Source organism: Culex pipiens, chromosome 1, assembly GCF_016801865.2.
Source record: "Culex pipiens pallens isolate TS chromosome 1, TS_CPP_V2, whole genome shotgun sequence".
NCBI lineage: Eukaryota > Metazoa > Arthropoda > Insecta > Diptera > Culicidae > Culex > Culex pipiens.
Genome location: NC_068937.1, coordinates 131236986 through 131470950, shown reverse-complemented (window position 1 = coordinate 131470950; position 233965 = coordinate 131236986). Strand labels below are relative to the sequence as shown.

Below are 233965 nucleotides of genomic sequence, written 5' to 3'. Positions count from 1 at the left end.
TTACAAAAATTACAAAAATTACAAAAATTACAAAAATTACAAAAATTACAAAAATTACAAAAATTACAAAAATTACAAAAATTACAAAAATTACAAAAATTACAAAAATTAAAAAAATTAAAAAAATTACAAAAATTACAAAAATTACAAAAATTACAAAAATTACAAAAATTACAAAAATTACAAAAATTACAAAAATTACAAAAATTACAAAAATTATAAAAATTTCAAAAATAACAAAAATTACAAAAATTACAAAAATTACAAAAATTACAAAAATTACAAAAATTACAAAAATTACAAAAATTACAAAAATTACAAAAATTACAAAAATTACAAAAATTACAAAAATTACAAAAATTACAAAAATTACAAAAATTACAAAAATTACAAAAATTACAAAAATTATAAAAATTACAAAAATTACAAAAATTACAAAAATTACAAAAATTACAAAAATTACAAAAATTACAAATAATACAAAAATTACAAAAATTACAAAAATTACAAAAATTACAAAAATTACAAAAATTACAAAAATTACAAAAATTACAAAAATTACAAAAATTACAAAAATTACAAAAATTACAAAAATTACAAAAATTACAAAAATTACAAAAATTACAAAAATTACAAAAATTACAAAAATTAAAAAAAGTGACAAAAGTGACAAAAATGACCAAAATAAAAAAAAAAATGACAAAAATGAAAAAATACCAAAATAATCAAAATTACCAAAATTTCCAAAATTACCAAATAACAAAACTAACAAAATTAACAAAATGGCAAAAATTAACAAAATTACCAAAATTACTAAATTTACCAAAACCAACAAAACTAACAAAATGGCAAAAATTATAAATTACTAAATTGACCAAAATGACAAAAACGATCAAATCGACTAAAATTACCAGAATGATCAAAATGATCAAAATGATCAAAATGATCAAAATGATCAAAATGATCAAAATGATCAAAATGATCAAAATGATCAAAATGATCAAAATGATCAAAATGATCAAAATGATCAAAATGATCAAAATGATCAAAATGATCAAAATGATCAAAATGATCAAAATGATCAAAATGATCAAAATGATCAAAATGATCAAAATGATCAAAATGATCAAAATGATCAAAATGATCAAAATGATCAAAATGATCAAAATGATCAAAATGATCAAAATGATCAAAATGATCAAAATGATCAAAATGATCAAAATGATCAAAATGATCAAAATGATCAAAATGATCAAAATGATCAAAATGATCAAAATGATCAAAATGATCAAAATGATCAAAATGATCAAAATGATCAAAATGATCAAAATGATCAAAATGATCAAAATGATCAAAATGATCAAAATGATCAAAATGATCAAATGATCAAAATGATCAAAATGATCAAAATGACTTTAAATACTAAAATGACTAAAATGACTAAAATTACCAAACCGAACAAAACGAACAAAACGAACAAAACGAACAAAACGAACAAAACGAACAAAATGAACAAAACTAACAAAACTAACAAAACGAACAAAACTAACAAAACGAACAAAACGAACAAAACGAACAAAACGAACAAAACGAACAAAACGAACAAAACGAACAAAACGAACAAAACGAACAAGACGAACAAAACGGTTAAAATTATTCGAACGAATAAAACGAATAAAACGAATAAAACGAATAAAACGAATAAAACGAATAAAACGAATAAAACGGAGAAAACGAACAAACTGTGCAAATATCAGTAAAATAATGAAAAATATTTCAATACGTTTATGTATTTCGGAAGTTGAGTATTCCTACTGCGAAGAAACAATAAATGAATAACAAATGAAAATTGAAAGAAACCCACTGTTTTTGCAGAGAACAAAATGGGCAGATACGCCCGATAGGCATGCAATCTGCACAGCTTGAGTTGTAACCGTTTCTCTACAAAAAAATACGAACTTTGCTCGTAATAGCTTCTGGCTAATTTTGTTTTGACCTTTTTTCCGTTTCTGGTCATTAAAAAAAGTTTTTTGTTTCCAATTAACCCCCTTTTTTTTAAAGAAAAGCTGGAAAAGTCCAAATTGTTCGTGTTTCTAAAGATTTTTAGAGTTATTTTTCTTGAAAAAATAATAGAAATTAGTTATGTTTTTGAGAAGGTTTTGTCATCAAAAAAGAAAAACGCGTTTATTTTTATTATTTTAAATCTTTATTACTTCCATTTTTTCTCAAATTATAAATATCTTTTTCCTTTTTTTCTTCTGCTCGATATAATAATGATCGAATATATAATTGTTTATATGTACATATTCAATGTATCTCTGCCCTACATCAGTTTTTTCTTCGTAATTTCCATCGCAAGAAAAAACGTTCCTCTGTCTGTGTTTGTCCGATTTTATTTGCTTAAAAGTAACAGCTACATGGTTTCTCCATCGACAGAAGGTAGATTTCACACACTCGACTTTTAGTTTTCTTTTTTCAAGATTTATATTTACGAATCTCAATTTTTCTTTCAACAAATATGGATCGGTTTGTGGTTGTTTTAAGAAGACGTTTGTGTTTTTTCCTTTACTTTCTTTTTTGTTTGCATTTAAAAACTGTGACGACTGACGAATATAATACTTGTTTTCATTATACTCTTCCCGTTCCGGTCAACCGTTGTTGCTTCGTACTCTTTTCAGTGTAGCGTTTGCTACAATATAAAAAAAATTACTTTTTAATGTGTGATTTTTATGTGTTAAGGTTTGCAACTCTGCTAAAGGTTTCTCTATCGCAAGTCAAGGTATCGATTACATTTCATTCCGTTCCATTCAGAATTTTGGCATAACTTTACGTCCTTCGCGTTCACGATTTCAGGACACGCTTTCTGTTCCTGCAAATGTCTCTCTCTCTATTGGCGTTTTTTAAAACAATAAATAAGGAACACTAAAACTGTCTCTCTTTCGTGATTTATGTGACTAAAAAAAACTAGTAGTAATTAAGGGTAGTCTGTGTTTTTTTATGTTAGTCTGTCTTGTGCCTTTTTTGTTTCTTCTACGCGAATGAAACTAATGCGCTGATTTTATTCAGTGTGTGTGTGGGATTTATCTACAAAGAAAACTGCTAACTCCTGTGAAATTGTGTAACGATTGAAGCTTGGTAAACATAATCCATTCTAGCTTTGCCTTAAAAACTGCACTAAAGTAATCTTATCTCTCTCTCTCTCTGTCGGTGCTATTCTAAACAACTAAACGTGGTGAAATAAATAAACTAACGCACGCAATTGGCGCCACGAAACTAAAATTGGTAGATATTGTACAAGCTTGCTAGGTTTACGCTAAACGAACTTTTAAACAGTGTGATTGATATCGTACGCGAGCTAATTGATAGTGCTTAAACGCGAATCATAATTTTCTGTTTTGATGAAGAGAAAGTTTATTTATACTGATTTAACGAGCTAGTATTGCAAATATGCCCATCTTACTTAATTCGGGGAAGATCAATCTAAAAGGATTAGAATTAGAAGCGATTGTGACTACGAGTACACCTAAATATCAGCCTAACACTTACTCCTTAACCAACAGATTGAAGAAAAAAACTTGGAAGAAGAAAGGAAGAAGTTAAATATATGAAGTAAATCAGGATATGGTTTGCGATACTGAAATGGTTTTTTTAGTTTCTCCTAGCTGAGAGTGTGAAGCGTATAGTTAACATTTCATGATATTAGGAAGTATTTAAAAGTAAAACTAATGCCGTTAGCTGTTGTGAAGCTGCCTGTAGAATTGATTGTTTTGAAATTAAAGGTTTGGCTTCTATTTCTTTACTGTTTTCGTTGTGGGTTTGGAGGGTGATTTTTAGTGAGAGACACTTGTTTCTATTTTTAATTTAAGAAATAATGTTTTTTTTATATTTTATAAATTTCGAAAAAATACAGTCCGTACACGATAATCGAATCACAATAAATATTGTCTTATTTTTAGTGAAAAATGCCCTAAAGTAAACACAAAATATGCTATTCAAGATGGTGACAATATTTTGGATTTAGCTGGTAGCTGGATTTTCTGGAATCTTCTCACGGTCATTGAAAACGGTCGTGGACAGACCTAGGGGTTTCCAATCGGTGTGAAAAAGTTCAATTCATAGAAAAATTATGGATTATAATTTTAATTTTAAATCACATCTCCGACATCAGGAATAATTGTTTGAATATGTTCGCAAATTTTTTATTAAGTCGGAAAAATAATATTTTTCTTGAAAAAAGTTTCATTTTGAACCACCTGATCACCCCTAATTCTGGCTCGATGCCGCCATCATGCGACCGCGTGAATCGTTTGTTTGTCAACAAAGCTGCAGCTGGATGGTGAGACGAAGTGAGGGGGGAGAGGTTTTGACATATTTATGCCCGCATCCTATCCCGCCGCCTATTTCGTCGGTCGTTGAGCCGACGATCGTTTCCAACGACCGAGTCCAGTTAGGAACTGATCGTACAATATTTAAATAGCGAAAAATATGTAATAATCTTTTGGTAAAGTAACTTGCAATAAACCACTCAAAATAAGTGAGTTTTGGGTCAATGAATTCAAATTAAATCTTAAAACAAAGCTACAAAAGTTGAAAAAAATATTTTATAATTCGACCGAAAGAAATATTATAATTTCGGTTTTTTCTTTAAATAGAATGCGTTCTTCGATACAAGACCAGGTACAATTTGCCAGTGAAATGTAATATTCACTGTAACCTATTTTTACACCTGCAACCTTCGCCTTACCTTATCTAATCTACATGCCTTGAAGGAAATTTTCCCAAAAGCGATCAAAGCAATTGCGACATGTCGAAAAGTTTGGTTATGTTGCCCCTTTCAGAAGACAATAAATATTTTTGTATTTTGCAAGTAGTGACATAACCCCACTATTTCAAGTCCCTCCGCAAACGACAAACCATACAAATTTTCAGTCGAATCTCAAAGTATGTAGACTAGAAAAGGTAAGTCGGATTTTCCAGCTGTCAAAAAATAGTTGGCACAAAAACCAACATTTTCAGGAAAGTGAAAATTTGACCATTTTCCGGGAAAATTTCACCAGATTTTGTTCCTTGAGGATTGTTTAACATGCCAAACTGAACCAAAACACACTTTTAAAATAAAATATTTTGTTTGAAAATAAAATTCAACTAACAGCATGGTTCAATTTGGCATGCTTAATAATCCTACACTGAAATAAAAAAGGACATAATTTCTATATTCTAGGAGTTTTGCCACCTTTCCTTATTTAGTAATCGGGGTTTTCAAATTAATAAATAAGGAAAGGAAGCAAAACTTCTAGAATATTAAAATTTTGTACTTTTTTTTTATTTCAGTGTACAGACAAAAATCCGGTCAAATTTTCCGGAAAAAAGAATTTTGACGTCGAAAAAAAGTGCCAATGCAAACAATCAACAAGTGGTTGCCTAGATTGTCAAATTTAACTGTTTTTTTGTCAGTGACAGAATCATTTGACATGCGGATTTTTTTTTCGTGGCTATCAAAAGTACCGATTTTGGCAGATTTGGTTTAATAATTGATGCACTGCGATTATCTGAAATAATACTTTGTTCTTAGAAACTTGAAAAAAACATATTTTTGAGAGAAAAAATATTGAAAAAAATCTTTGTCTGCTGAATTGTATCAAAACTTAACAAAATTTGGCAGTTTTGATCAATGTGATAAAGACTTGGATAAAAACCTTTAAAAAGTGATCAGTATTGGTCGCTCTGCAAAGTGTGCCGAAAACGGGTATTTTCGCTTATTTTGAGTGCTAATCGTAATGATAAATCACTAAATATGCTGAAAATTAGACAAAAGTGTAATCATTTTATACATAAATTTTAAGTTAAAATTTTATCTGAAATTTAGATTGTTAGAAAAACGAAACACGTTCCACTTTTTTAAGGGGATAAGGGAAAATCTCCACGGTATCTCAAACAAAGTTTGGTTAGAAAAACCAAATCCCTCCCACTAAAAAATCACTCCTCACAAAATGGGGTTTTCTCTATTTGCCGTCGTCATTGTTCTATTGTTTAACTCACTCTCATTTTGTTCAGGAACGTAAAATACTGTTTTAAAGCTCTATTGTAAAGTTTGCTAGTGTTGTGTAGTGTATTAATGTGTGTGTGTGAGTATGTGTGCAATGTGAGAGAATCAAGTAAATTATGAGTTTATAGGTAGAAAAGATTGGCATTTTTTTGTTCATGTCCCAGAATGGATGCCGGGAAGGAAGAGGGGGTGAAAGGAAGACGATGTTTGTTTACTATGATTTCAGACGATTAAAAGGGTGATCGTTTTGGCAAATGTTTCTGTTGTTGGATGATGTTACTTTTTTCCGTTTGAGTCAAATTGGAACTTTTATACACTTTTTTATTGTTTTTTTTTTCTAAACTTTTAAATGGACGTCAAAAAGTTTCAAACGTATTTCTTCGCATTACTCTAATAATTGAGTGATACAATTACTCACCTTGTAATAATTATTTCTGATTTCTACTTTTAATTGTTGTGACTTTTTGCTTCTGCGCCTAATTTGTGTGTATAATTTTGCCTATGAAAACCAATCGCGTCGGCCTGCCCTAGAAATGTATATTTTTATCTACACACAAGTTTTTTGCGACAATTTCTCTACACGTCAATTCTTTCTTATTTTCATTTTCTCGTGAAAAAATATAAGGCCCTCGCAAGTTTTTTTATTTCTTTTCAAATTGTGATTTAGGGGTATTTAATTTGTGCTTACTGCTTTGCGTTGCGTAACAATTGTAACGTGTGAGTAACAAGATTGATGTTTTTTACAGTTTTTTTTTACTTTTTATATTGCTCTTCCGTTCGAGGACGCAATATTCCACTCTTTGAGAGAGTTTAAGTTCATTTAATTTGCTTGTTTTTGGCACCAAATTTTGGTGCGCACTTTCGCGACTTGAGCCAAATTGTTGGTGTTTTCAACACTTATGTTTGCTGTTTTCAGCAAATAAATTTGTTGATTTCGTGGAAGGTTGTGTCATGAAGGAAAAACTCAAGAATGACAGTTTACGCAGGGTAGGAAAGACGATTAATCAGTTTGTAGAATTTGTAGAAAATTGTGCACTTGTTTTAGATTAAGGTTTAAAGCAGCAGAATTTGAAATTTGTAGATAAAAGTAAGTTATCCTTGCATTTAATGATAAATTTCAATTCATTCTTGCATTTAATGATAAATTAAAAAATATTTTACATACATAACGAAATCCAGTCTGTAATTTTTGATTTTTTGCAATTATCCAAAATAGCAAAATAACAAAATCACAAAAAAAACTGTGGATTGAAAGAAATAATACGATTAAAAATGAACAAAAGCAAAGATTTAATAATAAAATAATATCAAAATAACAATAAATAAAAAAACTGAAAAATTAAAAAAAAATTGCCAAAAAGTTGACTTTTATCAAATAAAGTAGTCAAAACCACGTAATTTGTTTTTAGAATCACGAAATATTTCAAGTGAAGCGAAGTCATAGCATACAATGTTGAATGCAATATTCCTTCGTTGCATGCGAGTTGGGACTGCTTTTAAATGAATGATGAATCGCTATAGAAATATGGAATTGAACAAATTTCGAAAGATCGCTCAAAATCTCTTTCTTCAAACAAGTGCACGTAGATTTAAGATTTCAGAGGTCCAAGTTGGTAATCACAATCCGGATTAGTGTTGCTGAAGAGTTAGTTCCAGAATTCGTGTTTTAAATTCCGTCTTTAATTTTTATTTCTCAAAGGTTCTTAAAAAAAAAGCAAGTAGATTTTTCTCTAACAACTACGCGTTACCGTTACTAGTTCCCGTTGTCCCGCCACCGTTCGCTACTCCGTTACTACTCCCAACACTACTGCTACTGCTTCCCGAGCTGGTCATCACCGGCGATTGCTGCCCTCCTCCCCCAACTCCCTGCTGCTGGGACTGCTTCATCTTGTCAAACAGCTGCAGCTTGGAGCGCACATTCCCCTCGCAGATATTGTTGAGCCGGTGCTGCTGCTGCTGGTGGTACTGCTGGGCGATCCCGGCCGACGTTTGCCGCCGGTCCAGATCCAGACAGAACGCTTCGTACTCGCTGCGCTGGCGAATCTCCGCCGCCGTGTACTTGCAGTAGCTGTTCGAGGGTCGTCGGCTTGCCGCCGGGTTGTCCTGACCGGCGTTGCGGTGGTGCTGGTGGGACAGCTGGTAGTGGTGGCCGGACGTTGACGACGAGGTGGACGAGGCGGACGAGTGGACGCCGAACGCCGAATCAGGTACGGTAAAGGGCTTGAAGGTTTGACCCTTGCGCTCAAAGTACTCGACGATCTTGGCGATCTGGGCCGAGCGCGTGTTGGGGATTGTGGTGAAGGACCGGTCGTCCCACAGGAGCGAGTCGGAACCCGCGAGTGAGCTGATGTCGTCCGAGCTGTCGGTGAAGATCGACGACGAGCGGTTCTTGCAGTAGAGCAGCTGGTTCGCAAACTGGTTCTTCTGGATCATGCTGTGAATCTCCGAGTCCAGCGCCAACCGGTTGATCAGTCCCATGTCGATCGACCTCGCGTCAATGTCCACGTTGCTCAGCATCGCGTGGTGCCGATAGTTGAACTTTTTCCGTATCGAATCCGACAGCTCCAGGTCGTCCATGCTGCGCAGCGAACTCACGTTCGTCGACGACGCCTCGTCAAACAGCAAAATGCTCGAACTATCGTTCAACGTCTGATTCGACGACAGCTCCAAGTCCTCCAACTTCCCCGCAACTCCCCCTCCAACACCCTGATAAACGCACCGACAAACCGACAACCGATCCGCCGACTCAAAGTTGACCTTCTCCCCACACGGACACGGCGGCGACCGGTACGTCGTCGTCGTACTAAAGTCCTCGTTCAAGCACGAAAAGAACCCACTCTCCGTCGAACCCCGCCTCGTCAATATCCGCGGCGTCTCCAGCATCCCCTCGCCCAGCACACTCGACGAACTCTTCTTAATCCCACAAGCCTCACCCTCCTCCGTCCCGCTGTCCGTATTCCCCCCGTTCGCATCCGGCTGCTGCTGGGTGGTGGCCGTTTCGATCGCACCGCTCTTGTACAGCGGGTGGCTGGTGAGTTCGGTAAAGTTGGCGCGGTACTTTTTCACCCCCGACGCACCGCCCAGGGAGACCTTCCGCGTGAAGCTGTAGGCCGGTATCGTGGCGGTGCTGTAGTCTTCCGCGGGGCTGGAGCCGGTTCCGGACCCGTTGTTGGTGCCGTTTTCTTCCGAGAGTTTGGATTTGCTCTGTAGGGATGATAAACAATTTTTATTTATTTATTTAGATTTCTCATATTTTTTTAACAAATCTATGTTTCCTTTGTATTTTTTTATTTAAACGAAACTATGTACATTTTGCTTCCCTAGTTTTTCCATAGAAGTCTCCATAACATAGTCAGTGCATAAAAAAAATGAATTTGAGTCAAAAAAGTGTTTAAAAATGCATTTTACATCTGTTGAGTTATTTTGCATTCATTAGTTTTAAAAATATCTAATTATCGACGAAAAATTTTTTTTTCGCGAGAAAAAAGTTTAACCGAAATTTCATAAAAATATAAAATATTTTTAAACGAGCCCACACGTGCTAAATATGATTATCAATACAAAATAATTCATTTGTTTCTTTTATCTTTAAAATTTTGGTAAAAAATGCCTTCTGATTTTTTTGACAAATTTTGAATGGGGTGACACTTTTTAAAATATTTGCAACGGCATAGTTAGGCCATAAATTTTGAAAAATATTTGCAACGGCCTTAAAAAAAATAATGAAGGAAAGACAATTCTGCAAAAAATGTTTTCTGAAAGCTAACAAAATTAACTACAACTTTTTCTTTTAAGACTTTGTTGGTCGGACTGCTGATTGTAAAACAGCTTAATTTGCTCCAAATTTGAAATTTTGTGAATTTAGTGTTTCTCCAAATAAGGCTTCATTTTTTCATTGACGGTTTCTCGGAAATTATTGTTTCGATTTTTAGTGCTTAAAAATAAAGCAATGATAAAAAGAATGAAACATTTTTAAACACTTTCAAATTTAAGGCTTGTTACTGATATCAAGAAATTATTTTTAATGACTAGATCAGAACAAAAAAACAGTTTAATTTTTTTTAACATCAAAATTCGATTCCAATAGTTTATGAGATGTCATAAATTTGAAAAAATTAGGGCGTATTAAGCAGGTATAAGACTACGGCAAACTCACACTTTTCCGTGTTTGACAGTTTGCCAAACTCGCAAACAAGGCAAACAAAAAAAGCAGACAAACTGTCAAAAAGTGCGAGTTTGTTTGATTGTTTGCCGTAGTCTGACACCCCCTTTAGGCGACACTGAGAAAACATTATATGACAAAAAAAGAGGATTTATCATCCCGAGCAGACGGAAATAACTTGGGAATAACATTTTTTTATAATTGGAAATACTAGGCCAATCAAATTTTATGTTATTTATAACAAGTTTTTTTATTCTTCGTTATGAATTTTTTGTTATTGTAATAACAGACTGATAACATTTTTAGTTATTCTTCGAACAAATCTATGTTTTTATTTTTGTTATTTTAACAACTAATCCGATATTTCGAATAACAGTTGAAGGTATTCTTCCATAACAAAAAATGTTATTTCCAAGATGTTTTGGCTTTCAACCAATATCAGACCGGAAACAAATTGTGTTATGATAACATAAACTGTTATTAAACTCTTATGCAAAAAATGATTTTTCAAGAAGATTTCATAACACTTTTTGTTATTTTAACAATATTTGTTATTGAAATGGCATGAATTTCGTTATTATAGCAACCAGAAGTCTGATCAACTATGGCTGAAGAAAAATTGTAGGAAATTTAGGACATAGTTTTTCAGGTGTGCTGTTGCTACACAAAATATTTTAAAATTGCAAAAAAGTACTTTTTTCCGAAAATATAATCCTATAAACGCTGAAACTTGCAACAGTGCTATTTATCGGAGAATAATGAAGTTATGTTTGATTGCAAATTAGGTTTTGAATCTTGAAATGAATTTTTCAAATTTGGCATGGGCATTGATTGATATTTCCCAAAAAATATTTTTTTTTTGAAAAATCGTTTTTATTTTGGTGTCTAATTTTGCACCCAAGCACAAAAAAGGCTGATTTAAGAGATATAAGATTTTCGAATTTTCAAATGCCCGTCTGGCTTCTTCTGGTAATGTGCATAAAAATCAAAAAATACTATCAAAAGTCAATTTGCAAAATAGTAGAAAATTACACAACTTTAAAAATAACTATTTTCATTGAAATTATTTAATCAATAATCTGGTTTGTTCTTAGATTTCAAATCAGGGTGACCACTCAAGTCGAGAAATCGGACAAGTCGGGGAAAAGTCGAGAATTCACCAAAATCCACAAAAAAAAAAAAACGGAAGGCCGGAAATTTGTTTATTTTTGACAAAAAGTCGGGAATCCTAAGAACAGTCGTAAGAAAAATAAGTTTTTTTTTCTCAAATAATTTAGTTAGTAATCTATTGTACATTTTGTACATCAATTGCATTTAATTCGTTTTGAGCACTCATTTCAAATTTCAAGGTTTTTTTCACTATTTTGATGTTTTTGAGAATAAATAAATACTGATGTAGACAAAATGAAAATGATAACATTTGTTTGACACAGATTGGCCAAGAAAAAATTGATTTAAAGTCAAAAAAATATATTCGTAAAAAAATTATACTTTCATTGTAAAAACTTGTTGCATCAAATAACATTTTCTAATGTTTATTTATGAATGTTGATAAATCCTTTCGTTATATTTTGTTTAATTGGGATCACAATGTGAAGAAAAAACCAAAAACTTTGGGATTTTTTCAAATATTTTTTTTTCGATTCCATCTTCTTTTTTCTATTCCAGTTTAAACCGAGTAATAAAACCCATATGTTTGTCAATTTTAAAAATAAATCTTGAAATTTTATATATTTAACATTGATAGACCGAACTCATGAGTACTGTCATTTTGAACAATTTTTTTTCATAAATTTGTTGTTATGTTTAAATTTTTACTAAACCTTTCAATAACTTGATTTTATTAGGATTTAGAAATTTTGTTCGATGGTTCATATTGACACATTTTATAAACGGATTTTAATTTTCAGTCATTCTTTGGAAAAGAAATTCATATTATTTGAGATTCTGGGAAGGTCGGGAATTCAAAACTCTGATTTGAGTGGCCATCCTGCTGATTTTTAAAGTGAAACCATTTTTTTCCTATTAACTAACCTATATTTTTTATGAGAATGTTCAAGCAAGTTTGGAACACGTTTCAAAGATCGAATTTTATCATGAATTAAAAAAAATATATATTAATGAAGTTTACAGCTCAATATTTTAAAAGTCAATGACAATGCTGATTTTTTGTCATGCTCTGAAAGAATTTGGCTCTCCGAAGCTGTTCCATTCGACAGAATAAAATTATTATTCATCCCGGCATAAAAAATTACGCTAAAACTGCGCCTTCATGGTTTAATTTTTGAAAGGGAGGTTCAATGAAGGCACTAAGATAATTTTTTTTCAGGAATTGAACTTAAATCAAATTCTGTCTTTTGAAACAGCTTGTTATTTAAAAAAAAGTAAAATTCCACCACTTACCCTAAACCTCCGCACAGTTCCAGCCTGATCCTGCTGCCTCGCTCCACCTCCCCCGCAATCCTCGTCCTCGTCGTCACAGTACTCTTTCCGGGGCGACGTCGGCGAACTGGGCAAACTCTTCGGCTGCCCGTCCGTGCTGCTTCCGCTGCCACTGCTCAGCCCGTCCCGATTTTTCGCGTTCCGGCTTTGTACTATGTTCCACTCGCGCAGCAACGGCGCCGATATCTCGAAGCAGGAGCTGAACAAATCGCCCGAACTGTACGTCGTGACGGCCGGGTTCGGGCCGAGAATCTTCTTGACGCCCTTGAGCTGGGACAGCGCCGTGAAGGGGTTCGCCTTGGGGGCGGGCGCGTCCGGGTCCGTCTTGGCCCGCGGCTTGTACTGCGAGTCCTTGAGCAGCATCGTTTCGGCGACCTTGCGCAGCGTCTGGTTCGAGTAGGTTGGCGACTCCGGGATGACCGATTCGGCCAGTTTGCTCGTGACCAGCGGACGTTGGTACATGTGGTAGCGGGCCTTGTCGCTGGGCGTCGTGTGGGGCGGGAAGACGATAACGTTCTCGGAGAGCGATCGCCGGTGGTGCAGCGGGTTGTCTCCGTCGCGGTCGGCGTTGAGGCTGTTCTCTCGGCTGAGAACCTCCTTGGAGGGCGTTGGTGCCGTCGTCGTCGTCGCCGTCGCAGGTTGCTCCATGTTGGCCACGTCGATCGAGTTCCGCTTCTTGCCGTTGGTGACACAACCGTTTGAACTATTACTACTGCTAACGCTAACGCTAATGCTGCTAATGCTATTGCTATGTACAGAGGATGGAGGCGGCGCGGAACCGGTCACGGGTTGGGGCGAGGAAAGGACGGTGCTGCTGCTGCTGTTGCTGTTGTTAGTACCATTGCTTATACTATGCCGACTGTAACTGTCCTCGCACACATCCGACAGCAGGGTGCACTTCTTGATGCACTCGGTAAACGTGGGGCGACTCTTTGGATCATACTAAAAGTAGAATTTCGCGTTATTGAACTACTCAAAAGAAGTTACTGAAATCAACTTACGGTACAACAATAAAAAGCCAGTCTTAGAAACGCCGGTGGCGTGTCGTTCGGGCAGAGATCGGCGAACGCGATGTAGTCCAGCCCAAACGAATCAGTCCTTGGCATAAAGTCGGGATCAGCCTCAATCTGAAAAGAGGAAGCGAATGATTGAGTTGACTTCAACCCGAACAGAAGGGGTTTTGTACCGACCCGCGCAATCAGTTCGCAGAGGATGATCCCGTAGGAAAACACGTCACTGGTCTGGTCGTACCATTGGCCCTTGAGGCACTCGGGGCTCATCCAGTAGGGCGAGCCTACCGTGTCCAGTCTTGGTTTACCACTGAAAAAAGTTGAAGAAAAAGATACTCCATGAAAGTACTCTACCGAGATAGAGGGATAAAAATGATATAAATCGATACCATTTCCGCGGGATATTGGCTGCCAGTCCAAAATCTCCGACCACCGCATCGAACATTCCCTCGCCTATCCGCTTCACTAGCACGTTCTGGAAAAATAGAGGAAAAGAGAGTGAATAGCATTAGAATGTTGTTTTTTGATAATTCTTTATTTATTAGTGTATTTTTTTCTTCTTTATTTCAAAAATGTCTTTTTTTGTAGATATTTGCTAATTTGAACATCTATTATAAACAATTCAGAATACCGTAAACCGGGGTGACTTTGATAGGTTTGAAAATTGTCCGCAAAATGAAGAGTACAAACTAAATACGTAAGGAATGGTCTGGCATCATACTGACCGTGTTAGAGAAGTGTTCAAACACGCAGAAAAATAACGCATATTTGAATCAACAAAACGTTTTGTTGACTTGAAAATCAAAATTTTTGTTGAATCAACGCTAAACGTCAAAGCATTTTTTTCAAAACAACAAAAGATTTTTGTGGAATTGAGAATATCAAGGTTTGTTTCAACGCAAAATCGGCGACTTTCTAATCTATACAAATTTTGAATTTTGGGACATCCGATATTACAACACATAAAGTTAAGGAAAAAATGTCATTAATTTACTAATATTTTTAATTATGACCAAAAAAGCTATTTTGTGTCATTGGTTCACCCATACAAGTCTTCATACAATTTTGGCTGCTGTCCATACAAAAATGGTACGTAAATATTCAAACAGCTGTAACTTTTGAGTGAATTTTCTGATCAATTTGGTGTCTTCGGCAAAGTTGTTGGTATTGTTGAGGACTTTTGAGAAAAAAGTAGGTACACGGAAAAACAAATTTGCAGATTTTTTTATCAACTTTTTTTTCACTAAAACTCAATTTCCCAAAAAACATATTTTTTGATTTTCGAGATTTTTTGATATGTTTTAGGGGACCAAAATCCGCAACTTTTGAGCCATAGAGAAACATGGTCAAAAAATCTGCCGCCGAGTTATGATTTTTTGAAAAAATAGTGATTTTTGGAAAAAATCGAAGTTTCATGCAAAAACAAGTTTGACATTATTTTTTAATGCAAAATTGAATTTGCAATCGAAAAGTACTTTACAGATTTTTTGATAAAGGGTTCCGTTTTCAAGATATAGCCACCGAAAGTTTGATTTTTGCGAAATATTTGCAGTTTTTCACTTTTTAAAAATAGTGACCATGAGTGACCATTTCTAAAAATATTTTTTTTTGAAAAGTTCAGAAAATTTGCTATAAAATTGTCTAAGAGACATTGAAGATTGGACCTCGGGTTGCTGAGATAGAGCCGCTTTAAGAAAAAGAAACACGAAAATTGAAGTTTTCTTAATCTCACCAAAACAACCCACCATTTTCTAATGACCATATCTCAGCAACTAATGGTCCGATTTTCAATGTTAATACATGAAAAATTCGTAAAATTTTGCAATCTTTTCGAAAAAAATATTTTTTTAAATGGGCGTAATATTCAATGTTTGGCCCATTGAGCAAGTGTGACATTGCGTGTTGTAAGCAGACATGCATTTGAACGAACTGTACTTGCACTTCCCGTTCTTATATGCACATCTAGGAGGCACAGAACATGGTGTTTTTACCACCTTACGAGAACGCGTGCCGAACTCTTAGCGGCCCTTTGAAAAATTGTACACGTTTTTTTTAAATTTTCTACTATTCTTCACATATATTTTGAGCTAGGCCAGTTCTTTTCACGAACTGGTGTAGCGCTGAAGCTCAATCTGAGATCTTCAACAAACAATAAAATATTGAATTAAAACTCACCAACAACAATGAAATGGATAGATTTGCTAGTAAAGCGCACGATTGGTTGTTTCCTTATATGGAAACCCCACAGCACAGGTTCAAAAAGCCAAAGACTATACAAAAAAAGGGTTTCCGTTAAAAATGTTCCTCAAACATCCGAATTTCTTAACTTAGCTCACTTGGCAGCTATTCCGGATATTTTACATTTGTTCCACACACGGATAACTGATGAATTTTTCACTGTACCGTTTAGTTAAGCCTCATTTTCCACATTTTTGAAATCAAAAAAACAAAACAAAATTGAAACCAGAAATAAAATTGACATTTGCACGTACAGCCAAAGTTCTGACACAGTGCCCGTGCGCGTACCTACTTTGATTAAAAACACGGTGTTTTTAAGTCTTAGAAGAACAAAAGCAGCACCCATGCCGTGCCGATGCACCTCTGGTTGTAAGTAGGGGAAAGTGGGGCAAGTGTAACAAGCTAAGAAAATGCTCGTTATAACCCATTAAAAACGTTAAAAAATCTGTAGGATTTTTTAGAATCATCTTATTCCAGGTCTTAACTGAGACTTTGATAGAAAAAGTTTTTAAAAAATTCTGTTTTTTAATGTTAAAAAATGATTTTAAAAATTTTAATTTTTCGTACGTCTTACTCAACTAGTGGGGCAAGACGAACAACCCGTTGGGGCAAGAGGAACAATGCATGTAAAAACATGCTAACTTACTAACAATTGAACTATTATCACTTAGATACATAAGATTAGGATGTATTTGAAACGTTTCTTTCATTTTAGATTAAAAAATGATATTTTACTAAAAAATTGACCGTGTTTACGAAAAAAAAATATTACTTAGATGATAAATAGTAAATTTTCATGATATTATTATATCGTGTATGGACATTTTTTTAAACAATTGTTTATCAGTTTTTAAGAACTTTTATGTATTTTTTTCACAATAAAATATGTTGCTGCAGCAATTCGTATTTTTTTCCATACTAAAAATCCATATGGTACACTTGCCCCACCTAAACAAGATTTTTTAAAAGCTCTCTACAAAAATAACCAAAACATAAATCATACTTTATAAAACGTGCAAGTCATTGGTAGGGACACTACTCATCTAGGAAAAAAAGCATTTTGATAAAATGAGCCTTTAAACGAACCCTAAGCCTTATTTTGTACTTTCCAAATATTATAAGGAAACAAAGGTTTTGAAAAAAACTTCATTCAATCTTATGCCCCGAGGCGTTTACGTCGTTTTGGTGGTTATGTGGTAGTAGAATCAGCTAATTGCATTGCTAGCAACAATTCCTCATACTGGAAATAATCAAAATTGTACAAATTACGGCCTTACGAGCGATTGTTCCTCTTGCCCCACCTTCCCCTATAGGAAAAACGTGACAAAGGGGGTGAGGGGGGGGGGGGGGTAAATTTTGGCTGATTTTAGGGTGATGTACTTTATGGATGAAGCCTTACCATATGTTTTCACTGTGTAATTGATAAATGTATAAGGCTGGTACAAATTTTATTTAAAGTTTTTGTCACCCTGCCACCCCCCCCCCCCTTCACTGCAATCAGATGAAATTAATTTAAAATGCATTCCCCTGCGTTTAAAATCATTTTTAGCATGTTTGGGTTGATTTAAACATCTTTTGAATTTTTGAAAATTTTCGATGTTTAGTATCGCAAAAAGTTTTTTTTGCTAGTTTTCTTTTGTTTTCGTCAAATCTTACTTTTTTGAAAACTAATGATTGCAAAACAACTTAACTAGTATAAAATGCATTTTAAAAAACTTTTTGCATTCAAATGTTGAGACAATGGCTTGTTATTTTAATTCCTATATTTTTTTTGCCCCCTTCCGAAAACAAAAACTTTGAAAAATATTTGCATCGGCCTAATGTAAATATTAAGTTTTAGATTTATGCAACTATGTACAAATTGCGTTTCAGCATTTTCCCAATGAAATAAATTTTCATTGCTTTTTTTTGCTATTTTTTTTGTGAAATGAAAAAGGGCATAATTAAAAGGATTGAAAAAAATGTGCATAAAGTAAACTAGATTGTATTTAGGCCGTTGCAAATATTTTTCAAAGATTCCATATGAGTTTATTTTCCATAAGTAATTCCAAAATTAAGTAAACATGTCTTGATAAATTTACTAGAATTTAATCTTAATAGTTTTTTCAGACATTTTTGGATTTGGACAACAATAACTTAGAATAAAGTATAAGTAGGTAAATTGGAAATTTAAATCTCCGCTTCTTGTAGATTTAAAATGCCGTTTTATTGATAAACTAATACGTTGCAATAAATTCTTAAAAATTATATGTATTTATTTTTTTTAAATTTTTTTTGCATTTTTACAGGTAAAAATCTTGAAATCTTAAAGGTTGTTTGTTTTGTTCAATGCATACCAACTTTTTTTTTCAAATTTAATAAGGATATTCTTAGCAAAAAGGCAACTTCCACTCACCTTGCTCGTCAGGTCCCGGTGGAAGATGCCAACGTCGTGCACGTACTGCATCCCCCTCGCGATCCCAAGCGCGATGCGCACCTTGAGCAGCGGCGTCAGGTACTCGGTCCCGTTCGCGATCAGCTGCTCCAGCGAGCCGTCCTCGATGTACTCGGTGAGGGCGTGCAGCTGACCCTCCTGCACGCAGACGCCCATGAATCTGAAGAGAGGGTAAAGGAAAAGAGGAATAAGAATTAATTAATGGACGATTTCTTGGTACATCTCTGAAAACATTGAGAAATGCCTTTTCAAGGTTAGAAAAAGAAAATAAAAAGGCCAACATTTATGTACTTTATGAGATCCCACCATATTGAGGACACCAGAGGAGGAACCTTCAATAAAAAATGTTTTTCATGGTATTCAAGCCTTGGAGCAATTATTTACTTGCCAGCTTAAGGGGGGCGCGATTAATTCCACCCGACAATTCGCAATAAAAACAATATTTTTCCCCCATCGCCGCCATATAGATCGAAGACGACAACGTGATCCAGCTCGAGTACTAAGTAAATATTTTTCTCCAAAGTGCCACTTGCCGCGGCGAAGGTGGTGGTCCCGATAAAGAAAAAGACTTGTGTGTGTGTGTGTTTGTTTTGCTAATTTACAGTTGGGATTATGACTCAATTAGTCGCGCACACGTTACTATTGATTAAGGGTAAGGTACACGAGCAGACAATTCAAAGGGACATCGAGGGCTATCATTTGTGCTGATTTATCGTCAATTGTTCAGAGAGCTGCGGCGTTGAGGTGTTGAGTTGCACTGGTTTGATTTATTAGCCGTAGTCACCTGAGCGATTATTGTCGTCAACAGTATAAATGGTACTTAATTATCTGCAAGGGGGCTAGGGTTAAGTAGGTTTAGACGGTGGATTAGAAGGAGTACTTGCTAAGGCTTCGGGGAATAATTTGAGCGATTTAATTTTATTGTTGATTGTGTAAAGTAGGGTAAAAATGGAATGTTGTTTAGTAAGGCCAACATGAGCAATTCAAAAACTAGACAAAATCATACCTTACAATAAATATAGAATCTATTACTAATTTTTGTTTTTATTTTTTATTTGTTGATTTGAATAAAACTTTGTCTATGCAGTTCATGTGTAAATATAAGCCTTCTAGGATTTTATATTTGACTTTTTATCACTAATGGTTAGGTGATCTTACTACATGTATACTTCTTTAATTTCTGGATTTTTAAAATATGTTTTGGTGGACTGAAAAAGTCATCTTATGTGCTAGAGTTTGGGATGGTGCTTAATCTGGTACCGGAGATATGATCGAAAAAAAAGTTTTGCAGATGTAATGTTTCGAAATTTAAAAGTACTTCATGAAAGGAAAGCACATGTGTCACATCACTAGCCTTCATTTTTCAACTCGTGATATCTTAGAAGATCGTCGCCGTCGTGCTAACTTGTCGTATGTGCATTTTGGGCCAAATTGAGTTAAGGACGCCATTTTGTGCAGCTCACAATGCCTCACCTTTTGGCCTTCACAGATCCCCAAAATTCGATTTCAATCCTGAGATATTTAACGAAATCCTAAAAAAATCCGTGCATTTTTGTCACTTTACATATAAAAGAAGTTTCAATCTTGTCGTGCAATCTTGTCACTCCATGAAAATTGATGTAAGTGCGACAATTGGCCAAAGGGATTTCAGGTCAGAATGCGTTTGACGCACGTACAAGTAAGACTACCGTAAACATTTGTAATTAAAACTCGGGACTCCAGCAACCAACTTCAATCAAACTTCGGGACAATGCACAGAATGGTCAGCCAAACAATACTTGTTAGTTATTGTTCTCTAGTTTTCGTTTATTCAAGGTCAAACATTAAAACGCGTTTTTCTCGGAACGTTGAAATGACGGGTGCGACAAGATAGCACGACGACGTCGAGATGATACTTTTGTGAAATTTTCTTCTTTTTACAGATTTCGAAATTTTAAAATCAATTCCAACATATTTTTTCCATAAATAAGAGTTCTAAGCCCATTTAAAAGGTTACTCTTGATCCCATAAATTGCAAATAATTTTGAACGGCTAGAGCAGAAAATTTCCCAAAAAAATATTTTTTCAACCTGAAAGTCAAAAAATGATTTGAAATATTTTGTTTGGAAACATTGTCGATTTTGTTTAAAAAAATCTGCATTTATTCAAAAATGTGAAGCTCCGGACCAAATTTTGCACCGTAGACTATTATATATTCTAAAAAAAATGCGTCCGGAGCTTCATTTTTTTATAATAAATGCAGATTTTTTTTAACAGAATCGAAAAACAAAACAAAAAACAAAATTTCTCAAATTATTTTTTGACTTTCAGGTTAAAAAATATTTTTTTGTGAAAATATCTTCTCTAGTCGAATGCGTTTTGTACATCAAAATTACTTTTTATATTTTGTAAACATGTTTCAATAACTTTTAATTTTTATCAAAAAAATATTGCCGAAAATTGTATTGAAATAATTTATACAATTGACTGTAAACTATTAAAAATAATTTGCATCACGTTTATTTTTGTATTTAAAAAAAACTTTTTGCAAATTTTGAATCTACGGACCACAAATCGGAAAAAAGACAAAATACTTAAGGAAAAAAAATCATATCTTCGTTGATATTTAGCAAATTTTTGGTACAGTGGACTCTCTCGTTGTCGATATTGAAGGGACCGTCGAGAGCGGGAGTTATCAAATTATAGAACGGAAAACAAAGCAATCTATTTGAAGGGACTGAAAAAATTATTGACAGCTGGAGCAATATTGATATCGAGAAGATCGACAGCCAGAGAGTCCACTGTAGTAGCATAACTGTATTAATTTATAAATGCATTTTGTGATGCTTTTTGCTTCAAAATTTGGAAGGTTTAGCTTGAAATCTGAAATTATGATTTATTTTTTAGTAATGTAATTGTAACGCAGATTTTCAAAAATCAAATGTTTTCATATTACCATAATACCATAAAAAAAAACATTAATTTAACTTTTTTTTTATTCGAGGAATGCAAATGAACATTAACTAGGTTTTTTCAAACAATTTTTAAAATTAAGTGCAAAAATGTGTCAATAAGGACAAAGTAAAAAAAAATCATCAAGGCAAAAAAAAACTTTAACAATTGCGGGCTATTTAAATCTTATCACACATTTTTTTTCATTTTTTTTTTTCAAAAACCCATTGATATTCATATTTGGTGTTTTTTTAACAGTAGTACAACTTTATTATTTAGAATGACGGTGATTACAAATTTAATAAGTTTGGCTTGACATTTAAAATTTTAAATAAATCTATATTCTTTCCATGACGCAACGTAATTTATTGAAAAAAAGGAAATGATTCAATTGTAAGATAAAACAAGCAAAACAAAAAATAGACAAAGTGACAAGACAAATAGGCAAAAGATAACGTTTGTGAGTTGTAGAACAGTCCAAAGCAAACAACAAAGAAACAAAAAAATGAACAATGCATGTCTGGAGTTTTTTTTTAAAAGGTCCAGTAAACCTAATTTCCAGTTTTTGCAATTGGGTGTTTTTGAAACTGCCTTGAGTCAGGGGTATTAAAAACACCCAAAAAGCAAAAACTGAAAATTTGGTTTATTGGACCTTTTTAAAAAAACTCCAGATATAAACAAATTAAAAACGAATGAAGAAAAACATGAAAAAAGAGAAGTAAAATTTGTCATGCTCCAAATGAGCTTCGAGACACGGTTAATATAAAAAAAAATTCAAATTCAAATTCTTGGAATAAAGAATCAGCCTGTAGAAGGTTAACTCAACTTTATTTTGTTAAACCTACCCAAATCAATACTTCATAACCACTTTAAAAGTTTCAATTATTTACCCTCAACTTGTCTGAGTGGCCAGTTGGTTATTTTTTTTTCTAGACCCAATTTCAACACTCGCTTCCACACTCACCCTTGAATTGATCGCAAACTAGTTCATCTTCTCGCACCTAATTTGCGCAAGCACAAAGAACTTCATTCATTCACAGTCCTAGAAATGGTGTTTTCCTTTCTGCCCGAAACGATGTTTTCCTTTCGCGAGGGTAAACATACAAAATTGCAGCCCAAATGTTCGAAAAGGTGGCATTCGATAAATAACTAACCGAAAAAACCGTCCAAAACGTGGTACGACCCTTTCAAAACTTGGTGAAGCGACCAATTACGCCGCTCATTTAGGGCAAACAACAGAATTTGCAAACGAGCACAAACTCACTTCTGCTGCCCCGGGGTGAGTAAACTAATTTAAACACCTGTGCGCAGCGTCCCGATCAGACGGAAATAACTTGGGAATAACATTTTTTGATATTTTAAAATGCTAGGCCAATAAAATTTTATGTTATTAATAACAGGATTTGTTATTCGTCGTTATGAGTTTTTTGTTATTGGATTGTTATTGTAATAACAGACTAATAACATTTTTAGTTATTCTTCGAACAAATCTTTGTTATTATTTTTTGTTATTTTAACAACTAATCCGATCATCCCAATAACAGTTGGCGGTATTCTTCCATAACAAAAAATGTTATTTCCAAGTTGTTTTGGCTTTCCCCGAGCAGACGGAAATAACTTTGGAATAACATTTTTTGATATTTGAAAATACTAGGCCAATAACATATTATGTTATTTATAACAAGATTTGTTATTCGACGTTATGATTTTTTTGTTATTGGAATGTTATTGCAATAACAGACTAATAACATTTTAAGTTATTCTTCGAACAAATCTTTGTTATTATTTTTTGTTATTTTAACAACTAATCCGATCATCCCAATAACAATTGGAGTTATTCTTCCATAACAAAAAATGTTATTCCCAAGATGTTTTGGCTTTCAATCAATATCAGATCAATAACAAATTTAGTTATGATAACATAAACCGTTATTGAACTCTTATGCAAAAATTGATTTTGCAAGAAAATTTCATAACACTTTTTGTTATTTTAACAGCATTTGTTATTGAAATGGCATGAATTTTGTTATTACCGTCTGCCCGGGTCAACCAATATTAGACCAATAACAAATTTTGTTATGATTACATAAACTGTTATTAAACTTTTATGCAAAAATTGATTTGCAAGAATACTCCATAACATTTTCTGTTATTTTAACAATATTTGTTATTGAAATGGCATGAATTTTGTTATTACCGTCTGCCCGGGGTAGTCTAGGCAGTCTAGGTTAGGGGGTGCGCGTGGAGCTGTGTACACAACACAGTTCGAACATATCCGAAAGTGAGGTTGGTTTTATCTGCGAGTTTATTTATTTTCATTAAAGCCAAAGTGTGTCTGGAAAGTAATGTTTGGAAAAGGTTTTCGGAGATAAAATTTTGAACTTGGACTCATTTTTTTCAAATAGGCACTTTTCAAAAGCTAAGTCAGTGAGTCGAGTAGCCACAAGTTTGTGGTCAATCATCATCATCATCAGCACGATTCCGCAATGTTTGGTGTGTTTATGTTTCTTTTGCGTACGCGTTCTATGGAGGCAATCAGTCATCGAACGGTTTTTTTTCACTCTTTACTCGTTTTTGCATATATGATGTGGAGAAGAGTTTTTTTTGTTATTGCAATTTTTTCCATCGTCTTCATCTTTGGGTCAAACTGACCTAAGTCAAGCTGAGTAACGGATTAGCAACAGGTGAATTTTAAGAAACGATAACCCAATTAGACAAAAAAAAAATGCTAGAAAAGGTAAAAGTACAATTCCCATTGGGGCACAAGCCAGCTCAGCTGCTGAAATCTGCTGGGGGCGACGCTCTTCGGAGAAGAGAAAAAAAATGCGACTTAATTGAATAAACGCATAACAAAAACCCATTCAACTTTCGATATGCTGCCAACCGTAAGATGGCGATAAAAATTAATTACGTTCGTGTTTAGCTGCTGGCCGACCGACTCCAAAGAGACTTTGGCGGGAGCGGGAGAGCAATCACGATGATGAGTGGCACTCGATTAGACGTTTAAATTGAAATTAAAACCTGTCAATAGAAAAAAAATATATTGAGAGGTGAAGAAAGGGGCGGTTGAAACAACCACGCGTTGAATAATCAACTGTCAATAAAAAGATAAAGTTGGAAAATGACGACAAATGTTTCTTGAGGGTTTTTTCTTTTCTTCAGAGAAAAGTGGTGGAGTTCCCGAAGCAATCGAATCGAGTCGAATAGTGGGGTTAGGTAATTTTGATAAAACTCGATGGAGCATGCTTTGAAGCCATTTTGGGGAGGAGAGACTTGATTTGATGAGTCTTTTTGGGCACAAAAACAACGAATTTCAATCAACACATTTCTATGGCGACTGGATGTCAGTGACGACCCGGGCAGACGGTAATAACAAAATTCATGCCATTTCAATAACAAATACTGTAAATAACAAAAAGTGTTATGGAATATTCTTGCAAAATCCATTTTTGCATAAGAGTTTAATAACATTTTATGTTATCATAACAAAATTTGTTTTTGGTCTGATATTGGTTGAAAGCCAAAACAACTTTGGAATAACATTTTTTGTTATGGAAGAATAACTCCAACTGTTATTGAGATGATCGGATTAGTTGTTAAAATAACAAAAAAGAATAACAAAGATTTGTTCGGAGAATAACTAAAAATTTTATTAGCCTGTTATTACAATAACAATTCAATAACAAAAAAAATCATAACGGCGAATAAAAAAACTTGTTATAAATAACATAAAATGTTATTAACCTAATATTTTCAAATATCAAAAAATGTTATTCCCACGGTATTTCCGTCTGCTCGGGGAAAACAACGATTTTTGATTATCAAGTGGTGAATTTTATCACATTTCACAGACAAATGACAAACTAACAAAGGTTTAACATTCCAAGAGAAATATTATAAATATTGTTGTATTGTCTCTTTGTCAGAGTTCCAATTCCATCGTTCAGGCAATTTACAGAACGATGCAAATTATGACTGTAGAACTGGTCTTAGATATGTATCAAAAATTTTGAAGTTTTTGATCAAATTTAATAAACTTGTCATGTAGGTAGATTTCAATAAGAGCAGAAATCTTTATAATCAATAAATTTCTAAGGAACAAAATTGAATAAGCCCGTTGCAGGGGGCAAAAATTTTCCAAAAAAACTTCAAAATTTCCATGATAATAGAATTCTAATCAACTGAAAACAATCAAAAATGCATTTTTCTGCATTGATAATCATATTTTTTTGGGCTTGTTTAATAATGTTTTGAATGTTTAGGAAATTCCAATGTACAGCACCGCGAAAAAAAATATTTTTCGCAAAAAATAAAATTTTCGTCAATACTTAGATATTTTGGAAACTAATGATGAAAAAATAACTGGACAGGTGTATAATTCATTTTAAGACACTTTTTTCACTAAAATATTGAAACCATGGCTCGTAATTTCAATATTTATCCTTTTTTTTAATTTCTTGCCATAAACTTTAAAAAATATTTGCAACGGCTTGAGTTGTAGTTTCCCAAAATCTGAAATGTAAGTCTTGATTTAAAATAAATGAAAATATTGTTTTCGAAAAGATCGAAAAATTTCACGCAGTTTAATAATTTAACATGGGTAATTCTCTACCAACTCACACGAAATCGGGAAAAGTTGCCCCGACCCCTCTTCGATTTGCGTGAAACTTTGTCCTAAGGGGTAACTTTTGTCCCTGATCACGAATCCGAGGTCCGTTTTTTGATATCTCGTGACGGAGGGGCGGTACGACCCCTTCCATTTTTGAACATGCGAAAAAAGAGGTATTTTTCAATAATTTGCAGCCTGAAACGGTGATGAGATAGAAATTTGGTGTCAAAGGGACTTTTATGTAAAATTAGACGCCCGATTTGATGGCGTACTCAGAATTCCGAAAAAACGTATTTTTCATCGAAAAAAACACTAAAAAAGTTTTAAAAATCCTCCCATTTTCCGTTACTCGACTGTAAAAAATTTTGGAACATGTCATTTTATGGGAAATTTAATGTACTTTTCGAATCTACATTGTCCCAGAAGGGTCATTTTTTCATTTAGAACAAAATTTTTCATTTTAAAATTTCGTGTTTTTTCTAACTTTGCAGGGTTATTTTTTAGAGTGTAACAATGTTCTACAAAGTTGTAGAGCAGACAATTACAAAAATTTTGATATATAGACATAAGGGGTTTGCTTATAAACATCACAAGTTATCGCGATTTTACGAAAAAAAGTTTTGAAAAAGTTACTTTTTGCGTTTCTCTTTGTTTCGTCGTCCGTGTCTGTCGCGGGTGACCATGAACGGCCATGATCGATGACGACCAACTTTTTCAAAACTTTTTTTCGTGAAATCGCGATAACTCGTGATGTTTATAAGCAAACCCCTTATGTCTATATATCAAAATTTTTGTAATTGTCTGCTCTACAACTTTGTAGAACATTGTTACACTCTAAAAAATAACCCTGCAAAGTTAGAAAAAACACGAAATTTTAAAATGAAAAATTTTGTTCTAAATGAAAAAATGACCCTTCTGGGACAATGTAGATTCGAAAAGTACATTAAATTTCCCATTAAATGACATGTTTCAAAATTTTTTACAGTCGAGTAACGGAAAATGGGAGAATTTTTAGAACTTTTTTAGTGTTTTTTTCGATGAAAAATACGTTTTTTCGGAATTCTGAGTACGCCATCAAATCGGGCGTCTAATTTTACATAAAAGTCCCTTTGACACCAAATTTCTATCTCATCACCGTTTCAGGCTGCAAATTATTGAAAAACACCTCTTTTTTCGCATGTTCAAAAATGGAAGGGGTCGTACCGCCCCTCCGTCACGAGATATCAAAAAACGGACCTCGGATTCGTGATCAGGGACAAAAGTTACCCCTTAGGACAAAGTTTCACGCAAATCTAAGAGGGGTCGGGGCAACTGCTGTGTGAGTTGGCGGAGAATTACCCACATTGAAAATCAGACCATTAGTTGCTGAGATATCGACATTAGAAAATGGTGAGAAAACTTTAATTTTCCTTTTTTCTTTTTCTTTAAGCTTTATCTCAGCAACCAGAGGTCCAACCTTCAATGTTTCTTAGACAATTTTATAGCAAATTTTCTGGACCTTTGAAAAAGTATTTTTAGAAATGGTCACTGTTGTTAAAAATCGAAAAAGTGCAAATATTTTGCCAAAATCAAACTTTCGGTGGCTATATCTTGAAAACGGAGCCCTTTATCAAAAAATCTGTAGAGGAATTTTCGATTGCATATTCAACTTTACATTAAAAAATAGGTCATATTTTTTTTTGACGCAGACTACATCTTACTCGAAAGTGCAATTTTTCTATGAAATTTAGATTTTTTTTTTCCAAAAATCACTATTTTTTCAAAAATGTATAACTCGGCAGCAGAATTTTTGTCCCTACTTCTCTATGGCTCAAAAGTTGCGGGTTGTTGTCCCCTAAAACATATCAATTAATCTCGAAAATCAAAAAATGCGTATTTTGGGAAATTGAGTTTTTGTGACGAAAAAGTTAATTTAAAAATCGGCAATTTTTTTCCGTGTACCTTATTTTCTCGATAAACCTCAACAATACCAAAAACACCAAATTGATGACATAATTCACTCAAAAGCTACCATTTTTGTATGGACAGAAAATGCCTCTGCAAAGTTTGAGCCAAATAAAAAAATACAGAAAAGAAAAATGGTCAAAACCGGCCGATTTCGTAGAGAATTACTCTCGGATTTATTTTGGAATTTGGGAATAATTGTGTATTGCCACAAAACGAATCAATCAATTTATTTTACAAAGTGTTATTCAACCTGTTTGTTGAGTTGGGTCCAACGCTTTGCATGTTTGAAAATTTTGCCATTGTTATTTTTCATTTGATCTTCTTCTAATAGCTTGCATTGTTCGAACGACACCCCTCTTCAAGCCAATCTCTAATAGCCCAACCTGCAACTTTGCCTCAACACCTTTCTATCAACTTATTACGACCATCTCCTTCACTGTTTTGGCGCGCGCGACTTTTCCGTTCCGCGCCAAAATCACGCAACGCGAAAGGTGTTGATGGATTTGACGGCGCACGCCACCACCAAAAAGACCGAAAAATTCCCCATCTTTCACTTGCCGCATTTTTTTGTTTTGTTTTGCTTCGATTTAAATGTGAACGTAATTTTTCGGCACGCAAAGTTCGTTAACCAACCTGGCAAAAATAAACCTTCCACCCCGTGACACGCGCGAATTTTCCAAAAAAAAAAAAACTCAAGTCAAACGCGCGGTGCATTTGAAGAATGGGAGATTTGGAACGCATCACGCGCACGACTGAACATTTTTATGTAACATCTTGGGGCTTCTCCTGACAAAAAACGCTGTGGCAGAAAGTTAGTCACGTGCCAAATGGCACCGTTTGATGACGCCACGTGTCGTTAACCCTTGAGTGACAACATTTAATTTTGTTTAAGTTTAACACTATTTTTTTACATTTTTTAAAAATGTTTTTCAAGATTTCCTTCGCTGTGTCTTTTATTACAAAAAAAATAACATCGAACTTTTACTAATCAAAGGTTAACTCCATCCACCAAATTAGTTATTTCACCTTTGATGTGCGACGATGCGCGAACTTAAAACGACACTAGAAGTGTGCTTAACCAAAGCGCTCACTCTAAAGTTTTATGGTGTGAGGCGCGACCAAATTTGGGGTTTTTTATGAGCACACTTATTTCGTTTGTGTTTTTCGAGTCGCCCATTCAATCAATCGTGGAATCGCGATACAATTCAACACTTTTTTATTGCATCGATTGTACTCGAATTCGAATTCTGGGGAATTTTACAGTGGTTTATGCGTGATTGAAGATGGATTTTGTATTGTGGTTGGAACAATGCGGCTTGAATTAGAAATCGTTTTAATTAAATTAGGCCAAGATAATCTAGAAAGAAGTACGGATAATTTTCCACATGGATGGCGTCCTAGGGACCATACAAAACCACGTGAACATTTTTGGAAATTCTAAACTCCCCCCCCCCCCCTCACACTTCTCGTGGACATTTTTTCCACGTGGTTTATGATAACCCCTATATTGAAAAACTAAAAATATAAGACTTTTAGAAAATACGGTATTTTGTGAAAATTTTAGTATCCCAAAAATTTTCGTCAACTTGATACCTTTATTTTTTATTTAGTTTTAAGTATTGACAATGCTCTGAGATTTCGGTCATTCGATTTTATTTTGTATTTTTTAATCCGGCTGAAACTTGTTTGGTGCCTTCGGTATGCCCAAAGAAGCCATTTTGCATCATTGGTTTGACCATAGAATTTTCCATACAAATTTGGCAGCTGTCCATACAAAAATGATTTATGAAAATTCGAAAATCCTATCTCTGGAAGGAATTTTTTGATCGATTTGGTGTCTTCGGCAAAGTTGTTGGTATGAATAAGGACTGCACTGAAAAATAATGATACACGGTATAATTTTTTTTGGTGATTTTTAATTTCTCTTTTTGTCACTGAAACTTGATTTGCAAAAAAACACTATATTCATTATTATTTTTTTCTGATATGTTTGAGGGGACATCAAAAGCCAACTTTTCAGAAATTTCCAGGTTGTGCAAAAAATCTTTGACCAATTTATAAATTTTTGAATCAATACAATTTAAAAAAATCGAAATAATGATCGTAAAAATTTTTCAACTTCATTTTTCGATGTAAAATCAAATTTGCAATCAAAAAGTACTTCAGTGAAATTTTGTTAAAGTGCACCGTTTTTAAGTTATAGCCAATTTCAGGTAACTTTTTTGAAATTAGCAGCAGTTTTTTTTTATTAGTTCGAAAAAAATATATTATTTTTTTTAAATCAAGCCTAACTTTTCAAAAGAGCGTAATATTGAATGTATGGCACCTTTGAAATGTTAGTCTTGATTTAAAAAAAAATTGAAAATGTTGTTTTCGAAAAGATTAGAAAAATTCACGAGTGTTTCATATTTTAACAGTGAAAATCGGACCATTAGTTGCTGAGATATCGACATTAGAAAATGATGGGTTGTTTGAGTGAGGTCTAGAAAAAAAAAAACAATTTTCCTGTTTTATCAGCAACTAAGAGTCCAAAGGTCAAAAATGCAAAATATAGAGAATTTTCTCAGCTCTTAAAAAAAAAAAAATTGAGTTTTTTTGCAAATCAAGTTATAGGGACAAAAAGTGAAATAAAAAATCACCAAAATTTGTTTTACCGTGTATCATATTTTTTTCAGTGTAGTCCTTATCATCGATCAAAAAATTCTTTCAAAAGATACAGATTTTCGAATTTTCATGCACATTTTTGTATGGATAGCTACCAAATTTGTATGGAAAATGTTATGGACAAACTAATGATGCAAAATGGCTTCTTTGGGCATACCGAAGCACCAAAAAAGTTTAAGCCAGTTTAAAAAATACAAAAATTTCGAATGACCGAAATCTGAGAGAATTTTTTTTTATTTTTGTTTGTTTTTTGCCTTCCTCACCTCACTGAGGCAAGGCTATAAAATCACTCGAAAAATGAACTTCTTAAATACACCTCCTAGATATACCTTCACGTATACCTATCGACTCAGAATCAAATTCTGAACAAATGTCTGTGGGGATGTGTGTAGACATGATTTTTTTTCCACACGATTATCTCAGAACTGGCTGAACCGATTTTGGCCGGATCCGCCTTATTCTGTTCGTTTTGGGGTCCCCTAAAACCCTATTAAATTTTATTCAGTTTAGTGAAGTACTTTTAAAGTTATGCCACGAAAAAGTTTTTTTGTAGCTACAAAAAAGGGTGATTTTTGCATAACCTCAAAGGCCGGGTCTTTTTGCTTACGCGCGACGCGCAGCATGCGTATCGCCCGGTTGCCACAGTTTGGCACTTTTGCTTCGTGAGAAGTCTGCATTAACTTGCACGAAAGTCTGCAATAGACTGTATTTTGATGATTACGGCACTTTTAAAAATCACATGAATTTTAAAATGCATATATTTTGGTTTTATGTGTTACTAAGAATGATCTTTTAAATCAATTTCTAGAAACGATCAGAAAAAAAATATTGGAATAAAATCTGTTTTACAGAATGTTTGGTGATAAAAAGTCTGCAATATATTTTTTCCGCGAATTTGGCCTTGCTGCGTCGCTGCACAAACGTCAAACTGATGTTTATGTTTGTTGTGTACCCGGGAGCGCGAACAAAACGAGCGGCCACAAAGTCGTAAGAAATAAAAACGATGCACGGCTGACAATTAAATTACGTTTATTCTCTAGACGGCAATTAGAATTATGATGAAAAACTAAAGGTAGGTTCTACAACTTTGATCGCGCCTCTCTCGACTTGGCTTTGCTACCAAAAAGCACAGTGTGTCGCGATTTTTCGGAACGGCTGGTGGTTTCATGGAAACCCAACATCTCCCTCCCAGAGTGTAGCGATCCGGAGCTCTGCTCGGAACGTTAAATCTCCGCCCATCAGTGGCTGCGAATCGATCCCAGAATTGTCCAGCGGAAGCGTGCCGGGTTGAGCTTGCACCGATGTTGCGTTAGCGACCTTGATTGGACGGTTGGAGAGCTTGATGACGTAGTTCACCCCGCCGAATTTCTCGATCACTTGCCCTGGCGCCCACGTAAAATCTTTGGGAAGTAACAACTATGCTAAGATTAGGTTACCAGTCGCGATACACCTTTCAACAGCTCAATGTTTCCGGTCGAAGTCAGTTTTCTGCTTTTTGCTTGCAGGAGTGGGCTTCGGCGGCTTGAACGGAGCTGGCAGAAGATCAAATGTTGATTTGGCATCGACTTCGACTTCTTTGTAGCCTTCGGGAACAGGGCGTGCGTGACCAGGAAGTTGCTGACTGACGAGTTGATACAAACTTCGAGTTCGTCATCCAACAAGATTGCGGGGATCGTCGTCTTCTTTGCTGTGCTAGCTAATGAGACGAGAGAGAACGTCCGCATAGCCAAACTGATCCTTAGCGATGTACGCGATATAGAAGTCGTAGGTGAGCAGTATGATGGCTCAAAGCTGCAGTCGGTTCGCTGATTGGACTGGGATACCTTTGTTCGAGCCAAAAATTGAGAGAAGAGGTTTGTGGTCGGTCTACATGGTAAAGACCCTTGGAGAGCTGGGGTGGAAACCGTAGTCGCGGATGCGCTCGAGCACAGCGTGCAGGTTGTGTAGATGCCGCCAACCAGAATGTCGTCCAAATAGATGCGAACTCCAGTCAGGCCAGCGTTGCCTTCCTCACTTTACTGCGGAAAGCTATAAAATCACTTGAAAATTTCATATTTAATGTGAACTTCTTAATTAGACCTCCTAGACTTACCTTCACGTATACATACCTACTCAAGACCAAAATCTGAGCAAATGTCTGTGTGTAAGTGGGATCAGAGAGGTGGGAAGTTGATCAAAAAATTGTCATTCGACCTTTTCAACGAACCCAAAAAATTGAAGATCTGACAACCCTATCAAAAGTTATGTTCATGATTTTAATTATGCACTTTTTGAAGGCGGATCTCAAGTATTTTGATGAAACTGATTTAGATGCGTAATCAAAAGTCCTTTCCAATGAGTACAATAGATTGAAAAACTATCAACCCTATCAACATTATATTAATGTGAGGAAGGCACCAACCACCTTAAGGTGGATTAAGTAACGTTTTTTCCTGAAAGTTTAAATTAAAAAAAAATATTATGCAAATTATGAAAATAGTGTTTTCAATTTTTTTTGTGATAATATTTGAGTATTTATAGTTTAACTATAAACAATATCTTTGGCTGGTGTTTTTTCAAAGGAATTTTTGAAATATTTTTTTCACGAAAATTATGTAAATTCCAAGATTGAAATCATAAAAATGAACGAAAATGAAAATAAATGAATGAATGAAATGAAATTTAATAATAAATGGAATAATAGTGGTTAACTCAAGAAATGACAGATTTGTGACAATTGTAGTGTCATAAAGAATGTGACCAAAAAAAAAAAAAATACTCTGGTGTTAAAAAGTAAAATTTCAAGACGAAAAATTTTGACTCTTAGGTGGAAAATAAAAAAAAACGAAGTTGACTTTATAGCTGTCGGCCACCATTGCTAGTACCAACCACTAGTGTCTTCCTTTTTATCTACAAGGACTTCGCCACCCTGGGCTCCTAAGTGTATGAAAGTATGGCACGGAGCGACGGCTCCGAATACCCATATTTACACAAAGAATTTTAGAGCGCCCGCCGCGGGATTCGAACCGGCGACCTCTGGATTGTTAGTCCAGTGCGCGGTCCGATTGATCCACACGGGCGGGACAGATAAAAACTAGGCACAATATGAGAGCATTCACTTTTTTGTTAAAATAAATGAAAGAAAATTTAAAACAAGAAATTGTGGGAAATTCAGGAATAAATACTAAATTACAAAAATATAATTGTGGAAAGTTCAATGAAATTAAAAGAACTGATCAATTGAGAAAAAGTAAAAATAACAAGAAAATCTAGAAATTTCAATTTTTCATCACTGATAAATGTTATGGAATGTACCAAGTTCTTATGCCTGCATAGTTCGTTACAGCAAAAGTATAGACAGCTAAAAAAAATTTGATTAATGAGATTGCCGCTACCGATAGACCCCCAGACACTGCGCCGGGCAACGCCACCGCGCCGAAGCCGCGCGCGCCGCTGTCGATTTCAATCAATTAATTTATTAATTGGGCGCCGCTCGATCATCTCGTCGCATGACTGTTGACACTTGGCACTTGAACTTTTAGTGGCGCCTTGTCATGCTATTGGCGTGTGCCTAAGGTGAGCTTTTCGAAGTCAGTCGTATCAAGTTTAGAAGTTATACAACTTGAATTAGCTTTGCTCCAAAATCGTTTCAGTTAATTAAACAAACTGCAAAATTTATGACGGTCAATAGCCAATCAAACCCGTAATCGAATCAATTTCAAAATGTCTCATGGGTCGACTGTAGGCTTTCGTTGCCGACTTGGGTGTCCTATTGCAATTCAATTCGACATTCTTTCAATAATTCATTGCACCAATCACTGTTGTACTGTTGGGATGCTTTCGGTTGCATCACATGGAACTGATCGATTGCAGTTATGATTATTCTTCGTAATCGATGATTAGCAGTTTTTTTTAAATTTTAATTTTATTCAGTTTTAAATCAAAAATGTATAAAATTGCACTTTTCACATCACTGACAGCTTGGTGCAACTTTCCTGCGTGTAATCGCATGATCCAACTATTACACTTCCAATGGTCCATGAAGAAGCCAACCTAACCTCAAACCGGTCTCCCCAGGAGTTGGTTCAGTCGGTTTCGGTGTCGTGATGGTTATGAGGGCTTCTCTTGTGGATGCAACGACAGATATTGAATTGCATCGATGCAATTGCAAAAAAAAAATGTTCACTCGATTCGGACGCGCAGTGTCCAATGAACAAGTTTTTCCTCTCCTTCTCACCTCACTCCCCTCTCGAAAACCACAAGCGCCACGTGGGAAAAACTGGGGCTCCAGAGAGAGATTCTTTTCAGTTTTGTTGCGTTGCTTCACACAGTTTGTATTACGAGTGGGCGACCCGGGACTTATCCAATGGTATCAATGGTTGATTGCCGTTTTTTTTCGACTCTTCTTTCTATTTTGGAATTTCATAAAATTTGACCACCCACTCGCCACCACCAACGGAGAGCAGCAGTGTTGTGAATGGGATTTGTGAAAAAAAAGAAGTGAACGCGCGGGAAAATAGATGTTGTTTTTTTTCCTTCCCATACTCTCAAATGTTTCTCTTATGAATGGATAAGCTGAATGGCGAAAAAATCAATATTTGGTCAGTTGGATAAGGGCCAAAATGTTCGTTTCTCAGTCGCAAATTGAAAACAACCTCACATTGGGGAGGTTTTTGAGCTCAAGTCAAAACAAGTTCAATAAAATCATAACAATTGAAAAAAACGAACATCGGAAGTCAGGAAACACTTAATTCAACAAACAGGTGGTAATTAGCACGTCCCACTCGTCTGCCAAAATTGAAAACGTAAAAAACATCATCGACATCTTTTATATTCAATAACAAACTATACACCAGGCCCCATTACCATAGACATGCACGAAATCGTGACCAGTGCGATTCGTTCCTGGGTCTAATGGTCAATTGGTGCGCTTTTAAACACTAGCGCAGCGTGCCGGCCAATTTTCGCACCTTTTCCGTCTTTAGGCCACCTCCAACGACGGTGCAGAGGATCATCTAAAGGCCTTGGTGCAATGACCTGGCTGAATAGCACGCGAAGAGCTTTTTATCTTTTAAAGTAAGCTGAATTAATTTAACATTGGAATTTTCGAAAATTTTATATTTTTTTTATTTTTGTTTAAAGTAAGACGAAGGGCGTTGAAGCATTTTTTTCTGAATGGGAGTTTTTTTTTAAATGCAAGAGTAACAAAAACTCTTTCGTAAAAAAGATGATGAAAACAGAAATTAAGAAAAAAAACAAATGCAATATAATGTTTTTAAAATCCATACAAGAAGTAGAATGAGAAAAACAAAAACAAATTTGTAAATAACAGGCATTAAATATCCAATAAGAATCTCATTTTTGTAGAAATTTGGATGAAAGTAGCGCACCCTGTAAGAAAATTGGGGTTTTCATGCATTTTTTTTTTAATTTTACCACACAAACTTAACCTTCGAGTCTCAAGGTTCAAAAAATTTCCTGAGAAAATGTCTAAGTAACATTGCAGATTAAAACAGGGAAATCAAAGTTTTCTAAGTCTCACCAAAACAGCAACCCATTTTTTAATGCCTTTATCTCTGAAACTTAAACTTACCATTCTGAATAAAAAATACACTGAAATAAAAATACACGCCACTTTTAAGAGATTTTTAGAATTTTAAGCTTAAAAGTTAAATTTATAGGTGATGTCATGATTTTTTTCGTTCAAAATTTTTGAGGAAATAACCTAAGATGTTACAAAAAGACGCACGAAAAATGCAGGATGGTATGCTGCCCATGATCGCATAAATGTCCCATATGCATTTTCATCACTTTTGAGTTATTGATGCAGTTTTGTTCAAAATCGTGTGCTCTTTCAAAAGAGCCTATAACATCCAGTACTTTGTTCTAGAAATCATGAGGAAATCCAGTTTTTTCGTGAAAAGTTAACACGTAGCCTTATGTATGGGACAAACTTCAAAAGCGTTTTTCTCAGCTTGCTGTTTTTGCATATGGGACATTTATGCGAACATGGGCAGTATGTCTCCCTTAAAAAACAAATACAAAAATCATTTACTTAAACTGTTTTTTTTTTCAAAAGTGGTCTAAACGTCAATTTTTAAAAAATCCGAGAGTGGAAATCGATTCCCAAGACAATTTTACATAAAACCCGGGCAGACGGTAATAACAAAATTCATGCCATTTCAATAACAAATTCTGTTAAAATAACAAAAAGTGTTATGGTATCTTCCTGAAAAATCCATTTTTGCATAAGGATTTAATAACAGTTTATGTTATCATAACAAAATTTGTTATTGGTCTGATATTGGTTGAAAGCCAAAACAACTTTGGAATAACATTTTTTGTTATGGAAGAATAACTCCAACTGTTATTGGGATGATCGGATTAGTTGTTAAAATAACAAAAAATAATAAAAAAGATTTGTTCGAAGAATAACTAAAAATGTTATTAGTCTGTTATTACAATAACAATCCAATAACAAAAAAAATCATAACGACGAATAACAAATCTTGTTATGAATAACATAAAATGTTATTGGCCTAGTATTTTCAAATATCAAAAAATGTTATTCCCAAGTTATTTCCGTCTGCTCGGGAAGTCTCCATATTGACCGGTTTGTAAAAAAAGGTCGAAGAAATTGTTTTTTTTTGTGGTTTTTGGCAATTTCTATATGGCAGACTTGTTTTTAAATTTCGAAAATATTTTTACCGGAAAGCTACTCCAATTTCGCATAAGTTTGTCTTTGACCGCATTTCAATTGGATGTGTTGGCTTACAGATATAAGCTTAATTACATTGCTCATAACTGAAAATTGAATATTTTTAAAGTGTGGTAGAAACCTGGACAGTAAGTAAGCTTACGTTAATATTAAAACGAGTGAAATTTTCGGAACATTCAGAAAAAAATATTTTGATTTTTTTAACCCTCTACAACCCAACCACGCCTTTTGACAGGTTTCGATCTAAAAATTCGCCAAAAATCAATTTTTCAACCAATTATTGATCATTAAAAAGCATTGGAAAAAAGAACTCTTAAAATTTTAGGGTTAAATTTTGACTTGTTTTATGTGACTTTGCCAATGTCAACTTTTGCTCTGTTTTTACTTAGATTTTCTATATTTTAAGTAAAAACAATCAAAAAAATTGAAAAAGTGACTGTAAAACATGAAAAAATTATATAGGCAAAATGTAATGATAGGAGGTGGTAGAATAGGCCAAATACTTCCAAAAACAAACATAAACTAAACAATATAAAAGCAAATTAAAATACTAAAAATAAAACAAGATAAACATAAAATAAGAGAAGTTAAGTTTTTCGTAGAACAAAAGTTGCTCAAAATGACCTCCTTAACACGGGAAATTTTTTTCGAAAAAAATATTTTGGGCACTAGAGGGTTTACTAGGAATAACAAATCGTCAGCTGTGTGCTATCTTGTGACATAGACCATTTTGGTCGAAAATGAGTTAATGATGACGTTTTGTTATACGTAACAAACCCTACAAGATGCTTTAACCCGATTTTCGATATCTGTTTCCGTTTCCGGTATACAGCAAAGCACACTTGTGATATAGACCAAATTCCCAGTCAAATTTTTTGTGCTATCTTGTGACACGTGCAAAAGCAGTAGAGAACTATAAAACTGTATGGTACCAACAGATGTCACTACAACTTTATGGCGAGATTTATAACTAACCTTGTCACAAGAGTGCACTTCAAAAAAATGAAGAACATGTACTACGTGTCACAAGAGAGTTTCAAAGAGATTATGGTCGTTGTTACAAGAGTACCACCAATATGTTGATGGGTTTGTATGGTCGTTGTCACAAGTGTGCAAAAAATATTACAATGGTAGTTTGTATGGTCGTTGTCACAAGTGTGCAACAAATATTTTGATGGAAGTTGTATGGTCGTTGTCACAAGTGTGCCACGAATATTTTGATAGGAGTTTGTATGGTCGTTGTCACAAGTGTGCAACAAATATTTCGATGGTAGTTTGTATGGTCGTTGTCACAAGTGTGCCACGAATATTTTGGTAGGAGTTTGTATGGTCGTTGTCACAAGTGTGCAACAAATATTTCGATGGAAGTTGTATGGTCGTTGTCACAAGTGTGCCACGAATATTTTGGTAGGAGTTTGTATGGTCGTTGTCACAAGTGTGCAACAAATATTTCAATGGTAGTTTGTATGGTCGTTGTCACAAGTGTGCCACGAAAATTTCGATGGAAGTTTGTATGGTCGTTGTCACAAGTGTGCAACAAATATTTTGGTAGGAGTTTGTATGGTCGTTGTCACAAGTGTGCCACGATTATTTTGGTAGGAGTTTGTATGGTCGTTGTCACAGGTGTGCAACAAATATTTCGATGGTAGTTTGTATGGTCGTTGTCACAAGTGTGCAACAAATATTTTGATGGAAGTTGTATGGTCGTTGTCACAAGTGTGCCACGAATATTTTGATAGGAGTTTGTATGGTCGTTGTCACAAGTGTGCAACAAATATTTCGATGGTAGTTTGTATGGTCGTTGTCACAAGTGTGCCACGAATATTTTGGTAGGAGTTTGTATGGTCGTTGTCACAAGTGTGCAACAAATATTTTGATAGGAGTTTGTATGGTCGTTGTCACAAGTGTGCAACAAATATTTCGATGGAAGTTGTATGGTCGTTGTCACAAGTGTGCCACGAATATTTTGGTAGGAGTTTGTATGGTCGTTGTCACAAGTGTGCAACAAATATTTCAATGGTAGTTTGTATGGTCGTTGTCACAAGTGTGCCACGAAAATTTCGATGGAAGTTTGTATGGTCGTTGTCACAAGTGTGCAACAAATATTTTGGTAGGAGTTTGTATGGTCGTTGTCACAAGTGTGCCACGATTATTTTGGTAGGAGTTTGTATGGTCGTTGTCACAGGTGTGCAACAAATATTTCGATGGTAGTTTGTATGGTCGTTGTCACAAGTGTGCAACAAATATTTTGATGGAAGTTGTATGGTCGTTGTCACAAGTGTGCCACGAATATTTTGATAGGAGTTTGTATGGTCGTTGTCACAAGTGTGCAACAAATATTTCGATGGTAGTTTGTATGGTCGTTGTCACAAGTGTGCCACGAATATTTTGGTAGGAGTTTGTATGGTCGTTGTCACAAGTGTGCAACAAATATTTTGATAGGAGTTTGTATGGTCGTTGTCACAAGTGTGCAACAAATATTTCGATGGTAGTTTGTATGGTCGTTGTCACAAGTGTGCCACGATTATTTTGGTAGGAGTTTGTATGGTCGTTGTCACAAGTGTGCAACAAATATTTTGATAGGAGTTTGTATGGTCGTTGTCACAAGTGTGCAACAAATATTTCGATGGAAGTTGTATGGTCGTTGTCACAAGTGTGCCACGAATATTTTGATAGGAGTTTGTATGGTCCAGGGCTGCGGAGTCGGGTCATATTTCAAACGACTCCGACTCCGACTCCGACTCCGGCTTTCTCAGATTAGCCGACTCTGACTCCGACTCCGGCTCCGGCTTTCAACAAATGGTTGGCTCCGACTCCGACTCCGACTCCGGCCTACCAACTCTAGCCGACTCCGACTCCGACTCCGACTCCAGCTTTCAACAAATGGTTGGCTCCGACTCCGACTCCGACTCCACATATTTTTAAATATTTCAAAAGTTAGTTAACTATTATTAGTTAATTATTTTTTAAACATTGATAAATAGGATTATTTGAATACTCTCTAAGCGTCATGTTTTTCTAAAGAAAAATAAGTTAAGTAAAAGTAAAGTAAAGTAAATAAACGGAAAAAAAGTTTCTAGGTTACAAGTTTTATACGTTATGGAAACAGAAATAACAAAATAACTTCAGTTTTAGAGGCATTTTGAGGAGAACAGTTTTGTAAGTAAATGTGGATTTATTTGTTTAACCTCAAATTTGAAAATATTTTTTTCAAAGCTAATAAATTTAAATAATAAATTGTTATTTTTGAAAGAATAACTAAAAGAAACCTGGCCGTAATCATCTATTGAACATTAAAATTAAATTTGCTCACTTTCAGGCTGACATTTGTAAGAAGCACAGTGACAGTCACCTTGTTTTTAAAATGACAATTTTAAACGTAACATTTTTTTTTGTTTTTTTTAAGACGTAGGTACATGGACATCACGCCATGGCTAAAGGAGATTATTATTGCAAATCAATGTATCTAAACAATTTCTTCGTGGAAAGGACGCTTAAGATGTCCTTTTCAAATATCTGTGACATGGAAAATATTTTACCCTGGAAATTTTCACTTTATTTTAATTTAAAAATTTTATATACTTTAAAAAGGAGGCGCACGATACTTCGTGAATCTTCACCTAAAACGAAGCTTTATGAATGATCTTGCGCCTCCATCAAAGTATATGAAAAAATTTAAAATATAATAAAAAACAAATATCCACAATTAAAATATTTTCTAGGTCACAAATATTTAATTTTTTAAGGTACATTGATATGCAATGATCAGTATGAGAAAATTCGTACCAGTTGATAATATTTAGATTTTGTTTTTTGTATAATATTTGAAAAATAAATTAAAATCCTACATTTTGTTCTATAATTTATTTATTAGTTCATTTTTGTTCTGAATTCTTGAGATTTGTTTAACGATAATTCGCAACGATATCAAAATAATTTAACTAAAATCAACATCAACATCAACATCAACAATCAATGATTAATTCAAAATTTGTTGCAACTTCTTTTGATATTTTTTGTTAGTTTCAATTATTTTAAATGCAACGTATTGATTTTCTTGTACTTAGTGATAAACAAAATACGCATGTTGAGTTCCAAGTAAGAGATTGTTATTATCGTTGATTATTTGTTACAAAAGTTAAACTGTCAGTGACTCTTTTTCGATTTGCAAAAACAGTGATTACTATTTTCAATCTTGTTTTGTACCTCGTTCCAAGACATATGCTATCGGGGTAAAAGATGACTGTGTGTGTACTTTTTTCAGAAATAACTGGATGAAATTTGGTCAAATTTGAATTGAAAGGGCACATAAATATAGGTAAAAGGAAGCATTCAAGAATCAATTAGATATGTCTGACTACATAACCAATATTTTTTTTATTATTTTTGCCTTTCTTACTAAAGAAAGGTATAGGTTTTACTTTAAGCCAGGACGTCATTTCCGTCTTCGTAAATATGTCGATTCAGCATGAATTTTAATCGGAAAAATCGTCAAAAAATCACACTGCATCGATTTTCGACGCTCTATCGATTCACCTTGACAGAACTCGTCTATCTCCAACCCTCGAATTTTGAGAAAATAAATTCCGTGGAGATCGAGTGATGTTCGTATGTGGTAAAATTTTGCTAAATTTTGTGTCGCGCCGTTCTCAGCTCCCATATATCCGATTTCGATTCTTCTAAATGCAGATGAACGCTAGTGTGCTGAACCTGGGCGAGTTGCCGCGCAAATTTCGAAATATCCATCTGTTTTCGGATGCGGCCAGACTTTTCAACAAAATACACAGTTTTCAAATGAAAATATGGTCAATTTTTTTCATTTTCATATCTTTTATTTATCTCAAAAATTGCATTTTTCGAGCCCTACAACCTCCCAAATTTTCATCCAGATTCATAATATGGTTCTGGAGTTAGAGCCGTTTGATTGACCTACCATAAGAAAAAAAACCCCTAAAAAAAGGTAAAAGCCCACCTGGTGACCTTTGCCAACATTTTTCATTTCTGATTTTATTCAAAATTTCTTGCTACATTCATTGTACAGACCATGAGTGAGCATCTGAAACAAATGCGACATCGATCGGCAATCCCGATCAATTTTTAGAACGATTTACTTTTTGCCTTTCTTCATAGAAAGGTATAGGTTTTACTTTAAGCCAGGACGTCATTTCCATCTTCGTAAATATTTCGATTCAGCATGAATTTTAATCGGAAAAATCGTCAAAAAATCACACTGCATCGATTTTCGACGCTTCGTCGCCAAGTCGACAAGTTGTCAAGTTGAGCTTCGAATACTGGCGCGAGAATGCTGGCGCATATATTTGCTGGCTCGACTTATACTCGTTTGTAGTAGCTTGTCTACCGATGTTTCCTACAACATGTAAGATATCGTAGCTTTTTGGTTTCTTTTGCCACGAATATTTTGGTAGGAGTTTGTATGGTCGTTGTCACAAGTGTGCAACAAATATTTCGATGGAAGTTGTATGGTCGTTGTCACAAGTGTGCCACGAATATTTTGATAGGAGTTTGTATGGTCGTTGTCACAAGTGTGCAACAAATATTTCGATGGTAGTTTGTATGGTCGTTGTCACAAGTGTGCCACGAATATTTTGGTAGGAGTTTGTATGGTCGTTGTCACAAGTGTGCCACGAATATTTTAATAGGAGTTTGTATGGTCGTTGTCACAAGTGTGCAACAAATATTTTGATAGGAGTTTGTATGGTCGTTGTCACAAGTGTGCAACAAATATTTTGATGGTAGTTTGTATGGTCGTTGTCACAAGTGTGCAACAAATATTTCAATGGTAGTTTGTATGGTCGTTGTCACAAGTGTGCAACAAATATTTTGATAGGAGTTTGTATGGTCGTTGTCACAAGTGTGCAACAAATATTTCGATGGTAGTTTGTATGGTCGTTGTCACAAGTGTGCAACAAATATGCAACAACACTTGTGACAATAACCATACAAACTCCTATCAAAATATTTGTTGCACACTTGTGACAACGACCATACAAACTCCTACCAAAATATCCATGGCACACTTGTGACAACGACCATACAACTTCCATCGAAATATTCGTGGCACACTTGTGACAACGACCATACAAACTCCTATCAAAATATTTGTTGCACACTTGTGACAACGACCATACAAACATCCATCGAAATATTTGTTGCACACTTGTGACAACGACCATACAAACTACCATCAAAATATTTGTTGCACACTTGTGACAACGACCATACAAACTACCATTGAAATATTTGTTGCACACTTGTGACAACGACCATACAAACTCCTACCAAAATATTCGTGGCCCACTTGTGACAACGACCATACAAACTCCTATCAAAATATTTGTTGCACACTTGTGACAACGACCATACAAACATCCATCGAAATATTCGTGGCACACTTGTGACAACGACCATACAAACTCCTACCAAAATATTCGTGGCACACTTGTGACAACGACCATACAAACTCCTATCAAAATATTCATGGCACACTTGTGACAACGACCATACAAACTTCCATCGAAATATTCGTGGCACACTTGTGACAACGACCATACAAACTCCTATCAAAATATTTGTTGCACACTTGTGACAACGACCATACAACTTCCATCGAAATATTCGTGGCACACTTGTGACAACGACCATACAAACTCCTATCAAAATATTTGTTGCACACTTGTGACAACGACCATACAAACTCCTACCAAAATATTCATGGCACACTTGTGACAACGACCATACAAACTCCTACCAAAATATTCATGGCACACTTGTGACAACGACCATACAACTTCCATCGAAATATTCGTGGCACACTTGTGACAACGACCATACAAACTCCTATCAAAATATTCATGGCACACTTGTGACAACGACCATACAAACTCCTATCAAAATATTCATGGCACACTTGTGACAACGACCATACAAACTCCTACCAAAATATTCGTGGCACACTTGTGACAACGACCATACAAACTCCTACCAAAATATTCGTGGCACACTTGTGACAACGACCATACAAACTCCTATCAAAATATTCATGGCACACTTGTGACAACGACCATACAAACTTCCATCGAAATATTCGTGGCACACTTGTGACAACGACCATACAAACTCCTATCAAAATATTCATGGCACACTTGTGACAACGACCATACAAACTCCTACCAAAATATTCGTGGCACACTTGTGACAACGACCATACAAACTCCTACCAAAATATTCGTGGCACACTTGTGACAACGACCATACAAACTTCCATCGAAATATTCGTGGCACACTTGTGACAACGACCATACAAACTCCTATCAAAATATTCATGGCACACTTGTGACAACGACCATACAACTTCCATCGAAATATTTGTTGCACACTTGTGACAACGACCATACAAACTCCTACCAAAATATTCGTGGCACACTTGTGACAACGACCATACCAACTCTTATCAAAATATTTGTTGCACACTTGTGACAACGACCATACAAACATCCATCGAAATATTCGTGGCACACTTGTGACAACGACCATACAAACTCCTACCAAAATATTCGTGGCACACTTGTGACAACGACCATACAAACTCCTATCAAAATATTCATGGCACACTTGTGACAACGACCATACAAACTTCCATCGAAATATTCGTGGCACACTTGTGACAACGACCATACAAACTCCTATCAAAATATTTGTTGCACACTTGTGACAACGACCATACAAACTCCTATCAAAATATTCATGGCACACTTGTGACAACGACCATACAAACTCCTACCAAAATATTCGTGGCACACTTGTGACAACGACCATACAAACTCCTATCAAAATATTCATGGCACACTTGTGACAACGACCATACAAACTCCTATCAAAATATTCATGGCACACTTGTGACAACGACCATACAAACTCCTACCAAAATATTCGTGGCACACTTGTGACAACGACCATACAAACTCCTACCAAAATATTCGTGGCACACTTGTGACAACGACCATACAAACTCCTATCAAAATATTCATGGCACACTTGTGACAACGACCATACAAACTCCTACCAAAATATTCGTGGCACACTTGTGACAACGACCATACAAACTCCTATCAAAATATTCATGGCACACTTGTGACAACGACCATACAAACTCCTATCAAAATATTCATGGCACACTTGTGACAACGACCATACAAACTCCTATCAAAATATTCATGGCACACTTGTGACAACGACCATACAAACTCCTACCAAAATATTCGTGGCACACTTGTGACAACGACCATACAAACTCCTACCAAAATATTCATGGCACACTTGTGACAACGACCATACAAACTCCTATCAAAATATTCATGGCACACTTGTGACAACGACCATACAAACTCCTATCAAAATATTCATGGCACACTTGTGACAACGACCATACAAACTCCTACCAAAATATTCGTGGCACACTTGTGACAACGACCATACAAACTCCTACCAAAATATTCGTGGCACACTTGTGACAACGACCATACAAACTCCTATCAAAATATTCATGGCACACTTGTGACAACGACCATACAAACTCCTACCAAAATATTCGTGGCACACTTGTGACAACGACCATACAAACTCCTACCAAAATATTCGTGGCACACTTGTGACAACGACCATACAAACTCCTACCAAAATATTCGTGGCACACTTGTGACAACGACCATACAAACTTCCATCGAAATATTCGTGGCACACTTGTGACAACGACCATACAAACTCCTATCAAAATATTCATGGCACACTTGTGACAACGACCATACAAACTTCCATCGAAATATTCGTGGCACACTTGTGACAACGACCATACAAACTCCTATCAAAATATCCATTGCACACTTGTGACAACGACCATACAAACTCCTATCAAAATATTTGTTGCACACTTGTGACAACGACCATACAAACTACCATTGAAATATTTGTTGCACACTTGTGACAACGACCATACAAACTCCTACCAAAATATTCGTGGCACACTTGTGACAACGACCATACAAACTCCTACCAAAATATTCGTGGCACACTTGTGACAACGACCATACAAACTCCTACCAAAATATTCATGGCACACTTGTGACAACGACCATACAACTTCCATCGAAATATTCGTGGCACACTTGTGACAACGACCATACAAACTCCTACCAAAATATCCATTGCACACTTGTGACAACGACCATACAAACTCCTATCAAAATATTTGTTGCACACTTGTGACAACGACCATACAAACTACCATTGAAATATTTGTTGCACACTTGTGACAACGACCATACAAACTCCTACCAAAATATTCGTGGCACACTTGTGACAACGACCATACAAACTCCTACCAAAATATTCGTGGCACACTTGTGACAACGACCATACAAACTCCTATCAAAATATTCATGGCACACTTGTGACAACGACCATACAACTTCCATCGAAATATTCGTGGCACACTTGTGACAACGACCATACAAACTCCTACCAAAATATCCATTGCACACTTGTGACAACGACCATACAAACTCCTATCAAAATATTTGTTGCACACTTGTGACAACGACCATACAAACTACCATTGTAATATTTGTTGCACACTTGTGACAACGACCATACAAACCCATCAACATATTGGTGGTACTCTTGTAACAACGACCATAATCCCTTTGAAACTCTTTTGTGACACGTAGTACATGTTCTTCATTTATTTGAAGTGCACTCTTGTGACACGGTGATTTACAGAACGTGCTATAAATCTGAAAAAGGTTTGTGTCTTGATTTAATTTTCCATCATGGATTTTGTGTTTGCCATGGGAAAATCTTTGGTTTTCCTTGATTTTCATCATTTTCTCATATTTTATTTTATTGCACTACTATGAATATGACTCATTTTTTTGTATTGAGCTTATTTTAATATTTTTTAAAATATTTTAGATAATTTAAGAGAATTTTTATTATTACTCATTAAAAAATCGTGGAAAACTTCGGAAAAGCGAAAAAAATTTCCTCGTTTTCTCAACATTTTGATTGCTTACCGTTGTTTCAAGGTAATCTTATCATAAAAAATTCAAAAACTATTGTTTAACTTAACTAAACTATTGATTTGAGCTTATTTAAATTTGTATGGGAATTCTGTGCACACTTGTGACACGTAGTACATTTTTACTTTCAAAACACACTTGTGACACGTGCTTTTCAGATTTTTAGTTACATTTTATACTGTAACTTTTAGTAGGTTTCACTAAATTAGTCCATACTTGGAGCGTTTGTTCATCGATAGTATACGAACAGATCGCTGTATTCAAAAATAGTTTATCATGTATTGTTGTGAAAATATTCAACCTCAAACTTTAAAAATCGTTTTTCTCGAAAAGTACCAAATGGTCTATGTCACAAGATAGCACACAGCTGACGAAATGTTGAATATTTGGTGCCAATCATGGACAAAGTTTGTTAGGTTTTTGTATGATGTATGCAAAGCATAAATATTTGGATGAAAATTTTTCATTTCGTGTATAACACAAAAAAGAATGAAATCATTTAAAAATAATATCTTCTACACACAGCACAAGGCTGTCAAAATATGCCGTACAGAGTTTTAACTTGGTTAAAAACTAAACTTCGAGCATAATTTTCAAAATGTTGTAACAAAAAGTGGAACATAATGCTTAACAAATCATTACAGTAATTCTTAAGCTGTGATATTAGAAATAAGAAAGATATTTTTCCGAATACTGTTCTCTATAAGCTACTTTCAATGTATTTTAAAAAAATCTTCAGAGTTTTTTTTTCAACAGGTCCTATAAACATATAAAAGACAAAAGTTTATAGGACTTTAAAAAATTGTTTTGTTTTACTCGACAAAAAGAAAACGCCTACAAACACTTAATGAAAAATCAAAATAATTCATTAAATACATATTTTTGCAATTCCGTTGTCAAATTAAATACTTTTCCTGTCATTCTCGCATGACGAAACGGCCTACTTTTCTCTTCTAAAAATAAAAGAATCGAAAAGTCATACTTTTCAAAATTGTTTTGATTTTATCGGTGATTTGACTAAACACACAGAGAATTGACTTAAAATTCAATTCAAAGTGTATTTTTCGGAATTGAAAAAAAAAATGTATGGAATTCGTTGCATAGCTTGATTTTTTCGGCACTCGTTATATTTATCCAACTCGAGAAACCTAGTTGGATAAATGTACGACTCGTGCTGAAAAAAATCTTCTTTTTGCAACTTGTTGCATAAACTACAATTTTTTTGAGTTTCACGTATTCTTTTTCTAATATGTGATATCAAATGAAATTTATTTTTTCCCCAGTTTTATTATTTTGAGCAATGGTTTTGGTAGCTCCTGGACCTTTTTTTGTATTATTATTTTTTATAGCTTTGTACTATTTTCTGATGATCTGCTTTTCCTAAGCAAATCAGGGCAGAAAAAAATCACAACGCTACAAATCTGGCCCTTCTGCAAGCGATTGAATCGGGCGCCACAATTTGTTACGCCTCATTGACGGACAGCAATTTCGCACTCAGCATAGACCTCCTCCTAGTCCCCTCTGCTGAGGTTCAAGAGCCCAGTGCAATGTCGGCCGCTGCAACGGTGGTTCATGAAACACTTGCACTGTTTTTGAGATGATTGAGATTCAGTGATGGTAATTTATAAAATTAAAAAAATCATGATTTTATAAAAAAAAATATTAGGAAATATTTTTGTCAAGGTACATTATGTAATTTGACAATATTGCAAGCAATATTAAGATTTTTTTTGCATAATTTCTTGCGTTATATTTTAACAACTCTGCCCTCAATACTCAATAAGTCTCGGTCATCGCCGTTGACAGGGCGCTCGTTTGAATTCGTGTTTTAGCTTCAAATCCCTCCCCCTGACGTCTCGTCGTCACAAGATTATGATAGTTTATGCAGTTTAAATTGATTGTTTGAGAGTGTTTTTCTTTCTGCTCCAAAGTACACACTCCAAGCCGCCCAGGCTAGATATTAGAGATTAAGTGCGGCGCCTTAGGCTGTCCCCCCTGCTTAACCGTCGATCTGGGATTGCTTGCGGTTTCGAGTTGCGATAATTATGGGGGGGCTTTTGCACGCTCTGGAAATGTTTGCGCGTCAATCATGCGCTGAAATTGGTCTCGAACTCGGGCGCTCGAAATAAACAGGGCACCCAGACTTAATGCGCGACTAATTGGAGACAATTTATTTGGACGTGACGAAAACTGGGAGGAGTTGCAAGCCGTCTGGGTGTGAAAAATTGACAGGTTGATTTAGAGAGAAAAAAAAATTGCTCGATCGTGTCGTGGCTTCATCTTCGGCACGGAACGTTAGAAATTCTCCCAACATGAACTTCCAATTATGGTTTATGCAAAGTGAAAGATGAAACCCGTTAACAAAAAATTTGCATGTTATTTTTATTCCGTCCGATGGTAATAAGTTTTGCAACATAATCTAGTCATAATCGGCATAACTTCCCACAGACTGGAAGCTCGCAAAGTTTAATCTGAATAAACATTGTCTTCGCACAGGTGAGACATGAACTAAACTATTGCGAAGGAAGCACCTTCAGCAAGATTGCTGATTGCAGAAAAACAGGAAATAAGTCCGTGGTGCGGATAACATGTTTATTTTCTCGGTGGAAAACACACCAAAATGAGTGAGGCTGGTGTGGACTCGGACGATATCAGGGGAAGGCACAAATTGATCACGAGACTTCATGACACCATCCGATACCCATTGAGAGATTGTTCAAGGTTTTAGCGAAGAAAGTTTGTTGGTTGAGGGGATGATTTTTTGCGTTCGTTTATTTTGCTTGATGCTAAATTCCGTACAATGCTTCATGAAAAAAAGTTTACCGTGCTAAGGGATATTATGTACTTGAATGATTTTTAACAATATGGAGTCAACCCCTTTATGATATTTAATTTTTGAAATCTATGTTCTTAAAAAATCTTTTTAAAATGATTAAAATACTAAAAAGTACGCCGCAGATAACCGTGGCCTTGCTTGATTATATATTAATTTAGAATAAAATAAAAAATCAGATCCTCTGGAATTATTCCAATTATCAGTAGATGGGTTGAGAGCTTATATTTGAATATCAAATTCATAGGAAATTAGGATTCGGCTTTAAAAAAGCACATAATTATCATTGAATCATAGCTTCAGATAAAGCGACTAGATCTTCAAAGTTTATGACTCATCCTAAAGAAATTGTTATGCTTACAGCCTTGTTAAAAATAATTTTTGGAAAGTTTGTTTATAACATTTGAAAAAAAAAAATGTCGGCAAATTTCAAGTATTTGTTTTAATTTTTTGTATTTGTTAAGGCCGTTGCAAATATTTTTCAAAGTTTATGTCGCCCCCTCCCCCTTCCCTTCAAAATTGGTCCGAAAAATCAGGGGGCAAAAAATATTTTTTCAAAAATATATCTAAATTTCAATGGAAATAGAAGTCTAATCAACTGAGAACAATCTAAAATGCCTTTTTCTGCATTGATAATCATTGATATATCATATCGTGGCCCACTTGTGACAACGACCATACAAACTCCTACCAAAATATTCGTGGCACACTTGTGACAACGACCATACAAACTCCTATCAAAATATTCATGGCACACTTGTGACAACGACCATACAAACTTCCATCGAAATATTCGTGGCACACTTGTGACAACGACCATACAAACTCCTATCAAAATATCCATTGCACACTTGTGACAACGACCATACAAACTCCTATCAAAATATTTGTTGCACACTTGTGACAACGACCATACAAACTACCATTGAAATATTTGTTGCACACTTGTGACAACGACCATACAAACTCCTACCAAAATATTCGTGGCCCACTTGTGACAACGACCATACAAACTCCTACCAAAATATTCGTGGCACACTTGTGACAACGACCATACAAACTCCTATCAAAATATTCATGGCACACTTGTGACAACGACCATACAAACTTCCATCGAAATATTCGTGGCACACTTGTGACAACGACCATACAAACTCCTATCAAAATATCCATTGCACACTTGTGACAACGACCATACAAACTCCTATCAAAATATTTGTTGCACACTTATGACAACGACCATACAAACTACCATTGTAATATTTTTTGCACACTTGTGACAACGACCATACAAACCCATCAACATATTGGTGGTACTCTTGTAACAACGACCATAATCCCTTTGAAACTCTTTTGTGACACGTAGTACATGTTCTTCATTTATTTGAAGTGCACTCTTGTGACACGGTGATTTACAGAACGTGCTATAAATCTGAAAAAGGTTTGTGTCTTGATTTAATTTTCCATCATGGATTTTGTGTTTGCCATGGGAAAATCTTTGGTTTTCCTTGATTTTCATCATTTTCTCATATTTTATTTTATTGCACTACTATGAATATGACTCATTTTTTTTGGATTGAGCTTATTTTAATATTTTTTAAAATATTTTAGATAATTTAAGAGAATTTTTATTATTACTCATTAAAAAATCGTGGAAAACTTCGGAAAAGCGAAAAAAATTTCCTCGTTTTCTCAACATTTTGATTGCTTACCGTTGTTTCAAGGTAATCTTATCATAAAAAATTCAAAAACTATTGTTTAACTTAACTAAACTATTGATTTGAGCTTATTTAAATTTGTATGGGAATTCTGTGCACACTTGTGACACGTAGTACATTTTTACTTTCAAAACACACTTGTGACACGTGCTTTTCAGATTTTTAGTTACATTTTATACTGTAACTTTTAGTAGGTTTCACTAAATTAGTCCATACTTGGAGCGTTTGTTCATCGATAGTATACGAACAGATCGCTGTATTCAAAAATAGTTTATCATGTATTGTTGTGAAAATATTCAACCTCAAACTTTAAAAATCGTTTTTCTCGAAAAGTACCAAATGGTCTATGTCACAAGATAGCACACAGCTGACGAAATGTTGAATATTTGGTGCCAATCATGGACAAAGTTTGTTAGGTTTTTGTATGATGTATGCAAAGCATAAATATTTGGATGAAAATTTTTCATTTCGTGTATAACACAAAAAAGAATGAAATCATTTAAAAATAATATCTTCTACACACAGCACAAGGCTGTCAAAATATGCCGTACAGAGTTTTAACTTGGTTAAAAACTAAACTTCGAGCATAATTTTCAAAATGTTGTAACAAAAAGTGGAACATAATGCTTAACAAATCATTACAGTAATTCTTAAGCTGTGATATTAGAAATAAGAAAGATATTTTTCCGAATACTGTTCTCTATAAGCTACTTTCAATGTATTTTAAAAAAATCTTCAGAGTTTTTTTTTCAACAGGTCCTATAAACATATAAAAGACAAAAGTTTATAGGACTTTAAAAAATTGTTTTGTTTTACTCGACAAAAAGAAAACGCCTACAAACACTTAATGAAAAATCAAAATAATTCATTAAATACATATTTTTGCAATTCCGTTGTCAAATTAAATACTTTTCCTGTCATTCTCGCATGACGAAACGGCCTACTTTTCTCTTCTAAAAATAAAAGAATCGAAAAGTCATACTTTTCAAAATTGTTTTGATTTTATCGGTGATTTGACTAAACACACAGAGAATTGACTTAAAATTCAATTCAAAGTGTATTTTTCGGAATTGAAAAAAAAAATGTATGGAATTCGTTGCATAGCTTGATTTTTTCGGCACTCGTTATATTTATCCAACTCGAGAAACCTAGTTGGATAAATGTACGACTCGTGCTGAAAAAAATCTTCTTTTTGCAACTTGTTGCATAAACTACAATTTTTTTGAGTTTCACGTTTTCTTTTTCTAATATGTGATATCAAATGAAATTTATTTTTTCCCCAGTTTTATTATTTTGAGCAATGGTTTTGGTAGCTCCTGGACCTTTTTTTGTATTATTATTTTTTATAGCTTTGTACTATTTTCTGATGATCTGATTTTCCATTGCAAATCAGGGCAGAAAAAAATCACAACGCTACAAATCTGGCCCTTCTGCAAGCGATTGAATCGGGCGCCACAATTTGTTACGGCTCATTGACGGACAGCAATTTCGCACTCAGCATAGACCTCCTCCTAGTCCTCTCTGCTGAGGTTCAAGAGCCCGGTGCAATGTCGGCCGCTGCAACGGTGGTTCATGAAACACTTGCACTGTTTTTGAGATGATTGAGATTCAGTGATGGTAATTTTTAAAATTAAAAAATCATGATTTTATAAAAATATATTAGGAAATATTTTTGTCAAGGTAAATTTTTATGTTATTTGACAATATTGCAAGTAATGTTGAGATTTTCTTGCATAATTTCTTGCGTTATATTTTAACAACTCTGCCCTCAATACTCCAAGTCTCGGTCATCGCCGTTGACAGGGCGCTCGTTTGCATTCGTGTTTTAGCTTCAAATCCCTCCCCCTGACGTCTCGTCGTCACCAGTCAGTCCAACGAGATTATGATAGTTTATGCAGTTTAAATTGATTGTTTGAGAGTGTTTTTCTTTCTGCTCCAAAGTACACACTCCAAGCCGCCCAGGCTAGATATTAGAGATTAAGTGCGGCGCCTTAGGCTGTCCCCCCTGCTTAACTGTCGATCTGGGATTGCTTGCGGTTTCGAGTTGCGATAATTATGGGGGGCTTTTGCACGCTCTGGAAATGTTTGCGCGTCAATCATGCGCTGAAATTGGACTCGAACTCGGGCGCTCGAAATAAACAGGGCACCCAGACTTAATGCGCGACTAATTGGAGACAATTTATTTGGACGTGACGAAAACTGGGAGGAGTTGCGAGCCGTCTGGGTGTGAAAAATTGACAGGTTGATTTAGAGAGAGAAAAAAATTGCGCGATCGTGTCGTGGCTTCATCTTCGGCACGGAACGTTAGAAATTCTCCCAACATGAACTTCCAATTATGGTTTATGCAAAGTGAAAGATGAAACCCGTTAACAAAAATTTGCATGTTATTTTTATTCCGTCCGATGGTAATAAGTTTTGCAACATAATCTAGTCATAATCGGCATAACTTCCCACAGAGTGGAAGCTCGCAAGCTTTAATCTGAATAAACATTGTCTTCGCACAGGTGAGACATGAACTAAACTATTGCAAAAGAAGCAACCTTCAGCAAGATTGCTGATTGCAGAAAAACAGGAAATAAGTCCGTGGTGCAGATAACATGTTTATTTTCTCGGTGGAAAACACACCAAAATGAGTGAGGCTGGTGTGGACTTGGACGATATCAGGGGAAGGCACAAATTGATCGCGAGACTTCATGACACCATCCGATACCCATTGAGAGATTGTTCAAGGTTTTAGCGAGAAAGTTTGTTGGTTGAGGGGATGATTTTTTGCACTCGTTTTTTTTATTTGAAGCTAAATTCCGTATAATGCCTTATAAAAAAAGTTTACCGTGCTAAGGGATATTTTGTACTTGAATGATTTTTAACAATATGGAGTCAACCCCATCATGATATACATTTTTAGAAAGGTATTTAATTTTTGAAATCCATGTTCTTAAAAAATCTTTTCAAAATGATTAAAATACTAAAAAACTACGCCTCAGATAACCGTGACCTTGCTTGATTATATATTAATTTAGAATAAAATAAAAAATCAGATCCTCTGGAATTATTCCAATTATCAGTAGATGGGTTGAGAGCTTAAATTTGAATATCAAATTCATAGAAAATTGGATTTGGTTTAAAAAAAGTACATAATTATCATTAAATCATAGCTTCAGATAAAGACTAGATCTTCAAAGTTTATGACTCTTCCTTAAGAAATTGTTATGCTTACAGCCTTGTTAAAAATAATTTTTGGAAAGTTTGTTTATAACATTTGAAAAAAAAAAATGTCGGCAAATTTCAAGTATTTGTTTTAATTTTTTGTATTTGTTAAGGCCGTTGCAAATATTTTTCAAAGTTTATGTCGCCCCCTCCCCCTTCCCTTCAAAATTGGTCCGAAAAATCAGGGGGCAAAAAATATTTTTTCAAAAAAATATCAAAATTTCAATGGAAATAGAAGTCTAATCAACTGAGAACAATCTAAAATGCCTTTTTCTGCATTGATAATCATATTTAACATGTTTGGACTCGTTTGAAAATATTTTGAACTTTTATGAAATTACAATGTACAGCACCGCAAAAACTTTTTTTCTCGCAAAAATAAAATTTTCGTCAGTACTTCGAAATTGTGGAAATAAATGATTGCAAAACGACTGGACAGGTGTATGATGCATTTTAAAACAGTTTTTTCATTCAAAAGTTGACACCGTGGCCTGTAATTTCAATTTTTTTGCCCCCCCCCCCCCCCCCCACTTTGATCAGAGTTGAGGGACATAAACTTCAAAAAATATTTGCAACGGCCTAAATTAACAAAAAAATTGGCCAAAAAAAATCTCCTATGTTTCTTTTTTTATTTATCCATAATTATCTCTAAAAAAAATTAAAAAATTAAAATTACAAAAAATATTTTTTCAAAGTGCTTCAAACCGTTTTGCTCATACTGACAAAAATAACAGTACTGAGATGACTGCTGAAAAGTACAACTTTTTTGCACTTGTATCGAAAAATAATACTTTTCGGTCGGATAAACAATGTTAAAAACAGACTCGATTATCCGAAGTTTGATTATCCGAATGTTTTTATAAGACTTCGGATAATCGGATCACGAAAAAACATTTTTTTTTCTTTTTTTTTCTTTATCTATGAAATAATACAATGCATTTTTTTTCAATATTTCGTCAACGCCATATTGGCCGCCATCTTGGAATTAAACATTCTAAATCACTTTAGCGTAGTTTAGGGGTCATACTTAAGACAATCAAAATTAAGGCAACGAAAAACTTTTTTTTCGTGAATCTATTATCCAAAGTGAAATTTTTTCGAGGCAGTCGGATAATCGAGTCTGGACTGTATTTTAAAGAATTTTATCAACTACTCGAAAAAAAATCTAAGCTGGTCAATAATTAACATTTCTTTTAAAATTTGAAAAAAAAAACCTGAAAACGTTAATAACTTCAAAACGATGCACTTCATAAAAAAAATTCAAAAAGTACCTTTTTATTTTAAGTTCAATTATAAATTAAGTTTTTTCTAAACTTTCCACAATTTTTAGATTTTTTTTTTACTTTGCCAAAATAAAAACTACCGTCTTATCAAAAGTTGACACTTTTGGTCTACAAAAACATATAAAATATCGAAGTTGATTAAAAAAGTTGCATTTTTTAGAGTTTCAGTTTTGCCCTAGTCATCGATCAGAAAATTACTTGATAGAGATACAGATACAGATTTTCTGACTTTGAAAACCAGAGGTCCAAACATCAATGTTTCTTTAACGACATTTTATGGAAATGTTTGAAACTCGAGAAACTTCAATTTTGTAACTAAAATCAAACTCTTAGTGGCCATATCTCGACGATCATCGATTGACACTTTGTTAAACAATCGAAAAACTAAAAATTTTGAGTTAAAATCAAACTTTAAGTGGCAATGTCTCGAAAACGGTGCACTTTATCAAAATGTCTGTGAAGTAATTCGATTTTGCATTTGAAAATGCAGTATATATTTTTTTGTGATTTCTATTTTTCCACAACAATTTTTTTTCAATTATAGCTTCTTTTTGGCTCAAAACTTGAGGGTTTTTGTTTTTCTTAAACATATCAACAAATTTCAAAAATGCAGAAATACGGAATTTTGGAAATTGTTTTTTTTTTCGTGAAAAAAACGATTTAAAACTGATAAATATTTTTTCGATGCATCTATTTTTCCTGAATAATCCTCATCAATTCCCACACCTTTGCCGAAGACTCCAAAACGATCAGAAAATTTCTTCAAGAGATAAAGATTTTCGAATATTTACGTGCCATTTTTGAATGGACACCTGCCAAAATTGTATGGAGACTTGCATGGGTTAACCAATGGCACAAAATTGTATTTTTGGTCATAGGGAAGGCAATCTAAAAATTTGAGCCAAATAAAACATCCAAACATTCACCAAACTTTGAATTTTATGAGAAGTGTCAGGAAACACAACATTGTATCTTTTGAATTCCGTGATAAGGAAAATATTGTCATAGCAAAGTTATTTCCAAATATTTCCAAAGTGCCGCCACTGCACGGTACCAAAGATACTAGATTACGATACCTATACTAGAATGCAACTAATGCATCGCCACTATTTAAAAGTCATGTCACACTCACTCACACACACATACCCACAGATGCACGCAACATGTTTGTTTTTTTTTTTCAATCTTTTTTTTTCTACCGGTAAGAGCAGTTTATCGCGTGGCGTGGCGTTTCGTGGAGGAAGAAGCTAGCGCAAAAAAAAGTGAGCACTTTTCCGCCTCACAAAGTCCATTGTTTTCCGGACTCTGCGTCGGTCCGAACACACGTCTCTCTCAGCATTTAAGGAGAGGAAAAAAGTTTAGACAAGTTTCGAGAAAGTCCCACACACTCACTCGCTCAACATGCATGCAGGAAAGGTGAAAAAAACGATGAAGGCGTTATCAAACGCGATATTTATTTATTTTTTGCATGCTACAAATATCAGGAAAGAGAGAAAAAAAATCACTTTCATTCTGGTGCACTCACTCACAAACACCGGTTGATTAGAATTTCAAATGAATTTTCCACCTTTTTTTGTTCCTGCTCTCTTGGCAAAAAAAAAGTTGTGTAGTTTGCCTTCAGTTCGTTTTTTTTCTTCTTCTACCCACAATAAGCTCGAAGCTCAACAACAACAGCAGCCTAAAAAACGCGATCGAAGCAAATGCAAACATTTCAAGGGGACGCTGCAATCGAGCCAGCACAAAATCATAACAAAAACAGTGAAGCTAAAAGCCTTCAAGAGGGCGGCTTGTAACAACTGAGCTTTAGAACATTAATAGAGCTTTTTCGGTAAACATTTTCAGTCGATTTAGCAAGTTTAGATTATTTTGCGTTTCTTCAATGTTTAATTTTTCAAATTAATTCATTTTTACAAATTTTGAAAAAGTACGCAACAATTCGAGAAAATGTTAAAAAGAAATTTTCGGTAAAATTGATTTATTTTTGGGTTTATTTGGCAATTTAATTTCAATTGGTTTTGATTATAATTTTTTTGACCAAATGATTTTTTCTTACAAATTCATTTTATAACGACAACTTATTTCAAATACCTTATTTTGAACCTGATTATGATGAATTTACCTGAAAACAAAGAAAAAAGGACAAATTTAGTATTTTTATAGCAAGCAAAAAAAAAGTTAAATTACAAATACAAAAGATTGATGATTTATATGAACACATGAAATTTAAGTCAAATAACCAAAAAAATGCATTGCACATCCACATACAAGTAATTTCAAACCCTTTAAAAGTAACAAGCCAAATAAAAGCCCTCAGCACACTTTAGCAACGAGCTGACCCCTTCCGATTCAGAGCTGAACTTTCCGTGACCAATGGCCAACACAACACAACCTCCGAAGGTGGGTTGAAGCGTGTGAAAGTCACTCACTTTGGAGTGCAACTTCACCTTAGGTTCACCTCGTTTAGACTAAGGAGCCTCTCGAAAAAACCGAGATCGTCGCATTGATTACTGAATTATTTGCAATTTTATGCAATTTTTTCAAAATATTCAAGAAATTTAGGAGTTTTTCTACTAAATATTTTTTTAAAATGATAACTGCAAAATCTCAAGCCATTTTAGCCGATACTGTAAAGGCACTGAATTGCTGAGTCGAAGGTCTCGGGATTGATTCCCGTTATCAACACTTTTTTTTGTTACCTCTAATGGTCCTGAAAACTGAAGCGAGACTTTGCACCTCCTTCAACCCGCACAGGCTCCTTAATCCCTCGTTGGTACTGCAACTCGATGCACACAAGAGGTCCTCGTTAGTAGACTGACCTTTTCAAGTTCTTTGCACGACACCCGCGTGCCGCCGAGGCCGAGACCGAGAAATGCAAATAATCCAGCACCACGGAAATGGCGGATTAATTCGAGCGAAAGTCCACCTCTTTAAAAGCTACAACGTTTAGTAAGCGTTTTGTTGTGATTCTGCAATTAAGGCATCGCTTGAGCGGACTCCGGTGTTGACCTTGCCACTTGAGCGGAAAACCCACCTTCTTCTCGAAGAAAGGTACGACCAATTCCGCGCGCGTGTAATCGTGGTGACCTTTTCGGCGGAGCCCGATATCATTACAAGAAAATCCCATCAATAATAATTACACCGCATAAATTAACAAAAACGAAGACAATTTACGAGCTGTCACGAGCAGCAGCAGCACCAGCTCGAGCTCGCTGATTTATTAGGTGCAAAATTAAGAGCCGCGGACGACTAATCGAAGATCGCGCAGCGAGGCGAAACTTGTTTGCCTTCCCGAAAACGCACTTTTAAAGACTCGGGGGGACGCCCCCTTAACCCATATATATTGAAGTGGTACCAAGATGCAATATCAGGGATGCATTGCAAAGGGGGTGAAAGGGGGATAAATTTATGAATGTTGCTCGAGTCTGGTTGAAAATATAAGCTTGCCCTTAATGAAGCGTGTAAGCATCGAATCGACGATAAATTGTGTGGCGTGTCCCAAGCTGGTAGGGGAAATATGCCCATTTTAATCACTCTAAGCCGTTCGACCAATTCTCATCATTTTTGCCGTTTTCCGCTATTAAATCAACATTTTCAGATTAATCAACAATGGAGAGTTGCTTGCTCACTTTTGTTTGAGCTATTTATTACTTTGGAACAGTCAAAAACACATTATGAAAGCTGTAATTCATGATCCAAGTGCTGATAGGCCGATAATAGAAATAGGCTGAGAAAGGGTATAGTTCCCCTACTTATTGCGTGTCCTTCGAGAAGGTCCTACGGTGCGATCGAAGGTACTGTAGTTAGTCCATTAAAGGAGGCTTGCGAAATCTATAACTTAACGATAACCATCGATTTAAAAAAGGAAAAACTTTTAGTTTCATTACTACCAACATTCACGCTGCCCCTGATCGCATGAATGTCCCATATGAATTTTCATCGATTTCGAGTTATTGATGCAGTTTGGTTCAAAATCGTGTGCTTTTTCAAAAGAGCCTATAACATCCAGTAATTTGTTCTAGAAATCAGGAGAAAATCCAGTTTTTTCGCAAAAACTTAACACGTAGCCTTATGTATGGGACAAACTTCAAATGCGTTTTTCTCAGCTTGCTGTTTTTGCATATGGGACATTTATGCGAACATGGGTAGCACGGTCCTTTGTAAAGAATTTTAATATTTAAAAAAAAAAGTATTTTGCCAGGACTTATCAAAATACAACCTACTTTTTCATAAAAATGTTCATCATTGTTACAGATTTGTGAGTGTGTGTGTGTTTACTAATTCAATATCCGGCCGGCAGTGATATTATGGGAAGGTACAGTCTGTGTGCTTCAAAATTCAAAATTTTAATGGAAATATAAATCTATTCAACTGAAACAATCTAAAATTCATTTTTTTTGCATTGATAATCATATTAAGCATGTTTGAACTGGCTTTAAAATATTTTGATTTTTTTAATGAAATTCCGATATACAGTCCAGACTCGATTATCCGAAGGCCTCGGAAAAATTTCCCTTCGGATAATCGAAACTTCAGATGATCGAATCACGAAAAAAACATTTTTGTCGTTGTCTAATTTTTGATTGTCGAGCTTACACACTAAATCAGGAACGCATTACTCGGTAATCTTTGTACCGAAATTGCACTGTATAAGTAAGATTTTACTGAGCTGTCAGTTATCTATATACATAAAAAAAATGGATGGTTTTGTTCGAACGCGAATCAGTTGAGTAAGGAGCGTCGCATCGAGGTTCTCTTTGTTGCGTTGGTTCGTAAAAGCCCAAGGAAGGTTCTTACGCTAACTAATTGACATTTTGGCCACCTTGGAACCGATTCCGGAGCATCGGCAAATTGTAAGGAAGAAGTTACGTAAAATCAAAATTTGATCACAGCAGGCTTAAGCTGAAACCGTCAACAAACGAAGGCAGAACGATGTTTGTCAGGCTAGGCTTGTTTTTACTAAATTTACTGAGCCATCGGTATTTTTTTCTTAAAAATATTGGACTTCAGTAAGGGACCATTCATAAACCACGTGAACACTTTTTTGGAAATCTCAACCCCCCCTCTATCGTGGACAATTTCCATAAAATCTATTTTTTTTTGTATGGAGCGTGAATTTTTAAATCCAAGATGGCGGCCGAAATGGCGGTGATGCAATATTGAAAAATGCATTATATTTTTTAATAGGCAATCAACAACTCAAATTTGACTAAAATGGGGGTCCCTTAACTTTATGTTGAAAACAAGAAAATGGAAAAATACGAAAAAAAATAATACTGCGAAAAAAATACTTTTTCTTTCTCGATAAAAAAATATTTTCATTAGTCCTACAAGGCTATTTTGGAAATCGATTATTACAAAACAGCTGGGCAGGTGTGGAATGCATTTTAAAACATTTTTTTTTCATAGAGATGTTGAAACCATGGCTTGTAAATTCGGGCCGACAAAAACTTCAAATAAAATATGTACCTACCAGCCGAATCAAATCTTCAGATAATTAAATCACAAAAAAAATGTTTTTTTTTCGTTGCCTTATTTTTGATTGTCGAGTTTAAGTTTGACCCCTGGACTACGTTCGATTCGATACTTTTATACAAACCTTCGGATAATCGAGTCTGGACTGTATTTAAAATAAAAGATTTTTTTCTGTAAATCATAACATAAAAATGGCTTTAATTGAAAAAAAAACGTTACTTAATCCACCTTTAGGTGGTTGGTGCCTTCCTCTCATTTATAGTGATTCCAACCCCCCCGAAAGTGTCCACATGTTTATGGATCTCCCCTAACGTTCGCAGCACCTAAGAGGTCCTAATAAAAATAAGTGATGAGTAAAAAAAACAGACTACCTACAGACCTTTTGTCAAGATTATACAGAGGAAAATGGCATCCCTCTACACGGCTTTTTCGTGGCGATCAGACCCGAACAGTTGAGGTTATGTGAATTCAGACCATTTTTTAAACTGCTTGTAATTTAAGATAGGTAAGTCAGATCTTGAAAATTCTTACTCCACCTAAAAGGTCTTCTCATATGCTTTCTAAAAATATATAGCATATGAGGGTTTCATGAAAAAACCACCCTTTTTACCATAATTTTAATTTAATATGAAACAGTTGTTTTAACATAACCTTTTAAACACATGATAAAACTGCATGAATTTAAATAGCAACTTAGGGGACGTTAAGATGGATCGATTAAAACCCTTCCGGCCAAAATCGGTTGAGCCTGTGACGAGATATTCCAGTGACATCGATTTGGTACACATGTCTACATACAGCCAAACACACAGACATTTGCTCAGCTGGTGATTCTGAGTCGATATGTACAAATGAAGGTAGGTCTAGGAGTTCTAATTAAAAAGTTCATTTTCCGAGTGATTTTATAGCCTTTCCTCAGTAAGGTGAGGAAGGCAAAACGGTGCAATTTATCAAAAATCTTTAAAAAAAATATTCAAAATTTTATTTTACATTTTAAAACATATTTTTGTAGGCTTCTTCAGATATTTTTTTAACGAGCGATTTCCGTTTCAATTGAATCTGTAATTGAATGACAAAGTGCTGATATGCGAACATTAGGTGCTCAATGGAATTACGTGCTGTTTCCTTACTAACAAATACTCAAATTTGAAATTTCTTCATTTTCAGGTTAATTTGTATGATGATATTATTAATTTTGTTATTATGTTATGTCATAATCAATAATATTTGTTTGCAAAAAATAAATTTGTCATGAAATTAACATCTGGAAACAAATATTTTAGAAAAAAAGTTATTCAAATAATTAAAGTTAAAATATTTGAGAGTAAAATTCTTACAAATAAACATTTTAATTTGTTACTGAAGCATGTGGAAAATATCAAATTTTGATTAGAATTAAAATGCTATTCTGCTGTAGGCCTCGAAAAAATTTAAATATTTTTCGTAATTCTAATTTTTAATTTTTAATTCTGGGGTTAAATGATTTAGTTTACATAACGTGCAGTCATCCCTCATATTCGGAACAGTTTACAGATCGGGCAATGTTATAGAAAATCGATAATTGAACCTAATGATTAGCTTTTACCTTCATTTGAAAGCTATTCTTGCGATCTTTCGAATGCTGTATCGAACAACTTCAAATTTAACTTTTATATCAAGTTTTTAAAGAAAAACTTTGACACTTGAAATCCACAAGTTCGGAACACTTTTTTCTCACGATGTAAACAAACTATTTTTTCTCTCCAGGGGTACATATTTTTTTTACAAAATAATGACTTCACACTCTGAAACCAATAAAACTCATGCTTAGTAATGTTTTATGAATGGTCTGATAACTTTTTTTGTGAAAATATCAGTTAAATTCAGGTGTTCCACAATTGTGGGAGGCACAATAACATGCCACAATTATGGAACAGGCAGTGTTTTGCTGCTCTGGATAGAATTGTCTCGAAATGCAGTTTTTTGTTTTAAAAGTTTTTTATTTGGACATTATCTTGCTATTTCATTAATAAAAGAAGTATTAATGAAATAGCAAGATAATGTCCAAATAAAGGTCCTAAAAATAGTAGGCCCGACAGAAAAGATGCATTTGGCATGCTATAGACAAATTATCACAAAATTGTTCCGAATTTGTGGGTGTTCCGAATATGTGGGATGACTGTAGTTTTTAAATAAATTTCTTAAACACTTCTTCACGGAAACCCCCAATTCTTTGCAAACTCTTCATCATTAAATTGAAATTAGTGTTTTTGGATCACCCACAGCGTGAGTGAGCTTTTGAACTCCCTCTCGTGTTGATCACATCATTCCAAATAGAGAGAGAACCCTAAGCTGTCTCACGTGAAGGTATGCGGTATATTTTGGTATGTGGAATGTTGATGGGGTGGTAAGAGGCACGACCACCATGCTTATGTTTGGCTTGCTTTCTCACTCAAAACACTACCATCTTTTTGATCGGTGCACTGTGTGAAAAAATGAAAATTAAATGTGTTTTTGTCTGTATAAAAAATAAATACGCATAAACAGCACTAAATTTTTAAAAATAAAAAAAAATATTTATAAAAATAAACAAAAATAATAACTGTGCACAAAGCAACATAACACAAACAAACAAAAAAACACGTTCAACCAAATACGGCACACAACTTCGGACATCCCAAGTCGCAGCCCAAGACACAACAAACGAAAGCGAAACTCCTTTCCTTAACTTCCACTATTAGGAGGAGGTTGAGGCGGGCGGCAAAAAAAATAGCGCAGAATCGCTGATGAGATGAAAGCGAAACTTGCTGAATTGATTCGATCACATCACAGTTACCGGAGGGGAGGGGTGAGGGGCTTCGCGTGTGGCTCCCTTCTTTAACCCTCACGTGCCCCCTCCCATAGCAGCTGAGGCTGAGTTGTCGTTCCGATCGTTCACCGCAGGTCTCGTGTTTAAATCGGCAACACTCACAGGTGAACTATGGCGCGCCAAATATGGAGACACCCCTGCCTTGAATGGTTGCATAGGGGGGTGTCTGAAGATGACGCAACAACAAATTTCTGAACATTTTTTTTGAGTTTGATTCTCTTTTCCTTTTTTGAGAAATGGAAATTTATCGATTTGAAAAAACAACATCTACGTTATTTGAGAACGGCCCCCCAAAACAATCTTCACCGGTGATCCAGGGGCTTTATTTGTTAGCTTAGTTTTTACCCCCTGTATCGTTTTCAATGATCCGTCACACACTCACACGCGGAAGTTGGACCGATGATCGGTGTGGTCGTGGTGTGAGAAGAGCAGCACTGTTTACCCGCGATCCATTTGCCAGCTGATTTGACAGGCGCGAGTGGTGACGGTGAGGGGAGGGGGTGCGACTATCGATGCCGTAACCGACCTGAACTACAAAGCATCGGGCGGGTTGTTTACAGATTTAGCAGCGATTTGCAGTGGTGGCGGCGCGATCAACACCAGGGCAGGGCAGGCCGGACTATTGAATTATTTATCACCTTGCTGGCGCGCGAGGGTGATCGAAAATGGTTGTCATTAGGTGCAGTGAGAGGGAGAGATGTTAGTTCCGGTGTTCCGGATTGTGTGACATGAACACAGTTGGAAAACAACAGCGTTACATTAAAAGTTTCAGCACTGTACTATTTTTTTCCACGTGTTCATGAGGTCAATTTGACAATTATTTTATATTTTATTATTTTCTATGAACAACATTAAATATTTTGTACTATGTTTCCTTTCTCTGCATTTATCTTGGCTAGTTTTGACTTCAACAGATTTTAGCTTTATTTATGCCTAATGACTCAAGATAAAAAAAAATACATTCCTTGGTTTCTGTGAAAATTCCATATGATGTTAAAAGATTAAAAGACAAGACAAGTTGTAGAGTTTTTTTAAAAGGTCCTATAAGCATATGAAAGACAATAGTTTATAGGGCCCTTAAGGGGTAACATACATGTAGAAAATCACAAAATGTCATATTACAGTAAATTTACTAAATCCATTAAAAAGATAATTTTCAATCGCTCCTGAAAGTTTCATGAAGATATTTCATGATTAAACTGAGTTTGAGACGATTTAAGTTCAAAATGTTGCCATGAGCGTTTTTCTCTAAACACCGAGTTGGTGCACGAGTGCCACGATATCTCGAGATGGGATGGACCAAATTGGCTGACATTTTGGGTGAAGACTCGCAAGACATAACCCGTGTGCATGACGAAGCCCGATTTTGAAATTTTGAATTTAAAAAAATTACAAAAATCAAAAACTGGCGATTTTTTATATGAAAAACATAAAAATATTTTTATCTTTTTTTCAAATAAACTTTTTGAAAATCGGCCTTCGTCATGCACACGGAACCGGTCTAACGAGTCTTCACCAAAATTTTGAGCCGATTTGGTCGAAGCAGTGTATAGATATCGTGGCACCCGTTTTTTGAAACTGCTAACTTCAAATAGTTATATCTCAGTAATGATACAACCAAATATCTTCAAATTTGGTTTGTTAACACTGGAACGCCCAACGCATGTCCAACTTACACGGACGCCCAAGCCTCCCAAAAAAGGTGGAACGGTAACTTCAACTCGCTGGTTCTCGGGCATTACTCAACCAATCGGGACGATTCTTGTTTCCAGTGATTTGTTAGGATGTCTAGATGATCCTAGAACTTTGCAGAACTCAATTTGATCAAATCTGTAATTTCTGCGACCGAAAACATCGTTCCACCTTTTTTAAAACGACTGCCTCCGCGTAATTTTCGGCGAATTTTTTTTTACACGCGAAAACAAAAGATGGAACGATGTTTTTGATCGCAAAAATTACAGATTTGATCAAATTAAGTTCTGCAAAGTTCTACAATCATCTAGACATCCTAACAAATCACTGGAAAGAAGAAGCATCTTGATTCGTTGAGTAATGCCCGAAAACCATTGAGTTGAAGTTACCGTTCCAACTTTTTTGGAGCCTTGGGCGTTGGAATGTTAAAAAAAAAACTCTACAATTCAATTTTTCATTGCATTAAAAAAACATTGCTCATCCTTTTCTTATATCCAATGAATCCAATTTGCATTGGTTAGTCCATACAAATCTACATCCAAATTGAGAGAATCTATGAAAAAGTGCTTTGAAAAATATTGAAAACTTCGTTATTTAGCCTTTTCTAGTTTTAGTCAGGACTTTGAAAAAAAAAATGTTTTCATTAAAGTTTAATTCGTTGACACTGAAACCTTATTGATTCTTATGATGACAGCTAAATTTACCACCATAAAATAGTAGTTTATGCAACAAGTTGCAAAAAGAGGATTTTTTCAGCACGAGTCGTACATTTATCCAAAGAGGTTCACCGAGTTGGATAAATACGAAGAGTGCTGAAAAAATTAAGTTTTGCAACGAGTTCCATACAACATTTTTTGCAATTCCGAAAAACACCCATTGAGTGAAATTTTATGTCAAATTTTCATGAATTTTGTCAATAAATCGTTTGAATCAAAAAAATGTTGAAAAGTGTTACTTTTCGAAACAAGTGCTGAAAAGTTCAACTTTTCAGCACCCATTTCAGTGCTGAAAAGTAGAACCTTTCAGCATTTATTTTGAAAAGTGTTGCTATTCGATTCTGTTATTTTTGGTACAGAAAGGTAGGCTATTTCGTCGTTCAAGAATGACAGGAAAAGTAAGTAGTTTCACGACGGAATTGCAAAAATAGTTTTTTTTAATCATTTATACTTTTTGCAACACAATTTTCCAGTAATTAAAGATCACATCAACTTTGTAAAAAAAAAATAACTAAAGAAAATATTAACGGATACTATTTCAACGATTAAAAAAATAACATCAACACTTTAACACAATTTCAAGAAATAACTTCCCCAACAAAATGCCATTTGATTACCCTATTGGATCACTACCCTAGTGAAACCGTAAAGATTTGTGAAATAAGAAATTTGACTATTTCAAACAATTTGTGGACTGTTAGTTTTAAGGTTACTATTTGACAAATAGTACTTGGTTCATTTATCAACCATAGGACAAACAGTTCTTTGACGAAATTTGTACCATTGATAACCGCCATTATGGCAGATGGTACAATTTCATGCCAACCATGTAACGACCGTTTCTCAAATCTAGATAAGAAATGGTAGTAATAATATAATATAAAATTCCCTGACCATATGATAAATAGTACTTAAATGGTTGTTTTTTATGCGGGTTTTAAGTTGCAATTTTGATCTTCCATCAACGTATTGTGATGTTTTTTATTCTGTCTTGAAATCACTTTTTTAAATCATAATACTTTACAAATAAAAGCATCACTACTATGCATTTTTTCCACTAAATCATATGAAAAATAATTAAATGTAGGTAGTTAAGTTTGCAATAACGACAATGAGTAAAAAAAAATGATAAATTTTGATGATTTTTTCCCTGAAATTCCTTATAATTTACACAAATCAAACTAAATATTATTTTTGAGACCGATTCAAACAACGGCATCAAATAATTGTAGTATGAAAATATGCCAACTCCGGGTCCTCAAAAGTGACAGACTACCCAAGTAACCGCGAGGCACTAAATAGCGGCATTAAATCAGCATTATATTGGCATTTAATACCAGCAAATAATGCTTCAAAACATTAAATCAGCACTTTTCCCTTGAGAAATATTTCAAGTGGCGCACAGTGATGCCGATTTAATGCCTCACCGAAAGCTCGAACAAAAAAAACTGCTTTATCGACGTCAAGGCTGGGGGAAAAAAAGGACAGCTAGCTGCTCCACACACTTGGTGGTGGGCCTCCTTTGTTTTTTTTCTCCTGTTGCGTGTCATGTGTGAGTGTGACACTTTGATGTTATTCTTGCATTTTTCTCGTCGATCTCCAGGATGCGCGCCAGCCAACTGATGTATACTGAAATGGGTGTTTGTTTTGAAAGTTTTGATCGATGTGGTTGATGCATCGAACATTAATTTAGACTTTCTTTCTGCTGTTTCGAGTTTCCGTTGTCATTTCTTTGGACGGAAATTATCGATTATCACTCAGCAAATTGCGGCCAGCCAGTCAAGTACAATTAATTACGGGTTAAAAGGGACAAGCACTGGCTAACGGCTAACGGTCCACGTTTGGCAAAATTTCACAAAGTGTATCAGACTTCCGGAAAGCAGCTTTTTGCTTGCGAGAAAAGTCATTCAATTTACCAGAGAACTTTTGATAATGTCCTTTGTGATATGGGCATATGTTTTGAAAAAATTGGCTTAATTACAGGCTGCAGTTTTCCACAAAAAAAAAATAAACAAAAAAACACTTCAGTCAGCGGGAATTGAACCCAGTTCACGCAAAAATAAAACTGTTGCACACTGGGGGAAATGCGCCTTAGCCCGCACGCTTATTGGAACAGTATAACGGGAGAAGGATAAAAGTCAATAAGAGCGTGACTGGCTGAAATGTTTCCCGTATGGATGGGTTACTTTGTTGATAAACATCAAATGCTTTGAAGCACATTTTCAAGGTCGTAAATGGTGATTTAATGCCAGTTGTAATGCTGCAAAGTTTTGGTACTTTGAGGCATTCGCAAAGCTTATTTACTACTTCAAAACATTCGAGTGCTGATTTAGTACTGAATAAATACTTCAATTTAGTGCTTGTGGTTACTTGGGTACACTGACTCCACAACCCTGCATTAAATCATTTACAATCAAGTATTTCGTACGTACTCAACACAAATTCCTCCGGCCGTAACCGGAGAGGCAGAAGCGACGCGACGCCCGGGGAAGGTCGTTTCGGACCGGTTCAGTGGCGTCTCAAAATCCACAGCGTTTCAGTGGCAGCAAAGCTACTATTTCAACTGTGCTGTGTAGTACTACACAACGCGGTCGAGAAGGTGCGAGGAACAAGATATTAAATGTTCCCCGAGTGTATCGTATTATTTTCCGTCGGCGACGACGACGACTCCGGTTTGACCTAGATGTGCCGTATTTGGGGAGGTGGTCATTCCGGGGCACACGACGGCGACGACGACGACGGAGTTCAATTTGGCATTCATAAATAATGTGTAATATCGGTGTTTATTTCCAGTCAGCCGTTTGTAGCGATCTTCAATTAAGGCGTTCTTAAGGGGTCAGATAGACACTGTGAATTGAGTTGATTGGAAATTATGGGTTGTGTTCAATTTCTGGACGATTAAGTGTTGCAATAATATGTATTTTGGAAGATATATCAACAATTAAGAGTGAAATGTTAAGGTTTAACCACTAACCTTTTCTGGCCGTGTAACGACTTAAGGTTCCACAGCTCAGTTACAGTGTCTGGAACTGAACTGTCTCACATTTCAACAACCCATTAATCGTGCCTCCACATCAATCTTTCGAGCACCAACAGTCTGTCGCAATTGTCGCCGGCCCACAACCCTTAAGTCGCTTGACCTTCGCCGTTGCCATTGTCGTTAGCTGTATCGTTTGAAATCTGCTCGAGAATGCGGAAATTTCGCTTGCCTCGATGCACGCATCAATCAGAGAACTCACCATGGCCTGCTAATAAACTCATTTCCATGACCTCAGCCGCGCGATGACTTCCGCCTTAAGCTCCGGTTGAAATCTTTCACTTGATCGTACAAACAATTAACAGTGTTGTGCCAGCTTAACGCGAATATCTCCACTCTATTGTGACCTGCCTTAAGGTGGCGGGGTCCTGGGAAAATTGTGCGCTACGAACAATGTGCACTTGAGAGAGAGACCCCGGCGAAGGTCCTCTCACCGACAGCCTTCACCGTGGCCGATTAGTATAACATCGCACAGTCGACCCAATCATGGTACATGAAGTGGTAGACGGTGTCGTTGGCCTTTAGGATAGTTGGTTCAACAGCGGAAGTTGAACAGTTTGCCAAATGTATGCAGGCTGACGTTTCTGCAAACAAATGCAGGCAAACTACCAAACTGTCAAAAAGTTTGTTTGTTTGCGAGTTTGTTTGTCATAGTCTAATAGCTCCTTTAGTGAATATGCTAAAATGATTTTTAAGATATTAAGATTTTTAACAATAGTTTAAAAATTGATCTATTTTAGATTGTTCGTAGTCTTCGTGTTTGCTGCTATTTTCACTTAATCTACGATTAGTTGACAATGATTAGTTAGACTATGACCTAACAACTTATTCAACCACGGCCATTCATTACAAGCTGTGAACGCTCTATATTGAAATGTCACATTTTTCCTCTCCCGTCCTCGGACAATTTGTCATCCCTTTTGCGTTTCGTTACGTTTTTGTCAAATCGAAAGAAAAAAATCTTCAAATGTGGGCGGACGGCCCGAGGACGGTTAAACAATGTCATTTTTCTTCACTAGAGCGCCCCCAGAAATCTGTCCCCGGTCATCAACTGCGCTTGGTGACTGCTATGAGGGTAATATTTCAAAATTACATAAACCACGAATCGCGATCCAATTTTCTCAGGAAACATCATGCTGGTCGACGACGTTCACACATAAATCAGTGTGTGTCGTTCCATGTTGGACATTCGGAGGAATTAAATCAGCGGAAATTGAATTGGCGGGAAAGGGCATCCGACCACTGGCAATCGACATCATAAACAACAACACTTCTAAGTAGCTGTCAAGGTGACAGAATCTATGAATAAATCTCATTCGCGATCAGATGTGTGTTTATAACTCGCCAATGATGACGACCTTGGGCAATGATTTGAGATATGCTCGCGCGCGCCATGTAATCAAAAAGCAGTAATCCTCAATTAGGCACGTTAGAGCTTATTTGGTATAAAGTTGTCAATCACGATACAGACTGGGTTGTGTTGTCGTCGCAGACATCGGTCGGTTTGTTTTCGTGCCACCAAAAAGGTGATGTGTTTGTTGTGCTTGTTTTCAGCAATGGTTTTTTCCAGTCGGTAATATGATTCGAATTCCCGGACGCTTCGAAACCCGGACACCTCATCTTGTTTTATCAATTATTTGGATATAAGTTCGCATTATGAATGTCAAAACTGTGTTATTTGATGAATTCTAACATAAACTTTCATTTAAAGTTTTTTTGAACGCTGTAGTTAATATCAAAACAATTAAATAAAATTAAATTATAAGATTACAAAAAATGCGAAACATTTCACGTGAAATATTTCAAAGATGTTCGAAGCACCGGGAAGGCAAAGCAGAAATTTATGGTTTTGATTTCCTTAAATTCTAGCAAATTTGTATATAAAATATCGATTGTTTTGATGTTAACAGCTTATTTAAGACCTAAAGAATGCCATTCACTAACATTTCCGTGCGATTCATTAGCAAAAACGAGTGTCAAGATTCGAAGCAAAAGTGTCCGGATTTAGAATCAGCTTTTATCAGTGCCCGGGATTCGAAGCACAACAAGTCATTTTAATTTTCAAATTCGGATGAAAAATTGTTAGAAAAGACATATTTTGCATGCAGTCTCTTAAAACTGGCTGTTAATACTACATCCTGATGATATTTCTTCATTTCCAACTTATTACATGATTTTTTGTCAGCTATAACGAAAATGAAATGCTACTAAGTGTCCGGATTTCGAATCATGACGTTATTACATCTGGGAAGGGGTACATCTATTATATCAGAAAAAATGTGTGATTTTACCTTTGAAAATGTGAATTTTTACCACGTTTCTAGTGTAATGTCACTTTTTCAGTCTAAATTGAGTTAAAATACATCATAAAAGAAGTGATATTCAACCTTCCAAATTTAGACAATTTTTTACTGGGTACAGGTAGAAGAATTTTGAAATAGATTTATGATTTTTTTTAGTTTTTAAAATTTTCATATTTTTTCGTAAAACCAAACTTACTGTGCTATGAACTTTCTGAACCAGGCACATCAGCTGTGCCACGGTTTCCTTCCGACTGTCGAGGTGGCAGTAGAAGCAACGATTATCGCATCTTCCCGTCCACTGCCGCTGGTCTCCGACATCGTTATGGAATGTTGGTTGCGGTATCACCGGTATCCAGGTGATACCCTGAGAAAAGTACAGGAGCGATTGAATTTTTGAAACGAAGTATAATCGGATTTTTTTTGCTTTTTTAGTTTTCAAGAAAATTTATCGATCCAATCCACAAATCCAGAGAAGCCATTTTGATCGCCATAAGTTTGAGAACTGTCTGTTTAAAACTGTTATCTACAATATAAAAAAATCTGTCGATCTGATCGATCTTATCGTTTTACACATTTTTTCTACAAAGTTGAATATAGTAAGACAAAATATTTAAAAAAACGGTTTACAGAATGGAAAAATCTAAAATTGTAAAATTCGTTTTGTTCTTCAAAGAGTTTTTCCGATGGCAATATCATCCATTTTATGTCTTTGGAAAGTTGTAGGTATTACCCTGGACCTTTAAAAAAAATTACACTCTTAAAAAAATGTAACAATTTTTTTTATTTTGACTTTTCACACAAAAACTTGTTTGCGCAAAATAACCATTCTTGAGAAATCTCTTATTTGAATATGCCAAAAATTGCAACTTTCAAGCTATGGCAGAAGTTGGTCAGTATCAATTTAGCAGTGTTGCCAATTTGCAGAAAAAATTATATATTTCATATATATCATCCATAAGGTCGAAAGAGTCAAAAACTTTTAGGATTTGATTTTGCAATCAAAAAGGACTTAACTTAAAATTGATATCGTGCATCGTTTTCAAGTTATAGCTACACTCAAAATAATCCACACGTTGATGCTACGTGAACAATCACGTAACCCCAATTTTCTCCTCGGTAGGCCCGTTTTACGTGACACACGTAAAAATAATGTGAAAGTGATCTGGGAAAAAAATGTGTTCACGTTGAAGTTACGTGAAAAACCATATGGTATTTTTCCACTAGGTTTTTTCATGTAGCTTTCACGTGTTTTAAAATGCAACTTAAACGAGACTCGAGTGCGCCATATCGGTCATATTTCTACGTGATTATTTTAGTATGAAAATTGATGGCGATCGGTAGAGGTCTGCTGCCGGACTTATGCTGGCAAAATTTCATCGAAAATGGAAAGGACGGTAAGTTTAATTCGGTTTGAAAATTTCAATATGTAACTAAAAGTACATTTTTGAAAGTAGTATCGGTAGCAGTATTTATTTTCGGCGATCAAATGGCAGCGCAACATTTTTACACATTACATACATTTTTTTTTTCATTTGTTCGACTTCAGATCGCTGGGCGCCGTCAACACGGTCGATTGGCATTTCCTGGATCCCCAACTGGCCATCCTGGGTCATCTCTAACAATCCCCGGTTGGCACAAATCATGAGCCCGGGCAGTTCAATTCGGTTGCACGAAGAATCTTGCCCTGATGGTGTCAACGTTAACGACCTTGAAACGGGTTCCCGTGTGCATGCAGATGGCCAAGTGCGAATCCACCGAGTAGGAGTAGTAGTTTACGTGGTGCACAAAGCACTGGCCATCGGTGGCGATTCTGCGCGTGGCCAACGGTCTTAACTACTCGGATCCTTGGGGCGAAGATCGCGGTCAAATGTCAAGCACAGCCTCAAGGCAGGAGGAAAAGTCTCATCCGACGACGTCTCATCGGTGTTTCCTGCAAATGGCATTTTTTACAATTTAGTTTCTAATGGTGAGATCTTTCCAATGTTTGTATATTTTAATAAATAAAACAAGTTTATGCTAATTTAACTGACTTCATTCTAATTTCTATTCGAAAAAAATAAAATAAAGTGAGGCAAACAGCAAAATCTACTACTACAAAGTTCTGATAACATTTACTAAAACAAACATGTTGATATCATCGATTGATTCATTTAGCTTTTACGTGTGAAACACGTAGAATTAATGTGAAATGATCTGGCCAAGCATATTCCGTTTCTACTAGAGTCACCTCGTAGAAGTTACGTGAAAACTCTAGTGGAAAATTACCACATAGCTTTTCACGTAACTTCAACGTGAATATTTTTTTGAGTGTACTTTTTTTTTGTTGAAAACGTGTTTTTGCCTTCCTCACCTCAATGAGGAAAGGCTATAAAATCACTCGAAAAACGAACTTCTTACTTTGACCTCCTAGACCACCCTTCATGTATACATATCGACTCAGAATCGAATTCTGAGCAAATGTCTGTGCGGGTGGTTGGATGTTGATCAAAATAAAAAATTTTGGTTTCATTCGATCCGTCTTGGGGTCCCCTAAGTCACTATCTATAAATGGTGATGTTTAGTTAAGTACTTCAAAAGTTATGCTTAAAAAACGATTTTGACTAAAGTCCGGAAGATTGTAAAAAGGGTGGTTTTTGTAAGGAAACCCGTCATGTTATACATTTTTAGAAAGGTATTTGAAAGACCTTTCCAATGCGTCCAAAATGTTGAAGATCTGACAAATTTATCAAAAGCCATGGTCACTTAAGTGTTTTTTATACACTTTTTTGAGGCCGGGTCTTAAAAATTTGGATGATAAGTTTGAGGATTCAAAAGAAATTCAATGGCTTTAAACGAATTTGCAAAAAAAAAGATTATGTCATCATTTGACAATTCTATGCAACTTTCAGTATCTTTGAACGACATTAGTTTTTTTTCCTAAAATTTTATTTTTAAAAGTTTTAATTTATGAGAAGTTTGACATTTACTAAAACAATACAAAATATTTTATTCAATCAATACAAAATGATTTTTTAAATTTTTAATGTGTAGTTTTTTTGGAAACGAGCAAAAATTGGCAGTTCTCCAGAAAAAGTTGTGTTTTCAAATATTATTTTAGAGTTTTTGAAATATTTTACATTTCTGGGAATTCTATTTATCAAAATTGCTGTGAATTTTTGCAACCTTCAAGCTTAGAAAAAAAAAACGTAATTTTCAAGTAATGTATTTTGTGAGTTTTTGTCTTATTAGAAACATTCCAAGCATTTTTTATATATATATCATTATTTTTTATAATGGATCAGATTATTAGCAGAACACTGAATTGCATATTAAACAAGAGTAGTTTAGTGAAAATAAACAGTAACAAATTTAATAAAACTGTCATAAGATATTAATTTGTGATTATATTTGTGCATTGAAACCAATAACTTCAAAATAAGGGGGGAGGGGGGGAGGGGTATTAGGTTCTTGAAAATCAGCCAAGTGGGGAATGGATCGCAAAAGGTTGAGAAACACTGTTCTAATCATTTCGAAGAAGACTAAATGTCAGCGGTGGTTGAGCTTGGCCATAACATTTTCATGTTTAAAAAATGTAGGATTAAAGACAAAAAAACCACAACAATATTGCATCTAAATGTAAAGTAATAAAAAATTAAATTTGTTCAATGTATTTAATGATTTTTCGAGAAATTGGCGACTATGCCAAATTAATTTTGACCAACTTGTGCCATACCTCAAAAGATGCATTTTTTTGTAATATAAGGCCGTTGCAAATATTTTTCAAAGTTTATGTCGCTCCCCTCCCTTCACAATCGGCCTGAAAAATCACGGGGCAAATTTTTTTTCCAGAAGACTTCTGAACTTTAGTGAAAATTGACACGAAATTAGCTGAAAACAATTTTAAATGCATTTTCCTGCGTTGATAATCATTTCTAGCATGTTTGAACTCGTTTAAGAATATTTATTTTTTTTTGTGTAATTCCGATGTGCAGTGTCGCAAAAGGTTTTTTTTTGCGAATAGAATGGTGGAATGCATTTTAAAACACGTTTTTCATCCAACTCTTAAAACTACGGCTTTTAATTTCAGTTTTTGGATTTTTTAATTTTTCTGCACCCTCCTCGACTTTGGTCAGAGTCGAGGGACATAAACTTCAAAAAATATTTGTAGCGGCCTAAGACATAAAAAAAAGATATTTAACAAATGATTCAAATTCAAATTGATCAAAAAACCTGTTTCTTCCAAATACGCAAGCGTTTTGAGTTTCTGAATCAGTGAGGGAGCGTTATTTTATTATGTAACGTAAAAAAATATTGTTTGACCCCTCCCCAAAGTAACAAAATTGACATCCAAATTAAAAAAAAAATGCATGGAGAGCAACACGGCCTTCGGCTTGCTCAGATTAGGAAAGAGGAAGTGGTTCAGAAATTCATTCTTCAAGAAATTTTATATTTCGACATTATTTGATTATTAAATACTGATAAAAAATCAAACCAAAAAAATGCAACATTAAACCAAAAATTTGTGAAATGGTAGTTCAAAAATACTCAAAAAAGATAAATTTCAAATAAAAATAAAAAGTGCTGGAAAAATCGATCTACCCCTGTTAACGCGCCCATAAACGCTTGATCACGAGGAAATCATTTGGAATCTAGGCATCAACATCGACAAGCCCGCAGTAGTAGCAGTTCATGACGGTACACATACACCCCGACCGACCGTTCCGGGGCATTTAACGGTGAGTTACGGGTACGTGTGCCACCGTTACGCTCTTCCAGGCCAGGACGTCCGAGGAAACTTGCAACTGGTGTTCTCCTGAAACCCTTAGCTTTCTTAATGCTATTTTCTAAACATTTTTTGCTTTTTCAGCCGTTAATTTACAAGTTTGGACCGTCAAGGGTTATACGACTGCCGACCGCTGTTTCCGAGTCGAAAAGTGGAGAAATGGCACACGAAGTTCGTGGACGTAGACGACACGTCAGGTGCACGTGTGCTGGAAGCTCCAGCGTGGACCACCCGCACTACCACGCACGAACCTGTTCGGAGGGTCCGATCATCATCGTCAGCCGTTAGACAGTCATGCCAAACGAGGAAGTCAAGTGGAACCGCGACGCGGTCGCTGGTTTGACGCTTCGAGACAGTTATCGCGCCGAAATTTAACGACTCCGGTCAGACGAAGAGCTACCTGGGGGCCAGGGGTTACACTAAAACTGCTTGGTTACACAGGTGGGAACCCCTGTTCAGATAATCGCTTTGAAACTGTAATGGATTAATTAGTGGAAGATGATGGTGCACGGTCGTTAAAACGTTAACCAGACTGAATAGGCTCGAGCATTTTTTTACGAGGTGCTGTTTTACCTTTTCCTCATCAAACGTGGAAAAAAGCACGACAGCGACACGGTGAGGGGGTTGGTTCCAGATCGTAAAATTTTGCTTCTGATCAAGATTCAAACAATCTTGCGCGCAACGACAGTATCTAAAGTGCATTTGTGCAATTAATTAATAAGTTCAACGGGAATTGTTTACGTTTTCAGTTGTTTGAGTTGCATTAAAAGTAGTAAATAACATACTTATCGATTGCTTACCACTAAAATTACGATGAAAAAGGTTGGATAGTGGTCTTACCTGTAAAAGAAAAAAATAAGTGTAAAAGTGTAAATTTTTCTAGATGAAACTTCAAATGAATAATTCTTTTATTATAATCTGCGAATAGTTATTTTCAAAATCATTATTTTCGTCCAATATTGCAATCCTTTTTGTGTTTTTGTCGTTTTTGTCGATTTTGTCGATTTTGTCGATTTTGTAGTTTTTGTCGTTTTTATCGTTTTTATCGTTTTTGTCGTTTTTGTCGTTTTTGTCTTTTTTGTCATTTTTTTCGTTTTTTTCGTTTTTTTCGTTTTTGTCGGTTTTGTCTTTTTGTCTTTTTGTCTTTTTGTCTTTTTGTCTTTTTGTCTTTTTGTCTTTTTGTCTTTTTGTCTTTTTGTCTTTTTGTCTTTTTGTCTTTTTGTCTTTTTGTCTTTTTGTCTTTTTGTCTTTTTGTCCTTTGTCTTTTTGTCTTTTTGTCTTTTTGTCTTTTTGTCTTTTTGTCTTTTTGTCTTTTTGTCTTTTTGTCTTTTTGTCTTTTTGTCTTTTTGTCTTTTTGTCTTTTTGTCTTTTTGTCTTTTTGTCTTTTTGTCTTTTTGTCTTTTTGTCTTTTTGTCTTTTTGTCTTTTTGTCTTTTTGTCTTTTTGTCTTTTGTCTTTTTTTTTGTGTGTTTTGTCTTGAAGGTAATTGTATTTTTGAAGATAAAAAATTGACCATTCCTTTCACTAACTATTTGCCCTCCCGTTAGTGAAGGTAACTACATCATCGGCAACTTGTTTGCTTGTAACACTTCCAATTAGGATTTTTAGTTGCCGCCACCACAATTACAACAAATCGGCCCATTACGCAGCATACATATGCGTAGGGGAGCCGCGTAAATATGTTAATTTGTTCCTTTCAAAGCGCAGCCTTTGCCGCTCGACTTTTGAATTACAACACTACTTCGACTTTGACTTGAGAGGAAACCCGACAAAGAAGAAAATGGAAAGGCATCCACCACTAGCATCAAAGTGCTACATAATCTTGAAAGAAAGAGTAGAAAAGGCAATAATTCGTTCGGGACATGTACGCAAAAAAACAACAACAACAAAAAACACAAAAAGCCCACGAAATCAAGCGAAAAAAACGAAAACAACAAAAAGAGTATACTCGCATACGCGAAAGGTACGGTTGAACAACAAAGATGAAACAACAACAACACAAACAAGCCGCCAACGACCTTGCAAAGTGCGCAAAATATCCCACATCAATCTCAGACGGTCGTCGTCACGTCGTCGTTCGTCAGTTCAATCGTGTGTCGGATTCGACAGTCGTGCGAGAGAAATGAGACGAACCTAGTGAGAGAAGGCAAGTTACACAGCTTGTTTGCAAGTGTGAGAGTGTGAGTAACGGTGTGAGCTTTCACTATCACTTGTCACTGCTTTGCTTGATAGTGTAAAGATGTTTTGAAAAACTCTATAATAATTCTAGATTAAATTTTCAAAACAACCTATCCCTCATGGGTTTCCTATGCAGATAGGGCCTTTTGAAAATTTAATCGAGAATTGAGCTCGTTCGTGGCCTGGACTATGACGTGGAAAAATATGTTTAATCGAATCATTTTCGATAAAGTGTCGTCGGAATTCACCTTTTTTAAGTTTTGGTAAGGTATCAGGTTAGACCCTTTGCTCCTGTTAAGTAAGTTTGATAAGTAAGGAAATCTTCAAAATAATATTATTTTTTTCGTCAATTCTCTCTAAAATCATATTTTGTATTGCGTACTTATTTAGCAGAAATACCCAACAGGCACACGTAACTCAAATTAATAGTACGAAAGCTGCAATTATTTCGTTTAATTCAGCTACTTAGTGTTAATTTACGACTACTGAAACCTTCCCCAACTTATGAAAGACTGCATCTCCTTATTTGCATACAAGTGAGCTGCCCTTATGAGAAACATAACCGGCCTATAGTGTGTTGCACAAAACCTCACCCAAATAGCAATTACTCGAACGAAAATTACAACATAGTACCTTCATTCAAGATTGGCAGCAGCCGCGGCAATGGAGAAAGGACAAAAACAAAAAAACAACACCGAACCCAAATGACAATGTTTTGGGCGCTAAAGGAAGTTGAGCACCCAATGAGACACATCGTCATCATCTTTAAGAGCAAGTTATAGACTTTTTGCATAACCCGACAAAGTTGTTCCGACCCGGGCAGACGGTAATAACAAAATTCATGCCATTTCAATAACAAATACTGTTAAAATAACAGAAAGTGTTATGAAATCTTCTTGAAAAATCAATTTTTGCATAAGGGTTTAATAACAGTTTATGTTGCCATAAAAAAATTTGTTATTGGTCTGATAAAATAACAAAAAATAATAACAAAGATTTGATCGAAGAATAACTAAAAATGTTATTAGTCTGTTATACCAATAACAATCCAATAACAAAAAAATCATAACGACGAATAACAAATCTTGTTATAAATAACATAAAATGTTATTGGCCTAGTATTTCAAATATCAAAAAATGTTATTCCCAAGTTATTTCCGTCTGCTCGGGGAGGAAGGTCCAGTTTCGTAACCCGTAATGTGTGAGTACGTGTGTGCGCGGTGACGTTTTTGGTCAAAATTAAAATTCTTCCACGCGACTCTTCCACACTCAAAGACTGGTCGGAGTCATTACCGACTGTATTATAGGTATTAAATCTGTCCGATGGAAACTCAACGAAAAAGAGCGAAAGTCGATTCCGTCGCGAGACTTCCTGTCACCTTCGAGGTTTGGTGGGAAATGGTCACCTTCTTCGTCAACGCCGGCAACACAAACATAACACGTTGCAGCATAAATCACCGGGCCGACGACTGTTGCATCGTTTAATGTGGAAGATATAAAAGTGTTTTTGGTAGAAGGGGGAGGAGGAGGAGGAGGAGACTCATTGCTGGTTATTTCGTTGTTTTTTTTTACTCTCTCTCCCAGATGAGTATTGAATGGTGTCACGTAATCGACGATCTTAGGTGACTTCTTTGACTTGGTAGATTATGGTGACGATGGGATTTTAATTGGCGGGCGGTACTCGATTGGATAACCGAGAAAGTGAATAAGGAAACTTGGTGATGGGCAATTTGTCATAGAAAAAATGCACCCAAATGAAAAACCTCTTGCAACTAATGTGGCTAACAAGTTGTCACATTGATTCTCGGTTGGTATGCCAATCAATGCAACCATATTGGTTTCAATAAATTGTCAATACAGGTTCACCTTACCAAGCTTTTCGAAGCAAGTAATGTTTGTGTTGTTGAAAATCCAAAACGCTGAAATTTTACAGCTAATAATATAAGTATTTTATTACCTCTTTTCCATCAGTTAATCTGCTCAATCTTTCAAGCTCTCAGAAAATCTTTCCTCCACATTGTATTAAATCAGCTGTTGAGAGGTAGTCAATATCTTACCAATTAATTTAATTTGATAATATTTTTAGAATCAGCGTAAAAATCTCTAAACCAAGTTTTTTAACAAGCTTAAATCCAAAAATCAAAATTGTTCAGTTATGTTTTATCATCAATTGAAGAATTGATTATTTAAGTTTTTCTATGTTTTTGCACACAAACTTTTCATTGTATTATTTGGATGACCCGAGCATGGGTAAATAACAAGGGAAATGCGTAATAATACCTTTCTCTGGTATCAATACCAAATTTTGGTATTCTTGGACCTTTTAAAATTTGTCTTAAGGATTATGCAAGAGCAAAATGTGATATCATATTGCAAAATTGCTGAATTTGTCAATGGTCGAACACCACATTTTGGTATTCTTTTGGTATTGCAGTATTTTATGAAATTCCTCTGAAACTTTTGGAAAATGTTGACCAATTTTGACAAAATAATTAATTTTGCGCTAAAATGATGTCTCAAAGCGAATGCTTTCATTGAAAACCGAAATTTTAAACTTGATTTTAAACATTTTTGATATACCCCATAAAGAAATGACATGAAATTGTGGAAAATTTTCTAAGTAAGGATGGCACATTTTGGTATTATTTTGGTTTTGAAATGTTTCATCAAATTCCTCTGAAACTATGGGAATTCTTTTATAAATTTTGACGAGATAATTAATTTTGCGCTAAAAAGACTTGAAGCCCAAAAATGTTAAAGCTGATTTTCAATTTTTTTTTATATACCTAAGATTTTTTTAAAAGTCGTTGAAATTGCTCTCAGTCGGGATGACCAAATACTTTAAAAACTAGTTAATCGACAGATTATTGAATTTTGGTGAATTTCAATCCAATTTCATTTTAATAACACTTATTTTTCGATCTTGTTATTTTTCAGAAGGTTCAAGAACTTCAAGCACAGGCCGTTCATCAATGACAAATGAATTCGATGTGGTGAAGAATATCACTAAGAACAACATGGAATCATCAGGTGAGTAGATTTGGCTGTTGCATATGGATCATTTCCGTTTTTTCACTAACTGCAACTGCTGCACTAAAAAATTGCATGAAAATACCAAATTTTGGTATTACTTGTGCAAATACTAGCGACCAAAATGTGCTCTTGGTTGCCCTGTAATAGATGGTAAAATACCATGAAATAAAACCAAAATCATGTATGTAGAAGACCACAGGAATACCAAACTCTGATTTTCCAAGGGCGCGGGAATACCTAAAAATAAAACCATGGTAATACCAAGTTTTGGTATTCAAGCAATGGTTAAAAAATCCAGAAGACCTCAACTTGGTATTGAAATGGTTTTATTTTGAGGTATTATTTTACCCTTAGAATAACATGTTTTGGTATTGTTGTGCCCTTCCACATACAAGATTTTGGTATGATTTTATGGTATTTTACCATCTATTACTGGGCAACCAAGGGCACATTTTGGTCCCTATTATTTGCCCAAGTAATACCAAAATTTGGTATTCCCGTGTTATTTACCCCTGCTCGGGGAAACTTAGTCAATTGATTCTTTACGTCCAAATCAGTAATTTTGCATGATTAGTTTTTTTTTCCATGAAAGCCTCCTTACAAACTAAGAAGCTGTCCATACAAAAATGCGATGAAAAAGCATGCAAATCGATACTTGAGAAGCATTTTTCTGATCGATTTGGTATCTTCGGCAAAGTTTTGGGTTATGATAAGGACTGTCTGAAAAGAAATATGTACACGGAAGAAAGGCCGGATTTTTTATAATTTTTGTTTTAAAAAAAACTCGATTTTGTCCAATTTTGACAATGTTTACCCTGCCGATGCTTTTTAATTTTGTATGTATTAATGGATCAAAGTACTAATTTTGTAGCTTTAGTACATGGTGGGAGTTAGGGTATTATAAAATAAATAAATGATTATTGGTGTCTATCCGTAGTTGCTAAGATTTAAAAAAAAAAGTCCAGAGTTCAATTTTCGAGTGATCTTATAGCCTTGCCTCGGTAAATATTGGATTTTTTTACGCGTGCTATTTTTTCTGAAAATGTCTCAAATGTTTAGGACTACCGATCTAACCTACAATTTTTTCCAAAAATATCAAATGGAAAAAAGAATCTTCTCAAGATACGGACTTATAACGTTTTCATAGTACTTTTGTACGGACAGCACCCAGGTTTGTATGAAGAATTGTATGGAGAAACCAATACAAAATGGCTTATTTGGACATTAGAACTCGATGGACAAATTTCATCCATATCAGAAAATTCAAAACCAAAATTCGCTCTGTTCTACAAATTCAATTCTTATAAATATTTTACTTACGGTAAATCTTTGTTGTTACAATGATAAATATTAATAAATTCATTAGAATATTTGTGTAGGATTCTTGAACAAATCAAGTTATTAAAAAGTTAAACAATTTCGTTCATGAAGTATTCGTACCCTATTGAGTATGAGCCTTTAGCATTCGGTTTTAGAGAGCAAATTTGCAATTTAATTTTTTGGTCAAAACGAATTTTGTTTGAAAAAAATTTGAAAAATCAATATGGGACCATCCATAAACCAAAAAAAGATTTTATTTGTATGGAAATTGTCCACGATGGGGAGGAGTTTAGATTTCCAAAAAAGTTTCCACGTGGTTTATGGATGGTCCCTCATAGAAATTTTGTGTTAATTTATCGGATTAAAAATTTATGCTTTTGTTGTTTTATTTTGGTGACTTTTTTAAAATTCAAAATTGTTTTTCCAAAAATCAAGGAAAAAAGTATGTTATTTTTAAAAAAACAAAAAACAATTTCTTAAAAAGCGCATTTTTTTGCAAGTAGAATTATTCTATTCATGGTTCCAGTTAAAAAAAAATGATTATTTGAGTTTTTCTAAGCGTTTTTTAACATTACATGTTCATTAAATAAGTAAATTTTGTATTATAATTTCGCTTCGATAGGAGATCGGATTTTAACGAATTGCAGACGTAATTTTGCCATGTGATATGATGATTTTCTAAGCCCAAGTTTCCTAGGAATTGATAACTGGGAATTTTAGATGCTCCACTTTTTTAAGGGGATAAGGGAAAATCTTCACGATATCCTCAAGTAAGTTTCGCCTGGAGTTATACGGTTTTGGGAAACTATTTTTTTTAAATATAATTTGTTGATAAAATCAGGAGTAATAAAATTGTAATAGAATAAATCAGATAATTTTTACCTTCACAAAAAATAGAATAACAAGAGATCATTAGTATTTGTCAACATGTTAGAATTAGAAGTATAAAAAAAACTTTCAGGAATTTAACTCAGGAAATTGCAAGTTAAAAAAAAAGCATTTGAATCTAAAAATAGAGATTCAAACCGGAGGACTTTACATGATAGTCCTCCTCTTTACCTCTGAACCGAGGCGACAGTATTAGTTTAGTGTCAAATCACAATCATGCACATTCTCCTGAATCCCTCTTGTATTTGTGATTTAAGTTGGAATTTAAAATTTCTCAATTTTGGGTTTAGTTTTTTTGTTGCGGAATGCTATTATGCTCTCAATTCGTAGTTCGCAACTTCGCAGCTCTACCCCACAAAACTTACCCACAAGTGACGACAACGATGCTCGCTCGTGCAATGTACTAGATGATGCTGGTTTAGCTCGCAAACCTCACAAACATCATTTCTCTTGGCCAGCACCACGCGCCACGATATGGGAATCGTTGACCGCGATTTCGCGTTTCCGCCCGATCGAAGATCCCATCGATAAGTTATTAGCAACACTAATTGCTGCCAAGTGTGAAAAATGTATTACGCGTGTGCGCACGTAAACTGACTTGCACTGTGGGAAATTTTTAAAATCGACCCGCGTGTAATACTTCCAAGTATCTTTTTTACTGTGCCCCCTTCCTTCAAGTACCTGCTCGTGTTGCGTGGCTAAGAGTTTTTTCTATCCGCTTCCTCGATTGAGATTGATTTCATTAATTTCTTCTCCCCCTCCGATAGCGAATTGCCCAGATCCCGAGGAGAGGGCCCCCGTCAAATTTGAATGTGGCCAAGTGGCGGGGCCCCACTTGATGATGGGTTTTGGGTGGTCCAATTTCTGGACTTTATTTTCGCTGCTGGAATGAGGTGAGGAGTTTTTTTTTTCTACAGATCTTAACCGTGTGCCACTTGCGTCAAAGCGATCATCGCAGTCAGGAATTTAAAATTTGATTAATTATCGGGGTTGAGCCGAAGGGAAATTTAGCTCACTCCAAATTCAGCGTTGCGCTAAAGTGGTGGTAACTGATACACCTTCTTTCCCAGCAAACTGGGGGGAAACTCGATATAGCCATTTGACCCCCCAGCCTAATTGAATCAGTCCGCAATATTTACACCAGATTGGATTCATAATTGAGTTTATCTTGTGTGTGTGAGGGTGCAATTATGAAACTCGTCGCGAAAAGGGTCGTTTGTCTGGCTGGTGAAAAGGACCATCAGGGATCGAAGGGTTATGCTTTCCATAACTGTGGTGGTAACTATTATGATTATTCTTCCTCAGACAGTAATGGGCTTGGTCATTTCCGACAGCTGCTGGATGCAGAACCTTCTGCGAGGCAGCCAAATCGGGGTGAAATGAAAAATATTGACAGCATTTCTTGCTAAAAATCAATTTCAAGATTTAAAATATTTGATGGGCTTAAAATGTTATTGATTTTAATTTATTGAAGAGAGAATTTCAAATTTTATTTAATTTCATGAGTTTAATTAATTTCGTTAAAATGACATAATATTGAAGTTTTTTTTTTAATTTAAGTACATTTTGAATAATTTGATATTGGAGTTTTGATCTCTGGCAATGAATCCGATGTCCATCTTTCGATATCTCATGACGAAAATGCGTTTTCTTACATTCGAAAAAAGACAAGTTTTTCAATAATTTGTAGCTAGAAGAGGATTGGTGTCAAATAATGGACTTGAAAAAAAGTTTACAAAAAAATGTCAATAGATTAGAACATCTTTCTGCAACTATAAAAATTATAAGCTTTGCCATGTTAACCCATTCAGAGCTGAGCTCATTTTTTTAGTTCATGATATTTAGGATCATACAAAAAATGAAAGCTAGTATGAGAAACTTTGATATTTTTATACATTTATGACCCATCTGTTCTGAAATTTTATGTACTTCTATTCGCAATAACCCAAATTTAACCCAATTTAAAATGTCGGATTTTGTAACTTAACAAAGTTTGCTTGTAACTAGCACGAATTATCCCGATTTTACGGAAATAGTTAGAAATCCTGAACTTTTAATAATTATTTGTTGAAAATTAGATTTAAGTTGAAAAAATAAAACACGTAACAAATTGAAAATATTTTTTATTGAATTAATTTTTTCTACTCTGAATTTTGAATTTCCTGTTAAGTCTGGAAAAAAGGGTTAGAGTCATAGTTAAATATTAAAAATTAAAAATGAAATCTCTATCACGTTGAAAATTTGATCAATATGGCGTTGAAAGGAATGTTACAAAGAGTAAAATAAATTAATTATACAAAATTATGTTCACTGAATTTGGGTTCCATAATACTCTCTGAGTGCTTTGATTTTCTCAATGAAAATGATTTTCATTTAACAATTGCAATTCAGTCAGAATTGATAAAATAGTTCCTAAATTTCAAGTTTGAAATTGAAAAAAAGTTTTGAAAAAGAGAAAAAGTTACTTTTAGCGTTTCTCTTTGTTTCGTCGTCCATGTCTGTCGAGGGTGACCATGAATGGCCATGATCAACGACGACCAACATTTTCAACACTTTTTTTTTCGTAAAATCGCGATAACTCGTGATGTTTATAAGCAAACCCCTTATGTTTAAATATCAAAATTTTATAATTGTCAGCTCTACAACTTTGTAGAACATTGTTACACTCTAAAAAATAACCCTGCAAAGTTAGAAAAGACATGAAAATTTAAAATGAAAAATTTTGTTCTAAATGAAAAAAATACCATTCCGGGTCAATGTAGATTCGAAAAATACATTAAATTTCCTTTAAAATGACATGTTCCAAAAAATTATACAGTCGAGTAACGGAAAATGGCAGAGTTTTTAAAACTTTTTTAGTGTTTTTTTCGATGAAAAATACGTTTTTTCGGAATTCTGAGTACGCCATCAAATTGGGCGTACAATTTTACATAAAAGTCCCTTTGACACCAAATTTCTATCTCATCACCGTTTCAGGCTGCAAATTATTGAAAAACACCTCTTTATTCGCATGTTCAAAAATGGAAGGGGTCGTACCGCCCCTCCGTCACGAGATATCAAAAAACGGACCTCGGATTCGTGATCAGGGACAAAAGTTAGGATAAAGTTTCACGCAAATCGAAGAGGGGTCGGGGCATACTGCTGTGTGAGTGGGCGGAGAATTACCCAATTACTTCAATTAATTTATTCATAATATTTCACATAAACAAATAAAAATTGAATTTAAATGAACTGTGTAAGAATCATGTTTCATGTTTGTTTCAAATAATTGGCCCCTTATTTCAGTTTTTGAGGTGTTCTCATTACATTAAATTTCTTCAACATATTATTTTTCACATAAAATCTTTTTTTTATGTTCAGTTGTTTTCATTTGATTTAAATCAAGCAAAACAATGTGAATGGGCCAATGTAGATTTGTAAACAAGCAGTCTATCCTGCTCATTGTAATTGTATACTTTCACTGCAAACAAAAACAACATCCAGATATGGTAACAATTCATCTGCGAGCGGAAACATTTTTATCAGAAAGAAGTGTGTACTTCTAAAAATATGTAAATTTACATCTATTTTAGTGTGATTAAATTTTTCCACATTAACTGATGTAAAATTACATGAAAAAAAAGTAATATTCAACCATTAAAATTTCAACCTTCCAAAATTAAAATTTTTCATCGTGTGACGTGAGCAGGATGGACTGCTTGTTAGCAAATCCACAATGATGTCCCGATTGTATATTTTGAATTTAATTTGATGGTCTATGTACACAGAAAAAAATTACACTATAAATCATGTACAAAAAGGTGTCATGACAAATAACATAAATGAAAATGTAAGTTGTACGGAAATTTACATGGAATCAAATGGAAAATTCAAAATTTACATGTGATTCGACAGATTACATTGAATTTTAAGAATATGACATCCGTTTCGAAATCATCCGAACTCAACAATTGCCAATTTACCCCACAACTCTCCATGGAAACCTCCTTTACAGTTTCAAGACAAATCGGCCGCTCCCGTTTTTCCTGATTGAAAAGCCGTCGATGAAAAGTTATTCCCCTCTCTTCGTGTCCAGCCAGAACCGGCAGTAAAAGTTTCCCGGAAGGGTCAACCCGGCCAACCCAAACGGTGGAAAAGGAAAATGCAAATATGATCCACTTAGGACACGGAACCAACCCACGTCTAGACGGTCCTGCAAAATGGTAGTCTGTCAATTTCGTTTTCGATCTAGGGCGGGTCAAAGTTTTTTTTATTCATATTTCCGTGCATTTCAGATCGGACATCATAAAGTCATGAACTATGCAGGTGTGAGTCGGTGTGCGAGCGAAATGATTTACTATTCCAAATGTAGGCGTTCACACGCGCCACCGGATTTATGGTTGCACCTTTTGCAAAACGCAAAATGAAACAAAATAAACATTTCCGACTCACAGTCGTGCGACTTAATTCTTTTTTTCATGAATATATTCATTCATCACACATAAAAATAACGATCTGCGCCGAATTTTGCACCTCTCGCCAAACGACCAGCAAGCATGTAAATTTGGAAAGTGCAATTTAACTGCGGATTTCGCACTGCACTTTCATAAATTGCACCTAAATAAATCAGTTTTGTTTATTCCGGCTCTAAAGTGCTCTGTTTTGTTGCAGAAAAAAAACATTGCACCTCCGAACGCCAAACTTACAATGTTTTACAAAGTCTTGCTTGCAGGTTATTGCATGCAGAATGTGGCGCGGCAGAGCTGCCACTTATGACTTGCAAACTCATCGCCGGTCGCAATCTTGAGGGAGCGTTCGTAAAAAAACAACAACACTACGCACACCTGAGATTGACGTAAATCTACACGTGAAGTGGTGCGACGTTAAGTGGAATGGTGATGTTTCAGAGTGATCAAATCAACAGGCTTGTTTGAAATTGTTGTTAAAGTTTGTAGAAATGAAAATTACCAAAACTTTTTATTTAATAACCAAAAATTAATATCAGATTTCAAACTAAACAAAAAATTTACAATATTAAATCACGTAATAATTTTCAACAAAAAAAAACACATCTCGCTGATTGGCAGCCCATTAGTCACAAACTTACTACACACTGTTAATCAGTCTACCACCATGACGTTAATCCGCATCGCGAGTGATTTTCGAGGCTTTCCCCGCGCTGTAAACTCATTTCACTAAATGCAAATTACTTAGCAGCTGATTGATGTATTATCACGTGCCTTTTAAATATTCATTTCAGTTAATGCGCGCGCAGCGCAGACACAGCTGTTAAATGCACAATAGTTTTGAGAGCTGTGTCTTATCTAAAAAAAAAACAAGTGCAGCAGCTGCACACGCTAATAAGCTGATTATCTCGTCTGTAGCTCTCTAAAGAGGTGATGAACGTCGTTACAGCTTAGCGTCAACGCGAAAAAGCTTCAGCACTTGACACAAAATCGTTTGGAAATTGGTTGAGCTAAGCTGAAAGGACTCGAAAATTGGTAAAGGAAGCGGCACAAAGCGCGCGTAAAGTGCGCCAACTGCGGGGGGAAGCTAGCTGCCAACATCCGCGACTCTATCGCGCATTCAGCTGTTTGGCTTGCGAATGACACCAATTCAAGGGGTTTTCATTCAAAAAACGTGTTGGAAAGCATCTTCGATTTGATAGGGTAAACGATCCAGAAATTGTCCAGGTCTTATTTTCACCTTTTTGACTCGGAAATTATAATAAGGTCCTTTTCGATGTAACAAATTTAAGTTAAAAATGGCACAAATAAAGTCTAGTCGAATTCACGGTCCCTTACCCTATTTGCCCCGCTCGCGGTTCTAATCCGGAAGGGGGGACGTTTTACGAGCCGCTATAAATATGACCAACGGCGTGAGTTATGACCGCGCGATCTCGAGTGAGCGAGTCGAGTGCATCAACTCTTGAAAGAACGAAGAGAGATCAGCTATTTCTGGACGCTGGCCAACGTGACGCTGCGGCGACGAGTGGGAGTTGGGATGAGGTGCGATTTGCGGATGTTTTGAAAATATCTTGGGAGACTGTCCAGAAGCGGTTCTTGGACGGTTTAGGAATTTGGACGCTTTTAAAACTTGAAAGATGGCCAAAATGAAGATTAAAATTCATATCAATTTTATGAAAAAGGGTTATTTGTAGAACAAATAGTAGAAGGGTATGAAATTTGAAATACAACCGTTACAAAAACTTCGATTGAAATTACTGTGAGGTGAGTTTTTCTCGATGATTCACTTGTTTACAAACAGAGAGCGAAAATCAGATCAAGAAAACTGTATGGAAGATGTTTCATTTGCGTGGTCGTTTACGTCACCTTTAACACAACTTTACTTCAAGCCAAATAGTGCAAATGGGGAAGGGTAAACGAACAGCCCGCCCTGCTCATTGCTGATTGATTGCTCTCGAGATTTTTTATTAATTGAGTTGACATTTTCAAACCTGTAATTTATTGGTCTGCAATCACTAACTTAATTCTTACATTTTTTAAATTACTTCGCTTCTCAATTTTGCTTTGTTTTTTCTCATTACTAACAATTGACTTGACCAAATTGATCAATATTACACCCTGAAATATGTAGCCCATCAGTATGGGAAACCTACTTGACCGAACTGTTAAGCTCAAATATGCGTTTATCTTTTCCATTCTTTATCGGTCCGATGGCCGAGCGGGCTAAGGCCCCAGTCCTTACTGTTGGTGCTGTGTTGCAATCTCGTCGGATGCATTTTTTGAGTTTACAAAAATTTACATGCAGTGTGTAATATTAAGTGTCTTTTTTCACAAAGGTGATGTAAATGCTTTTGAAAGCGATTTCACTATCGGATGTTTTGCTGTGTACATGTTTTATGTTTGAAAAAGTGTATAATTTTCCTTCTTAAATTTTTTAAATTTGCATTTTTCTGTTGTAAAGTCACTTTTACAATCCCATTTGAGGTAATATTACATCACAAAAGAGGTAACATTCAACCTTCCTTTTTTTACGGTGTACTTTGCCGGTGTAATATCGCCTTTTTTGTTAAGCCTTTGAATCGCTCCACATTGTCAGATGTAATATTACCATGATTTTTTTACTGTGTAGGCAAACAAAAAAAAAAACAAATTAGACCAAAAATCAAAACGTTGAAAAAGGCTCTTAGAATATCACAATAAAAATAATGATAAACGGCGAGTAGAAAATTTGAAGGTTTAATTGTACCGTAAACTGGGGTGACTTTGATAGCCCGGGATGACATTGATAGGAATTTGATTTGGCCACTAATTTTGATACATCCAATGTAACAGTCACATTTTTGCATATATGTTCGATAATAAGCTATCCCTTAATGCTTACAAACTCATAATTCTCAAAAATGTTTAGATATTAATTTGACAGGCATTTGAAAAACCTATCAAAGTCACCCCGGGCTATCAAAGTCACCCCAGTTTACGGTACTCTTTTTGATGTAAATAAAAGTATTGCCACACAGATTGCACAGATCCGTTATACCGTCTTTTTGCATTTCTCACTGCGGAAAGGCTATTTCAGGTAATTCTGGTAAATTTACATCGATTTTCTGGAATATTTACGGAATATTCCTTTCAAAGCTTTAAAATAATAAAAATTGGTTTAACAAGATTTTCGCCAAATTTTTAAATTAAAGCTGAATTAAATACAAATTGCACTTTAAATTTTTTAAATTTATCTGTAATTCAGTGTAATTTGTACACAGTAAAAAATGTGTTAAAATGTGGTTAAATATTATGATATAATTTTACCTCAATTTAGATTAAAAAAGTGACACTACACCAATAAACCCTTTCCCAGACGTAACATATCCATGATTTTCTTCTTCTGTGTGTTTGATTTTATCCATGTCAAGTGATTTAACACTTTTTTTTGTAGTAAAAGGGTGCACAGAAAAAAATCATAGTAATACAAGCTCTTCCCGGCAAACTTCGTCCTGCCCTTTTTTGGTTTTCTGACGTTTCTAGCTTGTGCTTATTCAGCCTCCTGTGATCAAAATTTGAATTTACGCAACTTTTCCCATACAATCTGCAGATTTTCCGGAATCGGTTCCAGAGTGGCCAAAGTGTCAATTAGTTAGCGTATAAACCTTCCTTGGGCTTACACGAACCCAACGCAACAAAGAGCACCTCGATCCGACGCTTCGTGTTGAACTGATTCGCGTTCGAACAAAACCGTCGAAATTTTTTATATATATAGATTACATCTGGAAAGGGGTACATTTTTTAAGTCAGAAAAAATGTGTAATTTTACCTCTGAAAATGTGTAAATTGCCACCATTCTGGTGTAATGTCGCATTTTCAGTCTAAATTGAGGTAAAATTATATCATAAAAGAGATAATATTCAACCTTCTAAAATTACACCTTCAAAATTAACCCTTTTTTTCGCTGTGAGTACGCATGATGGTACACAGAAAAAAAATGATGGTAATATTCATCAGGAAATGGTGACAGATTTTGTGGCTAAAAAAATGATGAATTTTACCCTAGAAAATGATGAATTTTCATCAGTTTTTGATGAATATTCATCAGGTTTACATTTTTACACATTTTTTATGTAAATTACTCAAAAAAGAGGTAATATTCAACCTACCAAATTTTCAACATTCCAAAATTCAACTTTTGTTTTCTGTGTAAATAATAATCTTTTTTCAAAACAAAAAGTTTTTTTCAGAAATTTATATATTTATATTTATAAGAATCAGGATATGAAATATGAAAAAAACCAAGCCTAATGATGAATATTTTTTTTAAAGAATGAAAAGTTGTTCAAAATAATGTTTTGCATTCCAAAAACCTATAAATCTTTTAAAAAAATGCTCCGAAATTTCAACTTAAAATTTGATTTTTCTAAGGCCATAAAATTTAGAATAGTTTGATCAGCATTTTCAAACCCCAAACCTACCTTAGAATGTTCGGATGGGACAGCTTGTTGAGCAGCTGCACCTCGCGCAGCATGTTGGGCCGATTCGCGCGCATCTGGTTCATCTTGAGCACCATCACGTCACCGGTCGTGCGGTGGGTCACCTGGAAAAATGAAAAATGAAGTTTAGAAAATATTTCAATGTAAAATTATGTTTCATTTTTGATTAGTGTAGAGATTTGGCTCGGGCAGTGATATTATTGAATAAATACGAGGATATGTTTCCTCTCTGAAGGTTCGTTTAAGACTAGCTTTATTTTACAATTCTACAGTCGGTTCTCTACCTACAACACTTCTGAGAACCGACTTCTCATCCTAAATGTCGGCGGGAGTCCTAATCCCACGCCGACGCTAGACGAACCATAATAAAACTTTATTACGGTCGCATCCTGCATTTCCAAGCCACATGCTCATGCGCATCGTCAACACGCATTAAGTGCGTGTAGCGAAGGACGATACGAAACAGAGACACAAACGGTCGTTCTGTTTAGCATGTAACTTGGGAATGTAGTGGTGGTGATTACCACATTAGTAAAACGTGAATCATTAAGTTAAAAATGAATGAAACAAGAAAAAAAAATTCTTGAAAGTAAAAATTAGTCAAAATTTTTCCACCGAATTTCCCACCGTGCCAATCTCCCTACAGCTACAAATTGCTAAGTGGGAAATTCGTTTAAAAAACATCACTTTTTAGGTGATAGCCGGTAGCAAAAACATGACCTCCACGAGAGATGAACTCGCTTGCGTCAGTCGGCAAAAATTTGCTTCCCCTACTACCGGATGACGAACCGGGCAGAACGATTTCAGGGAAGATTTACATGACAGCTGACCAGCGCAGCGCTGCGACTAATTGATGGTGTATATTTAGAGAGGATTACAGTCGTGGCACGATGAATGGCGTGAAATCTGAGAAGTCAGCTGCGATCGAGATGCCAAAGGTTGGAAAAGCCCTTTTGAAAGATGATGCAATCAAAGTCAGCTGAAGATCTGCGGAGATCACTTTAAATGGCTTTTGATTTGTTAAAGACCAATCAAAAGAAATTAATATCGGATTGCATAAGGATGGAGCTTTTGTTGACCGGTCTTTAGAAATTTTCGAGAGCTACCGAGAAAAGCTCATTCGCGAAGAGGGTGGAAACTTGAAGTTTGCATCCACGACTTACGTAAAACTGCGCCAATTAGTAAGAAATTTGGCTTTTCAAATAACTTCAGCTGGGAGATCTGCGTCATCCAAGCTTGGAATTTAACCTAATAAAAGCCCGCTTCAACCGTAATAATAGTGATCATTTAAAGTATCTTTCGTAGTTTACAGCTTGGTGCACCACAATTTAATTAATTGGAATGTGGCGTTTCCACCGGATCGATGCATTTCACCTGTTTACAGTGGAAAATAATCTGAATAGAGTGCAATTACTGCGCCACGATATTATGCCAACTATGTGCGATCTTTGAGAGTTGATTTGGAGCTCTTGTTATTTCGCTTATGTGTCTGTTTTTTGTACCCTCAAGTGCCTAAGATTTATACCATTTCTCGAAAAAAATAAATAAAATAAAATAAAATTGAATTTATTAATTTACGTCGTTTTCATGTAATTTTACATGAACTAATGTGTTTACAAAAAAAAACATAGAAAAGACGAAAATTCATCTCGTTTACGTGATTTTACTCAATTTCTAATGTGAAGTTACAATTTTTACTGATACTGACTGTCAGAAAAAAATGTGTAATTTTACATCAGAAACATGTAAAATTTTCATCTTTTTGTATGTAATATTTTTTTATTTTTTAAGAAACTGAAATGTCAAAACTAGAGAAAGACAATTATTCTAAAAAGATAAAATAATGTTATGCATTACGTCGTAAAATTTCAACCACTCAATGGTTAAACTTTCTTCCTACCCCAAAAATCACCTGCGACAGCAGGTCCACACGTGCCCAATCTTAAACCGTAAGATCTCCACCGAAAAAATCTTTCACGCAGCAGTGTTGCCAGCAAACTCGCCCTGGGAACTCTCAAGTGGAGGCCACATATGGCAGAGAGATCGCAATCAACTAGTGCTGCTGCCGCGCAACCAAATCGTGAAATTAAGCAATAATTAAAATGTTTTTCTCTCTTAAAACCGCAAGTGAGGGAACAAAAGCAGCCCCGATCTGATCTTGAAGAAAGGAAAACGAAAAGCGCGAGTTGTTAAATTTCACTTTTAAGAGACTGTCACGGCGAAAACAACCACCTGTGTTTGAGCATGAAGAGGTAGCTCCGCACATCTGACTTCGAGATAAGACAGATGCTGGTAGCTTAAGCGGAGAAGAGCGATGATTAGGCCGATTGTCGGCGCAGGGTAAGTTACAAGTTAATTGTCGGATGAGTCGTCGGCAACGTTGGGTCGAGACGGTTTTGCCAGCGTGAGAAGTTGGGAAAGTTTTGTTTTATTTTGAAACATTTGAAAATGAAAACTTTTTTTTAACAATTCTGAAAATTTGGCAACCTTGCTACAAAATATCGCCACTTGAAATTGTTGTTATTGATTTTTACAGTAATCTACTTTGAATTTGATTAGAATTCAATGTTGAAATTATGAATTCATAATGTTTTTTTTTAACATTTTAAGGTTTGGCAACCCTGTGTTAATTTATCGTCACTTAATAGAAACTTGCGTGATACTTGTGCAATTTTTAAAGGAATTGAATTTCGAAATAGTGTTTTTGTATGTATAAATTGATTAAAAATATTTCGGAAAATCGAAAAAGTTTAAAATTTGGGAACTCTGCCATGAAGCCTGTACCTCCATCGATTTTGTCACGCCAGATTACCCCACTAAGTTTAAAAATGTATGAAATCACCACCGAAAAAGCAAACTACCCCGGTTAAGTCGAGTCTGACCCGCGACTCAATACATAATTCAGCGCTGCTCTGGAATGCTCCAGTTACCGGAGGGCAGACTTTTCCATAATTTCCCACACACCAAAAGTAGCAAACAGCACGGCTTTGGGCGCGGCTGCGAATCTGGCCGGTCACTGTCTCTTCCGTTTGACCCAGATTGGCCCCCCACTTTTCGTCGTCCCAGAGGGTGAATCGTTACATAATTTGTAACGTGAACAAGGCCGAAACTGGGTCTTTAGCCCAAACGCACATTATGAAAATTAAGGTTGAGGAAATTCGGCACCCAAAAAAGTGGGTGTGAGGAAAATGCGAAAAATATGTTGATTAGGAAAGTCGGAAGAAAATCAAAACAAAACGGGGTTTTGTTTTGGCTTGTAACAGTTTCGTTCTCTGTGGTTTATTTCACGTCGTGAGAAAGTGGAACCATGATTAATTAAAAAGGATGAGGTAAGCAAGAATTTATTTATACACAAGAATTGCTGGGAAATTTGTGTCAAAACATAACTTGATGCTTACAGCATCAAAAGATGTTCCCACGAAATCGAGAAGTCACCAAGTGTCGCAAAGTTATATGGCGCATAAAATTACTGTATCATCAACAGATTCTTAGTGCCACCAAACAAAACACTAAACATCTTCTCCGAGCACGGAGAGTAATTTTCCGGATGAAATTGGTACCGTTTTCCGTCGGAATCGTCGCTAAAGTGTCCCCGTGAGGCACGACATCGCACGATGAGGCAATTTCACTGAGGCAGAGCGTTTCTAGCAGAACATATTGAGTTGCATGGTAAACAATCCAATCAAACTTTACCGTGCAATTCTCGGCACACTACGGCACTACGGTAGCAATAACAATAACAACCGCGAAAAAAAAGCTGTCAACCGCAGTGCTACCGAGCGATGTCGAGGGCTGGGCAGGGATGTGAAGAACTCATGAATCTTTAATCATTAATCTTGAATCATGAATCATGAATCTTGAATCTTGAATCTTGAATCTTGAATCTTGAATCTTGAATCTTGAATCTTGAATCTTGAATCTTGAATCTTGAATCTTGAATCTTGAATCTTGAATCTTGAATCTTGAATCTTGAATCTTGAATCTTGAATCTTGAATCGTGAATCTTAAATCATGAATCTTGAATCTTGAATCTTGAATCATGAATCATGAATCATGAATCTTGAATCTTGAATCATGAATCTTGAATCTTGAATCTTGAATCTCGAATCTTGTATCTTATATCTTCAGTCTTCAGTCTTCGGTCTTCAGTCTTCAGTTTTCAGTCTTCAGTCTTCGGTCTTCAGTCTTCAGTTTTCAGTTTTCAGTCTTCAGTCTGCAGTCTTCAGTCTTCAGTCTTCAGTCTTCAGTCTTCAGTCTTCAGTCTTCAGTTTTCAGTCTTCAGTCTTCAGTCTTCAGTCTTCAGTCTTCAGTTTTCAGTCTTCAGTCTTCAGTCTTCAGTCTTCAGTTTTCAGTCTTCAGTCTTCAGTCTTCAGTCTTTAGTCTTTAGTCTTTATTCTTCAGTTTTCAGTCTTCAGTCTTCAGGCTTCAGTCTTCAGTCTTCAGGCTTCAGTCTTCAGTCTTCAGTCTTCAGTCTTCAGTCTTCAGTTTTCAATTTTCAGTCTTCAGTCTTCAGTCTTCAGTCTTCAGTCTTCAGTTTTCAATCTTCAGTCTTCAGTCATCAGTCTTCAGTCTTCAGTCTTCAGTCATCAGTCATCAGTCATCAGTCTTCAGTCTTCAGTCTTCAGTCTTCAGTCTTCAGTCTTCAGTCATAAGTCTTCAGTCTTTAGTCATCAGTCTTCAGTCTTCAGTCTTCAGTCTTCAGTCATCAGTCTTCAGTCTTCAGTCTTCAGTCTTCAGTCTTCAGTCTTCAGTCTTCTGTCTTCAGTCTTCAGTCTTCAGTCTTCAGTCTTCAGTCATCAGTTATCAGTCTTCAGTCTTCAGTCTTCAGTCTTCAGTCTTCAGTCATCAGTCTTCAGTCATCAGTTATCAGTCTTCAGTCTTCAGTCTTCAGTCTTCAGTCTTCAGTCTTCAGTCTTCAGTAATCAGTCTTCAGTCATAAGTCTTCAGTCTTTAGTCATCAGTCTTCAGTCTTCAGTCTTCAGTCTTCAGTCATCAGTCTTCAGTCATCAGTCTTCAGTCTTCAGTCTTCAGTCTTCAGTCTTCAGTCTTCAGTCTTCAGTCTTCTGTCTTCAGTCTTCAGTCTTCAGTCTTCAGTCTTCAGTCTTCAGTCTTCAGTCTTCAGTCATAAGTCTTCAGTCTTTAGTCATCAGTCTTCAGTCTTCAGTCTTCAGTCATAAGTCTTCAGTCTTTAGTCATCAGTCTTCAGTCTTCAGTCTTCAGTCTTCAGTCATAAGTCTTCAGTCTTTAGTCATCAGTCTTCAGTCTTCAGTCTTCAGTCTTCAGTCATCAGTCTTCAGTCTTCAGTCTTCAGTCTTCAGTCTTCAGTCTTCAGTCTTCTGTCTTCAGTCTTCAGTCTTCAGTCTTCAGTCTTCAGTCATCAGTTATCAGTCTTCAGTCTTCTGTCTTCAGTCTTCAGTCTTCAGTCATCAGTCTTCAGTCATCAGTTATCAGTCTTCAGTCTTCAGTCTTCAGTCTTCAGTCTTCAGTCTTCAGTCTTCAGTCTTCAGTCTTCAGTCTTCAGTCTTCAGTCTTCAGTCTTCAGTCTTCTGTCTTCAGTCTTCAGTCTTCAGTCTTCAGTCTTCAGTCTTCAGTCTTCAGTCTTCAGTCTTCAGTCTTCAGTCTTCAGTCTTCAGTCTTCAGTCTTCAGTCTTCTGTCTTCAGTCTTCAGTCTTCAGTCTTCAGTCATCAGTCTTCAATCTTCAGTCTTCAGTCTTCAGTCTTCAGTCTTCAGTCTTCAGTCTTCTGTCTTCAGTCTTCAGTCTTCAGTCTTCAGTCTTCAGTCTTCAGTCTTCAGTCTTCAGTCTTCAGTCTTCAGTCTTCAGTCTTCAGTCTTCAGTCTTCAGTCTTCAGTCTTCAGTCTTCAGTCTTCAGTCTTCAGTCTTCAGTCTTCAGTCTTCAGTCTTCAGTCTTCAGTCTTCAGTCTTCAGTCTACAGTCTTCAGTCTACAGTCTTCAGTCTTCAGTCTTCAGTCTTCAGTCTTCAGTCTTCAGTCTTCAGTCTTCAGTCTTCAGTCTTCAGTCTTCAGCCTTCAGTCTTCAGCCTTCAGTCTTCAGTCTTCAGTCTTCAGTCTTCAGTCTTCAGTCTTCAGTCTTCAGTCTTCAGTCTTCAGTCTTCAGTCTTCAGTCTTCAGTCTTCAGTCTTCAGTCTTCAGTCTTCAGTCTTCAGTCTTCAGTCTTCAGTCTTCAGTCTTCAGTCTTCAGTCATCAGTCTTCAGTCATCAGTCTTCAGTCTTCAGTCTTCAGTCTTCAGTCTTCAGTCTTCAGTCTTCAGTCTTCAGTCTTCAGTCTTCAGTCTTCAGTCTTCAGTCTTCAGTCTTCAGTCTTCAGTCTTCAGTCTTCAGTCTTCAGTCTTCAGTCTTCAGTCTTCAGTCTTCAGTCTTCAGTCTTCAGTCTTCAATCTTCAGTCTTCAGTCTTCAGTCTTCAGTCTTCAGTCTTCAGTCTTCAGTCTTCAGTCTTCAGTCTTCAGTCTTCAGTCTTCAGTCTTCAGTCTTCAGTCTTCAGTCTTCAGTCTTCAGTCTTCAGTCTTTAGTCATCAGTCTTCAGTCTTCAGTCTTCAGTCATCAGTCTTCAGTCATCAGTCTTCAGTCTTCAGTCTTCAGTCTTCAGTCTTCAGTCTTCAGTCTTCAGTCTTCAGTCTTCAGTCTTCAGTCTTCAGTCTTCAGTCTTCTGTCTTCAGTCTTCAGTCTTCTGTCTTCAGTCTTCAGTCTTCAGTCTTCAGTCTTCAGTCTTCAGTCTTCAGTCTTCAGTCTTCAGTCTTCAGTCTTCAGTCTTCTGTCTTCAGTCTTCAGTCTTCAGCCTTCAGTCTTCAGTCTTCAGTCTTCAGTCTTCAGTCTTCAGTCTTCAGTCTTCAGTCTTCAGTCTTCAGTCTTCAGTCTTCAGTCTTCAGTCTTCAGTCTTCAGTCTTCAGTCTTCAGTCTTCAGTCTTCAGTCTTCAGTCTTCAGTCTTCAGTCTTCAGTCTTCAGTCTTCAGTCTTCAGTCTTCAGTCTTCAGTCATCAGTCTTCAGTCATCAGTCTTCAGTCTTCAGTCTTCAGTCTTCAGTCTTCAGTCTTCAGTCTTCAGTCTTCAGTCTTCAGTCTTCAGTCTTCAGTCTTCAGTCTTCAGTCTTCAGTCTTCAGTCTTCAGTCTTCAGTCTTCAGTCTTCAGTCTTCAGTCTTCAGTCTTCAGTCATCAGTCTTCAGTCATCAGTCTTCAGTCTTCAGTCTTCAGTCATCAGTCTTCAGTCATCAGTCTTCAGTCTTCAGTCTTCAGTCTTCAGTCTTCAGTCTTCAGTCTTCTGTCTTCAGTCTTCAGTCTTCAGCCTTCAGTCTTCAGTCTTCAGTCTTCAGTCTTCAGTCTTCAGTCTTCAGTCTTCAGTCTTCAGTCATCAGTTATCAGTCTTCAGTCTTCTGTCTTCAGTCTTCAGTCTTCAGTCATCAGTCTTCAGTCATCAGTTATCAGTCTTCAGTCTTCAGTCTTCAGTCTTCAGTCTTCAGTCTTCAGTCTTCAGTAATCAGTCTTCAGTCATAAGTCTTCAGTCTTTAGTCATCAGTCTTCAGTCTTCAGTCTTCAGTCTTCAGTCATCAGTCTTCAGTCATCAGTCTTCAGTCTTCAGTCTTCAGTCTTCAGTCTTCAGTCTTCAGTCTTCAGTCTTCTGTCTTCAGTCTTCAGTCTTCAGTCTTCAGTCTTCAGTCTTCAGTCTTCAGTCTTCAGTCTTCAGTCATAAGTCTTCAGTCTTTAGTCATCAGTCTTCAGTCTTCAGTCTTCAGTCTTCAGTCATCAGTCTTCAGTCATCAGTCTTCAGTCTTCAGTCTTCAGTCTTCAGTCTTCAGTCTTCAGTCTTCAGTCTTCTGTCTTCAGTCTTCAGTCTTCAGTCTTCAGTCTTCAGTCTTCAGTCTTCAGTCTTCAGTCTTCAGTCTTCAGTCTTCAGTCTTCAGTCTTCAGTCTTCAGTCTTCAGTCTTCAGTCTTCTGTCTTCAGTCTTCAGTCTTCAGTCTTCAGTCATCAGTCTTCAATCTTCAGTCTTCAGTCTTCAGTCTTCAGTCTTCAGTCTTCAGTCTTCTGTCTTCAGTCTTCAGTCTTCAGTCTTCAGTCTTCAGTCTTCAGTCTTCAGTCTTCAGTCTTCAGTCTTCAGTCTTCAGTCTTCAGTCTTCAGTCTTCAGTCTTCAGTCTTCAGTCTTCAGTCTTCAGTCTTCAGTCTTCTGTCTTCAGTCTTCAGTCTTCTGTCTTCAGTCTTCAGTCTTCAGTCTTCAGTCTTCAGTCTTCAGTCTTCAGTCTTCAGTCTTCAGTCTTCAGTCTTCAGTCTTCAGTCTTCAGTCTTCAGTCTTCAGTCTTCAGCCTTCAGTCTTCAGTCTTCAGTCTTCAGTCTTCAGTCTTCAGTCTTCAGTCTTCAGTCTTCAGTCATCAGTCTTCAGTCATCAGTCTTCAGTCTTCAGTCTTCAGTCTTCAGTCTTCAGTCTTCAGTCTTCAGTCTTCAGTCATCAGTCTTCAGTCATCAGTCTTCAGTCTTCAGTCTTCAGTCTTCAGTCTTCAGTCTTCAGTCTTCAGTCTTCAGTCTTCAGTCTTCAGTCTTCAGTCTTCAGTCTTCAGTCTTCAGTCTTCAGTCATCAGTCTTCAGTCATCAGTCTTCAGTCTTCAGTCTTCAGTCTTCAGTCTTCAGTCTTCAGTCTTCAGTCTTCAGTCTTCAGTCTTCAGTCTTCAGTCTTCAGTCTTCAGTCTTCAGTCTTCAGTCTTCAGTCTTCAGTCTTCAGTCTTCAGTCATCAGTCTTCAGTCTTCAGTCTTCAGTCATCAGTCTACCTTTTAAAATCAACAGTCTTCATTCATTCGTCACTAATCTCCAGTCAGTCCTCTTTGGTGTTGATCCCCAAGCGAATACCCGAGCAGACGAAAATAACATGGGAATAACATTTTTTGATATTTGAAAATACTAGGCCAATAACATTATATGTTATTTATAACAAGATTTGTTATTCGTCGTTATGATTTTTTTGTTATTGGATTGTTATTGTAATAACAGACTTATAACATTTTCAGCTATTCTTCGTACAAATCTTTGTTATTATTTTTTGTTATTTTAACAACTAACAATTGGAGGTATTCTTCCATAACAAAACATGTTATTCCAAAGTTGTTTTGGCTTTCAACCAATATCAGACCAATAACAAATTTTGTTATTATAACATAAACTGTTATTAAACCCTTATGCAAAAATGGATTTTTCTAGAAGATTTCATAACACTTTCTGTTATTTTAACAGTATTTGTTATTGAAATGGCATGAATTTTGTTATTACCGTCTGCCCGGGTACCTTCCCATCACTGCCATTCCTGAAGCAACCAGAACGAAACCGAGCCGCTAAACAAATTGTGTCTAATTCGAGTTAATTTGATATCCTCCCCTCAAAGCAAATTCGCTCGTGGTGACAAACTCGACGCTCGCACTGCGTAGTTACATGCCGTCGTCGTCGCATATTGCATCAAATCGCTGTCATGCCCCAGACCGCAACTGTTGCACAATAGTTAGTTGCGTTTTGCAGCGAACCGGTTTCCCAACCATTCCCCCCCTTGGTCATAGATCACGACGACTTCTGGGCTGACATTCTGTGCATCTTCGCCACAGAGACCTGCAACCGTTGACATCAACCACGGAGAAAGCCGCAACAAGTGTGGTGTGGTGAATTGTGGGTCAGTGTGTCTGCGCCGTCGGTCGACCTGAACCACGTTGCCACGGGGCCGGAACGCGTTGATAACCTTTCCCGTTCAACCACGTGGGCGTCGGTGAAAACCTTAAAATCAACGGGAATCGCAGATCTTCCCGTTGACCTACCGAGATGTGACTCGTGGAGTTGCAATGACTTCAACCTTCTTTATGATCGTTGTGGTAGACGAATTATCAACTCAACACCGTTCCAAGAAAGATATCACCGAGCAACCTTGTACTCAACCGCATAACTCGCTGAACTTGTACTACAAACAAGCAAACCCTTATACCTGTGTACGCATCGCATCACGCGCTTTCGATTATGAAATTGCATCTTTTTTCTACTCTCGCGATAACGCCACAAATTATAGCATCGCGAAGGGAGTCGCGTGCGCGAGCGGATCGTCGCGAGGTCTCGTCCCAGGCAAATTACGTCTGCGACGATATGTCGTAAGCGGAGTCTCCCCCGAAGGGAAATTGTATACACGCCGGTGAAAAACAGGTTCTTCTAACGACTACGACGATGACGGTCTAGGCCGCGCGCCGGTAATTGGGTTCGCGAAGTGGTAGCAGGTTGGGTAGCAATTGGGGTGGCCTCGGGGTTAGATGTGCCAAATTTGGCTGATAATATCGGGAGTGTTGCGGGGTGGTGGAGGGTGAAAATGATTCAATTTGTTTGGTGTTTTTTGGGATTGTGGGCTAAGTTAACCCTCTACAACCCAACCCCGCCTTTAGACGGGCTTCGATTTAAAAAATCGCCAAAAATCAATTTTCAATCAATTTTTGATCTTTAAAAAGCATTGGAAAGAAGAACTCTTAAAATTTTAGAAAATTTTAGGGGTTGAAAGTTTGACTTGTTTTATGTGATTTTGCCAATGTTTTAAAAAATGACATTTTTTAGGGGTCAACTTTGGCTGTGTTTTTTTACTAACATTTCCTATATTTTAAGTAAAAAGAAGTGTGCAGTAATTTTTACAGTGTCCCAGGGTATGCCTCTACGCATTTTTTACAATTTAAATGATAATGGTGCCATTTTATAGCATTTTTTTAAAACCAGCAAAAAATTGACTGTGAAAACATGAAAAAAAAGATAGGCAAAATGTAATGATAGGAGGTTGTAAAATAGGCCAAATACTACCAAAAACAAACATGAACTTAGCAAGATAAATGAAAAATAAAATACTAAAAATGAAACAAGAAAAACATAAAACAAGAGAAGTAAAGTTTTTCGTACGACAAAAGTTGCTCAAAATGACCTCCTGAACACGGGAAAAATAAAAAATTTCGAAAAATGACTTTTCAAAATGTTTTTTTTTTTTTTTTTTGGGAGGGTGATCCAGCCGCACATTGTTGATGTCGAAACCTCTAAACTGGGCCCTCGTCCTGCACGTCCGTCAGTAGTCTTGTCGTACATTACAACTAGAATCAGATCTGCCAATGAATTAGTACACTTCGACCAAATAAACACTGACGCTTTATGGATCTGACTCTAGAATAATTGCACAGTTGTGTGTTATTCATAAGTCCAAAATGTTCAATTATTCATTTAAGTCCAAATATTCATTTGCTAACTACTTTGGATTGATAATCTAAATTTTAATCTTAGATCCTCTAAACTTAATGTTCAAAACTAAACGTTCCTTTAACTGTTGCAGTACTACTTCTATAAAAAAAAAACAATAAAAATTTGTGAACTAATGTACAAATAGGATAGAATTCGCGATTTTAAAAAGAAATGACCATTTACGTCAAAAGATCCGTAGTTCCTCGATTCGCAACAATGGTCAATACAACCATAATCCGAAAACCGTTAGTTCAACAGATCAACGAATTTTGTCCGATATCATTACATTATTGATTGATCGAGACTCTATGGACAATTTGACATAAAAGAATGCCTAGTATTCTACATCAATCAAAGTTTATTGACAGCATTACTCTTATTAACAATTGCAACTAAATTTATCATCAAATAGATTTGGAAAAGATACAGATTTATTTTAAATGCTAATGCTAAGCAACAAATCAATTGTACTATCCTGAAGTCCCAACCTAAATCCCACATTGTGATAGTGAAAAAGTCACAGAAGCAGCGGTGTCTTGTGCAATTGTGATATTTTCACTATCGGAGAACTACCTAGTTCACGAAGACAGCTTATCGGTCGACGCTTAAGCCCTGGGGCTGCGGCAAAGCGAGTTCTCGTAGCATGAAATGGTGTCCATAGTGCTTATAAAAAAGAATGTTTACCCAAATTTTAACTAATGCACTAGGATCAAATCATGCCCCTTGACTTTACAAGGCCCAGGGACTTTTCAAAATGTTAAGAGGTTAATCTTGAATTTTGGGAATAATGAAAAAAATACAGTTTCGCCGTTAGATTTTATGAAAACGTTCCTTTTTTTAAATATTATTCAGTTCAAAAGTTGCAGTGACGAAATTTGATACCTAATTTTTTTTTTCAAGGCATTTTATCTCAGCATTCTCCTAATGGATATTCACCATTTTTGGATATGATACGTAGTATTCTAAAAAATCACAAAAATGTTTTTAGCTGTGAAAACTGGTCCCAAGACCTTCAAATCAGCAAAAAAAATCTTTTGATCTTAGTATTTTTCATGAGAAGCTGAAATTATATTTTTTTGATAAATGTGGTTTTGTGAAAATCGCCAAAATAACGCAATTTTTGGACCAACCTATTTTGGATAGGACACCCCTAATCGCCATACAAAAAATAAAGGTTTCATATTTCATATTTCAAAGAACTCTCATGCCAAATGTGAGCTAGTACTTTTCATCTGGATTCTTTTGGTTTGACGTCGAATCGCTAATTGAAGTTTAAAATTTGTGAAAAAGTTTGATTTCCTCTGTGTCACCTAATTAGTCCACATATTACAACTGACGATACCTCGACTACTACTTATTCGATGTTTGATGTTAAAAATGAAAATTTTGTGAAACTATCACACCTTTTGACAAGAAAATAGGAAATCTTGAAATCAAGCCATTACTTATAAAAGGTTTCAGGCGGGCATCGATCTTAAAAAAATCTTCAAAAACTAGTTTTTCGACTTTTTATCGATATCAAAAAAGCATGGATAATTGTTTTTTTTTTTTTTGAAATATTTGGGTAAAATTGTTCAAAAATATATCATGTTCAGGGGACAACTTTGGGTGTACTTTTACTAAAATTTCTTTTTATTACTTTAAAATAAGTATACGGTTATTGATTTTTAACCAAACCAATGCAAGGAAATGCTAGGATGTGATAGAAGTAGCCAAATACTATCAGAAAAATATACATAAACTGAACAATAAATACATATTAAAATACTAAAAATTTGACAAACAAACAAAACGTAAAACAAGAGATGTCATGATTTTCGTAGAATAAAAGTTGCTTAAAATTACACATTTCTAAAACATTTCTAAAAAAATAAGCATAAACATAAACTCGAGACTGTTGTAAAAAGTTTTGCAATTATTTCTTCCCACAATTTTTTTTTTCTATTTTATCATACCAGAATGTAAATCAATCAACAAAATGTTGGTATTAGGGTGCCCAGAAAAAAAACCCATGCTTCACAAGCGAAAAACGGTTTTTGGGTAATAATTTTGAAAAAAGTAACCTATTGATACCCGAGCCAAAAGTTGATGAAAATCAAAATTTCATACAAAAATAACTTTTCAATATCGCGACCAACATTTCAGGGTCGAGTTTTACAGCTTTGGCATTTTATACAATGTTGTTGAGCATTAAATTTCCAGTGAGAATCTCACTTTGATTCATTCGAACGCGACGAAAAACTGCTCTGCCCGTTTCCTACCATTTGTCACTTCCACACCAATCGTTACTGAATACTCTCTCTTTTGCTCTCCCTCTCACTCCAATCGGCTAGTACAGCGAATGACTCAGAGAGGCTGATTGCGTTTTGTCCCTCAAAGCTGACTCAAATTAGTCTGCGATCAGCTGTGTTTTGATCATTTATTAAACTGCTAAAAATCAATGCTGGGTAATTCTCTACCAACTCACACGAAATCGGGAAAAGTTGCCCCGACCCCTCTTCGATTTGCGTGAAACTTTGTCCTAAGGGGTAACTTTTGTCCCTGATCACGAATCCGAGGTCCGTTTTTTGATATCTCGTGACGGAGGGGCGGTACGACCCCTTCAATTTTTGAACATGCGAAAAAAGAGGTGTTTTTCAATAATTTGCAGCCGGAAACGGTGATGAGATAGAAATTTGGTGTCAAAGGGACTTTTATGTAAAATTAGACGCCCGATTTGATGGCGTACTCAGAATTCCGAAAAAACGTTTTTTTCATCGAAAAAAACACTAAAAAAGTTTTAAAAATTCTCCCATTTTCCGTTACTCGACTGTAAAAATTTTTGGAACATGTCATTTTATGGGAAATTTAATGTACTTTTCGAATCTACATTGACCCAGAAGGGTCATTTTTTCATTTAGAACAAAATTTTTCATTTTAAAATTTCGTGTTTTTTCTAACTTTGCAGGGTTATTTTTTAGAGTGTAACAATGTTCTACAAAGTTGTAGAGCAGACAATTACAAAAATTTTGATATATAAACATAAGGGGTTTGCTGATAAACATCACGAGTTATCGCGATTTTACGAAAAAAAGTTTTTTCACCATGCCGAATACAAGTTTACGGCGAACTGCGGTAGCATAGGCCAAAAGAGCGACGAGCTGGTATTTTTTTTAAGATTCTCTCCTCTCTGAACATATTCGCTTGTGACTCGATTTACCAAGCCGCTGGCAGTTAACGAGTCGTGTTCGCTCGCGAATAGTTGCGCACTCCAGTCGGTAATGATTCGCTCGGCGCTGAGTGAGTGATTTCCGATTTTTGAACCGAAATCAGGACCATTGCAATGGTCCGCAATGCATTGCTTTTGAGAATATTTGAAATTAAGTAGCGCACCCTGCAGACAAAATAATTAGAAAATTTGGGGTTTCATAAATTTTTACTATTTTTTTATGGGAATAGTTATGGTGTAATCCAAGTGTAATCATGAGAAAGATACAATGATCTTCAGGCCACCGATTAGGCCGATGCAAATATTTAAAAAAGTTTTTGTCCCTCGGCCCTGGCCGAGGTCAAGGGGGGGGGGCAAAAAAATAAAAAAATATAAAAATTTAAATAACAAGCCAAAGTCTTCACATTTAAATGAAAAAAGTGTTTTAAAATGCATTTTACACTAGTTCAGTTGTTTTGCAATCATTAGTTTTCAAAAAATCTAAGATCTGACAAAAACCAAAATTGTATCGAAAAAAAAGATTTTGCATCGAAAATTTTCAAAAAATCTTAAGATTTTTTAATAAACCCAAACATGCTAAAAATGATTTTAAACGCAGGAGAATGTATTTTAATTTGATTTCATGGTTGCACTTGAATTTTCATTGAAATTTTGAAGTTTATTGTAAAAATATTTTTTTTGCCCCCTGATTTTTCGGGCCAATTTTGAAGGGGGGGGGGTGACAAAAACTTTTAAAAATATTTGTACCAGCCTTACGACGACACTTTTTGTTAATCTACAGAATTTGCGAAATCTTGTAATCTAAACCAACAATAACTCAATATTGTCTCAAAATCTTTTTTTTTCTTTTAGTGCGAAAAAAGATTTTTGAATTTAATTTGGTAGCTCAAGAAGAAACACACACGCTCAAAAGAGGCGAACCATTACTTTCTTGCAGACGCCGTCGTCCCCCAGGTCGGACAGGTTGGATTAATTTCATCGCACTCCACCGTCGCATGCGAATAATTAAGTCTATTTTGAACAAACAGAATTTCCCTCCCAAAGTGCGCGCTCGCACATGCTCACACGCCCGATGAAAGCTCAAGATCTCCGTCCGAGCCGGGTATCATTTCGCCTTAATCGTACCGTGTTTGTAACAAGACAAATGGTTTCGCGATACGCAGGTTTGGAGGATGACGATGACGAGGTCTCGACTGCGGCGAAAGTGCTCTTTTCGAGATTAATTTCGGATAAGAGTGACTAACTTCAAAGGTTTTCGCTCTCTAAACTGCGCGTGGAACCATCAGATCTCGAACCTGTGAAAATTAGAAAATTAAATTGTGCGTTTGCCGCCACCGAGCTCTTGATGTGAGCACATAATTTGAGATAATTTCCGATGTGATATGAATGGGTAATTAAGAAAGGTGGAAATTGCGTGGGGTGTTTTGATCAAATCTGATGGCACACGTGAGGGAAATTTGAACGCCCTAATGTGCGGCTATTAGCGTCTCAAATGAACTCGTATGAAGGAGGTCGCACGCAGAAAAACAACAACCTGTCTGTTGACGAGGTATATTTTTGGATGGCATCCGGCCGTCTCATTTAGCAAAAAATAAAATAAACGTAGATTCTTTGTTCTGAACCAGCGACGGCTGTCTATATTTAACATTTCCCGTGGGATGATGGCGGCGTCGGCGATTTTTCCATTAAGATCAATTTCCCGTCAATTTTCCTCCTTATCCGGTGCGCGACCAACCGGACGACGGCGACAGGTCGGTGAAATTGACTCGGCCAATTTCCTTCGATTATTTTTGCGTGCTTTTTTGTGCCTGATAGATTGGCAACACCTGTGCGAACCTTCAGTCAGCTGTCATCCGACAGTTTGGTTTCAGTTTTAATCGTTGCCAATTTTGGATGAAATTGATATCGCGGTAATTTGGCTTCTATGGTTGTCATGTTATTTTTATTTTTTTCTGTATTGTTCGTTCTCTTTAAAACATAATAAATTCATTTTCGAAAAGAAATTGGCAATCAATTTTTAAGGTAAATATATATGCATGCATTTTTAATTAATTTTTCAGATATTTATCAACAATGTTGAAATCACAGCACACCCAATTAAAACCATCCCGAGCAGACGGAAATAACTTGGGATTAACATTTTTTGATATTTCAAAATACTTTGCCAATAACATTTTATGTTATTTATAACAAGATTTGTTATTCGTCGTTATTAATTTTTTGTTATTGGATTGTTATTGTAATAACAGACTTATATCATTTTTAGTTATTCTTCGAACAAATCTTTGTTATTATTTTTTGTTATTTTAACAACTAATCGGATCATCCCAATAACATTTGGAGGTATTCTTCTATAACAAAAAATGTTATTCTAAAGTTGTTTTGGCTTTCAACCAATATCAGACCAATAACAAATCGTCAGCTGTGTGCTATCTTGTGACATAGACCATTTTGGTCGAAAATGAGTTAATGATGACGTTTTGCTATACTTAACAAACACTACAAGATGCTTTAACCCGATTTTGGAAACTCGCTTCCGTTTCCCGGATATCGCAATACACACTTGTGACATAGACCAATTTATCATCAAAATTATTGTGCACACTTGTGACACGTCATACATGTTGTTGGAAAATGTGGAAAAAATTTCTTGTTTTTCACAAATTTATTTACACACATTCTTTCTAAAGGCACTGCAACCTTTTGTTTTGGAAAATATACTGATTAAGTCGGTTAAACTATTGATTTAAGCCTATTTTAGTTTGTATGGAAATTCTGTGCACACTTGTGACACGTAGTACAATTTTACTTTCGAAACACACTTGTGACACGTGCTTTTCAGATTTTTGTTTACATTATTTACTGTATCTTTTAACTGGTGTAACCAAATTAGTTGAAACTTGGAGCGTTTGCTAAGCGATAGTATACGAACCGATTGCTTCAACAAGTTTGGCTCTATCATTCATAATTTTGAAATTATTTACCAACAAACTTTAAACATCGATTTTCTCGAAAAGTACTAAATGGTCGTTGTCACAAGATAGCACACAACTGACGAAATTTTGTTATGATAACATAAACTGTTATTAAACCCTTATGCAAAAATGGACTTTTCAAGAAGATTCCATAACACTTTTTGTTATTTTAACAGTATTTGTTATTGAAATGGCATGAATTTTGTTATTACCGTCTGCCCGGGATGCCGCAACCCTGGCACAAAATTAATCATATCTTGGCCACTTTTCCAATCAAAGCAAATCGCAACTGCAACGATTACGACTCAATCTAATTAGTCATTCAAAACCGCTTGGGACAAACACTCAGTTTGAGCAATAAAAAGTAATAAAGCTATCACCTCTCTCCCTCCGCAGTCTTCTATCCAATTCCCATACTTTTGAGCGGCCCGCTTACGAACCTGGCCACAATAAGTAGCAAAACTTTAAAAACGAAACCATTCAAGTTGTGTGTGTGTGTGCAACCAACCAAACGGGACCACGCGGTCGCTTCTTACAAATTGAGTTGTTTCCATGTATTTTGAGATCTACATTATATACATGCAAATAACTCGCATAGGCATTTGGAAGGTGTTAGCTCTGCCGAGCTTCGGTGACCCATTTCTACGCTGGCTAGCCGAGCGCGAGGTACTTCAGCTTTATCGACAAGCCCCGCCCTGAAGAACGTTTGGACCAATCGGATTCAAACGTTATTTAGAACATCCGAACCCTTGTCAAATGGACAAGGACCCAGCGCGTATATAGTTGATAGTAACAGTATTCCTAATTCCAGTCATAGCACACCAAGTCGCGAAGGCATAGTGGTTAGCATTTTTGCTTACCAATCCAAAGGACGGGAGATCGAACCCCGACTCGAGCGACTTTGATTTTTCGTTTATGTTCAGAGTTTCAAGATTTATATTTCCTATTCTTTCTCGTTGGGAGCAGATGGGATTCGAACCCAGGACCATTCGCTTACAAAGCGAACACCTTGACCAGTCAGCCACGGCCGCTCCTTTAAAAACGAAACCATTCAAGTTATGCAAAAATTCGAACCTTTCCACGCGAAAAAAAGCAAACGAAAGAAAAAACTTAAACTGACAGCGATTATAACCCCTTCTCGAACGCAAACTATTTTTATTGCCTTCTTTTGGAGAAAGGTGTCGCCCCGCGCGGCGAGGCCTTGGAATGTCATAACAGACGCCCGCAGTCAACTAATAAGTGTAACACTGGGGTCTTCGTGACGCAGCACGCCGTGTGAAAACAAAACACCTTTGATTATCTGGCTGAGGTGCGGCGCGTCCAATAGGTGGTAACGTGCCCCAAATTTCTTTGATCTGCGGAGTCATCAACCTGTTGGCGGCGGGTTATTGGACCTTGCGAGAGGTTGTTGCTAACGATTTCATCTATTGAAACTAGATAAAGCTGATTTGTGTCGAATTGTCTAGGAATCTCGCTGCGCGAGAAGGGGTGTGGGTCATTTCACCGAAAGTTGTTTTGACAGCAGGTTGAATAACTTGTTTGATTAATTGAACTGCTCAGCGGAATGACCTATTCGATGAAATGACCCATTCGATGAAATGACCCATTCGATGAAATGACCCATTCGATGAAATGACCCATTCGATGAAATATCCCATTCGATGAAATGACCCATTCGATGAAATAACCTTTTCACGGAGATTTGATGAAATGACCCTTTCGGTTTGAGGATCTTTCAATAGACTGAATTCTATTAAACAATATTTTCAGTAAACTTCTAAGAAATAACCCATTCGGTGAAAATACTCCTCTGGAATAATGGACCCATTTGGTGAAATGACCCATTCAATAAATTTAACAATTCGATGATATAACCTTTTCAGTAAACTTCTACGAAATTACCCAATCGGTAAATGACACTTTTGACAAATTTACCCATTAGGTGAAATGACCCATTCGATGAATTAAACAATTCGATGAAATAACCTTTTGAGTGAATTTCGATGCAATTACTCATTTGTTGAAATGACACTATTGACAAATTGACCCATTAGGTGAAATAGCCCATTCGATGAATTGAACAATTCGATGAAGCAACCTTCTCAGGGAAATTCGATGAAATTACTTATTTGGTGAAAATACCCTTTGAAAATTTCTATTTGACTCAATTTCGAATTGAAATTCGTTAAAATCGATTAAATAACCCATTCGATCAAATAACTTAGCTCAGCGAAATCTATTCAATTCGGTGAACTGACCTATTTAACTGAAATTTAAATATCTATTGATCCCTTTGGTTAAATGACATGATTTGTTTCAACTTCGGTGAAATGACCCATTCGATTGGTTGGAAAATTCGTTTTATTTAACCATTCGGTGAAATGACCGGCAACACTGAATTATTGTTGTTAATTTCAAAGCATACCCATTCGATGAAATGACAGTTTTGGTGAAATGACTGCTCCAATTGACCCGTTCGATGAAATGGATTATTTTGATGATGCGTTCCTTTCAACGAAGTGGTCATTTCTATTCGGCGAAATAACCCAATCGATGAATTGAATCAACGAAGGGATTTATTTGATGAAATAATCGATTCGATGAAATGACCCTGAATTGTCCAAATAACCCTGGTGCATAAGACTTCAACCGAGCACGTTTAGTCACTACTGAGGATTTTTGGATGATTTTGCCTTCGTCATAAAACCAAGTCTGGAAATCGTTATTCAAACAAGTGTGAGCCATTTCACCGAAAACCGTTTTTTCAACGCTGAATCAGGTATTTTTTTGTAATTCGATGAAATGACTTATTCAGTTAAATGACCCAGATTTGTCCAAATTACCCCGGTCTACTAGACGTCAACCGAACACTTTTTGTTACTACTGAGGATTTTTGACAGTTTTGGCCTTCTTCATAAAGCCGAGTCTGGAAATCGTTATTTAACTGGGTTTGGGCCATTTAATCGAAAACAGTTTTGTCAACGCTGAATAATTTTTTTTATGATCACTTCAAATCGTAATCATTCGATGAAATGAATTATTTGATAAAATGACCCAGATTTGTCTAAATTACTCATTCGGTGACTTGATCTGTTCGGCGAAATGGCCAACAACACTGAATTACGTTCGTTCATTTCAAAGCATAATCATTCGATGAGATAAGTGATTCGGTGAAGTGGCTTGTTCAAAAAATTGGTGGTTCGAAGAAATAGATTAATTTCATGATTTATTTGATGAAACGGTCAATTCGATGAAATGACTTATTGAATTAAATGACCCAAATTTGTTCAAATTGCCCCGCTCTACTAGACGTCAACGAGCACTTTTTGTCACTACTGTGGATTTTTGACAGTTTTGGCCTTCTTCATACAGCTTAGTCTTGGAATCTTTATTTGATTTGGTGTGGGCCATTTCACCGAAAACAGTATTGTAAACGCTGAATCATTTTTTTATTATCACTTCAAATTCAAGCAACCCAAGCCTGCTTGGTAAGTTTGGTAGTTTTTGCCTTCTTCATAAAGCCAAGTCTGGTAAACGTTATTTAAGCGGGTGTGGGCCATTTCACCGAAAACTGTATTGTCAACACTGAATTATGTTTTTTTTTATCACTTTAAATCGCAATCATCGGTCTATCAGACGTCAACCAGAGTCTGGGAATCGCTTTAAAATCGGGTTTGAGCCATTTCACCGAAAATAGGCTGGTCAACGCTGAATCATGTTTTTCATGATTTTTTTTTTTTCATTCAAATGACCCAGATTTGTCCAAAGTACCCCGATCTAGCAGATGTCAATAAGGCACTTTTCGTCACATTCGAGGGTTTTTGTAATATTTCACATCTACATAAGGCCGAGACTGGTTTCGTTATAAAATTGAGCGTGGGCCATTTCACCGAAAATCTTTCATCACTAAATCATGCTTTCTTTACGCTTGAAATCGTAATCATTCGATAAAATGATCCTTAAAAAGAATTAAGCGATTCGGTGAAATGACCCATCAGATTTAATTCAATGAAACGGCAAAGATTCGGCAAACAATTCGGCGAAATGACCTATTTGATGATAAGTTAATTTTAACAAAACAATCTTTCTATTGGCTATCTTCGCAAACTGACCTCTTGAATGAAATTAACCATTAGATCAAAGATCTATTCGATGTAATGACTTATTCGATTAAATGACCCACATTCGCCCGTCATGACTAGACGTCCACCGAACACATGTTTTCGCCCCCTCTCCTGAAGATTCCCAAGGGTGCTCTCGACCCACAAAAAAAACGCTCCAACTTTTACTTCTTCATCCGGTAAGAACCTCTCCGGCGTTCGATGAGCTGGCCCAATCTGGCCGAGAGCCAGAGATCTCTTCAAACAACAACCTAATCATGGGTAAATTGCCGGTAGTTTTTGCCTTCCTTATAACCACCGCGTTGCTTCAAAAGCTGGTGGTCCCACAAGAACCATCGAAACCGCGGTGGCTGAGGAGCCGTCTGTCGGCGACGGCGATGCCTGGAGGATGCTCTTCGAGCGTTGCTTCGCGTAACATCTTCATCGCGGCCCAACTTGAAAGCGGAGGAAGTTGACGAGCTTGAGCAAAATTAAAAAAGTTTTACGCCGTGAAGCGCGCGCGCGCTTCATTCAGTCAAGTCGTGTTTTTCTTCTCTTCTCGTTGACCTTCCTCCAGAGAGTGATGAAGAGGACTGGGACGTCGTACTTGAACGTGTCGAGCGCAGGATTTATGATTCAGTGATCTGGATTGCAAATGAAGATAAGGGTTCGGAAATTGAAGTTAGTGGATAAGCATCGCATGTACTCGAATCGCACCCATCTCGTATCAATCCTCCAATTATCCGGCCTCCTACCTTCCTCACTGTGGCACTACTGACCGACTAACGGACTCGGTATTGTAGTCCCGAGACTTGCTCCTCGCCGCGTGGATGAACTACACGTCAATACCAATTGTGTGCCCTTTTTCGGAACGGATTTCGCTCGCGCCGAGACTTGAACTAATCTGCAGGTGTTGAATTTCTCTCCGTCCATAAAAATGCCCCTCGCGCGCGCCAGGAACCGGTATTTGGCTGCACTCTTTGAGTGGTGTGCAGCTTCAAGTCGTACATTCTTGGCTGGGGCAGTAAATTAATTAGCTTCGCTGATAACTGTAAAGAGTAGTGCAGCGATTCGTAATAAGGTTTCGTTTTTGGACAAGAGTGTGCTCCCTTTCGGGATTTCGGAACACCGACTGTGACGAAGGCTGGCGAAAGTTCGGACCGCTGAGCCGGATGCAAAGTGGATCACAGCTGCGCAGCGATTTGCAAAAGTTGAGTTTTGGTATAACTGTGCGGTTTTACAAGACTCAGACAGTTATTCTTCACTCGTGGCTTTGTTTAATTAAGAGTGTAATCATTCGATAAAGTGACCCATTAGATGAAAACGGCTGACTCGATGACCATTAACTAATTGTTGTTGGATAAAATAACTAATTCGGTGAAATGACCCATTCTGTATAAGGCCGTCATGACAAGACTCGTTTCCCAAACCAAATGTGGGTCATTTCACCGAATGTTTTTTTTTCATGAAATGACCTATTCGACAAAACGGCTAATTCGGTGAAATGACCCATTGGATTAAATGACACATTCGCTGAGTTGGCGTGTCGAACGAATTTTTAATTTCTTAGTGAAATGCTCTTTTCGGTGAAATGACCCATTTGATGAATTTTACTAATTGACGGTCATCCCTACGATGAAATTGTCTTCTCAATGATATTGTCCGTTCGATGAGTTAACCTACTAGATTATATGATTTTTTCGGTGAAATGACCCATTCGGAGAAAGACTACTTTGACAAGACGACCACCGAACTCATGTGTTTACTGCCTCAGAAGATTTCAGTTAGGTTGGACTTCATTCAAGTCGAATGGTCTGAAAATCGCTATTCAAATCTGATATATGCCATTTCACCGAAAGTAGCTGTGTTAACAATGTAACGTTGAAATGACCTATGAACAATTCCATGACACGATTTTTTTGTATTTTTAATTTGGATGAACCAAACAATTCATTTTGCATAATTAGTTCGTCCTTACAATTTTGGCAGCTTTCCATAAAAAAGGCTATTAAAATTTCAAAAATCTGTATCTTAGGAACGGGGTTTCAGATTAAAAAAAATAATAATAATTCGACATTGTTATTATTGAAAAATCTTATTTTTGGATTGTTTCAAATGACAAAAAATGCATCTTTTGAGCTTTGGCACATTTTAGTCAAATTCATTTGGCAGTGCTGGAACGAATTGACTTTTGGTGAAATTATCTTATCGGCGAAGTGACACATATTTGTTAATCAAATAGGTCACAAAATGACCTTTTCAACGAAATTGGACATTTCGGTGAAATGGACCATTTGATGAATTATACTCTGTTCTGCAGAACGCCACAAAAGATTAAAAAAACCATTCAACGATTTTTTTTATTCCAAATATTTTTCCTGAAATGACCCTTCCGACGAAATGGCCCTTTCGGAGAAATGACCCATTTGATAAAATTACACATTCATTGGGATTACGTGTTTTAGGAATGACTCATAGATGACATGATATCATCGGTGAAATGACACATATTTGTAATAAAACGACCCTTTCGACGAAATGACCCATTTTATGAATCGCTTTCTTTTCGGTGAAATGGTGCACAAGACGAGATAGCAAAATGTACTATTCTATTGGATTAAAGTTATGTACTTTATCATAAAATTATCTTTTCTGTAAAATGGCCGTTTCGGTGAAATGACCCTTTTTTAAAATCGCACATTCGTTGGAGTTAAAGTATTGAACGAATTGATTTTCGATGTTTTTGTCAATTTTGTCAAATTTTGTCAATTTGTCAATTTTGTCAATTTTGTCAATTTTGTCAATTTTGTAAATTTTGTCAATTTTGTCAATTTTGTCAATTTTGTCAATTTTGTCAATTTTGTCATTTTGTCAATTTTGTCAATTTTGTCAATTTGGTCAATTTGGTCAATTTTGTCAATTTTGTCAATTTTGTCAATTTTGTCAATTTTGTTAGTTTTGTCAATTTTGTCAATTTTGTCAATTTTGTCATTTTGTCAATTTTGTCAATTTTGTCAATTTGGTCAATTTGGTCAATTTGGTCAATTTGGTCAATTTGGTCAATTTTGTAAATTTTGTCAATTTGTCAATTTTGTCAATTTTGTCAATTTTGTCAATTTGGTGAATTTGGTCAATTTGGTCAATTTTGTCAATTTGGTCAATTTGGTCAATTTTGTCAATTTTGTCAATTTTGTCAATTTTGTCAATTTTGTCAATTTTGTCAATTTTGTCAATTTTGTCAATTTTGTCAATTTTGTCAATTTTGTCAATTTTGTCAATTTTGTCATTTTGTCAATTTTGTCAATTTTGTCAATTTGGTCAATTTGGTCAATTTGGTCAATTTTGTCAATTTTGTCAATTTGTCAATTTTGTCAATTTTGTCAATTTTGTCAATTTTGTCAATTTGGTCAATTTGGTCAATTTTGTCAATTTGGTCAATTTGGTCAATTTGGTCAATTTTGTCGATTTTGTTAGTTTTGTCAATTTTGACAATTTTGTCAATTTTGTCAATTTTGTCATTTTGTCAATTTTGTCAATTTTGTCAATTTTGTCAATTTTGTCAATTTTGTCAATTTTGTCAATTTTGTCAATTTTGTCAATTTTGTCAATTTTGTCAATTTTGTCAATTTTGTCAATTTTGTCAATTTTGTCAATTTTGTCAATTTTGTCAATTTGGTCAATTTTGTCAATTTGGTCAATTTGTTCAATTTTGTCAATTTTGTCAATTTTGTCAATTTGTCAATTTTGTCAATTTTGTCAATTTTGTTAGTTTTGTCAATTTTGTCAATTTTGTCAATTTTGTCAATTTTGTCAATTTTGTCATTTTGTCATTTTGTCAATTTTGTCAATTTTGTCAATTTGGTCAATTTGGTCAATTTTGTCAATTTTGTCAATTTGTCAATTTTGTCAATTTTGTCAATTTTGTCAATTTTGTCAATTTTGTCAATTTGGTCAATTTGGTCAATTTTGTCAATTTTGTCAATTTGGTCAATTTTGTCAATTTTGTCAATTTTGTTAATTTTGTCAATTTTGTCAATTTTGTCAATTTTGTCAATTTTGTCAATTTTGTCAATTTTGTCAATTTTGTCAATTTTGTCAATTTTGTCAATTTTGTCAATTTTGTCAATTTTGTCAATTTTGTCAATTTTGTCAATTTTGTCAATTTTGTCAATTTTGTCAATTTTGTCAATTTTGTCAATTTTGTCAATTTTGTAATTTTTGTCAATTTTGTCAATTTTGTCAATTTTGTCAATTTTGTCAATTTTGTCAAATTTTGTCAATTTTGTCAATTTTGTCAATTTTGTCAATTTTGTCAATTTTGTCAATTTTGTCAATTTTGTCAATTTTGTCAATTTTGTCAATTTTGTCAATTTTGTCAATTTTGTCAATTTTGTCAATTTTGTCAATTTTGTCAATTTTGTCAATTTTGTCAATTTTGTCAATTTTGTCAATATTGTCAATTTTGTCAATTTTGTCAATTTTGTCAATTTTGTCAATTTTGTCAATTTTGTCAATTTTGTCAATTTTGTCAATTTTGTCAATTTTGTCAATTTTGTCAATTTGGTAAATTTTGTCAATTTTGTCAATTTTATTCAATTTTGTAAATTTTGTGTGATTTTGTGAGGTTTTGTGAAATGATTTTATCGATAATGTGACACATATGGGTATTAGAATTGTTCATTAAATGACCCTTTCGACAAAATCGTAATTTCGGTGAAATGAACCATTTGATGAATTGGACTCTATTTTGCAAAATGCCATTCATAACATTGAACGAAATTGTTTATTCCAGTGAATGAACTCAACTTTCGACGAAATGGCCCTTTCGGTGAAATGACCCATTCGAAAAATTACACATTCGTTGAAATGACGTGATGAACTACTGACTTTTAGTAGAATAACTCTAAGATTATAGGGTTATACGTCAATTTCGTCAATTTAGTCAATTTTGTCAATTTTGTCAATTTTGTCAATTTTGTCAATTTTGTCAATTTTGTCAATTTTGTCAATTTTGTCAATTTTGTCAATTTTGTCAATTTTGTCAATTTTGTCAATTTTGTCAATTTTGTCAATTTTGTCAATTTTGTCAATTTTGTCAATTTTGTCAATTTTGTCAATTTTGTCAATTTGGTCAATTTTGTCAATTTTGCCAATTTTGTCAATTTTGTCAATTTTGTGTGATTTTGTGAGGTTTTGTGAAATGATTTTATCGATAATGTGACACATATGGGTATTAGAATTGTTCATTAAATGACCCTTTCGACAAAATCGTAATTTCGGTGAAATGAACCATTTAATGAATTGGACTCTATTTTGCAAAATGCCATTCATAACATTGAACGAAATTGTTTAGTCCAGTGAATGAACTCAACTTTCGACGAAATGGCCCTTTCGGTGAAATGACCCATTCGAAAAATTACACATTCGTTGAAATGACGTGATGAACTACTGACTTTTAGTGGAATAACTCTAAGATAATAGGGTTATACGGTGAAATTCGATGAAATTCGGTGAAATGACCCAGATTCGTGAATATCAAAACAATCAACGAACTCATCACTCATCAAAATCAAGTCAGTTAATCTCACAGTTTTATGATGACCCGTCCCAACGCTACCTGTGACAGTTGTTCCTCAAACGACCAGCCCACTGTTACGAGATAATCCTTGACCTTGCCGTGAAGGCTCCGTCTAAGCTGCGTATCGCGTATCATAAAACCGTTAATGACGTCTAGCCTGTCAACGGTAGCTGCCGCGTTCATATCCGAGGGCACACGTGTCGTGCCCCGCTCGTTGAAGGGATTTGTACGTAACGTTTAAGCTACCGTGCTCCACCGCGACTAGGCTTTTTTTTAATAGTCCATCGCCTGGTTCACACTTTTCACGTTAGTTTATACGACTAAGTTTTGCAAGACTTCAACGAGCTGTAGCTAGTGGGGGTTAGCCCATAATCGGTGGAGTCCGGAAGTATTAGCTTGGTGTACGAATCTCGGAAGTTCTTCACCATCTGGCGCGCGCGCGTCAATCGTGCGTAAAGCCATTTTGTCAAATAAGGCCGTCATCGTGCGTAGATCAAGCGTTGACAAGCTGACAATGTGGATCGAGTTATGTTTTGGCGCGGTACGCGCTCAAAGAGATCAAAGCCGAGGTTACCAACTTATATTTGCGAAGGAAAAAAATGAGATTTATGTCAGACTCCAGATTTGGAGATCTTAATACCAACCCAGATCACAATCATCTGGTTCGGAGGTTTTCCAAGTGAAGGTCGCAACTTCCATGAGTCACTCCGCCGCTCGCAGTGATTACCGCCAGCAATTGAGCATAACTATATCAAATAACTCGCATACCGCAAACACAGAGAAGCGCACTGATTGTTGACGTCGTCGTCTGAACTGTCCGGGTCGTTATTGTGTTGTGAAGCGTGAGAAAATAAAAAATCCGCACCCATATGTGGGGTTCAACGGTATCAGATGTGTGTGGTGCGACGGTTTGCGAAGACACGGAGGGAATTTTTGCACTGGAATACTCGCTTTGGGAGATTGCTTGAACTTGATCAACTTCGAGTACAAATGGGTCTGGTAGCGTTATAAAGTGTTCAAACCTTAGCTGGAGGTCAATCCCAAGGTCTACCACGAGAGTTACGGCAATCCGGAAGGCAGCATCGAAAGCGGCTTAGTTCGTAGTCTTCAAATCTACGAACTCCCCCAGAGTCTAATCTGCCCAACGGATCACCGTAACTCGGGTGTCAAATCGTGGCCGAGACCACAGCGCAGCTTTCGGGTACAAAATTAAATCAAATTAAACCCGATTTCCCACCGTGTCGTCAATCGCGCATCAAAGAAGCTTCAAACGCGCGTAAACTGCCAAGGTCATCGCGCGCGCGCTCCGGAGGAAGAAGCTCGAACGGATGTGGCAAATTTGCTGCACCGTTGCGCGGCGCGATGACTTGGCGAACCAGCCGGTTTGACCGATCGAGGTTAGGCCGCGCGGATGCCAACCGGGAGATGATTCGGCGATTCCTGCGGGGAGGTTGTACGATGTTATGTTGATGTTGTTCGGGGTTATAAAATGTGGGTTGCGCGCACGAGTTCGAACGGGTCACGTGATGGAGGGTTGACCGGATGTTGGCTAAATTGGTGCGAGGTAATTGGGTTAAAAGTGGGTCTTCCCGGGGGGAACAGTTATCCCTGGGCGCCAACAAGGTCAACCGCGGCAAATTTGACCAACTTTTAAGAACGTCAACAGTGGAAAATTCCTCAGCAATTCATTCGCAAAGAACGCTGTAGAACTACCACCGGTAGATAAGATAATGCATACTCCACCCTCCTACAACCTTTATCCACGCTAATTGAATGAATCGGCGATAATGGCCGTGCATTAAAATTCCCCAGATACGGGTGGCCCCTCGACAATGTCAACCACCACCGCTGCGCTGCTGTCGTCAAAGGAAGTACTACTTAAGCGCTGGAATCACAGAGTAGCACTAGGTAGGTCGCGCCGACCATTTCTCCACCGAGAATGTCACTGTCAATAATCGTAAAATGTAGATAATCACGCCGCAGACCTTCCCCTTGCTGAGCCAATGACTGATTACTTAATAGACAAGCGGAGCCCTTCGGCACCCCGTTGCTAGCGCGGTGACATCGATTGGTTCTGCACGGTACAAAAAACTGCGTCGAATTAGTCTCGAAGCCCTTCGAAAAACACCCCGCGACGGTTTGCACTGTGCGCAGAACTTGAAGAAGGGCACACGACGATGACGACGCCAACGCAGACGGTAAAAAAAAGTATGTCACCCATTCTTGTCACAACGCAGTCGATATGCACTCAATGCAACGCAGGCTAGAAATAGCTCTTTCGAAGTAGAATTCAAGGGGCTTCGGCGCTACTTGTAACTGTCACGGGGGGTTTATGAAGGGTTGTTGCGTGTTCTTGAAAGCTTTTTTTTAAGAAATGAAGTTGTCATAGATTTGAAGGTTCTTCGTTTTTGTGGCTCCAGAAGCACTTATTGACTCCAAAGAAGACTCGTTAATAGTAATTGAAATACTTGGTAGTCCCTGAGAAGACTAAGCTAGCAGTTGACGAGTTCAGGAGTAGCTAAACATATTTTTGAAAGCTCTTGGTGGCTCCAGAGAGGACTAAAACAGTGGTTGACTACTTTGGTGGCTCCAGAGAGGATTCATAACCGTATTTGAGAAACTTCGAGTCTTTACAACTAGCTTAACTCTGAAAACAATATTTTATTTTTATTTTTTGAATCAAGACTAACATTTTAAAAGGGCTAAACATTCAATATTGCGACCTTTTCAAATGTTAGGCTTTATTACAAAAAAAAAAACAAAATATTGTTTTGAATAAGATCGGAAAATTCACGAATGTTTCATTTTTTTAACATAGAAAATTGGCCCAACTTGGTGAGATATCGACATTAGAAAATGGAGGTTTGTTTGGGTGAGACTTGAAAAACTTAAATTTTCCTGTTTCCTTTTCTTTGAACCGCTGTATCTCAGCAACCCTAGGTCCAATCTTCAATGTCTCTTAGAAAATTGTATAGCGAATTTGAACTGAACTTTTCGAGAAAATAATAATTTTAAGAATGGACAATCATGGTCAAAAAGTCGAAATTTGTTGGACAAACTTTAACTTTGAATGGCTATATTTTGAAAACGGTGCACTTAATCAAAAAATCGAGTACTTTTCGATTTCAAATTCAATTTTAAATAAAAAATTAGGTTAAAAAATTGTAGGCATAAAATTTCGATTTTTTCCAAAAATCACTATTTTTTCAAAAAATAAATCGTAATTCGCCGGCAAGATTTTTGACCATACTTCTCTATGGCTCAATAGTTGCGAGTTTTTGTTCTCTAAAACACATAAAAAAAACCCGAAAATCAAAAAATATGGATTTTGAGAAATTGAGTTTTGTAAAAAAGAAACTAATTAAAAAACCGGCAAAAAAAATTTCCGCTTGCTCATTGATCACAAAATTCATTCAAAAGTTATAGATTTTCGAATATTCACGTACCATTTTTGTATGGACAACTGCCAAAATTGTATGGAGACTTGTATGGATGAACCAATGACAAAAAATAGCTTCTTTGGTCATGGAGAACGCCCCGACAAGGCAGGACTCATCTTTGAGGATCTCCAAACAGGACTCATATCTGTATTTAAATCACGTTTAGGCTTCAAAACTAACTAAATTGTGTAATTAGAACACTTAGTGGTTCCAGAGAGGACTTACTTCAGTATTTAATGAACTTTTAAGAATTTAAAGATTCAGTTTTTAGCTATATTGTTTATTTAGTACACTTTGAGGCTCCAGACAGGACTCATATTTGCATTTGCCCTTTGAGGATCTAGAACACACTGCATATTGAATTTAGTATACTTGGTGGCTCCAGAGGGGACAAATTCCTCTAATTGAAGCTCAAGCCAGAGAGGACTTATCTTTGTATTTGAATCTGTTCGAGGATCCAGAAACCAAAAAAATTGTATTTGGTACACTTGGTAGCTCCAGAAGGGAAAGCTTCCTTTATTTGAAGCATAATTAGGTTTCAGATCCCGCCAATTTTTGTTTTTAGTACACTTGGTGGCCTCAGAGTGGACAAATATCTATATTTGAAGCTCCTTGAGAATCCAGAAGCTGAATTTTATTATTGGTACACTTGGTGGCTCCAGAGAGGACAAGTTTCAGTATTTTAAACTCTTTGAGGATCCAGAACTTGCAGAGCAGAACACCTGGTGGCTCCAGAGAGGACTTATCTTTGTATTTGAATCTGTTCGAGGATCCAGAAAACGATAAATTTTGTATTTGGTACACTTGGTGGCTCCAGAGAGGACTAATATCTGTATTTGAAGCTCCTGGAGGTCCCTGAACACGCTGAATTTTGTATTTAGTACATTTGGTGGCTCCAGAAGGTACAGCTTCTTCTATTTGAAGCAAAATTAGGTTTCAGATCTCGCCAATTTTGTTATTAGTACACTTGGTGGCTCCAGAGTGGACAAATATCAGTACTTCAAGCTCCTGGAGAATCCAGAACACGCTGAATTTTGTATGTAGTAAATTTGGTGGCTCCAGAGAGGACAAGTTTCAGTATTTTAAGCACTTTGAGGATCCAGAACTTGCAGAACAGTACACCTGTTAAATTTTGTATTTGGTACACTTGGTGGCTCCAGAGAGGACGAATATCTGTATTTGAAGCTCCTGGACAAGGTTGAAAGAAAATCTCTTCTAGCGAATATGATTGCCTGAAGAAAGGCCCTCTGATTAAGCGTTGGTCTCGTTTCTCCTGACTGTCACTTGATCGTTAAATGTGGCAGGGACGATTAAAAAAAATAATGATTGGGTTTAGTCGCCAACTTGCTGCGATCAAAATACAATCTTGCCCCTTTACCGCCAGCAGTCATGGGTTGTTACAATCATCGATCGTACACTTGACGAATGACAGCTAGTCGTGGCAATTTGAGAATCATGACTATTCTCAGCAGTCTTATTCGTTAGGTGTAACAGGCAGCGATTAATCGCTAATTTAATCATAGTCGTCGGATTTTCAACACTGCTCCTGGAGGTCCCTGAACACGCCTTATTTTGTATTTAGTACATTTGATGCCTCCAGAGAAGACAAAATTCAGAACACCTGGAGGCTCCAGAGAGGACTCATCTTTGTATTTGAATCTCTTGGATCCAGAACACGATAAATTTTGTATTTGGTACACTTGGTGGCTCCAGAAGGGACAGCTTCCTCTATTTGAAGCATAATTAGGTTTCAGATCTTACCAAATGTTGTATTTAGTATACTTGGTGGCTCCAGAGAGGACTAATATCTGTATTTGAAGCTACTAGAGGATTCAGAACACGCTAAATTTTGTATTTAGTACATTTGGTGGCTCCAGAGAGAACATTTTTCAGTATTTAAAGCACGTTGAGGATCCAGAACACACTAAATTTTGAATTTAGTACACTTGGTGGCTCCATAGGGGAAAAATTCCTCTATTTGAAGCACATTTAGGCTTCAGATCTTGTCAAATGTAGTATTTAGTACCCCTGGTAATTCCAGAGAGGATTAATATCTGTATTTGAAGCTCCTGCAGAATCCATAACTCGCTGAATTTTGTAATTGCCTTGGTGGCTCCAGAGTGGCTCCAGAGAGGACAACTTTCAGAATTTGAAGCCCTTTGAGGATCCAGAACTTGCAGAATGACTATTGGCTTCAGAGAGGACTTATCTTTGTATTTGTAAGTTTTGTATTTAGTACATTTGGTGGCTCCAGAGAAGACAAATTTCAGAACATCTGGTGGCTCCAGAGAGGACTCATCTTTGTATTGAATCTCCTGGAGGATACAGAACATGATAAATTTTTTTATTTGGTACACTTGGTGGCTCCAGAGTGGACCAATATCAGTATTTAAAGCTCCTGGAGAATCCAGAACACGCCGAATTTTGTATGTAGTGCATTTGGTGGCTCCAGAAGGGACAGCTTCATCTATTTGAAGCATAATTAGGTTTCAAATATTGCCAAATTTTGGTGGCTCCAGAGAGGACATCTTCCTCTATTTGAAACATTCTGCGGCTTCAAAACTAGCTTAATTGTGTACTTGGTGGCTCCAAAGAGGACGGACCAACACGCAACTCGCCCTTACTAAAGTAGTTCAGCTTGCGCAACGCAACGGTCACACGCAGAATTCCGCGTCGTTGGCGCCACCACCGTCGACAACCGGCATGTCGCGAGCGCGAAACAAGGCGTGACGAGGTCATCCCTTCATCGCCACTGGGGTATGCAGATGTCGTACGGATCGTACGGATCGCAGACGAAACGGCAGATCGAAAACTAGGTTACAAAGGTTTGTTTATGCTTTGGCGGTTTGATTGGATTATGGACGGTCGGTGTGATTATACGGTGTCGGATTTACGATAGTGTTATGATTATGATAATTGCGTGAACGATGACGGCGATGGACAAGGTTCAAGGCACGGGCTTTGACGAAGAGATGTGGTGCAATGCAGGCGGTCTTGCTGCAATATGCGTTATAGGAGAGTTCGATCCACGGTTGAAGGTAAGCTAGTGTGTAATAATTACTAGTTGTGGCAAGATGGAACAAGAGACGCTGTAATGAAGGTCGTGACTTCAATCGCTTAAAGCTTAGATAGTAAGTCAAGGTAACATTACATCGTCAACGAAATTTAAAAATGGGTCGTCAATTTCACCAAAATAACTCAATCCACGTTCCGTACTTCCTGCTCGGACTAGAACCTTATGCTCCGTGGGAAGTCCAGCTGTTCAGCGTCGATTTCAAGGATTTGCTTTGTACCGCCAGTCATCAACGTCTAACGACGCTGACGACGAACGGCAATTGCCATAAAATGAATAGTTTGATTTACTATCTACGCGGCCGTTGCCGGTAATTAAACCAACGACGTCGTTGATCATCCATTTGATTACACTACCGCAGTGGGGACATCTCAATTTCTACGAAGCGGAACCGCTTCGACTTTGACGACCTTTGATCTCTCTTGAACAATATGCACCATATTTGGCTGGGGGGCTAGAAATCTCCAAATTAGCAACTTCCACGAGATGACGTCGTGCACCAATTATAAACCTTTATGACAATGGCGACCACACGACCGGGAGATATGGCGCGACCAAACAATGACTTGCGGTGGTCTATCTCCTCATGAGCGGACCCAAATATGCACTTTTCCGTGCAGCGCGGTGACATTTAGCATTAAAAGCTTCGCGAAAGCGAAACGACCACGTCGAGACAACGAGTGTGATCTAGGTTATCACACGTTTTGAAGTCGCTGCGCCACCACGAGAGATGGAAAATTATAATGAGTCCAGCCAGATCGTGGAACGACATCTTGGGCGAAACTCGAGCTTAATTGGTAGATTTCTACCGCCAGATGTCGCGTTGCCGCCGCAGAGTTTGGTGACTTCCCAGATTTGATCCAATTCTCCAGATTCTTCGGCAACGTCATCTCAATATCGTAACGCAACAGCTTTACAATACCGCCGATGACGACGTACTGAGGAAACGCACATAATCTAAAGTGACCGTTTACCCCTCCTCCTGCGAACTGAGAAAAAACCGGTCCCCCTCAAAGCTTATCTTTCTCTGGTAGCCCGCGCAAAAGGAAACACTGGCCTACCTCCGGGCCAAGGAAACGAGTTTCCCACTTCCACTCTCGGAAACTGGCTTCAGTCGTATTACATTAGAAATTGAGCCACCGGAGTGTTACGAGGTGCTTTCGTGTAATCCAAGCCGAGTGATTGATGGTCATCGGGTTTGAACTAGTTTTCTTCAGCGCTCAGATCGCTGACCCGCGTACGTTGATCCGCGTACACGAAAATTCTCGAGCAAACGCAAACTACTCGACATTCTTAGCCGCTGCTCGGGGGTGCCAATTCGAGCTCAAATTTATGACATTTCACAGGCCATAAAGTTGGTACGGCACACCTACCCCGTACTTTGCGCACTCAATATCCCGCAAATATTTGCTTAAAATATGCATCTCACATCACAGCACAGTCCCGTAAATATCCGTCCGCATTCCACGCGGACACCCCCGTCGGTGGCAGTCAACCACACTGTCGCGCCGCGGATTCAATATTTACCAAATCTGGCTCACCGCCACCACCACCACCAATATCATGTTAAGGGAGCAGATTGGGTGAGGTTTGAACTCTTTAGGACCCTTCGAGGCTTGTCGTCAAGTTTTAACTTCCAAATCTGACTGCGGGTCTTCAAGATTTTTCATCAACTTTTTAGCTTCCAGTATTGTCTTTAAAACTTACTTTCAGACAAAACAGGGTGCAATGGTGTGTTGTATAGTTTGCAAACAAAGTTTCCGGAAGTGGAATACCACCTTGAGTCTAGTATTCTTGTCTGACCCTCAGATATGATCATCAAGCCTCTGTTTTTTTAAACTTTTCTTTATGCTCAAGTCAACTATCTCAGATCTTGCTGTCTGACAGAAAAACATTAGATTTTCTCACTTTTTCAAAATATATCTTATTCTACGACATTTTGCTGAGCTTAACTGCTCCTGTTCGCATGAATGTCCCATATCGATTATAAACACTTTTCAGTTTGATTCAAAATCGTTTGTTTATTTCAGCAAACCCAAAAATATCCAGAACTTTGTTTTAGAAATCTAAAGGAAATCCAGTTTATCCGAGCAAACTTAGCACGTAGCCTTATTTGTGGGACAAAGTTGCCTTACGTTTTTCTAAGCTTGCTGTTTTTGCAAGTAGGACACTTATGCGAACATGGTTAATTATGATATTTTTAAACTTCACTGTTTTTTTTTTAAATTAACCATTAAATATGTTTTTTCCAAACTGTAACATTGGAATTTAAAAGTAATTTTATGTTTACTTTCAATTTAAAAAAAAAATCGTTTGTAAATTAACTTTATAATAAAAGGAAATTTCACTTTCTTCAAGTTAAAAATATCAAATACTTTGAGTTTTACTGAAACTTAATTTTTCCCAAATTGACAAACTTAGATAGTTCCAAAAATATGCTATCCAAGACCTTATAACTTTTTGACATTATTTACCAAAATTTAAAAAAATCATAAATTTTACGAGAAAATTTGAGCCAATATGGAAAAATACATCGATCTAGCTTCAAAATTACATTCCCAAACCATAAGAGCTTCTCATCTCAGCTTTCCCAAATAAGGCGATTTTCCTTCATGAGTTTATGATTCCTTTTAAGGAAAAAAAAATCATTGTTAAAATTTAACAATTATTGAAAAAAAAAAACTGAAAATGCCTATAAATTGAAAAAGGTGCACTTTATCACAATAAAAAAATGAAACAAAAAGTAGTTTTCGATTGCAAATTTGTTTTTTATTGTTTGGTTATATTTTAGATATAAACTTGTTAATTCAAAAATTCTTCAAAAATTAGTTTGACAATATTTTTGATTCATTTTTTAGCATTTATTTTTGAATCTGTATCTTTGGTATAATTTTGCACAAAAGATGCATTTTAAGAACCTTGAACATATAAAAAAGCTCGTAATAAATGAAATTTCAAAGAAAAAAATCGACAACAGCAGCTTTGTCCAGACACCAAAGCGACCAGAAAATTATTTTTTCCAAAATCCAGGAATCCCTGGAAATTCGTAGGAAATTTTCTCAGCTTTTCGAACATTTTTTTTTTCAGGAGAGCTTTACATTCAAGAAGTATTTCTAAAATGCAAAAAGCCGAAAGAAATCGAAAATTTATACCTAAAAGTAGGTATAACTTGAAAACAGTACATTTTATCAAAATAATTTACAGTACTTTTCGATAAAAAAATATTTTTATTTTATATTTTTAATAATGTTTTTGTCCAGGTTTTCGATGTCTTTTTCAGTAAAAATATGTCTTTTGTGAAGATACCTTTTAGAGACAAAAAGCTAATTAAAAAAATCGGAAGAAATGTTTCCGTGTACCCGGGCAGACGGTAATAACAAAATTCATGCCAATTCAATAACAAATACTGTTAAAATAACAAAAAGTGTTATGGAATATTCTTGCAAAATAAATTTTTGCATAAGAGTTTAATAACAGTTTATGTTATCATAACAAAATTTGTTATTGGTCTGATATTGATTGAAAGCCAAAACAACTTTGGAATAACGTTTTTTGTTATGGAATAATACCTCCAACTGTTATTGGGATGATCGGATTAGTTGTTAAAATAACAAAAAATAATAACAAAGATTTGTTCGAAGAATAACTAAAACTGTTATAAGTCTGTTATTACAATAACAATCCAATAACAAAAAAATCATAATGGCGAATAACAAATCTTGTTATAAATAACATAAAATGTTATTGACCTAGTATTTTCAAATATCAGAAAATGTTATTCCCACGTTATTTCCGTCTGCTCGGGATATACCTATTTTAAGATTTAAATAACCATTTTAACTTATTTAACAAACGGAAATTGCTGAATCGTAGAAAAATACTCATCAGCCTTTTTTTCGTAAGGTAAGATAAATTTTTTTAGTCCCTTGTTCAGTTTTTACAATGTTTTATGATATTTTAAAAACTGGCAACACTGTTTAAAATTTTGATTCTTGCTGGATCAGAGAAAAAATATCAAAAATATATACAAAAAAAAAAATCCTCAAGTTTTTCTAAAGAAATCGACAACTTAAAAAAACATATGAATCAATTTAATTCCTATTGAACTTTATTAAACAAAATTAAAATTAAACTTTCAATTTGGTATTAACATCCCGAGCAGACGGAAATAACTTGGGAATAACATTATTTGATATTTGAAAATACTAGGCCAATAACATTTTATGTTATTTATAACAAGATTTGTTATTCGTCGTTATGATTTTTTTGTTATTGGATTGTTATTGTAATAACGAATTAATAACATTTTTAGTTATTCTTCGAACAAATCTTTGTTATTATTTTTTGTTATTTTAACAACTAATCCGACCATCCCAATAACAGTTGGAGTTATTCTTCCATAACAAAAAATGTTATTCCAAAGTTGTTTTGGCTTTCAACCAATATCAGACCAATAACAAATTTTGTTATGATAACATAAACTGTTATTAAACACTTATGCAAAAATGGGTTTTTCAGGAAGATTCCATAACACTTTCTGTTATTTTAACATAATTTGTTATTGAAATGGCATGAATTTTGTTATTACCGTCTGCCCGGGATCTTAAAATTTCATATGGAGAAAAAATGGTAAAGTGTCTCTAATAAAACTGATAATAATAATCATATGGAGAAAAAATTCGACAAACAAATTATGAAAATGGTTAAAGTTTTCGTCTAATGAAAAATACAAATAATTACAGTCCGGACTCGATTATCAAAAGTATCGATTATCCGAAGGTTTGTATGGGGCTTCGGAAAATCGAATCAAGACCAAACATTTTTTTTCTTGTTTTAAGCATCAAATTCCAGTTTTGCGATCCCTATTTCGTCCAATTTGAATATTAGATTGCCTTTTAATTGAAAAACGCTTTTTTCATCGCCATTTTGGCCGCCATCTTGGATTTAAAATTCTAAATCATTTTAGAGTAGTTTTTGGGTCAGTTATCCGAAGTGAAATTTTCCGAGGCCTTCGAATAATCGAGTCTGGACTGTATGACTGAACTAACCATTTCACATTTCGACATGATTTTGTCTTTGAGAAGAAATCAAAGTAATTTTTCATTTCAACCTATCTTCCTTGGGATTCCTATGCAGATTGGTTGAAATGAAAAATTACTCTAGATTTCATGTCTTTTCGTGTCAAGTTTGTTTTAAAAAAAAAAAAAAAAAAATGGTTTGGTCTTCAAGACTAGTTGTTCTCAAGCACTGTTATAACATTGTATCTATTTCTTGTCTTCTTGTTTAAAAAATACTTTTTATGGAATTGTTTTCATATGTTATTTTTGGGTCGTTAAGAGCTAGAACAACTGCTTTTCCTTTTTGGCAAAGATAATGCTTGTTACTTTTTCTCGACGTGGCAGTGTCATCGTCGCTGCCAGCAAATAACAAATTCATCCGCGAATGTTGAACATTTTTTGTGTGCAGCTGTGTTTCTTTCTCTCTGTCGTACCGAAGCCACACTCGTACCGTATATCCCACGTGCAAATATTTGAACTTGTTCAATGACGTCTTTATGTTGCACAGCCTCCGAGGGGGTTTTCTGGAGATTCCAGCAGTAATACAGTGCGAAATAGCTTGGAGTTTAAGGTAACGGTTGCATATGGAAAATATTTGCGGAACTGAAGTTAAAACTTAAATCAACAGACCGCTCATCGCTCATCAAAAATCAATCAACAGTGCGCACTATCTACGCCTCGGAATCATAAAACTCGCCTCTAAATCAAATCAAACTCTCATCATGCTGCCAACTTGACGTCGTCGACGTCGTACGTGAAGTGGTCTGGTCGGGAAAAACTTCCCTATTGAAGCCATCGCCATCGGGTACACCGCGCTCAACGACTTCCTCATCCAACCCCGGATCGGATCTCGACGTCTCAAAGTGGAAAATGATTGCGCCAACTCCTTGGGCGACGAGTACCTACGCAAAGTCCTCCACAAGAAGCTTCGAGAGACTGTTGCAGTTCTGAGTCGATTTTGAACCTCTGAACTCGGTTACAACGAACTCCCCCCTGTGTGTGTTGAGGGTGAGCATAACTCCCCGTACGCGAGCTATTACGCATCACACCTTGCACTGAACCGCCAGTGCGATATGTGCGCCAGGCTTAAGGGTGATTGCCTTCTTCGGCCGGCGGTTGATGTGTGTGGAGTACAAAAGTGTACTCACCTGCTTGCCGTGCCTTACGGCACGCATCTCTCGGTACAGTAGAACCTCGTTGATTTGACAGGTTTCGTACTCACACATAACGGTGTAACTTGATGAGACATCAATACCAAAAATGATAGGTTATCAAAGTTTGATCCAACCATGTCGCACGATCGGTGTCTTACTGCTGTACCCTAAAAGGTCCAAGTCAGTGGCGCTGATGACCGCGGCCGCGAGTCGCTGCTGCAGATTATTAGACCGAGAAAGAAAGCTAATTTGATTGGACTTATGCAACTCCCCAACTCTATGCTGCCCGCGTATGAGTGCGGAGTTGGGCCAGTTTAATGCCATCATCGTACCAGCGCAGCGTCGTCTTCGATCACGACTCGTGTGTTGGGCTGACCAAAAACGCCACACACGCGTGCTTTTGCTGGCATAAATGTATGAGCGAAAGGAATGGAAAGCTTTCCACAAAAGAGGCAATACCAGCCCGCGAGCGAAGCGCCTCCTGACGCCTCGTTTATGTGATGGCGTTGATGGTGGTGGCCTGGCCAGTGATGCAGATCCAGGTCCACATTTGGGGGGACTGGTTTCACCAGGTGGAGCGGGAGGAGAAAGGGTGGTTTAGCAAAACTGTAACATAATCAATTAGTGTTTTAATCGGCATCGGGATGGACGTCAAGACTTGGGATGAACATTGAGAGGAGAGGGGAGTAGAAATGGCACGCGAACAACGGAGTGATTTGCAGATCTTGGAAAATTTCATATTGGGCTTGGTAGATCCGCATTGTTACGGCGATAGACTCCAAGTTCTGTATTCCAGGATACTTTGGATGACCCAGAATATCTCAAAAGCAGCCCACAAAAAGAGCTAAAAGTGATGCCAAAAGGTCCCAGGGATATCGCTGAGTGTGAACCTCCATCGAAAACTTGGTGGAATCGCAAAGTTTTATGTTAAAATGCAAAATCTACTTTAGTGTCAATTAAATCAGAATGTAGCAAAGAGTTCACAAAATATTTTCTCCAAATAAAATATCAGCATTTGTTCAATTCTTGCAGAAAAAACGCAATTTTAAAAATTAATAGCAATTTTACAGAATCCTAGATTTAAGTTTGGATGCCTTTTAATAACTCTAATATTTGAGTTCAAGTACAAATCTTGACATATAGACCACCAAGACCTATGGTTTTCAAGGGCATCTTCTCGTTCTCAGTTTAATTTTTTTTATCAAATAATTTATAAAAATCCAATGTGAAATAACTTATAAAATCACATTATTCTTAAAAACCCGATTTAATCCCACCTGGGGTGAGATAGAGCCTTTCTTACAAAAGGAAGATAACGGCAGTTGATTTTTTTTCAAAGAAATTGCAAAATAAAGAATGGTCCATTCATGAATCAATTCAAAACTCAACATGATTTTTTCATAAAACTGAAAAGCGCTGGTTTTTGCCTCATTTGCCATGGCCGGGTGTAAGCTGTGCTCGCACACAAGCATTTTCGTTTTTTTAAATCAGAACAAATTATTTGTGAGGCAGAGAATTAGCTCACAATTTGCGATGTTCGTAATGTTTTCTGCCTATCGCTAAATTGTTCGTAATCTCTGAGTGTTTTTTGCACTTTTCAAAATATCAAGAATTAACGAGATAATTCGTTTTTGGATTACACAAAAAATACTTCTACCGCACAAAAACTATTAAAATAAAAAAATACTTTTTACGAAGAATTTCAGATAGCTTACCAACATTTTCCAAAAATATGTTTAAATTTGATGAATCGTTTTAAAATTGAAACTGAAATAATGCTCAAATACTAAGAAATGATCATAACAAGTCACTCAGCAGTGTTACTCTTTCAAAGGAATCGACCCTTTTCAAAGGAGTTCAAAGGTTGAATTTTTGAAAAATCTTTGTTGGTGAAAAACGTACCCCAAACATATATAGCTGCTACAAACACAGGTTTTGTTCTTGGAATGTGAGATTTTCAGCAAACGTATTTAAGATGTCTCCTACTCAAACCTTTAACAGAATTAAGTTTCACTAAAAAGACTGAGGAATTGCAAATTCGAAAAAAAATAAATTTAATCATCGCAGCGAACAAAAAAGAATATTTCCAACACAGGCCAGACCCAGATATACCATAACACCGGTCATTGTATGCTAGCGATGCATAAAACGAACAGCGACCCAAGCAACGTAGCAGCATCTAGAAAAAGGAAAGAATCATCAAAACGGAACAAGTTGAAGAGCACTGCTAGTTGATTCCAAACAAACGCGGCTCGACTAACCTACAGCTTAGCCCTGATCTCCCTTAGGCTCTTTTTTTTAATTTGCGAAAATGTCATTTTGGGCGCCCTGGGGCTTCTTGAGGGGGCGCTTTATCTTTTTCAAGAAGGCGCAGCACAAATCGGCAACTTGGCAAATTTGCAAAATGCAAAGTTTCTCTTGGGCCCTGCTAAGGGCGCCAAATGGTTTAAGGAGGGCGACATTTTTGTTAAAGAACTTGTTAGTCGACGACTAACCTCGACTAACCTACAGCTCAGCCCTGCCCGCGATGTGCGTTGTCACTGGCGCATGGGAAGCTTGGACGCTCACCAGAAATTTTTTTCACTCAGAGATCGATCAGAGAATGAGCAAAACAAAAAAGAAATGCAAAAGAATGAGCATGGGGCTTCAGAACGGATAGCTGCTTGCGTCTAGTTTGCGTTCACTGAAGCTTAGCATAGATAATCATGATAGGCGATGTGTGATGAACGAGCAATCGATAAAGCAACTTGCACTAAAAGGGAGTAATCTAGTATCAAAACTCTATACGCGCCAGCATCACGCGCCAGCATTGCTCGCGTCTGCATGTGAAGCTCAACTTGACAACTTGTCGACGAGGCGACGAAAATCGATCGTCCATGATTTTTTGCAGATTTTTCGAATGAATATTTCTCGAGAAATGATTTGGGAACGAAGCTTGATTTGGCGTCGGAGCCAAAAGCAAACCCTATACCTTTCTTTAGTAAGAAAGGCAAAAATGGAAATTTTCTAAAATCTGAACGGTAAATCCGAATGAGGTCAAATTTGTTTCAGAACCTCGAGTATGGTCTAGATTATGATATGGAGAAAAAAAATTAGATAAAATGCCAAAGGAATAGTTTTGGCATTTGGTGAAAATTAGCTTTTACCTTTTTTAGGGGTTTTTCCCCCTCACAGTGAATTAGTCCTCAAGCTGTAAATCAAGAACCACATTACCGACATGGATGAAAATTTGGGAGGATGTAGGGCTCGAAAAATGCAATTTTTTGGACAAATAAACGATTTCAATACTTCAATTTTCGACCGAATTTTCATTTGAAAACCGCCTGATCAGGCGAAAACACACTCCGAGGCCCCTTAAAAAATGGATAAATTCAAATTTGGTATGGAACTGGTTCAGGTTCAGCACATCCCCTTTCAAATGCGCCTAAGAGAGCTTAAATCCATAATGTGGGCTCTGAGAAACCCCCTACCACAAAATTGAGCACTTTTTTACCACACACGGACGTCACGCGTGCTCTTCAGTAAATTAAGCGCCAAAATTCGGATATTGGAGATAGACCAATTCTGTCATTGTCAAACGATCGGGCGTCGAAAATCGATCGTCCATGATTTTTTGCAGATTTTTCGAATGAATATTTCTCGAGAAATGATTTGGGAACGAAGCTTGATTTGGCGTCGGAGCCAAAAGCAAACCCTATACCTTTCTTTAGTAAGAAAGGCAAAAGAAACTTTTTCATCAAAATGTTGAAAAAGAGCGAAAGAGCTGTTCAAAAGACCGGCTCTTTTTAATGAGCGGACGAAAATGAGCGGCCCCTTAAAAAGGAGCGGTTTTGCCCACCTCTAGTTTTGAGAGTTAAAATCCAAAAACACGTAATTTTAATTTTCTTAAATTTTTGTTGTGGAAAACTAAATTCACAGTATATTGCTGAGCAAGATGTGAGGTTTACTAACTTCAAAGTTTCGTATTACTAGTTAAAGAAAAAGACATTGCAATTTTTACAATTGTAAATTTACATGGAAAAAATGTATTTTTTGCAAAGGTAAATTCAAAGCAATGGAGCTGTAATTTTACAAAATTGTGGAAGTCCTTCAAGCAACATTTAAATTTTCTTAGGCATGTAATTTTACAGCCTGCAATTTTTTCACTGTTTCATTTTCAGCGGGAAAGTACACAACAGAACAAAAAATCGCAAAAAATCCCGATTTTAATTTTTGAAAGTCAAAATCCAAAAACACGTATTTTTAATTTTCTCAAAAATTTCTGAAATGTTTTAGAAGACTAAATACATTTTGTGTGCTAGAGTTTAGAATGTGGCAAAATCTGGAACAGGTGACCTGATTTTTTGGAAAAAACGTGATTTTTTTTATTTATTTTAAGGATAAGGCCGTTGCAAATATTTTTTGAAATTTATGTCCCTCTTCCTAAAAAATATAAAAAGTGAAATTACAAGCCTAGGTTTTAATACTTAGACGAAAAAAGTATTTTAAAATGCAATTGCTTTCCAATCATTAGTTTTTAACACATGTACTTTGAAAAATATTTGCAACGGCCTAATTACAGTCCTGTTGCTTTTTTTTCGAAAAATGTACAATTTTTCGCAATTTAAATGTATGTCATAAAGGAAAAGCTGTCCTGCATAATACCTGAGAAAATGTCATAGAAAAGGGGGATTTAGGGTTCATATTGAAATAGTTTTAAATTTACATGGAAATTGTTAATTTTGTTTTAATATGATTTCTTTTAACCAAGTAAATTTACAGTACTAGCACTGTATTTTTACTTGATTTTCTTATTAGATATTACACAAAAAATAAGTGAGAATAAACTCTAGATTCGATGTTATCGTAGAAATCAATCGTAAAATCAATTTTGTGCAAAATTTACATCAAATCATTTTATTTATTTTTTGTTCAAGCAGGACAGCAAAAAGGACAATTTTCACAATTTAAATAAATGTTTTGAAGGAAAAGTTGCGTTGCATATCATATTTATTAAAATATGAGAAAATGTTAAAAAACTTCTTTACAAAAAAAAATACTTTTGTAAAATAGTCTGCTTTTTCAATTAGAAATTATTCAATTATAAAATGTATTAAGAATAACCTCTTGAAAGGGCTAAAAACATTATTTCGACAATTCAAAATGTTGTTTTCGAAAATATTTTTTATGCAAAAGAAAAGAAATTTCTACAAGACATAATTTATTGAACATTTATCGATCCAATAATTTTCGAGATATTGTGAGTTGAAAAATCATTTTTTGAAAATATAAACTTTGACAGGCTACCAAGTTAAATTAAGAAATCATAGAAAAATTTAAGGATTTTTTTTCATCAAATTTACAATTTTTGTTGCAATTCTGCAGGCAAAATTTTTTAAATTGCAAAGAAAATAAAAAAATTAATTACGAAATTTTAGTTTTTTTTTGCCGGAAATCATATTTTTTCCAAAATGTAAATTTTTGGTACCAGTTTTGTTTAATCCCAAGCTCTAGCATAAAAGATATCATAAAAAATAAGATGTTTACCAAAGGAAACTTTGTAATCGACCTGCGATTGAATCTTCTTTTCCGGGTTTCAAATAAAACAACTAGTAAACAGTAAAGATATAAACTTCAACCAACAAACATATCAAAGTAAAACTGTCATTCCAACCGCTTTCTAGAGTCACACATCCATGCCCCAGAAACATCCAGGTCAATATTATAAACCTCGGTAGTAAAATTTATGAAATAAATCATAACGGGAAAAGAGCTCTGATTGTAATTAAGTTATTAAAGAGTCGCCCACAAACAGCGAGGGGTCGACCTCCAATACCTGGAGTAGGGGGGAAAAAAAGCTTACATTTTCCACCCTCGCTGCGCGACCAGAGTGCACACAAAACAAACAAGGGGAGAAATGAACCAACAACAGCAGCAACCTCAACTCAAGAAAATCATCATTATGCCACTTTGCACCGCAACTGCCGCACTACGCCACCTTCTTGTAGGGTTCACATTGAAAAAGTTGTAAATTTACATAGAAAAATATGTATATTTTATTAAAGAAAATTTACATTACTAATTTAAAATTGTGTTACTAGTTAAAGTACCTCAAAAGACATTGCAATTTTCACATTGAAAAGTTGTAAATTTACATGTGAAAATATGTAGTTTTTACGAAAGTGAAGTAAGTTGCTCAGAAAGATCAAGATGTGAAGTATACTAGTTTTAGAGTTTCGTATTACTAGTTAAAGTACCTCAACACACATTGAACTTATCACATTTAAAAACATGTAAATTTACATAAAAAATATGTATTATTTTGCAAAGGTAAATTCAGAGCAATGGAGCTGTCAGTTTACAATATTGCTCTGTAAAACGAGTTTAAATTTTCTTTTACATGTAATTTTACCTGCCTGCAATTTTTCCACCGTGTCATTTCCAGCGGGAAAGCAGCTTAAGAGCGCAATATAGAGCTGTGGGTGGTGTCTTCTGCGAGGGCGGAAGACTTTGGCCAAGTCGTCGCGTGCGGAAAGTTTGTTATCGATCATAAAATCAGCCGAAAAAAAGAGGTACGGGGTGTTGCTTGTAGAACTTGCCGGGGAGCGGGCTCTTTCGAGTAGTTTATACGCTTCAACAGGTAGCATGAGGTGTAGTTGCCTAAAGTTGCACTCTAGGCTTCGTTTGGGGGTGGAGTGTGAGTTGTTTGGATAATGGTTACGACTGAATTGTATCGTTTTTAAGGGGGGTGCAATTTTTTGTTGTGGGCCCATTATTTGAGTTGTAAAGTTTTTTTTGGAAGAAAGTATTATAAAGTTAGAAATGTTACATAAACAAATCATTGAACCATTTAATTGAAGTGACTTACACTGAGTCTTATGTAATCGTCTAGAATTTCCCAGAATAGAGATTATCTCGCGTGTGTTGTTATTCAATCCAGTCGAAAATATGAACAAATTTACCTGTAACGAGAAGGAGAAAAAAAAACAAATTAATGCAAGCTCAAACACGCGTTAACTATAAGGCTTTATTACGGGAGGAGACCCGGTGCATGCCGAGCACGCAACTGGGAATTATGTCTACTGCGTACGATAACATCAACGCCCGTGTAACGTCGGCCCTTCAAAGTTGCACTCAGGCAGCGTTGCTGGCGGCAAAGTTTTATTGATAACTCATTGAAATGCGATGCCCGCGAACGCTCGTTACAGTTTAGTACAAGTGATGCACCGAAAATAACAAAATGAACACAATCAAAAGTTTGAACTCATCAAAGCTGGTGACGTAACGAGCTAAACATGGAGGAATTTTAATCAAAGTCATTACTCATTAGTTAATGACCTGACATTTTGATGCGAGAAGTCTCAAACTGTGTGTCTTCAACTTGCTAAATCACAAAAAAAAAAAATTGGTTAGAATTTAACATCATCAGTTTTCTCTGAAGTACTTCCAGAACAGGAAAACATTTCGACATTGATATATTCAATTTTCGAGTCAGATTTCCCAAACATATACTTCGTGATTTAGACATATTTGTCGCGCAACCATTTCCTCTTGGTTAAACTTGTCGCGCTCGCGAAAAATACATTAACTTTTGGCGTGACATTCTCAACTTGGGCGGAATGCGATATACTTTATTTTTTGCCCTGGCTTTGCGTTTTCACATTTGGCAAAATGAGGCAAAAGAAGCCCCCAAATAAACCATCGCGAGTAACAAATTCATTTGCAAACTGTCACACCGCGCGGCACGATGTGGCATCTCCACCGTTTGGCCTCTTCGACATTTAATATTAATAATTCATAGTCAATTTAAGGGGACCCGAGCAGACGGAAATAACGTGGGAATAACATTTTTTGATATTTGAAAATACTAGACCAATAACATATGATGTTATTTATAACAAGATTTGTTATTCGTCGTTATGATTTTTTTGTTATTGGATTGTTATTGTAATAACAGACTTATAACATTTTTAGTTATTTTTCGAACAAATCTTTGTTATTATTTTTTGTTATTTTAACAACTAATCCGATCATCCCAATAACAGTTTGAGGTATTCTTCCATAACAAAAAATGTTATTCCAAAGTTGTTTTGGCTTTTAACCAATGTCAGGCCAATAACAAATTTTGTTATGATAACACAAGCCTTACCCCGGGCAGACGGTAATAACAAAATTCATGCCATTTCAATAACAAATACTGTTAAAATAACTAAAAGCGTTATGGAATCTTCTTGAAAAATCTATTTTTGCATAAGGGTTTAATAACAGTTTATGTTATCATAACAAAATTTGTTATTGGTCTGACATTGGTTGAAAGCCAAAATAACTTTGGAATAACATTTTTTGTTATGGAAGAATACCTCCAACTGTTATTGGGATGATCGGATTAGTTGTTAAAATAACAAAAAATAATAACAAAGATTTGTTCGAAGAATAACTTTAAATGTTATTAGTCTGTTATTAGAATAACAATCCAATAACAAAAAAATCATAACGACGAATAACAAATCTTGTTATAAATAACAGAATATGTTATTGGCCTAGTATTTTCAAATATCAAAAAATGTTATTCCCAAGTTATTTCCGTCTGCTCGGGTTGACGTTTTTTGCTTATTCAGCCTCCTGTGATCAAAATATGATTTTACGTAACTTTCTCCGTACAATTGGCCAATGCTCCGGAATCGGTTCCAAAGTGGCCAAAGTTATAACTTTTTGGCGTAAAAACCTTCCTTGGGCTTATACGAACCCAACGCAACAAAAAGCACCTCGATTCGACGCTCCGTATTGAACTGATTCGCGTTCGAACAAAACCGTCGAAATTTTTTATATGTATAGATAATCTGTTATTAAAATCTTATGCAAAAATGGATTTTTCAAGAAGATTCCATAACACTTTCTGTTATTTTAACAGTATTTGTTATTGAAATGGCATGAATTTTGTTATTACCGTTTGCCAGGGGAGGAGAAAAAGTTCAACAAGAAATATTAGGTAAAAAAGTGTTCAGGAATGTGATGACAAGTTGTGATGAGACTTGTGGTTTTTCAAAACGAAAAATTATGTCAATAAAAATAAATAATAATAAGAGAAGAAAAAAAGAACAGATTCAATTAAGGAAATTAAAGCACATGTTTTTAACCCTCTACTGCCCAATTTTTTTTTAAATTTTTTTTATTTTTCCCTTGTTCAGGAGGTAATTGTGAGCAACTTTTGTTCTACGAGAAAACTTTACTTCTTTTGTTTAATGTTTTTCTTGTTTTATTTTTGATGTGTTTACAGTCACTTTTTCATTTTTTGCTTGTTTTTCACATTTTCTGCTATAGAAAGGCACCATAATCATTTAACTTGTAAAAAAAATGCGAATAGTCATAGTTTGGGACATTACAAACATTACTGCATACTTCTTTTTACTTAAAATATAGGAAATGTTAGTAAAAAACACAGCCAAAGTTGACCCCTGAAAAAAATACATTTTCAAAAACATTGGCAAAGTCACATTAAACAAGTAAAACTTCCAACCCATGAATTTTCTAAAATTTTAAGAGTTCTTCTTTCCAATGCCTTTTTTAGATCCAAAATTGGTTGAAAAATGGATTTTAGGCAATTTTTTAAATCGAAGCCCGTCTAAAGACGGGGTTGGATTGTAGAGGGTTAATTGTACAAATGTAGTTAGATAAACAACTTTTTTTTCGAGCAGCAAACCAAAAAAATAGGGAGCAGAAATTAATGAGGAAAAAAAGATCTTTTTGATTGCAAATAAGATTCATCTTAAAATAAAGATAAATATGAATTTAAAAGATTGCATTTTGGTTACATAAAATTTATTTAAAATTTAACTTTAAAAAAATTGATTTCATTTTGTTTGAAATTGAATACAAAAGAAGTTAACTTTTTTAAAGAATGTAATTTTTTTTTAGAAGTTCTAAGAAACACCAACAACTTTGCCGAAGACACAAAATCAATCCGGAAACCCGTTCTACAGATACAGATTTTTTGGAATTTTGTATGAACAGCTGCCACAATTGTATGGAGACTTCTATGAACGAACATATGATGGACATATATTTCTAATGGAATCTCAGCTTTTTGAATTTGAAAAACAACATTTTTTGTATGCAAGGGAACAATTATAATTGCTTAAATCATTTTAAAAAATAAATAAATAGAGAGCATTCCAATTCGCCCGGATTATCTTGAGAAACGGGAAAAAAAATTTATGAAATTCCCGGAACATAAAAAAATGCGATGTAGTTGTTAAAATTTTCAAACTTAAAATCATAGAATTAGTTGGTACTAATACTGGGTGATAATATAGACTACAATTTAAACGAGACATTAATTTTTAGATAGCATAAAAGCAACATTCTGGGATCCGCGAATTCCTGGTTTTGTAAAATTCTCTGGAATTATGTGCCGGAAAATCCCGGGATGTAAGCACTAGAGAAAATTGAGCATTCTCAACAATTTGCAAATCTGCTTCAATTTGTAGTTTTATTTCTATATTTTATATTATATTTGATATACAATGACCAATTTATATATTTAATTATTTACTCCTACCTACTCCTAACTAAGGTGAGGAAGTTGAGCAATTTTTTTTTTGGGCTGCATATTTTTAAAAGGGTTGAAAATGATAATTTTGATTTTTCCAAATTTCACAGCATTTTAAAATTCAAAAAAATATCAAGAAACAAAAATAAAAAATGTTCCTTTTTTGACTTAACAAATTGAATCACCTCGAGACATTTTTAGTAGTAAAATGAATAATTATTAGAGAAAACTTTGAAAAGCTATTTTTTTTCCTAATTTTATTGGTTTGAAAGCCGCATTTCAGCTAATTTTACCGATCAATAATCAAAAGGTGAAAACAAATTTGTCAGCATTTTATGAAACAGAGCCGAACCAGCGCTTATGGCTGAAAGGCTCGTTAATAAAGACAACTAACTAACTAACTAGCATTTTATGAAGTGCATACTTTTTACTGAAAATAACGGAAATTTTCTTAACACTCTTAAAAAATACTCATTAATGCTGTTCCGTTGATTTTTTTTTAACTGAAAATGAAGATGAATTTTTCTCAATTTATTTTGATACAAAAAAAATTGTCTGGTCATTTTTATACACAAATATTGCATCTTTAAAATCTGTCAAGAAATGGTTATATTATCCCAAAATAGTAGTTTATGCAACAAGTTGCAAAAAGAGGATTTTTTCAGCACGAGTCGTACATTTATCCAACGAGGTTCACCGAGTTGATAAATACGACGAGTGCTGAAAAAATCAAGTTTTGCAACGAGTTCCATACAACATTTTTTGCAATTTCGAAAAACATCCATTGAGTGAAATTTTAAGTCGAATTTTCATGTATTTTGTCAATAAATCGTTTAAATCAAAAAAAATGTTGAAAAGTGTTTCTTTTCGAAACAAGTGCTGAAAAGTTCAACTTTTCAGCACCCATTTCAGTGCTGAAAAGTAGAACTATTCAGCATTTATTTTGAAAAGTGTTGCTATTCGATTCTGTTATTTTTGGTACAGAAAAGTAGGCTTTTTCGTCGTTCAAGAATGACAGGAAAAGTAAGTAGTTTCACGACGGAATTGCAAAAAAGTAAATTTGCATATTGTAATGTGTTAAAGTGTTAGTATAAATTATGTAAAAAACGGTGTAAAGATGTTAAAGATATAAAATTAACAAAATATGTAAAATTTTATGTTTTAATGTGTAATTCAACTTTTTCAACATAAACTTAAAAATAGTCAATTTACACCTTTCACTGTTTTATTTGTTGTTGAGAAACTGTCTCTTAAAGTTCTTCAACTTATCATAAAACATTTAAAAAAAAATGTTTAAAAATGTACGAATTGAAGAATGAATCAATAAGTAGCAAAAGTTAAATTAAAAATCGCTAGGTTTTTCCTGAGCATTATTATTCTCTGAGTACTGATCTCAATTATAAATATCTACAGTTTTTGTCAAACATTCATGCACAATGTTTAACTAATTTAAATACCTAACTTCAAATATTTCTATTGCTTATCGACGTGTTAATCGCTTTAAACAACCTTTCTAATTGAAACCGATTAGTAACAAAACGTTGTAAAATGTTATCTAGAAAAAAATAACAACAAATCTTTCATCGACTATCGATCAATCAACGCTCAAGTTTTACAAAAAAGGAGCTTGTAAACAATAAACCTTCACTGCGTGAAAAAATAAACAAAAAAATAAATAAACCAGACTCTCCGACGCACGTAAATAAATAAATAATTACATGCGCGAAAACAAAAGTACCATCTTTCAAACCCACTCAAATTCATACACACACAAACACACTCGCTTACTTAAACTTTGCTCCGATTGGCTGCGCACAAGCACACCCACTCTCTCAAAGGGGTTCGTTCAACGTCTGTGTTTTTGCCGCTGCGACTCCGACCAGTCGGCCCAACAGTCGGGCCATTGTTTACGTACTCTCACTGATGCTCTGTTATTAACGAAGTAGTGCTTTTTGCTCTCTTTCTCTCTCTCGCTGGTTGATCGAACCCCCGATCAATGAATGAAATTTGGTTCGAGTTTGAGAACAAAAGAAGAGGGGGAAAGTGGGGTGAATTTTGTTTATTTTTTTTCAAATTGAATTTTAAGAAAAAAGTAACTTTTTCAATTTATTCGATTACAGCTAAAACTTGGAAGGACTGAACTGAGAGAAAAGGAGAGCTCTCAATCTGAAAAAAAAAGTTTTATCAAAAAATGCCTACGGTGAGAATTGATCTAGCTACCTTTGACATACCAATTCCGTGCTTTTACAGTATCGGCTACCACGACTCGATTTTGTTAAGAGAATTTCAACGCCAACAAATGTCATTTTCCTAGTGAATTATTTTTTAAAAGCCATTTTCGTTCTTAGGTTGAGAGAACTGAGATCATTTTACTCTCAGTCTGTAAAGTTTTAGCTATTCAATTTTATTCGAAGCCATTTTTGATTTTTTTGTAACTTTACCCTACATTTCCCACCTTTTCTGATTCATTCCACAAAAAATACTCACCCTACATACCGGCCAGTGTTTCCGTTCGTTGTTTTTGCTCGCCGTCTTGGGTGCAGTGTTTGTAGTGTTTTGATGTTTTAGTTTTTCTTTTTTTTTTTTTGCAACTCTTGCTACTCGTGGCCCCTCTCTTGACCAAACATCAAAATAATACACATTTGCGCGCGAACAGCTCGATCTGGTTTTACCGGCCAAGAGAGTGCGAAAAATAATAACAATTTGGTGTTTTTGTGTGTTTACAGGCGCGCGCGCACAAGCCATCGAGCGCTAAAGTGAAATTTAATAATAAATCGTGATGAACTATTTTTTTCGTTCCGTCCGGTTTGGGAGTCGAATCACCTGAAGTCTTGCGTTAACCATGGAATACTGGCTCGATGAATGCGTTATGATTGTTCAACATTTTATATTTAAAAAAGCGAAATCTCAAAAGACACCAACGGACCTTGCAATGCTGGATCGTCGCATTTATCGTAGAAATCCTAAATCACCATCGAATGTCAGAATGCCTCTTTCTGAAGATTTTGGCACTTGTAAAATTCGATTAAGTGACCCAAATCCTTACCGTTGAATAGCATAACCCAATGGTCACTAGCAGACCAGCAAATTCTGGGTCATCACAATCATCGTACAACAGCAAAATCGCTCTCGAATGTTAGAACTCTTCTTTCTGGAGTTCTTCACATACCCAAATTTCAATTTGTTGACCAAAATCATTACCGTTGGGAAGCTTGACCCAAAGGTCACCAACGGACTATACTATGCTGGAGCACCAAAACCATCCTACAAAACTAATATCGCTCTTCAATGCCAAAACGCCTTCTTTTGATGTTTTTGACATACAAAAATGCCGATTCAATGACCAAAATCCTCACCGTTGAGAAGCATGACCCAAAGGTCACCAACGGACCTTGCAATGCTGGAACGCAACATTCAACGTACAAGGTCAAAATCGAGCCCGAATGTCAGAATGCCTATTTCTGAAGTTTTGACCCACATAAATTTCGATCTAGTGACCAAAATTACAACCATTGAGAAGCATGACCCAAAGGTCACCAACGGACCTTGCAATGCTGGACCGCTACGATCATCGTACAAAACCTAAATCACTCTCGAATGTCAGAGTGCCTCCTCCTGAAGTTCCTAACGAAGCGGTACCGCGATCCAAACCCGACACCTTCAAAAACCCTAACTTCATAAAACCGATCATCAACCTACCAACGGTAGGCTCTCATCTCGGTGGTTGCTGCTACCAACGGGCAGCTGTTGAGGGCCTTGAACCTTTTACCCAACGGCGGGGCGGGCGGCGATAGCCGGAAAAGGTCGATAATCTGCCTGAAGAGAGCGTTATGATTTGCTAATGGTACGCTGCCGGTAAAGAGGTTGCACGTAATCTACCCCGCAGAGTCGAGGTCGATGGACTTGGAAGATAGCGGCCGAGAAATCCGAGTCGCGAAAGCTCCGTTCCATCGCGATAGAACCGATCTAGACCAACCTTTAATTTGCCGAATGCCGCCGCTCCAAATCTGGATTTTAAAACAATCCGCAAAAGAGAGTTCGCGCGTTCGGTTCTTCATGAATGAAACAAAACCGCCCGAAACGGAGCCAAAAAATAGCTGTGTGCACACTAGCGATGCGCCCACGTCCGAGATTCTGTAACGATTGCACCGAGTGCCTCTAGTCGGTGGTAATGCCCATCATCATCTGCTGCTTTGCTTTGAAGCGCATCTTTGTGATTCTTGCCGCGCCGCGAAGCGGTTTCTCGGCCGTAAACTTGTCATCACCGGCACTTAACCGTTTGAAACCGCGTAGTTTTTCTGGGTGAATCATAACCGCCGTAATTGGCGAAGAACGAACTTGAATCACGCCGGTAATTGGTGATTGACGGGTTGGGAAATTGTTTAAAGTCAACACAAACAAAGTAATTTTATAAATTGGTAAAAACTACCCATGGGTCACCAACGGACCTCGCAACGCTGGGTCGTACAGTGCATCGTTTGGAAGATGTTTGTACCTCGAACGTCAGAATACATGACGCTGAAGATGCTGACGACGTTTGAATCCAAACGGATGAAGCTCATTCGTATTGTAGAAGGTTCAAAATCGTAGTTTTTTTATACCAATTCTAAATAAATCTAGTTAAAAGGGGTTGCAGTTTATGACCAGCAAAGCATTCATAATCTATATAAAATTATAAAATTGCAATGAGATGAGCTGTATTTTCAATAACAATTTATTGGCAAAGTACCCAATGGTCATCAGCGGGCCTCGCAATGCTGGCTCGGTCAACAATTTATTTTGATGTAATTTTGATCACGAATATCAGAATACGTCCAACGGAAGCTCCTGGCAAAACCCGTAGCCAAACAGGCGAGGTCTGAAGTCCTCAATTAGGCAAAAATCGCAATACTAATTATATAAAAACCGGAGGTCATCGAAAGCAACCTTTTTCGAAGAATTTCGAAACTTTCCTCGTCCCGCCCAAAGCCGGTAGCGCAAAAACCTCACCCCAAAATGATACGGTCCGTAATTGACTCGCTGCACGCAGTCAACAAAGCGCGAGTCTCCTCGAGGTTGATAATTAATGACCTGCACCCCTCTCGAAGCAACCCCCGTCCCCCGATATGATAAACAATCAGACTCCTCACTCCTAGAGATAACGCGTTGCAGATCCAACTGCGCGCGCGGTGAAAACTAAGTAAGTAGTGCTGCTCACACAATTACTCCGTTGTTGTTGCTGCAGCGCCGTCCGCGTGTGTATGCAATTAATTTTCCAATCTAATAACATGAAAAATTGCCCTGCAAGCTTAGACGACGTCTTCAACGGGGGCCGGCGTTGATGAATGGCCCCAGACTGTTATCGTGAGCGTACCAAAGTGGGACTCTCGAGGGGGGGAAATCGGCTTAATCGACACACCTTGGCGCTCTTTTCACTAGAAAGCTAGCTTCCTAATGAGCGTTTAATCGCCCCAAAATCTGCTTAGCCCGGTGAAGGCACTAATTACTGCGGCGGTGACCCTGGGGGTCACCAACGGGTCTGCAGCGTTACTGGGTCAGTTGAGGTATCGTTTTGCGGTGGCCTTGAAAGCGAGTGCTAGGATGAGTTGGTAGAAAGTGTGAAGGCTTTCTGGTATGGTAACCCATGAACGGACCTAGCGATGCTGGGTCAACCAACCGCTCATTTTGCCTGCTTGAAAACCCGAACATTAGAATGCAGCAGGCTGAAGTTGCAGCCATCAACATTGGTACAAATGCAGTTATATTAGACAAGTTTCAGGGTATAGTGACCCATGGTCATGAACCCAATAATACTGGGTCAACCAACCGCTCATTTTGACCTGCTAGAACTGTCGAATATCAGAATGCAGCATTTTGCAGTTGCAGTCTACAACATTGGTACAAATTATGTGGTTTCAAGAAGGATTAAGGGTATACTGACCCATGGTCATTCACGGACCTAGCGATGCTGGGTCACTCAATTGGTTACTTTTGGACGAGACTTTTACCGAATATCAGCATACGACTGTCTGAAGCGACAAGCTTCAATAACATGAGGTCAAACCCTTTTGTTCCACCTTTGAACACCAACTGACGCAACCGGGAAGCCTTACCGCATCGGCGAACCGTGATTCCCACAACATCTTCAATGGAATGCCGCCGCCCACAAGGAAGTCACGTGTGTACACCGCGTACAGCAATGCGGTAGCGACAGGTCACATGGTCCCATGTCTTATCAGCAAGTCGTCGTCACAGATCCGCGCTTGTCACTCCTGCAAACAACCACTACTGGCGAAACGAAATCGGACGTTCTTGCGACTTGTTACCATTTCTTCAACCAGCGCACAACTCCGAAGTAATGTAATTAATTGTTTTCACTTTCCCAACTCTGCCGTGTTCTTCGCCGTCCAAATTGAAAGCGTCTCATTACTGTTCATAAGCTCCACGGAACAAAACCGTGCGGGCGCGACAAGTCGTCCGTAACTGTTGTCGCGTACGACCGAGCATTCCACGTAGACGACGACGACAAAATGCAACTAACACGATTTGTGCAAAATGACCAGCGACGACGGCGACCGAGGCCCCGCCGAAGACCTACAAGTTCAAGCTGCAGTGCAAAGTTCCGCGAACGCAACTCGATTAGCGCAGCAACTCCACGCGGGCAATCCCTGGGAAATGATTTATTGGACAGCTGCAACGCTTCCGACCGCCGTTCCGTTGTTCCGCTGGACGCAGCTTCTGAAAAGGTTGTAATCGTGTTTGACCTAGATACCGAGCGTTGACACGCTCGGAAAACGGATTTGTGTGTACTCGCGCGACGAAATGTGAGTCAACAGCGGGCGAGGAGGTTGGTGGTTTGTTGACACTTGGGTGCGTGGTAGCTCACCAGTGTGGAATGTCACTAAATCAGAACTACCTACTGTGCTGCTCGACGAAGTGGTGTGGGTGTCGCGTAATCCGTAAGCGAGCTTCGAAACTGGACGTGTCAACAAACCGACAGTCATTGTTGAACATTAGGCTATTAATCAGGTATTATGGTCATTAGTATGTACAACGCGTTGCGGGGTCATGAGCGGACCTTTCAATACGGCGGCGATCACACGTACCGAATTTTAATGTTGATATTGAAGATCATCCGCTTAGATACCATCTGAAACCTAAAAGCTAGACAGGTGCGTTCGGGTCACCAGCGGACCTCGCAACGCTGGATCGCGGAATCGACTTTACGAAGTTACGATTTATCACGAACTTCAGAATGCGTTACGGTGAAGTTACTGAAGAAATCTGGATCAAAATTGATGCTTCTGAGGGCCGCATATCGAACTCCCAACTATTTGGGTCACTGGTGAGCCCATTAGAAAAGATTCATTTGAAGAATTTTTTGGTAAAAAAAGCTCAATTCAGAGTCAGACTGAAAATCTACGCCACTAATAAATATTTTCGTGTTTTAAATCATTTTAAACTTCTCAGGGAGTTTGGGTCTTTAGCGGACCTCGCAACGCTGGATCGCTGAATCGACTTTTCAAAGCTGCGATTTGTCACGAACTTCAGACTACGTTACAGTGAAGTCGCTGAACAAATCTAGATAAAAATGTATGCTTCTGAGGGCTGTGTGTTGGGCTTCAATTGATGGGTCACTAGCGAACCCAAAATACAGGTTCTATTTGAAATAAATTTAGAATGCAAATAAGTCACTATTATCATACTTCATCCAAGTCAGAATCAAAATCTACTCCTCTTATAAGTATTTGCACGTTTTTTAAACCATTGGTAACTCTTCAGGGAGTTCGGGTCACTAGTGAACCTCGCAATGCTGGATCGCGGAATCGACTTTTCGAAGCTGCGATTTGTCACGAACTTTAGAATGCGATACGGTGAATTCGCTGAACAAACCTGGATAGAAATTAATGCTACTGAAGGCCGTATCTCGGACTCCCAATTATGGGTCACTTGCGTACCCTTAGTTGGAAATGATTCAATTAAAAAGATTTTTGGTTTAAAAATGTTATCAAACACTAGTGCGATTCGGAATCAAACTAAAAATCTACGCTCCTTAGATATGTATGCGACTCTTAAAACATTAGGTTACTTTGAATGGAGTTAGGGTCACCAGCGGACCTTCAAATGCTGGGTCGTTTGGAAGGACATTCGAAGGTGTAGTTTTTGACGAACTTCAGAATGCAGATCACTGAAGTTACTGAAAGTTTCCGACAAGTTACAAGTTACAACCGCTTTCCAGCCAACTCCCAATGGGAGTGACACTCCACAAATTTCCCCTGCCCAAAAGTAACCACTTTCAACAGAGTACCCACTAACCCAATTGGTTCCAGCAATCGCAACTTTCGGATCGCGGTTTTCCCCGGCGCACAGCCAATCAAATAGTCCACAACGGAAATCAACCGGGGCCGATTGATTTGCGCCGTGCACGACATCTCCGATCGCTACCTCCCGGGCTGGCAGCAGCTGCCACAATTATCCAAATTTAATTGTAGTAAAGATCTTTGGGGGTAATCCACCTGCAAATACGATTTGAAGAGCAGCTTGTACTACCGGAAAACGGTAAAAGGCATCTGATTTACGATGATCTGATTTACGATATCGACTAACTTTTCGGAGTTGCTCAATTTATTTGGTGAACTGTAAAATCTACCCAATCTACCATCTTAACGAGGACCGATGAACAGTTTCTGAGTAGAGATTTGAACTGGAGGCAAGTTTTCAAAAATCATCGATGGATTTAAGCCCTATTACAATTCTGACTAAATTGCTTGGAAAGTTTCTGTAATTTTACGTTGTAAATATACCTCTTTTTTATGTATTTTTTTAAACTTATTTTAGCTCAATAATGTAGTTTTGAACTGTTTCAGATACAAACCAATTATAAATATGTTATAAGAAAATATGTCTTATATATGTAATTTTACATCAAAAACATTGTAAAATTACATCACCATCACCAGTCTTTACATAATTTCATGTGTAATTGCAAACTTAACACAAAAAATAGGTTAAGTTATATCGAGAGAGGTGAATTAACACCTTCAATTTTTGTCCTTTCAAATATACGATTTTAATGGTGAAAATAAAGCAAAAAAATTGGCTTATAACAAAACCTGAGTGTGACTTTAACTGCATTTTTTTGCTGCCAATTTTCTAGTAATAGGTCCGAGCACTTTTCTCATCATCATCAAGCAAAACACAGTTCAAAGCTGACAGCTGCCAGTGCTGCTGCTGCTGCTGTTTGGTTATGCATTTTTCTGTAATGACTTCTCGTGTGGCCACTTTTCTTGCACCAAGAGGATGGGAAGAGATGGCACCGTTTTTCGCCAATTCCTCCCGACCCGGTCGTCCCAAATACAGACTGTAGCTCTCCAAACGACGGCACCGTTATGAATTGGCTAATTCATTTTTCCACGCTCGGCCGGCAAAGAAAAACATAAAACGCGAGCTTTGAGACACTTGAGAGCTTGGAGAGCTGTTTGTTGTTACGGCTTTGAGGTTAGGGTTTTGTTGTTCGCGGCTGATCCAATTTGGGGCGATTTTGAACGAGCCGGTGGAGTCTGCTTGAACGAGTTCGAGCGTGGCCGGATTTGGCAACGTCTGCGTCTAAGCAACTGTCTTAACAATTATGAAAATGTGACAAATTTGCAGCGAGAGAGCAGGTGCGACAACTTGTCAGCGCTGTCAGTGCGATGACAGTTTTGAATTGTAATTAGTTTTGGCCAATTTGTCGTTAAAACAAAACATTTGTAAATTTTACAATTTTTTTTAGTTTAAATTATTGTGGTCTTTTGGTTTCTCACCATAAACTTTATTGATGTTCTGGCAACCCTGTCTTAAGCAATAATTACTTAATCAAAATATAATCTATTTTTCAAGTCAGTTTATGTGACAATGACTCAGAAATCTTTCCAGAATCTTCTCAGAAGTATTTTTACGAAACTTATTACATCAATTTATCAAAATTGTTGATACAAATATTGGCGTTCTGGCAACCCTGACTTGAGCTAAGAATTCTTAGAAAAAATGTATACCATTTGTCTAAGTCAAATTATGTAATTAAAAATATTTTTGTAAGACTTTTCAGACGAGTTTTACCTTTTCATGATCTGGCAACCCTGCCAGATAATAATGATACCATAGTGAAATTCAAATAATATCTGTAAAAATTCGGAAATAAAATAACAATAAATTTTTTTCTTACATTATGAGACTGCGTTCGGTTTTTCCAATATGGATGATAACATCATGATCCATATTGTCATTCTGGCAACACTGTTTAAAGCATTGAGCACTTTTAAAAATACTTTATACTTTAAAAGAAGATTTCAATTATTTAGAGAGCAAATGCTGCTTTTTCAACAAATTTTTGATCTTTAAAAAGCATTGGAAAGAAGAACTCTTAAAATTCCAGAAAATTTATGGGTTGGAAGTTTTACTTGTTTAATGTGACTTTGCCAATGTTTTTAAGAATGAAAATTTTTTAGGGGTCAACTTTGGCTGTGTTTTATACTAACATTTCCTAAATTTTAAGTAAAATGAAGTATGCAGTAATTTTCTTGTGTCCCAGACTATGCCTCTACGCATTTATTTACAATTTAAATGATAATGGTGCCATTTTATAGCAGAAAATGTGAAAAACAAGCAAAAAATTGAAAAAGTGGCTATAAAAACATGAAAAAAATAGATAGGCAAAATGTAATGATAGGAGGTGGTAGAATAGGCCAAATACTAGCAAAAACAAACATAAACTAAACAAGATAAATGCAAATTAAAATGCTAAAAATTAAACAAGAAAAACATAAAACAAGAGACGTTATGTTTTTTGTAGAACAAAAGTTGCTCAAAATGACCTCCTGAACAAGGGAAAAATAAAAAAATAAAAAATAAAATTGGGCAGTAGAGGGTTAATCAGTGAAAAAATGTGAAAATGCGGCCAGATGTTTTGCAACTCATCTCAATAGGAAATTAAAACTTGTTCAACCCCTCGAAAGAAAAATCTTTCAAAATTCGTTTAGTTTGGCTCACCTCTGCAGAATGATTTGCAAAGTTCGGCCACAATTTTCGCGCCATAATGCTAAATAAAATCGATTTTCTTCAATCAAAGCAAAAATTCGAAAAATGATGACTGGCAACAAAAAATACTAAAAATCAGGAAGTGCGGCCTTTCCTTGACAGCCCCAAACCGACCGACGACCAGATTATCTACTTCAAAGGTGGATTAGAATGCATCAAGTTGATTTAATCAGTCGTGGTTTTTCACAGCAATAAAACCGCGACACTAAAAGGTGGTCATTAAAACATGCTTTGTTGTTGTTGTTGTTTTTTTAAGGGGGGGACCATTATCAGGCCAATTTTTCAACTTCTTGGTCGGTTAAAATGTCACAAAATTGTCAAATATCACATTTTGCACTTGTTTTGTGTCGCGGCGGGTTATTTTAGACGTGATTTATTTCTCTCACTTGAGAAAGTGAGCAAAAATACTAAATACTGAAATCAACTTTTTAGTAGAGTGTAACCAAGCAGTTTTTTTTCGTTCACAGTTTGTTAGGACATTTTGAAAAGTTACCTTACAATTTAAGGGGGTATCAAAGTTTGTTTGGTATTTTTTAAGGATAAAGTTTTTATTTAAACTATTAATAGCACGTAAATATTGCGAACGTTGACCGCGCTAAAAGTCACCTCGCATAAAATTGTGAATGAAAACGCGTTCGCTTCTGACGTTTGTGCTTTGGCTGTGATGTCATGAGAAGTCATAAAATGCCGCGTCGCGCTGACTTTTGTTTTGTTTGGCGAGCGAAAATAAGAGCAACAAAAACGAACTCTTGTTTATCCACTTCGATGTGAGTGTGGTTGTGCTAGCCACACGAGAGCAGACTGTTTTTGCTTTGTGTGTTCAAGCTCGACATACATACATCATCCGGTCAACAGTGAGAGATAACAATTCGGAAAGAATTTCGAGTAAAAGTAAGTGCGTTGAAACGATAAAAAAGTGGGAAGGTCGTTGCGTTTCTTTTTAAGCCATCGCACAACGCACACACGTTGAATTTCCGACGATCCACCACAGACAAACGGCATTCCGATTTCTCTAATCTTATCGCGTACACCTACCATACCAACACACACGGGTGAGGCGGTCGTCGAAATTTCTTCGTGATTAATGGCTATTGTTAGCTGCGGCTGCGGTAGCTTCACGAAGGTACATCTCAACGATCTGTAGGTGTGTTGGTAAGATGTTTTGTACCGAATGGTGCACGAAAATTGCAGTGCCAGCAAAAATGCGGTTATTCTGGAGCAACATTTTAAAAGGATGCTTAAGCGAGACATCAGATAACTGTTGAGCAATTCTCCCAGTATTCAGCTTTTTTTTATTTTTTTATTTGGATGAAACTTTATGTGCACTTATTCTATGACCAAAGAATTTTGCAACATTAGTTCGTCCAAACAAGTTTTCATTCAATTTTAGCTGCTATCCATACACAAATGCATTAAAATATTCAAAAAACTGTATCTTGAGAACGGATTTTCTGATCGATTCAGTGTCTTCGGCAAATTGTAGGTATTGCTAGGACATCTCAGAAAAATAATTACACTCTTGAAATAAAAATTACCCCCCACGAATTGAAAGTTTTAACACAAAAAAAATATTGCCCAAAAAACCATGGAAAAGAGTCGAAATAAATATTTTTACTTTATGTGTCCATTTATCCATTTCTAAAAATCATGAATTTTCGAGACTTTGTATCTTGCAAATTGATTTCCTGATTGATTTGACAAATTCTTCACAATTACATTTAGGGCTTTTTTTTTTTTTTTTTTTTTTTGGGAGGGTGGTCCAGCCGCACATCGTTGATGTTGAAACCTCTAAACTGGGCCCTCGTCCTGTCACGTCCGTCAGTAGTCTTGTCGTACATTACAACTAGAATCAGATCTGCCAATGAATTAGTACACTTCGACCAAATAAACACTGACGCTGTATGGATCTGACTCTAGAATAAATGCACAGTTGTGTGTTATTCATAAGTCCAAAATGTTCAATTATTCATATAAGTCCAAATTTTCATTTGCGGATAACTACCTAACTTGAATTGAATACAAGATTTAAAGCAACCTATCCGAAAGCTACTCTTATCTCAAATCCCCGACATTTTAATTATTAACCAAAAAAAACTTTCTTTTAAAACCTGTCTGGCTTCTTTAAAAAAACAAAAAACAAAAAAAAATAACAGTTGATATTTTACAAGTCGTGAATTGAAAAAGAGACGACCATTTGTTCGTCAGAATTCCAGTAGATCCTCGATTCGCAACAATGGTCGATACAATCATAATCCGACAACCGTTAGTTCAGCAGATCAACGAATTTAGTCCGATATCATTTCACTATTGATTGATCGAGACTCTATGGAAATTTTGACAAATCAGAATGGTTTTTATGCTACTTGAATGAAAATCACCGATTCTGATAGAATTACTAAATTCACTGTTACTAATTTTGTCCCTAAATAACTAAAGGCAAAGTATAAAAAGTTGATATTTATAGTTAAAATCCTAAATTCTACAAACACTATTTTTTAAACCCGCATCCTAACTTGACACCCACATTAAGATAGGGAAAAATCACATATGTAGCGGTTCATTGTACAAATGTGATATTTCCACTATCAGAGAACCTCCTTGTCTCGATGACAGCTTACCGGCCATCGATTAAGCCCTGAGACTACGCCAAAGTGGGTTCTCGCAGCATAAAGTGGTGTCCATGTGTAAAAATGGAAGCTTCAGCAATATACTGAACACTTCGATTTTAATTCCACATCGAATCAAATCATACTCTTTGCCAAACAAGCATCAAACCTATGACACTCATTATGACAAAGCCCAGGGAATTACATTTAGGGCTTTCCAGAAAAAATAACTAGAATAGAAAATTGTATTCATTACTTTAAAATTACTTTTCGTGAAAATACTTAAAATCGATTTCTCAAAAATTTTATCATTATTTTGTATAACCTTTTTAAGCACAGAAAATTATGTTTTAAAATATAGATCGATAGATTTTAATGTTAAAAATAATCAAAATACAAAACAACAAGAAAAAACTTGGGAGCAATTCTCTCCGGGATCAGCCGATTTCATGAAATTTCAATATAAATATTTTTTCTCAATAATCGAAAAGGAAACATTTTGCGTTAAAGATTCATCCATTCTCATTTTCATACCGTTTTGGCAGCTGTAAAGATTCGAAAATCTGTACCTCAAGAGTTTCGGTTCGATTTGGTATGTCCAGCAAAAACGTATGTTTTGATGTGGACTATTCATTAAAAAAAAACGAAATCGGTCTTTTTTTCTCTGATTTCAATTTTTGTATTTTTTAATCCCACTGAAACTTTTTTGGTGCCTTCGGTATGCCCAAAGAAGCCACTTTGCATCATTAGTTTGTCCACAGAATTTTCCATAAAAATTTGGCAGCTGTCCATACAACAATGGTGTATGAAAATTCAAAAATCTGTATCTTTTGAAGGAATTTTTTGATCGATTTGGTGTCTTGGGCAAAGTTGTAGGTATGGATAAGGACTACACTGAAAAAAAAATGATACACGGTAAATTTTTTTTTGGTGATTATTAATTTAATTTTTTGTCACTAAAACTTGATTTGCAAAAAAAAACACTTTTTTAAATTTGTTTCTATTTTTTTATATGTTTTAGGGGACAAAAAAGCCAACTTTTCAGAGATTTCCAGGTTGTGCAAAAAATCTTTGACCGAGTTATGAATTTTTGAATCAATACTATTTTTTTCAAAAAATGGAAATATTGGTCGCAAAAAAATTTCAACTTCATTTTTCGATATAGAATCCAATTTGCAATTGCATTTTTTTAAACTAGTGCCCATGTTTGCCCACTTTTGAAAAAAATATTTTTTGAAGAGCCGAGATAATTCTCTACATTTTGCTTTTCTGATTTTGGTTGTTACGAACCTTAGATGCTGAAATATTGCCTTGCAAAGATTTAAAAATGGGAAAATTGATGTTTTTTAAATATCACCCAAATAAACCACCACTTTCTAATGTTTGAATATCTCAGCAACAAATGGTCCGATTTTCAATGTTAAAATATGAAACATTCGTGAAATTTTCCGATCCTTTCGAAAACAATTTTTTCATTTTTTTTTTAATCAAGACTAAAAATTCAAAAGGGACAAACATGCAATGTTACGCCCTTTTGAAATGTTATCAAAAATGTAAAAATTCAGTATTGATTCAAAAATTCATAACTAGGTCAAAGAATTTTCGCCCGTTCTGGAAATTTCTGAAAATTTGACATTTGATGTCCCCAAAAACGTATCAATAAAAAAAGTATTTTTTGCAAATCAAGTTTTAGTGACAAAAAGTGAAATTAAAAATCATTAACGAGGGGATAGGGGGCAGCCATGTTGGCTTCGGTCGCGTTGTTTGTTGCCGCGAATATTTCGGTCGATTTTGTGGTGTTTTTTAATGTTTTTGGACTCAGAACGTGTTGCATTCCGTAGAATTAGTGGTGGTCCATCGGGGGATAGTGAAATGTTTTAAGAATATTCGGTTTTGAAGTGTTTTTCAACCATTTTATGTTTGGTTTTGGTTTCGTTTCCAAAGCAAGACGTCGAGAGGAAGAGAGAGCCGCATTGTGGTATTGGTGCTCATTTGGTACGACGATGACCACGACCAGCGACCGTGGTGTTAGTGGCCAATGCTTTCGTTGTGTGTGTGTGCTGAAGGTCGACCACAGGATTTTGGGAGCTGTTCCATGCTGCGGTGCGGTGACGTGGCTGTGCTGCGTTGCTGGTTGATGTGTGAGGGCTCGTTCCTCCAACGGCGGAACCTGCTAGCACTTGGATTTGGTCGGCGCATGGAGAACTCGGTGAGCTCGTTCTGATTTCTCGCTTACTTTTTCAAAGTGTCCTCTGTACATGGGAGGCCCATGGCGCATTGGTTGTTTTGAAAAAGTAATCTAGATTTTATGATGGTGTGTTGGTTTTTATCTGTTTTTAAGTGTAGTGTGAATGCGAATATGAGAGCGAGAGAGTTTGGTTGGTTGAATCTTTACTGTCACTTGACTAGATCATTGTTTTTTCGTTGTGGCAAGGTTGGCTTGGTTCAAAACTTGCATACAACATTTTACTTTAATGTGCACTGGTAAAATAAATGATTATGATTTAATGAAAACCAGTTGATTTAATCAAATTTCAATGCTGAAATTATTTAACTATAATTTATTATCAATATTTATCTCAGTTTTGTGGAAAAGTTTAAACGCTTTTTATTAGCTAATTTACAAATTGAATTGAATTAGCTTTCAAAATGATTCATTAATTTATGAGGAATGGTGTGATTGTGTTATACAACAGCTGAAATTTTCAGAAATTGGGGAAAGAAAATCTTCAATTGATATACAAATGGAAGCGTATCTCGTTCGAATCTGATAAATTGTATAGGTCGTTGAACCGGAATTCAAAAATAAGAGTTAGTAGAATCGGTTAATAATTAATGTGAAAATACTTAACACGACACGCGTCACGTTTTAATTTTATTTTTTTTATTTTGTATTCATAACTTCATCGTTTCCGTTAACTAAAAAATGAATCGTATTGGATGATTGAAATTAAGGCACATGGATCTAATCTTTCCACAGCCGGCTGTCTAAGATTAGATTTCAAACAAATATTCGCGTCGGGATTAAAATATAAAATACATGGAAATAATAATAACACTTTCTCAGCAGCAGCATCCAACTGCTTGCTTTGAGAATAAATTTTCAATCCTGTTAAAATAATAAAACTTCATTTAATCTAAACGGGAATTGGCTCAACAGCAGCATCCGATTGCTTGCCTTGAGATTAAAAATATAACAGTTAACTTCATTTATGCCAATGGTCGTATCGCTTGCTTAGGGCGAATCCCAGACCTTTACCCATCACAACTACCAACTCCACGCGACACTTACGCATCCTTGTTGTTTAAATTCGATTAAATTTGATCAAACGATCAGTTTGATCGAGTTCCACAATAAGGTTGGGAAAAAGAGCCTGCGGTTTCGCTACCTTTTTCTAAGTAAGTTCAGCATCAACACTTCCCGTGCTCCTAATCCTTATTCCTCTCCCGGTGAATGGTGGAGATGGGAGCGGCCGGCAATGGATGGCTTTCATGGTGCTACCTGTCCTGTTCTGGTAGAATTGGTTTTAATTCCCTCTAATCAATTTCTAAGCAGCCGGAGCTAGACAATTATCACACATACATGACGAAATCCAGTCTGCAACCCGCTAAGATCACCATCTCCATGCGAATGCGAATGCGAATGCGAATGCGAAAAAGTGAAATTAAAAATCATTAACATTTTTTTACCGTGTATCATTTTTTTTCAGTGTAGTCCTCATCCATACCTACAACTTTGCCAAAGACACCAAATCGATCAAAAAAATGCTTCAAAAGATACAATTTTTTTCAATTTCCATAAATCATTTGTAAATTTGTATAATGATGCAAAATGGCTTCTTTGGGCATACCGAAGGCACCAAAAAAGTTTCAGTCGGATTAAAAAACAAAAAGGAATGGGCGAAATCTCAGAGAATTGCTCAAATATAACACAAAAATCAACAAACTTTTTTTAAACAACGGTTTTTACAAAAGTTTAATTTCCAAAAAGCATATTTTTCATTTTAACGGTACACATCAACCATAGCTTTTGCACCCAGATTTCTGTTACATACATTTTAGTATCTTCAATACTACGGGAACTATTGATATATTTTTTTATTCATCCCCTAAATTACTGTTTTCGTAGTTATTTACAACAAAGTTTGACTATTTTTACTATTAGATTCTTGCAGGATTGGGTCCGTAAGTTTGACAGTTTTGGAATAAGAAGACAACAACTTCCTTGGTTGCTGTGCACCCTTAAAAAAAATCACAATGTCTAAGGAGACCAAGTGAAGTAAATAAAAAAACAAGAATCAAAATATTGGAAATTAAATAAATGTAGCACGACAAAATTCCTATTTTTTTTTTAAAGAAACATCTAATTTGCAAAAAATAGATCAAAACAGGTACTTTTTGTTTTAATCAAATACTCCGTTTAAAAAAAAGCAATTTAATTGATAATTGTATGTCAAATGAACAAAAATTAGTGTTGCTAGTTCTTTGCATAAATTTTGAAACACTTTGAACAATCAGAAAATTTTAGTTTTTTTAATTTCAACTTTTTACTATGCTACTCTCAGCAACTATTGGTCAAATCTTTAAGTCCAGATATTATAATTGTGGAGAGTTTTCTCAGAAATTTGAAAATAAAAATGCTTTATGAAATGGATTATCATGGACGCTCTTTTAAAAAAATAAAAAATAAAGCATTTTTACCAGAAACTAACCTTTGAAGGGCCAATGTTGGAATCTAATCGTAGATTTGATTGTAAATTGATTTTTCAATTACACGAATCAGCTCAAATTTCCAAAAAATCAGCTTTCGGTCGATTCCGTTTTAAAATATCAATCTTTCCGACGCTAATACAAACAATCCTCACAATAAGCCGTGTCTGCATTTCTGTGTGTATTCACAAAAAAAACAACAAATCACTCACACATCGCCACACTTTCACTTTCGCCGCTGCACCAGCTGGCCCGAACACATCTGAGTCGGCTGATGTTTTTTTTTTCGGGGATTTTCCGATAAGGAAGCCCCGAGATTCGGCTCGTCTCTCGGATATGGCAATTTAGTCGCGGGGTTTTTTTTTCATCTTGCTTTTCTTTTTGTGAGGGGGTTTGGCTAGGGCTGTTACGTGAATTCGTGGTGTGATAAGTGCATCGAAAGGGAGGGGTTAGGCATTTAAGGGTTGCACAATGACGTGAAATTCGGTGTGAGTGCCGCCCTTCGAAAAGTCACTGAACGTGTTTTTTTTTGTTTGTTTTCGGTAGAAAGGAAAAGTTGTGCTGCATTTTTGGGTAATGACTCGAAAATGTCAGCGGTGATCTAACCAAGAAGATTCATTATCGGTGTGCGATAAGATATACGTGGATTTATCGAAAACGATAATGTCATGATGAATCGATTCGTCATAGCGGGCGGGAAAGAAATCATTTCCTGTTTTGATGTTTTTCGTTGATTAAAATTGGTCAACATTTCGGTGATTTCTTGTCTAGTGTTATAATTAACTTTTTTTATAACTATCTTGCAGCGTGATTTAAAAATAAACGTGACTTAAGCCAACTAAACTGAACTCAAACTGTTTCTATCCTGATATCTTATCTTCACTGAAGACCCATAAACCTTTTGAAAAGGCACTCTTCTCTCGGCGTTCACCCTCGCTGAAACCGACCTCTGAATGGGTGCACTGCAATTCTAGAACCGTTTGGCACAGACCATAAATCATCCACTCATATTTGAGCACGTCCATTTTTTGTTGCTTGCAGAGCACCAGGAATTGTTCGAAACCAGGTACTGCGAAAATTTGAGCAAGATATAAGAAGAAGTCGGTTTGCAGCTGTCCCAGGTCTTCAATAGGTGGCGTAGGTATCGCGCTTCAAATGGAGTCACGCTCTAGATAGTGAAACAAAAAATACTTCCAATAATGGCAAACTCTTTGCCACAGCTAAAACAAAAACAAAAGAGCAACAATAAGAGTCTACGAGTGAGCATGCACGGAAGCGTGACCAAGAATTGCAAATTGACAAAAGTCCCACAACTTTAATCAACCTCCTCAAAGAGGAGGTATGCAAAAGAGGAGCCACCCTATCCAACGTGGTTGACAAGTGGCTCCCGCAGTTGAGTTCATCTTGAGTTGTAAACTAATTAATTCATTAAAAGCTGTACACAATTATCGCTGCAAACGATTAGGACGAGTTACGTCAACCTAGCTGCCAGTAGACGACCTTCACTATGGTCACCCAACCGGACTTGAGCAGATAACGCTTCGCTTAGATACTTGGGGGAAGTAACCCTTGGTAGATCAAAGCGTACAGCTTGGCACTGAATCTCCAGAATAGTTTGCATACCCGGGCAGACGGCAATAACGAAATACATGCCATTTCAATAACAAATACTGTTAAAATAACAGAAAATGTTATGGAATCTTCATGAAAAATCCATTTTTGAATAAGAGTTTAATAACAGTTAATATTATCATAAAAAAATTGTTATTGGTCTGATATTGGTTGAAAGCAAAAACAACTTTGAAATAACATTTTTTGTTATGGAGGAATACCTCCAACTGTTATTGGGATGATCGGATTAGTTGTTAAAATAACAAAGATTTGTTCGAAGAATAACTAAAAATGTTATTAGTCTGTTATTACAATAACAATCCAATAACAAAAAATTCATAACGACGAATAACAAATCTTGTTATAAAGAACATAAAATGTTATTGGCCTAGTATTTTCAAATATCAAAAAATGTAATTCCCAAGTTATTTCCGTCTGCTCGGGTAATTGTGGTTAAAAGAGTACAGGACTAACATTCCTACCCTTTTGACGAGCTGAAATCCTCATAGAAAGACAACTTTGGTCCAGCTGGGTTACTCTCTGAGCAGTCCCGGCCATCGATTGATTAATGTTTAATTTATGCGCAGCATAGCTAATGCTTCCTCTCTGACTTCGAGCACCCGGGTGATTCAATCGACGTTGAAGAACAGTAAAAAAAGTGCACCCCGCAATGTCACCAGAGTCGCGAGAGACCCGCCAAAGTCTGGTGAACCCGAGAGTCGGCCGAGATTGTCGTGCGCGCTTCGTCATCGGCTGTCGTGTAGTGTGCAGCAGCGTCAAGGAAATCGTGGTCGTGAACTTGATCTTCGGTGAAGCCGTTGCGCGGCGTCAGGACTTGAGTCCGGGGAGAATCGAGGGGGGGCAAGTTGACTGTTTTTATCAGCATGTGCTCGCGTGAGCAGCTCAGCAAATGGGGAGTTGTTGTGGTTTTATGCAAATCCAAAGGGGGGTACGACAAATCCTGAACACGACCGGCTTCGAGTGAGCGTTTAGCTTAGATTGATCTCGATTAAGTGGTGGTAGTTAGGGGGGAGGGGTGTGGGGGGAAGAGAGGTTGTTAAACTGTGAGGTAAGCAAATCAGTTCAGCGATTACGAGAGTGTGTGTGTGTTTTGAGCATAGTTCATTGCCGGAGGCGTCGGCTAATAGGGTTCGTTGTGCAATGAGTAATGAACTTCAGCGAATGTTTTTGAGAATTTGTAGGGTCTCTACAACTTCAGTGGAGTCTATTATGATATTCGTGAAAATATCAAGTTTGTATGATTGGTTTGACAATCCAGCGTTGCAAGGTCCGATCGATAGTTTTTAATTGCATCGAAAAATGTTTTACTGAAATTTCTACCCAAAAGCGTCTGTGCAGTCATGTCTATACATAGAACGTCTAACTATTACTAGCCCGTATAGGAAACAACCATATGAGTACTATTAACCATGTGGTTATTGATCTTTTCCCGGATAAAAAATTACCATTTGATTACCATATTGGATCATACGATGACACTTTGAGAAATGGTAACTATTTGTGAAATCGTTTTTCAATTTCCCAAAATTAAAATTTAACTATATTAAACTATTTGTGAACTGTTTGATTTAAGGTTACTTTTTGCCAAATAGTACTTAAACCATTTATTTACCATACAACAAACAGTTTTTTGACGAAAATAGTACTGAGTTTTTTAAGGTTACCATTGCTAACCACCCTTATGCCAGATGGTTAAACCATTTGTGAGATAGTAAAAATTCATGCCAACCATATAAATACCATTTCTAAAATAGTAGTCAAACATTTTTGGAAATGGTAGTAACAATATAGTTTAAATTCAATTACCATATGAAAAAAAGTTTTTATATGGTACTTTTTTATGCGGGTTGGAAATAGTTTCAATTCTTGGGATAAGACTATAAATACGCGTCAACAATACAATTAGTTTACAATATGTTTAATAGTAGTGCCGATTTGACGTAAACTAAGATAACTATATGTTTTATAGTATTCATTTGGTTCTTGTCTATTCGGGTTGAATATAAAAATCTATAAACACAAACTCAACCTTTCCTTCCACAAGGTCAACCGACCTCCTAAATCAGTATTCCGCGATAGTTTTTAATCCCAAGGGGCAACCCTCTTCTCAACTGCCAGAGCAATCGCAAGTTTGTCTTAATTTTATAGCCGACCCCACAGTAAAAGCTACAGTGAGTTATTATCTGAACAACACAGTCGAGGTACAACGGCCAGATTAGCTGTACGGACAACCCCTCTCTGCGTTTCAACCGGAGCCAAAACGACCACTTTATGGGGACAATTTTATGCTCAAGCACTAAACGGATGGGTTCAAAAGCTGGGATGGGAAGCTTGCAAATACTTAAAAATCCTAACAGTAACCTTCGTTTACCCTTTTTTGAAAGTCCGCCAAGCTAAGGCCAAAAAACTTGTATCAAAATCTTTCCATCTCTCGAAGGTCACTATTTCGACGCTTTCGTGCTATCTTGTCGCACGTCGCTTTACGACTTTCCGCGTTGTAATGTTTGACCTTGAATGAACAAAAAATAGAGTACGTAATGTAAACAATAACAAAAGCATTTTGTTTGGCTGACTCCCGAGTTATAATTACAAATGTTTACGGTGGTCGGGCATGCACGTGTGTCAAACGTGTTCTGACCTGAAATCCCTTTGGCCAGTTGTCGCATTAACAACAATTTTCAGGGTGTTTCAAGATAGCACGACAAGATTGAAACTTCTTAAATATGAAAAGTGACAACAATGCACGAAGTTTTTTCGGTTTTTATCGAATATCTCAGGATTGAAATTGAATTTTGAGGATCTGTGAAGGTCAAAAGGTGAGACATTGTAAGCTGCACAAAATGGCGTTCTCAACTAAATTTGGACCAAAATGCACGTACGACAAGCTAGCACGACGGCGACGAAATGAAGGTAGGTCTAGGAGGTCATTTTTCGAGTGATTTTATAGCCTTTCCTCAGTAAAGTGAGGAAGGCAAAAATACTAAAATTCAATTCAATTCAATTAGTTTTTATTAGTAAATAATCAATTCACAATTTCGTAATTCTTATAACCTAATAGAGTTTTGGAGTTCCTTTCAACTATGATTTGAACTATAATTCATTTTGATGTAATTGGATATTCTAACAATGGATTTGGCAAGAGAAGGAAAAATTAAAAAAAAACCTTCTAGATTTACTAAGGAAAAGGATAGAAATAGAAAAGCTTAAAACTAAATCACAGTATGTTTTGTCCATTGACGTCGAAAACTTTGCTACACAAGGCAGCTTATCCATTGTAGATGTACTTCATCATCAGCTCACTGAGCGCTTGGAATTGTTCTGCCTTGTTCCGGCAGGCACGGAAGCGCGTGAGCATCTCTCCAGCAAGAGCGAAAAACTCGGGAAGCGTGAAGAGGTCATCTCCGGTGACGTCTGCTTGTCCCGGTGAAGTACCGCTCCCAGAAGCGGCTACTCTAGCGTACGAACCTCCCCAACCGGGAGGGAACGCTGGGTTGGTCGATGGAACCGCTCCGCCGCCAGCTGCTGCAGCGTTCGAGCTCGATGTCTTTGGAGGTTGGCGGGACGCTGGCGCTTTCTTCTTCTTGTCCTGCTCCTCGAGGTACTTTTTCCGCGCGGCACAGCCACGGAAATTCGCCGTGTGGTTTCCACCACAGTTCGCACACTTGACGCGCGCTTTGTGCTGCTGGGCGTTTTCCCCCAGCTGGTCTTTCCGCGGAAGATTGCACCTTTCGGTGAAGTGGGTCTCACCGCACTTTACGCACCGGGGTGGAAGGTTGCAATTTCTGGATCCGTGTCCGAATTTCTGACAGCGGTGGCATTGAGCTGCGTCGGCCGGATTCTTCGTATAGAATCGCCACGTCACAAAGAAGCCGTCCAGTGCTTTGATCCGCCGTAGGTCCTGGATTTTGACGGACCCGCGATCGAAGTACAGGAGGTACAAGGTGTACGTACCTGTCACCGTAGTCGATTTTGAGAGCACCTTTATCTCTCGAGGCTTTACCTTGACGCCCGTCAGGTGTTCTTCCAGGTCGGAGATCGGGCGGTCCGGATATCCCTGAAGGACGATCTTCACTGGGACCTTCTCTGCAGGATCAAATGTGAAGAATTTGAAGTTTCGCAACTTCAACTTCTTCACCACCAAGTCGAAATGCAGCTTCTTGTGGGTAATCACTTGCACAGAAGTTTTGCTGATTTTGAGACAATATTGGAGTCCTTCAAGCAACTCGTCAACATCGTCAGCCAACGTATCCAAAACAAAAATTGGAGGTGGTCGTCGTTCCTTCGGAGAGTTACCGTTTTTCTGCTTTCCTTGCTTGCGCGCAAGTTCATCATCGTCATCGTCGTCGCCAGCATTGCTGCTGTCACTGTCGGTGTTGTTTTCATCTCCACTCAGCATCTCAAATTCGTTGCTGGTGGGAACGTTGGAAGTGGTTGTTGTCGTAGTGCTGGTGGACTGCTTCTGCTGCTGCTGGCCAGAAGTGCTTCCGGATGCCCGGGTCGATTGTCTCGTCCGTACTGGGGACTCACGTGGACGGTATGACACGTGTAAAAACGATGGATCGGTGACGTCACTGGGCACGCTCCCGTGCGCGATGGCGGTCGATGCGGCGTTGGTGTGTTTACCTTTCTGCACTCTGCCGGTAGATGAGCTTCGTGGGTTTTTCGAGGCGAATACTTTATGAAAATCATACCTGTCAAAATTCCTAGCCTCAAAATTTTGTCGCGAGTTGCTTTTCTCCTCTATTGGTATCAATAAGTGTATCAAACGATTCGAAATTTTGCATGTATTTTAACTGTTTTCGAGTTTTCTGAATGAAATATTTTTTTTTGCAAAATACCGTATTTTCTCGAAAATACTCAAATTTTGAAATTTCGCAATAAGGGTATCGAAAGATTCGAAATTATGAATGTTTTTAACTGTTTAATAGTTTTTTGAATGAAATACTTAAATTTTCACAAAATACCGTATTATTTCGAAAATACTCAAATTTTTATAATTCACAATATGTGTATCAAACGGTTCGAAATTTTGAATGTATTTTAACTGTTTTAGAATTTTGGATTAAATACTCAAATTTTCACAAAATACCGTATTTTCTCGAAAATACTACATTTTTTTAATTCGCAATATTCTAGGCAATATTAGTATCAAACGATTCGAAATTTTAAATGTATTTTAACTGTTTCAGAGATTTTTGAATGCAATGCTCAAATGTTTACAAAATACCGTATTTTCTCGAAAATACTAAAAATTTTATGATTTGCAATATGGTTAACAAACGATTCGAAATTTTGCATGTATTTTAACTGTTTTAGAGTTTTTTGAATGAGAAGCAGGTAAAATTTAGTTTCGTTGATACTCATATTGGAAATGAAAATTTAAGTACTTTCGAAAAAATACGGTATTTTGTGAAAAATTGAGAATTTCATTTTAAAAAAACTCTAAAACAGTAAAAATGCGTGCAAAATTTCGAATCGTTTGATACCCATATTGCGAATTATAAAATTTTTAGTATTTTCGAGAAAACAACAACCTTGGTTTTTATCGAATATCTCAGGATTGAAATTGAATTGAGCTGCACACAAATTGGCGTTCTTAACTCAAATTGGACCAACATGCACGTGCGACAAGATAGCACGCCAGCGACGATTTGATTTCCTTCCGGAAGTCTCGCTCCGCAACTGTTACTCGAAAAAAAAGAGCCCAATCATAAACGGTTCACGATCAACGAAATCTTCTTTTTTTTCTCGATGATGATTATTACTGCGCGAGCGCGAAGGCCTCACTCTTTAAGACTGACGAGCATAAGAAGGAGGAAAATAATAAAGTAAAGATTTGGAGAAAGCCCCCTCGAAAAAGCAATTGACACAGTAAGAAAATCAAAGATTTTTTTTTTTGCAAAATATCGATTGTGATTAAATTTGGATATTGAAACTTAAGATTTAAACAATTTTCTGCTTTATTTTGTAACATGATATTTTTTTTAACTGTGCTCTTTGCCACCAACTGACAGCTGAACCGGAGAGAAAATGGTCAGCTCTTTGAAACGGTATGCTTCGGTAATTGTTGTGCGGTTTGTGCGTACCTACTTTTAACGAAAATGATAACGATTTTAACCGAAGTCAAAAAAAGTAAACTGACAAAAACATTGTTCTGATCGAGATTCGAACCGAAACTTTCAGATTACTGGAGTGTCTCTTTGCCACTGTGCCACGAGAACTTTATAGCAGCGTAGGGGCAAACTTGTAAGTCTGTGTTGGTGAAGTGGTCTAACGTACACGCTGACGGCAAATAAGCCGCAAATCGGAGGCACGATTAGAGAAAAGCGTTCGCTGTCAAAAATCTCTGTTTTGGGTGTAGCTTCAAAATTCGCCCCAATCAAATGCACATAAATAAGTAAACAAAATAAATCATCTGTTACTCAACAAATAGACGTCATACAAACACGGCAATCGTTAACCATTAAGTTTTCGTTGTTAAAAACTAGAGAAGGAAAAATGTCTGACCGCGGCCAAGCTCGACTAAGCTTCGGCTAAGTCGGGGGGCCACCAATTAACTTTTGATAAGCATTACTGCGCGTCGTGAAAGTGGGCTTGTTTGACTTTTTAACCAGTTTATTTTTAGGTTTTGAAGTTGTCGCGTTGTGTACTTTTTAAACGCGTGCGTTTTCTCAAGGACGAATGAACGCGATTGTTATGGGTGCATTTGTGCACTTTGAAGTTACTTATTCATGAGTCTTTGTTCGTTTGCCGTTTTGATTTACTCTACTCGCAATCGCGAGACCAATTCGTGGCGTGCCGCCCTTAGAAGAAGAAACTTCCTCGTATCGTGATGGCCACTGGCGAGGCTCGCCAGGAAATTGATTCTCTTCCGAGCCGTTCTCTCGATACCTCATTTAGTAAAACCGCGCACATTTTAATCGCTTTCATTAACAATCTGGCGTAGTTTTAAAAAGAAAGGAAAATTCACCGCCGCGCGGTGGATTAAATTTTATTGAGCCGTAAGCAAACACGCGAGCGAAGCCATGAATCGACTTCGAAACTGATGACCGATGAGAACCCGGAGGCAAGGGTTTTGTGCCGTATAGTGTTCAATCACTGTTTTGAAGTGAAATTTGTAACGAATTAAGGCACCGCGCTGCGGCATTGTTGTGCAATTAGTTCTGCTCGGGGCTTCGTTTGAAGTCGGTTTGCGGGATATTGAGGAAGAATTGTTTTATTTTAACGGGCTTTTGTCGTTGAGTTAAGTTGTTCAACATTGTAGTTAACAAACCATACACACGGTATGTTGATGACTAGGCTTAATGATTTTTCACGCTTAAAAATTGCAAATTTCACGGGGACCATAATTTCAAAACACAAAATTTCACAAAAATTTCGAGGAGCGTGAAAAATGTTAAAATAACCCTTAAAAACTTATGTCACAAAAACTACTTTTCATGTTTCATTATAAATTAATCTTCAATAATCTAAAACAAAACTTTACTGAAAAAAAAACTTTTTCTGATTTCCAACATTCACGTGTCTTAAGGAATGCTCTATATATATTTTGGAACGAAATGTAGAGCATACGTATTCTCATTTACTGAACTGCTTTTTATTATTCGACTAACAGAGCTTAAACAAAATCCCTGGTTTGCATCTATTTTATCTTTAACATTTTATTGAATTTCATATCAGATTGAATTAATTTGAATTTTCTGCGACATTTTGCACAGGTAACAATTTTTTTTTTATTTTAATCACACTTTTCAAAAACTAAATTAAAAATCAAAAGGCAAAATTAATTTAATCAGTAACGAAATCTCCAAAATTTTATTCAAAATCAGAACAGCAAACAAAAAAAGTGGTATTTTTTAACATCAACGTGAAGCAATGCACCCAAATAAACAAATATCGTTTAAATTAAACAGGACTCAGAAAAATCTTAAATTTCCAAAATCAAATCAATTCAATTTAAATAAATCTGTACAACCATTCAAAAATTTATCACAATATATTTGTTTAGGCAATTTTAACTAGTTTTGGTTGAAAATGTCAACATTTGTTAAAATTTAAACTTTTTGGTATGAGAATAACTGGAATCAAAAAGTTGAAGTTATCTTCCTTGTGATATTTTGATGATTCCGAGAATATGTTTTTTACTTTGAGTGATTTTTGTTAACATGATTTATGTATTCGCAGCATTCACTTCTCAGTAAATGTTGTCACAATTTATGTTAATTTGCTAACAATTTTTTAAATGGTTCATAGCACAGTTTTCCATTAAAAACTAATGAAATTCACTGAAAAAGTCTTTATAGATGAAATATTTATTATAATATTATTTCAAAGAGTTGATTTGAGAAAATTGATAAATTTCACGGGATTTCACGAAAATCTTCGAATTTCACGAATTTCACGCTGTCCGCGAAATCGTAAAAAATTCACTAACCTTATACGATGACTATACAATGTTTCGAATTTAAAAAATCGAGTCGAGGTAGACTTCTCGTTTCACCTTAAGATTATGATTTTCCATATAAGTTCCACAGGGTGACCCCTCAAATCCCATTTTCAAATTCCTGACTTTTTCCCGACTTTTTTCCAGACTTTTCCAGAATGCTCAAATAATACGCATTTCTTATCTAAAGAAGGATTTCAAACAAAAAACTTTCTATAAGAAAAGTCAATATGAACCACCGAAAAAAAAATTAATGAATTTAAAAATAATCCAAATAAAGGCATTTTTTGTAAAAACAGAAACTAAACAACAATTTAAAAAACTTCAAAATGGAATTTAATTATTATGATTCAGAGTAGAAACACAAAAAAATAGTCTTTGAAAAAACTATCTAAAGTTCAACAATACTTATAACTTCCATGTTATTTTTTAAATTGGCAAAAGTATAGTTTTAGATACTTCGTTTCATCTGGAAATGACAAAAAGTCAAAGAACTTAAAATATCGTTCCTATTTTTTAAACTTCATCATCATTTTTAATCAAAGAATGATTAAAACATAATTCAAAGGACTTAGAAAAATGTCAAGGAATTTATAATATTTTTTCTTGCCAAGTTCCCTTTTAAATTTTGTAATTTTTGATATTGTTTTTTTAATTAATGTTAATTTATCTAGTGGTCAGTATTTAACTGTTTTTTTTTCTATGAACATTCAGTTTGATATGATTTTGTGTTTTACCACTTATTTTACACAGCAAAAAATCCGATAGTAAAATCGAATGCAAAAGCATGCACATCACCTTCGTCAAAAATAAACACTTAATATTACACACTGCATGTACAATTTTTGCAAACACAAAAAAAAAAAGTTGCAACCGACGGGATTCAAACCCAGCACCAACAGTAAGGGCTGGCGCCTTAGCCCACTCGACCATCAGACCGATAAAAAGCTGAAAGCATAAACGCATATATGAGCTTGACATTTCGGTCAAGTAGGTTTCCCATACTGATGGGCTACATATTTCAGGGTGTAAAATCACATAAAATTGCATAAAATAATGTAATATTTATGTAACACCCAGGCCTTTACACGCAGCTGGATTACTACTTTTTTAGCTGTGTAAGCAAAATGTTTGAAGAGACATTTTTTTAACTGTTTTGCAATAACTCTAAATTTCTTGGATTGTTTTTTTTTTGCACTTTCAAAATTTTCGTAAAAAAAGTATTTCAATTTTGGATTTTATTCGATATTTAAGTTTTCCGAAAACTGAAAATCAAGCTTTATGTATAGTAGGTAATTTACCCATACTCTTAAAAAAAGTTTAAAGGCATTTGAAAAAAAAAACATATTTTTAATCACTTAATGAATTTAGTTAACAATTAAAAATATTTACCAAAAAAACCATTGCCAAACTCAAACTGGAATCTGTTTTCAAATATTCAATCTAAGTGACAAAATGAAATAGAATCATAACTTTAAGCTGGCCATTAGGCTCTATTTTTATATTAGTTATTCATTCATTCATTCATTCATTCATCTTGTTTGAAAAACAAAAATTAATAGAGATCATATGATTCATGAAAAATATTATGAAGATCTGTGTCAAAGACTCCAATATTAATTGAGATTTTGAATGTTTTAAACAGCTTTTCCATACTCAAATCTATTGAAATAGTGGAAAGAACCTTAAATTTAAAGTAAGTTACTAAAGCAGAATTGAGCGAATTTAATTTGAAAATTATTCAAGAGTTAAAAAATAATGTTCAAACAAGTATGCTTAGAATTCCCGACTTTTCCCGACTTTTTGACAAAAAATCATAAATTGGGTCCTAAAATGAAGCTTAGATTGCTGATATTATTGTTTACAGCGATAAAGCTTATTTTTCTGAGTACAATGACCCTTTGTACGACCACAAAGAGTTTAAAATGGATTTTTAAATCAATTTTGAAAAATTAACCTCGCGGTCCTTCTTGACAGAAAAGCTCCTACTTGACAGCTCGTTCCAAGGGGACCATAGTTGATCCATCGAAAAAATGTTGTCTTGTCAATATTTTTTTTGCATTAAAATGAAAAAAAGTGATCAGAAATGGTTTTTAATCGTGTTTTTTACCGTTGTACATAAAAATTGACATAGGGCTTTAGTACCCAATTCCCGACTTTTCCCCGATTTTTGGCGGATTTTGGCGAATTCCCGATTTTCCGATTTCCCGACTTGAGTGGCCACCTTGGATCCAAATCTGAAAAAAAACCCCGCCTCAACTCACCTTAAACACCTCGGAGAAGAACCCGGCGCCGATCTTCTCGCGGTGGAAGTCATCCAGACAGTAGAGCGCCGAAACGGCCGTCCGCAGCGCCCGACAGGACGGCCCCGTCACCGACCGGTCCGAACAGCCGCTCCGGTTCAGTGGCGGCCCGGGCCCCGTGTGCTGTCCCACGTTCATCGTTATCAGCTCACAATCACTGGCACCTCCTTCGGCGATTGCAGAACTACCACCACTTTTGCCTTCCGAACGATTGCCGACTTCACCAACACTACCGCGGGACAGAATTTGGCCGCGACCTTGCCGGGTTGTTGCACTTGACGACGACCCGCGAACAGGCGCTCATAACCTCACGAGCAAACCCCGTTTTCCGATTCGTGGTCGGTTCTGTTCCAGCAGCTCAACAGGTCTACCGCAAAACACTTCCTCGAAACTTTCCTCGAAGTGCGCGCGCGTTGATATCGGGGTTCACTTTCCGCCAAACTTCCTGACCCTTTTACGCTCCCTTTGGCGGCTTAGAACACGTTTTGTTGTTCCAAATGCACTGCTTCCCCTTATCGACACTTGACACTTGACAGTGCGGCTTTTGTGTACTTCTTCGACAGTTGCTCTGGCCCCAAACTGTGGGAAATTCACTCGCACTGCAAAAACACACTCACATCCACTGCTTGGCTCAATCGATTGTCACTGACGTTCTGTGGCGCGGTCTGAAATTTGAGAAAAAGAAGAAGCAATGAAAAAAAAACAATCAATCTTATCTTGTTGAGTCCTATAATAACCCCCACACTTCAAAAGCGCTCGAAGCAGCCTATCAAACAACTTTGATCTTCGATTTAATAATTGCACCCATACACATTTATTTTTTTCGCGATAAATGTTTGCACGAGGACACCTGCGTCAATGTGCGCACGTTGCAATCAGCACTCCCAGCGAGATAAGAAAAGATAACTGTTGAAGGTAAATATTTAAGTATGATTGGGGATTGATTTGTTGGCTTGCAGGGAAGGGGCTTGCATCAAAGTATTTAATTGGAACGAATCCATCATTTCGGGGGAGGGAATCTCATAAGATAACGATTTAATCACTCAAGATAGTCAATAAGTTTTAAGGTATTATGCAGTCGGTTTATTAACCTTTTAAAATATTTTGTACTCATCAATTTTAGCACAAATCTAACCAAACACGTTGAAGTGTGAAAAATGAAAATAAAAAAGAAGATTTTTAACTGAATTTTTCATTTTTTCTTAGTTTTCCGTATTTAAAAAAATATTCTTAGGAAAAATGCAATTTTTACTTATAATTCAAAGATTCACCTTCAAGTAAACATAATGGCTCAGCATCAAAAAATGATTTGGGGTCGTACATAAACCACGTGTATAAACAAAATAATGAATCTTTGTCCTTGAATTCCCTATTTCAAAAGTAGTCATTTCGCGTCATTCGTTTTTCTATGCAAGTCTCCATAAAATTTTTGGGGCTGGTCATACAAATTGGATGTGTAAATATATGAAATTTTATTTCTTGAGAAGGGATTTTCTGGTCGATTTGGTTTCTTTGACAATGTAGTAGGTTATGAGTAGGGCTAGAGATTTTTCACGGCAAAAAAAATGAAATTACGCAGCATGCCAATTTCAAAACATTGGAATTTCACGGCAATTTCGCAGTACTCAAAAATCTGCCAACATTTTCGCAAAATTGTATTATTTAAGAGTAGTTGTGTACAGGAAAGATACTGAAAAAGTAAGCAGTTGTTGAAGATACAAATATTATCCCCTGACACAAAGTTTTAAAGACAGTAAAAAAATGTGAGCTCAATTTCATGAAATTTTGCAGACTTTTTACTATATCAATTTACGATTCAACCATCCCAATTTTACTGTTATTTTTAAATTTAATTTGCTAAAATATCTTTAGACAAAGTGCATCCTTCAATATAAATAAAAAATAATCACAATTATTCGATAAATCCACCAAAAGTAGAATTAGTAGAATAAGAGATATTACATTTTGTTTGCAAATGGTTTTCAGGAATAGTGAAATTTGAGTATTTAGCCAAAATTTCATTTAAAACAGTTTTGTTTACCATTTCGTCGCTTGTGTGCTATATTGTGACGCGTCTGCTGTAAAAAGATAGGACGTGTCACAAGATAGCACACAAGCGACGATTTGTTATTGATAAGTCCAGAAACTTAGCAAATGTTGCAAAGTGCAAAGAATTTCTAAAAACATTAACAACTTTATTTTTGTACATTTTTTTCTTTTTACAGAGATTCAAAAATAAATAGCAAAACTGCTCTGCAGTTTCTTTCTTTGCAGTTTTGAAAATCGTCCGTTCACATTTTTTGTGAAATGTTAAAAAAAATCATGCTTTGAACGTCAAATTGTATTATCCAAGACATGGTACAACCAAAGCTTATTTTGCTGGAACTTTTCGTAAAACATTGTAATAATTGTTTCTGTAATAAATTTCCCAAAAAATATATTTTTTAAATTTCGAAGTTTATTAAATAAGTTTTAGGAGACTAAAAAAACATCTTCTGATCCATAGTGCATGATTTAAGATACCGGTTTAAGAGATATGTTTTATTTGGAAAATTTCGAAAGCCTGGATTACACAATTATTATTAATCATTTTTTAAATCAAAATCAAATTTGCAGTCGAAAAGTAGTTTTATTTTCTTTTCGTTTTTTTGCACTAAGCTGTGAAAATTTCCCAAAATTTTCTCTCTGGGACTTTGAAAATCAGGCAATTCGTTTTTATATATCACAAAGTATTCGAATCGATGAAAATGTACTTTTTTTCTAAGTATTACTCAATAAGCCTGTAATTTTCAACTGACGATCTCTCGGAAGCTATTTTGCTGATCTTCAATGTTAAAAAATGAAACCTTTGTGAAATTTTCTGATCTTTACTTTTGAAAAGGTTTTCAAATAAATAGTTTCCTTATTTCATAGTTAAGACCTAATTAAAAAAAATATTTTTATTGAAAAGATCAGAAAGTTTCATTGAACTTAAATTCGGTGTTTTCCGGAATTGAAAAAATCTTGAATCCAACTAGTTACCATGCTTGATTTATTCAGCACTCTTTGTATTTATTCAACTCGATAAACTTCGTAGGATAAATGTACGCCTTATGATTAAGCTTTTTTGCACTACGTGGGTTTATTAATCTTAATTTTTACTTAATTTTGGTGTTTTTCACTTTCTAGGATTATTTTTATCCACTTAAGACATATTTTCAACTTTCAGACATTTTTCCGACATTTTCCAGAAATTTTAAAGCGTCGAATAGTAATCTCGTGTTTATTTGAAATATGCATGTACAGTGTACAATGTACACCCTAGAAACCTAAAACAGAAATTTGAAAAATTATTGAAATAGAACCTTTGGCAAATATTCAAGCTTAAGTAAGGGAAGCTAGCGTAATTTCGATTATTTAGATATAAAAAAATATGATAAACTTTAGCTAATTAAAAACATAACTTCATGGTTTTGCAGCTTAAAAAAAACATTTTTATTAGGACATGATTGTACAATTATCTAAATGACAAACAAGAATTCATTTCCACAAGTTGTCATAATCTATTTCAATGATTTTAACGACAGCCAAAACTTGAAAAATATATATTAAAAAAAATCATGTTCCTCATATTTCATCATATTTTCTTGTTTAAAATTAAAATCAAGTTTCAACTACATTTTTGTTGTCCCTAAAATTGAACAGTAGAGCCAACATTTTTGATATTTGTAAGCTTAACACTTGTAGCCCCAACGGGGTCAAAAAAGTTGGAAATGCATTTTCACCGGCTCATACAACCATTGGAAAAAGGTTGGAAATGCCTTTTTTATTATAACTTAGGGTAGACGCATCTGTTTTGGATCTACCTTGTTGGAGGTGATTTTTGACATTCTTCCGGATCGAATGCCGAGATACAGCCAGTTTAAGTTGCATTTCCAACTTTTTTGACCCCCTTGGTGCTTCGCGTAAGTTTTGACCCCGTTGGTGCTACAAGTGTTAATGTTAAATTTGCTCAACATTAGTTAATTTTGGTTGTTAAATTGATGTTTATTGATTAAAAATAATTGAAAGGGATTCCAACCAAATTCTTGCAAGGCCTTGTCGCTCGACTGAAGTCCTGTTTTGACAGCTCGATGAAAACCCCGAGAGTAACATTGCGCCTCACCATATCGAGAAATTAAAAAGAGAGATGTGAGCCGGTAACATCCCCGACAGACGGATCAGGCCGACAACGGCCCGAAAACCGCCCGACGGCTCGACAAAACGGCCCGAATTCCGACGGTTTGTCCGACGGAATTCGGGCCCTTTTCGTGCGTATATGCAACACTTTGTCCGACGATCGTCGAAATCGACGTTTGAGAAAATCGACGTTGACGGGCCGTTGTCGGGCCGATTTCGGGCGACTTTGTTATTTAGATTGTCCTGCCATTGTCGGGTGCTCTCGTTTCGGATTTTTTGGGTTAATTTGATGCAGATAAAAGAGATTTCGTTAGCAAACATGCACATTTTATTATTTTATTCAAATCGACTTCTATTTAAATATTTATTGTCCACATTGCGATGCCAGGTTCGGAACTCGAATTTGCTTCATTCTTGGTGATCTCAAGGGGCAAAACCAGCAATTTTTCAAACATCTAAAGATAAAGTTAGATAAATATATCAAAAATTCTGAACACACCATAATTTGAAAGTGCTTTACCTCATTCATTTGTTCGGCTTGTTAGTTCCGTCATGCTCTTGAATCTGGAACATAGATTTCTAGCTTATTAAAAATGATTTAATTAACACAATTTTTCACAAGCACGTTGGAAATCCGCGAAAATTTATCTGTCATTAATTTTAATCAACGCCTGCCAAGATTTCTGCATACACACGATGTCGGTTTTTTGACATTCGATCAAAACGCACGACAAACGCTCGAAAACGGCAGGACTCAATCGACATCGAGCAGATAACGCTTCGAATCGCACGACCGTGGGACTTCAGTCCATCAGGGATGGAATTAAACTTTCGCAACTGTCATGGTAAACTTCACAGAAGCTTGACAGAAAGTGTAACTCCATGTAGCACTTTTGATTTCTCGTTAAGCCCTCTACTTTACACTGAACGTAAGACATTACAGTCCAGACTCGATTATCCGAAGTTCGATTATCCGAAGGTTTGTATGAAACTTCGGATAATTGAATCAAAACAAAAACATTTTTTTATTCGTATTATTTTATTTTCTTACTTTTAACATCAAACTCGAGTTCTGTGATTTTTTTTTGGTAAGATTTGTATAGTGTAACGGTCAACCGGGATTTGGGGTAGCTTTCCTTGGCAAATTTAAACACGTAGCTTTCTTTAGCAATTCAATTTAGGTTTATTTATTAGAAAAGGTAGCAGGGTTAGCAGTGAGTACTGCATCACGCAGCCTGCGCGAAGAGACTGTCCGATTTGAGCAAACTGTCCAATGTTCTAGACGAAGCGGTGAGTTGAGCTGGAGAGGATTCTCTTGGGTAGACCTCTGAGCCGTTACAATAGTTGATTGCCTATTATATTACAAAATAGATTTTTAAATATTTGAATACCGACATTTTGGCCGCCATGTTGGATGTTAAACTTCTAAATCACTTTAACGGAGTTTAGAGGTCATACCTAAGCTCGGCAATCAAAAATAAGACATCGAAAAAAATATTTTTTTCATGATTCGATTATCCGAAGTTTCTATTAGCCGAAGTGATTTTTTTCCGAGGCCTTCGGATAATCGAGTTTGGACTGTATTTATATGCAAAAATCTCAAATGTTGAAAATGCTTACTGTTGCATGTTTTGTTTGTAGCATCAATAAATTAAAATTTCTCGGTAAAAAAAAATATTGCGAAATTTGATGACAAATATATACCATAACATCTGCTAAAAGTTATAAAACTTGTTCGACTTATGACTGTTGTTCATGTTATTAATTCAAATCGAAATCATAATCATCAAGAAAAGCAGAATATATATTTGACATAAAAATTGATGAAAACAAACCACAATAACATTCAGGTACACAGGGATGGAATAATCGCAAAAAAATCAATTTCGCTTGCGAATTTTCTTCACCCACGAAAGAGAGAGGAGGCAAATCACGCAAAAGAAAATCGCTCCTGAACTTCTCCAAGAAAATCAATCTGCTGATGATTTTTTGTGAATTTCCTTGTCAGCACCACTTAAAAGTGTTTATTTCACTTTGTTTAAACACATTGCCCATCTACAAAATGTGACACGTAATTTTTCGACGTGTAACGTTACATTTGCAAGTGTAGTAGTGAAAAAGATGTTCCGCCGAATAATCAAGATGATGTTTTTTTTAGATTCCTTTTACCGATCTTTCGTGCGCGAGAGAGGAGAGCCATGCTCCTTTCGGATTTTTTCTCTTGATGAACGTCCAATGATTTTTTTTTTGATGATGATTATTCCATCGCTGCAGGTACATATTTGTAAATATTTTTCACAAATGTATATTTCAGATTTCAATTTTTTTTTCGGCATTTCAAGAGTTTTTACAAATTTTATTTTTTATCCCGACTCTTCCTATTTCTAAATTTAAGTAGCCACCCTGGGTTTACATCATAAACATTCACATGATGAGATAGATTTTTTTTTCTTTTTTTAGTTTAAAAAACAGTCCAGTAATTCAAGAAAATAAAAATAGCTTAAGTTGTTTGTATTAGCAAGTTTTCTTTACCCTAAGAGAATGCAATTTATCATATAGTTGATATTTTATCCCTGTTTGAAAAATCCTCCCTTCCAATCCAGCTCCCTCAAACAGTGACGAGTTTTCCACACATTTTTTCCCATTCTTCCATCTTTTTCCCACTCTCGAAACTATAAATAACCCCGAATCACTTCGCACAGCTGCAGTTTCCTCTTTCTTCTACTTTTTTTTTTCCTTTTGCTCACTTCTTTTTTCGGGAATAGTAAACAGGAAAACTTCGTTTTCTCCCCTCAGAATTTCCCACCCTCCGGTATGTTTTGCTCTCTTCTAATCCCAGTGAGCGTGAGCAAATGGGTAGAAAAAGGTCCGCAAACCAATTCCATTCACGAGTTTGAGGGGGGTGGGGGGGGGGGGGAGGGGCGCACACCATGATGTGTGAATTGTAGTGGGATGCTCTTCCAAGAAGAATTGGGCCACGACAACGGCTTGATGGACCAAGCTGAAATACTGAGTTCGCTTTCAATCGGCCAATAAAAAGGTTATGAGTTATGGGGTTTTTCGCTTTTATGACACGTGGCAAATCGGTTGACGAGCTTTTTGGTTAGGGTTCGATTTGGGATTTTTCTGAAGGGAAAAACTTGTTGGAAATTCGCAGAATAGGAAATCGTAAAATTGGGATTGTGATCATAGAAGCTGTTAAAAAAAATCAGAGAAATATAAAAAAAGAGAATTGACGTGTCACTTTTGTAATCATGTCACGCAACATGATTGGATGTTGCACGCAAAAAAAAAACAAAGTGACACCTTCCTACGGTTACAAAATATGGAGCAATCCAAAGCCAAAAAGTGAAAAGCAGCTTGAAGGAAAAAACGCTCTTTCTGAGTCTGACGAACGATGAGCAGATTAGTCAGTGTTCCATAAGACGAGAAAAACACGCAGCATGGCGGGAAATCCCGGGAAATGGTTTCTAAATCTTCTTTCCTCCACCACGAAGTCGCTTTTGCCAGAAAATGCGGGGAAAATTTATTGTCACTCGGCACGATTTCCCACCATGGGAACGCAGGAATAAGAAGAAGAAGCGTCAACGAAGTGGTTCTGAGTATGCTGGTTGAGGCACGCGCGCGTGGGTGTCAAGAAGTGCAACATTCTACTAGCTCTTGAGTTCTGGGATCTGCCCGAGAGTCGGGATTGCACTTGGGTGGAGTTGAAACCGAGCTATTTTTGGAAGTTAAGATTCTTAAACGAGGAATGTTTTTTTGGGTATCTTTTGGGGGAATTCAACTTCGATACAACTGTGTTGACTTTTAAGTTGTTGCGTGACTGCGTTGATGTGACTGCGACACGACTGCAACGCGACTGTGACATAACTCGCACGTGACTGCATCGATTGCGACTGGATGTTGACGATTCCCCTGCACCACATAACTCACGATTATGTTCCACAGGCCGTTACATATCGCGACCATAACGTCCTCTCTGGCATCGATTCCGGGTCGGACGCGTCTTCGGAAGAAGACAACTCTCTCTCTCTCTCCCACTCTCTGTCTCCATTTCACGACTGGCCGCATGAAATAGTGATACAATTTCCATATAATTACGGCGTGCAAGTCACGGCGGCGGTGGCCTAATGCACCACACACCGCGAAGACACTTTCCGGGGTTATTTTCGGCTCCATCGAGCACACACCAATTTCCATACGCCACACACACACAAACACAGTCAGTTTCTGACTGACTGACTTTTCTCCGTAACCGTGTAATCAGCTAATTTGGATAGTAGTTTTTGCTTCTTTGTCTTATGTGTTTGGGGCTTTTCCTCTTTTTTTTTGGGCATTTTCTTGGTTAGTGGCGTGATGTGTGCTGCAATTACACAATTTTGCCTTTTCACGTGCGTTCGAGCATGTCTTGAAAAGTGTGGCAAATTTTGGGAAAATGTGTGATGTGGAAATTAGGCGAATTAAAGACGGTCGGTTCGGAATTTCTACTTTTACATGATCGCTGTCTTAAATGTTATGTAAATTGCGAATCCAACTCTATTGTTTAAGCTTTTTTCAATGGTCTCATTTGACATAACTGTCTCACCTATCAGATTGCTTGAAGTATTCCACAATCTGATTGTTTTAAATAACATCAACAATTTACTTTTCTCTATTGCATCATCTGCCTCAGCTGTCCCACCTCTCTCAATTATCTTGTTTGTCTCAAACTAATTCGCGATTCAATTGTCGCAACTGTCTCAGCCTTTTCAAATGTAATTTGCAGCAAATATTGTTTCTGTCTCATCAGTTTATGTTTACTGTCCAATTGATCTCTCTGTCTCAAATGTCCCAAACTGACATAACTGTCCCACCTTCGATTTCTCCAAGTCTCCGACAATCATTCACAATTAAACAGCCAAAATTTGTAACTGATTTGCTTTGTTGGTTCGACTGTCTCAGCAGTCACGAGTTGTCTCATCTGTCTCCTTTGTCTCATTCTTCTTCACGGCCACTATTGTCTCAATTAAATTTGTGTTTCAAAAGCTCAGCCATCGGATTTTTTTGGCTTGTCTCACCCGTTTAAGTATGTTGTCTCATTAGTCAATATGATGGTCTTTTCTTGTCTCATTTTACTTGATCCAGTTAAATGTCAGGCAAGTGAAATGTGACAAGAAAAGACGAATGAGACAGTCAATATTGATGGGACAGTCTCATATTGACAAATGAGACAACATACTTAAACGGGTGAGACAAGCCAAACAAAATTCAGATGGCTGAGCTTTTGAAACACAAATTTAATTGAGACAATAGTGGCCGTGAAGAAGAATGAGACAAATGAGACAGATGACTCGTGACTTGGTTACCTCAACAATTTTATTTCAAGCTGTCTCAAATGATTCTTGCTGTCCCATTTCAATTGACTATCTCAACCAATTTCACGACTGTCTCAACTGTCTCACTATCTGTCTCAAAAAACGTCTTTTAAAAAAATCCCAAACCGCGACTTTGAGCGCATCGCCACACCACACTTGATTGGTCACGTTCTCAGCTGCGATTAATTAGAACCAGCAACGACGGCCGACATGGTGGTGACCGATTTTACGACGCCATTCCGAGATGAACGTGAAAAATTGAGTTTTCCTCGGTTTGTCAGACCAAAATAAAATGTGCCTTTTTCGTCGGTGTATTTATTGGATCGAGTCCAAAAAAAAATGTTGTTGCCTTTCGGAAGTACCGGTGAGATTTACTTTGGGGAATCGATTTTTTGTTGCAGAGTCGCTGCGCGACTTGTCGGCAAGCTGAAAAGCTTGAAATGTGTACGCAAACACCTCTAATTGACCATCATCTCCATCATCATTTCAGAGAATCATTTCAAACCGGGGTGGGTGGTGGATGTTATGATGATGAAGACGAGCGGCAAACTACTCAAATTATGCAACATTTTCTGCCGTTGATGCGTAGGTGAGCTGGTGTAACACGGTAAAAAAACTCAGTTTGAAAAAAATAAGAGTATTCTAGAAGTAAACTGTTACTCACAGTCCTAACAAAATTTTTAAAGTTTAATTTCACAAACATCAAAGTAAATCTATCCGCAGTGGCGTGGTGCAAATACTATTTTCCAAGTCGCAACGACACCGACGCCGGGTCGACGCCAGAAATAAACTGCGGGCAACCTTGAGGGATGGAAGTGCTTCTTCGTGTTGTTCTATCTCTTATGAGTGTACTTTTTGCATTATGCAACTGAGTGCAAGTAGTGCATTCAACAAGTTGAGGATAGTAAAATTTTAAAAAGACGGATTTTAATTTCACAAAGGAATTTGATAAATAATTAAAGAAAACATGAAAGGAATCCCCTTAAAAAAAGCTAGGGGAAATTCTCATATGTTTGGCCATTAGAAACCCCCTTTTCAGAGCTGTAATTGAACGGCAAAGTGCTGATATGGCAACATCAGAGACACGATGAAATAAAATGCTGTTCCCCTATAAGGCCAATGTAAATTTTCATTCCAAGTTGTTATATCGCCTCCCTGTTCAGGTATTTCAAATTTTGCTTAAAACTTTTATTTGTCATTAAAAGAACTTGTTAAATCGATTGTAAAACTTAAATAATACATGGTATAACGTTGATTTGTGTATTTTTAATCAAGTTGAGGCATATTCATTATTTTACAAATTTGAGTTTTTGAAACACAGATCGGGAAAGACGTAAAACTGATTAATATTTTCATAAATTCATTGATATTTTGAAATTTCAGACAATACCAAAACTTCAATAATGTATAAAAAATTCTGTGATATGCATATTTTTTTGGAAATGCAAATGCAAGCATTGGGACCATCCATAAACCACGTGGACACTTTAGGGGGGGGGGGGGTCTGGCGATTGTCCACGCTCCATACAAAAAAGTTTTTTTTTGTATGGACAATTGTCCACGAGGGGGGGGGGGGTTGAGATTTCCAAAAAAAGTGTCCACGTGGTTTGTGGATGGTCCCATTACATAAAGTTCATAAATATCACTTGAGGGGTCATAACTTAGGACACGGTTGCCAGATCTTCATTTCGTTGAGTTTGGTATTTACATTACCTATACAGCGATGAATATCATTATTTTATTTAGCGCTAACTTTTCTTAGATCTTAATTCATGCGAAAACACATTTTCAAACATAACTTTTGCCTTCTTCAGGCTATAATCCTACTACAAAAATGTTCTTTTTATTTTCATTTATTTTATTTTTATTTTATGTTTACCTGGGTGCAGAATAGTGGTTCGCAAAGTGGCCTCAATTTAGAACTGTCAAAGCGGAACCAATTTACTGTTTGCAAAACTATACCAAGAAGTGGCAAGTATTGTAATCGATCTATAATTTATTTGGTCAGGAATAAAAAGTCGATGGCTTCGAGCATTTGAGGTATTCGAAGTCAACAAATCTTTGGAAGCTGGTTGAAATCAAGATTGGCCCAATTCGTCGCTAACATTTCAATAAGCGCTAGGTCTCACGCAAAACCTATGTTTATGCGACGCTTTTTGAATTGTTAGCGACAAATTATCAATAACTATGAATGGCACGAAATTATCACTTCGCTTCAAAGATACATGATCTCGGAACTTCCATTCGGTTGATTTTCTGATTCGTAAAATTCCACCCACTTCTAATGCAATTTTTTTCACGTGGGAATCAAAAATGGCCTCTTAATTTTTCAGCAAAAACTTTAACATCAATAGATTCAAAATGTTTCAAAATAAGTCACTTTAGCAGCAAAAAATATGTCACGCTTGAGCTTGAACATAGAGTTCGTTTCGCGGTGCCTGTCCGTCGGGACGCATTTTTTTTCGCGTTCTGTTTTCGTCGATCGTCGTCGGTGTGTATTTCGGGTGAGTTCGTGCGTGTGTGTGTGTGTGAAGGTGCGGCTAGCTCTGGTTGTCACGATGACAGCAGAGCTGAGCCAGTTCGTTTCGCGGTGCCTGTCCGTCGGGACGCATTTTTTTCGCGTTCCGTTTTCGTCCATCGTCGTCGGTGTGTATTTCGGGTGAGTTCGTGCGTGTGTGTGTGTGTGTGTGTGAAGGTGCGGCTAGCTCTGGTTGTCACGATGACAGCAGAGCTGAGCCAGTTCGTTTCGCGGTGCCTGTCCGTCGGGACGCATTTTTTTCGCGTTCCGTTTTCGTCCATCGTCGTCGGTGTGTATTTCGGGTGAGTTCGTGCGTGTGTGTGTGTGTGTGTGTGAAGGTGCGGCTAGCTCTGGTTGTCACGATGACAGCAGAGCTGAGCCAGTTCGTTTCGCGGTGCCTGTCCGTCGGGACGCATTTTTTTTCGCGTTCCGTTTTCGTCCATCGTCGTCGGTGTGTATTTCGGGTGAGTTCGTGCGTGTGTGTGTGTGTGTGTGAAGGTGCGGCTAGCTCTGGTTGTCACGATGACAGCAGAGCTGAGCCAGTTCGTTTCGCGGTGCCTGTCCGTCGGGACGCATTTTTTTTCGCGTTCCGTTTTCGTCGATCGTCGTCGGTGTGTATTTCGGGTGAGTTCGTGCGTGTGTGTGTGTGTGAAGGTGCGGCTAGCTCTGGTTGTCACGATGACAGCAGAGCTGAGCCAGTTCGTTTCGCGGTGCCTGTCCGTCGGGACGCATTTTTTTCGCGTTCCGTTTTCGTCCATCGTCGTCGGTGTGTATTTCGGGTGAGTTCGTGCGTGTGTGTGTGTGTGTGTGTGAAGGTGCGGCTAGCTCTGGTTGTCACGATGACAGCAGAGCTGAGCCAGTTCGTTTCGCGGTGCCTGTCCGTCGGGACGCATTTTTTTTTCGCGTTCCGTTTTCGTCGATCGTCGTCGGTGTGTATTTCGGGTGAGTTCGTGCGTGTGTGTGTGAAGGTGCGGCTAGCTCTGGTTGTCACGATGACAGCAGAGCTGAGCCAGTTCGTTTCGCGGTGCCTGTCCGTCGGGACGCATTTTTTTTTTTTTTCGCGTTCCGTTTTCGTCGATCGTCGTCGGTGTGTATTTCGGGTGAGTTCGTGCGTGTGTGTGTGTGTGTGTGTGAAGGTGCGGCTAGCTCTGGTTGTCACGATGACAGCAGAGCTGAGCCAGTTCGTTTCGCGGTGCCTGTCCGTCGGGACGCATTTTTTTTTTCGCGTTCCGTTTTCGTCGATCGTCGTCGGTGTGTATTTCGGGTGAGTTCGTGCGTGTGTGTGTGAAGGTGCGGCTAGCTCTGGTTGTCACGATGACAGCAGAGCTGAGCCAGTTCGTTTCGCGGTGCCTGTCCGTCGGGACGCATTTTTTTTTTTTCGCGTTCCGTTTTCGTCGATCGTCGTCGGTGTGTATTTCGGGTGAGTTCGTGCGTGTGTGTGTGTGTGAAGGTGCGGCTAGCTCTGGTTGTCACGATGACAGCAGAGCTGAGCCAGTTCGTTTCGCGGTGCCTGTCCGTCGGGACGCATTTTTTTTTTCGCGTTCCGTTTTCGTCGATCGTCGTCGGTGTGTATTTCGGGTGAGTTCGTGCGTGTGTGTGTGTGTGAAGGTGCGGCTAGCTCTGGTTGTCATGATGACAGCAGAGCTGAGCCAGTTCATTTCGAGGTGCCTGTCCGTCGGGACGCATTTTTTTCGCGTTCCGTTTTCGTCCATCGTCGTCGGTGTGTTTTTCTCGTTAGTCATGTATTTGATACACATCACAGTCGGATTTCTTTGTTCTATGATTTGCAATTGTTTCACGGGAAGATTCTTTTTAAATTGCGTCAGCAAAATATAAATTATCATTCAATTCGACCATTCGTTTCCCGCGAATCACGGCGACAAATATTGTTTCAACGCGATTGTTCAAGTCCTTCAGATAACATCATAACTCTTCAGTCATTAATTGGTCGCTCATCTTATAATAATTTAAAAGTATAAATAGTCTCAGGGCAACTCTACGTAAATATGTTACGCTGAGTTTAATATTTCACCTTTTAATCACACATAATTTTGATTCTATCTTTCCACAGCCGGCTGTCTAAGATTGAATCATTTATGTTAAACTCAACACCAAATAACCGGGAACGGTCTCATCCGCATCATCCGATTGTTTGCCTTGAGAATACATAATACATCACCCTATTCAACAAAATTCATTGATTATTGGGCCACATCATCATCCTCTATGATGAATCCTGGCCATTACCCTTCCCCACTAACAAAATCCCAAGTAGAAGTAGTTTTCCGGCACACGCGGGGGTGTGGATATCGTATAGAACCCACCCTTGGTAGCAGCCTGTGCTAACTAACATTCCCGTCCCATCCCCTCGAGATCTACAAACTGACATGGCGGGCGCCGTTGGTGGCCAACGACTGTTTCCTATTCGCACCGGCTCTAGTTTTGATGATCGTGATGTTTTATCTTTTCAGCGCATTCATGCATGCTGTTGATAAGGGAAACATCATTTGATCGTTGAAGCGTGTGACCAGTTGTGCTGATGGGATATTACGGTCTTGTTCAGCAACGGAGAAGGACAACCATGGGTGGTCTCTCATGCTCATGCTCATGCTCATGCTCAAAAAATATGTCACGCTTGAGCTTGAACATAGCCTTCTACTTTGCTTATGTTTACAGCTGTAGTGCAGTTGTATTAGTGAGGAGCAGTGGGGAGCATTCGAAGATCACGTTACGCATTCTGTCTTTTCAGCACCCAGATGTTTACATTTGACAAAGAATCGAAAACTGAACAAATGTATTTTCAAAAATATCCAGATGTTAGAAAAGTGACAAAAAACAACTCAAATCCCAATATGTTATAAATCGTTATTTAGGTAATCAAAAGACCTTTGCACCGAGTCCAAAACATTGAAGATCTGGCAACCCTGTCTCAAGTTATGACCACTTAAGTGATATTTATGTACCTTTTGGACCCGGATCTCACTTAAATGTACGTAAACTATGTCCAGATCCATCATCTGACCCATTGTTGGTTAGGTAATCAAAAAGATCTTTCCAACGAGTCAAAAACATTGAAGATCTGGCAACCCTGCTTCAAGTTATGACCACTTAAGTGATATTTATATACTTTTTTGAAGCCGGATCTCAATTATGTGCGTGTAAACGATGTCCGAATCGAGCATCCGACCCATCGTTGGTTAGATAATCGAAATATCTATCCAACGAGTCGAAAACATTTAAGATCTGGCAACCCTGTCTCCAGTTATGACTACTTAAGTGATGGTTATATACCTTTTTGAAGTCGGATCTCACTTTAATGTACGTAAACTATGTTTGGATCCATCATCCGACCCATCGTTGGTTAGGTAATCAAAAGACCTTTCCAACGAGTCCAAATTATAGAAGATCTGGCAACTCTGGATCATGTTCTGACCAATCAAGTGATATTTGTGTATTTTTTTTATTCTGGATATAACAAAATAGATGATATTTGTGTCCAAACCCATCATATCACCAATTGTTTGTAAATAGTGAGGAAGGCATCAACCAAATAGGTGGATTAAATTAGTTTTAATTAGTGAGGAAGGCATCAACCAAATAGGTGGATTAAATTAGTTTTAATTAAATATCGAAACTTCAAACAATTCAAAAGTGTTGCCCTCTAGGCCAATGGTCAATTTATTAACCAATTTTTGATCTTCAAAAGAATTCTTCTTTCCAAACTTTTGAATTTTAAGTTTAGTAAGTTTGACTTGATTGATATTTTAAGGAATATCACAAACTATGCCACTGAGCATATGTAACAATTTAAAAAATAGCATCTCTTAAGTAGACAATATGAAAACTAGCAAAGTTTTGAAAAAATAACTGAAAAAAATGAAAAAAATGCAAAAGTTTGTAATAGGAAAGGGTAGAACAAAACAAATAGTATCAGAAACAAACATAAACTTAACGATATAAATGCAAAATTAAAAATCAAGAAAGAACAAATAAGGTAGAACATCATTTGATACGAATTACCTTTAAATACTAAAAATTAAACAAGAAATACCGTATAAATTTTCGTATAACAAGTATACCATCTGCATGAAAACTGTCCTCATGCGTTTTTTGCAATTTAGATTTTATTTTAGAAAAAAAAATCTTAACTGAACGAGGATTGAACCATCAACTTTTTGGTTGTTGATCCGACACGCTGCCACTGCGCCATGCACCGCTTGATGACATGAGAAGGACAGGGCTCAAACATATTATTCTTTCTGGCAAGTTGCTTGTATTGGTGAGGACTACCGATCGCTGACATGTTTATACACGGGCAAAATTGATATACGGACTTGCTGCAAAATCCGTTATAAAAGGTATTTCTTTTGTAGCAAATCCACTATGACAGATTATGATACATTTGTTTGCTTTGGGTGTAGAAAGTTGAAAGTATACATTTTTTTTCACAATCTTATCGCCGTTGTGGCTACTATTTTGGCCGCCACCTTTAATTTAAAATGTCCAAATCATTCTAGAGTACTGGGGGTCAAATTTGAGCTCAAAGAACCAAACATTAAAGTTTCAATTCCAGGGTAGGAAAAAAAGTTATCTTTTGGAAATAAATTACTATTTGATTACTATCAGAATTATTTTATATGTATGCTAGAATTTGAGATACTTTGTGTTTCAAAATTAAAAAAATAATTTAATTTATTGTATATTTAGAGAGCGGATATGTTACTCAAAATTTATTTCCAAACGCGGAAAAAAGTGAAAACATCAAAACAATTATGATTTTTTAAACGTAAATTTTTATGTTTTTGAAACCGCTTTAAAACACTCCTAAAAAATGGGACCATATAAAAATATGATTCAGGCATCCGTAAAAATCAACCAAATTTCCCAATCTTCTCCCACTCCAAAATTTTCCTCCATGCTATCCCGAATTAACCCACGACTTCTAATCAGATCCCATTCCGTTTTCCAATTAACATCCGTCCCCTCGTTTAGCACCAACAACTTTTTTTCTCCCCATTCTAATTTACACACAACCATCAAATTACACCAAAGTCGTTCTTGGCAGAAGAAAACAATAAAAGGGAGGAGGCAAAAGGGGGCGCTGTCTTCTCTTTTGTTGCCTCTTTCTCTCTCTCTTACTGCTGCCCAAACGCCTAAGCTCTAATGCCAATGCACTCTTCGACACGAACGTTGCGGCCTCGGAAAAATGCACTTTAATCGTTGTTGTTGTTGTTTATGAGATGCGTTTTTTTTTGCTTTCTTCTTTTTCTTAAATGGAATTTTCTCCCATTTTCGCCTTTTAATGCGGCGTTGTCGGAAGCATTTTCCCATTTTCTTTCGTCTTGTGGAATCTATCAAAGCAAGCTTACATTTTTCTCTCCTTCTGCGGTGTTTTCGTTGAAGAATAATCCACACAGCTTCCTTCGACGAGAACTTTGCTTTTGACAGCTTGCGCTCAGTTCTTCCATCTTTTCGCCGTCGTCATTTTCCCGACTTTTCACCGTTGTTTTTCCACCTCTCTGAGTGCACACACACCAACACTGAAACAGCTCAGCTTCTTTTCCGTTTTCTTAATTCCAAAAGCCCAGTGAAATTGCAATTATTTCGCACACACAACATTCCAATTTTGGCCTCTTTTTTTTTTTGCTTTATTTTCGTACGATTTCAGTTTTCTTCTCCCAATTTCTTTGCAACGGCAACGAAAAATCCACCATTGTTGGAGGCATTTTCCGGGCGAGTTTTCTTTTTCCTCATCTTGAGGGATGCTGGGCAAATTTCTTCATTAATTTTCTCAAAACGACGCAAATTTTATCTGCTCACTTTTATCGGTGCTCTTGTTTATCCTCAAAAAAATCGAGCAAAAAGTATCACTCACTTTTATTCTCTCTCTCACCACACGAATATTCCAAAAAGAAGAATCCAGCTCGACACCAATCAATCCAGTCTGACAGTAGTCGCCCGTAACAAACAATCCGAAAAAATAGCGTCACTCGTCCGCAAAAAAAAAAAACTTATTTTTCTCTAAAACAATTTCGCAAAAAACACACGGAGAGAAATCGCGCCGTCGAACCGCAACCCACCGAAGTTGGAAAAGCATTGACTGGTCGCTGGCTGGCAGAAGCAGGAGAGCTTGCGACGAGATTCCCCCACACACATACAGCAAAGAGAACGAGAGAGAGAGCGAAATTACTGCGGCACCACTACCAAAGCAAAGATTCCACCTCTTTCGCGAGTGTTGCACAAAAGGTACAACTACAGAGCCAGCAAGTTTGACAGGTTGAGTTGGGGTTGTGGTAGTGTGCTTGTGGTGCGATGCAGCTTGTTTATAAACACAATGTCAAAAAGGGGTGTCAGATGGTTGAGAAAATCGGTGTGTTATCTGTATGCATAGCAAAAGATTAGCTGTAAAACTACTTTTTCTGAAACCACAATCAAAATAAGTTTTTTAAATGATTACTTTTATGAAATTATAATTCCAATCAATAAATCATCAAACAAACTAATATCAAAACGAAAGTTTCAATGAAACTTAAAGATTTCGGGGAATTAAAAAAACACACATTTTCAACGCCAGTAATTTGCCATTTTCATCAACCGGTAATTTGACACTTTTTATATTGACACCATTTGGTTTGTGCGCAGTCACGATCCATTATTTGACAATATGACAATAACTCTTCATTATTCGAATCTGCACTTGAAAAAAAAAGAAGTTGATCGCTTGTTATCGCTTTACCAAATTTTTATTCTAAAAGATAATTTTTTTAAAATTCAACCCACAATGTATCATTCCATTTGATATTCGAAATTCACAAGATTGGATAATGTATCATACCGACAAAACTACAGTTCATACAGATAATTCATAAGAGTGATACAAATCAATGCAATCAAAAATGGCAAGGCTGATTATCGCAAGAGATGACAGATCGGTTGGAAGCGACGCGTCGAAAGCTTGACCAAGAATATTTGAAATGGTAAAATAAAAATTGTGTAAATAAAATTTATTAAAAATATTTCGTGTAAGGTCTTTTATAATCACTTTGTAAATTATTTTAATAATTTCGTGTTTTTATTTTACTCTTCGTTTTCCATTTGTACCAGCTTAGTATTATCTTGCGTTCAAAGCGGCGCTTTGAATTTAAAGTTTACGAAAAACAGTGCACAGTGGTCCAGATCGCAAAATTAAGTGGAAAATGGATTTTCCGAAAAATTGTTAAGTTTTGGAGCTTTGATGTCTGAGTTGTTGCAAATGGAAAAGGGCAACTTTTGGTTTGGTTGAAAATTAAGGTGATTAACGATTAGGGTGATTTTCAAAATCTAACGTTTCAGGAATATTTTTGGGATTTTTTTTTATTTTCTAAAAAGTTTAAGGGCTTGTCAAGAAACTCTTATATCGCAATCTACGCCTTCTACGAAAGCATCTGAGCAAACCTTTAAAAATAAGTTTTTTAAACATATACACCAATTTATCATTACTGAATTTAGTTAAATTTACTGAAATCTGCACTACTGAAATTTTCAGTAAACGAAAACTTGCTGAAATTTCAGCAAACTTTGACAGCTCCATACAAATTTTAACTGTTCAGTTCAGCGAAAAACTAACTGAAAATTTCAGTAAATATTAACTGAAAAAGAACATCAGAATTAGCTGTGTAGCAATTCAGGGCTCACTTTTGGAGAAAAGTGATTTACTTTTAGAACTCTTCAAAACGAACATTTTCATTTATTGACAAGTCAATTTGGACTTAAGGGTTAAAAGTTACAGCCATTATAAGGTAAAAAAGATGCAAATTTTAAACTCGAAAAAGCGCTGGCCAAATTTAATGCGCCATGTTGCTTTCGAAAGAGGAGATCTAACACTATAAACGCTGAAAAATCCCATAGGGGTATATGGTTTTAAATCGAGATATCTTCATTTAAAAATGTATAAATTTCAGTGTATGGGACCACCCAAACGAAATTCGAAAATTGTCCAACTTTATGTTTTTCCATTTTATTTTGCCCGCTGAATCTGAATCAGTCCTCCAAATTGAGCCAAAGTGTAAAATAATCGATTTTTGGTCATATTTTGTGTTTCTATGTAAAATTATTAGGACTAGTGATTTTTTCGCGATTTCACGGAAGCCGCGTAATCCGTGAAATTTGCCCCTGGCCGTGAAATTGTGTAAGCACCGTGAAATGCCGCGAAATTTTAAATATTTTATTGATAAATGTAGCTTAAGCATTATTTATTTTATTTAAAATACTTTACAAGATTTTTAACAAGCATTTCGGATGTTGTTTCCAAACTAAACAAATATTGCTTGTCAGATTTAGAACTATTTTGACAAAGAACTTTGTCCTAAGGGCTCTATTCTGGTGAGGTGTCAATCCAGAAAAACGAAAAATGTCGCGCGTTACGAAAATGTTGCATGCTTGGTACTGCGGAAGGGGTCTGCAACGAATGAAATGTGGCAACAATGGTGCAGCATTCTCGCGTGACAGTTCCAAGAAAGCAGGAGACGAGGCAAAATTTGCACCATGTTGCCACATTTCATGCTAACTATATAAGCTAACAGATAGCCTCTGAACAATTTTAGTTTTATTCGAAAATCCGTCAGAGACGGATCGACGGTGGTAATTTTATTGCTCACACACACATGCACACATTGAAAGTTGTGCACCAACTTGGGAGGAATTCTGTTCTAACGAAGATTGTTAGATCGGTCACTCGAAAACCAGAATGATTTAAGGAAACGGGGTTGGGACCAAACTGGTAGGATATTGGCCACACCCGGAGTGGCCATAGCCCTGAGGGAAGGTTCTACCGGGGGGACATTTATCGAACCATTCGACTTGGGGCAATATGGGTATCAAAATTCATGGTTTTTTATACTGGTAGTGAAAATGGCCATTTTGACAGGATTGGCCACACCCGGAGTGGCCATGGCCCTGAGGGAAGGTTCTACCGGGGGACATTTATCGAACCATTCGACTTGGGGCAATATGGGTATCAAAATTCATGGTTTTTGATACAGGTAGTAAAAATGGCCATTTTGACAGGATTGGCCACACCCGCAGTGGCCATGGCCCTGAGGGAAGGTTCTACCGGGGGGACATTTATCGAACCATTCGACTTGGGGCAATATGGGTATCAAAATTCATGGTTTTTTATACTGATAATGAAAATGGGCATTTTGACAAGATTGGCCACACCCGGAGTGGCCATGGCCCTGAGGGAAGGTTCTACCGGGGGGACATTTATCGAACCATTCGTCTTGGAGCAATATGGGTATCAAAATTCATGTTTTTTTTATACTGGTAGTGAAAATGGCCATTTTGACAGGATTGGCCACACCTGGAGTGGCCATGGCCCTGCGGGAAGGTTCTACCGGGGGGACATTTATCGAACCATACGACTTGGGGCAATATGGGTATCAAAATTCATGGTTTTTGATACTGGTAGTAAAAATGGCCATTTTGACAGGATTGGCCACACCCGCAGTGGCCATGGCCCTGAGGGAAGGTTCTACCGGGGGGACATTTATCGAACCATTCGACTTGGGGCAATATGGGTATCAAAATTCATGGTTTTTTATACTGATAATGAAAATGGCCATTTTGACAAGATTGGCCACACCCGGAGTGGCCATGGCCCTGAGGGAAGGTTCTACCGGGGGGACATTTATCGAACCATACGACTTGGGGCAATATGGGTATCAAAATTCATGGTTTTTGATACTGGTAGTGAAAATGGCCATTTTGACAGGATTGGCCACACCCGGAGTGGCCATGGCCCTGAGGGAAGGTTCTACCGGGGGGACATTTATCGAACCATACGACTTGGGGCAATATGGGTATCAAAATCCATGGTTTTCGATACTAGTAATAAAAATTACGGGAAGGTTTTCCCGGGAGTGTTCTGTTGGATGACGTTGTAGGGCTTTGGTGTATTGGGAAAAGTTGTAGGGGAGAAAATTTCATGAAAGTTTGTCAAAGGCGCCAACTTTGTAGCTCTTAATCTACTCGAGATATACGCCATTTTTGCAACAATGGTAAAAAAGTACTTTTTTGGTGATAACTTAAAATGTTAGCATTTTAGCGGCCTACTATGTTCTGAAGAGTTGTTTATGACATAAAATTACACATCTTTGCCGAAGACAGCAAAATGTGTTGAGCCTTTATTGAGGAGTTATAACCATTTTTGAAACTGCCACAGAATCCGCTTTGTAATTGCTGGCCCCGATACTCTTCAAGGGTGTTCCCCTCAGGAACTGGGAAAGATTTACTTTTACTTTTACTTATAACCATTTTTAAGTGATTTTGAAACTATTTTCAAGTTGCAATGTTTTCAAAATGGCGCATTTTGGCGCAAAACCGAACAATGCACATGAAAGTACACACTTTCAACTAGATTTTCTGAATATATCTCCGTGTCTATCGGTGTCTATTTTTAGATATCTAAATTTGAATTTGACGGTTTTTAATCAATTTAATTATAATTTTTAAGCGGAATCTTATTGAAACGTGGTAATAATCGGTAAATTGATCGTTTTTTATGGAAAATACATTGTTCATGCTTAAAATTATGATATATATTTTAAAATTATGAATAAAAACATGTTTTCTCAAAAATAATGTAAGTGAAAATTTTAAATGATTGTCCGTATTTAGAATTAAGTATTTCCTGTTATATTAGGTCACTCTGGAAAAGTTGTCGTAATTTTTCATAGACGATGTAATTTCCATAAAAATCGATCAATTTACCCTTCAATTTACCGATTTTCACCTTGTATTCATTATGATTTCGAATAACATTTATAAATAAATTTATTAAAAATCTGACGAATTCAAATTGAGATATCTGAAAATAGACACAAATAAACACGAAAATATTTTCAGAAAATGTAGTTGAAAGTGTGTACTTTCAGGTGCATTGTTCGATTATGCGCCAAAATGCGCCATTTGAAAACATTGCAACTTGAAAATAGGCTCAAAATCACTTAAATTTTTTTTAAACTCCTCAATAAAGGCTCAAAACATTTTGCTGTCTTAGGCAAAGATGGGTAATTTTATGTCATAAACAACTCTTCAGAACATAGTAGGCCGCTAAAATGCTAACATTTTAAGTTATCACCAAAAAAGTGCTTTTTTACCATTTTTACAAAAATGGCGTATATCTCGAGTAGATTAAGAGCTACAAATTTGGCACCTTTGACAAACTTTCATGAAATTTTCTCCTCTACAACTTTGCCCAATACACCAAAGCCCTACAACGTCATCCAACAGAACCCTCCCGGGAAAACCTTCCCGTAATTTTTATTACCAGTATCGAAAACCATGAATTTTGATACCCATATTGCCCCAAGTCGAATGGTTCGATAAATGTCCCCCCGGTAGAACCTTCCCTCAGGGCTATGGCCACTCCGGGTGTGGCCAATAATCTACCAGTTTGGTCCCAACCCCGTTTCCTTAAATCATTCTGGTTTTCGAGTGACCGATCTAACAATCTTCGTTAGAACAGAATTCCTCCCAAGTTGGTGCACAACCTGTGTCTTTCAATGTGTGCATGTGTGTGTGTGAGCAATAAAATTACTACCGTGGATCCGTCTCTGACGGATTTTCGAATAAAACTAAAATTGTTCAGAGGCTATCTGTTACTTATATAGTTAGCATGAAATGTGGCAACATGGTGCAAATTTTGCCTCGTCTCCTGCTTTCTTGGAACTGTCACGCAAGAATGCTGCACCATTGTTGCCACATTTCATGCGAACTATATAAGTAACAGATAGCCTCTGAACAATTTTAGTTTTATTCGAAAATCCGTCAGAGACGGATCGACGGTGGTAATTTTATTGCTCACACACACATGCACACATTGAAAGACACAGGTTGTGCACCAACTTGGGAGGAATTCTGTTCTAACGAAGATTGTTAGATCGGTCACTCGAAAACCAGAATGATTTAAGGAAACGGGGTTGGGACCAAACTGGTAGGATATTGGCCACACCCGGAGTGGCCATGGCCCTGAGGGAAGGTTCTACCGGGGGGACATTTATCGAACCATTCGACTTGGGGCAATATGGGTATCAAAATTCATGGTTTTTTATACTGGTAGTGAAAATGGCCATTTTGACAGGATTGGCCACACCCGGAGTGGCCATGGCCCTGCGGGAAGGTTCTACCGGGGGGACATTTATCGAACCATTCGACTTGGGGCAATATGGGTATCAAAATTCATGGTTTTTGATACTGGTAGTGAAAATGGCAATTTTGACAGGATTGGCCACACCCGCAGTGGCCATGGCCCTGAGGGAAGGTTCTACCGGGGAGACATTTATCGAACCATTCGACTTGGGGCAATATGGGTAACAAAATGCATGGTTTTTGATACTGGTAGTGAAAATGGCCATTTTGACAGGATTGGCCACACCCGGAGAGGCCAGTGTCCTGAAGAAGGTTCTACCGGGGGTACATTTATCGAACCATACGACTTGGGGCAATATGGATATCAAAATTCATGGTTTTTGATACTGCACCCAGAACTGGACATCGGCATTCGAGAGTATAAAGAGCACGATTCGGTAGTAAAATGTTACTGTGTGCGGACTGAGAGGATAAATCCCGAAATTACCGAGAGTACTTTACTCATGGGTTCATCTTCAAAAAAAATTCATCCATAAAAAAACGAACCGGTACCGAGACTCGAACCCAAGACCTTCGGCATATTGATCCGTGCCTTTGCCGTATGGGCCACCATGGTTCGGTGACTGAATGGTGGTCATTTGTCCATATAAGCCATTCAGTAGGATGAACTATTCCAATGAGCGAATGAACACGCGAGAGGACTATACTCTCGCAAAATAGCACTTTCCTCACGCTTCTTTCCGTTAGGACTATCCCCTCGTTCTTTAACTTTGGGTGTGGTAGTGAAAATTGCCACACAGAAAAAAATCAATTCCCGTAATCGTGAATTAAGTTCACGAATGTGAGATCCACGAAGGAATTTATTCATGAGTATGGTGCATTTGCACCATAAACGTGAATATATTCCTTCGTGGTTCTCATAATCGTGAACTGACTTCACGGTTTCGAGAATTGATTTTTTTCTGTGCATTTTGACAGGATTGGCCACACCCGGAGTGGCCAGTGCCTTGGAGAAGGTTCTACCGGGGGGACATTTATCGAACCATACGACTTGGGGCAATATGGGTATCAAAATTCATGGTTTTTGATACTGGTAACGAAAATGGCCATTTTGACAGGATTGGCCACAACCGGAGAAGCCATGGCCCTGAGGGAAGGTTCTACCGGGGGGACGTTTATCGAGCCATTCGACTTGGGGCAATATGGGCAATTTATATCCACAGAGGTGCCATTGAATGCAAATATTTAATTAGAATTAATTACTCAGGATTAAATAAATTGGCAAAGAATTAAAAAATATAAATAAAAATAGCATGATTTTTTTAGTTTTGTACAAAGTTCTTTGTCATATTGGTCATGTAGAACATAACCACCTGCACCTTTTTTTTCTACATTTCCAGCAAAATTTATTTATTCCTCCAAATTCCAAAAAGATTGTAAAAGAACATTATTAAACACTACAATGAAAGAAAACACAAAAAAAAGTTATTTGTTGAGCATTTGCTATGCATTATAATTTTCTGCAACTATCAACTGCTTTTATGAGTTTTGCCTAAAATTTATTCAAATACTTGAATTCCTCTATTGTTGAACCTAGGAAAACAAATAATGTTTTATATATTGTTAGTTTTATAACACTTGTTTTACTACTTCTTATCTCAATGGAATTAAATTAAATTTGCTGAATCATAAATTTAACTAACGGAAATTCTCCAACAAAATTTCAAAATAAATCCAATACTTTTTTTTCAAAATAATCATTTGTGTCAGGAGATTCTATCTGCTACTAACTTTTAAAACAATTTTCTGTTCATAATTACGCTAAAAGAGCTCATTTTCACATTTATTTTGAGCAGTTTTTTGAGTACCGTGAAATTGCCGTGAAATTCCAATGTTTTGGAATTGGGTCCTAAAATGAAGCTTAGATTTCTGATATTAGTGTTTACAGCGATAAAGCTTATTTTTCTGAGTACAATGACCCTTTGTACGACCACAAAGTGTTTAAAATGGATTTTTAAATCAATTTTGAAAAATTACCCTCGCGGTCCTTCTTGACAGAAAAGGTCCTACTTGACAGCTCGTTCCAAGGGGACCATAGTTGATCCATCGAAAAAATGTTGTCTTGTCAATTTTTTTGCATTAAAATGAAAAAAAAGTGATCAGAAATGGTTTTTAATCGTGTTTTTTTACCGTTGTACATAAAAATTGACATAGGGCTTTAGTACCCAATTGGCATGCCGTAAAATTTCGATTGTTTTGCCGTGAAAAATCACTAGCCCTTAAAATTATCATAGAAACCCAAAATGTGACCAAAAATCGATTATTCAAATCGGATAAAAAATCATTTATAAATCAGAATCTGTCATATTTTTTGTGATAAGGGTTTGTTTTAATATCATAGGAAATGGAAAAAAAGTATGAAAAAGTTGAAGAATTGTGAGTACCGATAAGTTTTATTCATTTTTAAGTCTTTAAACTTCATGTCACTCAAATTGTATTATAGCTAACAATGGAAATCTGGTGCATGCTCAAATGTCTGTAAAATTCAGAAGAATCTGTGAATCTGGCATCTCTGCTTATTTTGCTTTACTTCGGAAAGCTCATTGCACAAGATGCAGTACTAGAAGCGAAAGTGCTGGTACATCTCCAACATGCTTTTGATAAAGCGTTGAAAAAGCTTCCTCAAGCTTACTAGTTGCCTACTTTTAGGAGATTTAGAGATGGTGGAGGTTATCCAGAGCTTTTTTGAAGCTAATTTGAAAAAAAGGTTGTATGTTTTATATGGATAAGGATTTGCTCCTATTTCCATCACAGTTGCCAATTCTCACTACAGAGGTAAACAAAAATAGCAAAGCTTTTGTTAAAGTGATTGCTCTCATCTAAAGTTTATCAATATTATTTGGTTACAGTTAAGAACGCTTTTAAAAAAATAATAATCGAACGTCAAAATGCTGATGAGCCAATATTAGGTGCAAATCGGAAATTCCAACTTGATTGTTCGAAATACTCGGGGAAAATAATCTCTTCGGATAATCAAATCTTCAGATAATCGAATAACGAAAAAAAAAGTTTACATTTCTAATGTAACAAGCAACTAAACACACAAATTTGACTTATTTAAGGTCGCTGAAGTTCATATTGATTTGAAATATTTAGAAAATAAGAAAAAAAAAACATTTTTTTCTTTGTGCGACTCTTAAAATTTGCATCCTATGAAACTTTTGGATAATCAAAACTTCGGGATTTTTGTAACTTACCATTTTAAATAAAGAACAGCTCATAAAATGCTATTCTTCTTGATTGAAACTATCTCAACGCAATTTTGCAACAGCAAACACATCCAGCGGTCCGAGCCACGTAGCCCAGTGGTAACGCTTCCGCCTCGTAAGCGGTAGATCGGGGTTCAAATCCCGGCTCGGACCAACACAACTGGTGATCTTTTCCCTTCTGGAATCGATTGCTTAGTAAAGGGAAGGTAGTGTATCGTCACAAACTGGACCTTATCACGACACCTTAGGGAGGCGACCTATGGAATGTTAACAATAACCTTAACATGTTAACATTAAGTTGGGAATGAAACTGCCACTGAATCCGCTTTGTAAATGCCGGCCCCGATACTCTTCAAGGGTGTTCCCCTCAGGAACTGGGAAAGATTTACTAAACACATCCAGCATATCAGTTTTGTTGCCGCCCCCCGAAAGTCAACATGTCGAGAATGTAAAAATGTAATATCCAGGGAAAAAATATCATTCTCTTCCAGCGTTCCACTGTTTTGATTTTTCGCTGCTACTGTTTGCCACTTATTTGCCAGCAGGAAAATGGAAAACTTTTGAACTGCAACGCAAACAACATCAACAACAATTTCCGTCCACTCCCCCTCTGGGGTGCCGGGGATTCGCTCGATGATGTGCGGGGGGCAAATATGAACTTCACTAGGATTGAGATAATAAACCATTCGGAGAAGTTTGGAGCTTATTGTGTGTTTGCATTGATGAATTTCGAAAGAACTTTCTAATACGGACTTCAAGACGGATTTTTTGATCTTAGTTTTATTAGATATTGAAGTTTAACAAGGATTGCAACACATATTAGGTAAGTTTTTAGTGATATTAAATTGAGTGTTAAATTAATGATCCAGTACGTTCCAGTTAATCGAAACCGGGTAAGTAATCATAAACTTGTAACATGTACCCACTTCTGTCAGCTGCTGCCGACTAACGAACCCCGGAAATGGAAGGCATCATTAAAGGCACCCAAAGAAAGCACCATCTCATGCACTTAGGGTCATACAATGTGCCTTCCTTTCAATTCCGTGTAGCCACCACATGTATGAGGGGTAAAGATTTGCTTGCTCGCTCAAAGAAAGGATGTGGACCTGGTTATTGTGTGCTGCCACATCGTCGTGTGAATTCAGCAACATGGACCATCGTCATCAGCCATTTTCCCAGCCAGAAAAGCAACGAAGGGAGCTTCTCGGTGCAGCAGCAAACACATCAGAAAGTGGTTCTGGACTGTGGTGTACGAGAGCGGGACGAAGAATAATAAATTTTCACTCTGCTGCTCGTAAATAATAATTTAAAACAGTTTTCTAAAACTCATTGTAAGTTAATGGTTTCTTGTGGTGCGGTGGTGGTGGCCATCATCGGAACAGGTTGTGAAGAGACCCAGGGCTTACCTGGGGCCAGTGTTGCAAATGAGTGATAGAAAAGCTATCAATTGATTATCTCTGCACCAAAAACATCCGAGAGTATAGCGGCCGTCACTATAGCTAGTGAGATCTCTTCTTATGTCTTGTGATTCCCAGCGATGTCATTCTCTCTCTACCACTCCACCCCTTTTCATCGACTCTGCGCTCTCACCGCTGAGTCTCTTAATCTCTCTGAAAACTGCAATGAAAGAACGCGAGATGCCGATTAGGAGCCAACCACGCATGACGTCCCGTTAAACTGCGTTTGCGAAATTGGTTTTGTGGCGGCTTTTGTGGTTAAACACTGTTGCGGTAGAATGATCGTGGAAGCGGGAATGAGAGATGAAAGGAAAATGTCAATCGCGAGTGTGTAAACACGAAAACGTGTTCGGCTATTTTTGGCGCTGAGAGTTTCAATAAGGAGAGAAGAGCAGTTTTATTTGAGGCATGAATATTCAGGCGAGATAATTGTAGTTGCTGAGAGCTGATATTTTGATATTTTAACAACCCTGCCTGGGGCATTACCAGCAGCTCGATTCAGCTGAACGATGAGAGTGCGGGATGTCGAGCTGTCCAATAGAGGAGGCACGCTGACAGTGAAGGATGCACCTTTTGGGCTGTTCCAGCGAGATGTTCCAGCTCCAACTGGTCGAAACTGGTTCCAATTGGGATTGATTACACTTGCTAACCACGTGTACGACAATCGGGCCTTCGATCGCAGCACAATATCCGAAACACAAACTGTTTGTCGGGGGGGTGGCGCGCAAGAAAGTACACTCGTTAACATCGTCATCGAGAGAAGCGCCGTTCCGGGGCGCGCGCGTAATTGCCCGCCGGGTCTTCGCGGACTTGCATATATGGATTTGTAGACCAGAGCGTGCCGGAAACCATTACATGCATCCCAGACAAGCGTAATATCGCTTTCTGGTTCTGGTTTTGGGGGTGCACAGTGTGGAAAATAAGACTTGCTTTTCAATTACGGACGTCAAAATCAAATTATCAAACAGTTCCATGGTCTAGATTTGAGATCTTCAGGTAAGTTTTTGGTGATAAAAAGTGTGATCAGTGGTACAATGAAGTGTTGAGTAATACTTCATTTACGGAGGTCAAAATCAAATTAATTAACAGTTTAATGGTCCAGATTTGCAATCTTCAGGTAAGTTTTTGGTGATATATGTGTGGAGTGATACACCCTGTTGCGGTGAATGCGAACGCACTCCATTGGATGTAGTCAAATAAGCCCCTCGAAGCTGGGCTCGACGCAGCCAAGCACTGACAGAGCATGGACGCAGCCACGCGAACGGTTCGGTGACAGCTGGCAAAGCAGGTCCAGCTCTCGGCCTCTTTCCTCGAGTGACACTCGGCCAGATCGGATGTCAGTCCGCACTGGTCATCCTCGGCAGGCGATTTCCCGGACGGAATCTGGTCTCACACATTGGCGACCGTGACGGAGTTGCATTTTTATTTGCAATTTAAAAGAATCTGCGGGAAATCGTCTGCCAAGGAAAGTGGAAAAGTAGGGAAGTGGGTGAGGAAAGTCGTCGGAAGAAAGTTTTGGCAAGTTTGTTTTCATCGTAAGTAGAGTGTGGCAAGTGGACAAGAATCGGTGAAATAAAGATTTGTGGTTGTGTGCGCAAGTTTGCTCAATGGTTAGAGCAAGTTTTTGGTGAAATTGAATTTGACAGAAAGTCAAATCATTTTCAAAAATCGCGTTGGGCACGGTGGGCCGATGAGCCTGCCGTGGTAAATAGCCTGGAAGGCCGCGATTAGTGGAACATGTTATCGCGTTGGGCACGGTGGGTCTGATTGACCCGCCGTGGTAAATAGCCTGGAAGGCCGCGATTGTTCCAAGAAAAAAAAAAGAATCGCGTTGGGCACGGAGGTCAGATGGGCCTGCCGTGGTAAGTAGCCTGGAAGGCCGCGATTAGTGGAACATGTTATCGCGTTGGGCACGGTGGGTCTGGTTGGCCCGCCGTGGTAAATAGCCTGGAAGGCCGCGATTGTTCCAAGAAAAAGAATCGCGTTGGGCACGGAGGTCAGATGGGCCTGCCGTGGTAAGTAGCCTGGAAGGCCGCGATTAGTGGAACACGTTATCGCGTTGGGCACGGTGGGTCTGATTGACCCGCCGTGGTAAATAGCCTGGAAGGCCGCGATTGTTCCAAGAAAAAAAAGAATCGCGTTGGGCACGGAGGTCAGATGGGCCTGCCGTGGTAAGTAGCCTGGAAGGCCGCGATTGGTGGAACACGTTATCGCGTTGGGCACGGTGGGTCTGATTGACCCGCCGTGGTAAATAGCCTGGAAGGCCGCGATTGTTCCAGGAAAAAGAATCGCGTTGGGCACGGAGGTCAGATGGGCCTGCCGTGGTAAGTAGCCTGGAAGGCCGCGATTAGTGGAACATGTTATCGCGTTGGGCACGGTGGGTCTGAGTGACCTGCCGTGGTAAATAGCCTGGAAGGCCGCGATTGTTCCAAGAAAAAATGAATCGCGTTGGGCACGGAGGTCAGATGGGCTCGCCGTGGGAAATAGCCTGGAAGGCCGCGATTAGTGGAATATTTTATCGTGTTGGGCACGGTGGGTCAGATGAGCCCACCGTGGTAAATAGGCTGGAAGGCCGCGATTGTTCTAAGATAAGATTGAGTTGCGTGGGCACGGTAGGCCGGTTTGACGTGGTAATAATCTGAAATGCCGCTATTGTTGTTACTATATTAGCTATAAACTATAAAGCTTTGATAGGGTGGTAACGATACGCTAAGCAGTGAAGTTTTAAGCGTAAACTTGTGCTAGAAGGTAGCGAAGAATTGCGTTTCGAGGAAATGTGTTAGAATTATGAGAACAAGCATAGTTGTATAAAGAAGGAACTAAAAACAGCGAGAGGGAAATAGAGAGGAAGATAGAGAGAAATGTAGAGAGAGAGAAAGGTAAAAATAGAGATAGACAAAGGTAGAGAGAGAGAGAAAAGTAGATAGAGAGAGAGAGAGAGGTAGATAGAGAGAGAGAGAGGTAGATAGAGAGAGAGAGGTAAATAGAGAGAGAGAGAGAGAGGTAGATAGAGAGATAGAGAGAGAGAGCAAGGTAGATAGAGAGAGAGAAAGGTAGATAGAGAGAGAGAAAGGTAGAAAGAGAGAGAGAAAGGTAGATATAGTGAGAGAGAAAGAGAGAGAGAAAAGCTAGATAGAGAAATGTAGATAGAGAAAGAGTGAGAGAGAGAGAAAGGTAGAAAGGCAGCAATATCTGGGTGTCTGATTATGTATGTGTACATTTCCGTAGCAGTATTTTTTTTTAATCTTTTCAGAGATTGATGATGTTTATCTGATGCTAATTTAGTCTTGTATAACTGAGAGTTTGAGAGAAATATTGGATAGGTTTGAATATCGCGACATCTTTCATGAACTACCACTACTTTATTGGGCAAGCTCTAAAATTGGCCGAAAAGCTTTAATGCCGAGATGGGAAAACAGTTGACCGAGTCATGGACTAGCAGCTAAAGAGCGAGCCGATTGTGGACCAAAAGAAGTATGTGGCTTAAAACTTGTAAGATTTTGTTTTTTATGGAGAAGAGGAGAGATGTGTGGAGTGATACACCCTGTTGCGGTGAATGCGAACGCACTCCATTGGATGTAGTCAAATAAGCCCCTCGAAGCTGGGCTCGACGCAGCCAAGCACTGACAGAGCATGGACGCAGCCACGCGAACGGTTCGGTGACAGCTGGCAAAGCAGGTCCAGCTCTCGGCCTCTTTCCTCGAGTGACACTCGGCCAGATCGGATGTCAGTCCGCACTGGTCATCCTCGGCAGGCGATTTCCCGGACGGAATCTGGTCTCACACAATATAAAGTGTTTTTTTTCTAAAAAAGTGAAAAAGTGTTTAAAGTTTCATCAAATCTGCTTCAACCCAGCATATTTGCTCACTGTGTCCGCGCCAACAACCATCGGAAGCCGCGAAACCCAAATCGTTTCCTATGCCAGCAGCAACCCTGCATCCAGCATCGTATCCTAACCAATCCGGGCCTTGTTTTGGACGGGGAGGTTGCTCCACACAGAAGGCGCAACCACATCCCGCGTATAGAGAGAAATGCTTTTACGAACTTGTTGTACGCGCGGTGGCCCCATCTCAATCCACCAGGAACAGCTCCCGCGTGGAGTTCGAATTTTGATGAGTACCTTTTAGTTACGCACCACCATCATTAACCAGCCCCGCTGGACGGTTCATTGGAATTCATCAAAGGCCTGTGTGTGTGGGTTCCGGGCCAACAAATAACAGAGTGCAAACAAAATTTCGGGTGGTTTTTCCCGCGGATGGGCCAGAAATTTGGTGTACTCACATTTCGTCAGTTTGAAACTGGGACGTGGATTGACTTGCACGTTTTACACATGACTGAAAAAAGTGGGTTTTCTCTGATGAGTGGTTTGTGCGAAAATTCGACTGTAACTCAAGTGACTAGACCTTCGTTTCATCGAGAATCTAGATCCACACTTTGTTTCTAATGGAAATTCATGTCCAGCTCACCACCGGTAATCCCCTCGGATCTACTCCGCTCTAGCAGACCCACCAAGGAATCATAAAGCGCACCAATTCTTCACCACTTGCTCGTCCGCTCATCCTTGGCCAGAGCTTTTTATATGAATTACAAATTATAAATCCAATTTGCCAACTGTGTCCGGAGAGGAAACCGGCGAAAAGTATAATTTGTAACTAAATTTTCGCCCCAGACGAACAGATCTCGTCCTGCGGCGCCATATGTTGCGTGAAAATGCGCGCGCGTTGAAACTTTGTGGCTCGCGCTAAGGTGGCTGCAGCTGCTGATACGTGAAACAGTAGCAACATGGTTCGCTCTCCGGGGACCGTGTAGTTTCGGTTTGTGCAGCTTCAGCCGCCGCAAATGGTCCAACACTGTTGGGCGTGCTGAAATCGTGTTAAAAATAACATTGAAGTTGATTTGAAATGTTAGTCAGCGATGGGGAAAAAATATACTTTTGAACCATTTTAATCTGTTAACAACTTCAAATTCAGATATTTTTCAAACATTCGTAGGATACTTGATTAGTTGACAGTTGAACAGCTTGGTAGTACCATACACATTTGCTTGAGTTTATCGAAAAATTACCCGTAAGATTTGGTCAGCGTTTGTAGTGCTGAATATCCCCTATTGAATGCAACTTGGCGCACAAAATTTGGTTCTTTTTGAGAAATTTTAGATTTAAAATTGCATAATTTTTACCTTAAAATGGCTGTCATTTTCTACCCTTTAGTCCAAAATTGATTTTCAAAAACGAAAATGATTATTTTGTAAAGCTCTATTTTAAACTTTGAACTGCTACGTACTGATTTTTGAGAGTTTGCTCGGTCCTGCTCAACAACTTTCCAGAAGAGAAAAAAAAATCCCAGAAAAATCCTAGAAGGTTAGATTTCTAGACACCCGCATCGTAAACAACCCAAGCCAAAGGTTGCCCCTTTCCATTTACAACAATTCTTCTGTAGGCACCTAATACTAATACCTAATGCTCAAATTAGAAGTTTTGTTTTCCATAAACAGAATGTTTAAGTGTCTAATATTTGAGCTGTTGAAAATATGCGAAAACTCTGGAAAAGAAGCATTTTTGAAAAAGGGATCCAATTCGAAATTTGATAAAACTAGAGGTGGGCAAAACCGCTCTTTTTTAGGAGCCGCTCATTTTCGTTCGCTCATTAAAAAGAGCCGCTCTTTTGAACGGCTCTTTCGCTCTTTTTCAAAATTTTGATGAAAAGGTTTTTTTTTAAAAGAATAATGTGATTTTATAAGTCATTTCACATTGGACTTTTATAACTTCATCATCCCGGTACGAGAATCGAACTCACGACCTCTGGGTTGGAAACCCAGCACGCCGCTAGTCGAAACCCATCCCCTACCGGTCAGTGCTCCCAGTGAGCATATTTACTCCTTTAAGGGATCTGACTTTGCCGAGCCAGACAGGAATCGAACCCATTACCTTCCGCTTACAAGGCGAAACCCGTAACCTCACGGCCACGGAAGCTCGGCAAAAAGTATATCTAAATTATAAATTATAAATTATTTGATAAAAAAAATTAAAACTGAAATCGAGAAGATGCCCTTGAAAACCATAGGTCTTGGTGGTCCATATGGCAAGATTTGTACTTGAACCTTAATATTCGAGTTATTGAATGGCATCCAAACTTATATCTAGGATGCTGTAAAATTGCTATCAATTTTTAAAATTGCGTTTGTTTCTGCAAGAATTGAACTATTGCTGATATTTTATTTAGAGAAAATATTTTGTGAACTCTTTTCTACATTCTGATTTAATCGACACTAAAGTTAAATCGAACAAAAGGATTTATTTTTTTTCCAAAATCTCTCAACTATTCAGTACACCCAAAGGAAAAATATATCTCAAAATCTGCAACAGTGGATTTGCTGCAGAAAATGTCATATTTTATAACAGTTTTTGCAGCAAGCCCCTAGATCATTTTTGCCCGCGTGTAAACATTTCAGCGATCTGCAGTTCTCACCAACACATATAACGCTGGCCCGTCCCCGAACAACGCTCCAAAGAGAAGCATATGCTGGTGCTCTTTCACTCACTTTTCATCAAGCGTCCTTGGCGCGGTGGTAGCGTGTCGGATTAATAACCAAGAAGTTAGTGGTTCAATTCTCGTTCTGTTAAGGGTTTTTTTTGTGAAATACAAGCAAAAAGCCGTCGGTAATGTCGATTATTGTCGGTAACGGGCAAAAATGTCATACCCCTATATCGCAAAAAATGCATGAGGACAGTTTTCATGCAGATTCTGATATACTTTCATGCCGCCATGCATCACAATCATGCGACCGCCGGTTAGGTGTAGATTTTGCTCAAATTTGTATTCGGTAAAACTTTAATGTACAATCAGTTGTACAGTGAAATGTTTTTTTTTTCATTTTGTATAGAAAATCATTTACTTTTGGGATTAATTTGTATAAGCATTGAAATATTTGAAATTGCATTTTCAATTCTCAAAACCAAATTCAATGCTTATTTTTTTAAATTCAAATAATTATATTTATAACAAAAATCATGCCATCTTGAAACGGTTCTTTCAAAAGACCGTAGTTTAAAAAAGAACCGCGGTTCTTTTTTTGTGAGCCACGGTTCGTTCCCTCTTTTCAGTGAATCGGCTCTTTGAGCGGCTCACTCTTTTTTTGCCCACCTCTAGATAAAACTAAAATCAAAGACTAATTTTTTTTTGGTTTCGTTTCTGAGGGTTACGATTTGAGTAAAATCTTTAAATGCTTTTTACATGCTTTTTGGAGAATATGCGCAAAACACGAGAATTTTGTTTAATTTAAATATAGATTTTATTAATTTCAAATTAATTCTGGATCAACCTACCTTGACCTGTGGGTTACGAGGTATCGCGTATTTAAGACAAAAGTTCGAAAGATATAAGATCGAATGGACAAAGGACAAAAGTGGACAAAAGGTTGAAAGGGCGAAAGGTTGAAAAATGTATTTATTGCGCTTAAATAAACCTACGCCTCTTACTGAAATAAAAATAAATTTACTTGAAATGATTCAAAAATAGGCTTGAATTGAAACAAATATCTTCTAACTTTTCAGATTCGGGATTTATTATTTTTTGGTCTAGAAATTCAGATTTGGTTGTGGAAATAGATCAACAGTTGAATACTTAGTAATGGATAAAAATTTTAAAGCATTAAAATTTGTATTCGGCATATATCAGCATTTATTTGGCTTATTAGGGGAAAATTGTTAAAATTTTAGTTTTCAGATCCGCAAAATGCTTTGCGTCTTAAATATTTTCTATTAAATTTTATTTATTTAAAAAAAGACTTAGTATTATATTCAGGTAAATGTATGACTTTAAACTTGAAAAAGTATTAAATTAAAAAAAAATAACTTTTCATCAAAAACCAGCATCCGGTGCAAATCAGGACAAAAGTAACGAATTAAGACAGCTGTTTAGTAGGGTGCCCAGAAAAAATGACCCCCTGCTCCACAAGCAAAAATTGGTTTTTTGGGTTATTTTAAGCATCTGTGCAAATTTTGAGCGAAATTGGTTGAGATTAACCCATTGATACCCGAGCCCAAAGTTAGCATTAGCATTAGCATTAGCATTTGGAGGACGCCCCACCACCGGAAGGCTCCACAACGCTTATCCCACTGTTTGGTCTGGTTGTGTTAGACCCTCATCCGGAACAATAATCCAACACGGGAGATACCATGTCTTTATCTTTTGATGAGTGTGTAATACAGCCCAGGGCATAAGGGGGTCCACGCCGGGTCCAAGCTATCCTCGGGGAAATGAAGGAATGTTAGTAAACACCTATCTAAAGTGCGCAGGGACCCCTACGTCACCTTAGTGGTATAGATGTTTGTAGGGTGGTTTTGGACTCAATGTTAGTAGGAGAGGTAGAACCCTAGGATATACCCCGAAAGGTATTGCGGGCGAATCATGTAGAGTTAGTTTTTTTATTATTAAACTTATACTTGTGACTGTATAGTGTAAAAGATGCATGATTTATTTTTTTATATTTTAAGCCACGGCAGATATAACGCGACGAAGCCGTGTATGATTAAATTGACTGTAGTATTACTAAACTAACCATTCATTCCTGTAAAAGCAATGCTGATTAAACACAGTTTTAACATGTCTGCTGTTAAACTCAAGCTACCGACTGTAAGAGTAATTTATATTTTATATTTTCCTTTAAATTATTATGTGTTTAAGCGGAATTCGAGGTTATAAATGATTTAACGCATAGTTGGAATCTTGATTTTAAACTCTTACAGCGATGCAGAGTAAATATTGTGTGGAGTGATACACCCTGTTGCGGTGTAAGTGAGCGCACTCCATTGGATCGAGTCGAATTGGCCCCTCGTACGATGGACTTGACGCAGCCATGCACTGACAGTGCATGGACGCAGCCATCGAACGGTTCGGTGACAGCTGACAAAGCAAGTCTAGCTCGCGTCCTCTTTCCTCGTGCGACGCTCGGCCGGATCGGATGCAGGACTGCACCGGTTTCCTCGGCAGACGATTCCCGGTACGGATCTGGGATCACACATTGGCGACCGTGACGGAGTTGTAATTCATTACAACTTTTGAGAACCTACGGGGAATCGTCTGCAGGGGAAGATTTTTTTTTTAGTTTCTACAGGCGGAGTGTGTTTTGTTGGGTAGGCGAAGTGCTGCTGCTGGTTGACGGTGTGAAAGGTTTAGTTTGAGTGAGTAAGGGAGTTGCTGCTTGAAGGTGTTTTATTTTGCGGAGCGTGGTCTAAAGGAGTGTGCAGAAGTGTTTTCAGGTCTTGACGAGAGTCTGGGAAAAGAGCTTTCTTTTAAGGAATTTTCCAAAATATTGTTTGTTTCCTTAAAAGGTCTTCTGAAGAGTTGGCGTTCGAGCGAGAAAGGTGCTGCGGACGCCTGGGCAAAATAGGACAAAGTTGGCGCACCGCGGTGAAGGTAATAAGTGGAAATCGTGTTTGACAGAAATGCGAGTAAATTGGTATATGTAATCGCGTAGGGCACGGTGGGTCAAATGGGCCCGCCGTGGGAAATAGCCTGGAAGGCCGCGATTAGTGGAACATTTTGTCGCGTTGGGCACGGTGGGTCAGATGAGCCCACCGTAGTAAATAGCCTGGAAGGCCGCGATAGTTCCTAGAAAAAATGAATCGCGTTGGGCACGGAGGTCAGATGGGCCTGCCGTGGTAAGTAGCCTGGAAGGCCGCGATTAGTGGAAAATTTTGTCGCGTTGGGCACGGTGGGTCAGATTGGCCCGCCGTGGTAAATAGCCTGGAAGGCCGCGATAGTTCCTAGAAAAAATGAATCGCGTTGGGAAGGAGGTCAGATGGGCCTGCCGTGGTAAGTAGCCTGGAAGGCCGCGATTAGAGGAAAATTTTATCGCGTTGGGCACGGTGGGTCAGATTGGCCCGCCGTGGTAAATAGCCTGGAAGGCCGCGATAGTTCCTAGAAAAAATGAATCGCGTTGGGCACGGAGGTCAGATGGGCCTGCCGTGGTAAGTAGCCTGGAAGGCCGCGATTAGTGGAACATTTTGTCGCGTTGGGCACGGTGGGTCAGATTGGCCCGCCGTGGTAAATAGCCTGGAAGGCCGCGATAGTTCCTAGAAAAAATGAATCGCGTTGGGCACGGAGGTCAGATGGGCCTGCCGTGGTAAGTAGCCTGGAAGGCCGCGATTAGAGGAACATTTTGTCGCGTTGGGCACGGTGGGTCAGATTGGCCCGCCGTGGTAAATAGCCTGGAAGGCCGCGATAGTTCCTAGAAAAAATGAATCGCGTTGGGCACGGAGGTCAGATGGGCCTGCCGTGGTAAGTAGCCTGGAAGGCCGCGATTAGTGGAACATTTTGTCGCGTTGGGCACGGTGGGTCAGATTGGCCCGCCGTGGTAAATAGCCTGGAAGGCCGCGATAGTTCCTAGAAAAAATGAATCGCGTTGGGCACGGAGGTCAGATGGGCCTGCCGTGGTAAGTAGCCTGGAAGGCCGCGATTAGAGGAAAATTTTGTCGCGTTGGGCACGGTGGGTCAGATTGGCCCGCCGTGGTAAATAGCCTGGAAGGCCGCGATAGTTCCTAGAAAAAATGAATCGCGTTGGGCACGGAGGTCAGATGGGCCTGCCGTGGTAAGTAGCCTGGAAGGCCGCGATTAGTGGAACATTTTGTCGCGTTGGGCACGGTGGGTCAGATTGGCCCGCCGTGGTAAATAGCCTGGAAGGCCGCGATAGTTCCTAGAAAAAATGAATCGCGTTGGGCACGGAGGTCAGATGGGCCTGCCGTGGTAAGTAGCCTGGAAGGCCGCGATTAGTGGAACATTTTGTCGCGTTGGGCACGGTGGGTCAGATTGGCCCGCCGTGGTAAATAGCCTGGAAGGCCGCGATAGTTCCTAGAAAAAATGAATCGCGTTGGGAAGGAGGTCAGATGGGCCCGCCGTGGTAAGTAGCCTGGAAGGCCGCGATTAGAGGAAAATTTTGTCGCGTTGGGCACGGTGGGTCAGATTGGCCCGCCGTGGTAAATAGCCTGGAAGGCCGCGATAGTTCCTAGAAAAAATGAATCGCGTTGGGCACGGAGGTCAGATGGGCCTGCCGTGGTAAGTAGCCTGGAAGGCCGCGATTAGTGGAACATTTTGTCGCGTTGGGCACGGTGGGTCAGATTGGCCCGCCGTGGTAAATAGCCTGGAAGGCCGCGATAGTTCCTAGAAAAAATGAATCGCGTTGGGCACGGAGGTCAGATGGGCCTGCCGTGGTAAGTAGCCTGGAAGGCCGCGATTAGAGGAAAATTTTGTCGCGTTGGGCACGGTGGGTCAGATTGGCCCGCCGTGGTAAATAGCCTGGAAGGCCGCGATAGTTCCTAGAAAAAATGAATCGCGTTGGGCACGGAGGTCAGATGGGCCTGCCGTGGTAAGTAGCCTGGAAGGCCGCGATTAGTGGAACATTTTGTCGCGTTGGGCACGGTGGGTCAGATTGGCCCGCCGTGGTAAATAGCCTGGAAGGCCGCGATAGTTCCTAGAAAAAATGAATCGCGTTGGGCACGGAGGTCAGATGGGCCTGCCGTGGTAAGTAGCCTGGAAGGCCGCGATTAGTGTAACATTTTGTCGCGTTGGGCACGGAGGTCAGATTGGCCCACCGTGGCAAATAGCCTGGAAGGCCGCGATTGTTCCAAGAAAAGATTGAGTCGTGTGGGCACGGTAGGCCGGTTTGACGTGGTAAAAGCCTGAAAAGCAGCTATTGTTGTTAGTATATTAGAAAAAGGTGATCCAGACTGACTCACTGTGGCTGAAAAGCCTGAAACAATCAAAATGCTGAATTGTTGGTAATTGAGGTTGTTTGTGAAGAAGGCTATATTGTTTGGAATGCTGTCGTGAACAATGGATGGCAAAGCTGTTATAGGATGTGGATGGTACGCTTAACAGTGACTTTTTAAGCGTAAACTTGGGCAAGAAAATATCGAGGAATGGCGTTTCGAAAACAAGTGGAGGAAATGTGTTAGAATTATGAGAACAAGAAAAATAAAAGAAAAAGATTTCTGGGCTAAGAAGTATAATGAAGTAATTGTTTAAAAAGATCGAGAGTTAAATAGAGAGAGAGAAAGATAGATAGATAAAGATAGAGAGAGATAGATAGAGAGAGATCAAGATATATATAGAGTGTAACACGAAAAAGTTACTCGAATTAATATATTTATTTAGCAATCAAGTTACAATAGTATGTTAACGTTTTCCACGCTTGCCGTGGGCTTTCTTCTTAGCTCTCGGCTTAGACTGACGAGTCTTCACACGTCCCACGAAGACCAGCCCCGGCGTTGGTTGATCTTCATCGGTAGTGGTGTTGATCTCCGAACCCTTGACCTCGAGAAGATCGTTGTTGTTGTGACCTTCGGCAGCCTCGTTACATCTCCCCATGCTAGAACTGCCAAGCGACTCTGGAGTGGTAGCAGTTTTATACAACACATCATCGCTGTCGTGTCCAACAGTAGTAATGGTATCTCGATCAGGCGAATCGTGTCTTATTCCTTCGTTGCTAATGTTTGTAGAGGCTTCATGGTATTTGTAGTCAGTGTCCTCGCAACTATCTGGCAAGTGACGACCAGCAGAGTGAGACATTTGCTGCATCTGTCGTCGTGTTTTGTAGATCTGCGTTGCCTTGTTCAGCGATCGGTCGACCTCCAGCAAATACAAGTAAGCATCTTCGTTTGATTGCTGTTTCATCAACTGCTGCTGGATGTGATGCGGATAATGGTACCCAATAGTGTCCAGAAATGATAAGTCAGGTAGTGATGGTATCACAAATGACATCCGGCGCAGCATCCCGATGAAGTACAGGGCCATTTTTGACCATTGGCCCTTCTGTCGATACGTTCCATACAGAAACTCTTCCATCACGTGTCGCTGAACATCGTCGCCCCAGAACCTCCGCAAGAAGGCCCATTTTACGTCCTCGTAGGTACCGTATTTGTTACCGAAAACTTTCGCCCAAATTTTCGCATCGTTTTCGAGGCAGGATAAGAACACACTTCGCTTGGTCCACTGATTTACACGGTAGTTGAACTGCACCAATTCGATGTAGTCTTCGAAGTCTTGAATGAATTCAACCGCCGGGTAATTAAAGATGTTGCCGTTGAACTTAGGTGCGCACGGCTTGGAAAACCATGGTTTGAATCTACTGTAGCTCATATTGTTGTAGCTGGGATTAATCCCGGTTGAGCCCCCAAGTTGTAACACGAAAAAGTTACTCGAATTAATATATTTATTTAGCAATCAAGTTACAATAGTATGTTAACGTTTTCCACGCTTGCCGTGGGCTTTCTTCTTAGCTCTCGGCTTAGACTGACGAGTCTTCACACGTCCCACGAAGACCAGCCCCGGCGTTGGTTGATCTTCATCGGTAGTGGTGTTGATCTCCGAACCCTTGACCTCGAGAAGATCGTTGTTGTTGTGACCTTCGGCAGCCTCGTTACAAGAGAGAGAGAAATATATAGAGAGAGAGAAAGATAGAGAGAGAGAGAAAGATAGAGAGAGAGAGAAAGATAGAGAGAGAGGCAAGGATAGAGAGAGGGAGAGATACAAAGATATAGAGAGAGGCAAAGACAGAGAGAGAGAAAGATAGATGGGGAGAGAGAGAGAGAAAGATAGAGAGATAGAAAGAGAAAGATAGAGAGAGAGAAAGATAGATAGATAGAGAGAAAGATAATTTCTTAATCTTTTTATAGATTGATGGTGTTTATCTAATCATAATTGAATCTTGTATAACTGACACTAAGAAGAAATATTGTGGAAGCAGACTAAAATCAAAATACGAGAGCAAAGCTGTTGCGCCATAGGCTGATGTACACGCTAACGACTTCGGTTTGGTGCAGCGCGCATAATATCGGGTAGGTTTGAATATCGCGACTACGAAATTTTTCACGAGCTACCACTACTTAATTGGGCTAGATCTAAAATTGGCCGAAAAACTTTAATGCAGATATGTACAAACAGTTGACCGAGTCATGGACTAGCAGCTAAAGAGCGAGCCGATGGTGGATCAAAAGAAATATGTGGCACAAAACATGGAAGATTTTTTTTTTTATGGAGAAGAGGAGAGATGTGTGGAGTGATACACCCTGTTGCGGTGTAAGTGAGCGCACTCCATTGGATCGAGTCGAATTGGCCCCTCGTACGATGGACTTGACGCAGCCATGCACTGACAGTGCATGGACGCAGCCATCGAACGGTTCGGTGACAGCTGACAAAGCAAGTCTAGCTCGCGTCCTCTTTCCTCGTGCGACGCTCGGCCGGATCGGATGCAGGACTGCACCGGTTTCCTCGGCAGACGATTCCCGGTACGGATCTGGGATCACACAAATATTAATTATTTATTTATTTATTTTATTTAAATGTAAGATTAATAAGTTGAATTAATACGACCGATTCAAACATTATAATTAGTTATTTTTTTATGGGTAATGGGTTTAATCAGCATAATAAATATACATATAATATACATATCAAATATAATGGAAAGTCCTCACATTTTTTTTCGAACGAAATAATCAAAATAAACAAATTGCTGAATAGGTGACATCGAGCTTTGAAATCCCAATCCCTTCTTTCAACGACATTCACACATAGGAGATCTCTGTCAATTCAATACGAATTCTGAAACGGAACCTAATCAGATTCCGTTTCAGAACTCGAAATGAACTGACTGGGTCTGATCGTTGTGCATCAGATACCTAAGTGTGTGCTCAACATGGAGCGAACTCACCGAGAATGTTACACCAATACATCGGCACTGTTGGTTCGACAGCCTTCACACTCTGTCAGAGACGGATGACGATGATGACGATGACGACACAGCGCGGCATGATGACAGCAGATAATGAGCACCAACACCAAGCTCCTCTCTCTAAAGCTAAAGCGGGGAGCGCTTTCAACACAATTTCGGCAAAAAAGGCCACACCGCCAAGCTTTCTCTCTCAAGCTTCCTCAGAGTCAACAGAAAAGTAAATCTTTCCCAGTTCCTGAGGGGAACACCCTTGAAGAGTATCGGGGCCGGCATTTACAAAGCGGATTCAGTGGCAGTTCTTTACTCAACTAATGTTTACATGTTAAGGTTAATGTTAACATTCCATAGGTCGCCTCCCTAAGGTGTCGTGATAAGGTCCAGTTTGTGACGATACACTACCTTCCCTTTACTAAGCAATCGATTCCAGAAGGGAAAAGATCACCAGTTGTGTTGGTTGGTCCGAGCCGGGATTTGAACCCCGATCTACCGCTTACGAGGCGGAAGCGTTAACACTGGGCTACGTGGCTCGGTCTCACAGAGCGCCCGTGTATTTCACAACCACCCTGTACACTCTTCTTCACAAAAAGCACTTCTCCCGCTCGCCCAGCCGCTACAACAACATCAATACCTCTCTCTCTCTCTCGTTGCGTCCCGTCATCGACAAACCAATACACACATAGATGAACCAAAAGCTTCCCACCGCTGTGGCGTACACTAATACAACTGAAATGCATCGAAAAGATGTTTCAGAGCTCAGCGACGCCATTCCAAGAACCAAAACAAATTCACTGAATAATGCACTTATCTGACGGAATTCAGCAAAAACTCCGAAACTATTGACACTACGCCCCCCGGGGCATGGCCTTCCTCTAACGTGGGATTTCTGCTCCAGCGCCTCTGACGAGACAGGAGAAACCGGGACCGACGTTTTACTTCACCATCCGATAGAAGCTCAGTGGATAAGGCGGGAATCGAACCCGCGTCTCATAGCATCATCGGGATCGGCAGCCGAAGCCGCTACCCCAGCAAAAACTCCATCTTTCCCGAATGGACGGAACACTTTTTCGGCAATGAAAACACTTTTTGATCCGAAAACCCGAATATAAACGGTAAAAAAACGAAAAGAATCGAGCGCGACTTCCCCATTGATACCCGAGCCCAAAGTTTTTGAAAAAATGTTTTTCATACAAAAATGACTTTTTTAAATCGCTAATAACTTTTCAGTATCGAGTTTTACAGCTTTGGTGTGTTCTACAAAGTTGTAAAGCATTAAATTTTCAATAAGAATCTCACGTTTGGGAATATTTGGATGGAAGTAGCGCACCGTGCAGACCAAACTGTAAGAAAATTGGGTTTTCCATACATTTTTTCTATTTTTTCCATACAAACTTCCCCTACGAGTATCAATGGGTAAATGTTGACCGATTTTGCTCATATTTGACCCAGAGTCCTAAAATAGCCCAAGGAACAATATTCAGCTTGTGGAGGGAGGTTTTGAGGAAAAGTCCCATATTCTGGGCACCCTACTGTTTAGGCTATTTTTTTTGCATAATGTTCTGATCAAAATCAAAACATGATTTCGATTAAAACGGGAACAAAACAAAACAATTAGTACACCGATTTTCAAATTCATTGCTCTAAAATCTCCTGTACCTATTCAGACTGTTGTCCCGATTATCCCCAAATGGCGGAAATGACCTAAAAATATTTTTTTAAAATATGTTTAAAATATAAAACATAAAATTCTAAACCTATCCAAAGTGTTATGTTGTCCGGTATAATTTTATTTCTTGTTGTTTAAGACAGTTTCAATAGAATTGTTTAAGATTTTGTAGTCATGTTAGATAAATAAATCAATAAAAGAAATATATTTAAAATTGTGGTTTATTTAAATTCAAAAGCACAATTTTTTTTAATGTTTTTTAAACTTCCTGAAGACTGCTGTCTTTGATCAGAATGAAAGGTAGCTTATCACCAATTAACAGTTTTGAGCTTATTCTATGATTTAAGCTAGAAAAACGTAACAAATATATTGAAAACGTTGATTTTAAGACTGGGACTTTGAGACTAGGAATTCCCGGGATTCAACAAATATTTTTCCCGTTTCCCGGGAAACATTTACATTTACTTGATCATATTTCAATAAATTAAAAAAAAACTCACAATAAAGTTACAATAATAGATCGATTTGACAGAATACAAGAATAGCCTGAAGCAAAAATTAAATGTCTTGAAAAATATTGAAAATACAACCAGAAATTTAACAATAAATATTTTTAATCAATAAAAAATTCTTCAAAACATGTAGGAATTAACGCAGGACAAAATTTTGGAAGGAAGAAAGTGTTTGTTATTGAATCTACTGAAATTGGAATAAATAAGCTTGAAATAATTTGAAACTATGAAAGAATTGAAAAAAAAACTCTTCGAACTATTCGAGGATTTAATCATGTTTGAATGAATGAATAAAAAAAACTGTTCATTTTTAATAAACGAACAAAAGTCACAAAAACTGAAACAACGAAAAATAAATTGTAGGGGAACTATACCCTTTCTCAGCCTTGTTCTATTATCAACAACTTTCCAACTACTACTTCCAACTTCAACAACTAAGCAAGCAACTTTCCATTGTTGATAGATCTGAAAATGTTGATTTAATAGTGGAAAATGGCAATAGTGATTAGAATTGGTCGAACGGCTTAGAGTGATTAAAATGGGTATATTTCCCCTATTTGTTGAAGAACACCAAAATAGCCATCGTTAGAGCTTAACATAAGAGCACTTTAGTTTATTTGGCAGTGTTGACAATATTTGTAAAAAATCAAAAAAACAAAATCTAAAACGTCGAAAAGAACTACTTTAAATATTCTTTAAAAAATGTTTTATGGGTTGAAAAAAAAGTTTATTGAAAACTGAAGAATTAATTTTTATTTTTTTATGCTATGTTAGGATTTTTTCCGGAACCTTCTCCATGAAATTTTCAAACAACTTATTTTGCAAAACTTTTTATATAAACTTGCTTGCTCACTTCTTATTGAGCTATTTATCACTCGATTTCAGTTGAAAACGCTTTTAATGAGCTGTAATTGAATGTCAAAGTGCTGATATGGCAACATTAGAGGCACGCTGGAATTAGATGCTGTTCCCCTATGAAGATTTGTATGGTCAATCACAGTACTCACAAATGGTATGTTTTTTGAATCCTCACTGAGCCAGTGTTATTCCCATCACTGCCCTAAGCCCTCGTTGCACCAATGCGAATATTTGCCTTTTATATGCGCACAGTTCTGCCGGAATAAGCACAAGGAAACTATTTCAATTCCACGTATTATTTCTATGCATTGCGCCGACCAAAGCTTTTACCCAACTTAGTATTATAGTGCACACTGGAAACTCAAAATGAACCAGGGAATCCTCGTCGAAAAAGGTGCTGGACTGGAATATCATTTTGTGGGCTCCGTGATTTCGGGGAAAATATCACTCGTAATTGGTTTGCCTTTAGCCAACTATGGTCCGTTTCCGGAGAACCAGTTGAAACTGGTTATTTAGATAGTTGAAGTACTTTTCGGACTGTTGAGCTTACCAAGAAGCGTGATGAAATTATCACGTTATGATTTTATACCTTCTGTATGATTACACAGATTTGAAGTAATTGAACGGAACTTTTCGAGTCAATCAAATTCAAAGTCAGTTGAGAAATTGAAGAAAGTGTCTGCAAATTCATTCTCTTTCAACTCTCTTTTTCAAATCGTTTGCTCCATAAAATGAACATATTGTTATTAAACCTAGTGCCGAACGTGTCCAACAGTCCGAAGAACGTTCTTCCCCGAACACTTTGACTTTGACTCCCTTAATGCTAACGAAAACGGTCCCCAAAAATTACTTCCAATTGGATGGCCAAACGTCTTGTCCGGTCCGGGCACCACGTCCACGTCCCAAGAAGACCCCAAAAGACAATTCGCCTCGAACTGAGAGGAGGAAATTGGCAGCGAACATGTCGTCTTGACTTCCCCGGGATTTTGCGGGTTTTCCAAGAAAAAGGGGAGCAGAGCATGTTTTCGTATGCATATTTCACAGGGAGATAGTTTCGGGGTGGCCTCTTTTCCGGGGGGGAATCCTTTGTGGTGCTTTCCACTTTGGAACCCGATAGTGTGGAGACTCTTGCTCTTTTCAGCCACGGGGGAAAACGATGCTGGCAAGATCATTTTGCGGAAAGGGTGCCGTTTTGTGAATGGCTCATAGAACCAATTGTTATGATTTGGTAGCCCGGGCAGATAGGTTTTGGATTTTCTCTAATAATTTAATTTGAATTTTAAGTATTCTTGATTTGATTGAAAAAACTTTCTAAAATAATAATAAAGGTTTTAAAAACTACTATAATCGGGTATTTCGAAAGTAACTCAAGATCTTTACCAAACCCCACTTCTGCCAAAAATGGCTGATTTTCCAACTGGCAACATTGCCAGAAGCAAATGCCGAGGGTTTCCTTTGAAATTGAAGGCATAATTCTATCTCAATTGATCGGAAAATTTCCCCTGCAAGTCGCAAAAAGCTCCATGTTTCTACCCCCTCCCCAAGAAAAACTTGTTCCTGACCTGAACAAGAAATTTGCTTGCAAGTGTCGTCCTTCGATGGAACGAACCGTCTTGGTCCTGGACCTTTTCGCAAAAGTGCATTGTGTTTGGTCTGACGTCTAATGGCATTATGCTTGTTTGAGAGGGAGGGAAGGAGCGGAGAATGGCTTTTTCCTTTTACGGCTCGAATCACACAAGTTCGAACATAAAGTGAGGTTTGTTCTTTTAAATGTGCAAAATATGTGCATAAGCCATTAAGGAAGTCGTTAAGATTGGGGAGAAAAACGAAGCCGTGTGGTTTTTGGTTTGGGAGTAGAAAAAAGAAAATTGAAATTTCGTCCCGAAGATTTGATGCGATTGAATTGGTAATGGTGTAATAGTAATCGATTTTCATAGCATTGATTTGACGTCACATGACGCTCACACACGTAGAAAATATTTGCTTTGGATTCTGAGTCAAAATTGAATTAAGTTAAACCCAAACCTAAATTAAATTTTTCACAAAAATAAAACCATAACCATAACCATAACCATAACCATAACCATAACCATAACCATAACCATAACCATAACCATAACCATAACCATAACCATAACCATAACCATAACCATAACCATAACCATAACCATAACCATAACCATAACCATAACCATAACCATAACCATAACCATAACCATAACCATAACCATAACCATAACCATAACCATAACCATAACCATAACCATAACCATAACCATAACCATAATAAGAACAAGAAACAAGAAACAAGAAACAAGAAACAAGAAACAAGAAACAAGAAACAAGAAACAAGAAACAAGAAACAAGAAACAAGAAACAAGAAACAAGAAACAAGAAACAAGAAACAAGAAACAAGAAACAAGAAACAAGAAACAAGAAACAAGAAACAAGAAACAAGAAACAAGAAACAAGAAACAAGAAACAAGAAACAAGAAACAAGAAACAAGAAACAAGAAACAAGAAACAAGAAACAAGAAACAAGAAACAAGAAACAAGAAACAAGAAACAAGAAACAAGAAACAAGAAACAAGAAACAAGAAACAAGAAACAAGAAACAAGAAACAAGAAACAAGAAACAAGAAACAAGAAACAAGAAACAAGAAACAAGAAACAAGAAACAAGAAACAAGAAACAAGAAACAAGAAACAAGAAACAAGAAACAAGAAACAAGAAACAAGAAACAAGAAACAAGAAACAAGAAACAAGAAACAAGAAACAAGAAACAAGAAACAAGAAACAAGAAACAAGAAACAAGAAACAAGAAACAAGAAACAAGAAACAAGAAACAAGAAACAAGAAACAAGAAAAAAGAAACAAGAAACAAGAAACAAGAAACAAGAAACAAGAAACAAGAAACAAGAAACAAGAAACAAGAAACAAGAAACAAGAAACAAGAAACAAGAAACAAGAAACAAGAAACAAGAAACAAGAAACAAGAAACAAGAAACAAGAAACAAGAAACAAGAAACAAGAAACAAGAAACAAGAAACAAGAAACCAGAAACCAGAAACAAGAAACAAGAAACAAGAAACAAGAAACAAGAAACAAGAAACAAGAAACAAGAAACAAGAAACAAGAAACAAGAAACAAGAAACAAGAAACAAGAAACAAGAAACAAGAAACAAGAAACAAGAAACAAGAAACAAGAAACAAGAAACAAGAAACAAGAAACAAGAAACAAGAAACAAGAAACAAGAAACAAGAAACAAGAAACAAGAAACAAGAAACAAGAAACAAGAAACAAGAAACAAGAAACAAGAAACAAGAAACAAGAAACAAGAAACAAGAAACAAGAAACAAGAAACAAGAAACAAGAAACAAGAAACAAGAAACAAGAAACAAGAAACAAGAAACAAGAAACAAGAAACAAGAAACAAGAAACAAGAAACAAGAAACAAGAAACAAGAAACAAGAAACAAGAAACAAGAAACAAGAAACAAGAAACAAGAAACAAGAAACAAGAAACAAGAAACAAGAAACAAGAAACAAGAAACAAGAAACAAGAAACAAGAAACAAGAAACAAGAAACAAGAAACAAGAAACAAGAAACAAGAAACAAGAAACAAGAAACAAGAAACAAGAAACAAGAAACAAGAAACAAGAAACAAGAAACAAGAAACAAGAAACAAGAAACAAGAAACAAGAAACAAGAAACAAGAAACAAGAAACAAGAAACAAGAAACAAGAAACAAGAAACAAGAAACAAGAAACAAGAAACAAGAAACAAGAAACAAGAAACAAGAAACAAGAAACAAGAAACAAGAAACAAGAAACAAGAAACAAGAAACAAGAAACAAGAAACAAGAAACAAGAAACAAGAAACAAGAAACAAGAAACAAGAAACAAGAAACAAGAAACAAGAAACAAGAAACAAGAAACAAGAAACAAGAAACAAGAAACAAGAAACAAGAAACAAGAAACAAGAAACAAGAAACAAGAAACAAGAAACAAGAAACAAGAAATGTTTTATCACCACTTTAGTTGCTCAACTTTTGTAGCTTCAATCACGCCCACGATAACTTCAATTGCCATCGATCGCCCATAATTTTCCACCCAGCCCAGCTAGAACGACTATAAAGCTAACATAGAGCAACAGCAAAACCCTCGAGGCCGGGAGAAAAAAAATCCCCACCAGTCAAGGCCAAAAAGAACGCCACCCCACTCCCTCTCGGAGGGAGTTTAGGTTACAATCACGTCCCCGGCTGCTCGTGCAAAGTCAATTTGAACAACATAATATCGTATTAAATTTATTAAAGTGTAATGCTGTGAAAGTATAAATTTCCATTTTGCAACCGACGTCGCACCAGCTAGAAGCGGTGGGACAGACGACTAGATGAGGTGTTGAAAAGAAAATGTGATGAAAGTAATCCACTTAAATATATTTATGAAGTGATTTTTTTGTTGTAAAAGAAAAACTTTTGAAAATCTTAAAATTCATATATTTAAAGCAATTTTAAGAATCGCTCAAGCGGTAGATTTATGCACCAAGAGCAACAGTGTGAAAGTATGACAAGAGATTTTAAATCGCGTAGAGTTTAAACTCGTCGCTGTGCCATCCGAGCTGCGTTGCTGTGGAGAGCAACGTTGCCAGATTATTTTATGGGAAATCTGTATTTTCTTAAAAATAAATCTGTATTTTATCTGTATCATGTCAAATTCGAAGCTATAGAAGATTTTTTTAGACTTTTCCTTACAGATTTAAGCTTTTTAATCATTTTAAAGCATAATTCAATTACTAAATTGTTGAAATTTTCGAATTAAAGCATTTTTTAAAAATCTGTATATACAGATTTTTGTGATTTTCGGGATCAAAAAATCTGTATAATACAGATTTATCTGTATATCTGGCATGGCTGGTGGAGAGTTCTTCCCGACTATGTTGAAATCTTCAACACGACACAAAAATGGAAATCAACAAATATTTGCAAGTTTGCAATGCTCTAGTTTATAAAATAACCCGTCGGCGTGCCTTCCGAGCAGCGATGCTATAAGGTGTGCTTAAATACACGAAATTCTTATTGAATTTCTCAAAAGAAGCATTATTTTTTCCAGCGAAGTCAAGAAGGTGGGTTTGGGGGTTGGCCTTTTCACCACGTGCCCAGGACGAGGCTGTCAGGGTGCATGTGCAGACGAAAAGGGGGAAAATCACTGTTTCCCGCGTCGTTTTGCACTCATAAAAAGTCATGTTGATTTTCCCAGCTGAAATCTTTGCGCCACGGTGGTTGTTTGAGTCGACATTCATAATTTTTCGCTCTCTCTCTGGGGGGAGGAGATTGAGCTGCACCACGCACCCTTGGCAAACAGTGTGTGTGTTTTTGTATTTTTGCCCAGCTGAGAGTTGTACTTTGTGAAAGGTTTTTCTGAAATTTTGTTCTCACAGCCGCCGCCGGTCCATTGACTTTTCGAGTGAGCCGACATCTTCGTGGGAATGCTTTTTACGCCGCGACTTTTCATCGAGTTGTTGGTTAGCATTAGCTGAAGTGGGCATGAATATTTTACCTGGAATCAAAAATGTGTTTTTTTCTGAGTTGAGGACCATGAATCGATAGACAAGTTTAACCAGAACTAACAACTCAAATTGATTCTATTTTTTGATTGAAACCAGAAATATTTTAATTGAATTAAATTCCACTGACAATTGATCAAATATCCAAAGAGATCAAAGCATTTGTATGATCGACCAGGTGGATGTGTGCCACGAACATCCTCCGAACATTTAGTTTATTTTTTCGTTAAAAAACAGCCTCGTGAGTAATCTACAAAAAATAGGTCCGGTGCAACGTGCAACAGTGAATATATATTTCGTAAAAGCGCGTTATTAGCTTCGCATAAATCAATGTAAAATACAAATAAATTCGATGTTTATCTTTATTATTGCATAAATTTGCTTTAAATTGACTTTTCATATGGACGGCTCTATATGCCAGAGAGCTCTTTTTTCATCCCCATTCAGTTTCCTTTTTCCATTTTCCTCGCTCTATTTCCCTCTCACAAACACAAATACTTACTCACACACACACACACGCACACAATAGTCCCGGGTCCCTTTTTCCCATAAATTTCACGTCCGTTCGGACGGATTTGGATACCTATTGGATATATGTATTGAAGTTGCATGCGACTAACGTTTCGAAACGATGAGGACATCGAATATGAATAAATATGGTTGCGAAATGGGTGTGCGTCCGGAAAGGGAACTGGGTCCTGGTTGCACTGGACAGTGCTGCCAGCATGAGGAGAAAAATTTATGCATTGATGAGGAAAACGCTTGACCGTCGTTACGATATGGGGTGTTGTTCGATGCTGGAACTTTAAACGGTACTAAACTGCTGAATGAATGCAATACGACGTACGTACAAATTACAAATTAAAAAATAACAAATTACAAATTAAAAAATAACAAATTACAAATTACAAATTACAAATTACAAATTACAAATAACAAATAACAAATTACAAATTACAAATTACAAATTACAAATTACAAATTACAAATTACAAATTACAAATTACAAATTACAAATTACAAATTACAAATTACAAATTACAAATAACAAATTACAAATTACAAATTACAAATTACAAATTACAAATTACAAATTACAAATAACAAATAACAAATTACAAATTACAAATTACAAATTACAAATTACAAATTACAAATTACAAATTACAAATTACAAATTACAAATTACAAATTACAAATAACAAATAACAAATTACAAATTACAAATTACAAATTACAAATTACAAATTACAAATAACAAATTACAAATTACAAATTACAAATTACAAATTACAAATTACAAATTACAAATTACAAATTACAAATTACAAATTACAAATTACAAATTACAAATTACAAATTACAAATTACAAATTACAAATTACAAATTACAAATTACAAATTACAAATTACAAATTACAAATTACAAATTACAAATTACAAATTACAAATTACAAATTACAAATTACAAATTACAAATTACAAATTACAAATTACAAATTACAAATTACAAATTACAAATTACAAATTACAAATTACAAATTACAAATTACAAATTACAAATTACAAATTACAAATTACAAATTACAAATTACAAATTACAAATTACAAATTACAAATTACAAATTACAAATTACAAATTACAAATTACAAATTACAAATTACAAATTACAAATTACAAATTACAAATTACAAATTACAAATTACAAATTACAAATTACAAATTACAAATTACAAATTACAAATTACAAATTACAAATTACAAATTACAAATTACAAATTACAAATTACAAATTACAAATTACAAATTACAAATTACAAATTACAAATTACAAATTACAAATTACAAATTACAAATTACAAATTACAAATTACAAATTACAAATTACAAATTACAAATTACAAATTACAAATTACAAATTACAAATTACAAATTACAAATTACAAATTACAAATTACAAATTACAAATTACAAATTACAAATTACAAATTACAAATTACAAATTTCAAATTTCAAATTTCAAATTACAAATTACAAATTACAAATTACAAATTACAAATTACAAATTACAAATTACAAATTACAAATTACAAATTACAAATTACAAATTACAAATTACAAATTACAAATTACAAATTACAAATTACAAATTACAAATTACAAATTACAAATTACAAATTACAAATTACAAATTACAAATTACAAATTACAAATTACAAATTACAAATTACAAATTACAAATTACAAATTACAAATTACAAATTACAAATTACAAATTACAAATTACAAATTACAAATTACAAATTACAAATTACAAATTACAAATTACAAATTACAAATTACAAATTACAAATTACAAATTACAAATTACAAATTACAAATTACAAATTACAAATTACAAATTACAAATTACAAATTACAAATTACAAATTACAAATTACAAATTACAAATTACAAATTACAAATTACAAATTACAAATTACAAATTACAAATTACAAATTACAAATTACAAATTACAAATTACGAATAGCAAGAATTTTCTAAAATGAAGAATCCACTCATCATAAAAATGTTTGCTTAATCAAAAAACCCTGATTCTAGCGACAACAAACGTCCAAAGGGTCATTTTTATGCAAAATAAGCTGAACTTTTCGAAAAAAAAATACTTTCAAAAGCACATTTTTGCGTTTTAGGCGCGTAAAAGATGGTCAAAATAATCAATTTTTTATATTTAAATCATATATTTAATCATATTTTCTATTTAAAAAAATGTTTTTGTCTGCTCTACAGCTTTGTAGAACATTGTTACACTCTAAAAAGTGGTCGTACCGGACCACCGTCACGAGATATTATGAAACGGACCTCGGATTCGTGATCAGGGACCAAAATTATCCTCTAGAAAATAGTTTCACGAAAATCAAAGAGGGCAGGTGTGAGTTGGCGGAGAATTACCCTGACAACATATGAAATAAAAATAATGTGCTTCTAGTAAATTGACATTGCCGCGTTTTTTTTCTACATAAGTTTCTCTCTTTATTTCATAACCGGAATAAAGTTTCCAAGCAATATTTGCGTTTATTTCTGTTTGCTAATCGCTTTGCTTTGAACTGTACACTCACCCACATTTGCAAACAACAAAAACAAATAAGTATCCTTTTCGAATATGCTTTACTCTTGTTTATCGTTCAACGATAGCAAATTTTACATCCCACGCACCGCAAAATACACATCATCCATTAAGGGATGTTCTTTTAATACGTAACGAAGAAAAATGATTTTTTACCCCCCTCCCCCACTCGTAACAAAAATTTCCATACAAATTTTGAAATTTTTGTATGGAGCGCAACAAGGCCTTCGAACCCCTCCCCTGCGTTACGTAATAAAAGAACGCTCCCATTAGATGTCAACTTTTTTTCCCCTGTTACTGGCTCATGGTCAGTCAGTACTGTCAGCGTACAGCTTTTCCGGAGCACAGTTGAAAATTCTTAACTTGGTTAGAGACTTGGTAACTTGGTTCGAATCTCTCAACGAAGTATTTTTTTCTTCGGAAATTTCAGTGTGAAGATTTGTTTTTGCTTGCGAGGCCGCAACGTCAAAAAACGACATTGATCCGTCCCTGAGTTTACCATAAATTCAATATTGATTAGAGCCTCCGTCACACATTCGAGCTCCAAAATTACCATTTTGGCATTTGGAAATTTATGCCTGCAAACGTGGAACGGGTGTAACATGCAGGGTTGCCAGGTTGCCAGATAAATCTGGGAATGCCAGATTTTTCAAGTGTCTGCCAGAATAAAGATTCACCCTTCTCTGTGCCAGATATTGACAGATTTTGCCAGATTTTTCACTTTTTGTCATTTTTGTACAACTTTTTGATTAAAATTAACGATTTTAATTGCAAATAAAATAAAATTGATTGTGTTTTCCTTAAAGATATTGCAACTTATCATTTTTGTGGCCATACAACCAGTAAAACCATCTGAATTCTACCAACTTTTGGATTGATTTATACCCTCCCTCCCTCCCTCACCATTCTGAATTGTTAGATTTCCGTCTGCCAGATTTTGCCAGATTTTTATTCGATACTTTGCCAGATTTTTCAAATTTTGACCTGGTAACCCTGGTAACATGTTCAATCCTTGCACAGTGGGAAAAAAGGGCCCAAAAAATTACCGCAACATAATTTCGTGCAAACCATCGATTGCTATACACCAAAAGCTTCGTTTTTGCACCAGGAACAATAATCCGATGAAAAATCGCACTGCACGGACCGGTGGCCGGAGTACAGACCACCGGAAGATCCGGATTTTTGGAAAAAGTATCAGATTTATCCAATTGTGAACTGATACGCTTTCTTCTACCACGAATAGTCATGCAAAACAATCCTAGAATAATATTTAATACCATAGGACCCATCGGAACCGGTTCCACCGATCTCCGGTGGCCACATCCGGAACCGTAGTGCGAAACAGCATAAACTAGTCGTGCGACGTATCAAACTTCTTGATTTTGGATAGAAAGTATTTTTGAGATGTATTTTTGCCTCTTTGACCGGTTCCCAGGTTCTCCGGTGGCCACATCCGAAGATCATATTTGGCAAATTCCTGGAACCACTCTTGCAACATATCAAACTTCATGTTTTTAAAAGAGGAGTGTATAACTCATGTCCCCATCCAAAATCAAGAAGTTTGATACGTCGCATGACTAGTTTACGCTGTTTCCTAATGCGGTTCCGGATGTGGCCACCGGAGATCGGTGGAACCGGTTCCGATGGGTCCTATGGTATTAATATTATTCTAGGATTATTTTGCATGACTATTCATGGTAGAAGAAAGCGTATCAGTTCACAATTGGATAAATCTGATACTTTTTCCAAAAATCCGGATCTTCCGGTGGCCTGTACTCCGGCCACCGGTCCGTGCAGTGCGATTTTTCATCGGATTATTGTTCCTGGTGCAAAAACGAAGCTTTTGGTGTATAGCAATCGATGGTTTGCGCGAAATCATGTTGCGGTAATTTTTTGGGCCCTTTTTTCCCACTGTGCCTTGGTTGGTTTGGTTTGTTTTTTTTCGTGTCGCTTACTTCACAACTGCAACTGTCATCAATCCTGCATCGCTCAACGGCTGCTTTTTGTCAAACTGCGTTGCGGTGGTGGTACCATAAGGGGTTGTTTGGCAGTTGTTGGACGTTACAACAGACTTTCATTATTTTGTTCAAAAGTGTGAGCATGCCCCTAAAATTTTCCAATATGCCCAGAATATGTCGTTTCGATATTACACATCAGTTTTCGAGAGCCATTCCGAACCCTATTTCTTGCCCCACCTTTGATGCTTTTTGCCCCGGTTCTCGAAATATTGGCAGATATTGCGTTCATTTCATGTCCTCGATGCGTTCTTTGGGCCTCAACCCTCTAATGATGAGTTTTGCTTTGCAAAACAAGGTTTGATGAATGTGGTCATATTGATTTGCCAACATTTTGCGTTTTTTTTCGATCCCTCTCGTGTTGGTAATATCGGTTGCAAGCGATTCTTTTTTTCCACGAATTGCAATCTCAATATTTGCTTCTGTTCAATAGTTTTTGTTGATGGGGAGAGAAAATATGAGGTTTTTGGAATTAATTCATCAAACTTTACAGGATAATTATCAACAATTTTTTTGAATAAAACATATTTAAGAGGATAGATAAGAGCTAACCCGTTCAAAATTTAAGTTATCTTAGAAACCACTTTTGATTAGTTTACATGGGTAATTCTCTACCAACTCACACGAAATCGGGAAAAGATTTGCGTGAAACTTTGTCCTAAGTGCTAACTTTTGTCCCGGATCACGAATCTGAGGTCCGTTTTTTGATATCTCGTGACGGAGGGGCGGTACGACCCCTTTTATTTTTGAACTTCCAAAAAAAGATGTGTTTTTCAATAATTTGCAGCCTGAAATGGTAATGAGATAGTAATTTGGTGTAAAAGAGAATTTTAAGTAAAATTGTACGCCCGATTTGATGGCGTACTCAAAATTCCAAAAAAACGTATTTTTCATCGAAAAAAACACTGCCATTTTCCGTTACTCGACTGTAAAAAAAATTTGGAACATGTCATTTTAAGAAAAAAATTAATGTACTTTTCGAATTTACATTAACCCAGAAGGGTCAACATTATTTTGGTGATTTTTAATTTAACTTTTTGTTACTAAAACTTGATTTGCAAAAAACAATATTTTTATTTTTTTTATTTTCAGAAATGTTTTAAAGGACATCAAATGCCAACTTTTCAGAAATTTCCAGAATGGGCAAAAAATCTTTGACAGGGTTATGATTTTTTGAATCCATACAATTTTTTACAAAAAAAAAATGGAAATATTGGTTGCAAAAATTTTGCAACTTCATTTTTTGATGTAATATCGAATTTGCAATCAAAAAGTACTTTCATGAAATTTTGATAAAGTGCACCGTTTTCAAGTTATAGCCATAATTTTGGTATTTTTTTTTTCAAAATAGTCGCAGTTATTCATTTTTTAAAATAAGTGCACATGTTTGCTAACTTTTGAAAAAAATATTTTTGAAAAGCTGAGAAAATTTTCTATATTTTGCTTTTCTGAACTTTGTTGATACGACCCTTAGTTGCTGAGATATTGCCATGCAAAGGCTTAAAAACAGGAAAATTGATGTTTTCTTAGTCTCACCCAAACAACCCAAGATTTTTTAATGTCGATATCTCAGCAACTAATGGTCTGATTTACAATGTTAAAATATGAAACATTCGTGAAATTTTCCGATCTTTTCGAAAACAATATTAGAAAACATCAATTTTCCTGTTTTCAAACACTTGCATGGCAATATCTCAGCAACTAAGGGTCGTATCAACAAAGTTCAAAAAAGCAAAATATAGAGAATTTTCTCAGCTTTTCAAAAATATTTTTTTCAAAAGTGGGCAAACATGTGCAATAATTTAAAAAAATTAAAAACTGCGACTATTTTCAAAAAAGTCACCTAAAAATGGATTTAACTTGAAAACGGTGCACTTTATCCAAATTTCATGAAAGTACTTTTTGATTGCAAATTTAATTTTACATCGAAAAATGAAGTTGAAAAATTTTTGCGACCAATATTTCGATTTTTTGAAAAAATCAATATTGATTAATAAAAATCATAACTCGGTCAAAGA

The 233965-nt window shown here is 36.8% G+C and overlaps 2 protein-coding genes across 2 annotated transcripts; one reads left to right on the top strand and one right to left on the bottom strand.

Moving 5' to 3' along the window:
- Positions 1-7708: 7708 nt before the first annotated feature.
- LOC120417843 (probable serine/threonine-protein kinase roco5) lies at positions 7709-192685 on the bottom strand. The gene is made up of 9 exons (XM_039580063.2): positions 191989-192685; positions 174551-175254; positions 93469-93590; positions 18294-18492; positions 14050-14135; positions 13841-13970; positions 13652-13777; positions 12612-13592; positions 7709-9250 (listed from the first exon to the last, which is right to left on the bottom strand). Exons 2-9 carry the CDS (start codon positions 174725-174727, stop codon positions 7784-7786), a joined length of 3288 nt encoding a protein of 1095 aa, XP_039435997.1. The 5' UTR covers positions 174728-175254; positions 191989-192685; the 3' UTR covers positions 7709-7783.
- Positions 73443-74683, top strand: LOC120417844 (uncharacterized). Its single transcript, XM_039580065.2, has 2 exons — positions 73443-73777; positions 73930-74683. The coding sequence occupies exons 1-2, from the start codon at positions 73711-73713 to the stop codon at positions 74214-74216; spliced, it is 354 nt and encodes a 117-aa protein (XP_039435999.1). The 5' UTR covers positions 73443-73710; the 3' UTR covers positions 74217-74683.
- Positions 192686-233965: the final 41280 nt, after the last annotated feature.

Bases quoted from the DNA above. Each gene is read 5' to 3' on its own strand.
- LOC120417844 (XM_039580065.2), top strand. From the start codon at position 73,711: ATGGCGATCGGTAGAGGTCTGCTGCCGGACTTATGCTGGCAAAATTTC. The intron at 73,778-73,929 runs GTAAGTTTAATT...GTTCGACTTCAG, and splicing joins CATCGAAAATGGAAAGGACG to ATCGCTGGGCGCCGTCAACA.
- LOC120417843 (XM_039580063.2), bottom strand. From the start codon at position 174,727: ATGAACGTGGGACAGCACACGGGGCCCGGGCCGCCACTGAACCGGAGC. The intron at 13,593-13,651 runs GTAAGTTGATTT...TTCTACTTTTAG, and splicing joins TGGCTTTTTATTGTTGTACC to TATGATCCAAAGAGTCGCCC. The intron at 9,251-12,611 runs GTAAGTGGTGGA...TCATCCCTACAG, and splicing joins GAACTGTGCGGAGGTTTAGG to AGCAAATCCAAACTCTCGGA.